The sequence below is a fragment of the Hippichthys cyanospilos genome, chromosome 3 (assembly GCF_059441005.1).
Source record: "Hippichthys cyanospilos isolate Australia breed blue-spotted pipefish chromosome 3, RoL_Hcya_1.0, whole genome shotgun sequence".
Classification (NCBI taxonomy): Eukaryota; Metazoa; Chordata; class Actinopteri; order Syngnathiformes; family Syngnathidae; genus Hippichthys; species Hippichthys cyanospilos.
In genome coordinates, this window is record NC_142371.1 from 23,224,805 (window position 1) to 23,503,130 (window position 278,326).

Genomic DNA, 278,326 nt, shown 5'->3' on the forward strand with positions numbered 1-278,326 from the left:
GATTGTTTTGCTCTTTTACTCATCAATCGGCAAGTATCGTTGCGATGGACAGTCATTCTTTCTGCTTTTACACAATTCAATGGATCACCACATTCCTCTCGTTATTATTCCGTGCGTCCACGAGATTGTAAGTACATTTTGAATATGTTGTCCGTTCGTGGTTTGGGATACATGTTTACGTTTGCACTGCTTCACTTTGTCCATTGATGTCTAAGTTGTTCATTTAAGTTTGGTATAGTTGCTAAAGGCAAATATACCGTAATTTGCATATTTCGCATTTACTATATTCACAAGTTAAAGTTTCATCCACAAAATGTGCCTATATGTCTCATATCTGCCGTGTGTGCCCACGAGATTCTTACTCCACGAGGGAGTGACGTCACAGCCCACTCAACTATTCGGTTCCATCAACCTTTCCTACCTAACGCACATTTTGAACAATTGGGTTGAATTCATTATACAACGCCTTCCTATCATTGTACGGTATGTTTGCCTTGGTTGTTTATGTTATTCTAATATAGAGTAATGTGAGCATATGATGTAACATACTGTATAATGTTAGTTATTTTAGTTATCATTGTTTAGTAAGTGTTCTTTGCTGTCCTTTGCAGAGACCACACACAAACAAATACAGACATAAGCGTTAGTAAACCCAGATAAACAAATAGGAAAGTGTATACCAACAAATAAGAATATATTCACACGCCACAATACCAAATAAAAAGTGGCATGAGGGTGTGCATCGTCTTTATGTTCTGGCCAGACAACCTGGTGAGATGGAGGATCCTGTGAATCAGTGCTAAAATACAGTCCTCTCAAGGAGGTCACAAGTTTGGGCGTTATTCCGACACCTCCATTACAATAACGAACATGAGAAGTGCCACCCTCCATGTAATATCATTTAATAACTAGACCTATGATTAACATACTGTTGATCATAAAGAACAATTCCTTTTTAATGAAAACTGGTCTAAAACTTAGACACTGTCCCTTTAAAACAGCCCACTCAACAAAGGTCAACGTTCATCTTATCAAGTGATTTAACGGAGTAGTCGACAGTTAGTCACGCCTAACAGGAAAAAGGAAGTCAGGCTTTGTTTATCTGTAAAAGTGGAACTGGTTCCAATTTGAAATTCGAGACGTTTTTCTACGTGTAGTACAAGCCAAACGTTTCACTTGCGTCCTTTTGGCGAAGCTGTAGTGCTTTTTGACGAAAATGATCGAAATTGCGTTTTAGACATGGTCTACCCTAAAGGAGATGAGTCTGTTGGTTTTGAGTGTTTACTCCCATGGGTTCATAAATTCAGGTCAAAACAAACATGTCTCCCAACATAATTCAGTGAATGGCGAACGTGCTGAGATAAGTGCAGCACCGCATATCTCCAGCACAGATCATACTGGCCTGGATTGTTGAAGTAAAAATGTGTTTAGTTTGTATTTTTTTTTTTTGGTCGACTGTTAAAACAACACTCGACTATTTCGCATTCCACCCCCGCGTTTCGCTTGCCACTAGCCACGCCCAAAAAAAAAAAAAAAACTCTAAATACCACCGCTCCTTTTCGACTCGAGTATAAGTATAAAGTACAACTTGCTGTCAACAATGTCCACCGTCTCTATGACCTTCCTCCTACTGTCACTCTGTAAGTATTTTAGAAAACACGGCATCAATCGATTGCGTATATTCGTCTAACTTTCTTTCTCTTTTTTTTTTTTTTTGCAAGATGGTGGCTGGGTAAGAAGTGAGGACGTGCATATTGTTCAAGCCGTTTTGGGTTCTAATTGTACGTTACCATGCCCAGCTCGACTCAAACCAGGAGTGCAGTACTTGTTTGTGAGCTGGCACAAGGTAAAGGCTCGAATATTGTCCGACTATTTCGCAATTGTCTCTTTTGCCTGTTTAAAGTTTCACTTTCGTTTTCCCTGTTCGTGAGTGCGCATTTTCGTCAAGGTTTTTGTATAGTGGACTTTGACATTTTAGAACTATTTTCATCGTATTCACCTACTGATACATTTCAATAACATCAAACATATGCATTATAATTGTTCCTAAATGATTATTCATGCAGTTTTTTTGTCCTATGTCGAACAGCGTTTCATACGTGCTTCATGAAGTTACGAAACAATACTTAAAGGGGAAGTCAACCCCTAAATATTCACAATGTGTTTTATGCACCCCCACTAGGCTAAACATAAAATTCGAATGAATATTGCCTTTGTGGAAAAAGGCAATATTCATTAGAACTAGAACTAGAATTATACCTAGTTGGTAGCAACACAAAAAAATGTCTTTTGGATTGAAGGAGTGAAAAACATGCAGAAATAATTAGGACATTCAAAAGTGAAAGTAACAAAAAAAATGATTTTATTGATATTATTAAAAGTACACAGTCCAAGACCATATTTCGCGAAAAAATGATTTTCCCTTAAAATTCCTGAAATGTGTAAGATTTCAACAACAAAAAAAGGATTTTACTGAAATTATTAAAAGTACATAGAGTCCAAGTCCATATTTCGCGAAAAAATTATGTTCCCTTAAAATCCCTTAACTGTGTAAGATTTCAACCGTTTTTCATTATGGACAGCAGGAGGTGCTGCATTACCATTTTCCGTGGTTATAACAAACATGGCAGCCTCCAGAGAAGTGCCACCCCCATTGTAATATCATTTAATGATAATAAGACCTACGATTATATTTAAAACATACTGTTGGTTGTTTAGAACACATTTATTTGCAATTCTTTTAAATGTATAATCATTTATTACTTTTTAATGAAAAACAGACTAAATCTTACACATTGTCCCTTTAAAATTGATGAATTTTATGACAACCTAAATCATAAAAAAGACTCAACATTTTACAAAGTAAAATAAGTAAACAATACATTTTAATTGACAGATTTTAGCGGGAAATGGTGAAATTCATCCAACAAACATTAAAGTACTATTTGATAATGTACATTTTCTATTGGCTTTTTTATTTTTTTTGTCTGACCATTTTATATATAACTCTTAACAAAAAAGCGAATCACACCTCTTTCCTCAGCTATTAACTAAATGGTGTTGATTTGACGGATGCAGTTGTACAGTGATTCGGCGGAGCCACGACGGCGAGGCCTGGTGACGCGCGACCTGCCCGACGGGCTGGCCACGCGCTACAAAGGCCAGAAGCGGGAGGTGGTACTCGAGTACGTCACAAATGACGTCATGCTGCCCAATTTGACATGCAGCGACGATGGCTTGTACTCTTGTCGCCTCTACGCACCCGTCGGCGAGCGGAACCTTGATGAAAAGGTTCTCCTCAAGATGTTGGGTATGAATCGCCGGAAACATTCTTCTATTGCGCTTCCATTTACGTTTACCGAACTTGGGGGGTGTCGAGTTGAGTTTAACTCATTGCCATGGACGAGAATGCTCGTCTTTTAAAATAGTAATAACAATAATTAACAATATAATTCTGGTCAAATGCGTTTTTTTATGGAGAAGAGCTGACACCCTTGACAAATGCTTACTCAATATAAGACAATTGAGCACTGTAGTGCTAATTGTGACCATTGGATGACAGTGTGTCGACACATATAACACAGATATTAACTTCATCAATTCTAACTGAATGGAAGTCGATCTTTCATATGGCAGCACCCATATTTTCATAGACACACTGTAGCACACAATATTCTGTTGGCCTTGAAAGGTCAGTGAAAATGCTTAATACACCAACGCGCTAGAGGTTTCCTTTTCCGATAACGCTTGGCACTGAAAGAGTTAAAAATTCCAGTTTTAAATGTACAGTCAAAATGCAACTGAAAGTGGTACCCAAAAGCAAAATAAGTCAAACTCCAAACTCCAAAAGCCACAACAGGAAAAACCCAGACAGAATGTGACACCAAAAGCAGGCAAGCTTTAACATATTACAAATCGCACTTTAATATAAGAGCGTCATTTTATTTCTTTACCACTAATTGAATGTGAAGAAACTAAAATTACAAAAACATTAAAAATGAAACGCTCGACTCACCAAAACGCGTCTCCCACTTTTTTCAATACAAAATCCATTCCATTTTCTCGGGTTTAATTTAATATCAAACTTGATTTTGTTTCTATAAACAGGCTGCCAAACTACCAAAGATATCAACATACCAAATGGACTCATAAAAATTGATTTGAAAATCATCATTATTGCTTCTTCTTTTATGATACTGGCAGTTTTCGCCTCCCTGGCGATTCATGTAAGTAACACACACGGTGAATGGAAATTAGACAGAATGTGCTGCTGCTCTAGTTGTGTTAAAATTGCTGTTGTCTTAAAAGTTAATTGTATCTGCTGATTTCTGTTAGCCCATCTATGGTATTTCACATTATAAAACATAAGTGAGCTTAAAGTTAGCAAACGTCTGCCTGGAAAAAAAGTGACAGGTTTATTAAGTGTTTTACTCATTAAATATACAATGTGTTAAAATGCATTTGATTTGGGGATTTATATATGTTCTATATATTTTATAAAAATATATAACTTGACATTTGCTATAATGTGTGTGTGTGTGTGTGTTTTGAGTGTGATACTGTGTTTTTAATCATGACATTTCAAAGCAAAGTAAACAACATGTGTTTCTATCCCCACAGTGTAAATCACGAAAGCTCTCACGAGACCAAAAGAAATCTTGGGCAAAACTCACTGAATCTCTGGACAAGATTTGAGAATCTGCTCTTGGATCTCCATTTTGTGTCCCTTCTAAACAAGGGATACTAGTACAGTGATCCCTTTTTACTTTGTGCTTCGATTCTTGAGCCCTCAGCCTTTCGCAGATTTTAAGCTATACTGTAATGCGGTGACACCCTGTGAGGGTTTCTTGCTTGCCAGACAGACAAGGTAACTATAAATGCACTTGTTACGGATGTGGAACTACTGCAGTACACATTTGTAAGTAAGTCTTAAATGATTAAACCTTATACACTGTACAGTAAGTGACCAGTTCCCCCTTTCCTTTGAAGTTTCGCGCAGCTGCGATCATAAAAGCAGCGGCCTAGATGTTGAATTAGTCAAATCTGTACATGATCAAACATAACACTGGAGTGTACACTTGGAATACCATTTTGTTTTGGAAGAGATTTCCAAAAGTATGGTGAACGTCATCTTTGCTCCTCTCTGCCTGTTTACAACATGTGCTGGGATGCGTTCAATGAGTTACACGGCACGGCAACTGTGGAGTTGCAATCTACTCCCGCCCCAACTCCCGCTTTTACACCCACAGGGACGTGGCGTGTTAGTCATCAAACGCACCCACAGCAAAGGCACGCGCATTGTCGAGGCACAATGGAGCAGACGTTCAGCAGACCATTGGAAATCTCTTTCCTCGATTTCTTTGAAAAGAAAATGTTTTTTCAAGTGTAAACTCTCCATTGTTATCATCTACTTTTTGTATTGTGTATTTTAGTGCTTAATTCAAACTTGAATTGGTTAACCATGGGTCCGAAGATTGCTAGTGATGTTAAAGAGAGAAGAAGGTGATTAGTATGGAAACAAAGCTGGAGATAATCAAGAAATACGAAAAAGCCTAAATGAGCCTTGCCTAGGCTACCCTCACTAGGGAATATGGGAATAACAAGCATGTCACGCCACTTTGAAGGTAAATAAATCCTTTGTATAGTTTTTTTATTATGTTATTTATTGTATACATGTATTTTATATATAAATACCACCTACTATTCTATTTTGATACCAAATTTTAATACGTATATACAGTTATTATGTGCTAATCAACAAAAGTTTGGATTGCTCGCCATTGGGCGAATTTGCGTTACAATCCCAACCGCGGAACGGATTAATCTCGTAAACCGGGGGCCCACTGTATAAGGTTTAATCATTTAAGATTTGAATAAACGTGTACTGCAGTAATATTTGTCTTAGATAATATGTATAGAAGAAAGACTTTAAGCATTATTTTTTTAAATGTATTTATTTTTTTTTAATTTGAAAAGCGGGGGCGCTACTTTGCAGGTTTCACTCTTCGTGGAGGGGGATTCCGGTCCCCATTCGTCGTGAAAAACGAGAACTCACTGTACAATGCAACACAAAAGAAATAAGAAAGTCAATCATAGAATAAAATGCACTGAGGATGCACATTCAGTGCAGAGGAAATAACCAAAATAGGAATGAACCTAATTTAAATACAGCTTGTTAGAGGAAAATAATAAAAATATAGCAAGAACAATAAAAGAAGACATGGATAAAGTAAAATTCCCCAAATATTTAGGAAGACAAAGTAATGCGTGTTTATCGGTATGTGTTTTTTAAACCGAAAAAAAGTGACAATGTTTGGGGGAAAAACAAGGTAGCGACTATTGACTATACCTTTCAAAGAAATATAGCCCCATGAAAAACAGGAATTGGCTAAATCTACACAAAATGTTAAAAAAAAGAAAAAATAAAATATAAAAAAATGGAAAAATCTACGTTGTTCCAATTATCGTATAATAGATGCCATTTGAAATGCAAAAGAATAATAATAAAGTTGCAACATGCCTTTCCTTCAAAATACAGAACTCGACTACACAAAAAAAGTTCATTAAAAAAGGGAAGGGAAAAAAAAATTGCAAAATGATCATAAGCTTGCAACATGCCTTCTTACCAAAATATGGAGCATGTTAAAAAGAAAAAAACTTGTAAAAATGTTAAGTATTGAAATGCAAAACTATCATAAACTTGCAAATAGGCGTGGGACGATATCAGATTATGACAGTACAATAACTTTGAGCAAAAATATCGCAATATCACGGTATTGAAATTACAGTTCACAAAACATAATTTCAACATCTTTTTGGGTGAGTTGCCATTTTTCTACATCATGAAAACTGTTGTACTTTTAACAAAATATTTACCACAGCATTGTTAAAATAACAAACATTGCTACATTGTGGATGAAATCATACGCCACAAATTCATGTTTGTTTTGAGTTTAGAATATATCGCTTTTGCGCCTAGTAATGTCAGCGATCGCTAGCGAAACACCGCTTTAGACGGCTAGCGGTGGCCGATGTTCATGTTGAAAAACACCAGACGGCGTTTGGAACGAAGGGCGCTTTTTATTTTTGACGCCGACTAGCGTTGCTGATGCTGAAGGATAACGTTAATGGTCCAAATGGCGCCGGGCGTTTTCTCAAAATAAACATTGGTCGCTGCCGGGCTTCTAGAACGGCGTTTCAACGCTGTCTCCGATCCCACTCGGGCGTAAAAAGCGGTGTAAAAAACGCATTCTAAAGGCGTACGATGTAGCTCGAAACAAAGGCGAATTAGCGTCGTATGATCTCATTCGCTTGCCATAGGATAAGAGAGCGCGAGTGACATAGTCACGAGGAAATAGTCAACGTAAAGTGACAGAATTCACATTTTCCACTTCTGATATTGCCAATCCGGCTATCGTCCCATGAAACATGCCTTATCTGCAAAATGCAGAGCTCGCCTCAATCCACAAAAAAGGATGAATCTGCGTTGTAAAAATTAACGTATAATTAACACATTGAAAGGAAAAATGATAATAAACTTGTAACATGCTTTTCTGCAAAATATGGAGTTCAGCTCCATCCTCACAATTCTTTTTAAATGAGAAAAAAAACAAAAAAACTGAAAAATATGCGTTGTAAAAATGTACTATAATTTACATTTATTGAAATACTAGATTATAATAAACTTCTAACATGTCCTTTCTGCAAAATGCAGAGCTCGCCTCCATTCACAAAAGAATTAAAAAAAGAAAAAAATCAGGTTTTTTAACATTAGTGTATAATCGGAATATATTGAAATACAAAATGCTTATAACTTCAAACGTGCCTTTCCCATGAAAAACTGGGCTTGGCTTAATCCGCACAAAATATATAAAAAAAAAAAATATATATATATATATATATATATATATATATATATGTATATATATATATATATATATGTATATATATATATATATATATGTATATATATATATATATATATATATGTATATATATATATATATATGTGTAAATTATGTTATATTTTACAATGCAGATTTATTTTAACATTTTTGTGCAGACAGAGATGAGCTTCATATTTTGCAGAAAAGAAGTGTTGCAATTTTCTTTTTTTTATGAATTTGCATTTTAATTGGTATTGATTATACTTTACACACACACACACACACACATATATATATATATATATATATATATATATATATATATATGTATATATATATATATATATATATATATATATATATATATATATATATATATATATATGTATGTGTGTGTGTGTGTGTGTGTGTGTGTGTGTGTGTGTGTGTGTAAAGTATAATCAATACCAATTAAAATGCAAAATCATAAAAAAACAATAAAATTGCAACACTTCTTTTCTGCAAATTATGAAGCTCATCTCTGTCTGCACAAAAATGTTAAAATAAATCTGCATTGTAAAATATAACGTATAATTTACACCTATTGAGATGCAAAATTGTAATAAAATTGCAATGTGCCTTTTCTGCAAAATCCATCCACACGCAAAAATGTTGAAAAAAAATGTTGAAAAATCAGCATCGTTAAAATTAGAACACAAAAGTGTTATAAAAAACATGTTCAAAATGGAAAAATCTGCACTTATGTCTTTTTCATGAAATATAAGGCTTGGCCCCATCTGCACAAATGTAAAAAAAAAATGTAAAAAAAAATAAAATAAAGAAAAAAGGCAAAAAAAAAAATCTGAATAATAAAAATTTATGTTTTTATTCGTATGCTCTTCGTGTTGATGAACTCGGGTATCTGGGAGGATAATCGAATGGCGGTGCACGTCAGCGAGTTTGTCAGGCGGGAGTGGCGCGATAAAGTTCAAAAGAATGTTGGGAAAAAATAGAATAATCCCACCTAACAGAAATCGTTTCAAGCAGGAAGAGTGAACAGGAAATATATGATCTTCATGTTAACATCTCGTTCGTTCAAATGAACTTGTATTGGTTGCAATTGATGGCGTTCATATTGACTACCAGCAAATCAAAAAAAAAAAAATCCATAGGCTACATACCACTTTCCAGCCTAAATTAACCATAAATATGAAACGTATTGTGATTTTATGTATTGATTTTATGTTTGTCTGATGTCCCCAACTTCTTTGACCAAAAGTCGAGACAGGTGTCAGATCATCGCTGCGTTAATGTACACGTAAATGCTTATCCATCTGTGCTCGTGCATCGCCGATGGCTAGCAAGAGAGTCCAGCGTGTACCAAACTTCAAATAGATTGGGGATTTTTCACGGTCGTTTTAATTTTGTTTTGACATTTGGTTTTCAAATTTTGGTTTTAATGATTGTGTTGCAATAACTGTTAATTTTGACATAAATAATTGTAAATGTAGTGATTATACGTTTGCTCCAATATAGAAATGCTTGCAAAGAAGAAATGTTTTGCGGTGAGGATGATTATCGTGACTATAAATTTGCTACAGAATATAATTGCTTGCAATTAAGAAATGCTGTGCTGTGAGAATGAGTGCACTGCTTGTAGAGAGAAAAAAATTTTTTTTCACTGTTTTGTCTCAAGTTAGGAGGAAGGCCGCTCAAGCTTTCCTGTTGGAGTGCTCCTGCAGCTGTGATTTTCAAAATATATTACAGACAAAATATTTTGCATAATATCTTGCTACGCATAATATTTTATCATACATGTATTAGTTTTCACCATGCTCACACATAGGACAAGTGCACTAGGTTCTGGCCCCTTTGAGGGCCGGAACCTTCATGTAGTTAGGGACCTCTATCAAATAAAAAGAGAGGGGTCGGAGAGGCTGGCAGAGCGCTCTAGAATTGACCTTGGCCAGTTCCTCTTCGCTCCCCTCATGCTTGAGCTGGAAAAAGTTTGCCTTTTCTCCTTTTATGTGTACAGTTTCTTACAAATGTCTTAACGAATGAACCTGACAGTGTGTTATTTTTAGATAAATACTTTTAAGGGTTTTTTGGGGGGGAGGGGAAGTGGGGGTTATTGATGGGCTAAAATCATTAAATATTGTGCGGTTACAAAACAAATTTTACCTACCTTCCTTCTGTTCAGGAATTCCAAAATATGCATTTAAATGCTTTTGAAATTAAACTAAACCTCTTTTGTTTTTGGTGAAATTGTACTTCATAGAAGTAAATATAATTTCGGCAGTGTTTTTCCTTATACATAATTTGTGTATTTAAAACCTCTTTACAATTAGAGTGGCTTTCCACAACTGACTTTTTTTATGATGATGCTACCTTCATAGATGACAAATAATATCATGACGTTAAAGCCTAAATTTCCCCAGTGCTGTACACAGTTTTAACTGAATACTTAAATGAATGTAGCGCAAGTCATTTTGCCTGATTTAAAATGAGAAATGACGAAATTTGAGACGATTTGAATGTAGTGGGTAATCATGATGCTACATAGATGACATGACGTTAAAGCCAAAATTTCCCCAGTACTGTACAAACTGTTTTAACTGAATACTTAAATGAATGTAGCGCAAGTCATTTTGCCTGATTTAAAATGAGAAATGACGAAATTTGAGACATTTGAATGTCGTGGGTAATCATGATGCTACATAGATGACAAATATTATCATGAGGTTAAAGCCTAAATTTCCCCAGTACTGTACACATTGTTTTAACTGAATACTTAAATGAATGGAACAGAAGTCATTTTGCCTGATTTAAAATGAGAAATTTCGAAATTAGAGACGATTTGGATGTAGTAGGTAATCTACCTATTCCGGTTTTTCCACATTTGACTATGACGTATTTGATGATTTAATCGAAAATTATCATTACATTTCTGCGTTATCTGACAACCGCAAATGTATTTGTGAATTTCCTCTCTAAATGAACTTTGGTCACTCAAAATGTTACACAAAAGTTTATCGAAGGCGTACGCAGATCCGGAATAAGAATTTACATTGCTCTCAGATTTTCACAGCAGTTGTCGTGGCCGAGTGGTTAAGGCGATGGACTAGAAATCCATTGGGGTCTCCCCGCGCAGGTTCGAATCCTGCCGACAACGAATATCCTTTTGAACGATTTGTCTCTTGTCTTATATATTTGCGTATACTCGTTTCCAAGTGATTCCATGTTTATTTGGTTTGTTTATTAATATATTTTTATATAAAACAATTGCCATCTACTGGATTGGCTGTACTTGTCACTTTCAAAACAAACTTGAGCGATGATTTAATGTAGTATTTAATGTAGCAAAAAGCCACTAAACTATCTATTGATTAATTAAGAACTACAGTTTATTTCAAATTGTATCCTAGCCTCCCTTTTTGTTGTTGACCCGCATTGAGGCGATTCAAGTGTCATTTGTAAACTGGTACGATCGCACTTCCTTTTGTAGTTTCAAAATAAATTAATTATTGAATGTAATATAATATGCATTGCACATAAAAACAACATGCAAGACTTCTGAAGTATTAACATTACTAAAAATTCATAATAATACAGTTGTTTTAAATTTATTTTTCCAAGGTAAGTAAGAGAATATAGGTGTTTTTTTAGTTCGAAGGACCATTTAAGCAGGTCCGCCTTTTACTCACGTTGCTTAGCAACATCAAATGTTGTCGTAATGGCGACCTAGTTAGCGTCTAAAACACCCAGCCATCATGGAAGACGACCTGGACGATCTGTTGGATGAGGTGGAACATAAATTTTGTCGCAACGTTTCCGTTAGCTCGGCGAATTCCAAAAGGGAAGGGAAATCCGGTAAAGAGGGCACCGAGCTCCGGAATGTCGGGTAAACATTGCTAACGTGGCTAAAGCTAATAGGAAAATGACATTTCATTGGCGTACTGACGCCTATAATCAACATTGTATATTTATTTGGATTCCATTTTTTTTTTAGTAGCAGTAGTTTGTAACGAATATGTATTCTGCCTACCAGATGTGGACAGAAGATAAGTAACATCGCCGAGGATATTGACGCTCTCCTGGAAGAATTACAGGAGGAAGACCACAGTGGTACGTCTCAGGATAAGGTGATTACTTTAAAACGTTTCAATAAGATATCCTAGCAGCTACCACATCCCAACTCAACACCTGAGTGCAAAAAGGCTTTTTCTATCAATGTCGAAAGTTATTTCTAAAAAGATCATTCATTTTCAACGACCCCTTGCAAATGCAGTTACAAACACACAATAACAATTATTGATGGATGTTAGTTCACCTGGTTTTACTTATTTTTGCATGTTTCATTTCAGACTGCACAGTTTACCAAAAGACATCGGGACGACCAGATTCATTCTCAACATGGAGGGAGAAAGTGCGCCAAATGAGCTAACCCAAATATTCAGGAACCGCTCTCAGTTTAATGTCTGCTCTCCCTCCATGCAGGTGCTGTCCGGTTTACCTCGGTGGGAGCGCCATTGTAAAAGGAGTGGGAACGGCTGCATCCAAAAGGTGCCAAAGTCAGATTTATCAGATTGAAAACATATTGGTATGACCAATTACCAATAGGCATGTGCTTGTAGGTCATGTAACCAGCTGAGGTGCACAAACTGTGACTTCCGGGTTGTGACGTTTGACGACTGCGAGTGGGACTCCTCATGCGATTACCTGTTCCTCAGGTGAAAATAGGCCACAGTTTTCAAAAGCAAATTCAATTCCCCCCCAAAATGTTTGGAATTAGAATAGTAATTGTATTTACTTTTTTTTATATTTTACTCGCGAGCCTGCAACCCTCGAGAGGATAAGCGGCTCTAGAAAATGGATGAATGTTTTTAAACTTTTATTTAGCTACAGTATTTATTAAACTTGTATGTAAAACTTTTCAAGTGAATCAATATTTGAGTTTTTTTATGAAAATTTTCAAACTACATACTGTGATTGTATTTATGTTTACGCAGGAATAACATGCCTGACCATGGGAAGTTGAAGGCCAAGCTGAGGAAGAGGCGAGGAATGCAGGCATACGCTTGCCAGTGCAGCTGGTTCACTGCATTGGAGGCCACTGACGTGTTAATGGAGCCGCAGCTCAGATGGGTGTGCGCAAGACACCTGGACTAAACCATCATCTTGGACTACACACACAAAAAAAAAATGGACACATCTTTCTGCCGCCATGTGTCGGCATATGAACAGCAAAAATCACAACATTTTTTGTATTTGTAATAATAATGTCTATATTTTTGCCTTTGACTTTTTGGGAGTTTTGTTTCAACTCTACAACAAACGCCAGCTTTACACGTTAACGAACCAAACTATTATGAGACGCTGCTTAACTAACATTGTAATATAAAGTATCACCAACTTCTAAACACTTGGACCAGTCTAACAAGTAGACATCCCTAATTGTGTTGTTTTTCCGACCCGATCAGCTGAATTTCAATAAAAATAATAAAATAATCACTTATCTCCACCTTTTTTTTGTCCTTGGATATTTTTATTGATCCCACAGGAATCTCAGGGAAGTTTTGTTGAAAAGGTTGGGATTCAGACGTGTATAGACTTTGTCAAAAAAAAAAAAAATAATAAATAAAATTGGAAATCGATAAATTAATAAAAACACCTTACGTGAAATAAGAAAATACCTTTGGGGAAAATGAAGTAACATTTTCAGCTATTCGCAAGATGAGCGTAAGTGTTTACGGACGTGACTACCCGTTCATACTCCAGGCCAGTTGATGGCGCTTTAACCTAGGAGGCAAACCGGAAATGACAGTGACTACAAAGATAAACGCTAGGCAAACGATGGACGATTCTGACAATATTATAGACGAGTGGTTTATTGAATCATTGAAAACGTAAGTCACCGACGTTTTGCTTTTAATTTTCAGGTAAGAGCTAACTCTTTGTTTGGCCACCAAAAACGAGTACAGCAAGGAAATACGAACAAATTGGCGTGATAATGTTAACACGAGGTCATTGTGGCTTCTGCACATTAAACTCCGCTCGCAATTGTTCTAAATTTGCCTTATACTGTATCGACTTATAAAAACCATTTCTTGTGTTATATATCTTACAAGCCCATCACTGCGTTTACCTAACCTCCCCAATTTCGGTGCTATTTGCTTTATTTAATGGCCTAAGTTTCCTCAATATCTTTTCAAAGTAACGTCATTTGAGATTTCTCATATTCTTACCGCAATGAATAAATTGATGACGTCGTGAGTAATATTTCTTATAGAAGCTGTAAAATCATTATCCTGTGTCGTTCAGGTACAGAGACCTTCATGTGTATCAGCTGGAGTTTCCCACCCGAGTCATTGAGTGGACATCAGGGAAAAGTGAGTAAATCCATTTGCTAAAACCTTTTCGCTTGTTGTAAGAAAAAAAATGGACTGGACATACGACCGGGGTGCACCTAGGAGTCACCTAAATCCTGGAATTTACCCAACTGGCGGAAGTATACCGAGCAGCTACGGCTATGAAATATCCTCCAATCCTCCTCCTCCTCCTCCTGGATTCCCTTTTGCTTTCCCACCACCACAACCTCCTCCTTTGGGTTACTTCCCCAACGTTCCACCTCCACTTCCAGCATATTCACCGGTGGTCCAGAATTATAACTGGGCTCCACCAAATAGTGACTTCCAGACATTGAGTGAACATTTCCCTGAGCCTCCTCCTGATGAAATCACTCTCCAGAGGAAGCAGGATGAACAATGGTTAAGCAAGTTTTTACAAAGGAGATCTGGCGAGACTAAAAAACATGCTCCGAAGCGACAGTCAGGATCTTCTCAAAACTTTGGGGCCATTTTATGCGATGCCGCTGGTCTCGTTTCCCGGTTGTCAGAGCTCTGCAAAACTCTCACAGACAATGTAAATGAGGATGACACCGCCTGGGCTGCTTCTTATGGAGATGCCCTACATTTAAAACAGGACCTCCAGGTTAAACTGTCAACTCTGGCGGACGGGTTTGAAGCGACAAAGCGGCATGTGGCAAAGGTGCGAGGACGACGGTTGAAAAGTAAACAAAAAGCGGAGATGTTTCAAGCTGAGCAGGAGGCGCGTCGGGCCGAGAAAGAGAGCGCTGTGGACAAGTGGCGTTTGCGCCAAATCCACCAGGCGGAGGAGGAGAAGAAAGAACGTGAGCTAAAGGTAGCCGCAGACTCGGTTCTGTGCGAGGTACGCAAGAAGCAAAGCGACATCAAGCGCATGCAGGACATCCTGCGCTCATTGGAGAAGCTGCGGCGCCTGCGCAAGGAAGCCGCCGCCCGCAGGGGGGTGAGCGCCGGTGAGGGCGAGGATGCGGTGTTCCAGCAGCAACTGGACGGGCTGCGGCGCATCATCAAGGCCAGGACGCTCATCTACACGACGGAGGAGAAGGCGCTAACGGTGATGCTGGACAGCGTGCAGGAGGAAGAGCGACGGGCGCTCAGGAAGGACAGGGAGAGGCGACAGAAACAGAAAATAGACGCCATGTTGTTCGGCGAGGGGACGCCCACCGTCGCCGCCCTGCAGCCGTTTGCCGAGTACTACGCCCAAGCGGAGTCCTCGTTGCACGCTTTGCTTCACGTGCGGAGACAGTGGGATGCCTTCCTGGTGCCGGACGATCATTGCGAGGGCACAACCATCCCGCCGGGATGGGTCCTGCCCCCGCAGCCGTCCGACTCAGCCTGGGCTCTCGCTCTGGTGAACTCCTAACAACCATTTCATGTGATTTGTATTTTCTCTGCCTTTTTGTAACTTTATTACAGAAGGTTACCGCAAGGGAAATATCCAACAATTATTTTAATAATGGATAGACTAGTACCAATACTAGATATCGGTATTAGGCTCATGTCAGCCTTATTTTAAGATATTGGTACTCTTCAAGAATGCAGATACCAGTTACCGAATACTTAAACCCCCAACATTTGACAAAGTCTTAAATGTGAGTAATTGGATGTTACACTTGTAGTTTGTAGACAATTATTGTCTCTTGAACCAGCGTGTGCATCTTTCTTCTTTGTTCAGAATTTGGTCATTGTGTTAATTGAAAATTTATCGTAATTACTATTAATACACTATATTTGAACCTTTGGGGAGATTATTCTGGAACATTTTCTGAAAACTTCATCAAATTTCTTCTTAAAGATAACGATTCTCTAAATTTGACTGTACAATGTTACAGAATCATTTCTGGAAGTGTTTATATATAATTTTTTTAACATTAAAATGCTCTGGAACATTTTGTACTCATTTTTTCCTGTTTTACGTTTTTATTTTTGCTAGATTCCATTTTTTTTTTTAAGTTCATGTACTGTGATTTGGTGGCGACAAATCAAGAGCACATTTAAAGGTGAGCCAAAAATTTGATTCGAGTATATCAATAATATAAAATAAATAGTATAATAAATGATAAAATGACAAGTAAAAAATAATTGTATAATAACTGATTAATTACTCAAAGTACTAACTGGTGACTAACTTAAATCTAGCAATTGCTGAACTATCATTTAATATCTAGATAAAACATCAAATGTTTATAAGATAACATTTAGTAAATTCAGATTATACCAGGCCCAGGAAATGGTTAACAGCACAACAGAATCACCATGAGTTCTGTTGATATAAAAAGTCATCAGACCGATGTTGAAAAGCAAGAATTTTTTTTTGCTAATTTCGTATCACAATGTAACATATTCTTCACCATTTAACAAACTATTTGAAAAAAAAAATCAAAATCTATTTTCCAATAACCCAAATAGATAGCCACGAGCAATGTAGTAGAATTAATTTACTGTTTCTTCTCAACATTAATACTCACGTAAAAATAAAAATTATGTTGCATCAAAACTCCACTGCGAGTACTGTTTTATTTTTCTTGTACCCCCCCCCCAAAAAAAATAAAATAAAATAAAATAAAATAAAAACACTTTCCCAGGAGACCCCCCCAAAATGCTATTACATCATTGACCAAAATTCTCAACTCCTTGGGTTGGTCAATATTTTTTAAAAATAGACAAATGGATTTAGATTTGTTGAAAAAAAAAATCGAACTGTCGTTGGAGGTTTAGGCCTGATAACAAAAATCTGTTTACTGCAGTGCCATTTTCGGCCACATGACAGTGCTATTAAGCTTTGAAGGTATGACAAGCGCCGCCGACATGATGCAAATTTAACAGCAGTACCTTTTTTGTTTGTTTTCAGCCATCTGTGTGGCCGGTTTCAACAAGTCCACAAAAAATGAAATTTTGGAGCTCTGTTTGCCTCAAAAACTGTTTGCAGAAGAAAAGAAGGTAAATAAAATTAGCAATAATGCAGCCCTTGTGGCGTGGTTGGAGTTTTACAATTAAAAAAAATTGGAGTGCGTGTTTGTTCATGTTTGTGGGTGCACGCATGTTCATTTACATGTGTGTGTTTTTTTTTCTACGCATTTCTGTGCGTCTTGTTTGTTGTTGTGTGGGTGTTCATATACATTTACGTATTTTCAGCGTGTATTTATTTGTGATTGCTTATGTGTGATGTTTATGATTATCCGTGTTTGTTAATTTTGTGTAGTACGTATGAAATTGTTCATTCCTGTTTGTGTGAGTGTATTCATGATGATGATGTATTCAGGGTCTCTGTGCCGAACGGGATTTTAAAGTGCTCCACGGTGGATTTTCTCCAGGTCCTGTCAGCGTCCTCAAACATGTCCCGGGAACAAGGTGAGCAGGAAGTGCCTAAATCAACATTTCGTCTCTTGACCTTCCAAATGTAACTATTGTTCTCTTGTTTTATTTTGAAAGGTTGATCGTAACCAACGATGGGCTGACCTCAGACCTGCAAGTCTGGAACCTTGGGGGCGATGACAGCGGTGTGTAAACTATGATGTCATCCAAACTATTCAAAAGTTATTGTGAATTTGCCTTTAGCTCACGCCGGTTTTGTGGGCGCTAGATGTCATCACAAAGGTGGCAAGCGTCCAGGGTTCGAAGGAAAGCACAAATGGCGCGAAGATGGCAGCCCGGCTCTCGTCACAGCCGGAGGTTGTTCACGGATGTCGGGTCTGTGACATCAGGCTGACGCAATTGACCACACAACAGACGCTCTACCAGCTTGGTAAATATTTACAAGGCTGTCCGATCGATCCCATAGATCGAGTTATTTGTTTTTTTTAGATCAGATCTGTTTGGAAAACAGCAGTAAAAAGTTCATATTTTATCCATAAACATCTTAAGCGCCATTGACATGAAAAGACAAACCCTACCAAGGACCGCCATTGTTTTTTTTGTTTTTTTTCAGATTTGGACGGTTTGAAACAACCGTGACTTTCAAAATCGTGATATATTGCCATTACGGTTATCGGCCCATACCTAGCTGGCAGTTTCTTTTTTTTTTTTTTTAATGTATATAGGATTGTAAAGCTGAGGTTGTAATATCAGATATTTATTCAGAAAGATGTCACGTGGACTTTTTCTCTTTTTTTTTAACATTTTTCAAATTGGGCACAGCAACATCATGCCTTCAACATGCCTTTATGATTTGAAATAAAAATGGCACTAACATATTTTCAAGATACTGTAACAGCAACAAGCTCGGATTGTTAGAATACTGCACCAACACAATTTTAACATGCCTGATTGGGGTTACTAGTGGTGAGTGCCCCCCCTGGTGGCGAGTATAATAACAGTTCAAACTCAATACTTCGATAGCGTCTTCTGTCTCCCTTTGTATACCAGGAGATTGCTCCCCAGTGGCAAAAAAAAAAAAAAAGCGGATTATATTAAAAAAATTACACTAATACTTTTTGCAATGAAGAAAAAAGACCTATGATTTTGGTTAAAAAGCAATCTTAATGAATGTGACTTCATTTTCCTCTTTCAAGTAGACTTTAGAATTGAAAGTGCGTTTTCGCTAATTCTTTGCTATTTGCTTTTGTCCGAACAGCATCGGCCTGTGAGAAACGTCTGAGCAGTTTCCATTTTATAAGCGATGCTGTCTTCCTGGCTGCCTGTACCAATGGCGACGTTCTCACCGTGGACACACGCTTGTCTTCCCCTTCTCAAGTGGCGCCCACGCCCTCATCGGCCGATTCCGACCTGTGGCGGGCGGACGCGTCCGGGTCTAGACTGATCCGCCTGTCGTCATCTGGCCGGGCGGCGGCGTCGGACCCCAGGAGCCCGGCAAGCATTGTGGGTCGGGCTCAGCTGCAGGTGGGCACGCCGCATCGCGACGAGGATGATGTCTGCGTGTCGTGGGCGCCCGCCCTGGACGACACTGTCGCTGTCTCAGGTCAGATTAAAAAAAAAAAGGTCACCCATTTGTTCATGAAGATTGTTTGTGTATTTCCATATTTAACTTTTCACTAAGTCATATTTAAATATAATTTCCTACAACACAAAACACTTTGTTGTTTTTACTTTAAGCGCCATTGATGTAATAGGACATCAATCTAAACCCTAGGGGAGAGTCATTGAGGTTAAATAATTGATGTAAACTTTTTTTTATGGCATTGAACAGCTCTGATTTGATCATTCAGCTGAGAAAAAATGACTGGTAAGTCAAATTGCTCGAAAATAATTTTTTTTGTTTTTTGTTTTTACTATTAAAATGGCTGGCATGAATTAAAATAAACATCTTAAATGAGATATATTTTGTAATTGAAATTATTGCACTTTTTTAAAATTTTCAAACTCGAATCAAAAGACATTGTCTTAATTTAAATTTTAAAACTTAAAACAAAAAAAACAACAATACAGTACGCAGTAATTGTGTTTATTTGAATCCAACAAATGCATTGAGTAAATTACAAAAGAAAAATTATCTAATTATCTAATTACCTGCTACTTACGAACATTTTTCTATGTATCACTTCAATATTACAATTTGTATTTAACACAATATCATTTTTTGTGTATTTTTACTTTTATGTATTAGTAGTTAATTACATCTTGAGTCCGACTATACAGTACTTTTTTTTTTTTTAATTTGTAATTTACATTCATCACGTTGCTCTGCAGAAGGAAGATTCTACTTTCAAAAGATTTACGTGAAAATTGTGGCTATTCAGTTAAAAACATTTTTCTATTTTGTATTCACCTCACTAATACTGTGTAAATGTTGATGTACTATTATAACTTTAAAAAGTAGTTGTAGTCCATTTTTAAAATTTGTGACTAGACAGTGCCTTTTTTTCAATGTGTGTTTTACATACATCATATGGCTTCAAGAATGAAGTTTCTACATCATTTTCTACCTCACTGTCTTCACCCATTGAATCCCAAAGACGCATTTATACGTTTACAGACCAGACGATTAGTTTCAGGTACTGTACGTATTTATAGTATTTTTTTGTTGTTGGAAATATTAGTGTAAAAAAACAAGTCTGAAAACATGCATTGAACGTGCTAACATTTACTCATTTGCATGCTAATTTCAGGTTTCAGCGGAGTGGTCCAAATCTACGACACATCCTCATGGGGTCCGGAACCGCATGACGTCATCCCGCTTTTTGAGCACCGCGGCCACGCCGTATGTTCCCCACAGTTGTCTGGTCAAGCTGAGGGTGGCGCTGTCGCCGTCACTCATCACATTTGGCATCCTAAAGAGTACAGGACACTTGTGTCTGCCGCCTCTGACGCATCACTGCACGTGTGGGACTGGATCAGCCAATCAGACGCCAGGTAACACACACATGCTGGTTTAAGGATAACGTGTGGAAAAATCAGTAAGAATTCACATTGCCTACTCTGCACTGAGTAAATAATGGACACTAGATAACTGGAAAAATCAACATCCTTCACTATGACGTGAGAAAATTGTTTATGGAACCACGCTTATTTTAGTATAGAAAAAAACGTTTACTGATGTGATTGTGTAAAATTCGCCAAAGCATAGAGTAGTGCAATCAAGATTGAAGTAAAGTCAAACAAGCAATAATTTTTACTTTTTTTTTCTTTCTATAAAACAAGAGCGTAGCACAGTCACTCACTTAGTATCATCATTCTTTAATCTCAATTTACATTCTCATTGAAGCCCTTTTTTTCTAGACATCTTTAACCAACATTAAAAAGACACACAAGAAACAGAATTCCAAGCAAAATCAGTCTCGTTTCGGAGCCGGAAGATGACATTTCATTGGTGCAGCATTCAGGAAGCACGCCAGCAGTTAGTGTATTAATTCTCCAAAACATATCAGTATTGAAAATGATCATCATAAAAGCACACATTTTTACAAGTGGATTGGAATCGGTGTCATGGCCCTTTAAGACATCTAATTGACGGACAACAAAACAAAAGTCAACACAGGTGTAAGAAGCATGGGAAATGATCTCGATTTCACCTTGTAGCTGAATTTGTTTGAAACAACTGTTGAAAACAAACGTTTAAAAAAATAATCCCTTTAATTTATAGCTGCTTTCAAACTTCACTCAATTTGTTTGAGTGTTACATTAGAACCCCATTAGAGGGAAAATAATGCCACAAAAACAGTCATTTTACAATTTTTTTTCAAGAACATTGATAATTACTTTTCTTTAGAGCATCGGTTATGTAGTCATATTTTGAGAAAAATGGTAGTCTCAGAAAAATGGTTCTCAGAGTAAAAATATATATTATCCTTAATAGTGTTTTTATTTTAAGAAATTAAGTCTTTCCAATGAGGAAAGTTGTCATTTTTAGAAAAAAATATTTGTATCCTACAGGAATCAAACTGAGATTTTATGAATGGGTTGAACGAGTCATTTTAGTACAATAAAGTCTTTTTTTGTGGAAAAAATGTCATATAAAAGTATAGTCTGCTTATTTTACAAGAAAAAATGCCTTTTTTTTAAACAAACAATTCAAACAACAATCTTACAAGAATCTGGATTTTAGTCATATAAAAATGTAATCTCATAACAATTTTTTAAAATCCAATTGTAATTTGTCTCAAACAATCAAATAAGAGGGGATTTTTCTTTTATTTTTGTGGTTTTTTTTGTCAAAATAAGTTGCATTACCACTTATTTTAAAACCTGTATTTTCAGACATGTCATTTTATAACATTTAATAATGTCATCTAAAAGTTTAAGCATTAACTTCAAGAATTAAAAAAAAAACAAAAAAACATGTAGATTAGTTGAAACACAACTTTCCTCTGAAAAAGAGGACTATTCTGTAAAATTAAATTTTCATTTTTCAGTTGGGCTCTAATACTCCCTAACAACACAAACCAAATAATTAGAAACTCACACAGCCACATGTAAATGATGTACATTGGTTGATTAGTCATTCATTAAGTAGCCACAAATATAGAAGCTTTTGCGCTCGTTGCCTTGACGAAATTATCTAAAATAAATGCGTCGCTGTGGCAACAGTTGCCAAGATGATGTTTGGCAAGCACCAATTTTTTTTTTTTTCTTTGGGGAGGCGTTTAGTGTGTTGTATGAGGCACGAAGGTGACAAAGTGGAGGCACGCGTGTTGGCCACTTAAGTTGTCTGAAGCAGCCACATGATGACATCATCATTTTGTAGAAAAATACTGAAACGCAAAAACAATTTTACTACAAGAAAAACGTTGCATTGTTTTGAGTTCTAGGTTTTTTTTTCCTCTCTAAAAATGACTTTCTAGGAAAAACAATTCTTATCTAAATTTTTCTTGAAAAAAAAAACTCAATTTTTCTAAAGCAGGACAGGGGGATCGGACTTTCATAAATGTTTACTTCTGAAAAGATGAAATCTTAAAAGGCTTTTCTGCAAAAATATTTATAAAAAATCTTTTTTTCTGGAAAACTGACTTAATATATATATTTCCCTTTCAAATATATGATTTTCTTGTTAGATATTTTAAGGAGAGAATGCTTGGATGTTTTTAAATGTATAAAAATGTAAAAATACTGTACCAAAAGGGAGAATTACTAATTTTCCCACAGTACAAATATCTTTGCCGGAATGCAAAAAAAATATGTGCGAAATATTTATTTCCTTTTCTCCAAAAATATTTGAATTATTTATTTCTTTACAAAGGACATATGCCTAACAAGATTGGCATAGAACACTTTGATCAAAACAAAAGTTTTTTGGGGGAAAAAATTTGATCTGTTTCTCTTGGAAGAAACTAAAAGTACATTTGAACTAAACGGGAAAACAATGGAAAATGCCCTTTTCTTGTAAAAGAATAATGACAACTTCTCAAGTGTATATAACTTCCTTGTAAATAATATTTGAACTTTTTTTCTAATAAAAAAAAAGTTGGGTTGGGTGCTTATTTATGATTTTTGAAAATTCAAACTTTCTTGAATGTAAACATTTAGGAAACTTAGCAGAGATCTTTTTTTAACAATTAAACTTTGATTTTCCTCAAATATACAGTGGTTGAAAACTTTTCTTTTTCAAAATAAAGATATCTGGAAGAAAAGAGAAGAATTCCCTTGTCGGGGAACAAAGTCAAAAAAGGGATAGAAGTGCTGTTGAAAATTACTAAAAAAAATTTTACCAGGAAAAACACATTGATTTGAAAATGACCCTTTTTATCTGATGGTTCTCAAACAAACAAACAACCCCCCCCCAAAAAATGCCGACCAGTTCTTGAAATGTTGGGCTTTTATCCTTGTAGTATTTTCCTTTTACCTTTCCCTCCCGGCTGCGGATATCAGTGTGGCGCAGCGCCAACAGTCTCAGTTCAAACGGCATAGGGGGGCGGGGGGGGGCGCCCCCTTTAGTCGCTGCTGTCGTCGTCGTCGTCGTCGTCATCCGAGATGTCGCGGAAGTCCCCGGGGCGCCCGCCGACAGAGTCGGAGCGTCCGCCGGCCATCAGCTGGCCGTAGCAGAACTGGCAGACGCGCACGGGCTTGGACGACTGACTGGGCAGCAGGTACTTCTTCTCGGAGCAGGGCCCGCACACCACGAAGCCGCACTTTCGGCAGTGGTGGCGGCGGCTGACGGGCGTGAACTTGACCTTTTGGCAGCGCATGCAGACGGCCGCCTCCGAGTCAGGCACCCAAACGGCGGCGTGCTCGCCGGCCGGCGCTTTGCCGCTCTTCTGGAGCAGCTCCTGGACGCACTTGCCGATGTGGTTCATCCACTCGGACTTTTCGGTGGCGGTGGCGGCGTAGACGGCGAAGGACTTGGTGGGCGTCTTGATGAGCCAGCCGTTGCGCAGGTCGCCCTCGTCGGGCACCGTGTCGATGGTGACGCTCTCCAGGGGGATGATGTGCTGCTTGTTGTACTTCTTCTTCTGCAACACGATGTTGCCGTAGACCAGGATGTCGTTGAAGAGGAAGAACTGGCGCGCCTTGGGCTTCTTGCGGCAAAGCTTGGTGAGGACGCCCTCGCCGATCAGCACGCGGCCAGGGATGGCCAGGGGCTGGCCCGCCGCTCCGAAGCAGCCCTCCACCACCGAGATGCGCTTGGAGTTGGCCTCGCTGTTGGCCAGGCGGTCCACCATCTTGGCCTGGCCTGCGCCCGCAAAACACAACAGATCTTATGTCGCGGCTCAAAACGGCCCAGCTATAAAACTCGATGGGTCCGGGCGCCGTCAAAAGGAGAAGCTACGCTGAACAGAGTTGAAGGGCAAATAGTGTGTTGCCCCCGTCTTGTAACACCAAGAAACTATGTGGAAGTGATTTGAGGGGCCCCAATTATACATGCTCTTTTTGTGGCATTTTGGTCCCGGGGAAAAATGGTAAAATAAGCTGAGATTTTGTATGGATAAAAGGAGTATTTTGACACTGTTTTGTAACACCTGGCAACTTTGTTGTTTGGACAAATTGTGTTTGCTTTGCTGTTACTTGCAGCACCTTGATGCCAATGGATGCTCTTGAAGTGAGTTGAAACGCTTCATTAGGACAAAAGCCGTGCTCTTCTGCCATCTTGTGAGCGAAGGAGCGCTTTGCTGAAATCTTGCAGCATTTTGGTCAAGTCAAAATTATGTGTCTGAGTGCCGATTAATAACAATGGTGAAGTGATCCGAGACACTTCATTTGGACAAAAGCACCAAGTAACTAAAATAAAGTGGGTTAAGGAGCCTCATTTAGATCAAACTTGGGCTTTGCTCTTTCTTGCAGCACTTTGGTTCCAGGGAATGCTCTTGAAGTGAGTTGAGGAGCTTTACTTATGCTTTTGTTGATAAGGAGCATCATTTAAACAAAATTGGGACTTTGCTGCCATCTTTTGACATTTTGGTTATAAATGATTTAACTTAGTGCCGGTTAATATTGATGGGTGCTGAGGTGCTTGATTTGGAGAAAAAGAAAAAAAAATACCATTTTGTGGCACCAAGCAACTGTGTTCAAGTGGGTTGAGGGGCTTCATTCAAACAAAAGTGGGGCATTCTCTTCGGGTTTGTTGTATCATTTAATCAAAAGCAGTGTTTTTACCCCATCTTGTGGCACCAATAGATGAAGTGAGTTACGGAGCATAATTTAAGCAAAAGTAGGCCTTTGCTGCTATTTGTGGCATTTTAGTGGCAGGCAATAATGGTAAATCTGAAGAACTTCATTTAGACAAAAAAGTAGTGCTTTTGTTGTCGGTTTGTGGCCTCTATGAGTATTCAAAACGTTTTTTATATGGGTGTCCATCCAGCACTTTTAGATGTTTATGTCATTGCCATCCCATGCAAGCCTTGTTTCACAACAGCGCTATGCTAATGAGCGTGGCCAAGTGGAGCCACCCTTGTGACGCGCACATTAATAAGCTGGAGCAGTCGCCTCCTAGGATACACACATTTTTGGTCCTTGGCAATAGTGATCAACTATAGCACCATGATATGTGTGTTTTCAAGAGGTGGTTGTTAGCGAAACGTCTTTGCGAATTTCCATTCGTCCAACTACAGCCATTTACAGTATGTTCGAATTAGCCAAGCTAATTAGACAAAATTACGTGGTTTGCTAAAATTGGCTACATCCTTAGTTCAACATCATTCAATTCTACCCCTGAAATATATTTTTGTCTTATTTCACAAAGGTGACGTTATGTTAGCCATGCTAGAGATCTGAGCTAGTAAACCACGGTAATCAGCTATGCTAGCTGTTTTGAAAAGCGAAACGCGTAAACGTGTCCATCCTACGCCACTGATCATTGAAACAAGGCTGTCGGTTGACACGAGGAGCGCCACGTGCATGCTAACGAGGCGCTAGCGTGGACATCTGAGGTGTCAACAGAGCCACAGACGCCACTGCTGTGGGATAAGAATAATTAGCAGCTCTGAAGAGAGCATGCGAGCGGCCTTTTAAAAGGCTTGTCGAGGAGTCTTTCCGCAACTTCCGCGAAAGACGTGTGGTCGGCAGATAACGCGGGAAGCAATTATTGATTTGCATCATGCCGCGACTGCTGGTGAAATTGTTTTAAGCGCAAATGGGAACAAAGGGACTGAAAGGATTATTTTTTTTTCATTTGAGTGACTCCAGTCGTAATTAATTTCTTTGAAGTTATTTTTTGCGGTTTTACGGATGACACGCAATTAATTATTTAGTCGGAGTCACTTTTGGCCTTCTAAGCAGCTTGCCGCCACGCCGTCGGAAGTTTGAATTTAGTTATTGGCTTGTTGCTGCATCCTTAACTGCCATAAATGGCAGCGGCACAGCTGGGCCAGCATTAAGTTCTGAAGCGTAATAACTGGAATCAAAAACAACCAAACCTCAAGATTGCCACTTTGCAATTCGTCACGATTATGAGCAGGCTGAGAACATTGAGACAAGTTTGAATTGAACTTTTCTCTCACTTTCACCTTTTGACTTAATATACTTCTCAATATTTAAAAATTTGGTATCAGCTTAGTTTAGTAAAGTCCTTCTGAAATGCTTTGCAGTGGTGCTTATTGTAAAAGGACAGGAATTCTAAACTTTTTCAAACCGCTGTCAATTTTTTTTCTAAATTAACTGTTGTGATAAAAAAAAAAAAATCTGCAATGTTTTATACTTTTTTCTTCAGGTGAAAATATTTAAGATAATTGTGTTAATACTCCAGATCAATTTACATGTATTATTTAGTCATCATTTGAAACATTTTCTGAAAAGTTATTTTTTTAAATTAAATTTTAAAAGGATACAATTTTAGGTATACTCAAACAATTTTCATAGATAAATATCTAATTTATAGTCATCACTGCGAGGGTAAGGGGGGGTACAAAATGTTTTTTCATTCCTTGAGGGGACTTTGCAAAAAATTGAGAAGCATTTGGTAGCAATCTGATGAACAAGTTAACTGGCCAAAATATCTGACCGACAACTTATTATTGTAGAACGGGTCATTCAACTTTGCAGCCCCAGATTAATTGTAAAAGCTCTAAAATTGTAATTGCTTTCCAAAATGGGACAGTTCCTGGTTCTTTAAAGATATGGCCTTTTCAGAGTTTTTGTGGGTTCACACATAAGTGAAACTGGCTTTGGGAGATATTTAGGTTTAAAAATACAGAATACCCAAGCCAATTCCCTAAAATTCAAACAATGGTCAATTCGTCTTTTCAGGCGTGGCTTCATGAGAATTTTTGTTTTTTTTTTTGGTCTTCTCATCATGGACACACCGGCCAAATTTCTTGAATTTCACTTCAGAGGGGTACATTTTCACAAACTTGCAGGAATTTGAGGTTTAAGGGAGATACTTTAGGGAATTTATTTTCCAGGCTCATTGAAAGTCAACCTTTTGAACTACATTAACAAGAGGTGAATGGCAGTTAGAAGTCATTGAAGTTTTTGTTTTGGCTCACTCCAATACAGCAAACTCAAATATCCGAACTTCTTAAGATGCTTAAAGGGAGTATTTCAAGTATTACATAATCTCGGTGTGTTCTATTGATCAATGTTGAGACAGAAGGCGTGTTTGAGCTGAACCGTTTTGTCTTTGCTCTCTCAGGCGTTTTGAGTTTTTTTTAATTTGCATCATGTTGAAACAGATCAACAATCAAGCTGTCTGATTGGCTGACACGGGTCCAAACACGTCTTTGGATCATCTTGGTTTGAATGCGGGATCTTGTTGAAATCCATTCTTGTTTGTATGTGTCGCAATATGACAACTCTCAGGTCACTTCTTTAGGTACACTACACAATGATGCATGGGAAAAAAATGCCTTCCACTTACTGCTACAACAATAGGCATTTTCTTGGCGCTGACTTTCACTCACAGTCATTGTTGCGTTCTACAAATAAACGTCTTGGTCAATTAGTAACTTTGTCACAGGGTGTAAATTATCACCTCCACCAGGAAGTGAAAATTATCACCCAAGGCAATTGCCTCTTTTTAAGTAATGCTTTTTTCTCACAAACACAAAACAAAAACAAATTTGACATTAACGGTTCACCTATCTTTAGAACGTTCTGGAAAATCTCACCGACTTGCAGTGTAGCGTCAAAGAGACAAGCGGTCTGTTGGAGCTACTGCCATAAAAATAAAAGCGCTTGTCCATTTAGATTATAACGCATTTTAGGTACAATAGCATAAGTGCTTCCTGTGCACTGAGTAAATGTGTTACCATGGCAACACTAAATTCTAGTTACTGTCCTGTGTACTTCGGGTGACGAGCGCCTTGTAATCTGCAGCCAATTATACACACAGACATATTGGATTATCATTACACAAGGAGCAGTGCTAGAAGGGAAAAAAATGGCGGGGGGCGGGGGTGGATGATCAGGTAGATCATTAAAGAGCGCCTCGCCCTCTTCACCTAAAGTACAAACACTTTCACCACACAATTTTACTGTTTTGCAGGAGACTCATAAGTAGACTTTAAATGATAATCTAAGTTGAAACTGGACTTTTCCTCCTCTATATGAAATCAGTAAAATGCCTAAAGTCTGGTTGAATGCATTCTCTTCCTCATTTGTTTCAATCCCAAAGATTAATCTTCACGTTTTGAAGCGTCCAGACATTCAGCCACAGGAAATTGTTTTAATTTTTTCTCAAGTGCTGGGTGGAGAAGGGCCTGAAAATGGCTGGCACTGAAGGAGATGATTTTATATTTACGCACATATGCACGGAGTTGAGTTAGGACAGCAGTTCCTAGTTCATGTTGTATGCTTGTTGTCATATTTCGTTCATCACAAAATGTGATGATAAAAACAGTTAAAAGAAAAAGCAAAACGTCTGCTTGAGTTGGAGACACACTGTTCCTAAGGATAACTAATAGAAGGGATTGGAGAGAATATTTTGAGCATAAAGCTCTTTGTAAGGCGCATATTTGTGGATGCTAAGTAGCTTAGCAGACCCTGCCTCCCTGCCAGGCTTCCTTGGGGAGTTTTTTTTTTTCCTCTCCAAATTTCAATGCAAGTCGCTGAGCTGCAACTTCCCTTTTGAAAGAGGAAGACAAGTCTAGATGACACTTTCGTTACACTTCAAAAAGCATATCTACATTATAAAAAAATAAAACTGAATATTCTGAGAAGGAAGAATTTGGACAATAATCCCGTATGAAGATTGTCTGCTCGGCAGAAAACCCATAGCCTCACATTCACACCAATTTGGAGTTGTTTAATAAAGCTAGGTCAATGACAGGTCACAGACAAACAATGGAATGGTCACCAGCCAATGTCAGTTGGGCTAAACAATGAATTCAATACAAATCCACAATATGTAATAGAATGCAATTTTCCAAAAGCTATAATTTAGAAAACAAATATTAGTTTAGTCAGCCGGCTATGTTTCTTATTAAGAGCTACTTATGTCTATTTCCTTTATTTATAGATATTGTGTCTAGATACGTCCATTACAAATATTTACATATTGTATCATGAATTATATCAAGATGAAATGATATAGACACAGAATTGTTTACACCACATTTGTCGGCTGGAAACGCTCGAAAGATTGCAAGTCCAACTTTTTAGTAAGTTAGATGTTGTCTTTCACTGTCGTTCATATTAATTCACGATTCATTTGCCTTTGTTTTCAGAATTTTAAACTTTTTGATTAGAACATTAAAGTATATTAAATCTGATTCATTTACTGCTTGTTAAAAACAGTTACACAACTACGAAATTGTTCAATAGTGATTGACAATAACATTCTCACCTTTGAATATTAGAGAATCCTTCGTGTAGCAAACATATTTTTTAACTTTCGAACCCCAGAATTGCAAGGCAATACTCGTTTCCCCTAAAGTACTTTTAAACCAGACAAAATCACTTAGGTCATTTGTTCCACGGAAATAAACGGAAAAACTTTAAAATGACGTCCAGCACAGACTAACAGTTGCTAACGTTAGCCTAGCTTCGCTGGCTAGGCATTGACATTAGCATTAACAGAAAGTTAGCGCTTCGCCTCCATTGCGGTTTGGGTCGACTTTAGGGTACTTTTGAGGTTTCAAACCGAAACTACAAGCTAGCGATCTGTTTATTCCCGGAAGAGTTATCGATCGTGCAAAGTTTACGAGGCGGATAAACTCACTCGAGTTTTGGCAAGAAAAGTCATGGCTAATCGGCTAAGCTAGTAAACATTACTATGACACCTGCAACGCTTTAACTTTTCACAGATAAAGTACGAACCAGACACTCTTCTCTTCTCTCGCGCTCTGTCGCTGTAGTTGTACGGTGATTATTGTGCGGCCGATTCGGAGAGTAGAGCGGTCGGTCCCATCAGAAAAGTGTCCGTTGAAGAAGAGCCGAGCAACAGCAAACGCAACACCACCGGCCGCCGCCTGCTTGGAATATTAGAAAAAAAAACAAAAACATGGCAGCCGAGCAACGCGATGCATTCAAGGGACACGCGGGGGGCGGAAATCCGTAAACCGATCAGATCATACGCGTTCAAGATATATTTGAAAGTCGGAAATTTGAGGTTTACGAAGCGGAGTGATTTTGTGCGGGCCAAAATATGAATTGAATGGATTTTGGGAGCTCAATCTTTAATAAAATTGCAAATGTGCAACTTCATATTCTTGTAAGAGAATTCGCATTTGTCATCACAAATAAAAGTTCTTTATTAATTTACAAATGTTTATTTTAAAGGGCGGGATCATGTGGAAGATGAGTTATTTGTGTTTTGTTGCGTGAGTAAAAACTTTATTGTAACTTGTCGAAAACATATATTGACGTTATCTTACAAGTGCTATATCGTTCTCATCTGTGGCAATACTGAGTTTAACTTTTCAAACTTTGTCATTTGGAGTCTGTACAATAACCCGAGCACCTTTATTTGCATCAGTCTCTCTTCACTATTCTGTAGTGTATTTTTTATTTTAAATTTACGACTATTTTTTCCCCTAACTTACTTACCCTAACTTACTTAAAACCGTTGTTTTGAAATATGACAAAAAAAACATGTGTTTTAAATGGAAAGCCATGATTTATTTAACTACAAAAGTCAGGATTTCACTCAAATTACAGTAAAGAAGGAGGGGTTGGTTTATACTCTGAGAAATACAGTAAGTCAATCTGCGAGTCATCCCCTCCGCCATTCCTCAAGCGTGCATTGTCTTGTTGACGGCAATCTTACTCCATAAACCAACATGAATGTCCAATTTATTCATAAATTATTTTGTGAAATTGGACTGACAGGCTCATGACTGTAGCTTGCAAGCTAAAGAACTGTGACTCCAAATCCATATCATTGTTTGAAAATCATTAATATAAATTATAAATTGGTTCGTCCCGATACTTTTTAAGAGGTCAACTGCCACTTAACCACAACAATAAATAACTAAACAATAATGGTAATATTAAGAAAGTCTTTGTAATTAATTCATCTTCATTTCGTAATAGGATTCCACTTAAGCATTCCTGTGTGCATCAAGACCAATTCAAAGGGAAATCAACTGCAGTACTTGTTTCTGCCAGCAGAGGTCACTAGCTGTCACAGAAGCTTCCCAAAATGACGCAATTTTCCAAAACGTTGGACACAAATGGCCCACAAAAGCTTCAGTTGAATGTCACTAAAAATGCACACGAATTTGAACATTTCTGTTTGGCGTTAAGTTTGCCTTCAACTCGGCCATTTTTTTTCTGCTATACGCATGACACGTAGATCGACTTACTGCGCCTTGTAGCTCGGCGTGACATCTCAATTTGCACAGTCAACTCAAATCCGAAGAATCAGATTCATGAATTCGAAGGAGAGATTCATGCAGGGACGTGAAGTCGTGAAAACGATCGTTGTATTCAAAATAGTTTTTGCACTTGTAAATGTCCAACTCATAAACTCAACACAATTTAGACTTCTACCGATACGAATTTTTAAACAACGAATTTTTTGACAGCGTTCTTATTCTATAGCCGGCTTGGACGGACATCTGCTCACTTACGCCTCTAGTGGCAACAAGAGGAATGAAAACGCAGGCTTTGGCCACGCTAGTCCTTTGTGGCTTATATAATATACTTTATATGGCAAAGTTTGAAACATATAGTATATACCTGTCTACGCGTACATGTGCAGCTGATGCAGCATCTCGCATAATCCAACTCTCCTCCTCCCCCCTCCGCTTGTCTGCTTTCTTGCTTGGACACGCAAGTCCAAACAAAGATGACATCACCGCACTCTCAAACGTGACTCAGAGGCCAGCCAGTGGACCGTGAGCTCGTGCGCGTGCAAACACACACCCATCTGTCCAACTCCCCCAGCTTGGCCGCTCCCCTCCCTCCCCCTCCCCCAAGCCCCCTAGGGACTCACCCAGCTGGGGTGATGATGATGAGGGAGGCCCGCAGACAACAAGCAAAGCATGTCACCGTCACAGTGAATTAACGCCACGCCACTTTGGTGGCGTGCGGGGATCGAACGCCGCGCTCGTGCCACGCAAGCCGCTGTGTCATCACCCCCCCCTCCTCCTCATCCTTCATCGTCGGGCCGGCTGCAATGTACACCATCAGCACGGAACAGTCAGGCAATGTCATCGTCGTCCCATTTCAACCTTTTTTTTGTGTAAAAAAATGTATTTTTGGATGTTTGGTTTAAACACATTATCGAAATGTTGTTTGTGCGTTATATTTTGAAATCAAATTGACTTTCATAAATACAAAAAGGTGTTTCCTCATTTATCGCGGGATTACTCATCTTTCAAGTCGGACAGAATATTGTGTGCTATGCCTATGTAAACATGGGTTTTGCCATATGAAAGATCGACTTTCATTCCTTACTTAGAATTACAAGTTTTTCATATCTGTGTTGTATGTATGGCAAAACTGCCATCCATTGGTCACAGATCAGTACAGTGTTCAATTGGCTTCATATTAAATCAGCACTACTCAAGGGTGTCAGGTACTCTCCATGAAAAACATATTTGACAAGAATTTTTTTACTTACTATTTTTATTCCGATTTTAAAAGATGAGAATTCTTGTTGACGGCTGAAAGAGTTAAATTCTTCACCCTTGTGCAGGTTTTTGACCATTTTTTGGGTCATCTTCCACATCATTCGTGCAGTATTTTAGCCAAGGGATGGCACACTGCTGGTGGGATTACTATGTTGAATTTGTGGTTGAAATTTCAGCTCCTTAGTGTCTTCTTTCAATGCTTTCTCGTTGATGTGAAATGCCCTTGATGTAAAGATTTAGGGATTGTACAAAATCCCACACAAGAATGAAAAAAATTTATTAATTTATAACGCAATGAATAATTTAATAAGACCATGTTTGAATGTTAAAAGAAGAAAAAAAAACATCTCAACACTGGCGTCATATTTGTTGATGTCTAAATGAACCCTTCTGCTGTAGTTTGTCCACTTGTTTGAGCTTTACTTCAAAGGCATTTCACATCATAGAAAAGCTATTGAAAAAATATACTAGGGAGCTGAAATTTCACCCAGATGGGGACATGTCAAATTTCAACATGGCGCAACCACTTAAATTATCACACTCCCAGGAGGCATCACATGGCTAAAATATTGCTTTTTTTTTTTTTCATCTGTTGAAGACTGAAATAAAGCAAACACAAAACGCATTAAAGACACATAGGAAGTGTATTGACACTTACAAAGTACACATGAAATGACTACGATTTGAGTGTCATTTTTGCTCTTTAAAAGCATGACGGTTTCTCCACTGTTACGGCGGTTCTCCGGCAACTGGTGGCAGTGAACGCCCCTCCAAACGCACGCACACACACACACACACACACACACGGAGGGGTGTAATCCCGTGTTTCCCTGTGTGCGCCGTCCGGGTAATCTTTAATCCGGGAGTCACGGTGGCGGCCCGACCAGTGATCTGACGAGTGAGTGGATGCAGATTAAAGTGTTGTGTCAGCAGCTGAGGCTAAAGATTCAACGTTCACTCTCAAGATCCTCACACGTTTGCATATATGACATCATCTGTGACAGCTTCGCAAATTTTTCATAGCAAGTAGCACCTGCGCATGGAAGGGGGGCTTCTATTGTGCAGCGAACAAGTACATTCAAACATATTTCCCAGTATGTTGCAACATAATCAGATACGTTTGAACGTATTTAAAAACACAACATTTGAATGTACTTGTAAATGTGTTTGAACATACTTGCAAATTGATCTCAACGTATTTTGAGGGTAAAAGCGCAAAACATAACTTTTTTTTTCCCCATAATGCCACGTTCCATGGTCTGTGCTTCCAAAACTGCACTTAGATGTAGAGAATTGTAAATATGTACTTAAATCTTTTTAAAAGTCAATAAAAGTAGGGAGCAAAAAGTTACGGGCATTGTCCCACAAGACACAAATATCCGGCCATCATCACGTCATGATTGTTACCGTGCAGTGGACGTCAATCGATTTGTTGTTTTATGCTCTCGTTTTCCATATTTCGATCTGATATTTTACACAATTTCTTCCTCTTAATAATATGCTACAACATACTTCTAAGCATCCATATTGTATGTTCCATTTCTAAGTGTCGTTCTTAAACATCATAACGTCTATGCTCATTTATGTTAGCCTGTCTATGGCATTCACATTATACGTCAGCATTAAGCTACACACTTTTATTAAGATTAAATTTTACGGTTTGTGTGAAATTTTTGGTCTTTAAACACTATATATATATATATATATATATATATATATATATATATATATATATATATATATATATATATATATATATATATATATATATATATATATATATATAAAATGTACTAAACAGTTCTTTTTATTTCATTAGATTTTTTTACTTTTACCTTTTTAATACAAAAAGTCTAAATGTATTTTTCCATTAATATTCATAATATTGTTTATCACATTTTTTCATAGTTATTCATCGCTACATTATTTTAATGAATGCCGAATGGTAGTGTGAATACATTGCAACAGAATAAACATCATAATGCATCTTAATGGCCTCGCCGGACTTGACAGTGTGATTCAACATAATGGAAAGTGTGTACTTCGGACCTCCTATAGACAGGGGTGGGATGGGGAGGGGGGTGGGATGGGGAGGGAGGGGGGGGGGCTCCTCTGTCATCATCCTCATGGTCAGCCAATAGAGGGAGCAGGAGGAGACCCTTATAAAGCTGAGCAAACCATCGTGCATCATCATCATCCTCGTCCTCTTACAAAGATGCAGCGATGGACGTTAGCTGATGAGTAGGCTTTCTGTCTTTTTTGGGTGGGGGGGTCGAGGGGGGCCACATGCATGTGTGGATGCATGCAGGCGTGGGGGAAAGAAGGAGAAGCGCCCGGTGGCTTTTTCAAATGACACTCTAAGTAAGTCGAGCATCATTTATGAGGTCTTCTCAGGTCTATTTTTTTTTTTTTTTTTGGGGGGGGGGTATTCACACCCTGCTGCACTTTTAAGGATAACTGATGGTTTGTATTATTGCATGTTAAGACCTCCTTTGTGTTATGGTCCTTATATATTTGTGAGTTTATTTGCTGACAAGTGAAAATACGTAAATCCTGTCAATATTAGAAAAAATATAAATAAGAAAACAATATAATCATTATCAATGCAATCTTTACAAACATTCTCAAATGAAAATATATTTACAAAATGCAACAAAAATTATTTAACGACAAATGTATTAAAACGACAAATGTATATATAATGATTTCATTCAAAATATTAAAAGGACAATGTGTAAGATTCCGATTGTTTTTCATCACGGACAGCAGGAGGTGCCGCATTTACCATTTTCCGTAGCTATAACAGACATGGCAGCCTACGAAGGAGTGCCACCCCCCATGTAATATCATTTCATGATAACTAGACCGACGATTATATTTAAAACGTACTGTTGGTCATTAAGAACACATTTATTTGCCATTTTTTTGAATTTATAATCATTTAATTTATTCCTTTTTAATGAAAGTCTTACACACTGTCCCTTCAATGAAAATATGACAATCTACCTTTTATAGTTTACCATTCGGTCTAAATCTTACACATTGTCCCTTTAAGACAGCTGTGCAATAAATCTAAACATTTAAATTCATCATTAAAACCACTTTGACCTTCAAAAGGCTTTAATGTAACAATAGGTTAAATATTGCTTTTGTAGTTGGACATATAAATACATATTTGCATTTAAATAGCTGCTTATGCTTTAGGACTTTTTTTTTCTCCTTCAGGTTAAACTTGGGTTTATGAACAGTCCTATTAAGTCCTATATAATTGATCGGTTTGAATAAAATATTTAAGCCTCTGCTTGAACATAAATAAAATATTGAAAAAATCCTCTTAGAACACCTAAACTTTGATTTGGAGCTAATCAGGGGCATTTTGTGCCGACTCCCATGGTGTGTTTCAATCCAAGCACAGCCTCTTCCCCAGTTTTAAAAGGGTGTGCAAACTTATGCAACCACATGAATTTGTTTGTTTTTGCAGCAATGGTGCAAATGTTTTAAATTGACTCAACTCTGTATCATTCATATTCCCCCTTAAAAATTGGTTATTTGACCAGGGGGTGTGTAGACTTTTTATATCAACTGTAAATATAACTAAGTGTGGATCCATGCATGTAAACATAGTGTTGTCATGCATCTATTTGCACTGGCACTCCGGGGAAGATGATTAGCTGAATACGAGCGAGCCTTCTGCATGAGCAGCTACATGGACGCAGGGACTGTGTGTGTTTGTGTGTGTTTATATGTGTGTGTGTGTGTGTGCGCACGCTTGGCCGCTGGAGGAAATGAATGTGAAACTGAGAGATAAGCAATGACAGTGTGGGAGAGAAGGAGATGTGGGGGAGCATTTACTGTATACAAGAAATAGGTTACTAAGGTCACGCTTCTATACAGTGAAAGATAAATCATGTTTTTTAATGCCATGACAGGTACATGTCTTTTCAAAATAAGAGCAAATGAAGTAGAATATCAATGTGTTTTGGTGACGCCTGGGCAAAATCTAGGCATTTATTTGGTTCAATGGATACTTCACATCTTTAGACGTTTTTAAATTTGATACATGAATACATTAATACATTAATTGAATTATTTTTCATGTACAATTAATACAATTCCAAAACACATTTTAATGCTTACTGTTTATACTAAAAATGATTCACAATGTGCTGAAGAATCATGTAAAAAACTCAGCTAATGAATGTCACATGACTAACAGGAGATTGAGTGGTTACTTGAGCCTTGCACGCAAGTGTTGTCATTTCCAGTCGTCACAGATTGCAAAAATATGTTTTTAGAAGTATTAATTGTCCGTGAAAAGTCATTGCATTATCAAATTTATATTAGACAAAATATTACATTTTCACAGCTGAAAAAGGCAAAAAAATAAAATAAAAATACACTGATCTCTTTAGATCTTTTTTTTTCCATCCCAAACTAACTTGCCTTGGTTAGGGTTTACTTGATTAAAATAAACAAATAAATAAATAATTTTCACAGTGAGTACAAACTCATCAAAAACATGGTTGAAACCACTGGTATAAATTATGAAAAAAATAAAAATAAAAATGAGAAAAGAAGTATAAAGTAGTTGTGGAGACTGCCGACACCAGGCACTGATACTTAAGGCATAGAAAATACGAATTCCTCCTCAGCATGATGTGTCACTATACTGTGGTACTTTGACACATCTGTAAATTATCATGGGCATCAAAAAGAGAGAATTTGTTTTTTTCCCCATTTTTGGCCCGTGGTGTCAGATGTGACGGCCGCGGTGCCGGACGCAGCTTCGTGTCGCAAACGCTTCTCTCCTTTTCGTCTGCGTGGATTAAAAGACGGCCGGGCCAGCTGGCGTGTGTTTACTACTACAGCTGTCCACTTAGATTATGATGTCATCGTCCAGCCATCCAGCCCGCTCGCTCCGGTCTCACGTGAGCCCACGCGGCCGGCTTATTTACTCACATCAAGTCACATGACATCACAACATGATTACAAATAGACCAACAAAATTCTCATGCTGGTTCTATGAAATTCTTTTCATGATTTCTCAACAATCTACTTCCTTTTGTGGTATTTAGTTTGGCTATTCTGCTTTTGCCCAATCACATTTCAGCATCTTTGTTGCCGTGTCAAATAAATCCGCCCAAGGTTTAATTACACCACTGTTTTCAAGCATTGGATACAATTTTCTGCAGAAAAGTATGTGTTTAAAAAAATCTTCTTCAAAAAGTGTCTCCCCAGAAATTCTGAAAACATAGAATTTAAAAAAATATATAAAATAGAACATAATATTTAAAATACACAAATATAAATATTTAATAAAAGAGAAATTATATATTTTTTAATGTAAATTAAAAATTGTTATTTAAATTAAAAAAAAATAATTAAATATTTATACATGCATTTTTTTCAGAAAAACAATTTTCCGCTGCAAAAATACTTTTTCATATGAAAATATAAATTACTGATCACAAAATTGCAAATGAATAACATGACTCTTTGTAAAATATCACTGTAACTGTAAATTATGAATTTTATATATATATATATATAAATCCTCTAACATCTCTTTTATTTCTGGTGAAAAAGTCCATCCCTTATAAAAATGCTCATCTATATAAAACTTAAAAAAATAAAGGCATGTAATGTTTTGCAAAGGAATCCCCATAACTCAATTGAGCAACAAGTTGTTGTTTCATGTTCCAATTAATTTGCTCTTAATTAAAAAAAACAAACAAACAATCTACTGTGCCTTTCATGACATTACAAAGCATGAAATGCCAATGACTGCCAATGACTGCAAAAACCCTATTAAAATCTCACATGCCCCCATTTGAGAACCGCTATCCTTGACAGATTGGCATCAAAAAAACTTGCAGGATTTCTTTTTTTTTTTTCCGAATACGAGCAGAGTCGGTGTCAAAGCTTGACCATCATTTAAAGCTTCTTGTGAACCCAAACCAACCTCATTTTGAGTGTTGGCAATGAAAACCGGATGGTGAAGGTCCAGTCATTGTAAGTTGTGTATTATTCTACCACAAACACTTTTTTCTGAGTATGGCGGCCATGGACCCATTGACGCAAAGACCACTGTCATTGCAGTAAAGTGTTTCTTTTTCTTCCATCGCTCATACTTGCTTTCCTTTCTGTTCATTACCAAACAATGACCTTGTAAGCGTTTTAGAGAAAGCATGAGAGCCATGTTTGCTGCGGAGCGATGAAGAAATAAATAAATAGCTGTTTAAAAAGCAGTTCTCCCCCGCTTTAGTCGGCATTGAAACCTTGGGTTCGCAATAAAATACTGTTATTTTTCTCGATAATTTTCAAGGCTGAGTACTATGAAGAGACAGCATAGAGTTGTTTGTTTTCAATGTGCGTTTGGGTCTAAGGTACGGTAGTTATGTTGCTAAGTGTTATTGCGTGGACATCTATTAAAGGGACGCTTTACTTCAATGTCCTTTCTGTTACCTCAGCACGTGTTTTACGGTTTTTAGCCCACAGCGCGTGGCAAAACACATTTTGAAAGGTAGTTGTTGTGGATGTCAAATCCTTTAGTGCTCACATTAATTGTTGACAAAATATACATTTTTAAATGCTGACAATTGATGAAAATGTCTTCACATTTTTCAGTTTATCGATCAAATTTGATTTGTATAGCCCTAAATCACCAAAGTCTCAACGGGCTTCACGGATAAAAAGAGGTCATGTGGAGACTTCATACAGACATACAGAGACATCTTTTCGGTGTTAGGTACACAACAGCATCCCCCTGTCAAAGACAGAAACTCAAAAACCCCAATTTGGGGAAAATTTGAAACCTTCAGAAGGGACCACAGCCGGGAGGAGCCCAAGTACGGGTAAACAATATAGATTACAGAAAACATATTGTGCTATATAGCGCAATGATGACTTGACAGCAGGCAAAGCCATTTATATTTTTAGTATACATTACTATTATTTTTCAATGTATATTATATTTTGGATGATTAAAATAACATGGTCGGCACCCACCCAAGAAAACTATTAAGCAAAACGAAGTACCCTAAGGTTCCTCGTGATCTAATCCGAACTTGAACTACTCTGAACTGAAGCTTAAAATATACATGAATCCAAAAAGACAATTTGTTTTCCCCGTTATTTTCCTGATCTTGTCTAAACCCTCCAAAATTCTACAACTCTGACTTGACTTGGACTTTTGCGACTCAAACCCGACTTGGACTCGAAACAGACTTGCTTACAGATGGATAACTCTGTACCTATCCCACAGTACGTTCTTCACGACCATAACAAGTGACCCAATCCTCAATCGTGTTTCCCACGCAGGTGCGAGTATCAAGCCTAGGTCGATGCAATGATTGATCCCGGGCCGCCGAGCATGCCGGACAGCGCGGCGGACGCCCCGTGCACTGTGTGTTGCTGCACGCTGACCAACAAAATCCTCATGGTGGTCTTCATGGCTTTGCTGATCCTGGCCATCCTCTTCGGCAACCTGCTGACCTTGGCGGTGGTTTTGGGCACCAAGCACTTCCGCACGCCGCAGGGCTACCTCAAAGCCTCGTTGGCCGTAGCCGACCTAGCCGTAGGCGCCTTCGTGGTGCCGCTGTCCGTCTACGCCGAACTCTACCTCATGACCGGCGATTCCACGCCCGAGTGGGTGGCGGACAACTCGCGCTCCGTCAGCTACCACCCTTGCACCGTCATTGGACCGATCTTTGCGGGCTGCACGCTGGTGTCCATCACCACCATCTTCTTGATGACGATCGAGCGCAGCATCGCCGTGCTGAGGCCTCTGCACAAGGACTCCGTGATCACGCGCAAACGGACCACCATCTTGATCGCGCTCTCCTGGCTGGGGAGCTTCTTCCTCGCCGTGTCGCCCCTGGTTTTCAGTCGCGAGATCGTCCTGGAGTACAACACCTGCAGCCGCATGTGCAATTACGCCCTGGGAACCATCGGCGAGTTCCCTTCGCAGGCCTGGAACATCCTGCTGCTTTTCCCGGCTTTCGATTTCACCCTGCTGGGAGGCACGGTGGCCATCAACATCATCTCGCTGTCCAGCATCAGGCAGCACTCCAAGCGCAGAAAGCACCTGGCGGAGGCCGAGTGCCAAAAAGCTAGCAAGCCCACCTTTTCCGACATCAAAGCGGCCAAGACCATCGGGACGCTGACGGTGGCCTTCACCGCCTCCTTCACGCCCATTGCCGTCTTCGTGGTTGGCAATGTTCTGGGCAACGAGTGGTGCAACTTCTCCTTCTTCGCCTTCTGGATTTTAGCCGCTAACAGCTGCTGCAATGTGATCATCTACAGCGTGCGTGACCACAAATTCAGGCTGTGTGTGCAGAAGTTCCTGCTGAGAGACACCACCACCAAGAGCTGTAGACAGACTTAAGTTTTTTTGGCAAATGCATATCTGTCATGTGGACTGCTAAACGTGACATTTTGGACTTCACAGTATGCCTAAACGGGGTTCCGATTAGGATTTGAGCTTTTCGGAAGGCTGGCTTTTCAGAGGGTGAGGACGGCGGGTTGTCGCTGATGTTTGGGTAAATTATTGATGGATGTGCTCACCTAATCCCCTTACCTGGCTTGTTCCTGGTCCTTTACTTCCCTTCAACAAGAGACCAAGTCTAACATTTAACTCACACTTATCCCTCATACGTTTTAACATGTACCTTAACATGTAACATGTACCATCCCGCTTCCTTCCTAACCTCAACCTTACCCGTACCCTACCCATCAAGTCCGTTATGTGGGATATCGATACAAAAATATGTTTACCATTCTTCTGTGCTCATACCCTCCTTGGGTACTAAACTTTTACCTAACCTACCACTGATCCCAAATTGGGGTGCTCCCTAGTTTAGCACTTCTCAAATGAGGGTATTTGAGATTTTAAAGGCACAATGTGTAAGATTTTGACCGTTTTTTATGAAAAAGGTATAAATTAAATGATTGTACATTTCAAAAACTTGCAAATAAATGTGTTCCTACCGACCAACGGTGTGTTTTAAATATAATCGTCGGCCTAGTTATCATGATATGACATTACATGGGGGGTGGCACCCCTCCAGAGGCTTCCATGTCTGTTATAGCTGCAGACAATGGTCAACACAGTACCTCCCACTGTCCGCAGTGAAAAACAGTCTAAATAAATCTTACACATTGTCCCTTCTACCCTTGCGCAGTATTTTGTCCGATCCTTACAAAGATCCCGATCTTTACAAAGCAATGAAATCATACAATGGGGAACTGAAATTTCGCCTTTGCAAAACATTATGTGTAGGGATCTCTGATCCGATGATGATTTTGCATATCGGTCCAATTCGCGAAAAAGAAAACTGTATCTCATCATATCTGGCTACAGTCAAATATGATGATATTAGCACTCATATACCAGATAAATGGGTCATATTCCGTCCTACCTACTGTTGCTGACGATTGTTCTTTGAACACTATCATTAAATCTCTTCAACATTTCATACTAAAAGATATATATTTTAAAAAAGATGTTATCATTTGTGCTGATATTGTTATGGATCGACATCTGTATCGGAAAGTACCTTAGTCTGTTTTATTGAATTTATATTGGAAGTGAAAAGGTTATATCAGGACACCCCTAGGTGTGTGCCTTTATTTTTTTAAGAGCTCAACAAAATGGAATTCTGGAATTTTAACTTGGAATATTACGATTTGGAAGGAGCCCATTTCGCATTCACCACCAGCTGGAAAACTCTAACCTCTAATTGTGGGAGATCATTTTAACCCTAATTATTTTTTAAGAGTATTAATACTGCCGCCACCCTTACCATGTTTGTATATTTCCGGGAAGATTTGATCTCTTGAACGTTGGATGCTTGTCATGTTTTCCGTGCTAAAAGTCTGTGGAATGGTTCTTCATTTGAGCTCAATAAAAAGTGTGATACTGAACTAACTTGTCACATCAATTCCTCGTGAAGATTTCACCTATGCAGAGAAAAAAACTATGGTATATTGTGTGAATTTTCATGATAATGCCTGGTGAACTAAATTTAAATTCGGGAATTCAGCAACTTGTAATTGCACTGTATGCAAATACAGTAAATAAAAATAGCGAACAGCTGGATATGCGCCTTCAAAAATTTCCAGATGGTCAAATAGATCTGAGAGCATTTCAAGTTCAAGCCAACATTATGTTCTTAAAGGAATAAAAACTGATGCCCATTTACAATTTAATAGCATTGCACCAGTGAATTTCATATAACCCAGACAGAATGAATCTAATCACATTTTCGCTCTAATTTTCAGCGAGATGGAACCTCAGGAAGGAAGGCTCCGATCATGAGGAAGAAATGTATCTTCGATCGAGAGATTTCTGCATATTTGGTGATGCTTTTAATTCCGGCTATGTGGCATCACAGCGTCATTATTAGCATGATGAGTAAAGGCTTCAAAGGTTCATGAATGATTCCCGGCCATTACATTATGCGTATTATTCACACCCGCAGGGAAAAATCCACTTACAGCCAGAAGTGCCATATTGTTGTGAATCCAGGAAATGAAAAACATGTTGATGTGCCAACCTCTTTAGTGTCCATTTGGAAAGTAGCATACAAAACATAAACAACTGAGAAACCTTAATAAAACCTTTTGGTCACAAACTTCATTTTCTTTTACATTATATATATTTTTACAACAACACATTGCATCAGAGCGTGATGAGCACATGGCTAAATGCAATGTTTGTTGTTTTAAAGGGCCATTAGGCTCAGTCGGTTGTCTCACATGCATCCGCTCATGGTCTCCCCCTCCCCCACATGTACATCTCCACACAGCTCTGTCACTCACAGCCACACGAGCACTACTTGAAAAGAGTCGTGAAGAGTTGTTGCCAAATTGCCTTCGTCGTTGTAGATGTTGTGATGTCAAATCAATTTTAAGTGTAATCGTGACACATTTATCTCGTTTTGAATTCAGAGACCAGTGGAAATTGTTCGAAAGGATGATTGGTCACAAAAAAATGCTTGTTGCTTCCTACAAAATCTATTTTTTAAACATTTTCTTTTTAGTTAGAATCTTGCAGTTAGAATTAGAATTTCTAAAAGACATTTTAACATAGACTGGTTTCATGGTTAAATGCATTGCTTTATTTTATTTTTATTTTTTTGAAATAAATGATTATATGTGAAACCAAGTGTGTGTAGAAGGCGACTTTACCCTCATGTGAACTTTTAAATTTCTTTCAAGGGGAAGTCAGCCTAAGAACCCTTTCGGCATTAAAAGGTATCTCGGAAAATTCTCAGCCTTTACACTAACATTCTCGACACCGCAACCCTGACCCCTAAACTCCTCTCATACTCAATCAGGTGAGAGTCGGTGAGGGCCCAATTAAAAGCCTTTGATGGCCACGGCTAAGCCTCAAAGTGCATTTCAGGTGGTATAATTTCAACTTTGCACAGGAAGAAATGACAAAATGTCTCCATGTGTTCTCAACATCTTCGAATCCGCGTTAATCAAAGTTGTTGGCTGTTGCCATTTAAGAGAATAGACTCACATAGACTCTTGTCCTTTCACATGGGCCTTGTAAAGCCCCCCCCCCTTTTTTTTAACTTGTGTCAAAAGTATCGACACACATTTCACATGCTTATCCAAAACAATACAATGATAAAAGTAGAAATACCGATTAGTGAGCATAAAAATAGATATATTTTGTAAATTGACGAATGTCCGATTTTTTTTGCCGTAAGTATCGTGACTTGTATCAGCGAGCTTCACCACTACTCGATTGCTTACAAAAAGAAGTGGTGGAAGTGCCGCCAATGGTGGACCTGTCATTAAGTCCGTCATTGCGTCATTTTAATTGGGTATATTTTATAATTTCAAATAAGAACAAAAAAAAACTTGTTTACAAATGTAACATCACACAATTTTATTAATGATTGAATCGTTTATACTACTTAACAAACTTTTTTTTCTAGACTATTACTGCTTCATGTTCTTGATTCTCGTTCGCAAACTGCACTTAGTTTCGTGCAACCCACTCGTTATAGTACTCCTGTTTAATTGAAACGCCTGCAGTAGAGTGTTTTGTCCAGCAGAGAGCAGAAGTAACTGACGTCTACCATGTTTAAGCAAGAAAACGGAAGTGACGTAACCACGCGGAGTTGTTAAGTTTTTTTTTTTTTTGGCAAGTTTTAAAATAAGGTTTATCGAAGTAAGATGATATTTTTTGTCTGGAATTCTGCAGGAAATAGTACATCAATTGCATTCTCTGGCGAGTTCATCGTTTGTGGTGTTGTCCTGTGATAATGTAATAATGCTAACGTAAGCTACGATAGTGGTATTTCCGCCATTTATTTATTTATTTGTCCAAATTCGTGGGTAACTGAACTACTGTATTTCTATGTCAACTGCTCTTCGGAATGGAATATGCAGAATTCATGATGAGGCAGTCATTAAAAAAAATCGATTAATGAAAATGTGCACTGCCCAAGTTCCATTTATTTGGGATTTTTTAAATAATTGGCTTTACACGGTGGCTTTACATGCCACTGTGTAATTATTTGAAGCTAAAGCGATGAATTTCAAATGCTAAATAATTTAATAGAAGATAAAAGTTCATCCTACTCATGCAAGTTGTTTTTTCCTTTGTTTTTTAGGGTACGGGCCAATAGGAGGGGACTATATATTTGGTGAGAACGCATTTTAGAGGGGAGCGAGAAAAAGATGAAAAACCAAGAAATGATGTGAAAGACAGTGAAGTGGTGTAGTTCAATTTTCACACTATTTTCCATTCAACTCATTATTTAGAAGCATGGGATACAGTCTTAAACTTATTATTGACGTTGTAGGCCAATAATTTGTAGAAAAAAAATAGTTACCATCCTCGGGTTTCCTATAAAAGCTTCTGTGCATCCACCACTATAAAGTGTCCTATATTAATGCTATGTAGATTGCCCGTTATATTTGCGTTTCTTTTCTAGTTGGGTCCCAAAGCGCCTGTCACTGACCTGTCCGCCAGTGAATACGGGGATCCGTTTTATAATAAGGCTGGTCTCGGTCGAGTACAGTTATCCCAAAGAACACTTTGCAAATGGAAGAAGCAGTGAGAAGGAGCTTTTTTTTTTATCATTATAGAGGACATCTGTCAATACACAAAGACAAGGCCGGTGAAGCGCAGCATGCAGCTGGTGCGTGTGCGCCTGTGTAAATAACAATGCTGTCAATTATCTAAAAAGCTGAAGGCAAAAAGGATTCATTTAGGACTAATGAGCTCTAGTCTGCAAGAAAAGAAGAAGGGAAAAAACACATGGGGCCCCTTTTTGTCTTCCTGGCTCCTGGCCTGCTTCAGGCTAACTGCTTAAAAAAAAAAAAAAAAAAACACCTTCATTCCTCCTCAGATGTTGCGCTTTTCTACGTGTTATTTAAATCATGAAAGATTAACATCATGAAAGATGCACGGCAACACGTGCTGCCTTCACATAACAGTGGGATGCGTTATGTAAGAGAGGCACCAGCTTGACAGCCAACGCAAACATGCTTTTTCTGTTTAAAAAAAAAACGTTTTTTTTAAAAAAATTTGCCAGCATCATAACACTTAGTGTCAAAACATCTCCTTACAAAATATATATAAACAAACTTTTTTTTCACTTTACATACCAAAACAGCAAACGAGCAAAACTGAGTGTGAATAATAAGAAAAATAGGATGGAAGTCAAAACATTTCTTCAAATGTGACTCCACCAATTATTTAACAAACTGATCAAGATTAATCGATTATTGAAATAATTGCTAGCTGCAGACTTATTACATATTTTCATATTTTTGCTCCTTTCGCTAATTGCTCATGATAAATGAACATGATTTGCTGATTTGGAGAAAAAAAAAGACTTCCCATGTCATGCATGTTTATATTGGTGTACTGTAATATGAATTTCAACTCCATAATTGACATATTTTCAGTTTTCCTTTTATTTTTAATTCATTTCAACCTTGAACTCAATATCTAGAGGACTACTTCATGAAAGTCCGAGCCAGAGTAACTACGCAGAAATACATTGTTGCATTACCAACAGTGGATATAAAAAGTTTACACACCCCTGCTCACATGGCTGAACTTTATTGGAATTTAATCAGGGGCACATATTCCTCTCTTCATAATACAAAAATCTGGCATTTGAACGGGCGTGTGTAGACTTTTTACATCTACTGTAAATGTCCATGATTTCTGTTTGTGATTCTCCTCAAAGTCCTCGTAAAGGCCGATTGGGCTTCAGTATGTCTTCTTCCAGGAGCGCAGATAGAGCTGGATGGCAAGCAGCGGGTTTCTTTTCCGCAGGCTCGGGTGGAAGATGTCAAAATCCGCCTTCCTCAATCTCTGCAGGAAGTCCTCCAGCACCACCTGCATCACACGCGCACCAAAAAAAGAAGAGCTTTTTTTTTCTTCAAATAAATGGTATGATTTTTTTTTTCATCATATGAAAATATAAACTGTTGTTGAAAGTTAATTTATATTTTTTCATTTTGTCAATGTTAAAAAGGATGCAGGTATAATTATATGATTTTTATAGATAATATACATGATAATATATTTGAGAAGCACTGCTTTAACCTAAAAAAAAATTATATATATATATATATATACACACACACACACACACACACACACACACACACACACACAAACACATTACGTTTGAACCATAATGTACATATATTTACTATATACGTACTCTAATGTTTTTTTGATGCTTTGGACGGCACTCGCTCAGGCCTGCAATTATTCCTAATGAATTTTTGAAGAGGTTGAGGGAGGACGCTTTACAGGTTCCTCACGTGGACGTGCAGAAAATAGCCACTGGCGGGGTCTACCGAGGCTTGAAAAATCACATGCTTTTTGCATGCCGTGCGGCTTTTAGCGGCGCGCTTTCTATGTTCCGCACGGGACGGCTGCTTCCTTGCTATTCCTATGTCAAGATTTTGAAGAGGAGACAGACGTTTGCTGCTAAATGCACTCGACAGTTCATCACATTCAATTACTTCGAAGATTTATATAAAGACTCCAGTGTCAAAAACTCTCACTCAAAAGCGTGACACCATTCGCACCGCCATTATACGGAATTACAGATAGTTTGGGGGGGTTAGGGTACAGGCAATTCATCTCATTTGCCTATTAGCTTCCGTGAGAAGGCTTACTGTGTGGAGGAAGGCCGGCGTCGCAGCTGCCGGGACGCTAGGGCTGAACGAACGTGCCTGCAAGGAGGGAGGGAAACAGAAGCAAAAATAAAACACAAGCTGCTGCTCTCAATCATATGTGTGTGTGATTGCAGAAGCGGAAACAGCATGCAGCCACTGGAATGACCTTCACACTGACACACTGTTGCTATTTACTGACGAATGTTCACACCTCAATTATTTCAGTTTTTGTTGCGTGTACTGTCACATTTGGAGATACCACAAGGTGGCGCCAAAGGCCCAGTAACTAGAAAGTGTCAATTGGTGTTAAAGTATGTTTGAGTGATGGCTCTCCACCAAGAAACAAGCTTTGTATAATATGGCGGAGCAAGGTTTAGCTTGGGTTCTAAGTCATGAAATCTTGTACAAAAGGGTGTTTTTTTGTTTTTTTAGTGAGGGTACTGACGTGTTCTAGATGAACGTGAGCCTGACTGGCGATGTCGTACACCACGTCACGTATGTTTTGCTCCCGGCTCCCGCGGATGAAGTCCTCCTGAGAAGATTCGTGCTACAAATATACAAACAAACATATAAACAAAACACACACACAATCCTTAGTCCTTCGATGGACAGCGGTTCCGAAAACGTCACCCAGTTTAGGGCTCAGTTAACGACCAATCACAGCTCATCTTGGGAATCTCACAAGACCAAACTCAGAACCCGCGAGCCGTGATTGTTTTGCCACCTCTGATGTACAGAATCTTCGTGCAAATCCAGGCAGGCAGTCATATACCAGCAAAGTATCTCACCAGCATGCAGATGTCCATGGGCAAGTAGACTCGGCGCCTGCTGCTGTGATGTGGGGTTGCCCTCAAACACGTCACGATGCCGTGCGCCTTGCCGATGTGACTGGCCGCGTGATCTGCGTGGACGTCTTTTACGCCTGCCTCAACAAACAAATGACACTGAAATTCAAATGCCATTTAAAAACTATTTTTTTTTGGTGTGTGTTCTTGAAAGCCCTTCCTACCTAAGGACTCTAGAAGCAGGTACAAGAGCGATGACTGAGTATTCTCAGCATATGACTCCAGCTCCTGTAGGTCCCGGTAGCCTCTGTCATCCAGATCCTTTTCCTAAATAGAACCGCCAGAATTGGAACCCCAAACGTCAACACTATCAGCTCATCCCAACCTTGTTTCAACCCAATCATTACCATCTAAGGAAGCTTACTCTTTCTGCTATGATCCTTGTCAGCCATCTCTTGGTTAGATTGTGCTTCCTCACCGCCTGCAAAACAGAATCCGCACTGCGTCAATCATCTTCTCAAAAGCCCTCAAATATTCACTTTGCTATATTTCGAAACAAGACATGGTGTACGTTGAAAAAGTCCAAATATTTTACCCTCCACAGCTCGATGCTGACTGGCTGGTTGGGCGGTTTGTCACGATAGATTTCATCGATGGCCGTCTTCCAGAACTGCATTCGCATCAGACCGAGAGATTTCTGCGAGACGGAGTCCTTCACCTTGTAGAAAGACGCAGGAAATACGCGTGTTGCCCATGTCTTGATAAATGTCCTCAACTCACTTCTACATAGTTCTTTTGGCAACAAAATGCCAGCATAACACGACTGCTGACTAAAAAAAAAGATCATTAACTAACTTTGACAAAGTTTACTTTGGTAACAGCAAAGCACTACTTTTCTCAAATGGAAAATCCTGAAGTCACTTCAACCTAGTTTTGTGGTGTGAGAGGATGCAGGAAAGCCCTTCTTGTGGCCTGAGCATGAAAAGAATATCACCAAATGGCTCCCAAAATCCCGTTTTGCTGATTGGCTACCTGCCTGTGCTAGCTCCACATTGAAGGCCCGCAAAGCCAAGGCGGAGCGTCGCGCCGCCTCTGGCAGCAGAAGGGAGCACACGAAACCGTCGTAGTCCCGGGACCTGGGAGAGGAAAGATATGTAAAGATGTCACTTTCACTAAAACAAAAAGAACAAATCTTTTCATAATTTATAACATACTATATATAACATAATCCTGTTCTTTTGGGGCTAGATATCATTTTAGCAACATGTCTGCTTTTCTTGCAAAAGCAGGAAGTAGAATTGGACCAAAATATCACCAATGAGCAGTAAATGTGACTTTATGCTGCATTCGTGGTAAATCAGAGTTTTCTGACTAGAAGAATTGCACAGTACCCCTTTGACCTAGGAGGTAAACACTGGGAAATCGGAAAAAAAATCCCGACTTCACCAACCAGCTCAAATGGTCAAAGGACACAATTTACTAGAGTTTAAAAGTATATATGTTTCTCTGTTTATTATAAAATTAAATATTTGACAAAATATTGCATACCTCAACGTGATTTGCACTGACAGTATTGCGCCACCTCCCTGCATGAAATTGAAACACTGATGGCCTAAAAAATATCGATTGTGTAAAGCCAACTATTTACCACTACAATAATTGAGAATTTTTTATTTAAAACACCCCGATAAATATAATTCAGCATTCGTGAATCGTGATTTCTAACTCTACATTTGTGTCAGATTGAATGTTCAGATTTTGGCCCGGAATGGTCGTTTTTTACAAACCTTTTTTTATTTTATTTTAAAATGTTTCCTTTTCATAAAAAAAAATACTTTGCCCGATGGATTGGTTGAAACTTATTAAATAAAAGAAGAGTGTTTTTGCGTAATAGCCGACTCTTACTCAAGCTTAATTAGGCGGACCCACCTGACCAGCTCCAAGCAGAACCTCTCATGCTGAACGTCTGTAGTGGCGCTGGCTGCGGCTCTCACACTCCGAATTTCCGCCACCCGACGGGCAACCCCGCTGGCCGGGGATGTCGTGCGCTGGACGGTGAAAAAAAGCGAGGGTTTCACGCACGAAGCTCCGTGTTTTATACAACTGATGCTCGCAGCCATGTTTTTACCCTTCAACTTCCTGTTTTTCTTCTTCGCTTCAAGTTTTTGGTGGCTTCTTACAACCTGAAACCTCAATACCGCTATCAAGGGCGAGCCTGGTAACGTCATGCGTATTCCATGTATTGTACAGTATGATGCGGTCCATCCTACAGTATTATTAAATCGTATTCCATTATAGCATGTTATAATGCAATCAGATGCTATTTTATGGTATCAAATCTATTTATTTAATTCATGGAAAAGAATAACAAGCTCGAAACTTATTTATTAAACATACATCTCTAATGTATATCACTGTACAATCATGATTTAAGTCTATTCTTGTGATAGTTTTTATTAACTCTCCATTTTTAGATTCTTCTGTTGGCGAGTGTGCTTTTATTTTGTAACACAGTTCGCGTAAACACTATCACTTTTATTTTGTTAGACATGACCGGAAACCATTGGGAGTTTACTTTTTGTTTGCGAGTGTATGCAACTCAAGAAGTGGCGATGTAGCGTGACGCGAGGATCAAAAGTCACCTGACTCATCAGTCAACAAGAAGAGCGCCTCTCATGGGAACTAGACGTCTGTCTTTAAGTCTTCTGCGGCTACTTTTGTGCTTTTGTGGCCGGCTGTGGACTAGCCGAAGTTCCGGTGACGGGTGAGTCGATTGAGCTAACGGTGCGGTTTGACGAGATGCTAGTTGCCGAGCCTGATCAACTTTTTTTTTCAATCTCTCAGGAAAAAAAAGTTCTGCCAACTAGACTATTTTACTTAGTTTCGAGTACTTTTTTAACTAATATAGCCGGGCACTAGGACCCTGTCTCTCACCCAGTAGGAATGGTGTAATGAACGTTTGATGCTTTGACCCAGTTTTCTTTGATGATTTGGACAGTGATGAACAATTTTGTGATGGCAAGCGTAGAGTAAAGACGTACACTTGCACAGCAACGTGTGGTTTCTTCGTCCTGCCACAATAGTATTTTTTCTTCATAGTTTTTTTTTTTTCTCGGCAGTCACCTAACATCTTGATACACTCACATCTCTACTATATTTAAGTAAAAGACAAAGTACAATATTAAGACAAATATTAATTCATCACGGTGTAAATACGTGTGGTGTATCACATCAATGTCTGGTAGTCGCTAAATGCAGTGTTGAAAAGTTACGTCGAAACGCATAACGTAATGCATTATTACTTATGACTGTCATTTCAAAGTAATTAGTTACATTACAATATTACTGTGTTTGAAATATAATGCATTAAACTAAAATCGCATTACTTTTATGTTACTCTCACCAACATACCTGGAAATATGGATTGGCCTTTGTAAATGTAGCTCATTACGCTCCTTACACCTCCAGTAGAAGGCTGCCTTAATCCTCGAAACAGTGCGAATACTGTATTTTGATTTGCATTGTATTGTAAACATTTAAAGATATGACAAAATACAGAATCTTATTTTGTATTTTAATGCCTTTCCTTTATTTCTTAGCTTTGCAGCATAGTGATGCATTGTTTATCAGGCTGTATGGAATCTGACCGAGGCCTTCAGAATCAAAAGTTGGGGGCGTCTGTGCACCGTGAGTGAACGGGCACATAGAGTTAATAGATTGTTGTGAGCCAATCAGATCACGAGCTGGCGACAGTAAGGCCAGCTAGAAAGCCTTATGTTGAGTGTGACATGTGTGCGCTCTGTGATTGGAGACTCAGCATGGGAGGCAGCGTAATGCAGGTTCGTTTGGCTATGATGTGTCCTGTGATTCTGTAAAGCAGTCATTCATGGCCGTTTTTTTTTTTTTTCAAGCGAATTAAAAATACAATAGAAAAGGATTTATTGTTGGAACTGAAACACACAAACTGTACAACCAAGTCATTGAAGTTTTCTTGAGGAAAGAAAGAAGATAGATTTGTGTTGAATTAAGTGTTTTGGGAGATTTTGTTGTGTGCAAGCATTTTATTTATGTATTTTATCTTCATTTTTAATTTGTGTTTTGTAATTTGGTTTCATTCATATTCAATTAATGGTAAATAAATAAAATGATGTTCCTATATTGAACTGCGATTTGTAATTTAACAATCTTGTTAAAGCTTGCCTCCTCCTTGTGGACTTAATAAAGCTTTGTGAACAAATCGTTTTAAATTCCCTTTTATTTTTAAGTTTTCACAGTCTCACGTGAAGTGATAAGTTTTAATTGCACAGAAATTGGGTTGCACAGAAGATGTTTTTATATAGAACATTTTTAGCTTGACTTCCCCTTTGAATACTGTAAATTTCTCTCCCTTTCAAGAGCGCTGGCGACGGATGACCTCTCACTGGCCCACATGGACATCTTGAAGCCGTACACAGAAGGCCACGGTCCTCGCCACTCGCATCGCCACGTCAGAGACTGTCTGCCAAGCGTACACGGCAATCGCACTCACGAGAGCTTTCGCTCCAGCAACCGAAGCGGTCTACCGGTGGCAGAGTCCAGACTGATTGTGCACGAGCTGCCTGGACGTGTTGTGACCGGTAATTAATCAGTGGAAAAAAAATGGTGTAAATTTGCGTTAACCCCTGGAAGAAATTTTGACCCACCTCGGTCTTTTTGAGCTATAATATCAAAGGAAAAGCATACAAAAAAAAACACTAGGAGGCTAAAATATTGCGTGGATTGTCAAAACATGACGACTTTCAATATGTTATGCTGCCATCCCTTCCAAATGCTTGCAAACGGGAGGTAGGGAGCTACACCCTATAGGTGTCAAATTTAGCCCATGTCAGGCTCATTTACTGCCAATTCAAAATTGCAAATTTTGTCAGTTATCAATCATTTCCCCTAATATTTGCATTAATCCTTTCAACGGCAATTTGCAAACGGGGGGCGCAAGTGGCCAACTTATGGCATTTGTAAGCCTTTCAATGACTTGAATATTTGGCTTAGCTTGGACTCCCATAATCTAAAAGTCTTCAAAAGTCCTAATACTTTAATTATGACATAATAAATATTAAATTTCTTAAATACACAGCGTAGTTACTTTTGTTATTATTGTATGTTTCCATTTTTTGTACATAAAGAGGGTGTAGCCCCCCTAAATAAAGACAAAAAAGTATATATATATATATATATATATATATATATATATATATATATATATATATATATATATATATATATATATATATATATATATATATAGGGTTGGTCCCATTGAACATTTTGAGTGGTCGAAAGTAAATACATGTTAAGACCCTTTCAAAGTCAGCCCAAGTTGTGTTATAATAAGGCCAGGCTAGTGAAAAATGCCTGGACACCCAGGGGTTAAAATACCATACCATACACTTATTGTTACTGCTTTTTTAAATGGTACTTGTGGGATTTTAGGCAAAAATTGCAGGTTTACTCTTGATGTGATAACTAAGGGATTGATGAATATTTTTTACATAATTCTGCCTAGCTTTACTTATTGATAATTCCTCCCTCTTTGGATAATGGAAGTCCAAAAAATGGACTATTACTACCAATAAATTATTCACATTAAAATTGATCAAAATGAACTTGTGATTGTTCTTACTCTATTTACTGTTAATAAATGGGATACTGTTGTATAACATCGCTGAGAGGAAACTAAAAGAGGAACCTCGTACTTGCACAGTTTTCAACTATAAATTCAGACTTATCTCTGTTCTTTACAAACCCATGGAATTTTTTTTAAAGCAATGATGATATAGTGGAGTCACAAACCAGGAACCACTTATATGCAGCCATCCTGTTATCTAGTTTTAAAGATTAAAAAGTCGAACATGATAAGTTCATATGAGATACTACAATGTCTTATACATCATTTTATAAGGAATTAAGTGTAGAATTTGAATATTTCAAAACCACAAATTTGGTTTTCCAAGACATAAGCCTGTGGGTTTATGAAAACGCATCACAAATTACTTTCTTCAATGATCTTCACCATCTTGTTGTGTATTTTTTCGACAAAAAAAAAACAATTGGACAGCATTGTTCTAAAAGAGAATATTATTTGTATTATATATTTAAAATTCTGATTTTTTGTGGTTCATTTTAATCCGTTTTTAAGGTTACCAAACAGGCATGACCTTGTTAAGCCATATTCCTCAGAAAAAAAGTCTATTTTTAAAAACAAAATGATCAAACACACTTCTTTTCCATTTGCTGTCGACTGAAAATGCCATCTGACTGTCTTCAGGTCATTTTTTGGTGGTCCACGACCCGCTGAGGACCCTGTCAGTGCTGGAGCCTGGCCAACCGGGAGGCTGCAGCAGTCGGCGCTTGTCCTCGGTGGAAGAGACGTCCCAGGCTGCCGGCTGCCTGTACGCGCAGAACGGCGGCTTCTTCAACACGCACACGGGCCAGTGTCTCGGCAACGTGGTGAGCGACGGCAGAATGGTGCAGGACAGCGGCGGCGTGCAGAACGTCCAGTTCGGCATCAGAAGGGATGGCACCCTGGTGTTCGGGTAAGAGCTGTTTGTTTTCAATGAAAACAAAAACACAACAGAGAACTAGAACTGAACTATTTTAAAAAATAGTCTGATTCCACTTTTTTTTTTAACTCAATGTTATAATGGACCAGGAGCGGGCAATTCTGGTCCTCGGCCCGCTATCCTGCATGTTTTCTCACTTGATTCAGATAATCAGGGTTATTTTTAATTTCCAGTCGAACTTGCTGATGAGCTAATCTTTTGCATCACGTGCGTTTGGGGAGAGAAACCTGAAAAACAGGACTGGAGTTTGACACATATGCGATGGATAAGGCTATCAACGTTCCTTAGTTCAAACTGACTGCAGTGTCAGCTTTCCACCACTAAAGGGTGCTAACAGACAATAAAAGTCGTGAGTGACTGCCATACGGTAAACTGCACGTTTGTTTAATCGACAAATGTTTATGTGGATGGATAAAATAAATGGCAAATTATTTTTGTGATCGATCTGGTTGACTTTTTTTAAGCAAACCATATTTTTTAATACCATTGTAAACTTACTCAGCACTTTAACTTTCAGTCTTGACAGCATTCACTAAAGGAATAATTTCCTTATTTAGCCATTTTCATCAGTCAAAAGTTGAATATTTAGTGTACAATTCATCGGATGACTGAATAATTTTTCAAATGCCATTTATAACCTTTAAATACGCAAATTGCCACTTGCTGTCAACTGAAAATAACACAACATCTACTTCGGCTGAGGTAACAACCAATCACGGATCAGTTTATGAATGTCACATGACCATACCTAGAAGGCAAGTGAGCCGTGATTGGTCGTTACCTACTGAGCACTTGTGATGTCATTTACGGCAACAGCAAGTGGGAAAATATAGTTCAAAGATATTTTACTTGAAAAATAATGTATTTATTTACCAAAATAATAGTTACTCACAAAATACCAACTTTTTACTCTTGACGTTGGCTAAATTAAGTAAAGTATACCTTTAAGAAAATTCCATCAAACTAGTGTAGCGTATACATAAAAATAAAAAATCGCAACAATAACGCAAACAAATCTGTGGCTTTATCAGTGAACGTTTCAGATTTTATGAAAGGTGTAAACATATGGACCGCATTACACACTCTTCACAAACTTTATTACATTAATTTAGTTTAAAAATGGTTGTCAACGAATGAGTACTGTACAGTCCCTTAATGTACCATGAATCATCATATTCAACATTTATAAACAATGTACCAAAATACAGTATATTGCATATAGTCACCTTTACCATACTAATATCAAATTTAATGTTTGATCCACCGCTAATTTACAGTAGATTACACAAAATGCCTCTGAACCTGTAATATACCATATTTACAGTATTTATACAACTACTGTTCCATATTTGTGTCGTATTTTGTAATTATGGCTCTTTTTTTGTGTGTGTTTGTTTGTGTATGTAGGTATCTTTCTGAGGATGAGGTTTTGGACCAGTCCAACCCCTTTGTTCAGTTAGTCAGCGGCGTGTTGTGGCTGCTCCGAAACGGTGAGGTGTACATCGATACAAGTCTGAAGGCCGAGTGCGATAAGATGCAAGAAACCGGTATGGAGGTCCTCAGGCTGGTTCCCGATTCCTCAAGACCTGCAGCGTCCTGAGATGCGCTCTGTGCTCTGGCAGGTTCCCTCCGCTATTTCGCCGACGTGATATCAGCCAGGACGGTGTTGGGTCACGACGCCGAGGGCAGAGTGATCTTGTTACAGGTGGACGGACAGACGGGAGAAATGGGGTGAGAGATGGATGAAAAGACTAAAACTCCGACTTGACTCTGTCACGTGACTCAAGGGCCTTCGCGTCCGCTCAACACGTCGCTCAAAATGTTGCAGAATGAGTCTTTGGGAGGTGGCCGATTTTCTGAAGAAAAACGGCGTCATCAACGCCATCAATATGGATGGAGGCGGGTCTTCCACTTTTGTGTCCAATGGCACCTTGACCAACTACCCCACTGACAAATGGTAACTTACGTTTTATGAATAACTAGAAAATGCTATTCTAAAGAAATTGCATGTGAATGCTAAAAGGCCGAATGAAAAAATTGATCATTTGGATTGATATATACTATAAAGCCTCGGAATGAGTTGAAAATGTTGAAGGCGTGGTTTAAATCTGGTAAGAAATTTAGAAATTACAGGGGAAAAGCCTTCAAAAAACAAATTTTTTGGGGGGTATTTGAATGGTAACATTTCTTTTTCAAATTTTTGTTTATTGAGAATATTTAGCTTCTGTAGGTATGACAGCTTGAAGTTGGAACAGTTTGAATCGGCCCAAAATGTAGAAATAACCAAAGAAAAAAAAACAAATATGGAATTTTTTTACTTTTTGTGGGTTTTTCAATGGTTAAAATAATGAAATTGCGGTAAGTAGGATTTTGGAGCTTGTTGAAAATAATCCCCAAAGTGAACTGAATGTGTGTATGATTTAATACTTAAAAAGGAACAGAATCTGTTGATTGTGATTAGAATAACAAGAAGACTAAAGAATAGGATTATCATATGTGTGAAAGCCTCCGGCCTTCACGCAGTGAACCAGTTTGGCTTTTGCCTGAAGCTTTTCTTCTGCGTAAAAATCTCTCCTCAGCAAAGCAGACACAAGGTGGCGCTGCGCTCGAGCGGTCTCCACCATCCTGTGCGTCCGTCCGCCGCGATGCCGCCCGTCCGACTGCGGCGCGCGCGGCCGGTGCGTGGACGGAGCGTGTCGCTGCCAGGAGGGTTGGCGGGGCGCCCTCTGTAACTCGCCGACGTGTCAGCCGTCGTCATGCGGCCCCCGCGGCATGTGCGCCGCCAGTAAGTGTCCACCCCGCCAAAGCACCGACTTCATCGATTTCATATCCAAGCTGTTTGATTTTTGTCATTTTGCAGGCGGTTGTGTGTGCGATGCCGGATGGAGAGGCCAAAACTGTAGCCAAGGTAACGCACGGCCACTTGCGCCAAAATCAACAAAACATACCGTATTTTCCGCACTATAAGGCGCATCGGATTATAAGGCGCACCCTCAATTAATGACATATTCTAAAACCTTTTCCTTATATAAGGCGCACCGGATTATAAGGCACACCCTCAATTAATGACATATTTTAAAACTTTTTCAATAGTAAATTCAAAGTAATAACAAAAATCTCAATAGCATATTAACTTAATGTCAATCTGAGCAAACTTGTTCAACTGTAAACACACAAAAGAAACAGGTAAAGCTTATTTTATCAGTTCATTCCCCATCTACGAATCCCAATCTCAATATTGATCCATATATAAGGCGCACCTGATTATAAGGCGCACCATCAGCTTTTTAAAAAAAAATAAGGCTTTTATGTGCGCCTTACAGTGTGGAAAATACGGTAACTTAACTCCTGAAAGCATGGCCGGAGGGTCCACTGTTTTTATGAACAAGTATGAGAACAGCTGCCTGAAAGACATTTTGTTTTGGCGTATGCTGACTTCTGGAAGACAAAAATACTGATTACCAATTAATCAGGTGATCAGTAAAGAAAATATAAAAAATAAAAATACATTTGTTTCATCCTAATTGATTTCAATAGGTGTCAATGATATGCGGGTTTTCACTATTAGTGAATATATTGTTAAAAGAAAAAAAAAAACTTTTGGTTTCCGAATGCATTGCAAGGCGGTTAAAATGGCTCTTTAACGTCAACAATCGCCAATGAAGCCCAGTGAAAAATGTCTTTTTTAAGTCAAAAGTCATCAATGGCACAGGATGAGTTCTTCAAGTTTCAAGGACATTAAACTTTGTCGTGTGTTTGTTGCCAGTAATTGAACATAATCAGCACATGTATGTTGCACTGTGTTTGTAGTTTTTTTTTAGGTGCAAAGTGAGACTTTTGGTTGTGTGTAAAATAGTGACATCCAGGTCAATTGTTTTGATTGTGCTAGCAAGGAACTACAAGACTGAGCTGACACAAAATATCCTGGTTGTTTTTTCTCAGAATGTCTGCCGGGTTTTTATGGCGACGGCTGCAATCAGACGTGTGTATGCATGAATGGTGGCTCGTGCCATCACGTCCACGGAAACTGCAGCTGCTCCCCTGGATTCTTCGGAGCAAACTGCGAAGAAGGTACATAGGATAACGCCGCAGACATTTGTGTATCTTCATTGTTGTGTTTTCTCATTTTTTATTGTCACAGATGATCGATTGCCGGACAAAGACAGAGGATATGAAACTCAATATCTGACAGAGTAAGTATAGAAATTGTATAAAAGTCTTCTTTTTTATAATGTAAAAGTGCCAGTTCATACTTAATAGTTCGGTTTTCCTTTTTTCTTCTTTTTTACATTTTTCCTCATTTTCCCCTTTTTCATGGTTTTCTCCATTAATTTATTTATTTTCTTTATTGCAATTCATTTTTCTGTTAAGCATTTTTCTTACCCCAATTTGACTTTTCCCCTGTGTAGTTAGTTTTCATTCAGTTTTTTTTAAATTCCTTTTCCTTTCTTAAAGTTGTTTTTCCATTTTGGTCCTTTTTCCTCCTTTTTTTTATCCTTTTCAAAAGATATCTCTAAGTAATTCTTTTCATCTTTGTCTTTTATTTATGTTTCATGCAGTGGAGTTGCCCCCCCCCCCCCGCCCGCCAGTATTTTCCCTAATTTTTGGGACACATTTCCTTTGTAGTTCATCCATCAAAAAAAAAATCCTTTTGTCATTTCATTTTTTTACTATTTATTTCTTCACCTTTCTTAATTTTTGTCCTGTTTTTTTTTAAACGAGTAACCCTTTTTAAAATCTTATTTTTAATTTTTGTCTTCATTCGTTTTCTTTCAATTTCCAAATTCTTCCTTTTTACCCCTTTATTTTTTCTTTTGAGGCTTAAAAATGTAAATCTTTTCATTGAAAACATTACCTCAAATAATTTTACAATAATTACAACACACTAAGCTATTACAACTGTTCATTTTATTTTTCCTAATACTGCTATATTTTTCTAGTGTTTTTCCGATACCATTTTTTTTGGCCCCTGATACCAATCTCCAGCTGCGCATTATCGGCTCATATCGTTCCGAGACTGCCCCATTTATTTATTCGTTCGTTCATTTATTTACTTATTTTATAATAATAAAGAATGGAACACTCACTTTCTCTGCTGTGGCATGATAGTTTTTTCTATTAAAAGTGTCTGCCCTGGCCCATTGACACATCTTGGCTCACATCACGCCAAGATGCAAGATGCTGTGTTTAAGGTCCATATTCGTGTGGGAAAATAGCATCTGGAAGTGATTTGTTAGTTCTCACCGATAGCAATATCGAAATAACACAAATTTTTCTCAGACAATTTTTAGAAGAAAAAAATGATACTTTATTAAAATTAAGAAAAAAAACGTAAACCTGTGTTTATCCTTTTTTTGCTGTTGTCTTCTTTTCAGGGCAACATGGCTGATGCTCACCATCATCCTGAGCATTTTGCTGATGCTCAGCTTGCTGGCTCTGGTCGCACAACTCTGCAGGAACTTGCCAGCGAGTCGCGCACATGCCAGCTATGCTTACCTTCCGCTGACCACCTTCGACGGAGGGCTCTCCAACAATGAGGAGCCTGGGAAATGGGATCGAGATTGCTCCAATTCTCTGGAGTTGATGTAATCCTTGAAGATAAGACACTGATAAGTTTTGGTACATTTCAAACACTGGAAGTTTTCATTCATGTAAAGTCTGTAGCTTTTTTTTTTTCTTCTATGACCTATAGAAGCTCCATTACACTATCACGTGCAGTATTTCATCACCAAGTGGAGAAGCGTCTGCTTACAGACACATTTCAGAAATTTTCAGGTAATTAACAAAAGAATGACTTGATTGTTTTATTTCATACTTGATGATTGGTCATATATTTCAGATGTAAGGCTATTTGTTTGGTTCGTACTTTACAGATTTCTTTTCACAGTGAGGTATTTTTTTTTATTTTCGTGAACTAAGTTAATTCTCAGGAATATATGCTGCTTCTTGTGAGCAACCATCTGCACAAATGTTGTGCAAAACTATTTTGAATAAGAATATAAAATATGAATGTAAAAGTTATGTAAATATTGATGATTATATTTATGGTACAATATCAAAATTTGTTGGGGATATCAAGCCAATAAATAAAAGAAAGACTTATTTTTCTAATCGGTCCGTTGTCAATTTGTGTCGATTTGTGTAAAAAGCTGTTGGGTTGCAATTCCCGTTTTGGACACTGGAGGACGCCAAAGCGCCAAACGCTCATACTTGGGGCAATAGCTTCTGGTAGATGGCCTTCTGCATTTGTTAGCGCATTTCGCAAATAAAACGAAACTAATAAATTTCAGAATTGAGTAAAACTGCAACCAATAAAATTTCGGAAACTGAAAACATAAGGCGAAGATAGAAAACACGTCAAATTATACCCAACAAACACAAATGACAACCTTAATTAAATATTATTGTAAATCTGGAGTCTCTACGATTCATAAAGTGCTTCTAATGACTTTAATATTCTCTTTTCACCTGACTTTGTGCATCTACTTTGCACAACTCATTGGATTGTTGTTTTAGGGAAGAGAAGCAAACAGACTTTGTCACTTGGAGGACTTTGCCACTGTTTTGAACTGGATCAATCTGATGCAACACCATGCAGGAAATGTGTGTGTGATATGCTCCCCTGGGTGTGTGCACATATTTGTGGCCCAACACTCCACCCATAGTATGAAACAGCGTAAATGTGTCATGACAATTACATGGAATTGTGTTAATAAATGGAGAAAGTCAAAAAGCAAAAGTGTCACAAGGTCAGATTGGAAGTCAGTGTATCTCGTAGGCTCCGCCCACGTCACTCGCAGCGTATTGACGTCCTGATATGCGGGAAAGTCGTGACCCGGTGGGCCCTCCCGTCATCTACAGGGTCACCACAGCAAAAAAAAAACACACACACACTGTAAGTCTTCAAATATTGAGGATAAGCGAATAAGGAAATGGATGGATGAATTATTTCAATATGACAACTTTACCTTATTTAAATAATGAATAACAATCAAATTACTTTTAAAATTACTTAGTAATAGGTAAACTGAATCAAATAAATGTTTGAATTCAAATTCAACCATTGCAAAATGATAACTTAAAAAATGGGAAAATAATAAAATCAGAGAAAGAATTCAAGTAAAAATATTTATTTAGGGGCGAATGATTTTTTTCACCACTCAAACTGTTAAGGGGAATCATATCTATTGATGTATATTAAATTTCCTTTTCCTTCCCTCTCTGGATATTAAAAGTCCACAAAAATTGAGAAATACCACTAAAGTCTGTTTAGACAAAATAAGATATACTGTACTTATAGATATTTTTTAAATTTACAAAATACAATGGATTTTACATTGCAAGGAAGCAAACAAAATGACTAGAATGATTAAAAGATATGAGCTAGCTAACAGGGAAAAAATAAGATTAAAAAGAGAGTGAAATCCCCCCAAAATCAGCAATAATAGTCTTCCTTAGAGGAAACAAGCATTTGAAATTAATAAAATGAAAATTTTGGAATAGTAATGCAATATAAGTAAAAATAATGAACTCAAATAAAACAAAAATATGTTTTAAATACTAATATAAAAACAAAAGACACAAATAATTTAAAAAAATAAACATATGCTCCCAGCCTATAATTTGCACTGTAAATGATGTAAACATTTTAATAATGTAAACATGTCTAGCTTTACATTGCAACGCATGCTAGTGCTTCTATTTTTACATTACTATACATTCCTGTGCTGTCACTCCTGCAGTGAATGATCTCACACACACACAAAAAAATTGACTGAAGCAACAAGTGTGCTCATCGGGAATACAACAACAACATGATATTGCGTAACGCTACGATATTACAGTTTCCTTTTCCATACTGTACATCATGTGCCAGTGGAGCACAGACAAAACAAAACGGTATTTATTGACCTCTGCGTGGACCTGCTCTACACAGTTGTGCAACATCCACGAAAACAAACTTATGTAAAGGCAAGCCCACCCAATCTCCACATATGGAGGAGGCTTGTCATTTCTGTTTTGCTGGAACACTGACACACTGCTCTTGACAGGGAGGGTAGGGGGACACTTTGTCCAACACCATATCTGAACAACGTGTGTGCTTCATGAGTGACTCACTTGAGAGGAAGAAAAGTATTGTTTTGTTGATTTCACAATTCTACTCACTCAAATTCTACTAGAATTCATTCTAAATAGCAGTTTTCTCAACTCAAAATATGGAGGCGTTTTGCTAGAAAACACCTGAAATTTATTTGGGGTCAATCTGTTGGTGGAAAGTTTTGGAAAATTCTAGTGGGACTGCCAGTGATGTGGAGGTGGTCAAGGACGTTTTTATCAGTGTTGTGATGTCATCAGCTGTCCAGGTGTGACCTGTGTGCGCACAAATGGAAAAAAAAACTGTAGGTCAGGAAGCAGGCCTTATCTCTCGCCTGTGTGTTTTTCCCATCTGGATTTATAGTTTTGTTTTGGGTGATTGGAATTAAGATTCACAGGAAGAAAGGACACAGAGTATTGCTACCTATCAGGTAGAAAAATTGAGTTACTACAAGGCTAGACAAACTCCATTTATCATTAAAGACTATTTGTCTTGTTTTTTTTTCCTGTTTTTTATTCTTTTGTAATCATCCAACCAATAACGTATTTTTACCCTTGTTAAAATTTAATTTCGTAATCTTTTTTCGTAAAAAAAAATGCGACGCAACATTGTTCCTTCCGTTAACCGCATAACTCAATGAGAGAAAAAAAAAAGCTAAATTCTCATCTAAATCAATTCAAACAGAAACGTGACTAATTCGAAAAAAATCTCATTTTATTTCTGTTATTTAACATGTAGTGTTGGCTCATGCACACAAAAACAAAGTTTACGGGTCTTAAACATCATAAAACTACAGAATCAACAATAATAATAAATCTAGTTTGAGTTTATGAACGTTACAAAACATAACCGGAACCGGATATGGGTCTGCTTATGTAACATTGCAGTGTTTTGGGCTAGTGCGAGTGTTGTCCAGTCATGTCCTACGCGAACAGTGGTCACGTGTGTTAGTGACAATCGCTCTCGCGTCCCGCAATTGGTTAAGGAGCTAGTGTTGGCCCCACCTTCCTCTGACGTCACTGCAATCAGCTGTTGGGGAGGCCTACCCTCACAGAACAATAACAAAAGGAGCAGACGCGGAAAAGAAGAAACAACAGCCGATGTAAAGTCCTTCACGTTACGCTATTTGTACTTTATTTCTTCTGCGAAGAAACCTTCGAGTTTTTCATTTTCGAAAAAGAGACACATCTACCTCGCGTTTGAAAAGGATTTTGAATTTCGTTTTTTTCCGCTTCCGTCGTCGGCTGATCTGCAGGTGGGTTCTTTGTTTTCTCCCCCCGCACACTCCTCTTAGTTTCATCATTCTTGTGCACTTTCTCCACATTAAAAAAATCGATTATAATTACTGTGCAGTTATCAGACGTTTCTTGAGGTTTTCTGGCAGTTTGATGCTGCCGTTGTACATTTTGTTCCAGTTTCCTTCGCGTGTCGCATGCTCGACGCTGTTAAGTTTTCGTGAATTTAGGGTTTTAACAAAGATTTTTCCCCAGTACGTTTGATTGTGTTTGTATACATTTGATGACATTGTTTTCATGCAGACGTCGGTTAGTCCTGCCCCAGCCGTGTCGAATATCACCCCACCCCCCTCTTTTCCACGCCCGGCTGCTAACGAGCTAAACCGTTTTACACAAACAGTCTTTTCAGCAACCACTTTTAAGGCCTCTCGCTTCACCAACCAAAATTCGGCAGATAAATTGGCCATTCAATCTGTGTGAATTTTAAGCAAAAATAATTTTCATATTCGGCTGGTTGCAAAAGTTACACGGTAGTTTTGCCAAATGTACCCATATTTTTAGAAGAGGTCCGTCAGTGCCCATTCTCAAGTCTTTTATTTGATTTTTAACTAATTCATCTTGTCTAAATGGTAAAATACGTACAGTTATACATATGCAACTGCGTGATACATTATTTTAATTTTCCATCCATCGTAACTTTGTTGCGTGTTCAGGGATGCTTGTTTACTTGTCTCGGGTTGTTAACTGGGGGAGGAGCGGGAGATTATCAGCACTTTTTTTTGCTGCTGCTCTGTGTCGGTTTCTTATTTAGTCGTTGGCTTATTTATTTCTTGTCCAAACATGTTTACAATGTTGAAAGTTCAACGACGTCTCCTGAGAAGACACATTTGTCTCGACACAGAAATGTACAATTCTAAAGAGGCGGTCCTAAACGCAGCACAACCGCAGTGAACCCTAGTGGCGAATCCTTTGTCACTTTGTGCGTTTAGGTGCTGGCGAACAAATGAAGCCATTTCAAAAGTTCAAGTAGCATGCATTGAAGTTTCCGCGAATCAAAGCAAGTTTTGTCTCCAATGTGGTAAAGATGAACTATGCGCCGAAAGCTCTTCTACCTTCAAGGACAAAGCCTCACGAAACTGTTGAGTTACTGACGAATAGCAAGCACATCCATGCGCACTTTTCAATTTGGGTCAACAAAGAATGTGTGTACCATGAACGTCACACGACTTCTATTAAGCTAAATTAATCTTAGCGGAAAAAAGACATAACAGTTCCCACGACAAACTCAAGTCAGGACACTGGTTTTGCACAAGTGGAAAACATTTTTCCATGGGATGGCTGCAGTTAACTAATTTTGCTAGTAATGCAAGTTGATACTGCTTTGTTTGTGCATCTTAGCCCACTGAGCGTAGACGGCATTGTGAGTATTTTATAATCACTAAAACGGTATTTCGTCGGCGCTATTTTTAAAAGTTACGATCTAAATTGGCGATGTCCGAGCAGAGATGCAGGTCTTAAATGCATCAAAGTTCAGCTGAACCCGACTTGGCAAACTGCGTGTAGTTCATATAACGCGAAATAAATCCGACATTTGAGTGTCGGGCCAATTTGGAAAGTCCAGATGGCAGAAATACTGTCTGGACAGAAATGTTCGCTTGCATTAAGTGTTGTCACGGCTTTAAATAAACTAAGAGTCCCTGTGGCGCTCAATGACTCTGCGCTTTGTCCTCCTTGTCTACTGTGAAGTTGTTTGGCAGCTGTGTGTGTGCGTGTGTGTCAGTCACAATCTTCTTTTTTTAACTGCTGCTGAAAGAAACAGCGTTCTTTTTGTCAGTTTAACAGCTGAAAGCAAGCAGCTGCAGAAAGGTTTATCCCCAATATTTACAATACAATAGAGGCAGAACTTGTGGCAGTACCCATTTATCAGGGCATATCATTGCAGTCCAATCGTGATTGGTCAAAAGCAGTGATAAAGAATGATTAAACCGCTTAGTGGATGTAATTTACGCTACATCAGTTAGTGAATCTCAATGCTGCCCGACATGTTGTGGCACAATGTGGTACTACACTGTGTGAGCAATTCAAAATGTGAACGTCTGTACATTGTAAAACCTCATAAAAAATAATTGCTACAACATCTGTGATTTGAGGAATTAATGTAAAAGTGACATGTCATGCTGCAACTTGTCTTTTCAGGTTTCATCTTTGTTCTTTTGTCGCATCCACACGGCACATATAACCATGGCTCTCCGATGAACTGCGACCACAAGCCCTTGATGCACTTTAGCGCCCCGGCCGAGCGCCTGCCCACCCGCAGCTGATGACCGAAGTGCCTCGCGGCCCCGCCCACTCCCCAGCAGGATGTTCCAGAGGTTTGCCAGCGCCCTGTTCGGCGATGACGTTGCCACACCTGAGCCGATTCGCCGGCATCACAAGCAGCCTGAGGAAGAGGAGGATGAAGAAGATTGGATACTGGTCAACTTCCTGGGTGAGTCTCACATTCGATCCGCTCAAACCTGTCTGATCAGCAACTGACTTTTGCCGCTGCGCACGGTAAACCGCATAAGACCCGTTTTGTTCTTTGATTTGGCCCTCTGCGCATTCTCCTGAAATCGCTGCAACAAAAGGATATTTGTTTTTCTGTCTGAGTAAAATAATTTTATATATCGTTGCCTGAATGCTTAAACTAATGACTTTTAGTACTTGATGACCTAAAGTAATTTATGAGCTCTTTATTGTTGTAGTACCAAGCATTTAAGACTGTTTAGCAAAACCCTTGAAAAGAAATTGTAAAAAAATATACATAATTAACTAGTATGGAATATTTAGAATAGACGCCCACACATCACTCTAAGGTAGTGTAGGTTTCATGGGTTTGTTGAGATTTTCAGTTTCTGCAGGCATCAGAACATCTCATGTAATGCTTTTTAATGCTGTTGCAAGAACAGTACAGTAGAACCCTCTGTTCAACTTAAGAGCAAATTAATTGGAACAAGAAGTCATTATTGCTAAATTTGGTTATCCTTTGCAAAAAGTTGCACGCCTTTATTTTATACGTTTTATACTGATGCACATCATCATTAGTGGCAAAATGGTTGTTACATGATCTATCTTCTGAAGTTGCTGAGTAAATTATGACTGGAGATACTGCTACTATACAGTTCCCAAAGTTGTGTAAATCAGACATGTGGTTACACGCTTTTGACTTATTTATACTGTATCTTAGGTATCTACTTCATCCACTAAAAATATAACACCCCAAAATGTGCACACCCTTGGTTTATAACTAGCCAAGTCTATAAACAAGTGAGTTTAGAGTGGAGGTCATACAGGCAACAGGTCGCGCCAACTTTTTGAAGCTGGTCTGAAAATAGGTCACAGTCAAAACATACACCATAGCCCTGCGTGGCACAAATTGAGCCGGCTCAGATTCCACAAGCGTGTGAATATTTTTTGTGGGAGCATTGGAGGCATTGGGAGCAAGTGCAGATCATCTCGGGTGACTTGTTGTAACAAAGAGAAGACCCCATCTCCATTTTTTTACAGTATCAAAGATGCAATGACAGGGCAGATATTTTGCATTCGATGTCATTTGTTAGCCTACGTAGAGGAGCGAGAATTGAGGATTTAGAGGTTCGTGTTTGGGGTCAAGAGTTGGTGTTTTGGGGGTGGGATTAGGGAATTAGAGTTAAAATTTAGGGGATGGATTGTGGTTTAGGTGGTTGTGGTTTGGGGTTATCTTTAGTTTTAGGAATACAGAGGCTGGCGTTTAGGATAAAGGATTTGGCGGGTATTGCGTTAGGGTTATGCATTCCAACTTTGAGATTCCATTTGTGTTCGGAACGGTAATGTCATTTGCTGTTTCTAATGGAGATTCTTGCGGCTAAAGACATAGGCGTAGCACGTGACTCCAAACAGGAAGTAAACAACAGCGCACAGGTTTGTTTGCAAAATTGTTGCGTCATCCCTTCGGTCACTTGACTGTCTGTATGTTATTAGGCGGGTAAAGAAAAAATCCAGAGAGTGAAGTTGGTAAATTGCAGCGTTCGAGTCGTGATTTCTGATGAAGAAAATTTCAGACGGGTTATCTTTAGAATCCAGCCAGCTGGGATCTTTTTGTCTGGGTGAGTCATTAGAAGCAGGCGCTCCACTGTTTGTGTGTGTGTGTGTGTGTGTGTGTGCGCGCACGCTCCAGACTCCGTGTTTGGCTTCCTTTTGGGCTTCAAAAATCATGCCTGTTGGCATGTTTTTGTAGAGCTGCTATTAGTGAGCCTGTGGTCAGGTTTGGTCACATGAACTTTGGTTGCTCACTAGCTAGAAAAAAAAAAGACATGAATACAGCGCCTCCTGTTGCTCAAAAATATACACTACACTTTTATTCTTTTGTCATTCGGTCTTCATTGAGTGAATGCGGAAAGCTTCCGTCCGTAATTTTGACACGCATCCACTTCCACATAATTCATCTGATTCACAAAATTTTAATTTGACCATGTTCCAAAAAATCAGTCCTTGCAAGCTATCATTTTTCGCGCTGTAAAAATGGACTTTTCCTACAATTCACAATTTTTAACCAATAATTCATCAGCAGAAATCCACATCGTTCCAATTGGAAAAGTCACCACACTAAGTTAATTCGGTTCACCTTGGTAACAATTTCCACAGCATCCCAAGTATTCTCATTTTAAAGTCATTTTGCATCATTAAAATTATTCCATTATTATTCTGTATAATTTAACGTTTTTCCCAGTCTGCATTCACATGCAATATATCCAGAAATGGAAAAAAGTCTTGTTCTTTAGTTGTACAGTCTGTAATTCCGAATCACATGTGGTTCTTACTCGCCATAATAAGGAATGATGATTTGAAGTATTTAGTTAAATGCATTAATGAATTCAAATGCAAGTCAAACAAGCCAAAAAGTATAAAAATAAGGTAAAAATTGTAAGAAGCTTTCATGGCCAATTACAATGCCCGCGTTTGGATTTGCGTCCCCAGCCGACAGCTGCTCCAGCCAGCGCGGCGACGGCTTCTCCGGCTCCGCCATGGGCCGGGCCGAAGTGGAGGACGAGGAAAGCGAGGATGACCTGGTGATGATCCCCTCCCCCATGGCCAGTCCTCCCATCCGCTACGCCTCCTGCACCTCCCTCAACTCCACGGCCGACACCGACCCGGATGGCGGCGTCGAGGATGACGACGGCGAGGAAGAGGAGGGCGACTTCCTTCGTCTGGACGCGTCATCCCTGGAGGAGAGTTGGTTCGTCACGCCGCCGCCGTGTTTCACCGGCCGCGGGGTCCAGTCCGTCCTGGTGGAGACCAGTCCTCTGGAGAACCTGCTGATAGAACACCCCAGCATGTCGGTCTACGCCCACCACAGCCCCCCCAGGCTCAACCAGAACCCCTTACAGCGCTCCCTGGATCTGGAACTGGCCGCCGGCCCCAAGGAGAAAGGCAGACGTGCTCTGGATGGTCCGCGTCACAGGTAATGACCTCTTGGTTTACACTCGGGGTTCTCACCCTTCTTTTTGATGACCTAAAATATTTTTATCAGGCGAAATGGCTGTTATTTGCAGATTTTTTTTAACCATTTACAACAGTTGTATCCAAATGACACTGGTGTCAAATATGAATTTTTTGAACTACTTTTGCAGCGCTATCTCTGGATGTATTTTATTTAGTAACTCCAGAAGATAGATTGTGTAACATTTTTTTCTGATTTATCTGCTCACTAATGACAAAGGAGTCAATAAACACAATTTAGCAATATGTGGCATCATGTTCCAATTAATTCACTCTTAATTTGAAAAGAAAAAATTGTTCTTTTCACAACATTAAAGAAAAATTGCTGTTAAAATATAATGCACCATCAGAGGTGCTTCTCATGTATGCTCAGGGATAGCAAATATACAAGTTGTTTTTTGTAATTGCGGCCATCTCCCCCATCACAGGCCAGAAGCGCCAGTGTCAGTCCAGCGTCGCGCAGGCCTCCACCAGTCAGCATGCTTTGCGGCGGCGCTGTCCTCTCGCGCCGGGCTCCTGCCGCAGCGCCCCGGCCTCTCCGGCCAGTCGCTGTTGTCTCGCAACGCGCTGCGGCGCCTCAACCTGCTGCACCCGCCCAAAGCCGGCCCCACCCACCTGCACCAGCCCAGCCAGCGTCACCTCAACTTCTGAGGGCGCCGCCTTCGCCTCGGCGTCACACAATAAGCACCAGCAGTGCGTCCCGGACGCCTTTTGATTGGGTAAATAAGCAGCGTGGTGTCTTCACCTTCTTGGACTCTTCTTCCTCACATACAGAATCAGCGCTGTAGGTCACTTTACTCAGAGGCAGGTTCACTTTGCATCATCATGACATCATCACTATCACAATACTTGAACATCCCTTGACATATTTGAGCGCTGGAAAGCGTGGTTCAAGTGGGGGGTCTTTTTAATCACGGCTGTCATTGTTTAATTGATAATATGGCATTTTCATTTTTTTCCACTTTGTTACGATGCAAAATGTATTAGAGGTTCCCCATATAGTTGGGATTCGTTCATTCGCAAATTTTCCGTTTTGGGAATTTGTTCTCCATGATTTGCTGAAAGGTTGTGGCATAAAACTATGTCAAAGTTGATTGAGACGCATCTTGTATCTTCATACTGTATTTTATCTATTTTCCTGATTGTGTTACAACAATGCTTTACAAATGCCAATGGATGATACGGGATGGTGTAAAATCCCTACATTCCTAATGGTCAGTGCAATGGCCAATAGAATTGAAACTCCTCCCCCAAATATCAACATAGTTCCTTCACACCAAGCTCCAGGGGAGTAACCAGATTTTTTTTTTTTTTTTAATGGGATGGACAGGGGGTCACCACACCTCAGTGAGGTTTTATGAAAAGATTTGTTATAAATCTAAATGGAAATATGCCGTTAATATAAATAACTGGCAGGTGTCTGGTGGTTTTAAGAATACTCCCATGTATGTAAAAATGGCAGAAAACATTTTCCCTCGGTGTGACCAAAAAGAAGCGATAACAAATAGATGAATTTCACAAGAGGAAATCTGTAATATGTGTACATTTCTGCGATTGAAACTCCAAAAGCTCGCTACCGTTCACTCCTAACTCATTTAAATAGATCTTTGATGTCTATTATCATCAATGGTAGTGAATTGATCATAATGAGTACGCATGAGACTGGGGGGGAAAAAAAACTGCGTGAAAAGAAATTTTCCACCTGTCACTTTCATACAGCCGCTGTGGCTTTACGTGTTCCTATTGTAAAAGGTGGCATGAATGTTATGACTTTTCGCTCTACTTTTTTCTAACAAAAATGACGATTTTAACTCTTAAAATCTTGTTCTCGTGTTCTCTTTTTTTTTCAAAATGTTCTGCTCAAATTCTTAACTCGAACCCCGCTTGAAAATGTCATCCCTTCAAGTCAGCTTGATGAGTGTAAATAGAGAACTGAACTGATTGTTATTATTGTAAGAGAATATTCACTCCATTGCGTAAAAAGGAGAACATTTTTAATTGTGGTCCTGCCTCTGACGTTGTCATTTTCATCATATTTTTCTTCAATGTAAACGAGGAAGAAAAAAAAGTTGAAAAAACAAACAAAAGTCAAAAAAACTAAAAAAAAATTGGGTTAGATATCACTAAACTTGCCTTGTTTTAACAGTAGCTTTACAAAATAGAAATGTAAAAAAAATGTATTTAAAAAAAAAAAGTCCAAAATATTTTTTTTGAAAAGTAAAAAACAGATTACATATCAGTATGAAGACGTGTGTATGCTTGTGTTTGACTCATAAATGGTGGTAGAGTTTTTGTAACGTGAAAACAATGAGAAAATAGAAAGAAAGGTTTTTTTCTGATGTTTTTTTTTTTTTCATAAATAAATCTGCAGTCCACTTCTCAGGGTCACAACCAATCACTTTTTACTCGGAAAATGCAGATTTACTTGATGGCTGATGATTTTTTTTTTTTTTTTCTTTCGCTTGTGAGACATTTAGTGTTGGTCCCTGGACTGTTGATTGAGACATGTTTTATTACCATTTTATGCTAGTATAGTAGTTACACCTTTGGTAAAACTAAACCAAAAAAAATGGGTAGTGAGATGATGTTTTATCTTTTGTTATGATATTAAGCTGATGTTTGTGACTTGTTGGGCTTGCCGCTCTTCACATGATGATGAGGATGAATAATAATAACTCACATTTGGGTTATGGTCAAATATGCCCACCTTATTCATGGAGTAAATGGTATACTGTATTTTGTTTTGTTTTACTTTTAATGTAATTTTAGTGGATGTCATAAAATTAGGCAGAAATGATATACTATGCCTGCCTACATGTACTTTTGTTGCATTTGGGATGATTATTTACCTTATAAAAATACAGTAAAGGGCACATTTGACAAATGATTACAATCAGGACTTGGACGCTATTTTAAAGCATCAACAAAGCGAACCGGATAAGGTTTCCCTGGTGCATTTCAATAACTTTCATCATATCCTGAATGTCAGAAATCATGTCATTTTTTTTTCATAATATCCGACAGAAGGGATCGTGAGTTATTGTTTTGATTGGTCTGTCGTCATAAACTAACAGGGATTTTTTTTTTTTTAATATGTAATGTTCAATGCCTTGAAAAATTGCGCATCACGTGCCTTCCAGGTTGAGATGGACAATGCATCGATGAAGAACTTGGACTCTTTCTGTGTTTTATGTTTTGGAAGGTTCCACAAGAAAACAAAAGACCTAAATGGATGTCAACTATGCACCACACTCTATTGCCCTTTTTTTTTCTCAAAAGACTTGCAAGCAAGCAGACAGAATCATGTAGCAAAATCTCCAGTTTTTTGTTTTATTCTAGTGTGAAGTACATTATGTGGCATTTGTATTTTTCTTTTTTTCGCTGCGTTACACGTTTTCGTTTTCTTGTGTAGCTTACTGGAATAATATCGCACTTTGCCAAAAGGAAAAAAAAAACACGGTGCAGGAATTTTAGGGTTAATTTTTGTTTTTTTATTTATCAACATATTTCCTCTGTATTATGTATATGTATGACTGTTCAATTCACTTTGCTTGGAGATCTGATGTGACGTGGGGGTCGTCTGTTTTCAAACTGTAATAGTTCATATGTGTGATCTTTTACTAGTGGCAAAATAAATGTTTTCATACACACGAGTAGTTGTGAAAGTCTTCAGTTAATTTAATTGATTGCATTTCCAGTCATTTTCATGGGGACAGACATATGTACAGTATAGCATGCATAAATATTACAGCATTACCTCTGTGTCAACTGTAAATATTCAGAAATTTGCTGTTTTTTGCGCTAATGTGCAATATAAAATATTCAATAATAGATTTAATAGTGCTGTGCTTGACAGATTCATTGCAGAAAGTGATTTAGTGTAGCGCTTGAGTAAAACCTGTATAATGTAGAATAATAACCACATTCAACATTGTAATTACCCCCCATATTAGTATCAATAGTACATATTCTTATACTATTACTAATCTCACATTCCCTCAGCATTTTAACTTTTTCCAAACCGAAATACTGCATTCATATTAAGGGCTAGGTTTGTCTAAAAAAAAACAAAAACAAAAAAAACAAAACAAAATAGTATTGCTCCAATTGTGGAAAACTACAAAAAAAAATCACAAAAAATACGTCAATAAAAAACAGTCAAAGGGATATAATGTCCTTGGAATTAGTGTTTGGGTCCAAAAGTTACATAACAAACGTGATATTTGATAAAAAAAAGTAGTCATAATGTTGAAATGTCTACATTGTCACTTTGTTGACGAGTTTGACAGCAGCTCCACGTGCGCGTTTGTTTACATTTTGGTTGGTGATTCACGTGACTAGCGCGGCTCAAGCTTCCATTGGCCGAGCATCACACCGACCCCGCCCCCGAACGCGGAAGTTCTTCTGACAGCTAGTGAAAAACTGCCCGAAAATGCCACTTTACGGCCACTTTATCGAGCTGTTTGTGTCCCGGTCGATACAAAGAGGTGTGCCGCGTCATTTAAATCCAACCGGAACATAGGGGAACCCGTTTTTTCTTCGAAAAACGCCGCAAAATATACCCGCCGATTGAAATGAAAACAGTCACTTTGGGGAATGCACGGAAAAGCTCGACGAATTGTCGAAAGTTTGCCCCGACTGAGTGTTTCGGTCGCGGTTATGTTGCACAGCGTCCGGAGCTCACGTAGCCGCGTCGGTCGGAGAATATTTCCGCTCCTTTTCAAACTTTAAGCGCGTTTCTGCGCGAACCGGGGAATGCGCATGCGCAGTGCCCGCGCAGCAGAAGAGGCGGATATAAAGATTGGCGCCGGCGCGACAGCTGATCTACTCATTCATTCTTCTTCCCTCTGGAGGTAAGACCGATGCTCCTGTGACCGCTTTTAAGAGACTTTTTCCAATTTTTAAACGTCGACTTTACACTTGTCGTTGTATGGGCGGCCGAGTTCGTCGTTGTTTATTCGTTTTAACACGTATAAGCGATGGTTTAAAACACAAACCCGCGCTCCAACTTGATAATGTGCCTCGTTTTCCTTTGTTTTATCGTGTAAAACGCAAAAAAAGACCCTCACTGATATCCACTCGGTATATTTCTTTTAATATATAAAACGGACTTGGTGCTATTTTGCGCTTTTTGACTCTTAAGGACGCGAACGACTGCAAAGTATGGTTGACTAAGTTTCATTCACAAAATCGTATTTCTCGTCTCCAAAGTTAATACTTAACCCCTCGCCGTTGTTGTTCGCGTGTACGACGGAATAAAACTGCGTTTTTGTCGTTGTTAATACTGCCGCTACAAGATACAAGATAGCAATGTTGACCCAGTTAGCAAGGCGGCTAACAGTAGCTAATTACAGTAGCTTCCCTCCCAAACTTGCCCTCGGGATTAAACTCGTTTAAACGCTTTAATATGACCAAAAGTGGGGTTAATATTCAGGAGAAGGGTTAAATGAAAGTATCGGCGGTGTAACAAAGTCAACGTGTTTGTATTTTAAGGGGTTTTTCTACTACTTTGTGGCAGTAGAACAAGGCGAGCTTTGGGGGTGCTCAGAGTCCTCCCGCTTAACGCTACGCAAATTGGCGCGTCTTTGCGTTCCTATTTTTGCTAAAAAGTTAACATTTAAGCTAATTTCCCTCGCAGAAAGTACGCCACATGGCTTCGGGAGTGTTTATTCTATCACTCGAGGGTTACAGTGTGCGTTTTGGTATTTTATTTTTAGAGTTTTTTTTGTTTGGAAGCGAGGGAACGATAACCCCTCCCTCGTTTTTCTCAGTGGAGTCAAGTCTGTCATATTCATTTTTTTTTTGTACATGAAATCCACCATTTTGTTGGACACATATATGTGTGTTTTACGCTTATATTTACAACTCTTGTCATTACTAGAGTATACAGTGTTCTTTAAGTCAGTTTGTCAGTAAGTCGACATAGCAAACTAACATAAAAAGCATATAACAGTGCAATAGACTTACTGCATTGTTATTCCATAATCGTGACATACACATAACTGGAATACTGTACTATTGGCGAAAAACGCCCCAAACACATGCAGTTGTTTAAAAACTAAGCAAAATTGTGGATTTAATGTGTAATGATAAATATAGGGAGCCAGACTGACTCTATCCACCATTTTGTAGCTCTTTGTCACCAAGTGTATATCAGAACATCTTGTGTATGTAATTTAAGGCTTTATAAGGCAGTACATCATCTTATTTCTTTTGTAATATTTTAATCCATACTATGTTAAATAAAATTTTTCATAATTTTTGTTGACACCATTTGTTACAACATCTTTTTGTGCAACCCTAATAGAATAGAATAGAAGAAGGGTTTCGTTGATGCACATATGAAACCGTCAGGGTTCTGTACCTCCAACAAAGCTAAGATCCACCATTTTGGACCTTTGTTGACTTATAATTGCCACTTGTTAGTCAAATACGACTAGATGGGTCTTTAGCACATAGGCGACGATGAGCCGCAGTGGCTCCAGAATGTGACCTCATCTGCGCACCGTCATTTTTATGGTGTATGCTGACATTTGATGTCCCTTTTTCTTTTCCCAGAAGCACAAGTCCAGTCGTCGCAACCATGTCCAGACGCAGGTGAGCACCTGGTGCTGCTGTTTGTGTGGGGCGGGGGAGATAAGAGAACTGGATGTTCTCCTTCCCGCTACTCTCTGAGGGGAATTAGGGTGGGTCGGGTGTGGCAAGACCTTTATCACATCGTTTAAATGTATTTGCATCAGTTGAGGCAAGTTATCTGTGAGGCTTGTTGGATTCATAGCATTCATGTATTACATTGTTGTTATTAATTTAATTAAGTTTTCATAATACAACAAAAGCCATTATAATGGAGGGAGCTATCTGAGATAACAAGCTGATGGTGTAAATTGGAATAAAGAGACTATAAAAGCATCAATCAGCAATCAGGGTGTAGGTCTACACTCAGTGCAGTACAACACTGAGGGCATCTCATTTCCAATTGCAGGATAGACAACTCACTTATTGGGGTGCTATAAGGGAATAATAACATATCAGAACAACAATAACATGACACTATAAGGGAAGATTAACACTTATGATATTTGTGTCTGGAAGAAGAAGAAATAAACCACTACCACCACACAAAAGCAAACTTTGTAATTGTATAACTTTGTAATTTGTCTATCTACATTGTAATTTAGGATAGGCTTCAGATCACCAACAAGAACAAACGTGACAGAAAATGGCTCTGATTAATTATTCTGATCATATTTCTTCTTAGTGGTCGTATCACTCTTCAAGCCAGAGACTCAAACGCACCCGAACCTGCTATCAGAGAGCCACTGAGGAAAAGGAAGTGCGAGGTTAGTTGACACACATCTAATCCTAGCACATGCATTATACATGTAACAAATAACGTTAAAAGGACCATTTTAAATGTTGTTATTTTGCTTAATTATTATTATTTTGAAACATACATGTCAGTTTGTCCATTTGTGTGACTTCTGTCTGTCCAACAGCCCTCCAAGAAGAAAAGTGAACCTGCCGCCAAGAAACAAAGCTGCTATGAAATTCAGGTTTGTGTTTTGTTATTGCTAGTTGTTTTTTTCCCCTACATTTCATGAGCACTACGATTGTGCGGTGAGTGCTGACTTTTTTATTTGTTTATTTATATATATGTATATATATATATATATATGTATATGTATATTTTTTCCCTCTCCCCATGTAGTCAAAAGCAATAAAATGCAAGTGCATGCCTGTCACCACAAGGTGTCACTATAATCCCACCATACACAATTTTGTTGCGTGTGTAATTCTGTTTGCTAGAGACTAGTTGAGACTAACATTCAAAAACCTCTTACGTAAAAATTCGTAATGAACAATACCAAGTAAGCTATAATTGCTTCATAAATAATAAATGATGAAAAAAAAATCCACCCTATCCCTCAAATTGAAAGTTGCCAGAAAGTTCCGGTTTCAACTCCATACCAGATTTTGACCCCCCCCCCCCCCTTTTTTTTTTTTTTTTCCTGAACCCGTAGAAGTGTTGGTCGGAAGATGGAGCGAGCCCGTGCGTCCTCATCGAGACGCCGCACAAAGAACTGGAACCCGCCGACCCATCCACTTTCAAGCAGTACCGCTTCAAGAACCTCTTCATCAAGGCTTCGCCCCTACCTCATCTCAGGTAACGCCGATCCCAAAATGGCTGCCTTGCAGCAAGTCGAGCGCGGCATTGACGGTACGGCGGCATTGCAGTTGGGCCAGCTCGGACGACGTGTGGATCAAGATGCTCAACAAGGAGCTCAAGTACCTTCACGACAAGAACTACATGCAGAGGCACGAAAAACTCCAGGCCAGCATGAGGGCCATCCTCCTCGACTGGCTATTCGAGGTCAGAACCGCACACGTGCATATACGTTAACGTGTACAGTACCCCTCAAAAGTTTGGGAACAACTCCCCACTTCAAAGGCGTACAGAGGTCAGCGGTCAAGCTATTAGCTCTTGATGATGCTCACCTGTGAACTCGGTCATCACACCAGGGCATCATCAACATCATATTATCTATATGTTTAATTTATTTTTTAATTTTGTTAAGGTGAGCGAAGTGTACTGCCTCCAACGGCAGACGGCATACTTGGCCCAGGACTTCTTCGACCGCTTCATGCTGACTCAGGAAGACATTAAAAAAACCCACCTGCAGCTCATCGGCATCACCGCGCTATTTATCGCCTCCAAGATCGAGGTCAGAGGTCACCCTCAACCTGTGCATGCTGTTAAAGTATACTTGTAACATTTCAACTTCAGCTCATTTATGAATCTGCACTTGTCCTGTAGTACAAAAGAAAACAAATATTTATTTTTTTATAGTTTAAATGTTGTTTCGTTTTCTAAAGTTTTCATCTTTGAAGTAATATTTATAATAATAGGAATACTAATAGTGTTATCTAAATAATAGTTTTTATTTATTGGTGCATGTAATTTTAATTTATAATTATAAATAGTAATTTGTAATTATAGTTTTTGTTATTAATTATAGTTATGAAATATATAAAATAATAATTTATATTCTATAATTACAGTTAATATAATTTAATAAATTTGATTACAATTATTTTATTTATAATGATCATTATATTGTATAAAAAAATAACATGTATGTATTCATGTAACTGCATATTTAATTTTGGTTTTTAATTGGAAATAAACTAAATGTACATTTTAAAAAGGCAATCAAAATTTCAAAATAGTTCATTTACAGTTAATTCCTTTAGATTGTTTTTAAAATTCATATATGTATTGGAAATCAAATGGGGGGGTAGAGTACGCTTTGACTGCCACTTTAATCCTGCCATACATTTGTTATATAATTTGTAGAAATAAAATTGAATAATAATTCTTATATAATATGATAATTATATTGTAATATAATAGTCAAATATTATTGAGCATTAAAAAAAGTGCGCTCAGTCGCATTTTGATAAATGTAATATATTTTTTAAAGAATTTATACTATTGGTCAATCCACGCGGAGATGATATCTTTATGAATCACTGACCAATCGAGTCTGCTCTCTTTCACGATATAATACTAATGCTTGGGGGTCTCCTAAAAAGGGATGATTCGAAAGATGAGGATTCTGCACCATGCCAATGATTTTTTTTTTTTATTGAGTATTTGAGGGTTTATCTTGAAAATGTCTCCCATGTATGTGCTTCACCACAGGAGATCTACCCTCCCAAAATCACAGAGTTTGCCTTTGTGACGGATGGCGCCTGCGACATCTGGGACATCCAGCGCGTGGAGCTTCACATCCTCAAGGTGGCGCCCCCTGTTCTCAATCTCATTCAACAGACCCGGTGGAGCTTTTTGAAAGTCATTTCAAAATGATATATATTTTTCAAATCTTGCAGGCATTAGACTGGAATCTGTGTCCGGAGACTCCCATCTCTTGGCTCAAGCTCTACGCTCAGGTGGAGGCCCAGAAGGACGACGAGAACTTCCTGGTGCCCCAGTTCTCGCAGAATACGTACATCCAGATCACGCAGGTAATGACACCTTTTTTGCTAACATGCTAACAGTGATCGACCTGCATGCAACATCAATGCATGCATGCATTAATGACTTCCTTTTTGTTTTCCTGCTCGCTAACACGCTAGTAGCTACAAACATGCTATCGGTAAAAGACCTTCCTTTTTGTGAACTGTTGTTAACATTGTCCAGTTGAGGGCTTCCTATTTGGTTACTCATTACTAGTTAAGGACTTCCTGTTTGCTAACGTTTGATGAGTTCATGTTTATAAAGCCGGGAGAAGTTGACGTCTTTCCAGTGGCTATTATACAAAGAATTTTATAATTGAATTTTTTATCGTTAAAAATGCTAACTGTTGCTACCATTGTTCCAGTCAAAGACTTTGTTTGTTGTCGGTGCTCACAGTTGATGTCTTGACAGTGGTTTATATGCTAACAACATGCTACTAGTTGCTTCTTGTTTGTTAAAAATGCTGGTCGTTTCTAAAATGTTCCCAACTGCGGCTTGGTCTTATGCTAACAGACTTCCTATTTGCTAACGTGCTACCATTTGACGACTTCCCGTTTATAAAGACACTGGCAGTTGACGTGTTGCTAACGTGCTAACGGGTACAATTCTTCTACCACTTAAGGCCTTCGCTAGCTGTTGCTTATGTCGTCTCGGTCGGGGATTTCGTTTTTGCCAACACATTACCAGTCAAGGACTCCCTGTTTGCTAACATGCTACCGTTTGACAACTTCCTCTTCATCCTTTCTTACCTTTTTCAAACCGTGTTTTGATCCTCTCAGCTGTTGGACTTGTGCATGATGGATATCCGCTCGTTGGACTTCAGCTACAGCGTCCTGGCCGCCGCCGCCTTCTGCCACTTCTCCACCTTTGATATAGTCAACAAAGTGTCCGGTAAGTTCTCTCCCGAGATGCAGCTAACGCTTGCTATGCTAGCTCAAGCGTCGTACCGGGATGATTCGGCTCGTTAAGAATTTGTTTTGTTAACGTGCGTCAGGCCTGACGTGGGAAAGCGTGTCCGAGTGCGTGCGGTGGATGAATCCCTTTGTGGATACGCTGCACTCCGAGGCCAAACCCGAACTCAAAACTTTCGCCGACGTGAAGAACGAAGACCGACACAACATTCAGACGCACGTCGCCTACTTGGACCTCCTGGTGAGCCGGATTATTTATTATGTATTGGAATTCAAAATCAAGTTCCTGAAATTAATTAACCATCGTCGCTCTGATTCTGACTGGCAGAGGAAAGCCCAAGAGCGCCACACCATGTACGCCTCAGACTGCCCGCTGTCGCCCGTGGTTGCCGAAGCGGCCCTCCTGACTCCGCCCAGCAGCACAGAGAAACCGACCAATCACTGAGCGGCAGCGACCGTCGGCTTTTTTTTTTAGCAGCGAAAACAACGACGACGAGTTTAATTTAAGTATTCAAAATGAGATTTTTGTGAAAGACTTTCTGGTGCTCCTTCACTTCATGGTTCCAGCCCATTGCCAGCATGGGAAAATGCAGCTCTGTGCCAACCACCCGTTTTTGTGGGTTTTTGATTTCCTGACTGTTTCATTCCTGGAAGCTTGACCTGAGTTGCCGCCGCCGCCGCTTGCACGCGCCGCCATGAACTCGTATTTATTGAATTCAAGGAGAAAAAAGAGAATATGAATAGGAATCTCGAGAGCTATTTATGACAATGTTCTCATTTGTGCCTTGAGATGCTTGAACATGTTTTTTTTCTTGTGTGTACATACTTCCACTTTTTGAGATGTTCTTTTACAGAATGTTGTAATCTTTTAATTAAAAAATAAAAAATCGCTGGTCTTTACTATTCAGTGAAATAAGGACAAAAGCCAGGAAATATTAATATTGGTAGAAATGTTGCTTTTACTTCCAAAATTAGTTATCTACTACTTATGAAACAGAGAAATATATGGAAACAATATGCCATGATTTATATTGTTTGTTTTTTTCGAATTTTTTTTTATAGATTTTCCTATGAAATAGAGAGAAAAATTGCCTTGGTCTTTTCAAAGGTAAACAGTTAAGGCAATATTCTTTTGTGACGTTAATGTGGAAAAAAAAAACGCCTTTTATCCCCCCCCTCCAAAAAAAAAAGACAAACAGCTATTTGACATGAACAGTATAGTACAAACAAAACAAAACACTAAATGCAAGATGTGGTTTTCTTTTTCCGATCCCTCGCCAGCCCAAAAAACGTCCCCCTCCCAGAAAAAAAATGCCTTACCATAATTAGTCCTTTGTCCTAAAGAAAAAGGGCTTACATAAAAATAAAAAGTATTCAGGGAAAACATTTTATTAAAATTCATGTACAAAATGAAATTGTCAGGTACCATTATAAAATATTATTTACATTATCATACAATTCAAAGAAGCAACAAACACAACTTTTTCAATTGGACAAAAAAGTAGCAGCACACATACTTTCAGGTGCATAGTTTACAGGGGGGAAAACAAAATCCAGCATTATATTCAACACAAAACTGAAAAGTATACTCCCAACTAAAATTACTGCCATGGAAAACATATGCAACTTTTTTTTTTTTTTTTGTGAATGTGTGCAGGCATTATGGTGGCATCACTGTAGGAAATATTGGTCCAAATGATTCAAATGTTTTTTTGTTTTTTTTAAATACATACATTCCAAAAGCAGCTGAGACCTAAATAATTTTAGTCTCGTTTTTTTTTTTCCGTGAGAAAAGAGGACAAAAATGAAGGGATTATGTTTTCGTTCTGCACCATTTGGACCTCAGGAACTCAAAAATGGGAGTTGCATGGGAATTGAGCAAAATTGCTCACAATCTTTTAGTAGGTCCAGGACTTTAGGTAGAAATTCAACAGTTCTGGAATTTTTCTGTATATGCAGCCAACGAGGAGGCTAAAAAGTTCCAGTTGGAAAAAACATGACATGATTGATGTGATTTTGTAATCCAGGCTTCTAAAATCCAGAAAATGAAAATGAACGTCAGGTGGCCCCCTAGTGGCTAGGAGGCCGTCGCGCAGCGTTCCCGTAAGAGAGCGCCATTTGCGGGCGGTCGTACATGTCGCTCAGCGTCTGGAATTTGGGTCCCCAGCGCGAGAGCCGCTCGCTCGCCGCCCCGTCCCCGTCTTCCTCGTCGCCGTACCCCAGCGAGCTGAGGCTTCCCGCCGGCGTTCCGGATCCTTCCTCCCGCCACACGTGGAAGACGTCCTCCGGGAGGGCGTCCTCGTCGTGGTCCGCTTCCCATACGATGCGAGACACGTAGCTCTTGAAGTCCACGTGGGAGCGCGACGTCGTGGGCTGCGGCGGAGCGTGGTGGTGCGGCTGCGGGATGCTGAGGTAGGCGGGGCCCGGGGGCCGCACTTCCTCCTCCGAACCCGGGGACGATTTGATGAGCGGGGCCGTGGTGCACGAGGACGACTGAGACAGGCTGGAACGCAGGGGACGCTTCAGCTCCGTCATGTCGTAGCCCTTCTGCAGCGCCATTCACGCACACAAACGCACAGAGCAAAACATTTAGGTTCAAACTTGGGTAGGGTTTCAAGCAATGCTTCCAATGTAGGAATAGAGTTTCAAAGTAGGTAGGGTTTCAAATGTTTCAAATTTGGATTAGGGTTTCAAACTTGGGTTCGGGTTTCAAGCAATGCTTCCAATGTAGGAATAGAGTTTCAAAGTAGGTAGGGTTTCAAATGTTTCGAATTTGGATTAGGGTTTTAAACTTGGGTTCCGGTTTTTAAAGCAATGCTTCCAAACTAAGAGTAGTAATAGGGATGGGAATTTAAAATAGGGTTTAGTAATAGAACTAGGGTATCAAACTTGGATTATGGTTTTGAATTAGGGTTTCAAATTAGGACTAGGATTTCAGATAAGGTTTTTTAAAATACGTTTAGGAGTTTTAATTGCGGTTTTAAACAAGGATTAGGGTTTGAAAGTTCGGGAGGCAATGGGGCTGGGCTACTTGATCCTGCTCGCCGCCGCCTTCCTCGTTGTAGTTGAGGATGTTTTCGCGGACGTCCTCCCAGCTTTCGTGCTCCGCCGGGATGTGGTAGACGCCTTGCTTGCGAAACTTGTTGCGACTCCCCTTCTGGTTCCAAACCGTCACCGCCACCAACACGGCTGCACGCACACATACACACACATCATTCTCATTTTTTGATTTGTCTCCATCATTATTTCACTGTGATAAATGAACTAATCATCTTTTTTGCCTCTCTGATTGAGTTTATGCATATATTGGAAAAGGCAACTGACCAAAGAAGACGAGCAGACACATGCTGATGGCCAGGATGGAGCTGGGGCTGAGAGCGGCCAGTCGGTGGCCTCGGTACTGGCCCAACTCGCAGCGCTGCCCGCGGAAACCCTCGTGGCAGCGGCAGCGGAAGCCCTCGGCCGATAGCGGCTGGCACACGCCGCCGTTGCGGCACGAGGCGGGGCCGCACGGCGACGGCACGCAGCGCTCGGCGCCCGACTCGTCCGTCAGCGTCACCTGACCGCCGGGGCACCTGGGACACGGGGCGGTCAAAACTGTCTTAAGAGGCTTTGGTTTACAATCAATTTGAAGAAAGAAAACTGTCATTCCGACTAGCATAAGGCTAACATAGCGCAGGGGGCACGTCTCAATTCCTGGCTGAAGATAAAGAATATATGCAGTGTAAACGTGTTACTCTACTGTATGCGTGTGTGTACCTGCACTGGTGTTTCCTCCAAAGGTCAACGCAGCGCAGCGGGTCGGGGCAGGGTTGCGCCCGGCAGGCATCACTGAAGCAGCCCAATGTGACGCCGCGCCTTTCGAGCACGCTCACCAGCTCGCCGCCGCTCTGTCCGTCCAGAGGGAGCGCTCGGCCATTAAAACGAACGTCCCGCAAGCAACCTGAACATAAGACGCATGGTTCTTTGATGCAATCGTCTCCGCACGCAGAATCACACGTAAACTGGCAATGGAGTAATCCTTAAACCTTAATAAATACATAAATAAATTAGTTACAATAACAATTGAGACACAAATTTAATTGCACTATTACAATTAAAAATTGCACGAATAAAGCTTTCAAGAAATCCATTAAATTTCATGCAAAAGCTTGCTAGGTTGAGTAGCCATCTAGTTTTCCTATTGATTAAGCTAGCTAAAATAATATATAAAACATAACTTTTAAGTATTCCTTTACACTACTATGATTAAAAATTGGATTATTAAGCCTCAAACTTTCCCAGAAAACCATTACATTTCATGCAACAGCTTTCTGGCTTAATCTATCTACCTAGCTTACCCGTTGATTAAGCTAGCTAGCTAATACCTACATATTTGATAAGTTAGCTAGCTAACTAACTACCTACATAGCTTTCTTATGAAACTAGTTTAATCTAGCTACCTATCTGTTGGTCAATCTGTATAGTTAACTTTGCCTATATTCAGTACATAACTAGCTATCTAGCGTACCCACTAATCAGGCTGGCTAGCTACCCATTCCGACATGTTTGCTTGCTAATTACCTTCCTACATTGTTAGCTACCTCTCTTATAAAGCTAGGTTGCTATCTGTCTGTCTGTGTGTCCATACAACAATTTTGTCTGAAAAAATGTGCGTTTAATGGCAATATATAATGTGAAACACCATAGGCGGGCTAACGGCTTTTAGCATGGATGTTACAGTAAATCTATCCATCTTGTCTATCCATCTTGTCTCACCCTGAAAGCTGCCGTCTTCTTCCCCCTGGAGTGCCTTCCCCACGATGAGGCTTGCCGGGTCCACCACCAGCTCCCGCCGGTTCCCCAGCTGGGCCCGGACCTCCCGAGAGCCGCCGCCTTGCTCCAACCGCAGGACAAACAGGTTGTCGTGCCGACTGAGGCCCACCAGCACCCACTGGCCCACGTCCACCCGCTGGCCAGGCAGCCGCAGGGCGTGGGCTCCGTCGCCCAGGTCGGCCCGGACCGAGAGGTGGCCCTCTGCGATCTGGGCGGGAGGATGACATCATCCTTAGAGTTTCACTTCCTGCGATTTTGAATTAAAAAAAAAACTCTTCCGAGAGTGCCGGTACCTCCAGCACGATGTACTCGTCGGCTTCCCGGGATGTCACGGAGAGCAAGGTGCCCGAGGTGGAGCGGGTGCGCAGGAGCATTTGGATGTTGGTGCGCCGGTTGGTGTTGCCCCCGCCTCGAAGATGGAACCTCAGCATGCTGTTGGAGTCCAAAGAGAACTCGGGAACCACTGAAAAACAAAATCAGCCACAAGGAACTTTAGATTTTGACACACACAGACACAAAAAGAAGAAGCATCCAGAGTTCACTAAAAAAGATTGTCATTGCACTTAGATGCCACTAGTGAGCAGTAAAACATGATTTTCGTTTACATCACCACAAGATGGCGCCAAAGCCATTCTTTTTATTTGAGTCAGGGATTGGACCTCAGCACGAAAACAATTAAAACAGAAATATATGGAGGAATGATCAAATATGAGGAGAAAATACACAACAAAACAAACAAGCATCACACATACACACACTAAACAAAACAACAAAAAGTATACATTAATAAAACAATTAACACAAGACAAAATCTTAAACAAAATACACATGACTCAAGCATGAACGCAACATTAAATCTCACACACAACTCAAACACACAAAAACACAGAATTCAAAAACATGCATACAGACAAAACTAAACATGATCTCGTGCACAAAAGACAAATACACAAGAACACCCCCCATACAAAATAAACACACAATATACACAGTCACACACAGACAAACTGCACAATTGAAACAACAAACACACAAAATCATCAGAAATCAGAAAACTCAATCACACACATCTCAAATCTAAATACACATGTACACACACACAAACACAACCACACACATGCACACACTAGACACACAACTCAAACATGAAGTCTCACACACTTCAAATCTTTCTCAGAGACAATGCATACACACACACACACACACACACACACACACACACGCACACACTCACTCCATCCATCCATTATATGTAGCTGCTTATTCTCACTAGGGTCCCTGGCTCGCTGGTGCCAATCCCTGCCGTGTTCAGGCAGTGGGCGGGACACTGAACTGGTTGCCAGCCAATCACAGCACACACATAGCCAAACAACCGTTCACACAATATAGCTTCCATGCATGTTTTTTGATAACGTGTGAGGAAGCCCAGGGATAACTCACACAGGCACGGGGAGAAAATACAAACTTCAAACAGAACGCTTGGAGCCGGGATCGAAACCGAACTACGAGGCTTGCGTGCTAACCACTCTTCTTCCGTGCCGCCCACACACAACTCAAACATGCAAAATGCAAATACGCGCAACTCAAACAAACAAAGCCTACAGCAAAAACACATAAACAAACACACAGAAAAAGCCGCACAAGAGAAAAAGACATCTAAAAAACAGACCCGCGTCACACTTGTGTCCGCCGTGTCCCGGGTGACAGTCGCAGCTGAAGGAGCCCCAGTCGGCGAGGCAGGAAGCGTGGGCCCCGCAGGAGGGCCCTGCCGCCGTCAAGCACACGCCGTCCGTGGCGCGGCACCCCGGGGCGCTGTCCGCGCTCTCGCCTGGCCGCTCCAGGTCGTACACCTGCGTCACGAGCGCATCCAAAAGGTCGGCACGGCGGATTCCCGGGAGCGATTGTCGACGGGCGTACCTGCGTGTCCAGCATCAGGTTGCGGATGCAGCCGCGGAAGCTTGCGTAGGGCAGCCCGGGAAAGGCGGGCTTGACGCCGCCCAGCTGGAGGGGCTGGTACACGTTCAGGTAACTGCGGGGGACAACGGAGCGGTCACTCGGGGGGGACGAGCGCCAGAGGGGCGGGGCGTCTCGCGGCCGTCACCTCTCTCTTCCCGGCGTTTGTCCCGCCGCCCTGCAGCCGGAATCGTCCGTCTCCCGGGGCTCCCGGCCGCCCTCGGGGTCACTCGGCGACGCCCCCGAGCACTCGTCCAGGATCAGCTGCACCGCCTGAATAGCGCGTTGATGACCGTGATCAGAGTGCGCGAGTAACCAAACGCAAATACTTTCTTACCCTGCTTCATTACATTTTGAGAACTATTATTTTTAATTACTTTACTGAAAAACGGTCTAAATCTTACACATTGTCCCTTTAAGTATTCATTTGCAGTAATAACAACAATAATACGTTGAAGTTCTACTTTCATCAACACTAATTTACGTTTTACAACTGAATTATAAGGCGCATAACTTTCATGCTGGAATACATTACAAAGTCCTATAAATTAGTACAAAAGTACATTGACGTTGAGGAAGTACGGAGCAAGTTACTAGGTCCAACCTTTCCATCACTGATGACGTCAAGTCGATGCCAGCGGCGGTCTGCCACGTTGGATTTGGGTGATAGTTGCAGGGTCAGGGTTCCGGAGCCGTGGTTCACGTTCAGAACCGGAACTCCATTCTTCAACTCTGCGTGGGAACACAATTTCATGATTCCACATTGTCGTTATGCTAATGCGCGCTAGGGGGCAGCAATCAGCTCTGTAATGCGGAAACTATCTCTGAAGGCTCCGAAGACAGAACATAATAAGCAAAATATGTGCCGCTGCATTAGTTTTGCTGGAGTTGATTAAAGATTACTTGATACATTTGAGTTCATTCGAATCAACATTCGTATCATTTAATTTCAAATTTACTTTATTTTCATGACATAAGTGAGTGACTTTTTAAATACAGTAGAATTCTAAAGACCTAAGATAAGATACCCTAAGATAAAATCGTTTTTTCCCTCAAAATAATACCCTCAAAACAATGTAATGATAATCTGAAAAAGAGTTTTTTTTAGATTTCTTTTCTTTTTTTTTTAAAGATCTTATTACCCTGTAAAAATAGTGTTGACTTTATGCTCTGTATTGAAAGAAAGAAATAAAAATCTCTGTGAAGACTTTCCGCCTGCACTGTAAAGTGATGGGCTTGTGTGTTTAACTGCTGCGTTAGCTGATGATTCCCATTAAAAAACAGCACGAGCGCGGCGGGTCAATTCTTCCGTGCCGTTTTCAACGCGTCCACCATCGCTATTGAACGCTTTTAATGACAAAAGCACTCGAGTGATCAATGAGGCAGCCATATTTGATTTCCCTCCCCTGGCCAGGAAACGACGACAAGCCGGCGGGCGAGATAATTATGTAAGTTTAATGGCGGCAGATTATGCAAGACGTGTCTGGGAAAAGGCCAGGGGCGGCAGCGGGGCGGGCTAATCCTATAACGCCACATCAGGACCACCGGGAGGTGACATTAACGTCCCATGATGCTCTTTGTCTGCTGACACGCCGCATTGATCCGATCCCATTGTTGCGGAGAACAAGAGGATCAGCATGTTTGATAAGTACACAACCAAGGGTTTAGTAACTACAGGCAGGTAGTCCTTATATAATAAAATACATGTAATAAAAATGGTAAACGGGGATCCGAAGAAATAATTGTTTGACTTGGCGTCATAGCTTTGCGTTACAACGGGGTGGGGCCTCGTGTGGGGTGTCAAGAACATTACTGGTTAGTCTGGATGTGAATCGTGGCCTACCGGAGCTTCTAACACAGTTAACATTGAACCGGAAACATTCATTTTTGGCCCAACTCCTTCATGAACATCTCGAGCCAGCATGTAGCTGCTTTTGGGTTTCTGCTCTTTGCAACTTCAAAACTTCAAACGCTATCATCTATAAATAGTTCATTTTCCTTCTCTCAAATTAATGTATGGACTCACCGATAGAAATGAAGTCTTGGGGCTCTCCCGGCTGGGCGGCGGGTCCGAGCGGTCCGTTGTAGAGCAGCAGCCCGTCGGCCGCCTCGGTCAGGAACTCTACGGAGATGTGGCTCCGGAAGCACGGCGCCAAGGGGGGGAACCATGCGTAGCCCCCGCCGCCGAAGCTGTGCTTGGTTTGCTGGCATTCGGGCCCGTCAAACATGGGAGGACACTTGCACCTGATGTGTGGAAAGGACTGATTCAATGTAGAAATCCTTTTTCTTATTATTATCCTTTAACTCAAAACTACTAAAACTAACTAACTAACTAACTAACTAACTAACTAACTAACTAACTAACTAACTAACTAACTAACTGATTGACTGACCAGGTAACTGACTAACTAGCCAACCAACTAACAAATTCACTGACTAACTGATGAATGATCCTAACCACCTGATAAGTTAGTTTGAACTAACTAATTAACTAATTAACTAACTAACAACTAACTAACTAACTAACTAACTAACTAACTGTAATTGAAAAAAATGAACTACTGACTGATTGATTAACAAATTGACTAACTGACTAATCAACAAGTTATCCTAACCCTCTGATGAGTTACTTTAAACTAACTAACTAACTAACTAACTAACTAACTAACTAACTAACTAACTAACTAACTAACTAACGGTTCCACCAGAAATATTAAAAAACTATTTTTTTACTGGTATTTTTACCTGTGTAACCGTTTAACTACCCCACTAACTAGTTGAACAACTAACTTATTGACGTGACTGAATGACTAACTGACCAGCTGAGCTACGTACTTTAAACTAACTAATCGATCAGCTTTACATCTAGTCAAATAAATATGAGCTAACTAACTAACTAACTAACTAATTGCAATGAACAAAACACCTAAATAACTGACTGATTGACTGTTAGATGACTAACCGACTAACTGAAACACTAACCAAAATGAAGATGAAAACGTTCGGCAGAAAAGATTGTGGTTAATCTTGGATGCTTTATGTGATGTTTGACAAGAGAAATAAATATTGTATGTAGCAGCAACGTATGCTTGTGAGGTTTGCTGCGCACCCACCTGTATCCCAGCGGGCCGTCCAGGCAGGCGCCCCCATTGAGGCAAGGGTTGCTCGGGTAGGACGAGCAAGGCAGGTGCGCGGCCTCACGTCCGCGGCAACCGCACTGCGCCGTGGTCTTAGCCGGTAAGGAAACCAAAGAGACGTTTCCCGAAATGAGGGCCGCCGGAGTCTGACCGAAAGACACTTGAGTGGAGCAGCCTCCGGAGTGAGCGCAATCCATGTGGGGACAGTCGTCCACGCCCACCTGGGAGATGGATGCGCCCAGCACGGCTTCCAGCTGAAAAACGCAGCGCCAAAGAATGAGTACTTGACGTAATCATAGAGCTATTAGCAAATATCACGTAAGCTGAATTTAAGGACGTTTTGGTCAATATTTTTGTGTTATTTGCGACACTCTGGCAAATTGCTAATTACCTAGCATAACACCTACCTTGAGAGTTGAAGGACTACACTTCAGGGTTATATTGAGGGGGTTTGGGGTTCAGGATTTACTTTAGTAGTTGGGTTAGGATCAAAGTATAAAAACAGACAAGGAGTGAGAGTTACAGTTAGCTCTAAGTGACCATTCTTTAGTTTTTGGGTTTAACGTTTATGATTGTATTTTATTATGGTTTCAACCCAATGCCAAAGTTCAGATACGTGGAAAGAGTGTATCACGATGTGTACAATTTGCTGTTCATCAAAATGGTTTGACCTTGGTGGAGGTCTATGATCTACTGCGGGACATTTAAAATGAGTGTGTGCGTACATGGATGACTGACTCTCAGCACATTCAGTTAGGGTCAAGCAAGCAGCTGCTCTCAGGCTTTTAAAGCATCTTAAGTATTCATGTACGCGTGTTCGTGTGTGTACATTGAGTGTGTGCGTGTTCAACCATTTAGTGAAATATACTTGAGTGTGAACCTGCTGTACAATATTGACCTAAAATGTGATAAATGCTTATAATTGTTGGAATTTGGCCTATTGTTAGAAATTTTCACAAGTTACAGATTACTACATTTACTAACTAACTAACTAACTAACTAACTAACTAACTAACTAACTAACTAACTAACTTGACAAAGTAGAATGGTACATGACTTAACTCGTCAAACTAATAAAACATCTTCCTGACTGTTAAGTAACTGTTCAACTGGCAAAATACTGTAATAGATTGTTTGACCGACAAACTGACCGATGAATTACTGCAATTAACTACTGCAATCAGCTGCTCAAATGACAGAAAGAACCAAGAACAATGGGCAACCAGCTAACTGACCAGGAGAACACATAACTACTGTAACCTAAATAGTAAGCAATTGAATGACTGACAAACAAAAGTAACTAGAATGGACAACAAGAAGACTAAAACTAACTAACTAAAAATGTTATTATTTCACATGCAGATGTAAACAAATCTGTTTATAGGGATCTAAACTGAGATGTATATTTATATATAATGAACTTGTCGGAAGTCACCTTTGCCTTATTGGTGGCCACGTAGCCATGCAGCTTCTCGGCCTTGTAGTACGGCGAGCCATGCGCGGCGAACCACACGCTCAGCTCACGCTCCTGCTCTGAGCCGGTCTCTTGCACGGAGAAGACGTGAACCTTCTCCGGTGCTGTCTGCAAGAGACTGGAGAGCGCTCGACCCAAACGGGAGAAGCGGCTCTCTTCACCGTCTCTGGATGAGAACAGTTCTTCTACTGTCATGTCTGTGAAGAGAACAAAGAGCCCACTCAGATAGTGTTGAGCAACCTTTGAATATTTGAGTCCACCTGTTCAGTAACTAACTTACTGACACAACCAACTAATGAACTTGCTAACTGATGATATAACTCTTCAACTTTTTTTTAATGATCTGCCCCCTTGTGAAAGATCTTTTTAAGTCAAACACCCTATAACCTGGCTAAAAAAACAAAACAAAACACGGTGCTATCCATGTCTGATTTGGTACCCTCTGAAGTGACTTCACACACTCCCTATCCTACCTACCTACCCTTATTTGAGGCACTCACTCACTCACTCACTCACTCACTCACTCACTCACTCACTCACTCACTCACTCACTCACTCACTCACTCACTCACTCACTCACTCAGTCAGTAACTGACTGACTAAATAATTGTTTTGATCATCTCATGCGCGACTTTGACTAACTAACTAACTAACTAACTAACTAACTAACTAACTAACTAACTAACTAACTAACTAACTAACTAACTAACTACTCCACCAAAATGAGCAAACAACTATTTTTTTCACCAGACTATCCAACCATTTAATTACCTCACTAACTAGACAAACAATTAACTTATTGACATGACTGAACGACTAACTGCCCAGCTGACCAATTTAATCTCTCAATGAGCTAATTAAACTAACTAAATGATCAGCTGAATATCTAGTCAAATAAATATGGATTGACTAACTAACTAACTATGCAGGGTTAGGGTTAGACTAAATAACTGACTGACTAACCATCTAAATAACAAATTGATTAATTGACTGACGAGCTAACCAGCTGACCAATTAACTGTTTTGATCATGTCATGAGTCACTATAACTAACAGCCAACCACCAAACTGGCCAACTGAGAAGCTAATTTAAATACAAACAAATAAAAAACAATATAAGCAACAAACTAACTAACTAACTAACTAACTAACTAACTAACTAACTAACTAACTAACTAACTAACTAACTAACTAACTAACTAACTAACTAACTAACACTGACCAACAGAATACCTGGCCAAATAAACATGGCCTGAATAACCAACTTGCATACTAAATTCCTGCAGGAGTTAGTGACAGACTAACAACTGTGACTAACTAACTATCCAGCAGACTGACCAAATAGACAAAATGAAAACTGTTTGATTAGCTAGCTAACAAACTAACTGAGGTGGAGACTAAGAACTGCACTGACCGAGTTTGCAGACTAACAACTGGCAAACTAACCCACGGACTAACCGAATACTGCACCGGCCAAACTAACAAAGAATACAAGAAAGGCCAAATCCTGTCGGCTGCGTACTTACTGCGTAGTCGAAGAGAGGCGGCGTTGAGCAACGCTTCCCGCGGCAGCTCCATCACGTCCACCTGCGCCGTGGACATGACGTCCGGCCAGGCGGGATCGGACACGCGCACCTGCAGCTGGTACGAGCCGGGCGGGACCCCCTCCCTGATGCTCAGTTGACCCGAACTATGATTCACGCTGAACAGCCTGGACACATAACATATTCATCACATTTTTACATAGGAAATGTTTTGAGTTTGTTTTCTTTCTTAGTCTCGCAAACTTTTTAAGCTCCGCTCTTTTTAACATCTCCTCAGAGTTGGTGCAAGCCCTACATCCCATGCAGAAAAAAACATAACCCAAACAGGGGCCTTTATTGCCAATAAAAGAACCATTTAGTTTAGTCACGCAAACTTGAAAATTAAACACTATATTTTCCCCACATTGTTTTCAACATTTGCATACTTGCATAATTACACTGTTCCTTATTGATTACATTTTTAATAGCAAAAACACACTTAGACTTATGTAATTAATTTATCAGAGCACCATTATACTTTTAATCTCCATAGTTTGTGAATCCCTGGACAGATGGCCCATGTCCAAAGCTAATAAAGGCCAGAAAATAAATGACATTTTTTGTGATGGTGGGGGATCTTTCTGAGCACCTTTGTTGCCCAGGCAACCGGCAAGGACGTGTTATGTCATGGCACTTTGCCCAGACTTTCAGCGGTGGTATAAAATATCCGATCTCTGCATTAAAGTGAGTTTTTTCCTCTAAACTGTGTCACTAATGTTTTACTTCTGGGATGTGTGATGTCGTGCAGATGCTGTATTGTACAGGGTGGGCCAAGAGTTCATTTAGACTTTTGAAATGAACTTATTGAACGGAGGAAGGAAGGGGGGGGGGGGGTTATGAAAGAAGTAGGAGATGCAAGGAGGAGGGATGGGATGTAAGGAAGGAAAAACTGTTGAAGGCAAATGAAAGAAAGGACTAAAGAAGGACAGGGTGGAAGAAAAGGGGAAGAATGGAAGAATGCACTGAAGGACGAAGCAACAGATGAATGAATGAATGAATGAATGAATGAATGAATGAATGAACACTCGAACTTTAGGAAAGAAAAACAGGAGGTTTCAAGTTACAATGAAACAGGGCGAGAAGGAAGGAAGGAGGGAAAGATGGAGTGAAGGAAGGAAGCAAAGAATAATTGAAGGAAGGAAGGAAGCAGGCAAAGAAGGAAAGAAGAGAGAAAAATAGAAGGAAGCAAGTAAGCAAGGAAAGAATGAAGGACTTTCGGAACGAAGGATGGGAATCTGGAAGGAAGGAAGGAAGGAAGGAAAGAAAAACAGGAGGTTTGAAGTTACAATGAAACAGGGAGGGAAGGAAGGAAGAAGGGAAAGATGGAGTGAAGGAAGGAAGCAAAGAATAATTGAAGGAAGGAAGGAAGCAGGCAAAGAAGGAAAGAAGAGAGAAAAATAGAAGGAAGCAAGTAATCAAGGAAAGAATGAAGGACTTTCCGAACAAAGGATGGGAATCTGGAAGGGAGGAAGGAAGGAAGGAAGGAAGGAAGGAAGGAAGGAAGGAAGGAAGGAAGGAAGGAAGAAAGGATTGAAGGAAGAAATGAATGCAGGAAGTAAAACAGAAAGAAGGAAGGAAAGAAGAGAGGAAAATAGAAGGAAGCAAGTAAGTAAGGAAAGAATGAAGGACATTAGGAAAGAAAGATGGGAATCTGGAAGGAAGCAAGGAAGAAAATAAGGAAGGATGGAAGGAAGGAATGGAGGAAGTAAAACAGAAAGAAAGAAGGAAGGAAAGAAGAGAGGAAAATAGAAGGAAGTAAGTAAAGAAAGAATGAAAGAGTTTAGGAAAGAAGGATGGGAATCTGGAAGGAAGCAAGGAAGAAAAGAAGGAAGGAAGGTAGGAAGGAAGGAACAGGCTTTAGGAAAGGATGGAAATATGAGAGGAGACAAGAAAGGAAAAAGGAAAGAATAAAGGAAGGAAGAAGGAACGGTAGGAGGAAGGCTCACCACTTTTTAAACACTTGTTTATCTGTGTCTTGAAACCATCATTTAAAACTCTAACTTGGGTTAGGGTTAGAAACCCTAAAACCGTTTTGAAATCCTACTTTTAAAAAAAAATATAGCTGTCAAAATTGGGTGTAAATGCATTTACATATTTATCTATTTTTTGAGGTGTACACTGTCCCCATTTCGGCTCTGCCTGTATTTACGTTCGTATGATTAAAGGTCTACTTTTAAGATGTGGATGAGCGCAGATGTGCTCTGTGGTCCAACAGGCGTGCTCAGAGCGTCCTGATGTGGAAAGGCTCACGCTCTGCCGCACTGGAGACGTCAACGCGGCCCGGCTACCGTGTTGGATGCGGGCCACGGCGCTCGTGTAGCGTTAAACGCGCGCACGCCGCCTCCGCCGCCGCGCCCTTCGGACGGCATGCCAGATGGGCTCATTAGTGGCTACTGAAAGAGAGCCAAAACATGTCGGACAGCACCGCCGCCACGCGTGGGTTTAAACCTTAATGACGTCATGTGGAGCGGCAAAGTACGTCACCCGTCGCGTTCCCATGGAGATCCATAGCGTGATGTCAACAGCATGTAAACAAACATGAATCCACCAAGTAGTCTGGTATGGAAAGCCTATTGGGCATTTTTAATGCCTGAATTTCCCCTCCTTTGCTCATTAAAGGATTAAATGATCTCAATCAAAAGTTTTGGTGCCAAGATGGTTCCCCACTATTCTCAGGTAAGCAACAAAGTCTCATAAAAAGATGTACAATTCTTTCTTGATGCCCCGAGCATCCACTTTTATCCAAATGAAGCCCCCCAACACACCTCAACATAGTTTATTGTCATTAAGTTACCACTAATTGCAGAAAAAGCACTACTTTTGTCGAAATGAATCTCCTCCATGCAGTCCAACATAGTTCCCCAGCACTGAAATCCCGCAAATTGGTGGTAAAGCACTATTCTGGTCTAAATGATGCTCCTCTACTCACTTCAAAATACCTGAAGTGCATTAGCACTAAGATGTCACTAGTTGGTGACAAAGCACTACTTTTGTCTAAATTCATGTCTTCAATGCAGTTCAACATAGTTCTCTGGCATTGAAATGCCACAAGTTGGCAGAAAAGCACTACTTTTGTCTAAATGATGCTTTTCAACTCACTTGAACATAGTTGCTTGGGACCGCAATGCCACAGGTTGGCTACTCACTATTTTTTTCTAAATTAATCTCCTCAACATACTTCAACATTTTCCCGGCATTGAAATGCCTTAGGTTGGCGGCAAATAACTACTTCTCATTGAATCTCCTCCAAAACAGCTCACCTGCATTGAGTTGCTACATGTTGGCAGCAAAGCACTCCTTTTGTCGAAATTAATCACATCAATACACGTCAACATAGTTCCCTGGCATTAAAGTGTCACAAGTTGGCAGCAAAGCACTACTTTGGTTTAAATGATACTCCTCAACTCACTTCAACATAATTCCTTGGCACAACAATGCCACAGGTGGGTGACAAAGTACTACTATTCCTCAATCTCAACACGTCAACATCATTCCTGTCACCAGATGCCCAACGTTAATGGAAAAGGACTCCTTTTGTCTAAATGAAACTCCTTGATGCAATTCAACATCACAAAGCACTATTTTTTTTTCTAAACGAAGCGCCTCAGCTCACTTCAATATACAGTTGTTGCCTGGCACCAAGTTGTTCCCTTGGCACACATTGACGCCAAAGCCCTATTTTTGTCTGAAAGAAGCTCTTCAATATACTTCAACATAGTTCCTTAGCATTGAAATGCCATAAGTTTGCAGGAGACCACTACTTTTGTCTACATGAAGCTCCTCAACTCACTTCAAAAAATATAATTGCATAATTCAAACAGACACCCGTTAAATGCTATAGTAAGTAATAAAATACCCTTGGATCAGTGTTTTTGAAAATATGGCAAATTCTCAGGATCAGGAAGAGTAGGACCGTTACTAATATCCTCTCTTGCTTGGAGGTGTCTCGTCAGAGGCTTCACAGGGAAATTTCAATAGATCTTAAGTATAAATAGCTCCCTTTTTGCCACCTCTTCTCCCGCAAGTTTCCATGTCACCGCCTCTTTGTCACCGTACACCTTTGTACTGTCAGCCATGATCTGGTTTAAATCTGTCACTTTTACTTTTAGTTCCCACTTTTCTTCTTCTCTTCATTCATCTCCATAAATGCAGAGGAAGAACTTTTTTTGATCTACAAAACTTGCGGCTTCACTCGAAAATCTGGAGCGGATTTATTCGTTCCTGACAGTAAGGTAGATTAAAATTTGGTAGCAAATAGACAAAATCTTAATGACAGGTTTGTCATGGCCACTGGAAATGGACAATTTGAGTCTAACACATTATGCAATGGCAGATTTTCTGATATATTTTGTTGAGCACTACCATTTCCAGTTTTTGTCTAAGCTCTCACAGTATGTCATATTTTTCGGCTAGAAACCCGTTTTACTTGAATCGTTAGCATCCTTCTGTACCTGGATGGTTTGCCTTCAAATCGGTACGTCTTCTCACTCCAGTCATCAAGGTCTGGGGACGGGATTTGGCCCAGCACTGTGGTTGGCAGGATTCCTGGTTACCAACACGAGAAAGAACAAAATAAATTAGCTTTGACAAGGACTCAGGGAAATGTATGTTCTTTATGTGTGGAAAACATTCCCGGAGTTTAAAAAAAAAAAAAAAAAGCTTGGTCCCTTGTAGTAATTTAGGGTGGCTGACAGCTGGTCTGAACCACTAAATAAATGATGTGTTCTGCAGCGAGACAGCGGAAGCACTCGACTGTGACAAAGATGTCTTATGAGCTCAGTGCTCCTTGTTTGGTTGGTGTCGAGGACACACGGGGGGAATGTAAAGGTTAGGGCGACCAGTCACAAAAAGTTCATCGTCAAATCCTGGTCGTAATCAGCGAACGACAAACGGAAAAGAAGCCTGCAAGTGACTGAATAAACATGCCGAAAGTTTGGCACCAGAACTTTTGTCTGGGCCTAGAACATCTGTTTTTTGGAATACCGCGCACGCCAGATCTTTGAACATTTTGCTTGTGATAAAACGGTATTTCTGCAAAAGAATCTCTACAGACAAACTTGGATGATCCGTACCTTCGTAACTGTACACGATGAAGTTGGCGTGCCCTGGCGAGTGCGGGTGGTCGTTACGGTCTCCTATAACCACCGTCAGCGTGCTGGTGGAGCTCATGGCGGGCGACCCGCTGTCGATCATGACGATAGGGAGTCGGTACTCCTTCTGGCGCTCGCGGTCAAAAGTCCGCAGGGCGGTGAGGGCGGCGCTGCCGTTCCGAAAGTCAGTCAGGTTGAAGTCGGCATTGAGTGCGAGTAGCTGTATGGAAAAAGGTCCACCATTGGACGAGAGATCGCGGTCGGTGGCGTGCAGCAGCAGTGAGCTGGCGTTCATCCAAACCGCCTGCGGAGCGGCCGTGTTCTCCCAAACCACCGGCCTGTAGGGAGCCTCGAACTCTGGCCCGTTGTCGTTGACATCCAGCACGGTTACCATGACGATGGCCGTGCCAGTCAGAGTCGGGCTGCCGGCGTCCGTGGCGAGGACCATGACCCGGTGCTGAGAGATCTTCTCCCGGTCCAAAGTGTTAGCCACAACCACCCAACCGGACTGGTCTACGAGGAACTGATTGTAGGGATCTGAATCTTTGGCGATAGTGTAAGAAAAGCGTCCGTTTTGTCCGGAGTCCAAATCGGTAGCCACCACCTGGGCAACGATGGTGCCCACAGGAACGTCCTCGGACATGGCCGGAGATTCGTAGAACTGCGGTAAAAAGACGGGAGCGTGGTCATTGGCGTCCTCCACCTGAACCAGACAGTACGCCAGGCTGAAAAAATCCGCATCCTCGGCCTTGAGAGTGAGGTTGAAAGTCCTCTCCTGGGGCTTCTCAAAGTCCACGTTCTTCTTGAGCTTGATCACGCCGCGGCGGTTCACCTTGTCGGTCTCCACCAAGAACTTTCTGTCATCGTCGCCCCCAACGATGCTGAAAGTCACCATGGCGTTCTCGTCCTGGTCTCCGTCGGTGGCAGACACCACGAGAATTTCACTGTTCACTTCCAGGTCCTCAGTTACCTGAAGAACATGGAAGGTATTATTTGGTCACGCATAATGTTATGTCATTTAGAGATTGATGGACTCACCTGGGCCATGTAGACCCTCTGGGTGAAAATCGGCGGATGGTCATTGACGTCTGAAACCAGAATTGTGGCGGTCCCCGTCCCAGCCAAGCCTCCTCCATCCCGAGCTTCCACCACCACCAGATAGCGTTCTTCTGCCTCCCTGTCCAGGGAGCGTAGCACGGTATAGATGGTCCCCGTGGTGGCATTGATGGAGAACAGGTTAAGGTTGATCTCGTTGCGGACGTTCTTGACGATGCTGTAGCTCAGCGCCGCATTCCTGCCTTCGTTGGCGTCATCCAAGTCCATGGCTCTCATCTCCATGACGGAGGTGTCGGCGGGGGAGTTCTCCGCCACTTGGCCCACAAAACAGCCGTCCACCTCTAGCGCCGGGCACGGGAAGAATGGCGCGTTGTCATTGATGTCCCGGACTTCTAACAGGACGTCGGCGAATCCCGTCAGCCCGGATCCCCCCTCATCCGTGGCCAGGACCAAGAACCTCCAGGCTGGACGTTCCTCCCGATCTAGACGGCGTTGGGCGTAGATCCTCCCGGTGCGCTCGTTGATGGTGAACTCACCGCCCGCGCCTTGTCCGTGGAGGGAGTAGCGCAGGGCGGTCTGATCAGCGTCTTGGTCAGGATCCGTGGCGGAAACCTGGAAAGACAGGAAACGAGTCACCCCTCCTCTCAACGGGCAATTTACTGTCACGGTTGAGTCCATGAAGCTTTAATTAATTTTTATCAGATTCCATTGATACTGTGACCAAGCAATCCAATAACCACCTTGGTCTTGCTCTCGTCCTATCACAATGTTTTTCATTAAGGAGCCACATAAAAACAAACAGTGCCCTTTGGGGGCTTTTATCTCCCTTGGCGACGCCACCCGGCTGTCAGCGTGCAATTAAGACTTAATGGCCAAGTCGGTGCAGAAGAAAAGCAAAATGACACTTTTTGAGTGTTCCGTCGCCTTCTCGTTTATAGAAAGCTTTGATGCGAACCCGGCGCCACCGCCTTCGCTCTTATGTTTGTGCGTTGCCACGGCGCTGTGCTCGTTAACAAGTTACCACTGTGATCATCAGGTGTATGGCGGAAAATTATCCATTTTATATCATCGGTCTCAAAGCAGATTTCTTTGCATGTTTGTTCAACTATTTGTGTACTTTTTGTTTTAAGATTTTTCTGCACTGCAAAAAATACATTTTTATTAAGTAAAACAAGCTACAGTGAAACTCCTCTACAAAGAAATATACCTTCCAGTGTGAAAAAATCTTCATGCATTGAAGCCTTTTCCTCTTTCTTATTTCTCCCTACAAGGAAAAATCCCACTGTTGCATGAAACAAAATGTTGTTCTCTACATTATTTTTTCTCTTTGACAACTTGCAAGTTTGGTATTTTAGCCCCTTTGGCCGATTTTCTTTGCTTAAAGAACAATGTGTTAGATTTAGACCGTTTTTCTTTCCAGACAGCAGGAAGTGCTGCATTTACCATTGTCAGTAGCTATAACAGACATGGCAGCCTCCAGAGGGGTGCCACCCCCCATGTAATATCATTTCATGATAACCAGACATACGATTATATTTAAAACATAATGTTAGTCATTAAGAACACGTTCATTTGCAAGTTTTTGAAATTTACAATCATTTAATGTATTCCTTTTTAAGGAAAAACGCTCTAAATCTTACACATTGTCCCTTTAAAACAAGACAATTTGTCAATTTCTCATTTTTTTTCTTGTCGATTTTGGTCCGGCACTTTTTGCAGCGTAATGTTGCGGACGTGCTTTGCTGGCTGGGAAACACCGGCGTAGACGAGGAGGAGGCCGGAGCACAGGTGATGTGAAAAGCATTCGATTCAAATTGGATTTTCCCATCTGTTGGATTGCGTGAACATGCGGGGATGAAAACGAGGGCAGGGGATGGCACGCCAAAGCGAGCGGGCGGGCGCGCATCAAATCAATTCCGGGGGAAGCGGGGACGGGCGGCGGACCGGGTGACACGCCGGATTACTTCCCTGCCCTCTGCGCCGCGCCTCCATCTTGCTAATCTGATTGAGAGCGTTACGGCGGGAAGGTGTGACCAATGGCAGATGAACGCTGCGGGACGATGAAGAAAAGAACCGGGAGGAGGCGGAGGAGGTGGAAGAAACTTTTCAGAGGACGTCTGACTCCTGACCAGAATGTCGTCACACACTTGCAATTTGTTACAAAAGTAGGGTGACGCCCCAAAGGGAAAAGTCAAAAACTTGAACAAAAGTGGGAAAACAGACAGGACGCATAATGTGGGCTAAAATCAAATCATGGAGATTTTAGACAAAAGTTTTCGGACACTTACAAATACTGAAAAAAGAAAATGTGGCCAACGGTGCTGAAAAGTGAACAAAATGTGAACAAAAGTAATGGGACACAAACAGAAGGTGAGAGAAGAAAATGCAGAGGGTTTGCAAAAGTATTGGGCTACAAAAACAATACAGGAAGTGAAAAGCGAAGCACTTGAACACATAAAAGTCAAGAATATTTTAGTGCACTAATTATTTGTCCACAACAGAAAAATTAAACAAATTAAATGTGATTGGACGAAAGTATTAAGCCACTTGTAAGTAAAAAGGAGGCCCTTGAGGACACAAGAAATGGGACGCTTACAGAAAGTCAAAATCGAAGAAAAAATGAGGGGCAAAAGTAATGGGAAACTTGAAGTGAAAAGAAAATGGTGACAAATGTTTTGAGACACCTAGGGTGAAAGGTGAAGACAATGAAGAAAAAATTGCTACAGAAGCGAACAGTGAAAAAAATGTGGCCAAATCTACTAGTGAGACACCCACATGTTTACTCATTCTATGCCAAGGACGTATTTTCATGTTTTTTGAGAGTTTGGACATTCAATCCCAAATATTTAAGTAACGATTTAAAACTTAAGTATCGGGAAATTAGTGTCCTTAATGTACTTAGGTATCTATTTAATACTTAAGTATCTAGGATTTAATGTCTGGACTCTTAAAAAATCGTGAAAATACATCCTTGGCATTGAATGAGTTAACAAACATGACACAAACAGACCGTGACACAGAAGAAAATGTAGATATCGGGCAAAGGTTGTGGGCCACAAGCATGGACAAATGGATTGGAAAAGGAAGAGAAAAGAAGAGAATATGTGTACTAAAAGCTAAGAAAAAATGTGGACAAAAATATTGGGACATCTACACAATGTTAAGAGAAAATGTGGGCAAAAGTATTGGGACAACCACAGAAAAAGTAAATGCTGATCTGAGACATAAGTATCGGGACCACAACAGGAAGTGAAAAGGGAAGAAAAAGTTTTTCGAAAGTATTGGGACACTTAAAGGAAATAAAACAAACATGTGGAGCTGAGAGAAAAACATTAGGAAACCTACAGGAAATATTTTTAAAAAATTATGGAACTTGGACACAATTATTGGGACACCTAAACAAAGTGAAGTTTGTGCATATGTTTTGGGACATTCAAAGTAAGTAACTGAGGTAAGTGTGGACTTTATACAAAAAGGAGATTGCATAATAAAATGTAACCCTCTAAAATGCGTAGACCTGCCCGACGTACCTCCATGATGAACACGGGGAGCTCGGTGAGTTCCTCCTGGACGACGGCGTGATACTCGCTCAAGCTGAAGACGGGCGCCTCGTCATTGCGGTTGACCACCTGCACCACCACCAGCGTCTCGTTCTCCCACTTGCCGTCCGAGGCCACCAGTCGCAACTCGAAACGCCGCTCCATCTCGTAGTCCAGAGGCTGCGCCACAAAGATGGTGCCCACCTCAGGTTCCACGTCGAAGGTGCCCATGCTATTGCCCGCCGTGATCTGATAGCGCAGTTTGGCGTTGGCGCCTGTGGGGAAAAGAGATTTTAAGATGGATCGGGACTATACTGAGTGACGTAAACGATGACATCAAGTGATGGTGAATGACTAACAATGAAGTTCTAAATTCCCGTGGCACGACCCTTATGTGCCACGTCGCACCGCGCGCATAATTAATAGCACATTTACATAACTCGCATGCATTTTTGCGTATCTTTTATTGTCACCTGCCATGGGACATCATATGCAAATGAGCAGCCTCTGGCATGTTTACATTTGTCTTGTCCCGTATATGTATCTTCATGAATATTCTTTAAATCAGGGTTATGCAAACAAATGTTTAATAGAGTTTTAGCGCTCCGGTATAGCGAGCTATTTATGTATTCACAACAGCATGAAATAAAATATGAGTAAATCTCAAATGAACATTATTGACGCTGTAATTTCAAGGTTAGCTCTGTTAGTCTGTTATTTTATTGATGTATGTGAATGTCATACGTTTGTCTTCACACACATTAAAGGTGCACAGAGTGCTTCGGAAAAAAAAAAGAATGATAAAAGACAAACATATTGCCTTCACACCCACTCGCAGTCTGTGGACCCTTGGGAAACGCGACACCTGTGGCTTCAAATAGGCGCAGTTTAAAAGATTGTTAACTACGTAACAAGGCTGCTAAAGCGCAGCTGAGCACAGAATAAGTGGATTGATTGATCATGAACTGCTTGTGTGATACTAGTGTGTTGTTGTGTTTTTTTGTGTATTGTTGTATGTAGCTATGCTGGTCAGGTACACACCCGTTATGGTAATTTGACAATAGAGGAAGCATAAAAAAATATGACACCATTTAGAAACACCTAGTCCCAGGCTAGATTGAGATCACTGAGCAAGAATTTTGCAAAAATTGCCGGAAAATCAATGTCAAAAATCCTAATAAAATACATCTAAAAATTTTGAATTATAATGATTTTATATGGTCCATAATTTGGACAATGATTGTTTATGTGCACAGAATCTCACACGTCCAGATCCAATCACATAGAAATGTCAGAATCATTGCATTTTGAAATTGTACATGTTTTAATCACCTGCTGGAAATTTCAGCTCCCTAGTGTTTTTGATTCCTTTATGATGTCATAAAAAAATCTGATGAATTTCCAGAATTTGTAACATAATTCCACAAGACTTAAAGAGGGTGCTCGTACAATATCTGCGGAACTTAACTATTAAAGTAACGTTTTAAAGCAAGGAAACAGAAAAGTAACTTTTTCTAGGTAACCGTGGCAAGATTACTTGGATATTAGTGTTGTGTACTTTATATCACATGGTAATTCTATGTTTGTACTGCATTGGTGTTATGTTGCGCATGAACTGAGTTCGGTTCAGTGAACATTTATCCATATATCCACCTATCGATCCACGTCACGTGTCAAAACAAAATATCATTAGAAGTCAAACAGGAATGTGTTTGGCAGACTTGGTAAACACACACATACACACACATGCACAGACAGATGCATGATGGGAGCCCAGAGGCAGGTCCGTCTGGGTCGAGGCTCGCTCAACATTTACTGGCACAGAGGAGAATTTAGCAGGCTATCACCATCTGTGGAGACATGCAGGAGCTTCATCAACCACACACTCCAGCCGTGCATGTGTGTGTGTGTTAAAACTGAAGCTCACTGGTCCTTCACAGCATCTGAACACGATCTGTGGTGACCAATGTGTGCGTCTGCGTGTGTGTGTTGAAATGTGTACATGGGGAGTAGCTCCAGTGGTTCCTTGCCTGCAGCAGCCTCACTAATGATCAGTCGGACCATATGGCATTGCCCTCTTCACACACACACACACACACACACGTGCACACGCACGAGCGCTTATTTAATTGGCGACCCAGCAGGAGGTTCTAAAATGAGATGAAGGTCAGTCGAGGGCTCCTTATGAGGTGGACCTAAGGGGGAAGTTGTCCCCCAGCTGTGACCGCCGGTCCAGGCTCTGAAGAACTCCTCATCACTCACAGCTCAAACTTTCATTACAGCACACTTAAAAAAAATCATTCTTTAGGCCACAGGTTGGTTTTGAGAGGGTTTTAGGTGGGCCTGTGTTGGTGTTCTGATGCTGTTATTTCGTGGTTGGTTGGTATTCAATGTTGATTCTGTTTTCTGTGTTTTCTTTTGTCTATGACGGTAGTTCTTAACCTTTTTCACAACACTCGGAGGAGTAAAAAAATCTAATCAAAATATGAATAAACACTTGTATGTATGTACCCACATCAAAATCGCTTCGTGTCATAAACCAGAAATTTGCCTAAAATCTGACTAATGATTCTAGAACGTAAAATTCCACAGCTATGCACGTTAAGTTGAACAAATCTTGATTGCAGTGTTCCCTCATTTAGCGCTGAGGTTATGTCCCCAAAAATACCTACAGTAACCAAAATTTGCAAAGTGGAGATTGAACTTTATTTATTTATTTATTTATTTATTTATTTTTGCTCTTGCTCCTTTTTTGTGTTTTTTTTAGATTAAAACAAAACATCAAATGCATATTTTTTGACATGTCTGACTTAAAAGGAAGAAAAACAGTGATGTAAACGTTATGGTCATTTATGCAAACGAGCAATAGAGTGATACTATAACTATAACTAAAAATATAAACTATAATTACAGTATAACTATAACTGAACCACCATGAAGCAAGGGAACACAGTCCAATGTTTTAAAATGGAGTCATTATCATACAATTCAGCAACCAGTTTCTTCATGTTCCGTTTAATTTGCACTTAATTTGAAAAGAAAGCTGCACTGATCTTGTCACGGCATCAAAAAGCATGAGATTAGATTCGCTAATAACTACCGAAACCCAAATAAAATCGTAACCCTAGAAATGTCTACATGTACCCCCATTTGAAGACTGCCAGTCTGGTTCTGGTAATGACATTTCTTTTTTATTACTTTGTTAGTTCTGTGATGGGACTTTGTTGGTTATACTTTAGTCTATACTTAAGTTTACTCTGACGTTTCTATATCGGTTAAATGATGTTGATGTGTGGGTTTTAGTGGCTTACTCGACACAAGCGTGTGCGTACGTGTGTACAAGAAAGAGCGAGTGTGCTCATCCATAGTGTATGTGTTTGCATAATGTGTGTGTATGCGTTGTTTGTAAATGTGTTTAAGTGCGTGTATGTGTGCGCACGAAGCTCCAGGCGACACCGGCGCTAAAGAGCCGACTCGGCAGAATCTTAAACAGCCTTTTGATCTCATTAGTAGACGCACTTAGTTCGGCACATTTTCCAGTCGGAGGGCCGAGTAGGATGCAGAAATCACACAGGGTGACAAAGAGCTGCACCGACTAATCAGCTTTACGGGGCAGCATGGGGAGGGAGTGGAGTTGAGGGGTGCTGGGGAGGGCGTTCATCCATCCCCTACTTTGCTTTTCTTTCGCTCTACACATCAAGATGAAGAAATAAATACACGTATTAAAGGATTTTCTTAGGCTTCTCATCTCGAAAATGCAAATATTGGAAACGGTATGTAGGTCTTGTGTTGGTGCGATGTTGGTCCGTTTTTTCGTGTTGTTGCTATGGCGGCACTGTTACGGGTCTATGTTGGGTTTGTGGTGGTTGTACCCATGGTGGTTTTAATTTGGGGTTGTATTGGTACTATATTGGCTTGCTACTTGTTGTGTGTTGGTTTTGCAATGGTACTTAATGGTACTTAAAATGTCTTCTTTTGGAACAATAGTAGAGATGTGTTCACAATAAATAAGTAAATAAATAACTTGACAGGTAACGAGAGGTGGCACCTAACAAGTTAGGTCAAAGCATTCTAGTGTGGGGGAGAATCTGGCGTTTTAAAAAAATGAAATTGAATCACATAAGAACATAACATTTGTTTTATGAACTTATATTTTCCTGAAACAATTAATTCAATAATTAAGAATTTTTGCATGTGTTTGTTTTATTTAAAATCTCGAGTACCGCCTGAAGTTCCTTCAAGTGCCCCCTTTTGAGAAACCACTGCATTAGATGATACATTTAGCTATGTTTAAAACAGTGACTTTATATTGCTGATTTCTATTAGCCCATCTAAGATAGTTTGGATCATAGTTTTGGATTAATCTAACAGGCTCTAACTAGATGCTATGGTTAGCATAAATATTTTGATGTTTAAATATATGTAAAATGTTTAATTTTCTGTGCTTATGGCACACATTATGACTTGTTGCGGGTGTGACACGCTATCCCCCTCGATAAACAAAGTTCGATTGCGCGGCTATACCTAATAAAGTAAATCAAGAATATGGACGCAAAGCCTCAACGGGGTGTGTGCATCTCCCATGGGGCGACAGAGCAGACAAAGCGAAAGGTGCAAAAGAAAGTGGAAACAAGCCAAGACCTTGGAGGCTGGCAGGCGTCGCCAGCATGCGCCGTCGTCGCAACAACACAAAAGAGAGAAGCCTGTTTTGTTGATTTGTGGCCTCCCGCTGCTCATCGGTGGAGAGCGGAGGAGGAAGACGAGCGAGGGACAAACACAAACAAAAACATCAAAACTATCCTGCTCAGGGGAGTGTGGTGGCGCTCACTAACGAGGGGAGGAGGTCGGCGGTGGGAGGGGGGCTCGCGGAGTTTGGATAGTAACGTTACAGCCGGAAACATCAGAATAGTTGAGTACGGTAAACCTTGGCTAAATCGCTGTTTAAATATGAATTTGGGTTGATATCAATCATATGTTGTTGGGTTTATGTTGATTATACAGTGTGTAGGATCGGTCTTGGTAAGACTACGATGATCCTGTGTAGGGTCTTTTTAGTTGGTACTGTGTTAGTACCATTGTATGAGTTGTGTAATGGGAATATGATGGTTTTACAGTTCTCTTATGCTGGTTATGTTGTGGATTTTTTTTAGGATTTAAATCAGTAAAATGGGCTGGAAAACAAATTGTCTTTTTGGGTTTCTTTATGTTCGAAATACACAGGTCTCAACAGAGCAGTCCGGTGGTCTGTAAGAGAGTGTGCAGGGGCAAATGAAAGTGGAGATTCTCAAGGTCTATGAAGGGAGGAACAACAAGAAGAGAGGCTAAAAGAACACCATGATACAGTGGACCCCCGGGTCGTCCCTGGCTTACGTTACGAAGTGGAATACATTACGAAGTGGAATACTAAGTTTTTTCGTCCCCTCTTTATGGCATTTTACCTGCTTTACGGCATCAACAGCTGTCATGACCTGCGGGGTTGGCTGTGTTTATGTTGTTTTGCCTCCCTCTTCAGGCGTTTTTCGGTAATTGCTCTTATTTTCTGGTTGCGTCAAACTGCCTGCAGGCAAGGCTTATTTTGTGGCATCATGAATCTGCACATTCTGGCGTCACCAGGATGCTGGTATGCTATTGGTCGGCATCACTTATATGCTGATATGTTAAATGATCTTGTGTGAGTGCTTACAATATCGTATTTCTTGTGCATTTTAGTGCTTAATTCAAACAATTAGCCATAGGTTCCAATATTTTTAGTGATGTTTGAGGCAAAAGTAAGGAGATGATTAGTGTAGAAACGAAGCTGGATATAATCAAGAAATATGAAGGCTAGGCTAGGCTACCGTCGCTAGGAAATATGGCCGTAAGTAGCTCAAGTCAACGTCACTCAAAGGTAAACACAATTTCATTTTTCTTTTATATATTTTTTATTTATGATGTTATTTAATTGTCTACATGTATACTATATATAAGTAGCACTTACTATACTATTTGGCTACCAATTTTTAATACGTATATGTTACCTAATTACCTAAATTGGGTCTGTTCTGGGTTTATCCTGGGTCTACTTTGGGAATATTTGGATTTTCGATAAAATGTCATAAAATGGGTTTAGAGTTGTGACTGACCTTCGTCGTGGTCGTTGGCTGTGACGGTGATGATGACGAAGCCCACCTCCTTGTCCTCTTCCACGCTCACCTCATAAACCGAACGCGGGAACGTTGGAGCATTGTCGTTTACGTCTGCCACAAAGATCCTGACATAGGCCGTGTCTGAAAGGATGATGTCGGTCAGAAAAAAAAATTAAACACTATACAAGATTTCCAAGGATTTTGTTCTGTGCTGTTTTTTTAGTGGTTCAGTTCTGATTACCAGTGTTGGGCTGTCCCTGCTGTCCCGCTCTCGCTGACTCAGAACCATCCTGAGACTGGACCTCGATCAGGTAAGAGGCTTTTTGTTCTCGGTCAAAGGAGGCCCGCGTAGTGATGATACCGCTCATTGGATCGATGCTAAACAACCCTGAATCTCCACTCTCATCTTTCAAGATGGCATAATGGACCTGCGTGGATCGAGAAAGAACATGGCTATTTTCAGATTCATTCACTCCTTGCATTTTCCCTCGAAGGACAATGTCAATGAGCATTAAACAAAACAAAAAAATTAACACAGACTGTTGGAAACCTTCCATTAGATTTAACCCATTCAATCCCCAAGACATATTTTTAAGTTCAAACTCAGGCAATTAATCATATTTTTTCCAATGTTTTCCAAGTGGCTATAGGAGGGTCTAAAAATGGTTGAATGACTTAAATTATAGCGTAATCGACTACTTTTGGTAATAACTGTAAGTACTGTACTAGAAAGATGGCACTGTATAACTGTAATGCATTATTGTTATAAAGTAATTGATTACTTTAGGTAAATAAACACTCAAATAATTGATTACCGTCCTTTTGATAATCAAGTATAAAGTCATTGGTTACTTTACGTACCCAATCATTTTTTAAGAGTCTACACTTTCAACTCTGGCTACTTTTAAAATATTTTTTTACATTTTTTTTCAAGTGTTTGGATAAAGAGGGTCCCACAACAAATGGCCCCATCGCATAAAAAAAGATTCCATATGTAGCCGTGGTGGATAGGGAGGTTCCTACCATGCCATGAAGGCCCGAATCCAAGTCGATGGCCGACACCTGAGCCACCGATGCGCCCACCTCGGCCCCCTCGGGAACCGTGGCCTCGTACGTGGACGACAGGAAGAACGGAACGTTGTCGTTCACATCTGAAGAAAGAATCGATCGGGACAGAGTATAATCAAGTGTCCTGTAATATTTGTTGTCGTAATTTAGCATTTCCAAGAAAAAAAAGCCTAGCCTTCTACAGTGGCAAATTTAATCCAGGTCCATACCTGTCACATTGACGTAAACGGTGGCGAAGGAGGCGAGCGGCACGGCGGCGACATTTTGGACTCGAACCCTGAGAGCGAAGAAGCTCGTGGTCTCGTAGTCCAGATTCTCGGCCACCAAGATGGATGCCGAGCCACCCGCCCGGTTGGGTTTAATGTAGAAACGGACGGGCATGTTGGTCTCGGGCACCTGACCTTCCTCCAGGTTGTATGTGACCCGCGGGTCACCCAGTGCAGATGTGGCCTTTACCGTCTGGGGGCCAGAAGAAGGGGATGGAATTAGTTTTATTATACATAAAATAGAGTTTGATTGCGTCTGACTGACGGTACGTTATTTGTTGGTTTGTGTTGGTTCCATGTTGACTCTGATTCTCCCACATTTTAAATCTGTATTGGTCCCGGATTGGTTCTGTGCCAAAATGTGTTTAGTCTATGTGGGACTGTGTCGAATTTGTAGTTTCCTCGTTGTCTGTATTGGTCCTATGAAGGACCGGTGTTGATTCTGTTTTGGATCTGAGTTATTGTCTCTATTGGTCCTACCGTACTGGTTCTATGTTGACATTATGTTTTTGAGTATAAGTTTACTTTGCAATATGTTGGAATTGTGTGCTCTACGTCGTTTCGCTGGAAATCATACAATTTTCTAAATTGGTTTTATATTGGTCTTGCGTTGGTTTGATCTTGCTTGGATATGTTAAGTCTCCATTCAGTCTGGTCCTGTTATAGTTACATGTTGGAAATGTTGGTTGGTTCTATATTAGTTCATTGCTGGTTATATTTTGGGGTCAATGTAAAAGCTATAGTATTTTGTAGTTTGTGTTGTTGGACCTAGGTTAGGTCTACAGTATTTGGTTGTTGGTTTATGCTTGTGATTGTGATCTATGATTGGTCGATGCTAGTTCTACATGGGTCCATTCTTGGGTATGTTTTGGGGTCTGTGTTAGTTCTACAATATGTTGCAGTTGTTGTTAAGTCTAGGTTACGTCTACAGTAGAACTGTTATGGGTTTATGCATGTGATCGTGATCGTTATTGTTTTATGTTTTATTGCCTACCTTATTATTTGATCGATTATGGAATGTAGTCTGCTGGGGGAAGTGAACAGAATAAAATTTTCATTGTATGGTTTTACAATGCGAAAGATAATAAAACTGTTGAATCTTGAATCTAAGGGTTTGTCAAGAAGTCAGCTGGGATAGGCACCAGCAAGCCCGTGACCCTAGTGAGGATAAGAAAATGGATGGATGGATGGTTTGTTCTTCACTTCAACTAGTATTGTTTGCATTTCTTGTAGTTGACGTGAAATTCGGATGAAAAATGAGAGCGAAGTAGAACTCCGCCTGCTCCTGGCACGACTCGTGGAGGTCGTACATTTTGTTCACGGCGACTTCTGACAAAGATCAGACTCGCTGAGCGAGCGCGTCGCCATGACGACGGGTGAAAAGAACGCCTGGCGTGCTTCACCTTTGAGCACTGCGAGGCCGCACATCATCCTTGTAAGGACAGCGAGGAGCAGCCTCAAAGGGCCAACATCACAGAACATTCCTGAACATTCTGGAACATTCTTCTGGGAGTACGCAGGCTTCTTTAAATTAATGTTAAAAAAAAACCCCACAAGACATCAGAACTTTGACCTGTTTTGGGAATGTAAAAACATGTGATAGGAGCTTGCTGGGTCTGTTATTGTGCTAATGTCGAAAAGCGCTAATACTTTTCTTTCCTTTTCCTGTTCTTTTCCTTCCTGCTTAATCTAACAAATGGGGCATCAAAATGAGGCAGAATTCGATTGGCTACTTGCAGAGTTGACTGTTGTCACTTCTGGGAGACGATTGGATGAAACCTCTCCAATCGAAATGAAGTCTTGACCCCCCCATGTGTTTTTCGGATCCCAATACTACTATGAAAAAACATTTGTAAGCGGTCATTTTTGATCAAAAATATATTTATGCTCATGCTAGTCAAATATAATAAAATTGCTTTCTGTGTACATTTTAGGGTTACAAATGATAACATTCATAGACATTGTATTTTGAAAAAAATGTTACTTTTATTTTTGAGGAGTCTAGTGTGCCTCATAATGGACTTTTGCGGAAATGCTTTGCAGTTTGGCAAAAATAGGATGAGTAATACAAAATCCATAGCAAGCCACCTTTTTTTTTACCTTCTTGTGATGGACCGAGGATTGGTAAAAACAATAAAAAAACAAGATGAATGTGACTATATTTCTTTCTTTCGTTGTATATTAAACATAGTAAACATTTCATAATGTACCAAATATCAAGCGAGTTGTTCAAAAATAAAATTGTGTTCAATGAGGAAAAAATTATAGCTGTAATTTTAGTACTGTGATACCATGACACCGTGATATTTTGGCTCACGATTATCACACGGTCAGAAGCTAATATTGGACCATGCCGAGTTGGGTGTTTGATGTGTATATGGTATAAATTTGTTACTGTAAATGTATACAGTAATATACAAATACAGTATATTACTATACAAAACCCTGACTATGACGGTCCTATTTTTTTGGGGCCTGCGTTATTTGAAGTGTGTTATTTATGTCTGTGTTATTTAAATGCACCACTGAATTTTCACACTGCTTCAATTGTTATATTTGACCTTGAGATAACCTCCCCCTTCTTTTCTCCACTAGGAAAAAAAAAAATCATAAACCTGACCTCAGCCAAGAAATAAAAAAGAAGCACCAGGAGGAATGTTTCCACAGAGTCACAGCGTTTTCTGGTAGTGACGCTGAGTGAGAAATGCTGTTGGAGTACTTAAAACACAAAAACACTCTCAGCCCTGCTGTCATCAGTAAACTTAAAACAACATGCTTAACGCAGTGTGGATTATTTCCAGCTGTTGACTTAAATTCCACCGTGCAAAGTGATCATTATTAATACAAATTGATTGTGGAGAGCGGAGCAATTAATTTATTGTACAACTTGTACACTGCATTTGTGCATATTTTATGACCCTGTGGAGCCAGTAGAATTTTTCTACTCATTCTGTGTACAGTATTCTTATAATGCAAATATTATAACAGGCAAATTCCAATTATTCTTTGACATGACATGACATATGCTGTGCAGTTCTTTTAACCTTATGGAGTATTTGTAATCATTTATTTCTATTGTGCAAGGTGAACTCCACAATCTCCACAATAGTGCCTTGAGATGTGAATTTCTTTTTTCCATGAACATGCTTGTGACTCAAAACACTTCCCCATTAATTCATTCCAGCCTCCACGACAAAGTAAGAAACATATTTATATATATATATATATATATATATATATATATATATATATATATATATATATATATATATATATATATATATATATATATGTTCCAGTCGTTTGAGTCACAAAAAAAATCAAATTCACCACTGTACATTGTATCTAACAAATTTATGTGACGTTGTACATACAAAGTTTGTCGAATTTAAGTGAACTTTGTGAAGTTTTAAAAATATTCTCGGCACATATGCTATGTTCAGAAAAAAAATCCTAACACAACATGACAGACTGCCTCTCTACCTCGTTAGCGGTGTAATTAACAGGAGGGCTATATTTAAAACTAGCGCTCCTCCGGCGTGTGATTAGCACTTGAGCGGAGAGCAAGGAGCCAGACAGGGAGACTTGGGGCCACTTCATTAGGTACATGACATCATTATATCCAAAAATGAGCTGGATGAAATATCCTGTTGTATTTGAAATATTTTGGTTAATACAACTCATTGGCTTGTGTACCTTGTGTGTTCCAGGACTGACAAATTACAAGTACTTTATTTTATTTTATGTTTTTGATTTTTTTTCACTTTTACGAGTGGAAGTAGATACATTGAATCAGGACTTCTACACTGTCGAAAGGCTTTTCTATCTTTTTTTTTTTTTTCAACACTGCCTTACTTAAGCATGGGGTGTGAGAAAGTGAGAAAGTTCTTACCAGGATCTTGGCGTCTCTGACGGTGTTCTCGGGCACGGTGACCCAGTACTCGGACCGCTCCCAGTGCGGCGGCTGGTTGTGAACGTTGGTGATGATGACGGTGAGTTCCACCGAGCTGCTTCGGTTGCCGCCGTCCGACGCCACAATTTGCTGGCTTATTTTGGATGTCTGCCAGGAGAAAATTGAAAATTTGGAGTGAGATTAACTTTGTGAAAAATAAGCTCAAAATGAGTTCATGCATTTACAGGGATACTTACTGAGCCATTTTATTTTGACCATTTTTCATTCAAAATGAATAAATTAAATGATTATGAATTTCAAAAACTTGCAAATAAATGTGTTGTTAACGACCACCAGTATTTTTTAAATATAATCGTGGGTGTAGTTTGTTATCATTAAATTATATTACGTGGGGGTTGGCAGTCCTCACAGGAGGAGTGTTTCCGTAATGCCCTTAAAGCTCCCACGGGCACATGCGAAAAATGTCACATACTCCTTTTGAGCAGTCGAAAATGTAAATATTTTGTCTATAATTATTTAATTCAATTTCAAAAACATATTTATATCTAGATGAATAAATTCTAGTATCTAAATTAGTTGATTTGTTTTTAGTACTGAAGTGATTTAAGTAATAAATTACTAAATCTAAAGAAATCAATTACTTTAATAATTCAATTACTATCCAAAGTCATCACTTCGGCACACGATGACCTAAAGTAATCAGTTTATACATCTGACAATTAAAAAATCTCTTGAACTCTTACTTTCATACTTTATTACCTATTCACTTTAGTACTTAACAGAGGTTGAAGTAATCATTTACTTAATTATTTAATCACACAAAGTAAGTACTTTATTACTTAATTTATTCAGCGCTAGCCATTTTAGATTGTCTTTTAGCCAAACAATTGATAAAAAAAAAATGCATAACTACGTGGGATTGAATGCTTGGGCACTTAAAAACATAAAAAATGTATCTTTGGGATTGAATGAATTAGTTGTAGTCAAATATTTTAACTTTTTACTTGTGAAAATGACTAAATAAGTAAAGTATTTCATTCATTCTGGACTTGGTGCTGAGCAGTTTTTGATGCCTCTAAATGGTGATTTTTTAATGCACAAAAAAAATAGATCAACATCAGGAAACACAACTATTGAAGCACTCTTTTTTTTACACAAGCATTGAGAAATATACATGATACGGTGATGTTTCTTAGTTCACTAAAAAAAAAAATGCAATATTTGTCCATATTTAATCTGGCATTTTTGTCATACATCTAGTGTGCGGTCTTAACTCCTATGTGGCCCCTTCCACAAAGTTTGCTGCAAAATTGTGGCCCCTCCATCATATAAATTGCCCATCTTTAGCTTAGCTGGAACTGAAAATCACAAATCCGCCACAAACGGGTCCCCTCACCTGCGAGATGGGCTGATTGACATAAATCCATCCCGTGCTGGGGTTGATGTGGAGGTACGCCGGCCTCTGCGGCGACAGAGAGTACGCGATGGCCGCATTGCTGCCCTGGTCGTCGTCGTGCGCCGCCGCCCGCAGGAAGCTGGTCCCCACCGCCGTGTCTTCTCGCAGGAAGTCTAAAAGAGGACAGGGGACACACAGGGGCGTCAGTCTACCTCCTGCGTGGCAAATCTACTGTGGCTGCGTGAAAGTTTTGATGCGAGCGACATGACAGCAGATGTGTAAAATAATGTGAAGCGCAGCATTGTGTCTCCTCTTTTCAGCCCGTGGTGCAAAGACAATGGCTGACATTTGGACTTTTATAGAAATCTTGTAGACTCCCTGCTGACTGGACACCAGATGTCAGCGCTCATCACGCAAAGACAAAAACAGAAATGTTGGCTTTGCTTGTTTACAGGGTGACAATTCCAAATGTATGCTAAAAACCGCAAATTCGAAACCCTAATCTTGAAACTCATCTTCAAACCTTTACCCTTCATTGACTCAATTATGGCTTGACACCTTAATTCGAAGCCAGGATCCTCAATTCAAACCCGAATACTGTCTTTAAACCCCAGCTTGAAACCGTAAACCTTGTTCATTTTAATTTAAAGAGCTTTGGAACCCTATCCCTTGTTTTAAACTCCAACCATGGCTTGAAACCTTAATTTCAAAACAAAATAATCCTTTTTTGAAACCCCAAACAGGGCTTAAAAACTCATTGAAAAACTACTTTTTAATTCTAATTATTTGTTTAAGACCCTAACCATTCTCAAAGTCCTTTTTAAGCCCCGTCTTGAAACCAGAACCCATGTCTGAAAATCTAAATGCGTCTTGAATTATTTACTTAAAACCCTATTCCTTGTTTGAAACCCAAACTTAGCCTTAAAATACAATTTTAAAACCTTAATCATGGCTTGAAGCATTAACTGGAAAATGCATTTGAAATTCTTTGAAATCTCTAATATGAAGTCCTAAACAAATCTGTTTTGAAACCCCTTCCCTTTGTTTGAAACCCCAAATCAGCCTAATAATCCGTTTTTGAAAAATGTCTTCAAACCCTAAATTGAAACATCAATCCTTGCTTGAAACCTTTCTTTTAAAATATATTCATTGGAAACCCCAAATTAAACCTAATTGTGTTGAAGCCTTACTTTCAAATCCTAAAATTGGCTTTTTGAACCCCTAAATTTATACTTCAAAATCGACTTGAAAACCTCACCTGAAGGTCCAACTCAAGTTCTCGACCTCATCTTTATAATCTTGTACATGACTGAAAATAAAGGTACAATATTGCTCACATCAATTTGGAAAGAAATCTGTCGCATTGCATTCTTTTTCCATTCATTTTAAAGGAGTAATCAAACATGGATTTTATTGTATGATGGTGGATGTTGCGCTAAATAGTTAATGAGGTCCTCGTGCGCTAATGTGACGAGGACGACTTGCGACGCTGCGCTGATCAAAACACGCAGCCGAACAACACACATAGCAAACAAACAAACAAAGCAACTCAAGAGGCCTGAAGAGCTTCTTCATCTCTCCTTCATCCCTACTTCATCGGCGCCCGCCTCCCGGCCTGACGCCGATGCAGACTGACGGCTAACAGCCGACTGACAAACTTCACCTGATCCCGACAGAGGCGAAACAAATCCAAGGGAGGACGCGCCGACAAGCAAGCGCCGAATGCGCCAGAGTGAGCTGACTCTGAATATGAATGAGTTCGGCAACAGATGTGCGCTAACAGCACCCCAGTACGAGTGAGAGATGTTAGCCCAAATAAAGACCTCAACTCAAGTACAGACTTCATTTACTTTAAATGAAAGGATTTCCAAGGATCTAGACTGAAAGCTCTCTCGCACCGTCTTGAAACACTAAGACAGGGTTAAATCCGAAGCCCAACTTAAAGAACAATGTGTAAGATTTAGAGGAATTTTCATTGGAAAGGAATAAATTACATTTTTATAAATTTCAAAAACCAGCAAATAAATGTGTTCTTAACGACCAATAGTAAGTTTTGAATATAATCGTAGGTCTAGTTATCATGAAATGATATTACATGATTTCCCTTTGATGTGAAATGTCTGTTTTAAAGAATAAATGATTGGACAAAATAAAATAAGAGCCTTGTGCAGTATTTTAACAATTTTTGGATCATTTTTCCACATCATTCTCGCAGTATTTTAGCCAAGGGATGGCACACTCCTGGTACTGTGACAACAAAGTGGTTGTGCCATGTGACATGTCACCATCTGGGTGAAGTTGCTGTTCCCTAGTGTCTTTTTTCAATACTTTCCCTTTGGTGTGAAATGCCTTTGATGTAAAGATCAAAAGGTTGGACATACTACCCCACAACGGTTAATGAAAGCAGTAGAAAAATCCTAACCTTGTTGCAAATGAATAGAATCAATATCAGATGCTAGTTTGGATCAAATCCAGAATTATAACAACTTTAAAGTCCAAGGAACTGAAAACGGTTTCAAATTAGCTGTGTTTTGGTAATACTTTACGCTAATGCTGAACATCAGCAAGCACTCACATTGGTAGCGGCTGTTCTCGAACTTGGGGTCGTTGTCGTTCTGGTCTGCGACGAGGACGGTGATCTGGCAGATCCCGATGAGGGGCTCCTCGGCTTGGTCGGTGGCCGTTACCGACAGCGTGAACTCGCGCTGACGCTCCCGATCGAAACTCATCGCCGTCGTGATCACGCCTGATAAAAAAAAGACGCCCGAAAAGATGTAGCATCACCACTGACTTTATTTGTTATGGGTTGGGGCATCGGTGAGTCGGGTACCACTTGGGTGGTGATGAATTGATTGCAGTGGAGACAAGGCGTCCATACCCACCTGTGTCTGGATGGATGTCAAAACCGGATGACACTCCGTCCCTGTGCATGATGCCGTACTTGACTTCTCCGTTCACCCCCATGTCGGCGTCCTGCGCCTGAACCCTCAACACAAAAGTCCCCGGGGGCTGATTCTCCAGAACGGCAGCTTTCAGGCTATAGTTTTGACACTACAAACAGACACGGCAACCGTCAGATAACTTTGAATTTAGAAAGTGTTGAGACAGTCTTTAAATAGTCGCCACCTCCTGGAAGACCGGCTTGTTGTTGTTGATGTCGTTAATTCCGACGATGACCTGAGCTGAGCTGCTGAGCGGGTATGGACCGCCAGACGTGTTGTCGTCGGTGGCGGTGATGGTGAGGACGTACTGAGGACCTTTTAGTCTTGGTGGGGGACTCCGTCGTAGCTTAATAATGCCTTGGAAGACAGTAAATATATATTTGGGATTGCGGGACAAAACAATATGATATGCAGATGCCACTAACTTCTGAAACACAACACGCCCACTAAACAAAGACCTAAAACCAGCAGGTCTCAAAGGTTACAAGAGATTTGACACCATATGACTGCCAGATTATCTTGTCACTCAGAATCCTTGTCTCTGCATTGTCCGTGCGAGTAGGCTCTGAGAGACAGACTACCGAGTGATATTGCCCCCTACTGTATACAGTATGTCCCCAGTGTCATAATTGACATGTTTGTTGTTATGCATTCTCGTTCTGGCGGTCATACATGGATCGTAGAACCGCTGGTACATGCGTAACTGTCGTTTCTTTGGATATCAGCAAAGTTAATGTTTTTTAATGTCAGGAATAAAATACGCAGAGAGATACAACATACAGATGTAGCTCCATAGCTTACTGTATGTTGTGGTGTATGTTTGTTGTGTACTGTATGTGTGTTGTGATATAGCCTAGCTCAATTCCCTTTTTTTACCTTTTCTATTGGCCATTCATGGTGTACGAACTGAACAGGATAATTTAGTGGTAATACCCTCTAATGTACAAATATATTTGACAGTAATCGGACCTGAACAATGCAAGGGTAACAAACAAGGCTACATGCTAACCTCAGTGCTATGGTTGATTTGGATTTTTTCCCCCTTTCAAATACAAATAAAACATGAACACAACATCATAACTTAACCCCAGAAGTTCTACTTTATACCAAAATGGGAAGAAAGCCTCATGTAGTTGAAAGAATGTCAATTAGCCAACTTTCAGTGTGGGTGGCAAAAACTCCACATAAGCCCTCGTTGTGGAAAAACCAATGTTGCGTTTTCATGTGCGAACAATCAGGGGGGCATTAGCATAACCAGGCAAACAAACTAACACATAAGCAGCTTTGCCAGGGAGCGTATCTACATGAAAATACTTACTAGACACTTTGAAGTGACAAAGCCCAACATCCCAGCAAGCCAAAGGCTATCTGCCGTGTGTGGGTAACAATAAAACACTGTTATAACCATTTATGTGTTTAGCACTTTGCTGTGTGTACTGTACGTGTGTGTTTGTGTGTGTGTGACAGGGGAGTGCATGCTGGGCGATAAGGTGCAAAACACACAAAAAGATAAACAGGAGCAACACAGCTGAATATCAATAAATAATTATGTGTGTATTCACATTTTATATATGCACGCCTGTTTGGGGACTCACTAGCTTTGTCCCCAATATACCGGTTACCACGGCAACAACTGCTGTACTTGTGTGCGTGTGTATGTGCGAGCGTTGATGCTCCTGTCACTGTTGCACGTTGTTATGCTAATGCATGCTAACAAACAACGTGCCGACTATCCAGGGAGAACCAGCGTCAACACGGTTTTGTGTTTCTCATAAAAACGTTTGCATGTTTATTACCTGTGACAAAATAATTGGAATTAATTACAAGGACATTTGCATTTTGCTATAATGCGCGATGGGTTCTTTTTTTGTTTCTCTCACCCTTGTGAGAGTGTATATACAGCGACATTAATAGTATTAAATACTATGTATGGAAATACATGGGTGTTAATAAGTTTCCGATGAAATGGTCAACGCAATGCAGTGAACAAGAAATACATTTCAGAGGTTAGGAGTTTAATTGGGGGCCTTCTAGCTTGAACATTTATAAGAGGACTTTCACACAACATTTCTTAACCAAGCCCAAAACAGTGTGTCTGTCTCACCTTTCTGGTTGTCCAACTGGAAGTTGCTGTCCTCATTGCCGCCGGTTATAGCATACGAGACGCCATCCCCATCAGGGTCGTTGGCGTGGACGATGGCAACCAAAGTGTCGGGGCCAGCATCTTCACTCAAAAACGTCTTGTAGCTAATAACAAGAAAATAAGAGATAATCTTGCTTCTTCTTCAGTTTCACCTGTTATCTGGTAAAAGATAGCCTAACCTAAATTCTTCTACTACTATGAAGCTGGCAACAGCTAGACTAGCTTCTTCTACTAATAAAATAAAGGATTGTCTTCTCCTAATATGTTAAGAGATAGCCTAGCTGTTTTTCTTCTGCTAATCTGGTAAAAGGTAGCAAACATCTTCTACTCAAACTGCAGGAGCTAATATGCATTCTTCTACTATTCTGGTGTCAGCAATCTTAACTTTTTATGATAATGCTGAAACAGATATCCTAGCTTTTTAGTTCACTGGCTAGCCCTGCTTCTCGGCTAGCCTAGCTTCTTCATTCACTAATCTGACAGTTGTTAGTGTAATTTCTTTTTTGCCTACTCTGGTAATAGATAGTGTGTCTTCTTCGACTAATCTGGTAGTGATAGCGATTATGTTCTTCATCTTCTATTAATATAGGAACACATAGCCTAGCATTTTCTTCCTTTAGTAATCCAACAATGTTTATCATAGTTTCTTCATCTTCTACTAACATCGTAAACAATAGCAATAAACCTCATCTTCAACTAATCTATGAATAAATAGACTATAATTTTCTCTTAATCTGGTGAAAATGATATGTCTTCATTGAATTTGTTACACATATCTTTGATTATTCTCCACTAAAATGGAAGATGATACACTTAAATGGAATTAAAACAGAGTGGATTATTCGGCTAATCTAAAAACAGCTTTCATGACTTTTTGTGATTTTACCAGTAGTAGAGAAAATTTGTCATACACTGTCTGCGAGAAAACGGGTGTCTCGTCGTTTGTGTTGGCCACACGGATGCGTACGGAGGCGGTGCCGGTACGGGGCGGGGTTCCAGCATCCACGGCGACCACGAGGAACTCGTACACGTGATTAGGCCGCTCGTAGTCCAGCCGGCGGGCTGCGCTGACCACGCCCGTAGAAGTGATGTCAAAGTCATCGCCGTGGACCGAGTAGGAGAGCTCGGAGTTGACGCCCGAGTCGCAGTCCCGGGCCAGAACTGAAAATGATACGAGACTTTAATGCACCCACAGCGAGGAAGTGAAGTAATGTTTTGGATTCAATTTTACCTTGCAGCAGTGACATCCCGGGTGGGACATTCTCAGGAACGTTGTCCCGGGTGTAGATGGAGTGCAGGAACTCCGGGGTGCAATCGTTTTCATCTGTTATGTAGACAATAACCTGTAGGCAACATCTTAGTGTTATGAAGTATACCGTATTGTTCTATTACAACCTTCCTGTGAAATTATTGCTGACCAAAACAGCAGCCCCCATCAAGGTATGGAAACTATTTCTCATGTGAATTAAAGTGTGAAGTCTTATCAAATGTTGAGAAGCATCAACAAGGATCTAACATTGTGAGTATACATTTCTTTATTTATTTATCGAAGCATTCCAGTCGTAGATTCCGATTTCTGGCCACTCCACAATGTTGTGTGCCGGGTGACATTTCTTTTAAAATGTCCTTTGGGGCTGTAGGCAACACAACCTATAGACGCTACCGTGGGGTGCACTATAAATACTGTCACTGGGGAATGGGCAAAGCGCAAATAGACACACACACACACATGCACATACACACCTTGGAGTGGATTAGCCAGTCAAGCTAATCGAGTAGCTCAAGCCTTTAGGGACCACTGGTAGCCATTTTAAAGCACTTACCAACATTTGGACAGCAGAGAGGTGATAATGGATTCCTCCAGGTGTGTGTGTGTGCACGTGTTTGTGTTTGTGTGTTGACGCGAAAAGCTATGACATCTTCAGAGCTTCCCATGAGGAGTCAGCTAAGTTTCTCCACATTTACACAAGTGTGTGTGTGGATAAGAGTGTGTATCTTGGAGTCTGTGTGTATAAGCATGTGTGCGTATAAGTGCTGATGCGACGGCGATGGCGTCTGATCACTGAGCTTGTGAACGCAGCTTTGATGTGCTGACTTTTCATCAAGCACCCCGACTGAAATGAGGGCAATGGCGGCGTGTGCGCGGGTTGGCGCCAGTGCGCAAGATGAGCGGCAAGAGCAGGAAAAGTGAAGAGTTGCATCACAAAGTCTGATTCAGCAGCTGTGAAAGTTTGAAGTCCTGCTAAATTACAATTAACTCATTCAATCCCAAGGACGTATTTTTACTTTTTTTTCTCTTATTTTTTATTTTTCAAATTGTCCTGACATTTAATTCCAGGTACTCCTTTAATATTTTTTTTTAACAACTAAAATAGTTGATTACCTAGGCTACTTAAATACTCAAGCAATTAATTATGTAATTGATTACTTTAGGTACTTCAACACTAAAGCGATCAATTATTTTAGGTAAGTAAGCACTAAAGTAATTTATTACTTTGGACAAAAAGTATTAAGTTATCTGATTACTTTAGGTACTCATGCACTACGGCACTCAATTACTTTAGTACTTAACGTGATCAATTACATGAGTACTTTTCGACTCAAGTACTTAAAGTAATTGATTAATGCATAACACGATTGATAGCTTTAGTTAACTATGTAAAGTAATTGATTACTTTAGTGCTTAATTCGTTTTGGCCAAGGCATTTTAGAATCACTATGAATGAAACAGGTGAATAAATTTGAAAGAAATATAAGTAACCTGGAATATAATGTCAAGACTCGAGTCTTCAAAAAAAAAAAAAAAACCGCATAAAAATACATCTTCGGAATTGAAGAAGTTAAAATAAACAAATAATAAAATAATAACAAACTAATAAAATTGCTATCCGCCTCACAGGTTTTGTCAAATGTTGTGTGTTCGATTTTTGACCTTTGAGTTTACATTTATGCCCAGTTCTTGAATGTGTTTCTCCAGGTGCTACTCCAACATTAAAAAATAGGCGTGCTATATTCATTGAAGACAATCATGCCAATCATAACAGTTTATTGACGTCCATAGTCGTCACTGGCAGTGAATGAGTTAAATATATTTTAAGCTATACACTTTGTTGCTGAGTATTCATTGTGCTATGAAATTTCAAGCCAAAACCTATTTCTTGAACCCTTATAGCATTGTATTTATTCATTTATTCAGGTTTGGATTAAGATTGTGTTCGACTTTTGTGTTTACATTTTTTCCCCGTTCATGAAACTTCTACAATTTTCCAAAAATAGGCATGGTCATTGAAGATTCAACTGTATTGTAATATATTAAGTCATTAATCATTGCCAGGCCAGTTAAAATTGCTCTTTGACGTCTATAGTCATCAATGGCAGTGAATGTGTTCATCTGTTTGATTTTTTTGTTTGTTTGTTTATTCGCCGTACCTCACTCACGCCGCTGAGGCCGGTGTCGGGCTCTGAGGCTCGGACTTGCAGCGTGTGCACGTTGTGCCCGCTCTCGTAGTCCACGGCGCGGGTGAGACTGAGGGCGCCGTTCTCCTGGTTGATGCTGAACAAATTGCCCGGATTCGACTGCAGTACGTAGGCCAGCGTCTTCTTCTGGAAGGACGCGGCCTGGACCGCACCGACACTGAACACATAAAGAGTCGATTTCAGAGAGGAGTGACTATACGCAGTTCGAACCATCTGGAAATCTAAACCCACCTCCATAAAATTTAAGGGATTATTCACTTTTTTTTTAAAGAATATCCTTTTAAATTCATATTGAAACATTTTTATATCAGCCATTTCTGAACAAACAAAAGCAAATATATTGATCTTAAATGTAAAGAAACATAACAAAGTAACCACCACTAATACTAAAAAAAATATTTTGTTGATTATTAACTTGATTACGTCATTATTTTTTCATGTACATGTCATTACTATGTCAAGTGACAACTGTGTCAACTGACAACACATGTACTCAGGGCTCACAACCAATCACGGCTCACCTTATGAATGTTACATGACCAAACCCAGAGAGGTGAGCCATGATTGGTGGAAGTGTGTTTTTTAAAGCTACAGTATTTATAAAATACTGACACTTTCAAATTAATTACAAATAAAATATTTACTCATTCAATGCCAAGGATGTATTTTCGCGTTTTTTTTTAAGAGTCCCAACATTAAATCCCAGATACTAAAGTATTAAAATGACACTTAAGTACATTAAGGACATTAATTTCCAGATAAGTATTAAATAGATGATAAGATAACAGATACTTCAGTATTAAATCGATACTTAAATATCTAGGATTGCATGTCTGGACTCTTAAAAACGTGAAAATTAAGTTAATTTAGTTAATTAAGTTAATTTTGTGAAAGTTGAAATTAGCTAACGTAGTATCCCTTTAAATTAAACTGCCCTTTTGCAGTGATTCTTTCACGTACCACAAGAGGGAGCTCATCCAACACCCGTGCTCAACACTTTTATAATAAAAAAAAAAAAAAATCTTCAAAAAAGTCTTCAAAATTAAAGTTACAGGATCCAATGAAGAATTGATGGTAAATATTGTCATCTTTTTTTTAAATACTTCTCTTTGACTTAACGATTAAGCGAGGCAAAAAAAAGGCCGGATTTTGTGCGACATGGTCGACGCATCAAATGGAGCCCACATGGATGAACTACACACACGCATGCACGCCCACACAGTCACATGCCCCCGAAACACACGACTCACAGGGTGGCATGGACACTCGGATATTATTAACACAATGTGCTTTGCGCCAGAAGCCCAAAGGGAGACACACACACACACACACTTGAAGATACACACATACGCTCACGCACACACATCCCTTCATGTGTATCCAGACCTCGCTTTTAATAAATATTTGAATTTGCCACACTTTCAAACTCTCAGCCTCAGGCCACACACACTCTTGCATCTGGGTCCTCTTCATCCGTCATCCAGCCTCCGACCTCCATCCTCCTCCTCGCCCCTCCATCCATCCATCCATCCATCTTGCGCTTCCATGACACGCGTAATGCAGCTTTGGTTAGGACTACAGGTCCCACAATGCATTGCTCTTTGAAGAGTTGATATTTTATTCCTTTTGTGCATCCATAGTACTTAGTAAAAAGGTACACTCACGGCTGTCCGACGGCCACGTTCTCGGCCACGCTGAGCTGGTAGGTGGCGTTGGTGAACTGCGGCGGGCGATAGCCGGCGAGGACCGACACGGTGGCCGGCGGCCCTTTGCGGCCGTCGGCGTCCACGGCCTGAACCCGCAGATGGTACTCGTGGCTGGGGGCCAGGGGGCGCCCCGTGGTCCTGACTTCGCCCGAGCGTCGGTCCACCTCGAAACAGTCCATGCCGCCTGACGACCGGGGAAGAAAACAGATTATTTAGAATTGCGTATCTACGGTTTTCTTCTACAAAACGCCTTCAAACAATTCAACAGTTTTCTTGTAAAAAAAGAGAGATTAAAAATTTAATTTGACAAAAAAATTAAGAGCTCTAACTTAAATTAAAATAAAATAAAAAGGCATATAGTTATAGTAAAAAAGCATCTAAAATATATTATCTCTAAATTCCTTTTCTAAATTCTTTTCTAGTTTCTCTTACTTATTTTTTCATTAATACATTTTGTAGAGAAACCATACTAATATATTCATAACTGTCTTTAAAACACACTAATAGAATGATTATAAAACCTAAATGATAATTAATTAAATTAAAATCAAATAAAAAAATAAAACCAAAAATAGTCATGCATTCATTCCTTGGAACAGAATCGAACAGTTGTGAATAAAACAGTTGCAAATAATGTTATAAAACATAATTTTCTTTTACCAAAAATCTGGTTGAAATAAATTAAAAACCAAGTACAATTAAAACTCTGCAAAATAAGTGTTAAATAAAACATAGAATTAAAGTAAATTAAGCCATGCTACTATAGTTAAACTTCATTAACAGAAATCAAATAAAAGAAATAATGAAATGATAAATAAATCTCATGTATTTGTTATATATATATATATATATATATATATATATATATATATATATATATATATATATATATATATATATATATATATGTATTTGTAATATATATTCTAATTAATATATATATAATATATATATATATATATATATATATATATATATATAATATATATATATATATATATATATATATATATATATATATATATATGTATTTGTAATATATATTCTAATTAATATATATATATATATATATATATATATATATATATATATATATATATATATATATATATATATATATATATATATATATATATATATATATATATATATATATATATATATATATATATATATATATATATAATATTGCTACTCCACTAGCTTTTATTAATGAATGAATGCTGTTTTCTAACAATAAAAAACAAAATATTTTTCTGGAGAAAGTAGCTTGGTCCCAAAACCTTTGGAAAGAGCCCAAGGTAAAAGCATACAGATGAAGATGATGCCAAAGAGATTGAAGAGGAGGGAAGCTGGATGCTCAGCTGTTGACCAGAGGGCCCCCAACGGTCGCAGCTGCATCCCACCTGTCAATCATTTTCATCCTCCCGCTACAGCGATGCTGTGGAGAACCACTGTTTTCTATTAACAATAGATCAGTGCTCACCAAGTTTCTGAAGCTTGTGGACTTGTACTGTCCACACTTCAGGGGTCCCCAACACAGCCCTAACAAAACTCACTCTGTGCTAAATTAAAAAAAAAAAAAAAAAAAAAAAAAAAGGACACATTTTACCACTAATGATGTGAGTGCATAAATAATTGTGTGAAGTGCCACTCAATCTCACTTAATACCACGTTGGCAAAAAAATGAGAATATTTCCAATTAGTGGATTATTTGAGAGGACACGTGTCATCACATTATGCCAAAGGGACGCTGAAAAAAAAAACAGCTCTTAAAATATCTTGTTTTGCTTGAAGAAAACATATATAAAAATACAAAAATCGACAGCCACGGGCACCCATCCGCCCACCTCGCCGCCTATCCGTAGATGCTGCTATTATTCCCTAACGTGGGAGCTCTCTCGGCTCCCCCGGGGGAGTGTTTAGCATGGGGGGGCCGTGCCGTTTAACAGCGTTTTTCTTTTTTTATTCTTTCTCTTCTGTTCTTGATGCTAATTGAAATTCAACAAGTCACTTTTTATTTAGATAAATCTGAGGCGCTTCGAGCTAAAGCAGGTTTGCCACATGCAAATTCCCTTGACAGGTAATAAATATACATTCTTATTCACATGTACGCGTGTCATGTGTGTATAAGGATAAATATACACCACAACATTTACATTTACATTGGGATTTAATGTTACACTATTGCTAAGGCTATGATTTTATACGTCCACTTATAGTTTTGATTTCATACCATTCTAATTGGTCTTGCGGTATTTTCCCCACATTAAGGTACAAATAGACCCCGGGGGAAAAAAAAAGTACAAGAAAGAAGCTCATTTGTAACGTTAGAGCACACGTGTTAGTAGCATAACGAATGTGTTGGACTTTTATGCTCTTTGTTCCTTAAAGGCCACCATAATTACTGTATGGTAGCATTCATGAGTTAACAAGAGCATAACGTGGAAAATGGCAAACAAAAGGGCATTGCTTACGATGTCAAATAAAGATGAGCCAGTTGATCTATTACAACTAAAAAATAAAATAAAATAATTTAAATGACTAGCCAGACCAATTCTAAATAAAATATAGATTATGGATGTCATTTTAATATGGATCTAAACTCATTCAATGCCAGGGACGTATTTTCACGTCTGGACATTAAATCCAAGATACTTAAGTCTTAAATTGATAATTAAGTACATTGATGTCCAGATACTCAAGTATTAAATCAATACTTAAGTATCGAGGATTGAATGTCTGGGCTCTTAAAAAAAAAAACATGAAAATACGTCCCTGGCATTGAATGAGTTAACAAACAAAGTGTGTATTAAGTCAGTAGTTTGTCAACAATAAACAAAAAAAGTACTTTCAAATTCTCTTGGTACTTTAATCAACTTAAAAAAGAGCAAATTACATCAAAATTTACATCATTAAAAATTACATCAAAATTTCCTGTGCTGTAATTGGGTATTTTCTGACAAGGGGCGTGGCTTAGCACACAAACGTTAGAGTTGATGAAAGTAAAAACTCACCGCCCACTAGGAGGAACTGAGGCTGTGCAAGGGTGCCGTCACGTTGCCGTGACGACAAGCGGTAGACCACAGACCCAGGGGCGGCGTCAGGACCCACGGCCGCCAGATAGGGGGTCGGAAACATGGTCCACTGCAAGTGGGCCTGACTTAGCGAACTCAGGATTAACCGGCACAGGTACCACTCGTCACCTGTAGGAAAGAGACAGAAACTCACTTGTATTTCAAAGCAATAGGTGACCACAAAATATGAAGTCGTTGGAGCTCAAAAGAAATCTGACATACATCATTAGTGAAAAAGATAAAAGTCTTATATTTTATGATAATACAATTCTGGAATACGTCTCTCGTCCACAAGGAATCTAACAATACAATAGCTGTTTGCTAAATACTTTTGAATGATCTTGTGGTTAGCCATTTGCAATCGCTACAATGCCGGAATATTCCCATATACCTCTATCTTTCTTATTGTGAAATAAAAATGGTGTAGAAATATAATGTATATTAAAAAAAAAGTAAATATAGCATCACAGTTTTTAGCATAGCTTTATTTAAAATTAGCATCACATTAGCTGTTAGCTATCTTAAATTGTTTCTACATGTGTTTGACTACTTCTATATGAATAATAATCCATTATTTGGTCTTTTTCAACTTTATCATTATATTTGAGTCATTTTCCACTATTTCCAAGTGACCTTTTTTTGGAGGGTGTTTGCTCAGCATATCGAAATGGTTTTAGCTGTATTTATGTTTTGTTAGCTTTTTAGTCACACCACAACGCTGCGCTTTAGTCATTTCAATCATATCCTGCCGCCAACTTGACAAACTCAACTCTTGTTTTGTGTGTTCTTGCTGTTGTTTTCCTTTTGGTCCTGTCGTTAGCTGTTGTTACGCCTCCCTTCTTTGTAGCTAAACTAGCTAGCGCTGCGCGGTGTTCAGTTGGCATCATGAAAGCCGGTTTCTCTGCAGGCCCCAAGGGGACACGCTGACATTAGTCAACGAGCTCATATCGAGCTTTTTATCTGCTTCCTGTTCCCCGGGAAGACAACAGCTTTATTTTTTTTTCTTTTCACGACGTTGCAGACAAAAAAAAGACAGGTTTTGTTTTGAAACTCTGGGTCGTGTGTTTTTTTTTCTCCCCGTGAAGGGATTTGTTGAGAAGACTGGAAAACAACAACTCCGTGTCAACTTCTGCCAAAAAACAGTGTCAGAGGAACACAAAAAAAAAAATCGTTGGACCAACTTGAAAAAAAAGAGTAATTTGTTACAGCTAAATTTATTAACATGTTTGACTTTTTCCCAGTCAAAGGCATTAGTCACAATTTTAAATGAACACAAAGTTAAACATTCTTAAGACCAAGGACAAATCGATTCTTCCTCTCAAAAAATATTTAGATGCTTAAAAACATGTACATGTGAATTCATGTGACTACATGTGAATTGCAGCATACATTTAGCTAGCTAGCTTCTGCCCACAGCTTGAAAGTGCAAAGAGGTGAAGATGAAGTTTTCCTCATGTCCTCCTCTGCCTGGATGCTCGTCACTCCTGGCTGGTTAAATGCAGAATAATGGTGTCTATTTAAAGTGTCTTGTTTTACATACGCTGCACCCCTCCAGCGGCGTAATGGAACGCGGCCCATTAGCACAATCAACATCAACGCGGCCTGACGGCTCAGAAGTGAGGAAGACCGAGGAGGAGGTGGGAGACGGAGCAGGTAGATGGAGGCGTGAGATGGATGGATTGAGAGAGGGAACAAGTATGGATAATGGCAGAGAAACATGACAAGAGGAAGGGGAGCGATTAGTGTGGAGACAAAGTGGAAAGAAAGCGATGACGGTCGAATGAGACCAAGGTCTGAAAAGAAGACTCGCAGGAGCTTAGAGCGAGTCACTTGAACAAAATGTCTCTTGTTCGACAACGTTCACAACATGACTGGAATCTGATGGAGATGAGTTAAAGAGGTGTTATTCCTCATCGTGTTTTTCTTTTAAACAGTGTCAACACTTTCAGTTATTTTGACTAATTCCTCTCTGCTCAGACCATTTGTAAAAACACATGACGACTACATTGGGTGGGCATATTTCAATTATTTTAAAATGAAATATTTTGATTCGGTTGAATTTGTGGAAGTATGATTACATTTCAGATGGTACAAGAGAAGGTACGATGCAACTTGTTTGAAAATTAAATATAATGAAAATCTTTTGAAAAAAAAAGAAGAATTTCATGATTCAAACAGCTTTTTTAGTAAGTAAGTATAAAATGGTCAGAAGCTAAGCTAACATAGCATCCACGCTGTTTTAGTGTGGCTAGCGCTAGCTAGCAAAACCATGAAGCTAGTAGCTTGGCGGGACTGCACAGTGGATATAAAAAACATGACAATATGGTATGTTTTGATGACACCAGGCGTACGTTAAGGATAGGGATGTTAGGGAACAACAACGGAGCCTGAGCTGAACTTATTTTTCCCTGAAAAGTGGCTCCAAGATGTGCTGTGGCTTAAAGCACACTTAGATGTGGTGCAAGATTTACTGTTTACTAGTTTCTCAACTAGCAAAAAAAAAAAACTGGTGCGTTTTTTAAGGATTCGAACATTTTCAGTCATCCTTCATTTGTCAAGTATGAACAGAGCACGTGAATGTTGCGCAACTTAAAGCTCCACTCATGTTGGTCGCGTCCAAAAAGTCCAAGCAATGGACGTGTAGGCAGCTTGCTGAAGCGTACCGTAAGATGACGGGACGTTAAAAAGGCGGACGCTGACTGCGGGAACCCACACGTTTGCGCTTTCACGCGTGCTAACTTGACGCCTGTCCCGACACGAAAGGAGCGCTGTCGTAAGGATTGTTAGGATGCAGGTCGCCTTCCGTCGCTCTTTTGTCACTCGGTGTCCGCTGCATTTTTCATGCGGCGAAGTGACGGCGCAAAGCGGAAGGCAGAGAGCGAGACCCCTGGGGCGGGGCCGGCCTTCGCACACCGAGGAGCTCATGAATACGAGTTTGGCGAGAGCCAAGGATGCCCGCCGGGGTTGCTACCCATTGAGTTTGAGGCTCAATGAACTGCGGTGCAAGATGAGTCTTGGGGCCAGATTTAAATGCGAGTGGACTTATCATATTGCACTCCTCATTAGCCACGCCTTCACCTGACTGAGCGTGACATGAACAGGACGACATTACTCACTGGCAAGGTCCTATGTTTGCCCTATTTTCTGGAATGTCCGATGAAATAGTCTTTGTCGGTTCTGTGAGGGGCTATTCATTCTGTGTTGGGTCTGTAGTTGTCGTATGTTGGTTATCTGATGGGTCTGTTTTTTTTTTTTTTTTATGCAGGTTATAAATCGGTCTGTGATGGTCCTAGACTGGTGCACTGTTGGTCCTATGGGTTTTGTACTGTCTCTGATCTGTTGTTTCTGTAAATCAATCAATTCTGGCCTATGTTGATATTTTTGAGGTTACTATAATGGTTTTAGTTCAATGTTGATTTTCATGCTAGCTGTTGTTGTTATGCTGTTGTGTTGGTCCTGAGTGGATGTCGTGTTGAATCTGGTACTATATTGGTAATATATTGTATTGTACTGTACATTGTACAGTACTGTGTTAGTCCCACATTGTTTTTTTGTGTTTTTTTTTGCAATCTAAATTGGTTCTGATTGTGGAAGTTTTTTGTCTTGTTTTTTTTGTATCGATTTAATGATGGGACTATGTTTGTTCCTTTAATGAGTTCTGCACTAGGTCTATATTAGTTCAGTGCTGTTCCTGGCTGTGTTCGTTCTGAGAGGGTTCATTATTCATTCTGTGTTGTGTTTGTAGTCATTGTACGTTGGTTCCCTGATGGGTCCGGCTGTTACTATGCAGGTTCTAAGTTGGTTTGTGATGGTCCTAGACTGGTTCTATGTTGGTTCTGCAGGTTATGTAATATTCTCTTGTAGTTCTATTTTAACTCTGCAATTGTTATGTGTTTGTGTTGATTCTGTAATGCTCTTATGTAGTTTGTATTTCAGCTGGGTTCTGCTGTCCAGTCTGATGTCTATGTTGAATCTATGTTGGACTGTGTTGGCGTATGTTGATTTTATGATGTTACTATTATGATTCCAGTTAAATATTGGATCTACTATTATTCTGTATTGGTTAGCAGAGAATCAGAGTTGATGCTGGCTGTTGTTTTTATGTTGTTTCTAGGTCCTATGTCGATGCTATATTTTTGGTGTTGGTACTATGTTAGTCCTATATTATCACCTTGTTACTGTTATTATTACCATGTTAGTCCTATATTATTACCTTGTCATCTATTTTTTTCGGTGTTTCATCCAAATTATTCGTGGAACTGCCTTGTATTTTGTATGTATTTAATGGTGGGTCTACAGTCCTATATTGAGTCTATGATGATTAGGGGTTCAAGTCAGAGTCAGGTTAGGTGTGTTGTGAGTGTTGTTCCCGTGCTGCCTGTGTTATCCTACGTTGTGATGGTTCTGTCAATTCTGTGTTGGTTATAAACTGATGTGGTTACTATAGAACCCCGTTGTCCTATATTGGTGCCATGATAGCTCTATGCCGTTCGTATTTAGCCCCTGTGTTTGTTCTAAGGTAGTTTTAGATCACAGTGTATTCAGTCATCAGGTTCTATTGTGCCGCTGCCAACTTTTGCTGATAAACAAGCGCAAAAAGTGTCCAGCCTGGAGTCTGAACATTGTTGAAGTTCATCATGACAAACCTTCACATCAGCTTAAACCAAATATGCGTAGGAAGTGAAAGATGCTAAAAAGTCTTTTAACATCAGCGTGTACATGTTTGTGAACTCATGTTTGTGTCACACCGGCAGCTTTTCACCAGGCGGGAGGAAACAGACGTGAAGCGACTGCGACTTGATGTTATTCAGCGCGAAGGCGCTGTAGAAATAGACGAAGAAGGAGAAGAATCTCCTGCATGCCGCTTCACCGGAGGAGCGTCAATTAGCGAAGGGAAGGAAAACAAGATGCCTCGAGGGGGAGGAAAGAGGAGGTGGGAGATGGAATGAAGGGTAAAGAAATAAATCAAAGACACACAAGAAAGGAAGTACGCTTATGCCAACTCATATTATTATTAGGGAGGCTAAGCATCAGAAATCATTGTGTTTTTGATGACAGCGAACCCCCATCATTTGGAGTTCATAATAGGTTTTCGCAGTACTTGAGCGAGTCCAAACTTAGTGCTACTCCACTGTCAATTTCAAACTTTTAAACAACTTTACTAATGTCATTTCAAACGGAGATGGCATTGAAGCCCCATTTTAAATATCAGATCATTTTGTGAGTCCATTGGGGGAAATTTACCTTTGTTTGACTGTTCATTACAAGATCAAAAAAAAATTTCCTGGTAAAAGGCGAGAGGCTATTCTTTCATTCGGTAGATAGAGTGTAAAAATAATCGTTGAGCATAACAAGGTGTTGCTCTTGGAAATGTCAAAATGCTCGAACAGAGCTGCCAGTGAATGAGTTCATTATGCATAGTTTTATATTAATCATCAAGTAAAGACTCGACAACTCACGACAAGAAATGTTCTTACATTTCTTTAGCCTCGTATGAAAGCTGAGTATTTCAGTATTGTCTCAAAATCTAGTTCTGACTTTGAAAAAAGCAAAAATCCAAAAAAGAAACGTAATTGACGTAAATTGATATCTATAGCTCTCCTTGGTCGCATACCTGTTGACGTCATTTCACGTCAAAGGGGCGTTAAAACATAAAAAAAAAAAAAAATCAGATTCATTGACCGATCGACAAAATAATTGAAAGAATAATTGACTAAAATAATCGCTAGTTGCAGCCCTAGATCGTTTATGTACTGCTATAATTTTAGGGTCCATCCATCCATCCATTTTCTACTGGTTATGCAGAGTCGGGTTGCGGAACCCGAAAACAATTTCAACTCTGTACGTCTGTATTTATGTGTATGTGTGTGAGATTGACAGGGTGGGATACATTGCCATGGCAACCCGCAGCGGCACAGGTGTCCCCATGGGGGCCGGGTGCCATGGCGACATGTCAAGTTGACATGTGAGAAGCACTCTCTTTGCCTTATCTGTGTATGTTAACGTGTGTGCACCAGCAAAAGTGTGCAACTTCAGATTTACGTAGTAAGTTAAGGTGAGGTCACAAAATGGCAAAAAAGGACACGACGCTAGTGAGCGTCGAAGCGAACTTGTCTCAACCGGCAAACAAACAAAAACACTTCTGTTGGTGAGCTGGGCCCTCCATCTGGTCCGTGGGATCCAGCGGACAGAGGCCTGCTGCATCCTAATTAGCAACCTTATAGACTGGCCTACTTTACACACCCTCTCATACACACACCCACACACAAAGGCAAAGTCCTGCAGGCACACACTTAATTAAACCTCATTCGCACTGCTGACGATGAGCGATGCCGGAAATGAAAATAATAATAATTAAAGCCGTGTAAATTTTTCACAGCGCGATCCTTGTAGTGATCGTCAAACTTTGACATCTCGATCCCTGACAAATGTTAGACCATGTACATAAAAAACAAACAAAAAAATCTTGCAAAATCCTGCAAATTCACTTGTCAAGAGAATTGACCTTCACTGCAGGACATTTACCACACCAGGGTTCTGCGAAGGACATGCAACATAATCAAGGACAAGACACACCCACAAAACAATCTGTTAGAACTGCTGCCATCAGGCAGATGCTACAGGAGCCTGAGGAGCCTCAACAAATCCCTCACTCACTAATAAGATTTTGCACAACATAATATCTTGCACTATATTATTCGCGTCATCGTTTGTGTTTGTTGTTTTATTGTTATTAATTGCTTTTTTTTTGCTGTTTATTTACTTGCTCGATTATGTAATGTAGTCTGCTGCTCGGGAAGTCAACAGAACAAGAATTTCACTGTGTGGGATGGATAAACTAAGCTTTTTTTTTTTTTTTTTTAATGTACATCCCTTGATGTCAAACATGTTCCACCAATGGTTAATGACGTGGTTGTCCAAGGATAATTTCTTTCGGGGATCTTTAGGGGTATTTAGCCATTTTCAGAAGAAAAAATAATATTTTGTCCACAATTAATCGGATGAAATGATATGAATGTACAATTAATTCATTCATTTATTTTTTTAAAGAGTTGACTTAAATGCACACTTGTGACATCATTTTTAGTTATGTGTTGTAGCTGTCTTTTTAAAGTGATTTATTATAGATAAAAAAAGATTTATCGATCAAATTAACTACCAATATTAGCTTTGTACAGCTGAAAATGGCTAAATAAGTTAAATATCAGTCGAACTTTCCGACAACCCTCAAAGTTATCATCAAAATTCTTATGCTAGGTATTCTAGGAAATAGAAAAAAAAACTTTCGAGCTCATCTGTTTAACATTTGGGCTTAGTTTGGTGACAGGCCTTGTCAGCCCAATTTTGAGTCATTTTGCTAAAATTGGTGTCAGGGTATATTTTTTTCGTATTTTCCAGGAGCTGCTACCGCGAGTGAATTTGAAAACGTAACCGTGAAGGTGCGTCAAATGCATGTTTGATTGCCGTCATTTCCCATTGTTTTACGGCTCTTGTTGTGACACTTGTGTGTGTTAAAGTGCAAGCATGTGTGTGTTTTTGTATGCATTTGAGTTCATGTGTCTCCCTCACCACCATCCCCTCCTCTATAAGAAGACTCTCGGGAACTCTCAGGAGAATCGTGCAGGCCAAGTGAGGAGCAACATGAAAAGTCACTTAGGGCTGCAAGTTGTGGTTTGCGTGGAGAAGATAAAAAGAGGACTTCAACAAGACAACCAGATGTATCAAAATGCAGAAAAAAAACACATGAAATGCGGAAAAGTGGATTTGAAATAACACACAAAGAACAGTTAAAACAAAACAATTATGGTTCCAATATTTGGGTCAATTTGACCCAATTTTTTTTTTTTTTTGAAGAGATTGCCTTCAATAAAATAGCCTTTTTGGGGCATTTTTTAAGCAAAACAAATATAGTGTCAGTTTCTTTTTTTGACCAAAAAATGTTATGTAAACATTTTTTAAATTATTATTATTGTTATTGAATATATAAACACAAAACAAAAGGAAATTAAAAAAATAAATGAAATGAAAAAAAACTAATATTAAAGAGGGAAAAACACAATTACATTGAATTGGGTTATTGTTTTTGACTCAAAACAAATGAGTAATTCACAAAACATTGTAAAAATTGGGCTGTCACAAATTTTTGTTGTTGGGTCAAACTAAAGAACCCAATATTAGATACTTCGTTTTGGGCTAAGCAAATTACCCAAAAATGAATAATCCAAAACGAATAACCCTAAATCGGGTAGCGATTTGGGTTCTTCATTTTGACACAACATTTCTGGTTTAGTAAGTAACACCAAAACGAAAAATCCAAAATAAAGAACCCCAAATTGTGTTGTTAATTGTTTCTTCATTTTAACCCAACATTTTAGGTTAGTTGAATGGCCCAATAAGCCGTCAGTCTTTTTTTTAAATTCAATTTGGGTTATTTTTCATCCAACTCAATTTTGGGTTCTTCATTTTGAACCAACTTTTTAGGCTAAATGAAGAATTGCACTAAATGCAAAATTGGGTTATTTTGTACAAAAACAAACACTTTTTTGTAACGTTCATATGACCCAACATGTTGGGTTGAATGTCTAACCCCCCGAAAAGTTGTCTCTTTTTGACCCTGTTTGGTGTATTTTAGACCCAACTGGTTTTTGAGTATATTATTGCATCCTTCAACATTGCATGTTGTCTGAATTTTATGCCAATCATTTACATTCGGCCCATGAAACACCAATAAAGAATCACAAGCGAATTCTCTCACATCCATATTAGAACCTCATACTCTTTACAGATCTGAGGTCAGTTTGCGCGCTGTCAGACTTGATAGTGAGCCTTTAAATGAAATATGGCCACTGAGGAAAAATGATGAAGCGGTTGCATCATCTGTGGCGTTATTGTTTCATTCCAGCCAAACCCATTCCCGTTTTCCCACGGAGCCGAACTACGCCGGGCCCTGCGGGGCCCCCGATGCAGCTGCTCAGGAGGCCCTCGGCTCCAGTCCGCCTCAGCTTCACACGCCTCGTCGCTATCGACGATCAATGGAGGCGCGGCCGGATGAGAGCGGAAGAAACATCAAGACGCAGACCAAAAGAAGAAATTTTGAAGCAACCAAAAACAAACAAACAAAAAATAACACAAAGAAGAAAGAAGAATAAAAACAACGCGGGAAAATGTGATGTCAAAGACATAAGCGGATGGGAAAAGCATCATGGGAAGTGGGGCAAGCGGACGGGTCGAACTGGATTTACTGATAATTCGCAGCATTTGTTTTAATCACCTTCGAGGAACAGACGGGTGGAGACTGTCTCTACAGAGTCCAGTTGATGTGTGTGTTTGTGCGTGTGTGTGTAGGTCTGCTAGGTTGTGCAATAGTTACGCCAGGAGATGAAACTAGGAAGTAAACATAAAAAAAGAAAACTTAGAGTGAGAATTTTCAATTACCGTAATTTCCGCACTATAAGGCGCACCGTATTATAAGGCGCACCCTCATTTAACAACATATTTTAAAACTTTTTCCATATATAAGGCGCACCCTCAATTAATGACATATTTTAAAGCCATTAAATTTTCTCAAAAGCTGACGGGGCACCTTCGAATCCGACAGCGCATAAACCGCGAGTTTGCACTTAATCGCATGTAAACTCTTCAATTTTTACCTCTGCATATCAGTTCTAAGTGTATTTTTCACAATTAGTTTTTTTTATAACACCCTGTTTGAAATTTTTCTATATGCTATAAAAAGTAGGTGTCAAACTCCAGCCCTCGAGGGCTGGTATCCTGGATGTTTACCAGCTTTCCCACCCAACACACCTGATTCACATGATCAATTCATTAGCGAGCTCTGCAGGAGCTTGAAAATTATCCGAATCATTTGAATCAGGTGTGTTCGCGAGAGAAGTTTCGAAAATATGCAGGATAGTTTGACACCTGCGCTATATACAGTATGCTCTAATTTTGAAGCAAATTTGCACATTTACCCTAAACTGCTGTTTCAAAACAAATTAGCAAGCTACCTGCTTGTTTTTCAACATGGTTTGTTGAGACTTCAATGTGGGTCTACTCTAGACATGTCTGACAAATTTTATGTTACTGTAGAAAAACTGGCTTTGGAGACAGATTTTTTTAATTTATTTTTTAAATCCTGGAGGTGCTACCTAGCTGAATTGTTTGGAGTGCCTCAAGGCTCATTACTAGGTCCCATTTATTTAGGCTGTACTTGATGTACTTAGGAGCTGACTGGCCTTACTCCAATGGATTTCTGTTCTTTTTAGGACTAATTCTAAAATTTTACTCGTTATTTTGTGCCTAAACAGCTATCTCTCCAACCTGTTGAAATCCTTCCTTCAAGGTCCTTAGGGTCCTCTGATTGGCTTCGATTGTTTTTTTTTTTTTTTTTTCTGTAATGTGCACTATTCAGTAAATAAAATGGTATGGTATGTTTGGCACCTAAAATGGCCACTTCAATTGAAAAGACTTATTGTGCCATTTTTGGCATGGCTTCTTGAAACTTTTTTGTGCATTAACCAATTTCACATTGCTGAGTAAAACTGGCTCCAGGGGCTAAATCAGAAAAACAATTCTGGGGTCGGTACTTAAATTGCCATACCCGACCAAATCAAGCTTGGGGGAGATAGAAGTACGGGTTTGTATTGCACTTCCAGAGGACTCCTGGGAGGATGAGGACAAGGATGAGGAGGATCCGGGATATGTGCTTTGTGTGCAGCGTGGTCACGACGCCCGAGGAGGAAGAAGAATCCGGTGCGATGCGCGAGAAGCGGGCCTTGTCTGAATTATGAATATCTGAGGACTTTTGTCGGCCATTAAAAAATAAAGCGCTAAATGTTTAATGCGGCGCCTCGTCCATTATTGATGGCACGGCGCGCTGACAAGTGTGCGAGCGCGTCCGCCACAAGTGCGTCACGCCGTTGTACACGCGTGTTCTCCTATGAGACCCGCTCATCACTATATATGACAATTTATAACATGCTAACAGTTGCTATGCCAACATGTTGCAAGATAGAAACGTGAATTTAGACAGTGCTAAGGCAGATTGGTGAAGATTTGAAATATGTTTTGTAAGTTAAATGCTAACATGCTAACAGTTGCTATAATGACAAGTAGTAAGATAGTAAACTGTTTAGGGAGATCGAAAGTATATTACATTATGACAGGCAGTCAAGTACTATTTAATTACTAAATAGAAACTGATCAAATGCTAACCTATTAACAGTTCATATGCAAACATAGCAAGATAGGAACCTAAGTTAAAAAACAATAAACAACAGTGCTAACAGTTAGCATGATGACATTTAGCAAGAAAGCAACATGTACAAAAAAAAAAAAGCTACGACAGCTCAGAACTCAGTACTTTTTGTCAACTGGTAACTGTTTGTGTGTGTGTGTGTGCATGTGTGTGTGTGTGTTGGCTTGTCAGTCCACAGCGCTTTCAACTTTAGTGAAGGGATTTCCTCCCCGTGACTCAAAGGGAATTATCTTTGGCCGTCATCTGCAGCGACAAAGACGCATCGACACCACAGCGTCGCTGCACACGTTCTTTCATCTGTGTGTGTCTGTGCTTTTCAGCACATTTGTGTGTTTCTCTGTGTGTCATTTTCACTTTGGGCCTGAAGTTGTCACTTTCCTTTGATGAGCCCAACAGTACAGTCATGATCATTTGGTTTCAAATTAAAGGTTGGTTATAATTTTAGTGTTTTGTCAGTGCTCATTTGAAATGTTTGAAATAATGAACTGCCATAACGCTTGTGCAAAATTTTGACCATTTTTGGGTGATTTTTGTCCATTTCAAGCATTTGTTCCATGTTGAACTTTGAAGCGTCACAATTTGGGTGAAATTTCAGTTCCCTGGTATCTTCTTTCAATGCATTCCCTATGATGTGAAATGCCTTTCATGTAAAGATTAAATGATTGAACAAGGGTTAATGCAGTTTGTGCTTATGCTGCCAGCTTGCTAACTGTTAGCATGTTAGCATTTGGTCAATGACCCTTTGAAATAGAACTGAATTACAGAAAATGATATTAAAACCTCAAGGATCTGTCTTGGTGTGTTCATAGGAAATGTTAATACGGTACAGTTTTATCATTTTTAAATACCGTAGTACAATACTACAGTATAAGGTATAAAAACCTTAAGGGCCTCCCTTGTATCTATTGTTTTCAGGTTACTAGCTTGCTAAATAGGTATGTTAGCATGTTAATCTTTTAACTATTGCTGTTTGAAATAGCCTTAATCCTTATTAATCTTTAAAACATTATTTTGTACAACAACTGTTTATATGTTAACACTTTGTTTTTCTTAAATACGGGGAGTGATGTAAAATCCTTATGCCATGCATTGTGCTAGCATACCAGCTGTTAGCATGTTAACAAGTCTTCAGTTTACATTTGAAATCTTCCCAAATTAACATGACACATATAAAACCATTGAAAAAGACAGAAAAAGAATTGCAATTGATAAGACAATGAAGTGCAACTATTTATAGGACGACCATGTGGAAATGATGACACGCATACACTGTGCACACACAAGCACAAAGATGTGCGAATCCAGAGAGCACATCAACACAGAAACACAAATAGAGCGCACAAACTGTGATGAATGGAATTAATCCACAATGAGTCTCTGATCAACTTTGATGCACTTGTGACTATCAAACACATACGCGCATACACAAAGGCTCAGATTTGTTCCATTATGAGAACAAACTGCAACACACATCCAACAAACGGCAAGCATTCAGCCAACTCACTCAGCCAATTTGGTCCAATCTTGTAAAGCTGCTCGTGTGTATTTGTTTGTGTGTGTGTGTGAGTGTGTTGAAGGGTGGGGGGGTCTCTTGAGTCCTGTCATGGCTTACGTCCATTGTCGGCGATTGTGAAGTGTTTTGCAACAAAGCAGATTGTTAAGCCTCACATAGTGTGTGTATGCGACTTTGGAAATACATGATTTCATAAACTAAAAGATGGTGCGAGAAAATAGAAGTACTAAAACCAGATTAGGTTAAAATGACAGAAAATGACACTTGTTATATCCAGCTTTTGCTATGTGTTAGCATTTTCATTGTTAGCCTGTAAGCATAAAAATTATAGTTTACATTTTAAATAGCCACTGCTGGGCTTGACAAAAAGTCCTTAATATTTAGACTAACGGTTTAAGTGTTAGCATATTAGCATTCTACCTATCTGGAGTACTCTTCAAAAGCAAGTGATGCTCCCAAATTAATAATCTAGGTTATAGGTTTTTACCTTCATAAAAGATGAAAGTCATATGTGTCACATACGACAACATAATGACAAGCGTCAACACCGAGTGTCATCTCAGAAGTAACGGCCAGGTGTAAAATATTAGAAGTGACCAAAGTTGAGGTTTTCCTTGTTGGTTTATTCTTTCTTTTTTCTTCCCGTTACACTTGAGCGTTCTCATTATGTCTCACTTCATCCACTTCTCAGCTCCTGTTGGACTCAACGGCAGAGTGAAGGTGACTCACATCTCAGAGACAGTCAAGGAAATGCTAACGCCTGCCTGACTCATCAACTGCAATAATGGGACGCAAAAGCTCACAAACTCCCCAAAATCTCAACTAATTTCAAGCTATATCACTGCTTATCAAATGAGTTGTTATTTTGATTGATTGTTGCAATGTTCGGTGAAATTTTAAGCCCAAATTGATCTGCATGAATACTTTCTTTTGTGGCATGTTCTCTCAGCTAGCATGTTAGCATTATAATACAGTACATTTTCATTTGAAAATTAATAATCAAACAGTAGGTTTGAGATAAAATCCTCATTAGCTTGTGCGTAAGAATTTTATCAACTACACTGTAGATTTAAAATAGCGGCTGACTTTAGAAAACAATGCCTGCAGGATTTTATGTATGGGGGTTGCTATTTTGCTAACTATTAGAATACTCACTGTTAGCATGTTAGTTTTGATCATGTTATTTCTGTCAAGTCAATTTGTGATTTACTGCAGTGTAAGGGTGTTGAGTAAAATTTGATTTTGGACTCAGGTTGCTCTTTTGTTTTATGGTCATGTATTATCTGATAGCTTGTTAGCATTATAATCCATTGTCATTTTAAATATAGAAACCACAAAGTGAATCAAGTCCTTATTAGCTTGCGTGTTAGCACTTTATCCATCACCAGCTTAAATAAAACCTGAAACAAAAACGCGAAAGTTGATATCGCGATATTGTTTTGAAACTGTTAGCTATATTGTATCGAAAATGTTAACATAGATTTTTGCTGTTGTTTTAATTGCTAATAAATCCTCATCATCCATTCTGAATATAACAACTGTTAGCACGCTAGCATCTTATCATTTAAATTAGCACCCAAGGAAAGTCCATCATTTAAAACCTTCTTCGACCTGGCTTGGCATTTTTTTTCATGTTTTACATTTGAATCTTTGTTAAAAGAATCAACTGTTAGCATCTTAGTATTTTAAGCGCCGCTTGAAATAGTAGCCGACAGGGCAGAGGCGCGCCAGCGTGACTCGCAAAAGCGACCAGAAGGCGAGCGGGATCATCTCCGCAGACGCAGCCCGAGTTCCCCGAGGAGGAGACGACACCAGGAGGAACTTGTCATGGAGCCCAGACGCCAGCCAGAGAATGCTCCTCCATTATGAAGGAGCGCAATCTCAGCCAGTCGGTCTGGGCGACGCAGAGCAGCGACAAAGAAGCAAGCAAGAATATAACCGCCCTCATTCCCTCATATTTAATGTGTTTGGACTCCTTGTTTGCCAAAGCATGGATGAGAGGAGGTACATGAGAGGAAAAACAAAAAGAAAGATAAAGGAGGGAAAAAAGCGGGTGAGCGGAAGAGAAGAAATACAGGATCGGATGAAGGAGGAAGAGAAGAAAATAAGGATGAAAGTGGAGAAGGGTGAAAGATAAAATGTTATAAAGCCTCTTGTGAACTGCAAAACACTCCTAGTGTGTTCGTGTGTGTGACGCAAGCCTGGCGGGCCCGCTGTAATCGAGGCCGGATGGACATCAGGGCTAAGAGTTGCAGCAACCCTGCAGGCTACACACACAATCACACACACACACACACACACACACACGCCCGCGCGTCATTATTGTGTGGGTGTTGATGTAACTTGTTCTTTCTTTCACCAGCCTGACTTCATCTAACCATCTTTTGTCCTCTGTTCTTTGCATTTTAACTTTGCTTCCTTTTCTCCACTTTCTTGTCTTTACGCGGCGGTCTCCATTGTTTTTATTCAACTCTCTTAAATTTGCTCACCTTCACATCCACCTCCTCATCTCCGGTTCCTCGTCTTGCATCCACATTTTTCTATAACATCCTTATTTTAAGTTCTCATTCTATTCCGGTGGTTCTCAAACTTTTTTCAGTGCTGTACCTCCTGTGAAATATCTTTTCAGCAACCAGTGCAAATCATTTTTGGGTTAAAAACAAAACAAAACACAAACACTTAAAACATGCCATCAGTGTCTGATTTATTTAGACCCTTTCAAACTTCATTTGTATTGGGCTCCGCAAAATATAAAGTGTCCTCTGTTGAATCATAGAAGAAATTGTCAAAAAAAAAGTAAAAAAAAAAAATTATAAATAAATCTTTGCCCACAGAGAAATATTCTGACTTGACAGGTGACGAGAGGTTGCCCATGACAAGTTGGGTCGAACCACTCTCGTGTGGGGTAGAATTTGTCTCTTTACAATCATTAAATTGATTAGCCTACTGAACATAAAATGTGTTTTATGAATCCTTATTTTCATGAAACAATTAATTCAACAATGATTTTTAAAGGATTTTTGCATATTTGTTTTATTTAAAATCACCACCTCCTTCAAGTACCCCCAGAGGTACTCGTACCCCCATTATAGAGCCACTGTTCTATTCTATTCTATTCTATTCTATTCTATTCTATTCTATTCTATTCTATTCTATTCTGGCCATTTTTTATATTGACTTTGTCTTGTCCTCAACTTCCTTACCATACTTTCTTCTGTATCTTGCTTTTTGCTTGCCTATTCTTTCTCAACCCATCTTCTGCTACAGCATCCCCCCCCCCCCCCCCCCCCCCCCACACACACACACCTCATCACCACTTCCCCCAGTGTTGTTGACACCTCAGGTGATAGTGATGCTTGATGGGAAATGTCTTCATTTGCAGCTCATCAACACTCGCCCATACTCAAATGAAAATAAAATAAACAAAACTCCCGCATCCTTCCTCATTAATTTGCACTCCTCTCTCGCTTTCGCTCTCTCTCACAGCTAATTACGGTGCCTTTGATCTGTCCGTTAACCCCCCTCCCCACTCCCATGCCTCCCTCCCCCCTGTTAACGCTTCAATTAGTCAGCAACCATTCAGGTGAGGATTGATCCCAGTCCACCAGACTCTTAATGGACTTAATTAAACAGACAGGCCAAGTGCGTGTGCGAGAGTTGAAACAATGGAGCTGACCGCCGGTTACCATGGAAACACCATTGCTGCAAAGCCCCCCCCCCCAAAAAAAACAAACAAACAAAAAAAAGAAACACACAAACTCCAAAATAGTTTTTACAGTAAATTATGAATGAGAGTGTCGGCTTGACGTTTCCTCGCCGCAGGAAGTGATGTCACATTTATTCTGCGTTGGTGTGATGGGAAACAAACAGAGATTTAACATGGAGCTGAATGGGACGGTCTATGTTAAGCCATTTGAATATTTATCCCAAATCCTTCATATCCATTTAAGATCCATGCGCTGGTGTGCTGGTTGCCTACTTCAGCGAACAAGTACAACAATTGTGTCCTACTAGTACAATTTTTTTCCCTCTACCTGAACCATGTTTGACCCACTAGTATGCAATTACATGAGTAAAAAAACACTAGACCCAAAATGTAGGCATTCATTACACACTTAGTTGTCTTCTGGACCTTTGCTAGAACTTCAGAATGTGCATTAGTTGTTTATAAATGTGCAGAAATGTCACAGTAATTCTAGTAATGTAACGTATCTATAAAGATAATCAATGTTCTTACTTTTGAGTCAGGCTGAGAAAAAAGTCAACCAAATCGGGTAAATTGACATTAAAACTATATCCACTAAAATATTTCCTTCGAAGCTCCACCGAAACCATGTTTACGCCTTTGTTTAGTAAAGTTCTTGCAGACATACACGTTATGTGTTGCAATGAGAGCAAGGAAAGAACATGCCACACCCCCCCCCCCCTCCTCCCCCCCAAAAATAGGCTATTATTGCAAACTGTAAAGGACATACATCAGCAGTACTTCGAGAAAAAAAAAAAAAAAAAAAAGCTTATGTAAAGACTGACTTGATAGACGGCTCCATTTCTTGTGTTGGTGCTCCATCTAATGGTCGAACGCCTGATGCTATTACTGTGCTTAAAAACGCTTACGGCTTTAGTAGTTAGCAAGCTTTCATTAAGACATAATCGCACAAGAACTTTCCAAAAAGCAAAAAGGGTTGTATTATTTGCGAATATAACCTAGCGCAACAAACATTCTATCGTGGCTTGAATTTAGGTCTTCAAATTCAAATCAGTGTGGGAAAGTCAAGCTCGATATGTGCCCAGTTTGCTAATCAAGAAGAAGATGAAGAAGAAGAACAGGAAGTTATTCACCTCTTAGTTGAAAAAAGGCAGCTTCTCTCTCAAGTACTCATGGAATATTTTTGAAGCATTGTCTGTAAATGTATGATGTACATTATGTAAGCATAAGCTAAACGGTAGTTAGGGTTTGCTGATGTTGAATCAGACTAATACGCATTTGCTAACTGGTTAGCATCAGCAAATCTTGTTGAGTAGTTATATCCAATCACTTCAACTCAAATTCAACCTTATTAGATTATTAAAAAAACATAGGGGGTGGTGTTAACTCAATGATTCCATCGAATAATATATTCTAAATAGATTCAACAGTCCCACTTGTGACAAAGAATATAGGATACATGAATTTTAAAGCAATACTAAGGTTATATTTTTCACATATTTACTGTAATCTGACAACTAAATTACACTTGCTAATATTCCATTTGCTAGTTATCAAATTCATTAAAAACAGAATATTTGATATTTAATACTGAAAATAGCTACTGGTAATTAAGTTTAGTATCACTTAAATTTCTTAATATAGTTCTCCAGATGATGTTAGGAGCTTGTATTAATATTATTTTCCATGGACACTTATCCAAATTACACTACTGTATTTGAACGTTAGTCATCAAAGTTAGATTCAGTATTTTCATGGGAAAGTGACATTATAAAAATCAATGAAAAAGGCACGCTTGAAAATATAGTCTACAGGAAATTGTCTTTTTTGTTCAAAGCCCCGATTTTAGGCTCATTTCTCCATTTCCAGTTGCCCTTCAAAGACATCCAAGAGATTTTGCCCAATGGCCACCAAATTCAAACCATGTAAAAAAAAAAAAAAAAAAAAAAAAAAGACACAAATTTTCATTACTGCTTACGGGCATAGCATGGCAGCGTGATAAGGTTTAAGCTTGACCAAATATCCTCTAACATAACCCATCTGCTTAATTTCACCACATTTAAATAACACCATGGCATATTGAGGGTTTCATGCACTTGAATGAGCGCCGAACACAACTACAAAGGGTTCAACACGTCATTCGTCCGACTCGTCATAATTAGTCAGAATATGTTACAAAATGTCTGAGGGGCATGAAAAAGATGAGAAACGCATCAATTCAACGACATGAAGCAGCCAGCCATGAAGCCGCTACCGTGTGTGTGCGTGTTCATGCTTAAGAGACAATGAGGCGTATTGAGGACAAGAAGGGCATGACAAACACAAAGTTTATGCCCTCTGTCATGTCAATAATGACTCACACATACACACACACACACATTACACTCCTAATAAGTGCCGCCTGCTGCGTGCCGTCACCCGCGGAACCCCGGGGCGCCCTCTTGCCCCTCGCCCGTTGTGCCCCCTATGTCGTTTCCCACCTCCAAGGTCCCGCCCCCTCTCACTTGGGATTGACAGCTGAGGTCAAAGGGCGGCGCTGTTGTGTGAAAACAGTGATGGCGGAAAACGCAAAAGACAACGAGCGAGAATCTTAATTAGCATGAGCGTCCTCATCGGAGGCCGCAAACCACACAGGTCACTTCATTAGGAACGCCATCGAAGCACATTCGATACAAAAATGTGGCCTTTTAGGGGATCATACGCCTTGCTTTTTTATAAAATGATGAGAAATTACGATTGTGTTTAATATATTGGTTATTAAAAATGACACATAAGACAATAAGAAATTATTTTTAACTCGGTAAATGCCAGGGACGTATTGTCACGTTCTTTAAGAGTTTGGACATTCAATCCCAGATAGTATCGATTTAATACTTAAGTATCTGGAGATGAATGTCCTTAATATACTTAGGTATCGATTTAATACTTAAGTAACTTGGATTTAATGTCCGGGCACTTAAAAAAAACGTGAAAATCCCTCCCTGGCATTATATGAGTTAAGGGCATCCCATTCCAATATTGATATTGGTCTGATGGCAGTCCAAAAAAAAAAAAAAAAAAAAGCTCTATCGAATCACTTCATATCCAATATTTTCAAGACTATCACTCAAATGAACTTCAAACTTGGTTTGTTTTAAAAAGAAAAAAAAACGAACGTTGTGTCAAATCAAGCCAAGTCGGTCCTTTTTTTTAACCCATAAATGTTTTTTTTTTTTTTTTTTTACCACATTTAACATACCTAATACCTCACCTAATTATTTGAGAAATAACATAACATTTTACTCTGAAATCTAATTTTAAAACAGCATTTTAATGACTCCAAACGCCTCTGAGAAATTTCAATCAGCCCAAGTCGTTTTACATTCAAATGAGGTGATTTAATTACAATCTTCAGTATTTGAACACACTTGTACGAGCGAACGCAGGAACACACACGCACACACGCAAAGCTGTTGCCCTCCGAAATGAACCTTCCCATAATTGCTGTCAATCAAAGGTGTAAAGAAACACAAAAGGCTGCTCCTCTGAGGACCTGTAAGCGGCCGCTCAGATCAGGCAGGGCGGCGCCCCTTCAGCCTGTCACGGCCGCTCAATGGAGTCTTTTGTGGGGCTCTTTAGCCTACCTCGGGGGGCATAATTGGCCGGTGCAGCAGGGACCCCAACAAACCAACAACACAGCATTCAAACAAGTTAGCTGCATTCACATGGCGGCTTTGATTGTTTGTGTGTATGCTTTTAAGCTAAAGATAGCATTCGTCTACTCTAAAGTGGCGTTTGCGCTAATAAGTAATCACACTGCTGGGAAGTAATAATAATACACTGGTAAAAATTGCACCCATCACACATAATACATTTAATGTCATTTTATTATCATCTCGTTTGTCTTTGGTGTTCGTTTAGCCCAACGCTAGCTAGCTAAAGCTCCTCACCTCTCTGCGGGCCGTTAAATCCGACCAGATGCCTGTTGTGCTAATCTGGCATGCAGCAGAGGGGTAGGGGGGCCCGGCCAGAGCCCTGCGGTACGCCAGGCCACAGAGCGGATTCCGGCGGTGTCGATTTTAGTTTTTTTGGAGACCTGACACCATCCCGCAGCAGATGGATACCACTGCTGTGTGTTTTTCTTTGTATTTGTATGTGTGCGTGCGTGCAGTACAAATAAACAAAATGCCGCCTGTGCTCCGGTGAGCAGGATTATTGTTGTTCAAGTGAGCAGCAGCTGTTGTGGCTTTCTGGCCTGTAATCCAAAAACGCAGCATTAATTATTAAACGAATCAAAAGGGGGAAATCATTTGAAGCTATTGTTGGCATCGGAAGCTAGCATTGATCTTGCTTAGCTCTAACATTGGAAGTCAGCGTCAGAGCTAACGTTGAAGCACCTTTGGAAGCTACCTCAATGAGCTAACATTCAAGGTAATGTTACTGCAAACACTGAAAGCTAACATTAGAAGTAAAGTTGACATGGAAGCTAATTATTAAGACAAAATTAGTGGTACCTTCAAAAGCTAACTTAAAGAGCTAACAATGCAAGCAAGCTAATGTTAGAGGTAACGTTGAAGGTGAGCTTGCTAGTGAATGACAAACACTAGAAGCTAATATTGCTCTTTGCACTGTATGTTAGCGGTAACATTAGTGGTAAGGTTGGATTTGTTTTGCTTAACTCAATTTCTGAGCTAATTTCCTGAAACCAATAGTAAAGGCTATCGTTGAAGCTTACGCCAAAGCTAACTTTATAACTAACTGCAGAATCTTTTTTTTTTTTTGAGCCGATGTTGTTAACGTTAACATTGGAAGCTAACATTGACTGTTCTTAGTGCTAACATTAGCTGTTACTTTAGAAATAGTGAAGGCTATAACTGACCAACTTCAAAATCTTAGTTTATGTTTTTCGTTGACGTTGGAAGCCAACTGACTGTTCTTGGTGCTATCATTAGCTGTTACTTAAGAAGCTAACTTGAGAAGCTGATTATGAAAATGATTTTGTGTCTTTGATGTGTTAGCATATGAGCTAATGCCATTACTGAATCATAGTCGGAAAAAAAAACAAAACAAATGGTGGCAAGACTTGTGGCCTGGACTTAAATGTGTCACGTTGCTGCTATCATTGCTAATTAAGTCCATCGCTTTGCTAAGAGGCGCTAATCCTGTTAGGGCGCAATCGAGTAGGAAGCAGGAGGAAAGGAGGCGAGAAGATGAGAAAATGGAAAGCTGGGAGCAGAGGCTCTTCACTACGCCACACTTTTATTTCCCAATTAGCTAAGCAGGAAGTCGTTAGCGGCATCGCGACGAGCTGACGCTTCCTGTCCTTCTGATTAGCCGCCAAATTTGCACCATGCTCCTTCCTTACAATCTGCTCCACTTCTTCTCATCTTTTGAGCTTTATGGAGACAAATTGGGTGTTAGCGGAGTCTGTCGCCAGCGCACACGCACATTCAAACATCATGATGACCCCAATAAAAACCTCATTCAATTAAAAACGGGAGTTCCCCTATGGACATTTTCCTTTTTTTTTTTTTTTTTTTTACTGGTAATTTCATCATATTTCAAAGAAATGTGACTTTTCATAATAGAGTGATGTTTCATAAAGTGCGCGTTGTTCTACTTCATCACCATTTAAAATGAACTCACATTCACACCAATGAACGATTTAAAGTGGTTAATTAAACTAATATGTGCAAGGGAACAGGAACAAACAAGAAAAAATAAAACGCCATTCCATTGTGAAGCACGTTAAATGCCAACCACTAGTGCACCGTGCTGACTATTTACTCACTTTATAACCTCGAACATGACTTGTTTGAGCAACTTCATCTTCTACTTGAACTACTTGAGCAAACACTTTTCCTGCTTGTGGATGTGTGTGTGTGTGTGTGTGTGTTCACTTGAAAGCATCGTTGGCAACATCTTCTGTGTGTGTGTTTGTGTGTGTGCGTCCGGTTGCCTTATCGGTCCCAGTCGCAGGCTCCGGAGCCCTGCGGTACACATTCCACCAGCTCTGAACACAACGCCAGCTGGCACACGCACATACACAATCGCACAGCACATATACACACACACACATATACTGTAGCCTCAACCAACCCTGCATTTGGCCCTAACACTTCAGAGCATAACGCCCAAGGAAGTAACGATAGAACGAGGAGGAAGAAGAACATGTTTTTGATCAAAGCCATCCTTCAATGGTGAACTTTGACCCTCAGCTTGTGCGCTTGAGTGAGTGTGTGTGTAGCAGCAGGAGCATAATGTGAAGCAGACTCGGCAGGGAAAAAGATGATGAAGTGATGAATGAAGGGAAGACAATGAGATGCAGATGGAGAGGTGTGGGTGGAGTAGGGTTAATTCCGGCTTGCAGTCAACGGTTCTGGGTTTGAATCTCTGAAGGTTGCATGGACTCACCCACAAAAAAAAAGAAAAACGGTGTGCTCTGTCTTTGTAGCCTGGGACATGAGGATGACACTTGAAGACATAGCCATTAACTGATCTCTGCCGCCGCGTACTGTCTTGAGGTGAAACACTAGTCAAGAAAGAATTTTTTGTTTGCTGACATAGTTTGAGGGCCGTTCAATGGAATCTTGCAAAAATCGCAGGGAAATCAATGTAATAAATCCAATTAAAATGCATCTCATAAATTGTAATTATAATGCTTTTATACGGTCCAAAATTTGGACAGTGAGGATTTTTGCACACAAAATCTAACGTGTCCAGCTGCAATCACATAGATATGTCAGAATCATCGCATTTTGAAATTTTACGTTTTAATCGTTTGCTGGAAATTCCAGCTCCATAGTGTTTTTACCCCATATGCTCTTTTATGTGATTTAAAAAAAAAAAAAAATCAAAGAATCGTCCATAATTTGTAACATAATGCCATAACGCTCCAAGGGCATAAAAAAGAAGAGGGCAATAAGGATAAACTGTGATGTGACATGTCTCCTAATTTACAAGTTTATGGTGACTTGGCAGCAACGCTGGCTGAGGATCCATTGTTTTCAATTGTAAGAGCCATCATGCCAGATCCAAAAGGTATGAAGAGCTGCAATGCTAGTACACATAAGTCTTAGCTAACAATGTTAGGCTAAGCTGTTTGAACTTTGGAATTGTGGAATGGAATGACATTCCACAAGTACAATATTAATCAGGAAACAGTGTTTCGACTTGTGAGAGCTGCATAGCACATATTGTACGGAAATGTTTTGATTTCCTTTCATTTCACACCTTCCACTCGATTAAGTACTGCCCCCCCCCTCAAGTGCAAAACATAAAATATTTATTATTGGCTACAGCAGTCTTCATATTCTCCAATAACACTTGATTATTGTCACTTTAGTTGAAAAAGAGTTGTTAGACCCGAGGTTGGCAACCTATGGCTCTTTAGCGCCGCCCTAGTGACTGCCTTGAATTTTTTCAAAAACGTATGAAAACTGACAAATGGCGAGACTCTATCTTCTGTTTTAATATGGTTTACAAACATGACACAGATATTCGTAATGTTTTCCAATGCTGTAAAAATGTGTACAACAAACATTCAATTTAAACATTTCTCTCAACGAGAGAAATGCGTCATAACCTGCAAAACAGCTTCTTTCAGCTCTGCTGTTGCAAAAAGCAATAAAACCACCATCAGTTCCACGCATTGCTCTATGAAGTGGACAGTGAATATTCCAATCTCCTGCTACACAACAAAGTCCAATTGGTTGCCCAGGGGGAAGATTTTGCGTTGCTTTATCACTTGTTTCGAACACATGAATGGAAATTCCAAATGACTGGATGAACTTCACTTTATGGTGGATATGACACGTCACGTAAACATGCTGAATAAAAGTCTCCAGGGGCGAGTAAACTGCATTGTAAATGCTGGTATCTGTTTTGTCAATCAAGCGCAAGCTGACTGTTGCCAGCGATGTCCAGCCCTAACCCTAACCCATTTTAGACTACATTAAAAAAGAATAATAAATCCAAAGTTGTAGTTTTAACGTTATATAAAAGCAAAACTATGATTTTAGTGGTCCAGCCCACTTGGGAATAGATTTTCTTCTATGCGGCCCACAAGCTCAAACCAGTTTGACACCCCTGGACAAGGGGATACTCAGGAATCGAGTACACCTGGAGTACAAACAAGGAACACCTGGGCATGACACAATAGTAGCATTTATGAAGACAGTTGGACAAAATCACACTGACGAGAAACTGACGCGAGGGGGTAAAAAACATGAATTTAAAAACATGAACAAATCCCCATAAAAGAACAGAAAACCTTGATACCAGTTTATCTTATCTTTACTGGCCTCTCAGATTATTTCCTGCTTAACGATAATGGAGAAGATCGGCAGGCCGGGCATTCTCCTTGTGTACTGTATTTCATAGCACTTCTGGCCTGTTGGTTACTTACTGCCTGGTAAATGTGTCTATCCTGCTTGGGTCATTACATTATCGACCGGGGAAAGACGTACTTGGTGGAAGGTTTATTATCGATGGCTGCGCCACAGTTTGTATCGCAGAAAATGCGCAAAATACAAAATATGACTCACAGGCAACTCTGTTCTTATATCCAAATGTTCTTAAGTCAAATGTTGGTTTGTAGAGGTGCGTCCATACAGTACTGTTATTTCGCCAACAATGTCAGAGACAATTTAACTCATTCAATGCCAGGGACGTATTTTCACGTTTTTGAAAAGTCCGGACGTTAATCCCAGATACTTAAGTATTAAATCAGCATGTATTGTATTGAAACTTAAGTATTTAGGATTGGATGTCTGGACTTTTAAAAAAAACATGAAAACTAAATCTCTGTCATTGAATGAGTTAATAAGACACCTTGGAACACTTTTAGATTGCTGGGGATTTTCTTTTGTCTTCTTTAGAAGCTAGATGAATAGAAGGAAGTGGACGAGGTACTCCGGAGGAGTCTGTAGACTGTATTTTCAGCTTTACTCAATCAAGCTTGTTTTGGGTCCGAAAAAAGCACCATGCTGAGTCAGGTGTGCGTGTTTGTAAATGTGTGCGTTTGTGTGTGAGCGTGTGTGTTTTTGACCCGAGGAATGCGGGCAGAAGGGAAGGATGAAAAGAAAGTTAAAGATGAAGGAAGAGGATGTTCACACTGGGCGAGTGAGCCATAAGATCAAAACCGGTTTGAAGTCCGACGTCGCTCGTGACTGCGAGCGGTCAAAGGCTCCGAGGGATGTCTAAGGACACACAAGTGCTGCCTCCAGCTGTTGGACTGCTGCTCATTACCAATATTTGCTAATTAGACGGAATTTTAAAAAGCACAACTCAGCAGATCTTGCATGTTCTCAGGGTGCATTTAAAAAAAAAAAAGGAAAGTGAAAGCCGCAAAGTTTGGGTTTGAGATGACATTTACAGGAACTAAACAACTAGCGAACTGTGGTTCGGTGTTAGCACCTCGGCTACATCACAGCATTTTTTTAAGTAACACATTTGAGGAAACATTATTATATCATTATAACATTATCCTGAAGTAAATGTTTGGAACAAGCAATGTTGCTGTGTGTACAGTTTGTTAAATATATACAATAGACTCGAATTGTGGCAGATAGGTAGCTAATTAGCAAACTAGTATTGCTAACATCAGTTCATTTCCAGGTATTAGCTACAAATTTAAGGTCATCTTAAAATATTATTGTAATTTTGTCCTGAAATAAATGTTTGGAACCAGCTACAAGAATTTCCATGTGTATAGTTTGTGAAATATGCATACGATAGACTTGCTTTTGTGGCAGATAGCTAATTAATATTGCTAGCAACAGTTTGTTTCCAGGGAGTAGCTACGAATTTAAGGCCATCTTAAAATATCATTGGAACATTGTCCTGATATAAATATTTGGAACCAACTACAAGCATTACCATGTGTAAAGTTTGTGAAATATATATGTGAGACTATTGTGGCAGATGAATGGCTAATTAGCTAACTAGTATCGCTAACATCAGTACATTTCCAGATACTATTACTACTAATTGTGATTGGTTTACAAAGTTCTATTGATTTTTATTTTCTCTAACAAAGGTATGCCTGCTTAATGTTAATAATTATCGTGAAATGACATTGACAGGCTAATTTAGGAAATAAGCATAGACGTCTTGGCACTTATAATTCTTCTAATAAGTGCTGATTTAAAAACTGCCGCATACTTGCTAGCTCGCTAAGCAAAAACATAGTTTTATTCTCCATGTGTCCTTGAGATGAATATATGACAAGTTTGATCATTTTAGCCTTCCAAGGCTAAAGACTCCCCTATTGAACGATGCCGCATGCATAAATTCAAGTGGCCAATCAAACCGTACACATGATTTTTAAGATGATGGCCCCTAGCAAAATTGTCAAAATCTACATATTTATGTTTTAAAACATTGTAAAAATAAACTTTTAAAAATCTGTGCCACAGCGGGAGCCCCTAACGAAAAGCTTCTTTGTTTCTCTGAGGTTCCAGCGCTCCTTCCTCCCTTGAGTCGTCATTCCTCTTCTCCCGTCTCCTCGCTAACCTGCCCCAGCGTGCCCACGCCGCCACTGTCATCTCACCGCGCTGCCGCCGTCCATCACCCGCCACCGTCTGTCATCAACCCTTAACCTCCCCACACCCCTTGGCGGCGTTTCCCGGCGCGGGGCCTCCGCGGACATCTGCACGCCATCCATCCATCTAACCCGTTTTCCATATCGCTTATCTTCGCTCAGAGTAAGTTTGAGCTTATCTCAGTTGATTTTTGGAGAGACAAGTGGGGTACCATTCCCTTTTGTAGTCACTATGACAATTGAATCTTTAATTAATCTTGTTCATACATCCTGTATAGTTTCTTTAAGTCGAAGAGCAGAAGCTTGCGTGTTAATTAACATCAGAACAACTTCCTCGTGCGCCTTTTAATTCCAATCAGAACTTCATTGTGATTTATTGGGAATAGCATCGCCACAGCAACATTCGTCAGTACAATGCAGCGCAGTTTGCAGGTGTGCTGAATCTTGTGGTTGACGAGTGACTGCATGCAAAGAGGTGATTGGGTGTCAGATGAGGGGCCGCCAACATGGCGTCTGTCATCAGCGCAGCTGGAAGTCGACAACCCCCAAAGACGCGACCATAAAAACAGAGGGGCCTTTTCACGTCTCATTGACCAAAGGGAAATATGCTGGGAGTAACCAAACTTTAGTTGTTTCAGGAAATGTGGCCTGTGTATGACAAAAAAAAAAAAAAAAAAAAAAATATATATATATATATATATATATATATATATATATATATATATATATATATATATATATATATATATATATATATATATATATACAAAAAAAATCTAGTAAATAATTATTTCCTAGAGAAGTAGTGACTTTTATAGACAAAAATACATTTTTAGAATAATATAATGACAAAATACTCCAAGGAAAAAAAATCTAGACTTTTCTATAAAGTCCAGCTTTTCCTTATTAAAAAAAAAAAAAAAGCCATGATATCTATCCTAAAACGTTCAACAAAAGCATTTTTAAGGAAAAGGAAAAAAGAAAAAAAAAGCTTAAGGAAAGCCATATCTGTCAAAAACGTTTCTAGAAAAGAGTATTTTCCAGAAAAGTATATTTTCTAGAAAAATAGTTTTAAAATTTGCACAAAGTCATTCTGTTGTGAAAAGGTCTGTTTTTAGAAGTGTGTTTTTAAGACATATATTAGCTAAAAACAGGTTATTTTGTAGAAAATTGATCAATAACAGAAAAAAATGTTACAAGAAAGTAGTGCAGTAAAAGTCATGTAAAAGCAAAAATGTGTCGTCTTGAAAGACTAAAATCAAAAGAGTATTTTGACAATTAACCTTAAACATCTCTGACATTTTTTCTGGAAAACACATCACAACTTTTGATCTTGAAAAAGACAAATTTTGTTGTTTGAAACGCTTTTTTTTCTATGACATTTACAATTGCCAGGGCAACCGAAACAACACCTCCAAAAAGTTCATGCGTAAAGGTTCCCGCTTGACATGAAGACAACGTTGTGCTTTTGTGTTCATCACGAGCATCACCGGCGACACATACGCACAAGCGCAGACACACACGAGGCTCAAGTAGGTGTTAACAACTGCTGAGGCCGGATCTTTTGGCACGGAACCTCTTCCACACACATACACACAACTATACACAAGTCCACACATACGCCCGTGTGTTAGCGCACACCTCTTCATCGTGGAGCTGGTAATCCAATATGAAGCAGGTTTGTGTTTGCGACACTGCGCCTTCAAATCAGCTCTGACAAGACGACCACCGCTCGCGCCCTCGGGCTCGTGTGTGTGCGTGTGTCTGTGTTTTGCCCTCCCTGAAGAGCTATCTGTGACTCCTGAAACAAGTTTAGACCTTTATTTTCACTGAAATATGTGTGAATGTGAATATACTGTGTGTGTGTGCGCATGCTGATGTTCATTGTCATAATGAATCTACTTCCCCATGCATGCTTCTGTTTACTGTATGTGAGTGACTGGGTGTGTCTATGTGTGTGTGGAGGGCATATTTTTGTGTACACTAGTTGCATCATAACTAATTTGATTGTGCTGTTTATTGGGCAGACACATGTAAAATTCATATTATTGAACTGTAACAGGAAGTTATTAACACTAATAATTCTTGCATAACGTGCTTCAATGCATTCCAGTCGTCAATCAGAATCGTGTGCGTTTGTTTGTGTGTCCGTCGCATTTCAGGCTTTATTTTAGTAGGGGTGTTGATTTGTGCTGTGCAAGGCAGAAATTGCTGTCATTAAATTGGGGGATTCTGTTGTGAAGTTGGCAATGTGTGCGGCACGGAAACATACATGTGATTGATGGTCAAGCAAACAAGCAGACATGAAAGCATTAAAACATGCGTTTGTGTATTTTTAATGTGTGTATGCGTGTGTGTTTGTGTGCATGTGCATAGAATGTGTCCATGTGGTGAAGGAAGCATGTGGGTCAGGTTTCCAGGGACTGCTGACAGCTGGCTGTGTGTTTTGTGTGAGTGTGTATGTGTGTGTGTGTGTGTGTGTGCGTGCATATGGGTGTGAAGGGAGTCAGCCATGATTGAAGTAATTATTACAACAGTCCCGCTTGTACTTTGTGTTTTGTGCTTTAATTGACTACAAACAGACCTGAAGTCACCCCGTAACCTGGCAATGACACGGACATCCCAGAATGCAACACTGCAGGGGACGCCATTACAGTGCATACATATTATATAGAGGGCTGTTATCCTGTATCTCATACAAAAAAAAAATCAGCGATCACATTTTACTCTAAAATACATTAGATTTGCTCCAAATATAAAAATGTTTACACCTTTAAGAGGGTCAAGCATTCATAATATATCCAAGTGTACATTTTACACTGTTGAGGGCAAAATATAGTTATTTTAGAGCAAAATATACTCTAGGGATTTACTGTGTACTTAGGAATTTTGATAACATTTATCCAAATTTACAGTTAAAAATCTGTGTGTATTGAATAGATGCGGCTCCTCAAGTGAAGTTTTAATCAGTAAAATAATGAAAATGTAGATGGAAAAAAATGTAAATATTAAATAGAAATTCAAAGGGGAGGTCAAGCGCAAAATGTTTCTGATTATTATTGTGTTTGTGGAATCTGAATTAAACATCAAAATCTACCTTTTTTTTATCCGTCTTGAGGCATTTTCCCTTTTGCTGTCGCGGCCCACTTGTTTTCTGAATGTGATCATGTGACATTTGCAAGCTAAGCTGATTGGTTGTTACCTGAGCTATGAGTTAGTGAAACTTAATCATAATGCTGTTTTTTAAACTAATGAGGCTGCGTCAAACACATTTTTGGGGTTGGGTACAAACAAAAAGTAAACATTGCGAAATATTAGTAAAATGACAAAATAGCCAAAAAGGTTAAACATATAAGAGTGAGTAATTGACAACAGATATATGGAAGATATGTTATTACTTCAAGAAGTAATCAAAATTCAGATGAAAAAGAATACAATATTATTTTTAAATTGTCTTCATTCAAAATGAAGCATATATTCACAGTTCGTAGCCGAGTTTCCTCAGAGAAGTTTTTTGAAGCGCATATATTAAAAAAAAGTTCTGGACTTCTGACGACTGGGTTGCCTTGGGGGCCGAACCCCCCGGGGGAGACGCACTGGGAGCAGATAAGCTGCAGGGCAAAGGAAGTAAAGCTTGTCCCCTGGTCCTTTTCTGAGCTTTCCGAGGAACTCCCCGAGGGGGAGGGGGTCCCAGGGAGGGGGCCAGATAGAGCAGGGGCTGTCATGGTGGAGATTGACGGACAGGCTGAGAAGATGCAAGCTTTCTAACAGGATTTGCCACGCTGCCTTTCAATTTACTTTGTTCCGAGTTTGGCCTTCAAACTTTTAATAATGATGATGAGCAAGTGGTGAGATATCCATAAGATGGTGGCAAAATACTACTTTTATCCAAATGAGGTCCCTCAGCTCACTTCAACACAGTTCCTTAGCACCAAGATGTCACGAGATGGTGGGAAAACACTAATTTTGTCTTAATAAGGTCACTCAGCTCACTTCAAGAAATACTTGTGTTTAACTGAAGCTCTTCAACTCACTTCAATATGGTTCCTCGGTATCAAGATGTCAAAGCATGATAGCAGAGCGCTACGTTTGTGCAAGTAAGGTTCCTCAGTTCTCTTCAAGATCGTTACTCTGCACCAAGGTCACGAGATGGTGGCAAATCGATACTTTTGTCCAAATAAGCATCTTAAGCTCGCTTCAACGTAGTTTGTTGGCACAAAGATGGTGGTAAAGCACTACCTTTATCCAAATAGGGTTCTTCGACAGTTCCTTGGACCAAAATGGTGGCAAAGCACTACTTTTGTGCAAAAAAAAATTTCTCATCTCACCTCAACATAATGCCTCAGCACCATGATGTCACAAGATGTGGCAAAGAACTACTTTTGTCCAAATAAGGTTCTTCAGCTCACTTCAACATAGTTCCTCAGCATCAAGTTGACACGAGATGTTAGCAAAGCACTAGTTTTGTCCAAATAAGGTTCTTAAGCTCTTTCAGCATAGTTCCTTGATACAAAGATGGTGGTAAAGCACTACCTTTGTCCAAATACATTTCCTCAGCTCAATTCAATAGTTCTTTGGACCAAAATGATTGCAAAGCAATACTTTTGTTCAAAAATGAATTCTCATCTCACTTCAATGTAGTTCCTCAGCACCAAGATGTCACGAGATGATGGTAAAGCACCACTTTTGTCCAAATGATGTTCTTAAGCTCACTTCAGCATAGTTCCTTGACACAAATATGATGGTAAAGCACGACCTTTATCCAAATGAAGTTCCTCAGCTCAATTCAACAATTCACTGGCACCAATATGGTAAAGTGCTACTTTTGTCTAACTGAAGCTTTAATACTAACTTAAATATGGTCCCGACTCACCAAGAGGTCAACACATGGCAGCATAGCTCTACTTTAGTGCAAATAAGGTTTTTAATTCTACTTCAACACAGTTCCTCCGCACCAAAATGTCTCAGGTTGGCAAAGCATTACCTTTGCACAAATAAGGTTTCTCAGAGCACTTCACAATAGTTATCCGGCTCCAAGATGTTACAAGATGGTGGCAAAGAAGATTCTTTAGCTCACTTCGCCATCGTTACTTAGCACCAAACATACTTTAAAACACTACTTTTGTCTAAATAAGATTCCTCAGCTCACTTCAAAATAGTTTCTTGGCACCAAGACAGGGGCAAAGTATTACCTTTGTGCAAAGGAAGCTGCTCAACTCATTTTAACATAGTTATCCTTCCATCTAACCATTCCACATGAAGCTGAAATAGGATGGAAATGGTAGAAGTCAAGTACGCATCATTAAGCTGGAGGAGAGGGGCAACATGGAGACAATTAGCCAGCACACATCAACACACACGCACAAGCATCATGTGTGTGTTTGCCCAACAGGGGGGCATGTGTGTGTGTGTATGTGGGGGGTTGGCAAACACACGCACACACAAAACATGCGCAGCATCTAACACGCTAACACACATCACAGCTGAGCTCAGATTTGTGTGTTAATTGTTTAGGGGATTCTGCAGCAGGGAGGTGCAAGTACGTGTGTGTGTGTGTGGGGGGGGGGGGGGGGGGCGTGCGTGCGTGTGCATGAGTAAGACAGTAGAACAGCAAGAAAAAGGCATCTAACTTTAGTTATGTTATATAACCAAGTCCAAGCCAGGTCCAAGAAGTTCAATCAGTCAGTACGCACCCACACACGTCTGTCAACATTTGACACACACATGCACACACACACGCACGCATACCCCAAGGGCATGTAAATTGATGAGCATAACTGTAAAAGCCCACAATTAGGTTTTGAGTAGTAAAGCCGGAGGAGGAGAAAGCTTGCTGTTGGCCAGTGAGCCAAGCATAATGTTAAGTATTATGTCTGAAATATAAAATCATAGACCCACTTAACTCTGTTAGCATGTATTTATTTTCTATTCACGTATCAGTTATGTGTGTAGTTCTATTATAAATTTTATTTATTTTTCTTGGATGCAAAGTTTAAAATTGATTTCACACATTTTTTTGCTCATATTTACCACATTACTTGAAGTCTCGAAAATGTACAGTACCTTTATGTTAGGTGATTTTTTTTTCATAAATTTCATGCTTAAGTGATCTGTTTTTAATCATCTTATATGCCTATTCTGCACTTTGGCTATTTCATATTTTTGAAATAACTTATATTAGAAATATTTGAAAACCACTTTCTTCAGACGGATACAGGTATAAGTACTCAGCCCTTGATCACTCGCTGATACCGATACCAAGTACTGATACCACAAGTACTTTGACACACAAAATTTCTCCCAAGAAAACATTGACAAAATTTTAAAGAAAGAGTTACATATTCCAATAAAGCACTATTCCTTGAAATTTCAAGAAATTTATTGCAATTTCCTATTTTTCTAACTAAAATAGGTAACTAAAACTGCTTCAAGAAAGAGGTAGAAATGAGTATGGGATGCCATTGCAAGTACTCATACCTTGAAATAAGGCTCAGGTATTGGCCAAATACAATACTTGGTATCTGTAATTGCTCGTCGCTAATTTTTACACTTACATAACTGATATGTCTAATTCTTTGTCATATACATTTTGTCTTAAACATATTTAACTTATTTGAATGCATTTTTAATGTAATATCTATCCACCAGTTAATTGACCAAACTTTTCCCACATAAAGATTTTATTAAAATGGCAGATTTCCGTAATGCTTTTGTAGGTCTTATAACAGCTAGAGGGTTTTGGGTATTGCATTTGGTGTTTCTATGGTTACTGTTTGGATTTTTGGTTGCATGAGATGCGAGATGATGCTGATTGGACGACCTTGTCCTAGTTGGCCTCGCCCCAGGCTGCAGCTGATTGGCCATCAATAAGCCATTAGGACATTCCACTAAGGCAAAAGTGAAACTCAACAGAGCACAGAGAACGCATGGAAAACTGTGAGCGTTGATAGCGCCCTCCGAGTGGCCATCAAATGTATTGCAGGCAACATGATCCTTTTTGTAATAATCTTTTTTTTATATGAATTTAAAAAATGCATTGTAAAACGCCACCTTTAGCAAAAGTTACTTCTAAACAATAGAATGTTTGTATTTTCCTTTTTACAAAAGGGAAATAGATACATTACCCACAATCCTTTGTGAGAGCAATATTTGAAGTAACAGGCCGTAAACAAAGTTAGCAAAAGGGTAGCTCAATGTAGCGGAGTAAAATTTAAAGGAAAAACTCAAGTGCATATAAAATATGTTACAGTAAAAATATTTTGGCAAGTTTAATTGATCCTAACACACACCTCTGACACTGAGCTATCCCATACTAAACATGAAACCAGCATAGAATTACTGTAGCTTGGATTACCTAAAGGTAAAAAGTATGCTACTATAAAAATATTTACAAGTACAATAAAGTACAGTTTTTCCTAAAAGTTAAAAAGGTAAATATAACAGAATGCTCATCCCTGATAATAAGATATCTCAGACCATACATAAAGCTAGCATAGCATTTGTTAGCACTAAATAGAAGTAAATAGAATGTTACAATAAAACAATTCAGACAAGTAGAATTTATCCAAAAGTGAGGGAACTAAATGTAATGGAATACTCACCTCTGATTTTAAGCAAATGCAAAGCAAACATAAAGCTAGCATTACTTTAGCATTACTTAAGTAAAAGTAAAAGGTGTGTTACAATAAAACTATTCTGACAGATAGAATTCATCACAAGGGTTATTGAAGTAAATCTAACAGAAGGCTCACTTCTGATGCTAAGCTATCAGAGCTATCCAAACATGAAGCTAGCATAGCATTGGCTAGCATCAAGTAAAAAGTATGCTACAATGAATCTAATCCAACAAGTAGAATTTATTTGAAAAGTTACTAAAATAAATGCAACAAAATATGAATCTCTGATGCTGCACTATCCCAGATCAAACGTGACGTTAGCATAGCATTAGCTAGCAATCAAGCTAAAAACAACGCACATTTTTTGTGTCGTTTGCTGCTTTGTTCTCCTTTAAAAGGTCATTTCAGGAAGCGTCAGCATGTGGCCACCATAATTTACCCCGCGGCATTTTTGCACATGCACAAACATTACCACACACAGCGGCGAGAAAACATGCATATCGAGAGTGGTGTGATCAATGTTTGTGACAATGACAGACACACAAATGCACTCTGTGTGAAGCTCAGCTGCCTCCGGGACACACAATCGGATGGCGTTTGCTGTTGCGCTCACGCGCACACACACGGACTCACAGCAGTGGCAGGTTGCTTCCCGCCTTTGGCAAAATCCACAAATAAAGACAATGGAATAAACCGGAGCGACAAACCTTGTGTGTCACCTCGGGGCTCACACGCACACACAAAACGGCGACACAACCGGACGCCTTGTGTGTGTGTGTGTGTCTACAGTGTGCGACTGCGACTATAAATATTAGTTAACGGCTTAATGAGGGAAAAGTCGGCCGTGATAGCTGTGGCTTATAGGGGCATTTTTCTCATTTCGACATTCACGTAAACACTTTTTCTACACACAGAGAAAGACTTGTGTGCTTATTTTCTTGATAAAAAAAAGTCTTGCTTTAAATAATCGCTTTTTACTAGCGCGCACATTTACAACAGTATGAATTGTGCCTCGCTGGGTTCTGCGTGAAAGGCACCCGTGGATAAATTCTGTGTCAAGTTAAACAGAAAAGCTAGTGGTAAAATATTGCATGAGATTTGCATTAGAAATGTTTCTCGGTGCTTCTGTTTTTGTGTGGAAATGAAAATCAAAGTCATTCGCTTTCTGTCCTCCGTTTGAATTTTTCTGGCCGCGTTTTCAGCTCGTTACAGTCCTTTTGTCTCGGTGTACCACTGATCTTTATTTGGCTGAAATAATTATTTCTCCTGCGACGCAAAGACAACTTTAAGGGATTATAAATGTGTTTTTGTCTCTGTGATCAACGTTTTTTTCAATATAACCGACAGTCGAGGAAAAACAAATTGTGATTCTCTTTCAGTTTTAATGTGTGTCGCCCGGAGGCTTGTTGGTGTTTGAGGAGCAGCGTGAAATGGGTCCTGCTATGCAGAGAAGCCAGAATATTGCTGCAAATGAGTTAAGATTTTAGACCACAAACATGGCAGGCCACGGTCGGATAATTACATTATAACTTAGTAACTAAGTGTCTTTTGAAATTGCGGCTTGAATAGGTTATGAAAGAGACTCGTTTAATAGTTTATTTAGCTTAGTTTACCATCCGAGTTCAAGCTAGGGTTGTAAACTAGTTCAAGTGTTTTTTTTGTTAGCCTAATTTAACTTAGCGTAGCCTTTCTTACTTTACTTTTCTAATACAGTACCTTACTTGGTTCTAACACAGCTCTCATGTAAAGATGTTTTTGTCAAATTGAGATTTTAATGAATACTTTTCCAATAACTTACAAAGATTGAACAGGTTAGATGTGTACAGTTAACTCAATTTAGCCTAACCTAGCTAACCTTAGTTTACAGGTACAGTATCTTACATTCAAACATTGAACATTAAACATTAATCTTTGTTGTCATTTTAGCATAGTCTGTCATGCTTTAGTTTTCCAATACATTATGCTGATTGAAAAGTTGTTGCAATGCCGTCTGCTAGCTTGCATTAGCTTAGCCTATCTTGTTTAACTCTTTCAATGCCTTACTCGGATTAAAGTTTTTGGCCATTCACTCTGTCTGCTGTTAGCTAAATTTGTCTTAGCCAAGTAGGTCCTTGCTTACGTTTTTGATATGTTACAGTTAAACTGGGACCGAACACCTGTATCTTATTACCACATTCAATGTTTGCTTCACATAGCCTGCTAAAGTTGACTTTTCCAAAATCTTACTCCAATGAATACTGGTTGAAGATGTTTATAATGTACATCATTTATCTTAGCCTAGCCTGTGATAGTCTATGTTTTCAATATTTTCATCAAACAGACGGGGAGATGATGTTGATTTCTATTTGAAGTAATTTATCTTAGCCTAGCCAGTTTTTGCTTTTCAAATACGTACCTCACTTTGATTGAACATCAGTCTGTTAAAAAAAATACTGTTACCTCAATTTAGCTTAACCAAACTTAGCTGAAGTTGATAATGCTGCATTCAAATTTAACACCGGTCTCTAGTAACGATACGCTTTTAGCTTACGTTACTTTAGTTCGACCTAGACAGTCACTTTTCCATTTAGCTTATATGAGACTTGACATTTTTCAAATTCGCTTCACTTCTGTTTTCTCTTAAATTAGCTCATCTTGCATTCAGCCACGGCTCAAACCCATGTCTCTTGTCGATTTCACAGACCATGGCGACCAATCAGACCCTGACGTGGCGACATATCCGCCCTGGCTGACAAAAAGCAGAGCGTCTCAATCAGCCCTGGAGTTTACATGGCGTTCAGCCGCGTGTCCCACAAATCACGCTGAAGACAAGGCCGGCAGGAATCGTCCGCTGCAAGAAAAACAAAGCTTCCTGTCGGAGGGGCCCAGGGGTCTGGGTGGCGCCCCCCCATTGCCAGAAGTGGGGCCTGGGGGTACATCCAGGTGAGCAAACATGGCTAATTAGCACAAATAAACAAAAGCCACACGGCCAAGTTGTGCTGATTGAACAAACGTGACCTGGATGCTAAGCCGCCGCCCAGATGGGGCCAGTTTAGTGTCCTGCTTAAACATTTACTTTACTGGTGGCAGTGAAGGAAGGCTGCGGGGTTTTGGGGGGACGGCGCTGAGACCGGCATCTGGATGTCGTTTCATCTTGTCAAACAGGACCCTGTCATCCTCAACACCCCGCTACTTTGTTTTGAAAAGAGTTCACTCTGAACTTCATCGTTCGGATGAAGAGCAAATCGACCTTTGCATGAAAATGACGTCAATCAGGTTAAAAAAATAGACATCTTTGTGATACGAGTATGAAATGTGAAGGCCCTCTTGAAATTTTTATGGTCTTTTCCATATGCACAAAAGCACCAGATTTTGCAGGCTTGAAAGTTTACCTTTGGTATTGGTTGAAATCATCATTGCCCCAACCAAAAAAAGGTCAATAATACCTTCTTCATTTTTGATCATTGATCTAACGTTGCACTTAACCTAGTGACATGGAAATCAGTCATTTTGTCCATCGTGAGCAGACTCAACAAAAAAAAAAAAAGGAAGTCTGACTATTTTATGGTCATTTTGGACATTTTTACAGGCAGGGGTGCACATAATTTTTGTGTGGGTTATTCACATGAGTACCAGGACCAGAAAAATGTCACATTGGTGGAACACTATTTAGCACCGCAGGAAAGTTTGTGTATATTTCCAACCTAGCAAACAAACTGTCCATCTTGTTCGGGAAAACATAAGCTATTCCTTTTTTCTGCCTCTGTGATTGCTGTGGTATGCTGCAATGTATTATAAAATGTTTCATCTAATTTCTTAGCATAAACACATCTTCACATCACAAAGCTGTCACATCTTCTTTGTTAGTGTGAGAGTGAAATCTCACAGCTCATTGGCCAATGCAAACAACTTAGCAAAACAAACAATTACAAATACAATGTGCCTTAAACAAAGAAAAACACACTTGATGAGAGTGACTGTCTTTGAAGTCCATTGTGTGTGCGTTTGTGATTATACTAAAACTCTGTTGAATGTGTTGAAGTGCTCATACATACTGTACAAAAAACAGACATGTCAAATGTTCATATGATGACTACAACAAATTTGGAAACGTAATTATTTTCATGTACAATTAATAACTTTTAAAACACATTTTTTCTATTGCTGTCGCCTAAAAATGACACCACATTTCCTCAAGTCTCAGGTAATGACCAATCATGGCTCAGCTTGTGAATGTCACATGACTAATCTCAGAAAAATCTCAAAAAACAGTTGGGTCTATATAACAAATTATGAGTAAAAAAAAAGAAGGACCAACCCAATATTTGTGTCGATCTGATCCAACTTTCTGGGTCAGAAGTTTGATCAAACTGACCTAATATATATATATATATATATATATATATATATATATATATATATATATATATATATATATATATATATATATATATATATATATATATATATTTTTTTTTTTTTTTTTTTTTTTTTATATATATTTGAGTGTATTAACATTTCACTGCTGAAAATGGCTAAGTTTAGAATCCTTTTGAACAAAGTGCCAGTGGTCGTCGAAAGTGAACATTATCTCTTGTGCACACACATAAGTGGACAAACTATTGGTGTCAAAAGCGCGGTCGCCATGTGTTTGGTGTTTATCGCTTGTTTACGTTCCCCAAAATACCCACAGTAACTGAAATCTGTGAAGTAGAGATACCATCCATACATCGATTGTCTTGTGAACATAGTTTTTTTTGTGCTTTTGTTACCTTTTTTAATTTAAAAAATATTCAAGAAAATAGCAAAGTAAAACTGCAAGAGACATGATCATAAATTTAAATATATGTAGCAGAGGTTTTTTTTAAATAAAAAAAAAGTGTGTGATCTGGCTTGAAGGTGACCCAAACTGCAAGAAAACTAGAGGTAAACGTGCAATATGTTGCATTTGAGTGAAGCAACAAAAAAGAACCGCGATGTAGCGAGGGAACACTGTAGTCAAACCACAGATACAATAGTATTTAAACGAAGAAAAAAACAGAACCTTAAACGCGCAGGTACAAAGTCTTTGTACTTCTTGACTGTCCACCAGTGTCAACAACGAACTTTTTTTTTTTTTATTCAAAGCTTGGACAGTCAGTCGAACATTTGACCATTATCTTTGGCCACGCACATAAACTATGAATAAAATAAACTCTGAAAGGAACACTTCAAAAGGACTACCATGTAAATTTTTTAACCCAAAAGTCAGCTAGCTCAGCGAAGCCTTCGATTCTCAATCAATCAAAGTTGCACTTGCCCCAAAAAAAGTCGCCACGGTGCTAAAATCACGTGATGTTCATACCTCTGTGTTTGTGGATCTTGACAATCACCTCGGCGGGTTCTGCCAGGCTGCGCGCCAAGAACACTCTCCCGGAGTCCCTCTCGATCTGCACCGGCGAGTCGGCGTCGGAGATCACCTCGAACCACCGCCGCTCGAACCTCCTGTCGGGCACCGTGAACACCAGATCCCCGACGCCGGCTTGATCCGGGACGCTCACGGCGTAGGTCACCTCCTCGGCCAGTGCGCGCGACCTCCGCTTGGCCGGGCGACGCACGAGGACCTCCAAGACCACCGGCCCTCCCACCAGCGGCTCTTCCCCGCTATCCTTGACGTAAAGCCGGGTTGTGATTCTGTTCAGTCCGCGGAGGGAGCCCACCAGCGTCACCTGTCCGCTTTCCGGGTCCACGCGGAGCAAACTAGACTCGGGTTGTGCGTAAAAAGTCACCCGTGCGTTCACATCCGCGTCTCCGTCTTTGCCGTCGAACCGGGTCAACTCGGTTCCGAGCGGCGTGAACTCGTCCACCTCAAGGGTTCTGTTACCGGTCGTGAAGCGGGGCGCGTTGTCGTTTACGTCCGTCACTTCCACCTGGATCATAACGGGACTCCCCGAACATCGCTCCACACTCAATTCGTACATGGCGATGAACTCCCGGTCCAAACGTTTGGATGACACCAGAACCAGGTGGCGCCGGCGTCCGTGGAGAGAAACTAGCCGGAAGTCGCGCGCGTAGCTCCCCTTCAGGGTGGCCCCATTACCGGGGCAGACACCGGCTAACACCGGCACGGCCACCCCGTCCACGAGCGTCCCGGACGGGGAGTTCTCCCTGATTTTTCCGGAGAAGTGAGACCGACGAGCGGAGGCGCAGAGCAGGTGGACCAAGAGGAAGGGGAGGAGGACAAAGTGTCGGGATACTTCTTTTTGGGCCATGTTTCCATTAAAAAAACAACAACGAGAGTAGTCCTTCTTTAGTCCGATTTTATCTCCTCAAAAATGACTATTTAATCAAACTTTACACCTTTAATTCCTAAATCTGCATTCAAGTGATCAAAATCCATCCTCTTCTCCATGAAACAATATCTTTTTATCATAATGGTTCTCGTTTGAGTTGAAAAAAAAAAGCCTCTGTAATTAAGATACATTTAAAAATGTGAGATGTCTAAATGAAGGCGTGATTGTCCATAGCTGGATGGGAACTGGATGCGAGTGAAAAGGGGGGAGCGCTGGAGAGGCAACCCAACGGGCTCCATGTGGTCCTGTGGGCCACGCCCACCCCACGCAGAGATGGACCAATCGGGGAACAGGAGTGATGCTTGACTGACAGGCAGGACGGGAGAAAGACAAAATTGGTACCTGCAGCGTTGACTCGTGGCGGGGACGTGGGTGGACAAATTACTTTATTAGTATCACCTAGTTATGATGTTTTTTTCTTAAAGGGACAATAAAATCCAAAATGGTCTTTATTATATTACATGAATTATTTACATATGAATTCAGCAGCAAAATCCACTGTTTTAATACATCTCAGGGGGTGGCCCTTTTACCGTTCGCTGTTGACCAATCACGGCTTAGTTTGTGAATATCACTTGTTGAAACTAGTCTAAACTAATCCAAACATGGCATTCTGAGTAATGTTGCGTTTTGTGGAGTATGAATTGAGAAGCAAATTCCCCTCTGTTTTGTACATCTCAGGGGCGGCCATTTTGTCCCACACATCGCCTTAAAATGACATCATTGTTGCTCGCAGTTCAGGTAATAACCAATCAGCTCAACTTACAAATGTCACATGACCAAACTCGGAAAACAGGTGAGTCATGATTTCCCTTCAACCGATGCACCTGATTCAAATAATTAGCTCGGGCTTTGCAGATGAAAATACTGATTATTAGAATCAGGTGTGTTGGTTGAATGGAAACATTGAAGACAGCCTGGATTTTGGCTCTCAAGGACCGGACTTGACTACGCCTGCTCTACTACATGGATTTTTATTTATGACCACAATCTATTGCAGCTTGAACTCACTATTTTTCTTCATATTTTTCCTCCTTCTAAATTGGACCAGAAAAAAAAAAGTTTAATGTATTAATTTTTTTTTCTAACAAAAGAAGCAAACTAAAAAAAAAAAAGGGGAGAAAATAAAATGAAATTTAAATTGTACTTTGCAGACTTCGGTTACTGTGAGTATTTTGGGGAATGTAAATGAGGGAACGCTTTAATTTGACATCTAAAAAGTTAAAAAAAATATTCGATTGCAAATATGATTTAAATTTGAGTACTGATTGTGATGGCTCTGGGAAGATTTGATTGACATGGCAACACCTTAATGATGTAATCTGATTGGACAAAAAAAAATAAAAAATCTAACATCCACTAGAAGTAGTTTAGCCAAGAGAAAGGCGAAGAAATGAAAGAAAGTGCGAGCAAATACGCTGTTAGGAATCAATTAAAACAATTTCATGGAAGGAAAATTAAAATTTAGGATGTGTATGTAGGTCAGTGCTTCTGGCTTTTGATTGACATTGTACCTAATGAAGTGGCATGCCAGTATCTGTTAGAATCATCCTGAATGTTTTGTTTTTTTTCCCCCCACTGGTGCATAAGTCGTTCGGCAACAACAACGAAGCCTCATCAATACCCCACTGACACCTGTGATCAATCTCCATCCTGATTGGCTGGCTCCATTGCGCTCGCCATAGATTCACTTATCGATCCCGAAGGAGGTGAAGACGGTCGCTCTTGTGTTTTGACTAATTGCTTTGTGATGACATCACTCGTTAGCCACCCCGTGGCGCTCATCCGTCAGCTCAGATGTTTGGAATGGGAAAAAAAGCGCACTTTTGAAGAGGTGAACGTGTTTTCTTTGCTTTGAAAGGAGTGACAGCTCAAAGCCGCCTAGAGAAGAGGAAGCCCCCCCTCGGAGACGTCAGAATTATCTCCACATGTTGGCGGCGGCCTGATGAAAGCAAAAGCGACGCTTTGAGATGGCAAAATGATGTGACGGATGAATGGAATCACTTTGTTTGCTCTTTTTATTAGCTTGTTCCCCATTTAAGCGCAAGCGTCAGTTAAAAAGGACCGCGAGGGACATCAAAACCACACCCAAATCGATGGGGTTCCTCTGATGGGAGGGAAACACAATAATCCCTCAACGTTTGAAGGAATTTGTTGGAACGTTAAAGAAAATAGCAATTTAACAGAAAGCATGTGCTGTACCCTCTGATGTGTTGAGTCAAATATCGGTGAAGCCTCACGTCCAAATTTGGTGCTTTTCGTATTTTTTTTTCCCACCAAAACTAGGCCAAAAGTTGCTTCTAGCCAAACAACATCAAATTCCTGAACAATTGACATTGTAAATTGCAATAAAATAAGAATTTTACTTTCAGGCACTGATGCAATTGATTCTTTTTTCAGGTTTAGACTAAGATGTAACCCGGATTAAATGCTGTAAAAACATAATTAACAGTTGTTGAAAGTTAATTTATATTGCTTTTTTCCTTTGGTAATGTTAACTCATTCAATGCCAGGGACGTATTTTCACATTTTTTTAAGAGTCCGGGCATTCAGTAACAAATATCTAAGTATCAAATTGATATTTAGGAACATTGAGGGCATACACAATACTTAGCGCCATTTTAAATAAAGTAAACCCGCCAGGAATTCAGAGAATTCTGACTGAGTATTTTTAATTTTCTTTTTCCGGCTTACTTATCAAAACACTGCCCTAACATTTTAGTAATGTTAACTCATACAAAGCCAGGGACGTATTTTCACATTTTTTTAGGAGTCCGGGCATCCAATAACAAATACCTAAGTATCAAATCGATATTTAAGAACATTGAGGCCATAAACTATACTTTGTGCCATTTTAAATAAAGTAAACCCGCCAGGAATTCAGAGAATTCTGACTGCCTTAACATTTTCTCTGCTCATTCCCATAAAAAATACGAAAAAAATAAAACGAGGATTGACGTCGTTGGCGCTCCTTGGTACGATTCCCGTTGACGTCCTTTCATGTCAATGGCGGTCAAAGTGTTAATTTTGCATTAGTCATATACAACATAACAAATCTAAAACTAATGAAAACAAAACTAGATAAAAAAAAGGCAAAAAAAGCGACTAACTTCCAAGATGATGTCATGTGACCACACAAGTAAAGTGAAATGACCACGCCGTGAAGCCGCTTGACCACATCTTGTCGTCCATATTTCAGTCATAGCCAGATGGTTTAAATCAGCATCCATCTGCTCGCGAAATGTCACACGGCAATCTGACAACCATCAACCTGAGTGACACACAACTGTAGCATGTGTGCGCGTGTTTTTGCAGCAGATGGAGACCAGCCGCCAAAATGACACTCGAAATTGTGCGGCAATTCCCAATCACAGGTGACTGACAGGCAATGTGTGTGATTATCTAACGCGCGTGCACACACACACACACACACACACACATACATACGCGCACACTTAACGGCCGCTAACTGTAATTATAATTAGGCCTGACAAACGAATCAAAAAATGTAGCCGAGTAAAATATGTGATGGCTTTTGGGCTCTTCAGATTTGAAGGCATGCCAGACACACACACGCACACACACGCACGCAATACACACACGCACACACACACGCATTATGAGACGCAAACACGCACATTGAGTGGGTGTTTGAAGCTATTTCTTTCCACTCTGCCTCTAATAACGGTGTTTTCAAAGAGCTGTCAATCCAGTGGCGCCCGCGTCTCCCGTGCGCAGATGCATGATGGGATGAAATGTGATTTTTCCACAGCAAACGAACGGAGGGGATGCTTGGACGGACTCAACGCAAAAATGAGAGTCAATGGTTCTACATTCTTTTCTGGCATGGCTATTTGACATTTTCTTGTGGCTTGATTTATGATAGACATGTCTTCCAAATGTCATACTCTAAGTTCAACTGGTTTCAGGGGCTGCACTTTTAAACTTTTGTTGTTCTGTTTTTTTTTTGATAAATTGTTGAACTTACTGTTGTTTTTCTGCATCCTTCCATCTTGCATACTTTGCTTGAACCTTGTGTGGTATTTTGACCATTTTTGGGTCATTTTCTTCCACATTCTCGCAGTATTTTAGCGGTGAAATTTCAGCTCCCTGTTTTCTTATTTCAATGTTTACCCTTTGATATGAAACGCCTTTGATGTAAAGATCAAAAATGCACATAGAACTTGAACTCATCATTAATGGCAATTTGAATATGTTTTACTACAACAAGGTCCATCTAGAAGTCCGGAATCTTTCAAAACATATATTTTTTCCAAATAAAATATCGTTCAGACCCAAATAATGGATATAAATAGAAATCATTATTTCAGGTGCCGCCCTGTGCCAGTAGTTTCATGGACCAGTACCAGGTCGTGGACCGATGGTTGGGGACCTCTGTTTTTTTTTTTTTTTTTTTGTGGGTCTACTCATGATAGACAAGCCTCCCAAATTTTGTGTTGCTGTGTGAAACAGGCTTCATAGGCAAAAATTTCAAAGCATTCTGGGGTACTATCGCGAGCCTTTTTATTTATTTTTTTTTTTGGGGGGGGGGGCGTGTATCTGCTACAGATGTAATATTCCACCATTCAAATATGGTGATGTTTTTTGTTTCGTAAAAGCCCTAAAAATTGTCAAAATTTTTGCACAATATTTGCTTTACGGTTGAACAAACACAAACGGATGTTTTCACACCTTTAAAAAGAATCGTTCACATTAAAAAACAAAAACAAAACACCACACTAATGTCCTCTCTGCTGGTAGGACTTTGAAATATGTACTAGTTAGTGGAGGCTTGTTTGGGTTGTAAAAGCACCTTGTGTAGCTGTGTGGACACAAAAAACATAATTATGATTTTTAATGCTAGCTAAAAATATATTTTGATGTCCTCAATCTGCAGCTGCCGGAGCAACAACGACATTAATTACACGTCGTAAAGGGATTACACGCGCACGCTAAAAAGGATAATATGCAATATTGCACGTGATGCGTTTACATCACGCGTGGTAAAGCCGCTAATGTGTGTCGATAAATTAGCTGCAACAAATAACAAGATTGCTTAGCAGGCAAGTGAGGGAAAAAGGTGTGTGTGTGTGTGTGTGTGTGTGTGTGTGTCTGTGTGTGTGTGTGTGCGTGTGCGTGTGTGTGTCTACAATCCAAAATGATAAACAACATTTGCCCATTCACTGTTGCCAGCATTGCAAAAAGAAAATAAATTAAAAGTATAATTTTTAGTTCGGAAATTAGCAATGTTTGTGAAGTCACAGCAAAATGTTCTGGCTCCATCCCTGGTTGTCATGGTAACAAAAAACAAATAATGTTGATGTGAGGTGTATTTTTATTTGATTTTTTTTTTACTTTAAAACTGTATAAGTTGGATGCTAAACACATCCTTTGTGATTTTGACAGGAATGTCAAGCGATTTTACAATCAATCAATCAATCAACCAATCAATCAATCAATCAATCAATCAATCTGAAACACATTTTTATGTTTTTATTTAGAGTTAAGACTTTTAATCCTTGGTACTTATTTATCCTTTTATTTTTTTTTTTCATTTTGGCCAAAAGACGTTCTAAAAATAGATGGAACTAGATTAATTAAATACTAATCAATAACTATATGTCATTAGTACCAATAGTGTAAAGTAATTGAATACTTTAGTTTATCAAGTACTTCAGTAATTGATTACTTAAGGTAATTGAGAACTAAATTGAGTACTTTAGGTACTGAAGTTCTGAACTAACTGATTACCTTAGTGTTAGTAATTGATGACTTTAACGCTGAAGTACTTAAGTATTCAGTTTGATTCCTTGATTGCCTAAAATAATCAATTACTTTAATAGTTGAATATCAAAGGGACCTAAAATAATCAATTAGTTTGGTTACTTAAGTACTAAAAAACTAATCACCTCAGTTTTTAATTAATTTAGTACCATTTTTAGACCCTCTTTTGGTCAAACGTTTTACAAATAAATAAATTCACAAATAAATACATAAACAATATAATTCTTATTTTATTAATATTTTATCATTATTAATTGAATGTCTGGACTCGTAATAAAATAAACTTAAAATGTCTTGCAATTGAATGAGTTGAATAAGGCCTCAAGGAAATCTTTTTAACTCATTCAAAGCCAGGGAGTTATTTTCACGTTCGGATTTTCACAAGTTCGGACATTTGATCCTAGATACTTAAGTATCGATTTACTACTTTAGTATCTGGAAATAAATATACAAGAGTATCAATTTAATACTCAAGTATCTGAGATTTATTGTCCAGAGTCTGAAAAAACAAAACGTGAAAATACATCCCTGGCATTAAATGAGTTAATTGCGAAAGAACAGTAAGATGGTTTTGGTTTTTTTTTTTTTTGGTAAGTTTCGATACCTTCCCACCTCTTGCATTTGTTTCGGATCTTTTCCGATCGAGGTTTTGAAACGACTTCCAAGGAGCTCCGGCTGACTGAAAACCCAGACGACAGACTCCATATTGTCTGCTCACAAGTGCATACACACATACGCACACACGCCTACTCTCTCACACACACACATGCGCACAAACTTGTTCTCTGCACTCACACGTCCTCAAATGTTTAAACACACGCAGACGAACAGGAAATGGTCGTCAACCAGTCGCTCAGTTATTGTGTGTGTGTGTGAGTGTGGGTGTGTGCGTGTTTTTGTGTGTGTTTGCCAGCATCACCTCTGACCCCAATGATGACCGTCATCATCAAAGAAATCATACTGTCATCGCTTCACTGTCCGACAAAAGTATTGGGACACCATTCACAGAAAAGCAGAGAGAAGAAACTGCAGGTCAGGCAAAGTAAAAAGGGAGTCTGAACAAAAGTTTTAGGACACTCACAGCATGTGTTTAGCAATAAAATGCGATATTTGAGGAAAGGTATTGGGACACCAATGAGAAGTGAAAATTAACGGTGCCTCAGAAATATTCATACAATATATAATCTGCGGAACCGATCAATTACATCATTTATCGCTCAGGAAATTACGACATTACAGTTTATCGCCAATTTTGCATAAAATGCCAAATATCGTCCGATTATAAGCAAACCCATCACATTAGTGTAAAATCATGAAAAAAAAGTGTCAGGACAGTGACAAGAATTAAAAATGTAAAAAAAAAAGTGGCAAAAGGTATCAAAGAAAGTGAAAAGAAGGATTATTGAATTTAGGCAAAAGTATTAGGACAGCTACAGCAAGTGAATAACCATAAAATTTTGAATTTGGACAAGAAGTTTAAGTCTGGACAAAAGTAACGGGAGAGCAACACTGAAAAGTTGAAGGAAATTTTTGAGTTTGGGCCAAAATCATTGGAACAAGTGAAACGTTTGGACAAAAGTATTAGGACAGTAGAACACGGGCAGAAAGGCCCAACGAAATAGACTTAGGACAAAAGTTTTTTGGACCATTTTTTGGAACCGTTAGGTCACACACATAATGTAAACAGTCATGACAGGAAGGGGCTTCTCCACTTAGCATTCATCAGAATGAGAGTCAAGTCAGCGTGATATTTAAAAGATGGCGAGCGACGGCTTGGTGAGGCCCGGGGGAGGCGTGTTGGAAAAAGATGATCAGGATGAAGCAGACGCTGCGGGTAAAAAGCACTTTGTCAGAGCAGGAAGGCGCAAGTAAACCTGGAGGCCAAAAAGGAAGTGGCAGGAAGTCCCAGTAGACGCAGTAGAGGATTGCGTCCCCGTCAAGATTGGGGCTGTGCTGGGAATCACTTCAAATCTACTATATCGTGCCCCAGACATTGAGTTCGCCATTATGTATTGCGATTCGAAAATGCATTGAGTCGAGGTGACAGAGATATAAGGACTGAACGATTGGAAGAAAAAAGCCAATTACGATTTTTCTGACAGATTTTGCGTGTCGATTACGAGTTTCTGCATGTTAAGCTTCAGAGGTGCAATATTCACAATTTACAGTAATATTTACAAAAATGACACTGTCATCATGCCATCAAAACATTACAAGTTGGTACGCTAATGGAGGTAGTTTTTTTTTTTTTTTAATAAATATATTAATAAGGTAAAACCTAATTCACAATTTGCAATCAAGACAAGCAGAAGGAATTATTAACAGTTCCCAATAGCAGTCTATATTTGCACAAAACTGCAAGGTATTTGCGGGGAAGTTGTGCAAAGAATTGACCTGCATGTCACTACTTTACTAATGTCAGTTTGTTTAAAAAACACAAAACGAAACATAAATCATTCTACAATATAAATGAAGCATATATGAGACCCATTCAAATACTAGCAACACAAACGCATAGAATAAGAATTAATCTCGTTTTAACTTAATTAATTGTGCCATGCATTCTGTGAACCGAAAAATATTATCAGGTAGCAATTTAGGCAGCAGGGAAATTAGTATCAAAGATATGCAAATAATTGGCTCCTATTAAAATGTATTAGGAGGAAATGGATGCTATTTTATTCACTATCATTTTTTAAATTTAACAGCCAATTACTTAGTAACCAAATGGTATTTCATTCTGTCAAAAATTGGCAACGGCATTGACCAAAAAAAATCATATTACACAAAAATTTCCAGCTTTTGTCCAAAAAGAAAATCAACAATAAAGCGTTAGACCTGAAAAATATTCAACTCAAAGTGTCCTCATTTGGGACCATGGTAAAAAGAAAATTAACTTAACAGGTAACGAGTGGTTAGATCGAACCATTCTTGCATGGGGGAGTACCTGGGTTTTGAAAATAAAGAAGTTGAATAACATACTTGTTTTATGAACTTATGTTTTCCTGAAACTAATCAATAATTCAATATTTTTTTTAAATTTTTGCATGCTTGTTTGTTTTATTTAAAATCTCGAGTACCCCCTGGAGATCCCGCAAGTACCCCCATTGGGTACCCGTGCCCCATTTGAGAACCACTGGACTAGAACATCTAAACTTTAAGGGATTTTCATAGCTCAGAATGGTGCCAGCTGTGTTGATTCTTATGAAATATGACTTAGCATGTAATTCATTCTGAACACAGCCAAGGTGTGCACACTTGTGCTCGGTTGTATATTTTTACTTGGTGGAAAAAGTTGCAAAATGATTGATCTTGGTCCCATTTTTTAAAAATATTTTTTAAACCTGGTATTTGAAGAGAGGGGTGTGTAAACTTTTGATACCTCCTTTATATAAAATCCCTATATAGCGAGCAAGTAAGGAATTAGCGAATGATTCCAAAAACAACTCGGCAAGCTTGACTTCCACTCCGGAAGAATAAAAGGAGTCATCGGTGAGCGTGGAATCCTGCCGCCTGAGCCACCGTCATGGTTGAGTCCTCCACGCGCGTTAATGCGCTGTAATACGTCCACCACTTTGACGATGATGATGATGCAACCCGACGGGCAGCTGAGACGCTTCCCGAGAGGAACGCTTCACCGAGACCAAAGTATGTTTACGGCGACGGTCGAAAAGGACAAGCCCAAAGTCAAAATAACGACCTGATGCCTCGTCTGCCGCCGTTAAGGTTTCAAGCAAAGGCTAAGGTTTCAAGGCGGACTTTCCAAGACGGATTTGGGCCGGCAGGAGTTGAATCGCCGTCACAGTCAACGGAATCGTGTCGAGGGCAACGTGGAGTCAATGAAAGCAATCAATAATTGATCGTCACATCAAGTACAAATCGCCCACCGTGTTGTCGTTCGGTCATTTATTGTCTTCGCTCCCGTTGTTGTCTTAACACCAGCGTATTCAAAATCTTCCTTTTGTTCCGCACCAGCCGAGCGGAATAGCGGAGGCGTTTCCACCCATGGGAGCGACGGACCGCCGGCGCAAATGACGTGATGAGACAGACAGGTGGGAGAGACAGGCAGGAAAGACAGGTAGAAGACAGAGAGACGTGAGGAAAAGGTGAGGATGAGAGACAGGTAGCAGGATAGACAGTAGATAGTGCGAGAGAAAATTGTCGCGGCGCAAGATCGTGGCGAGACAAAATACCAAGACGTTATCGTGAAAAATCGTAGCAAAACATCATAGCAAGACCTTGTAACAAGATATTCTACACTAGTGGTTCTCAACCTTTTTTAAGTGATGTACACCTTGTAAAACAGGTTTTCAGTCAAGCACCCCTTAACCAGTGCAAAGCCTTTTTAAGGGAAAAAAAAAGACATAAAACATGTTTAATTGGGTAGGTAAAAAGACAATGTAGCGACATCGCGGCGAAGAAACATTGTGAAACATTGCAGCGAAATATTGTGGTCATCACTGAACGAGCTATGTGAATATGTGAATATTAGCCTGTTTGGGAGATTCTAACGTGCAAGTCGTTTATTATTGAGGTTACATTGATAATTACAATATGGATGTTGCAAAAATGGCAGCCGAGGGACAAGCCGCGGGAATGTGCGTCGGGTCATTGAAGCGTGAACCCTGGCGAATTTTAAACGCGTCCACAGGGCGACGTAGCTCGGTAACTTACGCATGAATATCCATGAGGACTTAATGTCACATGACCAGAGGCAATAAATCTCACCGCAGGTTAAAAAGCAAAACATATCATTGTACTTTTAAACGAGTTTTGCCAAAACATGTTAGCTCATCTTTAAACATGATGAGTGTAACTACTTTTTATTCTGAAAACTGATTTTATTTACAAAAAAAGCTGTGGCATTTAATTTAATTTACTTTTTCATACAGGAATACTAAAACCTGATTCTATTTATGAAGGCTTATAAAATTATAAAAATGTTATATAAAAAATATATATATATATATATATATATATATATATATATATATATATATATATATATATATATATATATATATATATATATATATATATATATATATATATATATATATATATGGGCTGGTGTTCCCACCTTCTCTTGGCAAACAACGTGAAAGGGGCTTAAATTTGACACAGAATTCTTAATAAAGATTCCTAGTTTTTCTTCATTGACCCCAAAGGAAATTCCAGTTGTGTTTGAGGGAAATATGCGCATGTTGCGTGACGCTGATCCCGTTCGTTTCATCGGCCCACATTCTTTCATCTCCGCAGCCCGCCTGAAAGCGGCAGACAGACGAGAGAGAGACGACGACATCCAGAGGTCCCTGAACGCACCACAATACGTCCTCCACAATTCAGCGCGAAAGCCATGAAATCTCCCAACGGCATCACGCCTGTCACAATTATACACACTCAAGCACGCACACAAATGAGCACACACACTTCCAAAGAAGACATCCTGTCTCATCAGATAATTTCCTTCCTGTAGGGGGTATCATTAGGAGTCCCACTGATTCACTTTGTGACTTCCTAGAACTTATTAAGCAATGCTCATGTAGCATAACAGCGTAACTTTAGCAGCAGTAGCTTGAAACATTTCTTCTTAGTTTAAATTCTTAAAATTAACTACATTATTTTATAGTTAATTTCATAGTTAACTTCGTAGCATAAATTCATGGTGTAACTTCGTAGTGTAACTTCGCGGCACATTTCCGTAATTTTGTAGTGTATCTCTTAGCATAAAGTCTGTAGCATAGGTTTGTAGTTTAACTTTGTAGCATAATTTCATAGTGTAACCCCAGCATAAATTGGCGGTGTAACTTCATAGTATAACTTGATACTGTAAAATGGCAGTGTCATTTAATAGCATAACTTCATAGCCTAACTGTGTAGCATGGGTTTCATAATTAACGTCGTAGCATAAATTCATAGCGTAACTTCGTAGTCTAACTTCATACCACAATTCCGCAGTGTAACTTTGTAGGATATCTTCATAGCATAAATTCTGTGATAAAATTATGTGGTAGAACTTTGGAACCGTAACTCATTAGCATAAATCCATAACATAACTATCTAACATAGTTTTTTAGTTTAACTTTGTAGCATAATTCCATAGAGTAACCGCAGAATAAATTCATAGCGTAACGTCGTAGTGTAATGTCGTAGCATAACTTCATAGCATAACTTCATAGCATAACTTGGTAGTGTAACTTTGCGACATAACTTCATAGCTCAACTCCATATCTTAAATTGGTATTGTAATTTGGTAGAGTAACTCCATAGTGTAATTCCTTGAGTGCCTCAAAAACATTTTACTACAACGTTACACTGTAGTGTAACTTTGTAGACTTAACTCGTTATGTAACTCAGTAGCATCACATTGTAAAGTAACTTAATAGTCTAACTTGGAGCGGTCATACTCTGTAATGTTAGTTTCTATCGAAACTCGGGAGCATAACTTGGTAGCATCAAATTGTTATTGTACTTTTGTAGCATAGATTTGTTTACTTTGTAGAATTTATGCATACCAAATCAGCTGTCTACCTTGCTAGCGTTACTTTGTAATTCTGCTTTGTAGTTTACCTTTGTAGCGCAACTTGGTACCATTCATTTCTACTTTTTAGGCCTCCATTTTTGACTTAACTCTCTAGCATAATTTCGCTAACTCCGTAGCGTAGCATGACATAGTGGCTAAAACACTGTATGCTAACTCCGTAGCCATTGTAGCCAGAAATCTTAGCTTGACATCATCGCACAAGAGTCTAAATACACTATTTAGCACAACACAGTACCTATACGTTACTCATCACAAATATAAATTGTAGCGATACTCTATCGTAAAAAATGATGTAATTCCTTCTAGTGATTAAGTGACATGAAAGTGGAACACAAAAGTGAGATGTTTGTTTGTCACCTGACTGCTGACCCCGCTCACATTAGGTGTGTGTGTGTGTGTGTGTGTGTCTGTGATAAATTGGGTCGCAGAGGGTGTGTGTGCCTGAGGGCCGTTTGTCTGACACCCCCTCTTCTAAATGCTCACGCTGGTGCACGACTGCAGCAAAAGAAAAAAAAAAAGAAAAAGAAAAAAAGGATGGACGTGCTTCCTGGTTTGGGATGAGATGAGCACGCTGGAGAGAAGCCAGTTGGCGCCACTTCAAAGAGGCGTGAACGCCAGCGACCGCTCACACCGCACTACGCTTTTCCTTTTTTCACTTTTAATTAAAATGCGGGGAAATCAATGCTGATGCTGTGTTTGAACGTCATGTGACGATAGGAGGTATGCTAACTTTAACCACATGAACTTTACGTGGGAAATTTAGAGGACTAGTATGCATATGAATATTGTTCTGGCTGGTTTACACTTTTCCGTACTCAAAGTATATTGGTGGAGTTTTTCAAGATAAAAGCTTTTATGTGGCCTAATTTTTGTTTTGAAATACAAGCACAAATTTCAGGCACACGTACACTTTAGTCTCCCTCCACTAGATGGCGGCAGGACATTTCACACGCTCTAAAAAAACACGCAATTATGGGTCTAAGAAAGACCTCATGAAAAGTGGTTGATTTGAATAAAACAATGTAAAAAGTTGCGTCAAATTGACCCTAATATTGGGTCTGTTTCCTAGTGAGCCTTAATTGGGTTGTTTTTACAGCGCATTCATTTCAATATTATTGTTGTATTATTTAATAAATATGCCACCTAAAGGGTAAAAAAAAAAAATATTCACAAAGCAAATTAACATTCTGAATTTAGAAATGACTGGATTATGAAAAAGCACTAAACCACTTCACACATCTGAAAATGTTATCTACTGCTTGCGGAATAATGAGCCCACAACATTGTTGAAAAGTCATTTTTAACATGTTATTGATGACCTCTTAAAACTTTATGAGTTTATTTTGAACCTGGCATTCATAAACACTTCACGGGGGTAACCTTGGCGTAAAGTATGACCAGAAAAACGCCCTTTTTACAAGAAGCAATAAATCACTGCGAGATCATGAAAAACTATGAAACGTGACAACAAAAATATTTCAGTAATAAAAAAATGTGTGATTTAATCATCAACTTATTTAACATAGTCAATGAGATGAAAAAAAAAATCCTATTTGCCTGTGCACGCTGTGCGCTGCTGCAGGTGGAGGCTGAAAGCACAATTTGACCAATTTCACGCATGTTTTGTTTTAGCCCCTGACTCCGCATAGGTGTGTGTGTTTCCCTGTGAATGTGTCTGTGTGTGTTTGCTTTGCGTTGAAAATGAGGTCAGCCGCGATGCCTCCAACACACTCCTACCAGTCTCTCTAACCTTTAGAGAATCCTGCCGACACTCAGATTAACTCTCTGTGAGGGTAAATCCTGGACGACAGCTCGAGTGCACACACACATACATACTCACACACACACAAACGCACACACAGGCTCTCAATTTCTCAATCTTGGGAAAATGCACAAACATGCGCTTGGAAGTCTGCAAAAAGTAAAAGCTCAGACGACACAAGCTCTCAATCTGTCTTTAACTCCCTGGTGTACACACACGCACACACACGTACGCATACACACTTGGTGAACTTTGGGGACGTGTAGGTAAAAAGCTGACTTGATGTGACGGGAGGTGTGCCGACTCGGCACAACTGAGCTTGCGTCTGTGCGACTTGACGCAAACTGCAGCAGCTGTCAGCTCAGAAAGCATCGACCAGCTTTTTTTATTTGATCATTATTACTACCTCAGCAAGATCATTTGCGAACCCCCATTATATCGCAGATTTTTACACAATCTTGTTTTTCCCCATCTTTTTTTAAACAGAATACAAGTGAGTCTGAATTTTGATTTGCTTGCGTTTAGTGTAGTCAAATGTACACCAACACAATATTTATTTATGGTAACGTTCCCTAGCCTGTCTATGGCATTTCACATTGCTTGTTAGCATTAAGCTAACCAGCTTACTTAAGATGGATTCATATGCTTTAGAGAAACATTATGGGTCGTTTATTTCCTATTTTAAAGAAAATGTAGCAGTGTAGCATAATATCAAAGCGTAACATCATAGCATAACATCGTAGCATAACATCATAGCGTAAAACTGTAGTGAAACGTCATTACAAAACATCACAGAACAAGATCATTACAAAACATTGTAAAGTCGTAAGCTAGCATGTAATGTTGTCTTAGCATGTTATTGGTGTGACACTGACAGTAAAAAAGCTGTTTCACATAATTTGTTAGCTTTAAGCTAGCAAACATTATGGGGAATTAAATGGGTTGGGGAAACGTTTTGTTTCCAATTCAAAGAAATGTTTTACTACGTTTGCTATAAACACCAACGGGGACTGTCACATGAAGCGCTTGAAGCAAGCAAGCTAGCTAGTTTTCATTTCCTAATGTAAAAATGAGTTCGAACAAAATTTGAAACAATCTTAAAAAGTATGTCATAATAAATGTAAAAATATTTACAGCTAAGGAGGAAATACCGCTTTATTTAAAAAAGTGACATAAACGTGAGGTTCACGGCTGGCAAAGCACTAAAGTTAGCATGACATTTACACATTTTTCAGTCAAGCAAAGTGACGTTTCAGTTTGACAGAATAAACTCTTTTACTAAAAAATTAATGAGCATTATTTTCACACAGAATATTTAGCCATAAAAAGCATTGCATTTTGAGTGGTTTAGAGAGCACATATTAGCCATTGCAATGTCTTACTCATTGAAAAAAAAACTACTCATTCAATTATTTAGCGCTGTGCAAAAATAATGAATTTTAATAAGCCAGTCCTCATGGGTGTATCTTGGTAAAATACGAATCCTCCATGATAAATGAGGGTGTAAAGTCAGTCTTTGCCAGTTGGTGTCTTCAAGGCGGAATCATCATTCTATACAAGACTTTTAAGATGTGACCTTGTGGCACTGACTTATCACACTTTCTTGTTTTATGGTGAATTATTAGACTTTGCTGCAATGTTCCATCCACACCAATCGTGGGGACTTAGCAAGTTAGCGATGACAGTCTGTCTAATATACATGATGTTTGTCTGTAAAGAAATCCTGGAAATGGTGGAAATGAACCAAAAATGGACGCTTTGGCCAAAGTGGAAGTCTTCCTGTGTTTTTTCAGGCATGGCCTCTTGGGATTTTTTTGAGGGGCTTTTTATGATAAACATTTCTACCACATGTTAAGTTGCCAAGTAAAACTGGCTTTGTGGGCTTCATTTCCAAAAATGCTAGTTCATTTTTTAAGGCCTCCCAAAAAATGGCTAAACCAAAGAGGCAGGTTGTGTCTTTTCAGGAATGGATTTTTTTTTTTTGGCACATCTACTCTCGTCTACCAAATGTTCAGAGAAATTTTTAAAAAATATATTTGGTTGGGTATTGCGTCTTTGAAAGCCTTGTAGAAATTAGCCAAATGTCCAGATTTCCTGTGTTCTGTTCGAATTTTTTTCGAGTCTACCAATTATCATCTTACAAAGTGACTTTGAGGTGTATTTTTGTGTCATGTGTGTGAGTTGTCCAATCAAGCTAATTTTAAGGCTTCCTTTAAGGCAAAAAAATTGTCAATTTAATTCAATTTTCTGTGCCTATTCAGATATGGCTTCTTGCGACTTTTTTGTGGGTCTGCTCATGATAAATCTGTCTACCAAATGTTGTTGCTAAATGAAACTGGCTTTATGGCCTGAAAATGTCCAGTAATTTCGCCATTGAAGGCCTCCTAGAAATTAGTCAAGTTTCTTTTCTAAATCTTTTTGTGTCTCTACTCATGTTTAGCAGTTATATTGCTAAGATGTTCTGTTGCCCAACCAAGCCATTTTTAAGGCTCCTTGGAAAAGAGCCTAAAATTTGGTATTGATAACAAAATCACAGACTTATTGTGTATTTTCAGGAAATATTTCCTGAGACTTTTTGTAGGGTTACACATGATGAATATGAAGTACAGTATTTTATGATACCATGTTGCTCAATGAGTTCTGATTTTGTTCTTTGTTTTTTTATTACTGTATTTCCCAACCAAATAATTTATGCATGCTATAAATAATTTTATAATGGCTAATTCAAAGCAAAATGGCAAACTTTGGGGCATGGCTCCTTGAGATTTTTTTGTGCGCCGACTCACGAGGGACACGGCTTCTCAATTTGATTTTGCTACATGAAACTGGCTTCAAAGGAAAGATGTTTTGTAAAAAGTTCAGAGCTGCCTGAAATCCATTTTGAAGGCTTCCTGGAAATGAGTCTCAAATGTCCATTTCAAACCAAGATGGCGGACCTCCTGGGTCTTTTGGGGCATAGCTTCCTGAGACTTTTTCATGGGTCTGCTCTCGATATGCATGTGTACCAAATTTCATGCTGCCATGTAAAACTTTTTTTTATAATTTATAAAATTGCTATGCGGCGTCCCTTTTGTCGTGGATGCAGCAAATATGCACATAACATACATACTTCATACACACATGCACACACCCTATGGAAGCGGATTATCATTATCAAACACACACACACACACACACACACACACTGGTGGGCCATTTTTTTTTAAATCACACTCAAGCACGCGCACGCACACACATGCACAGTGATGTGTAATCTCAGGAAGAGGGGAGCAGGCACAAGATGAGGATTTACAGCATCATGTTGCTCTTTCACACTCCCAGTGGCTCCTTTGCTACACACACACACACACACACACACACACACACACACACATGCGCATACACACACATGCACGCACACAGACATAAGCCTGCATGAAATAAGGCCCCTATGTGACATAAATCTCCTCAATGTCAATTTTGGTGAAACTGATCACTCAGCTGAGTTCTGATTGGCTGATTCCCAGGAAGTATGTACAGTGCTTTGATAGTCGATCAAAAAGCGACCGTGGCATTTGCTGTTTTTTTTGTTTTTTTTTACAGTGAGTCCCTGTTTTTTCACAGAGGCTACATCATGATCCCTGATATGAATCCCACACGATTTAAAAACACATTTAAACTTATTAGACAACACATAAAATATTCATTAGAATTTTGTTGGGGGTTTTTCCATTTCAGCTGGCGGTTGTCGCGTTTGCCTTAAACCAAGATGGCCACAGAATGGCTGAATGGGATGAAAAAGACTTCAAATACTAATAAATAATTTAAAGTTCAAATTTAACGGCAGTGCAAACAAACAGCGGCGTCAGAACTTTGGTGCGGCGTAAGCGAAGCGGAAGAAATGGCGGCCAAATTGAAGATGACGAGACGCGACGCGCCAGCTTTTAAAAGAAGAAAATGTTATGTTACGTTTTATGGTTTGGGAGCTTTAACAAGAAGAAAAGCACAAAAGTGATGCACAAAATGAACCCTGACATAAAGCCCTATCTTGAAACCCCAACCCTGTTTTAAAACCCTAATCCACTCTTGACTCCTTATTTGGATCAAAAAGCTATCTTGAAGTCTTAAAACTTAACAACCCATAAACGTTAACTCTGTCTTGATACCCTAATGTGGTTTTGAAATCATAATTCAAATCACTAACATGGTCTTGAAACCCTAATCTGGATCGTGAAATATTATTGTCATTCATACTCAATGCTTGATGGAACCTTCTTGAAAGCCATAAATCTGGCTTGAAATTTTATTTATTCTGCATCCATTCTCACGGCAAAGCATTTCTTCGTTGCAAGCATTGTATATTATACATATATTATAAATATTATATTATATTGATTGTGGGAAATGTATAATCACGATTTTTATAATTATTCCAACAACCTGTTTTAAACCCCTAATCCTGGTTTGAAGCCGTAATTTGAAAACCTAATTTTGGCTGGGAACACCAATTTGAAACCGTATCCGTAAAAAACGACCGTTATATGAATCTCATATTCAGTCTTGGAACCTTAAATTGGACTCAAATTTTACTTGAAACTTGAATACAGGCTTGAAACCAGTTTAAATTCTAACCCTAATTTTAAAACCTACCTTGGAACAATTACTCAGTCATAAAACCCTAACCTATGTTTGAAACCCTAATGTGAAACATTAACCCTGTATTGAAAACACGATACTTTAAAACCCCAAACTTGACTTGAAACCCTCTGTCAACTTTTAAAACCGGACCCTGTCATGAAACCCAAACTTTGACTTGAAAGCCAAACCCTAATTTAACACCTTACTTTAAAAACCCCAACCTTCGCATCAAAACTTCAAACCCAAACTTGAAACGCACGGGACAAAAGAGGCTTCCCGAACGGACCGTCTGTCGGTTCCGGAGATGCGGCGACCAATCACTCGGGCGCTTTCACGAGGATAATTTACGACGGCGTCAACGAGATGGATGAGGCCGCGGGATGTGGCAACACACGCGTAAAACCTCCGTGCACGTACGAGTGGCACACGCGCGCGCACGCATAAGTCATCTTCGTCAGCGCGGTCGGAAGAAGACGGCGTCAACCTTGAGGCCGCGTACACAACATGAATCAAAAAAGAAGAAGGAGGCGAGCCAAGAGGGAAATAAATCCACACCTGGATGTTCAGCACACAAATACACTACACAGGGAGACTGTACGGCACACTCGAAAACACTCATTTGAAACCCTAACCCCATCTTGAAATCCTTCCTTCAAATTGTAAATTATGATTCAAAATCATCTTAATTTAAACCACCGGAAAAAAAAAAACCTGCCTGTAATTGGAACCACATTGAAAACCCTAATCCTGTTTTGAAAACCCTACTTTGTGACCCTAATTTGTAACTATTTTTAACTTCTTGTGTGGAACCTTAATTTGAAACCCTAACTTGATCTTGAAACACTAATCATAGATTGAAGCCTCGTTTCAAACCTTCATTTGAAACATTAATTAAAAACCCCACCCAGTTTTGAAACTCTCAAAACTCAGAAATTTGCTTGGATCCTTAATTTGACACCCAAACGCAGTCTTCAAACCCCAACTCAAAACCCTAATCATGATTTGAAACCCTTCTTTGAACTGCTTCAAAACCACATCTTGAAATTCTGAACCTGGTCTGAAAACCTAAACCGGTCTAGAAACCCTAACCATACATCAAGATACATATCCTCCTTTGAAACTGCAACCCTGTCTTGAAGCCTCATCTTCCAATCATAATGATAGTTTCCAACCCTTAACCCCCCCCCATAAAAGCAACTCTTACAATTGCTTGGAAACCAATCTTGAAACCCTAACTCAAAACTCTAATCACAGCTAACGCTACATTAAAACCCAAAACAAGACTTAAAATCCAATTTTGAAACGTTTACTTGAAACTCAAACACTGGCTTGAAACCCTACCTTCTAAGACAAGCACCCAGTTTGAACCCCTAATGTACTGTACGTAAAATCTACCTAACTAGAAGCCCCAAAACCCTGATTTGAAAACCTAAGGGATAAGCTTCTACTAAAACCCTAAACGGATGTGGCAACTTGAAACCTTACCTCTGCCATAAAACAATACTTAAATACCAAAACTCCGATTTGAAACCCCAACCCTCTGTAAAGAAGCTCAAAATTCAAATTCAAAACCCTAACTTGAAACGCTAACCTTATCTGTAACACTACTTTAAAAACCTAGATAGAAACATTAATCCCATCTTTGAACCCTAAAACTTGTTTTTACCTTATTTTGAGACTTCAACGCTTTTTTTTTGCATCTTGACCCTTGTTTTAAAACCCTATCGCTCATCAAAACTCCATCCCCAGCCTGTCAAGTTGTGATAAAGTTGTCTAGCGGTGACGCGATCGCTGCGGTTGCACATAAGTGACGATTCAGCAGCAATGAATGACTGCAACGTGTTGTTGTTGTTGTTGATCATTTAAATGTCCGGCAGGCGTTTACAAGCACGCCGCCTGTTACTTCATCTTGGTCACGGATTTACGACACTCGCGCCGACGCAAACGGTGTGAATTATGCTAGCTGGCTGCTACGTCCATCACGTGACTTTGCTGCTGCGACACATTTAAACAGAAAAGAGCAAAGGCTGCCTCACGGGAGATTTGTGGCCCACACACTTATTGTAATACTGTAATACGATTAAACACGCATGCATCACAACATTAAGCTTGTACTAAAATCCGCCGGAGCATTTATTCCATGCTCTTCATATCCATCTTGAGGCCCTAGTACTAGTTTGCAACATCTTTGTCCTCACAAGTACTACAATACACCACAAATACAATGCAAGCTTTACTAATAACTTGGACTTTACCAGTTAACAATTTTCCTGCACAAGTAAGATTACTCGGGCCATGTAGTGTGGACCCTCTGCACTATAAAAGAAACAGCCAAACTCTAGTAGTTTTGCCACGCCGTTAGCGTGTATGAAATTGCCCTCCAAAGCAAATCATTAACTCTTTCAGTGCCATGGATGAGAATTCTTATCCTTTAAAATAGCAATAACAATAATAAATTGAGTGAAAATTCTAAATATACTGGCCCTCTGGATGTTTCCTTTTCTGACAATGTGACGCACTAAAAGAGTTCATAGAGTTCATATCTATCTATCTATCTATCTATCTATCTATCTATCTATCTATCTATCTATCTATCTATCTATCTATCTATCTATCTATCTGTAGGTACTAGGTCTGCAACAAACACTTATGTAATCAATTAATCCACAGATTGTTTTGTTGTTTGGCAAATCAGAAAAACACGTTGTAATAGCCACTTTGTTCATGAACAGGATTTAGATTTTCTTTCAAATAAAGAGTACAGAAAATGAACAAACACAACTTTTTAAAATGAGGAATGAGACATATTTTGTTTTAGAAAAGAGGCAAAACTGTTGATCATTGATTTCCAAAATGAAAATCGATGCTTGTAAATGTTTCATAGATGAGTCAAGGTAAAGAAATGTGATACTGTTGAGAAGTTCCCTTTTCTGAGGATTTGGACAATTTTCTATAAACAATTAGCTGGTTAACAAAACAATAGTGCTTTAATTTTATTAGTGATTAGTTATTTTATTCATCATTTAATCATTACACTCCTTCATTTGATTATCTTGTGGCATTGTATCTTTCAATGGCCCAGCAACAGTAAACGTTTTTATTGTCTGAATTTAATCGAGGGTTAACGGTTCCTCATCCCACAGCTACATTATGGTGGTGTGCATAATCATGAATTGGTCACTTAGTGAGACCAGCAAAAAGAATAATCTGATGTACTGTACACTACTAAAATGCAGTACAGTAAAAATACGCAAATTACATTTTTGCGTAAAATACAAACACTTTTAGACCACAAGAAGATGTGTCATGGATATATGCTGCTCTCTAGCGGATATAAAAAACATAGCATACGGGTTGACGTTTTACATTCCACGTTCGAAGTATGAGTTGGATAAAATGTAATTTGATATTTGCTTTTTTTTCTTTTTTCTTTTAAGAAACGATCATTACTCTCACGTAATGTGCTCTAGTCAATATGTTTTCCCTAACAAGACATAACCATGACAGAAAGTAAAGGTGAGGAAGACGATTCAGTTGGTGGATAGGCAATTAGGTTACCATAGCGATATGGGAGTGGGTGTTTTTGCGATATTTTGTTGTAATAGCGCAGGTAAAGAGAATCCCTTCGTTGCCCATAGTAATGCACGATTCAATGCGTACCATAGAGAATAAAGAGAGGACGGTGCATCGGTTGCCATAGTGCTATAGATGCTTTGGTTACCAGCGTGCTGACTCAAATGATGACTCCACAGAAAGTTTACACCAACTATGGCATATTAAACAAGCAGAGTGAAAAATAAATATTGACTTACTGATTCTGATGGAGTAAGAAGTCATTGACCGGACGCAGACGGCGGGTAAACAAAAACGACAGACTTTGCTGCATCACAACGTGAGCCAATCTCTGTGCTCACTTTCTATTTTCAGCATCCAAGACAGGTCGGTGTGAAGTTTCACAGATGCTGGTGGCTTCCTAGAAGGACACCAGGGCTACGAATAGCATCGGGTCGCAGGTGTGTATGTTCTGTGATGGGCGTTAACTTGCAGAAACAACTTCATTAACACTTACAGCATATTAAATAAGCTGTCAATTGTACCCAAACAAATAACGTACATTATGTATACCTTGAATGTTAGTGATTCGCGGAAAAAAAACTACATTTTCTGTAATTACACAAATTAGATTCTATTTTTTTTTCTTTCACCAGCAAAAAAACAGCCCACAGTACTCATGATATGTATTGTGCACTTTAATTAGGATTGTGAAGGGTGACTGTGTTGATTGCAAATATGCAACAAAAAAAAATCTAACTACGGGTTTCGAGAATTTGCAAATGTGTTTATTGCCGCGCCCAGTTCAAGTCTATTGTCAATCTAAACCTAAAACAAACAATGTTTGAGTCGCTCACATCATTTTGAATGTTTGCTAGCACTAACACACAACACAAAATGCTCATCTGTGTGAAAAATTATAACGCTTTTAAGTACAGTATACGAAAAAAAAACCTGAATGAAAAATGCAAAGATTGGCTGTAGTTTCGTACTGTAATACCAAGAAACACCACAAGGTAGCGGACATGTCTTGTTTGTGACGACAATGGGTCTTGAACTGAATTAGAATCATTTTCACTGGCAAAGTAGTTGTGAGCCAGTCTAGCAATACAGAATAAATCAAATCAATCATCATTAAATATACAGTAACTAAACACACCCCTTTTGTGGTGAAACATTTACGATAAAGTACGAGGGCTTTTTTTTTATCACTTTAGTGGTAGGGACTTGAAAATGGCTCACATGGCACCACATGATCACATGTATCATCTTCTTCCATACTGACTATATGTTCTGAGCTTTTATATACTGCACATGCAGTGTCATAAAAACGTGGCAAACACCAACTGTGCACCATTTATAGTAACACATAATTGTGATCAAGTATAAAGGCAGACAGTGAAGAATTCCCATATGGTCCAGCGGTCAGGATTCCTGGTTTTCACCCAGGTGGCCCGGGATCAACTCCCGGTATGGGAAACACATGAGTTTCTAGTGTTATATAATCTAACTGTAAAGACGGGAATGTCTTTGCACATGCATAACTGTCTGTATGTGTGCACTTGTAGATAAGGTCGGCCAAGATTGTAAAACAACGCGTGTGTTTATCAGCAAATGCACACTACAAAACGTTGGTTTAAAAAAAAAAAAAAACATCGTCATTAGATTCCACTCAATTCATTATTGGCAAACTTATTCGGTCAGACACTTGTATTTTTAAGACCAAAATTTGTCCGAAGTAATTCAGATTTGGAACAAAGGTCATTTTTTTTTCTGATGCTGCAAATGAAAATAATGATAAAAAGTTGCTTTGGTGAGTTTGTTTCGGCAGAACGCAGAGAAAATTCGTTGCCAACCAAATTTGAACACCTGTGCAAAAGTCCTCAACTTAATTTTCTCCAATTTTTGCTGGCATAGTTGATCCAATACTTTTGATCAAAAGCATGATAAGTGAAAGACAACACGAACTGGTGTGTGTGTTTGTGTGTGTGTGCATGTGTATGCGTGTGTTTTCGTACATGATGGGGCATCATCCAGCTGCCAGTTGTACCTGCTGACCCACCTGACGGAAGCAATTTGTTTTTCGGCCCATTTCTTCTTTTGAGATAAGAGCAGAAATCGAAAGAATTAGAACGCCTTATCAGCTCAGGTGACTTTACAGCCCTGTTGGTGTGTATGTTATAGCCTATCTAACCAGAATAAAGCTCCAAAGTTTGCAATCATAACTATATTTTGGGTGTGCATGTGTGTGCAACTGTGACAGTTCATTGAATATGAACGTATGTATGAATAGTGACAAATATTAGATGTAAGAAAATGTTAGCATCAAAGTCACTGTTATGTTTGACATGATGTTCGGTAATTGTGACACTTTAATTGTTCAAGAAAACAACATTTTGGGGGTCTGAAAAGAGCAGATCATTTGCTCAAATTGGGGAACCATTGTTAAAACTATCTGGCAGTCAATTAGTTTTTGGTGGAAAATGTTATCAAACTTTTTTTAACCAACAATAATTATAAAACTACGTTTACAAAAATGGTGTGTAGAGTGTCTACCTCCAGCATAAATCTCTTTACATAATCGACTGACTGAAAGATAGGAAGGAAGGAAGGAAGGAAGGAAGGAAGGAAGGAAGGAAGGAAGGAAGATAGGAAGGAAGGAGGGTAGAGAAGGAGGGGGTGAGAAAAGGAAGGAAGAAGGAAAGGGTGGAAGGAAAGAATGAAGATAGGAGGGGAGGTAGGGGGGCAGGAATGGCAAGGAAGGAGAGTGGCAGGGAGAAAAGAAGGAAGGAAGGAAGATAAGAGGGGAGGGAGGGAGGCAGGAATGGCAAGGAAGGAGAGAGGGAGGGAGAAAAGAAGGAAGAAAGGAAGGAAGGAGCGAGGGAGTAAGGAAGGAAGGAAGGAGGGAAGGGAAAAGTGAGGGAGGGTGGAAGGAAGGAAGGAAGGAGCGAGGGAGTAAGGACGGAAGGAAGGAAGGAAGGAAGGAAGGAAGGAAGGAAGGAAGGCAGGGAGGAAGGAAGGAAGGAAGGAAGGAAGGAAGGAAGGAAGGAAGGAAGGAAGGAAGGAAGGAAGCAAGGAAGGAAGGAAGCAAGGAAAGAAGCACCATTCACTGCATCTCTTCCAATTAGTGCTCAGTGCTGCTGGGCATGTGGCACAACAACGTCCACCACTAAATGCGCATCTCTAACTTTGGACTTGTTCGTATACCATCAAAGTCTTTTTAAAAAATGATCCCTTAAAATCCTATGCTATAGCTGGGCACAAGCCACAGTATGGAGTGAGGTTCACGATGTTTATTATTATCAATGCGGTTACAGGGGTGTAACCGTACAGACTGTTCTCGATAAACCTAAAAGCAGAGAGGGTCAAACTATCATATACAATGTTATATAACATGAATATTATTAGTTGCAAACCATATCATGGGCTCAATGGGTTCACGAGTTGAAAACATGAGTCGACGTCTGCCTCCAAAAACGAAGCCAGTCAGCACTCCCTTACACACACATGCACACACACATATGCAAACACAAACACGTGGTGTAAAGGAACATTACATAATTTGGTGTTTTGCGATTGGTGTGTGTACAGTCAGTAACTTGAGGATGAGTGTGTGTGTGGGGGGGTTACTTTGCCCCCCTCGCTCCCCTCCTCCAGTAGGCCAGTCAATCAAATCAAACTGTCTCTGCACAGCTTGTCTTCTTCACTTGTGTGGAACATCCCACAAAGGCATGTTGTGGTCCCACTTTATGGCATTATGTAACACACTTGATGTGTATGGCGCTGTCGATTGCATCATACTGACTCCTCCTCGTAAAAAAAGCAACAGTATGGCTTGTGAAGTGCATGTGTTCAAATGAGGTGTTGATGGGCAGTGTGAAAGGGGCTAGTGATGGAAAAGATACTCAGTTGGAAACCTTAAACTTACATGAGGAAGAGACTTCTTTCACACAGAGAACCTGCGAAATTGCTGCGTCCCAGCTGAGTTATCTGTAACTTTCAAACAGAACACAGACACGGGCAAAGAGCCAGCAGCCAGTGTGAAAGGGGCCAAATTAAAGCACCTTCACAGTAAAAGCAAAACTCATTCAGCTTTTTCATCCAGAGATTCTCCGAAAAAAACTTCATCAGAGCTGAGTTACCTGTCTCTTTTCAAACAGAACACAGACATGGGCAAAGAGCAGCCAGACAATGTGAAAGGGGCAAATTAAAGCATCTTGTCACTAAAACACAACCATTTATGCTGTCATACGGAGATACTGCAAAGTAGTTGGATCAGAGCTGAGTATTGGTGCCTTTCACAAAGAACGCAGACTTAGAAAAGGGGCAGCCAGTCAGTGTGATAGGGGTAAACAAAAGAAACTTGCCAGTCTTTGTCATTAAGAAATCAGTAGTAACATCAGATTCGCAATGAATGACACAACATTCGTTTGTGCCTTTCACACAGAAGTACTGACAGGAAACCGGTAAGAAAAAAGTCAGCAAGTGAGGAAGGAGCGAATGAAAGCGACTTGACAGAAAAAAACACAAGTGAAACTCAATTTTTTTTTTTTTCACATAGAGATCCTGCAAAATAGTTGCATCAGAGCTGAGTGTGTGCCTTTCATGCAGAACACAGGCGTGGGACAAGGTAATGCAACTTGAGAGTAAAAGCAGAACTAAAACTTGTTCATTTTTTTCATGCAGAGATCTTGGAAAAAAAATCTTATATTAGTCAAAATATATCAGATGACATTCCTTTAGGCCTTTCACACAGAAAATTTGACAGGAAAAAATGTGACTGTGTAAAAGAAGCATTTTTTTACACAAAGATATTGCAAACGAGCTGTTTCAGAGTTGTAATTAAAAAGAAACAAAAAAAACAATGTCCTTCCATTTGTGCCTTTCAAACATTACGGCAAATATACTAGCTAGCTACGTCAAATATACTATACTAAGCTAGCCCATGCAAGAAAAATGATTATATGACGTGAAATTCTTTGCTGAAACACCTTGAGTGAGTGGCTGGGCTCCTGGGTGTACTTTTAAAAGTCTCACGTGGATGATTAATGGTCTCACCTCAAGCTGAACTCCTGGGTTTGAAGAGTGGCTGCCATTTTGTCAGCAAATTAACAAATCATTCATTGTATCAGTGAGATTTTGGTGGCATTGGGGACAGGGTCAATAAGTTCTTCCAGTGTGTACGTTGCATGATAAAATGAGGGATAAGTTATAGAGTGGCACCTATAGTAGTCCATGGTGTATGGAAAGAAACATAAAGCACGTAGCCTAAAGCATGTTGGGCAACTTAAATGCTAGAGGGAGCCTCCATTTTTTTATTGCTTTGCCCCGATTTCACATAGGTTGAGCCCAAATGTTTTTTTTTTTTTTTTTTTTTCAGTCCAACAAGCCAAATGCTTTGGCCATGTGTATTTCAATCACACAGCAGGAATTAACTTCCATATCACATAATTCTGGAGCTGGTACTACTTCCTTCTACCATGTTGAACAATCATGGGAAATTAAATCAAACTATAGTATATATATATATATATATATATATATATATATATATATATATATATATATACATATATATATATATATATATATATATATATATATATATATATATATATATATATATATATATATATATATATATATATATATATATATATATATATATACTGTATATATATATATATATATACTGTATATATATATATATATATATATATATATATATATATATATATATATATATATATATATATATATATATATATATATATATATATATATATATATATATATATATATATATATATATATATATATATATATATATATATGCTTTAAACAACCAATATCTATGTAATGAAGCAAAAGAAAGCCGGTACTGAGCTTGTGCAGTTGACTGGAGGTGTGTTCAATGACCACTCAGACAGTAGGGCACCTCAATTATCAATGGAAATACATTTTACCGCATTGACACAACACTGGGACTAAGCGAAAAAGTTTGGATCATGGTGCGTAGGTTGACTTGTTTAGTGCTGCTGAACATTTAACATTAGCTAAAGTATGAACCACATTGACTATCATTTTTTCAAATAAATATTTGCTGGTAGTAATATACAGCATATTTAGTTTTCAGCGAAATTCGCATGTCCCAATTTTTAAATTTGAATATCATAAAATAGCACAAATTGTAAATGCGCTTAAAAATACCTTAGCCATGTTTGTGTGGTCCTTATGCGAGTCACATGACCTGCATCAAAATGACCATATATAGCATTTAGCTCGGCCATGTTTGTATGTTCATTAGGTGGACTGGTTGGCCCAAAATATGGTTTAACACCACAGAATAAAGTACACTGCATATGGCAATAACACGCAATGCAGTATGTTGTCTAGCATGTAGCATGTACAGCTAATCCTCTAGCTAGCATACAGTGTAAATGCGCATGTAGCATTTAGCTTAGCCGAGTTTGTGAAGTCATCATTAGCGAGACGGCTGTCCTTCCTATAGCATTGCATGCAGCATGTATTCATTACACTGCATACCTAGAATTTAGCATGTAGCATTTAGCTTAGCCGTGTTTGCATGGTAAACCATGAGCTGTGTGGCCTTTGGGTTCAAGGCCTTCATTTCACAAGATCTGCCGTATGTATTAATAAACATTTGCTTTTCTTCTCCGGCGTCTTCTTTTTCTAAATACTGTATGCCACTATTAGCCAGAGATCACGTTCCCGAGCATGTTTACAAATGTGCAACACATAAATCCTTTCATAGTACTGGCAGCCATGTGCCTCGCATTCCTCGGCAGAGAGAGTATAAAAATGTTCTCTCCCTCTATCTCTCGCTCTCTGAATGGAGGAAACAAACTCTGTGAACTTGAGCGCCTGGCCGCCCGCCAACCGCTATCAAAGTTGATCCTGTTGTTTTGTTTTCCAGGCGGGAGCAACGTCACAAAAGCAAATGTTTGACAACATCAACAAGGAGTGCTTTGGAATTGTTTGGCTAATCGCAAGCTTAAATATTTAGCTTTAGTTGGAAGAAAAGGCCAGTGTGTTTGAAATATTTTTTATTACTGTCTAAGAGGGCGGGCACATTTTTGTGCTGCTTTTTAAAGGGACACATGGAAGAGGTCACTTGATGTGGAGGTGAGAAAAATTAAGTTCAAACGCGTGTATGTAAAATACACAAAAACAGTTCATTGTACACACAATGTAATTTATCCAATTTTTTTTCTTATTTCGCATAATTTGTATAGTTGTAATTAAACGGACACTTTTAAGCACATTTTTATTGTTTTACTTTTGTATTTTTATATGTTATTTTTATAATATATTTCCTTTTTTAATAATAATATTTATATTTTATTTTTTGTGTTTTTATTTTCACTCTATGTGTAAAATTGTATTGTTTAGTGGAGAGGATAACTCCCCCAAAAATTATTTTTAGTGTGTTTTACGCAGTCCTACCAGTCTAAACACATCATTGTGATTCATATCGTGTTTGTGGACTATGAATTAAAATGAAAAATCATCCCATTTTCTTTTCCATTGTCATTTCAGTTCCTCAGATAACAATCACGGCTCATATTGTGAATGTTGCATGACTAAACCAGGAAAAAACATTCTAGTCTGACAACAAACAAAACACACATCATTTTAAAATCATAATTAAACAATGATGTGCGATGTGTTTGTCACAACAATGTGACTGAGTAAATAAATATCCAAGAGGTAATTAACTTTTATGACTTTGTCAGTGGGAGATGTGAGCCTTTCCTACCATTTGCCCACAACTCATGATGTCATCGATGACAAATCCCCACAAAGTCATCAACATGTTTTGGTGTGCCTCCATTTGCTGCACCCCCCCAGGTTGTAAATACCGGCACATCTCAAGCGGTATCCAGCAGCGGCTCATATTTCAACATCGACACAACCTCTTGTAGTATTTTAATGCTCCCGATGTATAAATAAGCGAGTCCCAGTTTGAGCAGTTGGGTCGTTGTCTTGTTTCAGAAGTTTTACCTTTGATGGCCTCCCGCAGGCTCTGCCCATTTAGCATGCATGAATGTTCACAGTCTTCTTTTTTTTTTAATTGTATTTTTTATTTATTTTTATTGTCATCTATTAAGCCAATCTTATCTATTTATACTGTGCGACAGATAGTATAGTAGCATATCACTGAGGTAAATGATTTAGTCATAAATATGAGAAAAATCTGACAACAAAAACATCTTAAAAAGATTGTTTTGTTTTTTTTACAACCTGAATCATCTCACATTTAACCAGATTTTTATAACACACAATAGAAATTAAATTTTAAAAAATGCAGCAAATTTAATTGGATTAAAAAAAAATCATTCAAATTAATACCATAAATTCTCTTAATAAAGTAGCAATGAATTTGAAGAAATGGAGTGTAGAAATTAAACAACAGTTAATGAAAATGTTATTATCCTATGGTATGTTAATTATTTACCAATTAAAACAATGATATGAACATATCTGGAAAAAGAGATGGACATTGGACATACTAAATTGTCTTTAGTTGTGATTGGGTGCGTGAACGGTTGTTCGTCTCTATGTGACCTGCGATTGGCTGGCAACCAGTTCAGGATGTCCCCCGCCTACTGCCCAAAGTCAGCTGGATAGGAAGCAGCAAGCCTGCGACCCTTGTCAGGATGAGTGGCTATAGGAAATGGATGGATGGATAGATAGATACAATTAAATGATCAGATAATCAAATAGTGAATACATCATTAAAATTTGAAGTGAAATATATCTAAATTTAATTGCCTCAGAAGTACATTATTGACTAATTTTGTTCAATTCATTCACGTGTTTAATTCATTCAAAAATAAAAACTTGTCTGTGTTACTATTTGAACCGTTTAGTTCTGGTTTGACATGAATTGATGAACCAATTATGTACACGACCACTTCAAGGTGTATTAACATTCTTTAATTCAATTTTTAAATATCTTGAGCCCTTTATGCGCTTGACAGCATTTGAATTTTCATGCCTCCAAACTTTTGAGTGACATAAATACCTTTATTTAAGCATGTGTTTGCCTGTATCAATAACTATACCGGTCGTGATGAACTTTATCATTTTATAAGGGCGATGAATCATTTTTACAACCCACCTCTATGGTGGCAAAGTTGAGGATTGTTGATTGTCATTTGTCCTCCAAACAGAACGAGGAAGCACGTGTCCCCATTCCTTTCAAACGCAGCGGCCTAACTTCCTCTTTCAAACCAAACGTAAACTCGAAATTATGACTCATGCCTTTTCTCTCGCAACAAACAGGCTTTTCTTGTCCACTTCCTGTACATTCCTTTTCTCGGGCACGTCTCCGTAGTGGATCGTAATCATTCGCTTGACGCATTTTGCGCTCGTTTCTCACACATCCTCTCCTATTGTGCGATGGGAATGAAAGCAAACAAAAAGCATTACAGCTGGGAGAATATTTGACAATAAAAGAGCAACCGGCTCCAGCTGCTTTTGCATCATTTCCTACGCTTGTTCTGCTCGTTGAACTGCGTGACCTTGCGCAGGTTATTTTTTTTCTCCTCCCGAGTCATCTCACAAGTCTCAACTAGCTCTCGGTCTGTTGCCGCACACTTGATAGTCGACTTGTAATTTATTAAGACACGTCACTATAAATGAACACGAGTGTAGTCCAAACACGTGCGGCGGAACCATCCGGCTATGTTTGGGTTGTAATCCCGTCGACAGATGGATAGCAACACGGCAAAAACAAACAGGACAAAAACAGGCTCAATTATGGGATTTGGTTTAACCATTAATCTCACTGGTGAATGTTTTGATGTTGTTGTCACTCTCTGCTGGTAACACTTTTTTTTTTACTTGTTTTTTTAGGTTCCACAAAAAAACTTGATAATAGGCCCAAACACTGCCATTCAAAATAAGTTCCAAGCTCGACCTGAAGTTGGGGATACTATGTTGTAAAGTAGTAGTCCCCCCAATTACTGCAATAGGCTGTGCTGATGAGATTTTTCTTTTTTTTTTTGCCATACGATGAAAATATTTATATAGTCATATAATATACTAATTACTTGCAAAATTCTCATTGAGTTAATTGTGATTAATCATATTTTTCAAAAGCAATTTTCCGGAAACCTTGCAACCTTGTATATCAGATTGTCAGATCGTAAAAAATAATTGAGTAATCGACGATGCGTTTTCTGATCGCAGCCATAGCTACCCAGCTAACTGCACGTCACAATTGCACTGCATAATAATCGCTGATGTGAATGAACATGCTCAAGTTTTTATGTTGGAGGGGGAGGGGTGACTCATACCGGACTCCAAAGTAGGTCACTAGGCACCACACCATTTTAAAATATAGTTAAAATATCTGAATAAACGAAATGTTGAAAAAGATTTTAACGATATCTCGATATGTCTAGGAGTAGCATCTGGTAAGAAAGAAAATAAAATGAAAAACATGGCGCTATGTGCCATGTAGTTTCATTACATTAATTCAGCCACCTTGATTTATTCTTATTGGATGACGTTCAATGATTCAAGGCTTCAGACAATTCGATCAATCATATTATTTCAAAATCTGTCTGCCAATCAAAATGTATTATACTCTATAAACAACATTCGAGAGTTTTCTTTGAAGAAGCTGTAGTTTGGCAGTTGACTTTCATTGACGGAAGAAATTTTGCTCCAGACACATCAAAGGTATCCAAAAAAGTCTTGCGGGTAGCCTTTGATGGCATGTTTCAAATGATGGAAATAGTACAGAAAGTCGTGTTGTCTGCAATTATTGTTTTAATGATGAATCACTTCTGTTTATTAAACACCGTGCCCCAAAGAGTAAATGGGTGTGTCATCTATTTAAAACTTAAGGTTAGTAGCTTACGCCACTGAGACTACAGTTCACACGTTGACATTTGTTTTCCAGTTGACCGGTTTTCATTCGTCTTCCAGTAACATTCAACATATTGTTGTGCGACAATGTTGTATGGCCCATGTTTAAGTTGAGTTGCTGGTTGTGTATTCAAAATTATATTTACGTTTTTCAAGGATGCTGCCTATACTGAAAATAAAACATTATTTTTACAGCATCTCATTTTTCAAAAGGTCCGTCAACCCCACTGTAGACTTTTACATGTGGTCTCATGTGTCCCATATTTAGGTTAAAAACGAGTTCAGTGGTGTATTAAAAGCAATGTTATGTTTTGTGGCGTTTGCTGTCTTAGGTGACAATCCAAACATGTCATTTGACGTTTCATGTTTAAAAACATTGGTGACACCTGCTGTAGACTTTGACATGGTCGTACCGCAATGTTGTGTATGTTCCGTATTTTGGTCGAAAACAAGTTTAGCTGAGTGTTTAAGATGATTTTATGTTTTGTGAAGATGTTTTTTTTTTCAGAAAATCTGAAATATTTCACTTTAACACCTCACTTTTGAAAAAGTTAGTGAGCCCCGCAGTAGACTTCGACGTGGTTTCACCACAATGTTGTGTCGGTCCCACATTTAACAAGTTTGAGGTGTATTAACCCTTTACTGGGTACAGTATTTTTGCCGATAAAGTCTAAACAGGCAACTTGGCCAAAATTGTCCGTAACAGCCGCTTAAATTCTAACGTACCCTTAATTTCTTTAAAATCCTGAAAATTCTTGCCTGCTAAGCTCTTAAAAATAGAAAAACGTGTGCCAAATAGTCCGTTTTTGCCTGTTTAAACTATGTGAAAGTGGCCACTGGGCCCAGTAAAGGGTTAAAGACGAGTTAAGGTTTTGTGGAGTGTGAAACATTACACTTCAGCATTTCACTTTTTAAAAAGTCAGTCACTTCATCTATTGTAGACCTTGACATGTGATCACGCCATGTTTGTGTCCTATTTTCATGAAGTAACCAAGTTCTCCGGGCAGTATGAAAGACCAGCTTGTATTTTGAAGAGATGCCATCTTTACCGACAATTATTTCCACATGCTGTTCATCGGAACAGTTTTTATTTAAAAATGCTTTTTTTGGGGTCAAATACCCCACCCCCACATAAATGCCCGCCCCATTTACAGTTGAAGTAATTGAATAACTGACAACTGTTTACACTAAACTTTGACTTTGAGAGCAACTATCAAATGTTTACTTTCCGGCTTCCAAAGCTTTTGGGGTCATGGAAACAAACTCTTTGTTGAAAATTTTTCTTGTCAGCCTTTCCAGTAAAAGTCCCGAAGTAAATGAGGCTTTCGCTTCCTGCTCGTCAAAGTTTTTTGCGGTCAAAGTGTTTACTAAAAAGGTGATCGGGCCACTTTTTGTATAATGCCTAGTGTTATGCCGTTGCTGGCACTGACTTTTCATTTCCAGCATTTTTTAGTACCACTCCCAAATGCACGGTCCTCCCACTGCAACTCGCCAACCCCCGCCACGGTCTTACTTGCCACTTGCCTTTGAGCCACACAGGAAGTTTAAGTCGCGGCCTTCTCCTATTGGCTCGCCCTGCCACGTGCTGGCAGCCATAGTAGCTCCTTATATGGTGACGAGGGCTCTCATTGACTGGAGCCATGGTGTTTCTCAGAAAGCACAACTGAACACTATGTACTCCCCACTGCAACACACACACACACCCCTATTGTGAGCATATACAGATTGGGTGCCATGCTGACCACACATTGTAACCATGCGCTCAATACACAACTCGCTGCAGAATATTTTCAAAGTTTCAAGAGAAGACGCCTGAAACATGTGTAATGCTTCATCTTGAAGTCTGACACAATTCTGCCAGTGTGAAATTTTTGTATTTAATCAAGTTTTTTAGCATTCTTCACTGACACACTTTATGATGCATTCACGTGCACACAGAAAATGGTCAATAACAATATGTTCAAACGATAATGCCTAAAAATTCATTTTTGAATTTCCATATCTCTTGCTTGTGGTGCGTAAATAGAAAAACACAGGCATTAAAGATGTGCTTTTCTTTACTTAAAAACAAAAATGTGACAATTTGGTTGACATGATTCTTTGTTGTTTTTTTTTTCTTCAATAAATTGCATTAAAAATTGTGCAATAATACTGGATCCACATATATTCACTTGGAGATGTTTTTAGTTCACTTTTGTTTTTTCTTTAATCAAGTCACAGTTTGAGTCTCCTGATTTTGAGGATTTGCCGATACTTAGTTCCGATTCGATACCTCAGTAATATATTAAGGACAGAAAAAATACTGTATATCAATTTTTCTCTCCTTTGAATGTTTTTTTTAACTTTCTTTTTTTCTTTAACAAATATGTAAAACACATTTCTAAATGGCTAATGCAGCAGTGATTTAACTAAGTAGTTTAAAAGATTTTAACTTCCCCCATTTGCTGTGTTTACTTCCTCTGTTATCTGGCTAGGTTGCATATAGTATACATGCATGTTTTTTTTCTGTTGGCAATAACTGTATTCTTTTCCGGCTCTGAACATGAAAAAGAATAAATGAAATAAAACAAAATGTTCTTAAAACCCCAGTGTTCTATCCTGATTCTGATCATCTTAAAATTGGGCAGACGATTTAAAATATTGCGTTTTTGTTACTCGCCAACGCACCAATTAACGGCTGCTAGAAACCGGCAGTTACTTTCAACGTCCTGTAGTCTTTCCAATGATCACTACTTTTTGGTCGCGTTTGAACAACAATCAGAAAGCAGTAATCGAACGTATGCATTTGTTACTTTGCTCTATATTACATCTGGACATTCTTTATTAACAGCGGCGGTTGTTTTGTTAAATGTTGCATGAATAAAGCAGTTGATTAAAAAAATTGTAAAATATCGTGAAAATTATGTTCCTTTTAACATTTTATTAGGCGCACTGTTTTTTTTTTTCCACATGAAAACATAATTGGGAAAAAGATGTCAGGGTTGAGAGTTGTTCCTCGTGGTGCGAATATGTAAACCCAGACGTTTAACGGCTTGCTTTCTTCTCATCTTTGAGAAAACGTGCTTTGTTTGGTATCCCTTGACAAGCGGTTAGCAGTTATGTAACGTTCATTTGGCCAGAAGAGTCCAAAAGCAGGAGAGTGGTTGGGGGGACAAAAAGTTTTGACATGTTAATAAGTCATCTAGTCAGTACTATAGATGATATTATATTTAGTATTTTTAATTGAATGTGCTATCTGAATGCGTGTAAAAAATGTGGCAGAGATATTTTTACGCGAATCTGGTGTTTTGCTTTAGAGCACCCCGCGTTGGCCCCTTGGCGGGAGACTTGGTACGTTCTTGACTACACGTCATCCATTGTTTACAAATCAACTGAGCTTGTTGGGAGGTTGGCGGCGTGGCGAGAGCGAGGACGGCGGAGTGGCACGAGGAGCGGCTCCTCTCTCATTCATCCCCAACAACAACAACAAAACCACCGGCGCTCACGATGCCCTGTCGAAAGGAAAACTACATTTTCCTGGAGCAGTCCGTTACCGTCGACTCCAAAGAGGTGGACGCGCTGGTGACGCGGATCGGCGAGGCGCTGCAGCTCCACAACAATAGCGGCGGCCACCCGAAGAAGACAGCCTGCTTGCACGGACTCACCACCGGGGTGGGGAGCGTGGTCAACCCGGCGGGGGTCGTCATCGGCGGCGGAGGAGTTGTAGGAGGCACCGTCTCCACGGGGGCGCCGGCTGCGAAGCGGCAAGGTTGTTGCATGCGGCTGCGGACCCGCGGCAATAGCCGGGCGAGCCCTTACCACATCCCCGGCTCGAGCGACCAGGAGTGGGACCAAATCAAACCGTGGAACAAAAAGCGACTGCACGCCGACGAGGACGACCCGCACCGCCTGCTTCAGGAGCTCATCCTGTCGGGGAACCTGATCAAAGAGGCCGTGAGGCGGCTGCAGTTCTCAGCGGCGGACTGTGGCGACTACCCCAAGGCGGCGGACAACGTGTCCTGCTGACGAGGCTTCAAACACGGCTCCCACCTCCCTCCGCGGTCCTCACGTTGACTTTCAAGTTAAACTCTACAAAATTGGTAGCCGTTATTTACCCCCCCCCCCCCCCCCCCCCTCCATTCATATCCATGTTTTCTGTTCTATTTCCCGGAATCTTGATTCCGTTGCGGTTAGCTCGCCGCTTAGCCGCCCGGCTAATGAGCCGTGTTTATGTTTGAAAAATCTAGATTCAAATGAGCGGGTGGGGAGGGGTAATTGTCTTCAAAACGTTATATTCATCAATACCTTCCCCTTTTTCAACCCCAGTCAATTGGAATTTAACATCGGACATCTTTATTTGATTTTGATGGTAAAATGGACGCCATTTTCAAGACGACACGAAAAGCCCCCCCACACGTGTAAACACGTTTTTTGTTTTCTCCCATCTGATCCCTTAATCTGTTGTCGTATTTCAAGGCTGGAGTACAAACTGCAAGCTTTATTCACTCCCTACATACATGAACTTTATTGCGGAGGAGAGTTATGATGATTCAATGTTGTGTACGCGCGTGGCCATTTTGTTTACACTCTGGGAGAGGAGACAGGAAGCAAGTGTGTAGCCTTTTATTTCTCCCATTTGACTTCCGTCGGAGCAGCTAACGTTCACCACCAATAACCTCATCTAAGACACGAGATGTCATTTTTCTAAAGCAGTTTTTTTATATATATACACAACACTGCAGTAATGTGGCTAGCACGACTGCCTCGCAGTTTTGCGGTACTTGGTTCCAATCCCGGCTTCCGGTTTCCTCCCACATTCCAGATAACTTGTTAAATGGATTGAAAATTCTGAAATTGTCTGTAGGCTGTTCCTGTGCAAGTAGTACAGGATGTTCCCCCGTTCCGTGGTTCTTACGAGGAGTAGCTGAAGTTGATGTTTTTTTTCTACACCAAGCAATGTGACAACAAAAAGTCTCTTGTGGTTGGAAGCCTCTAGGTGTCCTCTGAAAGGGGATCCCGGTGGGCAAATATGCAGGATGTTGGGGGTGGGGGCATGTGAAAGCAAGGCTAATTCCCACAGGGCTTACTATTACTTGGGTCTGTTTGTTTGCTTGTAAAAAAGGGGGAAGTGTGTGGTCAACGGTCACATGATAAACACTTTTGTGGTGCTCTTCACCTTTTTGGAATTCTGATGAGGAGTTCTGCTGTTGTGTGTGTTTTTTTTTTTTTTTTTTTTTTGTGCTCCGTGTAAAGAAAAATGCACGCCTGCTTCGTAACGAAGTATCTTGATAATGTTCCTGAGTATTCAGGGCCTTTTTTTGCGTTGTCTTAATAAACACACTTTTTGTTTTTCCAAATGCCTTGTTGTCTTCTTGACATCCGGGAACGCCTTGTTGTGACTCAAATCTTGTTAAATGTGTGTCAGACAGACACTTTCTCCACGTGTGTGAGTGTGAACGTGTACAACGTGGTGTTGGTAGACACATGTTCATTATGAGCCTATAAATACTCTACTCCCGTCCTGTCCCTTCCCGTTTGGAGGAGCACAGTAGGCTGTGAAAAGTGAGGGGAGGAAAAACATGTTTTGCAGGTCCCTCCGTGTTGTTTACGGCAGCTCCCTCTGCCGCCTGGTCACCAAGGGTGTGAATGTGTCGTCATCTTTCCCAGCAGAAGAGGAAACTACCATAATAACCTTGGCAGCACGTAAACACCACCAAGAAATAGGCTTGGGTGAGCTGTTGACCTAAATTCAGAAGTCAAAAAAATATTTACAATAATATGTTCCATTCTCCTCCTACTACTCTAAAAATGACCGTTTGGATCACCCTTTGTGCAGTATTTGGGTCATTTTTGGTCATTTTCTTTTTATTTTAGAAGTATTTTAGCTAATGGATGACACTCTCCTGCTATTGACTAACCATGAGTCACCCATTTTTCTGAGTGTGTTCCTGTGATGTCCGCAAGCTGAGCTATGATTGGTTGAAATAGTTCAAACTGTTGTCCTCAAAAAAGCCGGCAATCAGACTCAGTCAGATTTTCCCCAGAGCTATCAAAGCTCTGGAAAACAGTAAACCGATTGAACACGTTAAAAATAACAATTGCGCTCTGAAACGGCACTTTATATTTTTGCATTATTTATTCTATTTAGTGTTTTATTTACTATGCACCAATGGGAGCAGCGCCGCCAATTTCATTGTATACAAGCTATACAATAAATGCATTCTATCCTATTCAATTCTATTCTTCTATAATCACAGTATGAAAAATGATGTCGGCTACTTTAACCAGAGTACTTCTTACACAAGTACATGTGCTTCCACTTATGCACGTAGCGTGAGTACTTTGTCATCCTTCTCAAGTAGAAATGTGCTTTTGCTAATCAGAAGGTACAAAAGGATGGCGGTATATGCTTGCAGACTTTTGATTAGGGCCTCAGGGAATTCAGTGCCCTTCCTGGGGAAATGGTGTTTCCTGGTCGCGTGGCGTCACCATGGTAATGAGACAAACTTTCTGTAGTTGCGCTCAACGTGCACTTGGAGACAGCATTTCACCGAAATTGGGTTGCAGAGCGTTCGAGGCGTGGCTCAGCGCGTTTGACTCCACCCACACTGGGTCGAAACAACTTGTATTTATTTTCTTTGTTGGTTAAACATTTCCCTTAGGGTCTATTTTTGTGACTTTTTTTTAATTTGAAAAACACTTAATTTAATATTAAACTTTACAAACTATCGAATGCCCCAAAACAAAATTTCAACTCATTCATCAAGCAGTACATTTTCTGCTGGGGAAATGTGGTACTGCACAGCCATCCCCGTCAAATCTACATGACATCTTTGACCTAAACTTTGAACCCAATTTTCCACATACTCAGTGCCAATATGAACCCCTCCCTTTTTAGGGCCCCTGAACATGCTAGACATGCTTCAGGGGAATCAATTCTTAGCAACAATTCATAGAACATTAATCATTATTTGAAACAAACATTGTTTCCAAAGTCTGAAGGAAGAGCAGCATGGCATTTCGCAATTTTAATTTCATCGCAGAAGTGCATGCAGGCGTGACCAGCCACTCAAGTATCGATTCCAAGACATTGATTGAAAACAAATTTGATATCAACATCGATATCGCACTGTCGATATTTGGACCGATCCACCGCACTATCGACATTTGGACCGATCCACCACTGTTGTAATAAGTGAAAGCGTCTCCAGCAGCGGAGCTCAAGAGCAGGCACGCTCTGTGGCCGCTCAGCTCTCGCTCACCTCCGGCGTTCTCTCTCGCTTGCCTCGCTTCTCTTCCCGCAAGCTACCCATGGCGGCCAAAAACCGCAAGCAGGCAAAGAGCGACAAAAGCGACAAGAGTCCCCCACTCGCTTCTCCTAGCGGCAAAAGCGGCGCCAAGCGAGCCGCCGCTTCTGGCAGGGATGCCAAAGCCGCGAACGGGCTACCGGGCATCCGGCACAAGCTGGGGCTAACCACCTCCGTAGCAGCCGGGCTGGGATTCACGCTTCTTCTCGGTAAGCTCCCCAGACACGCTAACGTCGCTAGCTTCGACTTGGACATCCAAAAGTGTGTCAAGTGTGCGGCTAACAAACTTGTTATCTCCATCGTACATCAACATCCGGGCTAGCGTTAGCTCACCTGTCTGTGTTAGCTTCGGAGCGTTAGCCACCACTCAGTGCTAATTTATTGACAATTAAGAAGGGCTTTTATTTGTTGGAGTCATTATTGTTTTTCATGTGATCTTCGGCGTTTAAATGACATTTTTTTTCTGTCCACAGCTGCTCTGAGTGGATATCTTCACTGGTGAGTTGAATAAGAAAATGTGAAAATTTGCGTGTGATTATTTTAAATGCTTTTTCATTGCAATTTTTTTTTTGTTAATTGAATACTCTAATCTAAGGCTATATTTATTAATTGAATAGTCCTTTAAAGGTTTACTCATTATTTACAGAATAAATATATTTTTGACGTAATATTATTGAGCCATTTTAATCAGTAAAATGTTAATATTGTCTACGGTTAATGTAATAACTTCATTTTTTGTTTATATTCAATAATATCTATATAACAAATTTTGCCACTTGCTGTTGACTTAAAATAACATTTTCTCACATCTCCGAAAACAACTCATTGTTCACAAGTTTGGCTTGTGACTTTCGAAAACTGAGCTGTGATTGACTGTTACCTGATTAAGTACTGTACATGATATTATTTTCTGCAGACAGCAAGTGGCAGAATGCGATTCTAAAGGTGTTGATTGTTCATTATAAATAAAAACGGATAAAATTATATTGAATCAATCGTAGTTTTTTGTTTTTTGTCTGTGTGGGCTAAATAAATACTCTATCCCTTTTAAAAGATGTGCTGGTAAAATGTGAAAAGACTTTAAATCCTATTTAGAGATGTGTCAGACAACCTCCAAGGCTGGTTCCTCAAAAAATATCTTCAAGATGCAGACTATACATTTTCAACTCGATAATTCACTTTTTGGAGTTCAACGTATATACATTGCCTAGCTATTTTTTTTTTTTGCCTTCATGCACTCTTAGAGAATTCTTCTGGGATCATCTTCATCTCCTTGATTCCTGAATTAGATTGTTGAATTGGTGCTGCATTTTTTCCGCCAATCATTTTTAAAATTTTAGAGAAGCTTCTACTTTCATAACAGCAATTTAAAACAGTAATCCATGCCTTTTTTGAATCTCAACGAAAATATTTGAATGCACTGTATTTTTTAATGAGACTTTGTTTTTGCTATTCTCCACTTGCAGGTATCATCTCACTCGGCTCTTTGAGAATGACCGACACTTCTCGCATTTGTCCAACCTTGAGAAGGAAATGGCTTTCCGGACAGAAATGGTGAAAACTAGCTTTCTAGATTTTCAGATATAGCTATTATTGCAATTGAGCTCTACATCATACTGAAGACAATATGACATTTTATAAGTCTTTTAGGTGTGTGGGTAAAAAGCAAGCAAGACAATAAAAATATTTTTACTTGTGGAGGTAGCAATTTATAGTACAGTTCTTAAATTGGTTGACACTTCAAGAAAAACTGTCACTAAACCAGATTACACAAGACATTAGTCACTTTTGCTTAAAATAGTCATTTCTTCATTTCCAAAAAGTGCGCTGTTGCAAAGCTGCAGTGCTTCTTCTTTCCTCATACTGGTTTTGTGAGCACACCTTAGTTGGATATGAGCTCTTTTAATTGATGGACTTGTCTATCTTGTTTGTGCTTCGCAGGGCTTGTACTACTCATACTACAAGATCATCATTGAGGCGCCTTCCTTCCTAGAGGGCCTGCACATGGTCATGAATGACCGACTGACCGAGTACCCATTAGTGATAAATACTCTCAAGAGGTTTAATCTTTACCCTGAGGTACATTCTTTTGGGGGGGGGCTTAGAAGTCAAAATCTGAAGCTGTCATTATTTTATAACTGTCAATTTTTGGACTTGTGTATGAGCATAAATGCTATTCAGCTTTTTGAGCAAAAGCAAACACAAATAAGGCATTTTATTTGTTTTTCCATTGGCGGATTGATCGGTCATCATTTTTTTTCTCCCCCCGGTCTAATATCAGAATTGGTCTTAAAAAATCCATACCGAACCTTTTAAGGTAATCTTTTATTGTCTTCTGTATTCTTGACTGTTTCTCCTGTTCTGCATAGTCTGATGGCTTTGTTATCCTTCAAAACTCAGTTTAATATCAACATTTCTTTCTCTTTCATATTTTCATATTTATTTTAATTTATAGTTGTCGTTCAGAATGCTCAATGAAAAGATGACATTTTTGATCAACTGCTTTATTCTATTTTTTAGTTACTATCAGAAATTGTAGTCATCTATTAGTTTGAAAAGTAAATACAAAATGACGACAAAATACAGTTAAATCTTTTTTTTTTTTTTTGCCAAGGAAACTGATGTAATATTCAAGGCACAAGCCTTCTTTCCCCTTTATATAGCCAACACTCAAAAAAATTTGAATTGAATTATAATTATTATAATTATATTGAATTATAATAATATTTGTTGACAAAGACAAATGTAACCTTTTTTTTTCTGACTGTGTGTGCTTCCTAGGTGGTTGTGGCCAGCTGGTACCGGGTATACATGGCTGTCATGGGCTACTTTGGTGTTCCCACCAAAATGTGCTGGTCCATCAACAGAGGAGAAGGCCTGGCGCCCGTGGACAGCTGTGAAGGTACTGGCGGTTGCCATGGAGACCCTGTGCCCTCTGCAAATGCATGACCATTGACCGCACACAGCAAGTTTGTCCTCTGTTGTTAGCGGGTAGGAGAAGAAAAGGAGAATTGAAATCCTCCAAAATCAAAACGACACACAGTTTGTTGAGCGTATTTGCTTAAAGTTTAGGTAAATGTGATGCAAGAGAGTTATATTTGTCCTAGATGAGACTGGCTAAGTTTCAAGGACAAATAATGTCAGTTCTTGTTTTGATAATTTAAAAAAAAAACAAAAAACAAACCTAAATTAGGTCAAGTTAATCATTTGTAGAGAACACACTGAAAATGTTTGAACTCATAGAACTGCTTGGAAATTCAAAATCTGTTTTTTATTTGAGAAAAAAACAATCTCTCAATTTCTAAATCTACTAAGACTCAAATGCTACGACTACAAACATTACAATATTTGTAAAATAATAATTAATATTTCAATGATGCTTTTATTGTACAATTATGACAAAATGTATTTAAATATTATTGAAGAATGAAACCAGATTTTGTGAATTAGATGTCAGTTGACTTAAAAACCTAACTTTACTTTGGCTTCGTTGAAACTGCTGAGGCTCTCCATTTTATTACAATCTCTTTGAATTAATATTTTTAAGCTTGTTTTTCTTGTGAGCAATTGTTTTATTCTCGTGCCTGATGAAGCCTTACTTAGATGACCAAATCTGCTTTATTTCTTGACTTATTATCAACTACTTCCAAACCAATTAATAAAGATGACTAGAAAAAAGTACTTCATCCAGTATAGTCACCTGACAAAATGGGTGCTATCTAAAAGTCTTTGACACTTTTGTATCAGTCCTATACAATTACATGATATGTCATACTTTGCACATTTAGCAATAACATAACCCGAATGGTTGAAAATAATATCTACCTTTTTCTTGCTGGCTATGACTGCACTGAAAAACATTTTTTTAACTGCATTTGTTTTCACAAATTCTCTCTTGTTGCACCTAAATAATAGTTGTCCTTGTAAATACTTGTTGTAAATGCGTGTGCATGTGTGTGTGCATTAGGCTTGGGCGACCCGGCTTACTTCTACGTAGCATGCGTGTTCCTGCTAAACGGGGTGATGATGAGCCTGTTTTTCCTGTACGGCGCCTACCTCAGGTAATTATTCCCGCTTGGCGGGTTGGTGAAAAATTGATCCGGACCGACTTATTTGGTCTACAAAGATTGCTGTTCTAGTGTTGTCACGAATAAGAATTCCTATTTTGTTTCCATAACTGCAAAAAGTATGTCTGTACCAATACTATAACGATACCACAAAAAACCCAAACCAAGATTTTAATGAAAAATGTGTTCCTTCTTGCCGAAGTAAAACATTGACACAGCAGTTTTACTATTAATCATTTAAATGCTATTAAAGTTTTTTTGTAACAAAATCGAAATGGTTCTTCTGCAGCTGAGATTTGAAACCAATTAAGAAGAGCAGTCGACCAGTTTCTTCGCTTATTACTGTTTGGGAATTTTCTGTTTTCTAGCCTTAGTCGCTTTATAATGCACGAAACTTAGCACACAGGCTTTTTCGAGCGTGCAAGCATAATGCTTCCAAATTCCACACTGTACTTCTTTCGTTGCCATCTCTCTGCTGTGTGGTTTTCTCTCAGTCCTGCACAAATGACAAAAAGTAATAGATGAGCTATTTATGCATGTTTCAGTAAACGAGGCCCTTTGTGTTTTATTTTCAGTGGCAGTCGACTGGGTGGCGTTGTGACAACTGTGTGTTTCTTCTTCAACCATGGAGAAGTGTGTGCCGGCCGTTGAAATGTAAATAGGGTTAATAACCAGTTAATCTTTCATTTTTTTTTCCATGGGTGTTTCAGAGCACACGTGTGATGTGGACTCCTCCTCTGAGGGAAAGCTTTGCCTACCCCTTCCTGGTTTTGCAGATGCTGCTACTCACATTCATCTTGAGGTACACATGTTCGTAAACACCCTCAAATAGTTAAATCTTTGCTCAGCTTTGTTCAGGGTTTGCCTTTGTGAATTTGCGATGTTCTCTGTAATTCTTTCACTGGTGAAACCCTTAGAGACTCTGTTGTGACTAAGGGCTATATAAATAAATTTGACATGGCTTTGCTTGGTCATTCACTACCAATGATGGCTATAGATGTCAAAGATCCATTTTTACTGAGCCTGCATTGGAAAAGTAACTCATTCATGCCAAAGACAACCATATAAGTCAAAAATCCATTTTAACTGGATTGAAAGTAAATCAGTAAATGTAGTTCCTTTATATCACATTCAATAGTGTAGTTAATGCAGTGTCCAGTGGGTGTTTGTTTAACTTTGTTTTCCCCTCGCTGTCTTTTGTTACCCCCTACCACCAGGAGCCGGAACCCAAGCAGGATGGCACTAGTCGCTCTGGGAATCTCCACGCTGTGCTTCATGCTGCCGTGGCAGTTTGCCCAGTTTGTGCTGCTCACTCAGGTAACTAACTTGGCAGACACAAAGTCTAAAGCAATAGTGTCAAACGTACGGCCTGTGGTCTTATCACTTTTTTTATTGGAAGAAAAAAGAATTCGGACCAGGCTAGTGTGCAGAGCAATAATCTACATATAATCAACATTAATTGTTTTTAAGATTTATAGCATAATTTTACCTGTCCGGCCCGATTGAGGACAGATTTTTCTGTTGTGCTAAAAATGAGTTTGACACCCCTGGTTTAAAGGAACAAATGGATGTTTCTACTAAGGGTTTTTTATGCTTTTATTTTCCAGGTGGCTTCGCTGTTTGCATCCTACATCCTGGGTTACCTCAGTGCGGCCAAAATGCAGCTGTTATTGGTCACTCACATGGTATTGTCGATTTTCATTCTCCATCACAGTATTCCGCTCATATATTGCGGTGAATTCAGCATTTATGGGTTTGAGCAGTGTATGTTCTAGTCCAAAGACAAAGTTTTGCCGCAACATGGGGGTTTGAGATTTTACAACAGTTGCAGCATAATCACCGTCCCTTCCTCAACCCGATCGTCGAGCCCCTTCATGACACTTTTTTTTTTTTTTTTTTTTTTTTTGCATGCTGCATGAAATGGAATCCACACCTTGTGGCATATTCTGCTCTTCCTTTTTTAAATTCACCATTGGCAGACAAACCTTCTTTTTCCTTTTCTGTATTTATTTGCGGTTGGCATACAAACCAGAAACTCTCTCATCTGCACAAAGACGTAAACGGACATTCAAAACGCGATTTAAATTACGTTTGCAACGTTTTCCTCCTTGGCCTTTCCGTAGTGAAAAGACACATGCTGATTTCCATGTGAACGACGCTTCCCATGTAATTACTAGACCAACGAATACACGGAAAAAAAATTGAGATAGAACACATTTACTTGCATGTAAGTGACATTTATAGTGGCTTTCCAAAACGAATAACTCACTAAATTCCACACACTGAACCTTTTAATAGGTTTAAATGTATTCAAAGCTTCTGGGAGGTGCACATCTATTTTATTTATTTATAAATGACATTTTTGCTTTAATTCCTTAATTTAATAGGATTCGCCCTGCTACTTTATTGAAGTGATGTTTTTAGATGACTTTTAATCCTCAGACTCACACTGTGTGCCAAGTAGTTGATAATGTGCAGGCTTTTTGGGCAAAATCGCTGAAGGGATTGTGCTCACTGGCGCCTCCTCTCTTTTGTTTATTCAAACTGCAAGGTCGCGTTGGCCTTCTGCTTCGTGCTTATGTTCGGCAATGCCATGCTGCTCACGTCCTTTTACGCCTCCTCCCTGGTCTCTATTTGGGTGAGTTGAGTCAGGATGATTTTCAGTGTGTTTAAGTTGGTTAGCCTTTTCTTGTAAGTCCTAATTCTTTTCATTCCCAGGCTATCATTGCATTGAGGAATCTCTTCACTCGGATCTTCAGAACTGGACTTGTCTTCTGGGTAGGTGATTGATTTACTTCTGCTTTTTACAGTATACTCTACTGTCTTTTTCCTTTGTTTGAACTTCCATCTGTTTTCCTCAGGCCATGCAGGCTTTTATGTGGGTGGGTTCTACTGTTTTGCTCAAACTCCTGCTGTCCAACATCCTCGGGGCTTCAGATGATGTGAGTTACGATCCCTTTAAAAGTTACTGTCTTTTTAAGAGTGCCACTTTTAATAGTTACTATATTGTATTTATTTGTGCATTTTCAAAACAACACTATACACTTTTCTTCCCCAGGCTCACATCAGCGGTCTGATCAAGTCCAAGTTTACCAACTACAAGGACTTCCACACACTTATGTACACATGTGCTGCAGAGTTTGACTTCATGGAATGGGAGGTGGGACTGAATTTGTGTGCTTAGCGCGTGTGACTTTTGAAACATATTTTTCTTTCTCACTAGACGCCTTTACGCTACCTCAAAACGCTGCTGCTGCCCATCAACTTGTTGCTGGTGGCTTTAATTGCAAAAACGGTGAATAGATTGTTTTTGATGTGATTTGTAATTGCCCGTCTGTACATAAAATGGACAAACTGAGCTCCCCCCTCTTTTAGATCATGCAGGATGTCATTCGCTACCTGAGGCATGGAAGCAAAGCGGTTGATCAACAGAAGAATCATCATAATAACAAGGAAGTTATGAGGTCAGATGATGTCACATTGCACTAAGCTTCTTCAGTTTGATTTTTTTGTTTGATTTCTGATTAGCTTCTTTGTCGTTAATTTTCTTTCATTTTTGTTGGGTTTTTTTTTTTGCCTTTGTCTTTTGTTATGAGTTTCTTTTCACTTACCGTTGTTTTTAAGATTTGAACTACATTTCCACCGTAGCACTCATTATCCACTAAAATCACACAATACTGTACACACAAAGCAAAATTCTGTACACATACAAAAATACCCGAAATGTATTCCAATTTAACACATTGTAGACATACTGTAATACAGATGGCACACTCTTATATTTGCATAATTTAGATGTTCTTCTCTCTTAAAGGTGTGACACCGTCACTAAAGGAGAGGTAAGCAACATTCATCCATGTTCCTTTACATATTGCTGACATCAGGCCTAAAGCTCTTAAATCATATTTTGGTGAATTTCCTATTTAACAAAACGATTCTATTGGTTATTCCACACATCAGTGCTATTTTTGCTAATTTATGACTAATAAGAGAACAATGTCTTGCAACCTTTGACAATGCATTGTTAAATTTGGAACGAACTTTCTTCTGAAATGTCATAATTTTGGAGAAAGGAGGGTACTGCTTTTATTCTGTACAGTGCAGTATTGACTTGCAAGTGCACCAATTTTCGAGACTTTTCGACTGCTAGCAAGACTTGCAAAGCATACAAAAAGATGTCAAGTGTGCTTGCTTCAAGCGGTTTATTTTTCCTCCCAGTCGAAGCTAGTTGGTTTCATATATTTTTTTTCTCTCCACTGATTTATAGATGGCGTATCACAGTCTGCAGCTGCTGGCCTTCAGCTTGCTTGCTGCCCTCATCATGCGCCTGAAGCTCTTCCTCACGCCGCACATGTGCATCGTGGCCTCGCTGATCTGCTCCAGACAGGTGGTTCTCCAATGGAACCACTGCTATGGATGCACTCTAACGTCACTGAGTCTCATTCTCTCTTCCGGGTTCTCAGTTGCTGGGCTGGATCAGGGATAAGGCTAAACATCGGGCCGCCGTGTTCCTGGTGCTTGCACTCATGGCGGTGAAGGGGGTGGCCAACCTGCAGACCCAGTGGGGCATCATTGGGGAGTTCAGCAACTTGCCTCAGGAAGAGCTACTGGAATGGATACAGGAAAACACCCCCACTGGTGAGGGATATATCCGCTATACTGACACCAGTACTATTGTGGAAATTTCTGTTTCTGTCTGCCTGGGATGACGAAATGAAACATTGGATATAGAGAAGTTGTAGAAATGCATCTTGCAATTTTCATGTTTTTTTAGAGCATCAAAGCATTGTTTTTCTTTTGTGTATGTCTTGTGATGCAGATGCAGTATTTGCAGGCGCAATGCCTACAATGGCCAGCGTGAAACTGTCCACTGGTCGGCCCATCGTTAACCATCCCCACTATGAAGACGCTGGTCTGAGGTCAGTGGGTGTCACGTGACCAGTAGTCTTCGTGTGACTGGACTGTGATGCTTTCATGACGACAAAAAAAATGTGTGTGTGTTCTGCAGAGAGAGAACCAAACTGGTGTACTCCATGTATAGCCGCATGTCTGCGGAGACTGTCTTGAGCAACTTGAACAAGCTTGGAGTCGATTTTTTTGTTCTGGAAGATTCATGGTGCACCAGGAGAACCAAGTATGATACACCACTTCAAATTAGGCCCTGGTTTCCACTTACGATTCCCAATAAAAATCTATTCTTTACGTTCCACAAGGCCCGGCTGCAGCATGCCTGAGATCTGGGATGTGGAGGACCCCGAGAATGTGGGTAAAATTCCTTTGTGTATTCACATGTCCAGGAACTCAAGGCCACACTTCACCACCGTCTTTGCCAATCACATCTACAAAGTCCTCAAAGTGCCCAAACATGCCAGATAACAGAAATCAACATCTTCTGCCTTTCGAACTTCCCCCAGAATCATCAAATCTCTTTTGGTTATTAATGCAGTGACGGAAGGAAATTTTGTTACAGCACTTCTGTTACATTTTCTTGAAGGAAGCTGTGGACTCTTCTTTGGTTTAGTAGCCTTTTTTTTTGTACAAAGTTCAAAGAAAAGATGTGGTAATTATTGACCTGACACTTTTATACAGAACTCTGCAAAAGTTGGGTATTGTTGATACTTTTGTGAATGAAAGCTGTAACCGAATTTAATCATCTTTATGTTTCACACAGAACCCAACAAAGTGGGATGTTTGCTGCATTTGTGTACACTTTTACATGGTGGCTCAGCTTTTTGCAATCAGAAAATGGATGGGTGGATTATAATCAAGAGTTGGTAGGCTCTTTCACAAACATATCTGGCATAATTAGCACTTATTTGTTCCAAAACAATATTTTTATTTTTCCTTTGGTAGAACCAAGGAAAGTGGGCTATTGCCTGCAATTAAGTGCATTGGAAGTCTATAGTATTAAGTCAACATTTTTTTAATGCAGGACCTAGCAAAGCAGAAGGACATTGTTGTGTCACACAATCTGATATATAGTATTTTGGTTAAGATGTTTCACACAAAGACTCAGCAAAACAAGAGCATAATTTTCCCCAATCTTTTATACAAAACCCAGCTAAGTGGGAACTAGAACAGTGTTGTAGCAGTGTTTATTGGCTTGTTTTTCCATACAGAACCCAGTGATATGGGGCATTATTGGTGTTCACATACCAGGACAGTATTTCGCCAGGGTGTAAATTGTGAACAATTTCCATTTAAATCCAAAGAACATTGACTCAGGAGGTGTTTTCTCAAAGATATCTGGCAACCTTCCTTTTTCATACAAAACCAGGCAAAGCAAATCAACAAAACTCAGTTGTCCTTATATCAAATTTTCTGTGTCTTTCACACATTACCCAGTGAACAGAGACATTTTCACCCATGAATTCAGTTTCCTCAGATACTACCTCCAAATCTGTGCGAAAGGGGTGACTAGGCCAATGCAATATTCCCACAAAGACGTTTTGTACAGTGTTGTAGTCGTAATCGATTACTTTTTTTAATACATAATTTATTTGCATGTTCTTTTTACTGTTACAAAGAAATTGTTTTACAGAGGTATATTATATATAATACAGTACATGCTGTTTCCTTTTTAGCAAGTTATTGTTTAGAAAAGTGTATCTTGTTCAATTTAGTTGTCATGTGTTTGTAAAAAGTGGCACAGTTCCGCTATTGAATTTTAGCCTTTTACACTGCCAAACTAACTGTAGCCGTTAATCCTATTACTTGCAGCGCAGTTGAGTGAAAAGAGTGAATGGATGAAAAATATGGTTAAAAGGAGGTTAGCTTTTTCGCATTGCAGCAACGAACAAAATGGGAAGCCTCAATGTGCCAAAGGGAGTGCTTGAACAACAAAAACTACAGAGACTTTTTCTATACATGTTTTCAATCATTTAGAATGTGTTTAGGGTTATTCTCGCTGTGTTGCACTTTTTTTTTATAGTTGCTTTGTACTGAAATAAATGGTACAATTGATGTCTTTGGCTTGAATTAATCATTTTAATTTGCGTTAGCTCTCCTTGGGCGTTGATTTTTTTTTTTTTTTTTTTTCCGAAATGACACACACTGTCCAAGGCCATATGAAGTTTGTCCAACTGGATTTCCTGTACAATTTTCTTCACTGTACCAGAGTCCAGATCAGTAACACTTTCGATATCTGGGGAGACGTCAAACTCGTGTTTCATCTTAGATCATGGAAATCCATCTGGTAAGTATGGAAATTGTACAGTATGAGTCTGTCATAATGGGCGATACATGACTTGTTGGAACGATTGACATTTATGATAATTGTTTTCGTGGTCCTGAGATTACATACAGTAGCTAGTTGCGACTGTTATTTGTCCAAAGTACGTTGCCGTACAACTTTCGCGTTACACTTTGAGCTCATAAACCAGTGTTTCCATGTTTTTTTCTCTTTTATTTTTTTTTTTTTTTGGGGGGGGGGGTGGTAACCAATAAAACAGAAGCGTCCTTCAAAATGTTGTGATTAAGAACCTTAAAAAAAAAAAAAAAAACATCCAAAAAAATAGCGAAAGTGCCGCTAGGTAAGCTTGCGGTTTGTGTATGTGAACTCGTGGTACAACTTCCGCATTGTGTTCTTTCCGACTCGTTTGTGATCCTACACGGTGACTGTAAATGAAGCCGGAGCACCAGGACGTGATCCTACGGGCGTGTGGCGCCGCCTCGCTGCGTGTCGGCGCCAAGATTCAGACGCTTTGGAGCGGTTACGGCGAGATCGTCCGCCTGCACCTGGAGGGCTGCGAGCGGCCATCGGTGGTCGTGAAGCACATAAAGTTCCCCAACAATGGAGCCGAGCAAGCCGCCAAGGACCCCGCCGCGCATCGCTCCCACATGAGGAAAGTGAGGTCCTACGAGGTGGAGACCCACTGGTACCAGAACTATGCCACCAATTCCAAGTGTAGAATACCTGCGTGTCTTGCCGCTTGTTCCCACGGAGACGAGATGCTCATCGTGCTGGAGGACTTGGATGTGGCTGGTTATAACCAAAGAAGGTAGTATTTCACTTAAAGAAGCCATTTTATGCATTTTTTTCTGTTTAACAGGGGTACGGGTCTGCAAAACACCATAAAATGTCCAACTTTTTGCCTAGCCACTTAAACAGATGTTGGAGAGGTTGTGAAAGTCAGGACACCATTAAGTGTCTGGTGCATCATTGAAACACCCTAGCTCTGCCCCCAAAAGTCATGTTACAAAAAGCCTGCTTAGTGTTGACCTAGTAAAGTATTATTTTTGCACAAATATGCTCTAAACCTGTTTGGTTGTTTTCACAGGAGCAGCGTAACAGATTGTGAAATGAAGGCGTGCCTCAGCTGGCTTGCCCACTTCCACGCTCACTTCCTCGGTGTAGCCCCGCACGGCTTATGGCCAGTGGGTACCTACTGGCACCTGGAGACACGCCCGGATGAGCTGGAGACCATGGCTGATGCCAGGCTGAAGGCGGCAGCCGGTGCCATTGATGCAGCACTTACAGGCTGCCAATTCCTTACCATTGTGCATGGTGATGCCAAGCTGGCCAACTTCTGTTTCTCCTCCGATGGACGTGACGTGGCAGCCGTGGATTTTCAGTATGTGGGGGGTGGCTGTGGGATGAAAGATTTAGCGTACTTTCTAGGCAGCTGCCTTGAAGAAAGGGAGTGTGACAAGAAGGTGCCGGGGATGCTGGATCACTACTTCTCTGAGTTAAAGAATGCGGTGAGCACCCAGGTGGACTTTGCGGCGCTGGAGAAAGAGTGGCGCGAGATGTTCCCCTTTGCGTGGACCGATTTCCGCCGCTTCCTTCTGGGGTGGATGCCAGGTCATTGGAAGATCGATCGCTACAACAAGAAGCTGTCTGACGCGGTTCTGAGCAAGCTCAATTTTTGAATGTAAAAAAAAAAAAAACATCATCTTGATTTTACTTTTTTTTTTTAATTTTAGATATGCTACTCATAAAAAAATCTGATTTGAGTCCAGTTTCACAAAAGCCCATTTCAAGACTTCTGTCCATTTAAATATTGGAAAAAAAAAAACATGAGATTAATTGTCTTTGTATATATTTTGCATCTTTACAAAAGATTATGCAAATGTTTGGCTTGCACTTTCATTTAAAAAAAAATACAATACAATTTACACACAGTTCATTTTTTCAAAAATGTCCTTAAATCAACCTTTCATAGTTTTTAAGTGACAGTTGTCTAGATTGTTTATTTTCATGCGCTAACTCCATACAATTCCGTTTAGGCCTTAAAAACAAAACAAAAAGCTACGTAATCAGCTTTAGTTTTCCTAAATGTCGCGCAGATTTTACGTCAGTTGAGCGCAGACTTTTGACGTCGCATTAACTTCCGCAACAACGTCACAATAACAACAAGGTCTGAGTAAACCGAAAACAAGACGGCGACACTTCTCCATCGAGGCATTTAAACAGGTACACACGGCGAGGCCGTCACTACGTTGAAGTCGTTTTTTTCTTTTCAATCACTTGATCATAAGTCGCAAGTCTCACTGTTTGTAAATCGTGGCGGGAGTTGAGCTATTTTGCTAGCCATCGAGCTAACGCTGGTCAAAATGTTTAAATACTACTGTACGGTTTGTGTTTTATAATGTTTACACTGGGTCGCTGCTATCCAGTTAGACACTTAAAATAATTGGACAACAACTGAATCTGTTCGCGGTTTGTTTTATGGACACCATTGCAACAACTCTATGTGATGTCACAATATCTATATATATGTCCAGCTAGCAAACATTAGCTTATTTGCAAAAACCGTTGAGATCAGGATCTCTTTGATAAGGTGAGTGTATGAAGTAAATTAGCGTTTGAAAACTTCAAAGTATTTTTTAGCACATGTAAGTTTTTGGTGGTCTCAAGAAGCAAGTTTCAGCATGAATTTACATTTGATTTCACATGCGAGAACACATCATTTAAAGACACCTAAGAAAACATCAAATCATCAAATCATTCTAATGTTTGTTGAATACATTTGAACGGTTCTTTCTCTTGTCCCCAGAATAAAGCAGCACCCAGGAGTTAGTCAAAAGCCTTTAATCACGACAGTCTCTTCACAAGAATCATAGAAAACATCAAATTAATGACATCACCTGATCAAAGCCCAAGAAAAGCAAAAACAAACAAAACCCCATTTGGGAGAAAAGGAAACCTCGAGAAGGGACACCAGCTGGGAGGAGACCCCCTTCCAGGCTCAGCAGGATGATGTAGAGGAGCAAGCATTCTCAAGTGAGGCGTTGAAGGGAGCTCCCTCAAGTGGTCGCCGAATTCCCCTCCTGACGTTTGCTGACACTACGACGATGAGTCATGGAGTCAGGGGCGGAAGACACCTCGGTCACCCTGGTCATCAAGGTCTCAGACCAGAATCATGAGGACCGCACCATCAACTGCTTCCTGAGCTGGACGGTGGAGAAGCTCAAAAGTCACATCGCCACATTATGCCCCAGTAAGCCTGTGAGTCAAGCGAGGACAACTCTGTCATGACTCTTATGGAACAAATGTTTAGTATAAGGATATTTCATTATGATAGTGGAATTCTGAAAGGTAAAAAATAGAACTTTACCCAAACAGCACTGGTCCACAAATGCTTGTTTTCAGGATTAAAAGGTATACTACTGTGCAGTATGTGAAGTACTACCCAAAACATTAATCAATGCAAAGTGGCAGAACTCTACCGATTTCCAAGGTCCTCTAACTGGAATGTTATATGAACATTCTTAAATGTTATGTTAGAAATGTCCTCAATGTGTACCGCAGTGCTCCAGAGATCAGCTGCTGGTGTACTCAGGGAAGCTCCTGCATGACCATCTCCAGCTTCGAGACGTGCTGCAACAGGTATGCAATCTCCATAGTAGAAGAATCAGGGTTTTCGATTAAATCTCGTTTTTCTCAAATTTTAAATCTACCTCTTCTTATATAAACTGTCATAATTCATATATGTAAAATTTACACCTGGCAAACCTTTATATAAGATCATTAAATGTATGCATATTCTAATTATTTCTAATGCTATATATTATACTCTTAAAAACATTTTGAACTCAGCCAATCACATCTTTTTAATAGTTTTTCCATAAATTGACACTTTGAACAGATAAGCACATTGCCCCCTGGTGGCTACCCTGTTACCTAGAAAACAAACTGCGTAGAAACTATGCTGCACTAGACTATAAGCCGCAAGACTCAAATTATGGGGAAAAAGTTGTGGTTTATAGTCCAAATTTTATGGTATATCTCCATCAATGACACCCTCTTCCATTTGAAACATGTATTTCGAGAGTTTTATTGTTATATGCATAGTAATACCACACTGACATTCTTAGTCTGTTCACTTCCCTGAGCAATTCACAATCAAGCAAACAATAAGGTAGGCAATAAAACAACAAAAATACTGGATAGTGATGTAAATTTCAGAGTTTTTAACTAATCATTTTATTTCATTCTTACTGACATTTCTTTATTTGTTGCTGCGCGGTATACTATTGTGTTCTGCAAGTGACTTTGGAGGAAATGTTCTACGCTGTGTGTGTATCTATATATGGCACATTTGACAAAGCTTTTGAATCTTGAATCATTCACTGCTGTTGAAAGCCATAGAGAATGAGTAAAGAAAAAGGAATGTAAGAATAAATCAGCCCTAACATGACCCCAAACATTTGCCCATGTCTTCTGTGCGGACCAGCAGCATGACAAGTATCCCATCTTGCATCTGGTGTGCAACTGTCACACCCCGTCGGACTCACCTGCACCCCGGAGCACCTCTGAAACCGCACAGTCTGCACTTAGTTACATCACTAGAGCTCCTGGTGAGCTCAGACGTCGAGGTGGCACCATCAACAAGAACCCTCAGAGCCCCGCCGTTGTCCGGCAAACGTAAAGAACACCTTGTTTATTCTCCTTTGAAATGGCAAGTCTGATTCTTGATCATATCCATCAACAGGCCTCATGGTGGAGGGTGGTTACCTTTGCAAAGTGGACAGATGTTGACGCCCATGCAGATGTTTTGGTGGCAGCAGATGTATGTGCGCCACTACTACATGCAGTAGTGAGTATGATTTTCCTCTCTGGGATGATGTTATCCAACTCCTTACACGTTTCCTGCAGATCCTTAAAAAAAGTCGATTCGGAACGCTAGACATACTAAATTGTCCTTCGGTGTGATTGGGTGAGTGAATGGTTTTTCGTCCCTGTGTGCCCTGCAATTGGGTGGCAACCAGTTCAGGGTGTGTCTCGCCTACTGCCCGAAGCCAGCTGGGATAGGCACCAGGAAGCTTGTGACCCTTGTGAGGATATAGAAAATGAATGGATGGAATATAAAGACACACCTACATGTTTCATGTTTACCATGTAACGCTAGATTTATGATTACTCCCATTGAAGAACTGCTGGAACCCCAGTCTAACATTTAAACAGACGTTCACTATTTTTTTGTAAATTTCAAAAAATCAGTCTCCTTGTCTTTGACTTTTGCAGCCAAGCGGCAGTGGTAGCTTACCAACCTCCCAGCTTTCCGTCGGTCACCTCACAGCCGCCGCCGCCTCAGCCCAATGAAGCCGCGCGGCCCCCTCTGGCACCCGTTCCGGCCGCGGACCCCTTGCCGGAGAACCTGGCGCTGCGTCCCGCACCCAATGCCAACATCCAGATGAATGTACAGGGTGGCGACGGTGCCGACGATGGCCTTAACGAGTTTGAGCTCAACCGCGATTGGCTGGACTGGTTGTACGTGTTTTTCCGCATCTGCGTCATGGTCAGCTTCCTCTACTACAACTGCTCCCTCGGCCGCTTAATCGTGGTTGTGGTAGTCTTGATGCTGGTCTGTCTGTAAGTTGCTAAACTTGCCCTTGAGGCAGACATTTTAACCTCTAGGCCAGCGGTGTTCAAACTGTGGCCTGAGGGGGCATATGTGGCCCCATGTTTGGTCCTTTTTCTTTTTAGGTATCAGAAGGACTGGTTTCCGTTCAGGATGCCGGAGCGGCAGCACCAAGAGCCTCTGAACTTTCAGGTTCCTGAACAAGCCCAAGCTCGGGAGCAAGCAGAACTGCAATGGGGCATACGGGAATTGGTGTGTGTTTCGTTTAAAAAAATAAACGATTTTTTTTTTTTTTAACTAGGTGAGAAAGACCTTTTTGTCTTTAAAGTGATATACTGATAGGAAATTTGAAGCCTCATTAAACTTATATTGTTTTGCACCTCTAGATGGAACTTTTTTTTTTTTTTAAAGATGCAGTAGAAATGTAATAACATTCCCACTGCACTAGCATTTATGTTAGAACAAAATGGAGTTCCTTCATCGTATCAGTAGCGATGGAAAAATGAAGCATCGTTAACTTTTCTTGATATTTTTTGCTCATTTAAATGGCACTCTTGGTTTAAAAGTCAAGGCCAGTTCAGTGCAATGTTGAAAATTCTTTTGACCACAAACAAGCTGCCTAAACGTTAAATGGCGTGTTTGCAGGAGCGAGTGATGGATGACGGCGCGGAGGAAGCCGAGCCGGCGGCCCCCCGCTTGCTCACCGCGGCATGGTCCTTTGTCAGAACCTTCTTCACCTCTCTAATTCCTGAGGGGAGGCCCCAAAGACCACGCCCTGTGCCTCGTCCTCGCTAGTTCTTAACAGGCCTTGACCAGCCTGTAGACTTGTCAACCGGTCTACGTTTCATGAGACCTGACTGAGAACTATTTGGAAATATATGTATCAATCAAGCTGTGAATAGATAATATTAAAGCCCAGTAATTTAAATGTATTTATTCTTTGATTTTGTCCCTGGCTGTACATATTTTGGGGGAATAAAAACCTTCAAATTGTTTTGGAATGCGGATGTATTTTCTTGTAAGTCCTCTGCTGTCCTGCAGATGTCAGCGTGCACTCCTAGTCAAAAGAGAAATCAATGTACGAGAACAAAGCAGGAATTGAGCAGTGACCATTTTATATTTCACCAATATACTAGTAAAAGATTTTACGTTATCGGTAAGTGTATACAAAGCAGACAAAAAAACATTTTCATTCAATCATTCAAGGCCAAATATTCTGATGTATCCCTGGTAGCATACACAGTTAGACTCCAGTCCTGAAGATGGCAGTAATACGCAATAAAACCCGTCATCCTCCCTTTAATGAGATGATTAAATAAATACATCACTTACTTTCTCCGTGTTGCTTATCATGTGACCACTATGGCTGGCACATTGACGCAACATAACATTACAAATATTTATTGTGAAAAAATATATTTTAAAAAATGTACTTCCTTTGTCGGATGTATTTTCAAATAAAGGAAATACATATGTTCGTGGTGTTTATGTGAAAACGTATCGCCTAATGTTCGTGCCATTATGAACCTGTAGAATGAACATCTACGCATAGTCATTATTCCAAGTGCATTGTGGTGAATGATGATGGCTCCGCAGGGAAATTTAGAGTACACATTCCGACGCAGTGAGTATTTCACTTTAACACATAATTTTCTCATTAAAGCATTAAATGTAGCATAAATGTTTGGCATGCTTAAATAGTCTATAAATGAAGTACCAGTGATAAGTTCGGAAACATTTTCAAAATGAAAAACGGTCTCAAACACAACTAGGAATGCAATTTCTTAAGTCTGCTATCAAATATTTTGGATTGAATGTCTGGACTTTTAAAAGTAAAAATACGCCCATGAGATTTAAATGACGTGTACTATAACTACACATTTGAATGAGCACAAAAAAAGCAAGGCTAGTCAAGCCTTAATATTTTGCAAAACACAAAGTCTTAATATAAGCATTTAACACCAATAATGAACGATTAACCGAGCCTTCTTCTTTAATGTCAGACGTGAATGCGCATAACAAGCAGCAAGAACATGCAGCAGCATTAAACGACATGACGCTATGCACTTCAGACGAGTCCTGAAACGTCCTAATGCAATCAGTATGGATTTTTGTGTAGCGAGCCCAATTAATTATGCATGACATGGGTTTGACGGACATTTGATTTGGTTACGTCCAGTCCCCGCCGCGACCCGTCGATCCAATCGGGTTAGGATCGTAAGCACCCTGCCCGTGCCCCCTTGCTTCCCATCGCTCCTTATCTAAGCCGAGCTTTCTTTTAAGAGTGTTTGGATGCTTGTAGGACATTTCATCATCGTAATAAGTTGTTGTTATGCAGCCCGTTTCCCTGCTATCAAACCTTGTCTTTAGAGGACACACTCACTTCATAGTGCTGCTTTTGTGTGTCTGCGTTTGTGTACAGTTCAAGACAAAAGTTTGGAAACAACCTTTTAATTTTTTTTTCAAAATTAAAAAAAATCCTTAATTGTAGATCAATACTTCAGTCATCGACATTATGAAGCAATATTGATGAGATGATTTGATCCACAAAATTTGCACATCTAAAAACATTGTTTGTCAGCTTTATAACGCATGATGCTTTACAGTCTGAAATCATTTCTGAAATCCACATTCATTGTCTGAAATTCACAGCTGTGCTGTTAATTGCCCCCCAAAGGAAAGAGAAAACTTTTTGCGCCCCCTACTCACAGCGAAAGTTGTATAATTATACCTCAAATGATCGTTTTTAATATTAACAAAAGAAAACGTTATTTTTTGCGGGATTTAATTCAAGTTACACCTGAATAAAAAAAAAAAAACGTAAAGTGAAACCTTTATTCAAAATAGAAACATTTTTGACCAACTGAGCTGTTTGATGCTGAAAAATAAAATAATCAATAATACATGTAGATTGATTTGTTACATTAACATCAATATACTACATATTTTAACCTGAAAAAAGTTTTACAACATTGCGCTGTGTTTTTCTAAATCACTTGAATCATTAATGTAATTTTAAAAACAATTTTAAAAAGTTTCTAACCCCTGCACACTTTGACATCAAGAGCACTACAGCATCACCTGGTGCCCCAGATGTGTAATTACAGTTACGTCACGCCCCCTATTTGAGAAGCACTGTCGTTAAGTGTTTAAGATCATTTGGATTTTAAGCCGTTTCCAAACTTGACTGCTGCTCTAACATAATTAAACAAACAATAGAAAATAATATATTTAAATAGCGCTAAAAATAAAATTACTAATATAAGACAATAATCAGCAAATTATTCAAAACGCATCGGTTTCTCTGATTTCACACATTCGAAAGATCTTTGTAAAAACAACGTATAAAAAAGTGTCCAAAAAAAGTCATGAATTCTGACTCGTACACGCGCACATGTCCACGAAAATTCGTTTAAATAAATAAATGTAAATATTTTGAAGCTTTTTATGCTAAACGTGTTATGGTGACGTTCCGTTCAAATTCCACGTCCACTTCCTGTCTACTTCACGTTTCATCACAAACATTTCGCTCGTCCTTGAAGCACTTTGGTGGCGTCTTGGCTTTTGAAAGCACTTTACCGCTAAATGCCTGCAGACACGCCATCCATCACACGGACTGCTCTTAATCTATTAGCATATTGTTAGCAAGATGGCCGCCGCCCGCCCGCCAGCGATCCCGGATTGACCCGTTAGCTCGTCCCGTAGCGACTGCTAAAAGCCTGACTAGAAGAAAATGGGCCAAAATGATAAATTGGTAGAGGCAGCGGTAGAAACAGAACTCATACTTTGTACTTATAGCTACAACAACAATAAAAGGGAAAAGTAGGACACATTTTCAATTTACGTACATAATGGTAAAATAGACAAGCTTTGAAATGTATTTAGGTTCACGTGTAAAAAAAGTCCAAATGTGGAATAAACATAACTATAACTGTCATAAAAATAAACAATGCTTAGTTAGAATGCAAATTTAGAAATGTACTTTTTTTTGGTTACATTTTTTTTCCATACTTTGGGTAGTCCTACGGAGACTTGTATTTTCTGTAAATGCTAACTTTTTCTTGTAATGGGCAAAGACGTTTTGTGCATTACCACCAGTGGCCAGAGAGTGGCAATATTGTACAATTAAAAAGAAGAAAAAACGAAGTTTGAAGAAGAGGAAGTATTATTAGTAGCTTTTTTTGTTGTCGTGCAGTATTACAGAGTTTCTCTTAAAACACAAAAGTGAAAATAACAAACACAGAAATATACCTAGATATGTAAGTAATAAAAAAAAGTAATTCTGAGATGTTTTCAAATTAAAAAAAACGTAAAAAAAAACAAAAAGCATATCCTTTACCCAAGTAAATAAGTGCAGACTGAAATGTACCTATTTATAGACTTCATTTTAAAAGTTTTTTTTCTTTTCAAATAGCAATTTTCTTTCTTTATTATAGTTTTCTCCTGTTTATTTATTTTATGCGTTCATTCATGTATTTTTATTTTCATCTTTTAGCTTCTTTCAGTAATATGAATAGATCATTGTTTCTGTTTTATACGTTTTTGTTTTTGTTTTTTTTTTTTTACATTTCTGCTAGGTTCATTTCTACTTTCCATAGAACGTTTCCCTTCTCTTTGATATACTTGTTTTCTGTGGGCGATTTTTTTTCTTTCATTTATTTTCCCTATTTTCATCAATTTCAGTTCACTTTATTACCTTTATTCATAGCTGCACTAAAATGACTTTTTTTATACTGTAACACGCCTTTACGAAAATACTTTGCCACCAGAGTGCGCTGTAGAATCAGTATTATATTTCCATTGTCAACATCTGTAATACTGTAACTACTGCAATACATACTACTTACAAGTACTATCAAAGTTGCTGCAGCTACAAGAATAGCAACAGTACCATCTATATAATCATTACAACCCATAACCTCAATAATCATATTTTTATTTAGGTATAAATAATAATAAGTATAATATATATATATATATATATATATATATATATATATATATATATATATATATATATATATATATATATATATATATATATATATATATATATATATATATATATATATATATATATATATATATATATTATAATATAAATAATAATAATTAGATGTGTTTATCACATGTGAAGTGCAATTGGAAATAAAAAAAAATAGGCAACGTTTGGGTGGTGATATATATTTCAAGTTTGACAAATTTTTAACGTGATACATTACACATTTTCAAATAAATATATTGCACTTAAAAAAAGTCCACAAAAGTCAAGATTGTTTGGTGCCCAGATGACAACAAATAAACAAACAAATGTGTCATTTGTACATTTTACATTCATGAAAGCCAAATAAATATGCAGCTGGCGTGGAAAAGGAGGTTGTTTTTATGTACACATTCATACTCTGCATTATGACTGTTTACAATATTCAAATTATACATGCAAAATTCAAGAGGATGTTCTTTAAACAGGAGTTGACAATATGTCATAATTTTTTGTAAAAAAGTAAAAGTCTTAATTGTGAGGAGAAAGTCAACTAAAAATGAGGTAATTGTGATACCATTAATCTGAAGTGATGATCTTTCCAGAATAATCCAATATTTGGATGCCAATTTTAATATCTGCAGTGGGTAGCAAAAATCTACACACCCCAGTTCAAATTTTCTATATGTATATATGAACGATATGAGAAGATCAATGGATCAACCCCCCAAAAAAGGAAAAGTCTACTTGAACATCTGAACTTCATTTGGCATAAGTTCAAAATATAATTGAGTCTGAGTCACTGTTCGTTGAGGGTGTGCACACTTTTGCAAGCACATTATCTCATAGTTTAGTTTTGGTTCTTCTCAGGAAAAGATAAAATAAACATTTCAAAAAGGTGGAAAAAGTTTTAAAATAATTTATCGTGGTATGATTTCTTTATCACAATCGCAAGAGTTTGAACAGAGGTGTGCAGACTTTCTATATCCAATGTCGTCAAAATTAGATTATAATGAATAAATAATGATAGAAAAAGCATGAGAATTTCCAGGAAGAACTAAAGCACTTTGTTCTCATCCCTTTCAACAAACAAACAAATCTGCAACCAGTTAGCTTATGCTAACTAGCCAAGACGTTTGTCGTTTTCGGCGTGAAAGTCAACAACTGGTAATGAGAAAACTTTTTTTTTCCTTCTTTAAATGATATAGCCCAGCATGCGTTTTATTCTCTATGGCGAGGCAAGTTTCCGATACACTATAAATTGACTTTTGAATTTACGCGTGTTGGGAATAACATTATCATCTTGTATCTGTCAAACATGGACAGCAACCCCCCCAGGATCAGAACCAATCAGCTTTTCTTTTTCTTTGTGTTTTTTTTCATCTTTTGCAAGATTCTTGAATCTTGGTTCTCGATGGTCCTCGGAGTTGTCTTAGTTTTCCTAGAGTTGCAGTTTCTTGTCTACAAAGGAACGCACTGAAAAGAAAAAAATACTATAGTACCAGAATAAAGTCTTAAAGCAATTAGTTTGAGAATATAAGAACACATACAATCCGAAATTCTGGACTCATATGTGAACTTTTTTCAATATTTTTTTATATTCGTATATTATATTGATATTATATATAATATCATATTAATTCTTTTCAGGAAGCTGTTAATAGCGTTTTTTTTTTTTTTCAAGGAAGTCTTGATTACATTGTTAAAAAGGAATTAAGTAGCCTTTTTTTATTCAAAGAAAAAATATTCTTATTAATAATTACTGATATGTATTTTATATATTTTAATTTTATAATGATTATTTTGAAATGGTAAATAGAGTGTTTTTTGAAGGAAAGTTTTTGTTATTGCTAAAAACTAATTAATTAAATAGTCTTTATATGTATTTTATATATTTAATTTTATTTCATAAAAATTATTTTCAATAACCTGGTAAAAAGATTTTTTTAAAGGAAAAATTCATTTCATTGGTATATAAATTAATTCAGAGAAAAAATGTTGCGTTATCCCAATTATTTTATTATTTTAAATGTTATTTTAATCAATAACATCTCTTGAGTTTTATTCTGGGAGTAATTAGTCATTCTTATCTTTTCACTGCGATCCTTTGTACAAAGTTGCATCGTCTGTGAACATCCCAGCTTGATTGAGGCTAAATCGTTGCCACGGCGACACACTTTTTTTTTGACAACATGGGTAATTTCGCTTTTGGGCCCTTGAGGTCAAGGATGTCTTTTTCATGGACTTCCTTACTGTCTCTTTGTCCTTTTGTTACAGTAAGCTATTTACACAAGATGAGCGTGAGGCGGTCCAAGGTTTGGGAAGGGGCGGAGTCATACGAAGGGCGTCATGACAGCGGAGGAGTGCCGCAGGCCCTGGATGGCGGCGTAGGGCCCCTGCTGGAAGTAGTGATGGTAGCGCGGCATGTGAAAAGACGGGAAGGACGGGCCCCCGGCCTGCAGGGTGCCGGGCGCCAGGGGCACGCCCAGACGGCCGTAGGGCGGCAGCGAGCCCTGGATGGCGTGCGGCAGGGAGGCAGCTCCGCCGGCCCCCATGGCCGACAGCGACGGAGGGGGCTGGAAGCCCGAGAAGCCCGCCGACGTGCCCCCGCTCACCCAGGAGCTCAGCGACAGGCTGTCCGAGGCCGTGAACGCCGAGCCTGCGACCGTCATTGGATCAAGAGGTACAGTTCAGTTATATTTAACTTTGAAGTTGACTACATTAGCATCTTTTGGAATTGCTGGAAGAATTGCAAAAAGAAAAGTTAGCGCAAGCTTTGGTGATGGGCCACATGCTCACAGCCTGCTGTGCTAAATGTAATTGGAATTCTAATCGTGAATGGAGTTACCTCTAGCGTGTGCCGGGTGCCCGTCCTCAGGCATGTGGTCTTCGTCTCCGGCGTATGTCCTGATGGGCGAGCGGGCGTATGAGTGCTTGTGGATCAGATTCTCCACACTTTCCCTGCAGCAGAAGTCCAAGAGCAATAGCCCGAAATAAATCTCCTTGTTTTATAGATTCTGTATGTAAGTGTGTGTGTATATTATATATATATATATATACACCCTACCATCTGCACTCAAGTGCATTAGCTCATTTGAGTCTTGTCAAGCTGCACTTGTCAAGCCAAATGACACAAATTGCGTGTGTGTATCCGTGTGTGTGTTCATCGTATGCGGTGGTCGGCATGATGCCATCTATGCGTCCACATTATCCCCTCCCCCAATTCCTCCAATCAGGTTAGCAAAGTGCAATATGTGTCAGCGGACCAGTACAAATGTGTGTGTTTTTATCAGGCGGACCCTATGGCAAAATCCCACAATGCACCGCGAGACGGAAGGAAGGAGGGCGGGGCCTGCTGGCTTCAATCACTCAGAGTCGTCCAATTGGATTAAAGTGTGTTTGAGTGCAGCCGCATGGCCGCTGTGGGATAATCGCATTTTCCCTCTGCAGCTCCCCAAAGATCAATTGATCAGCTCCAATTCACAGCCCTCAAATACACTCTGACACCATCTCCAAGTGTGCGTAGATGTAAAAAGTCTACACACCCCTGTTGAAATGTCAGCTTACGACAACATAAACTGACCAGGATGCATCATTTTCAAACTAGTTCCACAATTATTTTGATACTTTAACCTCCAAAACACATCAAAACAACAGAGAAAATATAGTTGTGTAAGTGTACACACCCTCTCTTAAAACTCGAATGCGCCTGTATTCTAGTTGAATGACACAGTCAAACTCATGCTAGATGGGGTCATCACCTCTAACAATTAAAGTGCCACTGATAAACCCCAAGTAAAGTTCAGATGTTCTAGGGGGCTTTCCTTGCCCTTCTGAGTGACATATTTGCACAATAAGATTCATTTGATGCTGTGGTGGCTCCCTGCAGACAATCCCTTGTTCTATAAGGCGTGAGCCACAAATAACAGGAAAATATCCACATAATGGCATTCCCAGAATTCCCTGTACCTCTCCATGTCCGTCAGTCGCGATGAATCCCGAAATCCTTTGGCAAACGGGTTACTGTCAATCTTCAGCTTGGTGATCTGACACAAACACACAAATATGTGTTATTTTTCATAACCCCAATTTGTATATATTGCAGTTAGTTCATAAACAAACTCTGTAGCCTCTTTCACACAGGGATTTTGCAAAAAAAAAAGGAACACAGCAAAGTAGGAGTTCTAAACGCCCCCCAAAAACACACGCACAAACAAATGTTAAAAATTTCCTCTAAAAATCGAATTTGTCCCCAAATTTACAAAGAAAACTATTGAAAAGCTCTCTTTCTGACTGACTGTTAAAGGGGTTAGTGAAAATGTCTCTAATGGACAAAAAAACTATTTTGAAAATGTCCAGTGATGGTAAAAATCCATTTTTTTTTCTCCATGTCCATTAAGGGCCTCCGCTGGTGCCCACTTCACACCTGCTTCTACGAATTGTTTCTCCACATATTCCATAATATTTTAAAATTTGATTTGAGCCGTCAAAATTGATCAATTAATCAACAACTAATCGATTCTCAAATTAATCAAAAACTATTTTTTTAATCATCAATTAATTGTTTTACTAAAATTCCAGCCTCTTGAGTAATTATCGTAAATTTTGGAGTCCTGTGAAGTTTGTTTCTCTTTTTTATTTAATTAAAATAGAACATTTGATTTTACTTTGGGAAAATTATGACTGAACCAATGATTGAATCAGTTTTAAAAAAAAAAGAGTACATAAATCCCGCTTGCTATTTTTTAAATCACATGTGATTAAAGAAAAAAAAATGGTCAATAAACTCTAAATGAGGAAAAATAGTGCGGAGACCACACACAAGATAAAGCAAGCAGGACGGCAGCTTTCTAACCCTAACCCGAGAAAGTGACTAGCGGCGGTGGCGACTCACCAGCTGGTTCTGGTACGCAGTCACTGCGGTGAAGACGGTTTCCACAAAGACGAACGTGCGGAACTCCTCCGACTTGAAATTGAGCAGCGCGGCCGTGTGCTCCTTCTTCTTGATGATGTGAACCCGAGGCTGGTACTTGTGCATGGAGTTCAGGATGATCTGAATGCGCACATACATCGCAGCTCACTTGATATATACTACGAGTTTTCATTGTTATTAAATGCAAATATTGAAATAAAACTCTGAACTGACGTGGCCGTGCTGGTCGAGCTCGTTGTTGGTGAGTTTGACCTTCTCGAAAGAAACCATTTGCTTCGTCAGCTGCTCGCCACTGAACGGAGAGTCGGGATGTACATACAACCTGTGAACGCAACAGCACCACACAGGTGTCACATGCATGCCTCTGATTGGCCGAGAGCCCAGGCGCCCATCGGATCTGGCGAAGGAGTAATTGTACATCATATTATTAAAATTATCCTCAGCTTCTTATTGTAGCTATAGAAATATTTTAATGACCAAAAAATTGGAATTTAGCCAAAAGTGGGAATAAATTTCACGCTATATGAGGGGATTTGACAGCAAAGATGTTGTAAAACTATTAAGCAAAGACTTTTTTTCGAAATTATCCATTTTATTATTTTTTTAATTTCACTTGACAAATATTTAACCAATATTACACTTAAGGAAGTGACGCGTAAATTTTCACGAGATGTGGTTGTAGTATAATCATCAATTGGGAGCCGATTCAAAATAAAATAATTTACTCAAAAATTCTACAAGTGGTATTAGTAAATAGAGTAATAAGCAACAATAACTTATGATTTTATGATTTATTTTATTTTATTTTTTTACGTAGGCCACGTCATGTTTTGATGCAGCTGCGCCTGCGCTAGTTTGCATTCGGCGCACAAACGTGACGTCACGTAAGATATGTAATTGACGGTTAGCGAGTCAACTTTGACCACAAAAATGAATCGAAAAAAAGCATTTAATTTTTAGAAGAGCTTTGGGCTTCACACCATTCCATATTACGTTTTTACGCAACTTCATGGTGAGTGCGCCAAGATTTGAAATAAGTCACTCAAAAGTAATATGAAATTAAGCTAATTAATCCTATGACTACAGTGCAGTGGTTAGCTACTCGTTTCCGTTCTGGTTTTACACTTAGAATCCAATAATTCACCCTCTCTGCCGATCATTATTATTCCGAACCAAATATAATTTCAAGTAACATGTCCATCTTTGTGAGACTACGTTTTTAAAATTAACAGTGCCGTTAAGCTAATTAGTGACTAATGATATGAGGCTTAGGTAACCTGTGAGGCGGAGTGATATTTTCAGTAAAAAGTCCCAATGCAGATGTTGTCCAATCAAATTTCTTGCTCGAAGCATTTCTGTATGTTTATTTGGTCTATTTATTAATTTATATTTATAGAGTTTGTATTCATATGACCTGGCAGGTAGAGGAGGGTCAGCCTTGCCGGCCACCAGCCACGAGGATCTGTGGTAAGCATATCTGTAGCGCTTGTTGTCCACCGGAACGATGTCCATCAACACGATGTATTTGCACTCCTGCTCCACACCCGAAAAAGACACCCGGATGGTTGGGAACATCCGCCTTGAACACACGCACGAACAGACAACAACACTCGGCGTTATTTCGTTGTTTTTGTATTTTTTTTAGATAATTTGTGGGGGTTTTCACGGCTCTCCAAGTCACTGACTCGCTGAAGAAAAAAAAAATATAAAACAAACATACAGGATGGATGCAATTGAAAAATACATATTCTGTTTGAATTATAAACAAAATTAAACAGCTGGTAAGTATTATGTAATTTATGCTAAAATCGGAAAGATAATAAAAGTCGCCAGCTTTTGATGAATTAATTATGATTAGACCAGCGTTTTTTAAAAATTAGTAAACATGTCGTTATTTTTATTGTTGGTGTTCTTAAGCAATTCCAATTGCATCAGGTCATTGAATACGCAAAATGGTTAGTGTTATTCAAAATAATAACCCTTACGCGTGGAATTTAGAGCCCTAAATTGTTAGACATTTGAGCCCTATTAAAATATTAGTATTGTGTTTTTCATTATTATAATAAACCATTCAAATCAAACCATACAAAAAGTGACTCCTTTGCAATTTGGTAAAATCATAAATTCGTTTATTATTAAAATCTCCTGCACGTTGTAGTTTTTGTAATGTAAATAAAAAATCTGTTGCAAATAACAGTTTAATTGTATTACCATTTAAAAAATACAGACTCTGACAGTATTATTCATTGTTAATAGAAAACCATTTTCAGCGAAAAAAAAGTGATTAATTTTTATATGAATTGGAGAGCGGGACTGAATGTGCTCAATTTATAAAAGTTTTAACGGGTTTTTGAGAGGTTCGTTTTTGAGACCGTGGCAGGCGACAGGAGCCAACCTCATTTGAGTGTTTGTTTGAGTGTTATTTGTATACGACGTGTTTAAAAAAAAAAAAAAAAAAGTTTGTTCACCTTCCGGACTTGGTGATGATCATCTCCGTACCGAGCTCGTGGAACTTGTCCCAGAGTTCTTTGGTTTCGAGACTGCAGGAGATGCCAGCCATCTCCTCGCTGCACGGGAGTGCCGGGCTGGTGGGGATGAGGGGCTCCGTGCACGCGCTCGCGCTGGACAGCGGCGCGCTCACGACTAGCTCTCCAGCCAGAGGCTGTAGGACGTCCAAGGACGACGAAGAGGACGATGACGACGATGATGAGGAGGATGAAGAGGAGAGGTCCGATAGGGGCGGCTGGCTGCACGACGACTTCTCCACGAACTGCTCTGCGAAGGCATATAATATAACAATAATAATAAATGATGCATATTGGATTTTATTTATACTTTCTTTAGCGGAATATAAGTTTTGAGGGAATATGAGGAAAACGTCTTCTTATTGATTTTTAAAATTGCATTTAGGATTTTTTTTTAAGAGTGCTTTTTATAGTTTTTATAAACACGTATAACGTAATTTAATATTTTTATACAACACAAATCAATAGATGTAGCAGCTATCAATTTATAATTTATGCATATTCAACGCAAACACCATATATTTAAATTGATACTGCGAAACAAAATAAATTACTCTACTATCACAAGTCAACAATTGCATTCTTAATAATGAAATTGCATCAATTTAACCGGACTCTAACAACAAAGCGTAAAACTAGAGTTAAAACGAATCAACTAATAAAACTGCATGAATGCATGCATTTCAACAATAATAAATCTTTTACACCCGAATAAAAGTTACGATTCAGAATGTTCTTAATCACTCAATATAAATCCCGAAATAAACAATGTGAATTATCTGTTTTTCTTATGTGTTAATATAATGACGTAAATGAGAACCAGTACATTGCAACCCGCGAATAAAATGTATCCATTGTCGTCTTATTGACTAACTCACTATAGCAAGAATAAACTAAAAGTAACAACAAATAAAAAAAAGGGATACTTGCATGAATACAAATTGTCAATTTTTGTATTTTCTCCGTATGTATTATGTCATACAATGTAATAAGAATTACACGACAATTTCTGTTTGTAGACGATAAATGATACCTGCGCAACAATTATTTTCGATCTGAAATAGAATGTCCAAAAACCACTGGAGTAACGAATGAAAAATGATGAAATACAACTTTGACAAGCCCACTACTGAAAGATCACTGGCTCTTCATGTTTTCTCATACGTGAATAAAATGTAGCCCTGAGTATTGTTTTGTTTATTTTCTAACCTACGGACAACTACTTATTCCAAATAAAATACTGTCAATGAGAGAAATTATTTACAGAACATTAAAAATTGTCCAAATACAAAAAGGTTTTTGGTTAAATTAAAAAAATAGGCCACATTAGGCTTATCGTTTACATAACTTTATGTCCTTCAATGTACTTGTCTTTAAAGTCTTTTTTTATTTCACGCATTTTATTCTTTTTAAATTGTAAGGAATTTTGTTACTTCTGCGACGATTTCAATTATCATTACAACGTCTTACTTTTACATTTAAATATCCCACGTCCGAATTGTAAAAAAAGTAAAAATCACAAAAAAACGATTTTTCTGCACCCTTTTTTGCCGTCTTTTACTCGATTTCCACGAACTGAAAAAGTTAAGTTGACTGTCCTTGCTTCGGAGTATTTGTGCCTCACGTACCGAGGGGCTTGATGGTGCTGTCCCCGCCGTCCTTGTCCTTGCTGGACTTGCCGCTGGACATGAGCGCTGCGATGGAGAAGGCGTTGGCCCGCGAGGACAGCTGCGGCTTCGGGGAGCTGCTGTACTCCATGTCGCTCCGCGAACGAAAAAGAAAACTCCACACAAACTCGACAATAAGACAGTAATAAATCCTTTAGCTTGATGTGCTTTATACAGGCCGATGTGGTCTCATGATTGTGGACGGGAAGAAAAAGGACGGAGACCAGGACATCCAGGACTTCCAGGTGACTCCCAGGCTGGTCCTGTGTTGCTTTTGAGATATTTGTGGAGCGCTTGGAGCCAACTTGAGCCGTTTTTCCCCCTTCTTCTTCACTCCAATCATTTTGCAGAGGCTCACGTCAGGCTGTCGCATCTCAGTAGCCAATCAGAGGAGGCCTCTGTGGGAAGGGGGCGAGGGAGAAGGGGCAAACACGTCATGGTCAGCAGGAGCTGCAAGAGGTAAGAGGAAGTCAGCTGCTATCTTCTTTGACTTCATCTTCTTTGGTGTCAAAACACGAAATTATGTTGTTGGATATCCTAATGCTTCCTGTAGGAATTGAAGGATAAAAACATCCCTTTAAAAACATGAAAAAAAAAACCTAATCAAAAGACATGAAATTGTATTGCTAGAAAAACTACACATTTATTGTAGTTAAAATAAAAAGGAACAGTAAGGCAGCACACAAAATCCCCCCCCCCCCAAAAAAAAAGACAAGCACGTTTTTGACCCCCCCCCCCCACATGAATCACCAGTGGCAGTTATCTTAGCATTAGAGGTTTGTGATTTTAGCTTCTTGTCTGGGAAATTCTCTAAATTGTCAAGATTCTTCCACATCACTTCACTTACCAGTTTTTTTCTAATAGTTAGCTCTGTATTATTAGCATTTTTTTTTTTAAAGATTATTAACAAAGGTTCACCTGCTAAGTTCTCTGCATGATTTCTGCACATTGCTGACTTTCATTGCTGTCGTATTTTGCCTGCCGACTGTTTGTAACTATTAACTATTGTGTTAGCAACATTTTTGTACGTTGACGAGTTTTGTCTGTCACATTTGTATTGACGATTGATAAGTATTAGCCTGGTTTTAGCATCATTTCTGTTTGTTTTTGCGTTTCATCTGTTTCAGTACACTTACCGATTAAATGTAAATTTGTGGTGTTATTTTTTACTATTTCAAGATTTGACTTTGTCCCAAATGGTTCCAGAGCTATGAACTTAGCATTAGCGTAGGTTTCATTGCCAATTGTAACATTTAATTCAAGAAATTACGCTTGTTGCATTGACGTTAATAAATTAAGATAGAAACAGTGTGACATGAAAAATATGTTTACTTTGTATTGCTGATATGATATGAAATTCTATAAGTGATTATTTATGAGAAAGCTAGTTGTCCTGTCCCTCGTTTGTATAGTTTTACACTGATGCTTCGAGGAAGTTCACTTTCATGTCATGTTATTTAGTGCTTTATTGTTTTTCTATATAGTGAACTCGTAACAAAGAAAAATGTCTCCGCATGTCTTCCTCTTATCGCCCATTTATTTCCATATCACACAAATAAGCTTTTGAGAAGCTTTAAAACGATCACTTTTTTGCGTGCTTCTTCGCTTTTAACCTGATAGAGATGGATAGATCCGGTCTAGACATCACATCAGGCGATGCCTTTATGGAGACGCCATGTTGTTTCCTGCTGGATAGCGAGACAGATAAGAAAAAGCAGCAGTCAAGTACTAGAGATGTCATTTGATGTCTTAAAGTTGGAGGTTACAAAATCCGCTAGAACACTGACTGCTCGTTAGAGGACCATGAAAACACTTTTTTTTTTTTTTTAAATTTGACTTTTGAAGCATTTTCTTCTCTGTATTCACCAAATGATGAAGACTAGTGCTATTTATAGCTTTTCCAGTGTGTGTTGTGTCCTCTAAAGTGACACAAACGTGTGTGTGTCCTCCATGTGACTGTGTGTGTTTGTGCGAGAACGATGTGCGAAGGTCTTAAAGCCGTTAGCTGAGTCCAGAATGCAAATGCGCCTGTGCAGATATTTAATAAGAGACCCGCGCTGACAAAGTGGATTAGCGTGCGTTGGCGTCTGCAGTGGATAATGTGCTAAAAGCTTTCCCTTGCGCTGCTCGCTGGATATTATTCACACTTTGAGGGGCCGACGGGGCCTTCAAGGGGCAGTGCGGCTCCAAGCCAGGCAGTCAAGTTACTCACACAAACTGCAAAATGACAGTTTTTAAAAAATTTAACCTGAGGATCTTTACAAAGGATGTTTTTGTAAATTAGCGTTGGAGTGAACAATAAAGCCTGAAGTTATAACATTCAAAAAGAAAACATGCCCTTGAAATCATAAAGGTTTAGCATTTCAGTACTTTTTGCTAGATTTAACCCTTTCACTCATGATTCTGTTTTTTTTTAATAAAACATATGGCATATATTACTTGTTCATAATTCAATGATACTTGGGACATTAGGTAGATTAGGTCCATAGTAGCATATTTTCAATACATATGAAATTACCATTGGAACTGTCCCATAGAATTTGATACTTGTACAAAAAAAAAAATATATATATATATATATATATATATATATATATATATATATATATATATATATATATATATATATATATATATATATATATATATATATATATATATATATATATATATATATATATATATATATATATGGATTCATTCTCTTACCAAGAAATACTACTGGGACTGTATATCCCATAGACCATGATACGTGCCAGAGAAATGAAAATGATCACCAAAAGCGTACAATACATAGTAATGAGTGTAATCTGTAGTAACACACTGCTTGCCAGCCAATTGCAGGGCACACCCAATAACACCGAAGGACAATTTAGTACATGTAATACACCTGCCGTCCATGTTTTAAGAGTATGGGAGGAAGCCGAACTGCCTGGAGATAACCCACACAGGCTTGGGGAGAACATGCAAACTCCACACAGGAAGGCCGGAGCGAGGTGGATTTGAACTCGGGTCTCTTTAAACTGTGAGGCGGACGTGCTGTTCACTGCGCCACCGAGCAGAATGAAACTAGCTTAGCAAAAATATGACTATTCTAAAAATATCTTTATTACTCATTTTATTCGCACTGAAAAATGTGCCGTTTAATACCTCGAGCTATTTTAAACCGTATTAATGCATCCTTGTAGCCTTTTTTAGCCATCCAGACAAAGACTGTAAGCAGAGTTTGGGGGCTGTACTAAGACTTCACCGTGTCCCGGTCAGGCATACGGGTGACAGCCTTTGTGTAATAAACAGAATCTCGTGTGCGGTAATGGGGATTTACATTGACAAAACAGGGGCATGTACATACATTACACGTCTTCCTGTAGGCAAATAGTCGGCGTAATCTGCTGAAAAAGTGGCCACGCGGGGCCAAAAAGGTCAGCTCGCGACAACAGCCATTTCATTAAAGGCCCAGCTCAAACGTCCCGCCGGGCAATTCAATCACGGGGCGATTATTTTTCCACCAAATTCCACTCTGAGGGGAATTGGCCGTCGCGGGCGGCCGACCTCGCGGCACGGAGGCCATTTATCCGGCGGTATAATGGCGGGGATGCTTTCATTGTCATATCCCTGAGTGCAACCCAGATCTTGTTATGTGCCACTCACCCATCGCGCGCTTTTCATTCCCGAGCCTTTCGAAAGGATTTACGGCTAAAGTAGAAACTATATGAAAAATACTGTCACCTAGCAAATTGTTACTTTGTTTTTGTGGGTGACACTTTCACTGAATGTGAAATAAGATCATTTATTTCTTGTCCATTCTGACATTCAAAACAGTTTCTTTGCCAAAACCTCATTCACTTTGCTTTACAAAAGCCTGCTAGCCTAATGCTAACGCATAATACAAAATGCCATTGACGGGCTAACACATCCGAGAAGATGGATGGATGGATGGATGTATACAATGCTTATTCGTTTACATTTTCTTTTTTTTAGGAATATTTTAGGAAGGCTAAATGTTTTAACATTCAATTCCAGACATATTTTTAAGTTTAGTTATCAATCCAAGGTACCTTTTTCCCCAAATGTTCAGCAAAAGAGTGTCGAGAAATGGTCATAAATTAAAAACAAAGTAATGATGAATGATGTGCCAAAATAATTGCTTACTGAAGTAATCAATAACTCCAAGATTTAATAGGGCTAAAGTCATTGCTGTCTTTAATTGCTCCCTTAAATACTCTAGGTATTTAAGTACCAAATTAATCAATTACTTTACACATTAAAGTAATCAATTACTTTTGCTCATTTAGTAGGCAATTAAGTACTAAAGTAATTGATTACTTCAGGTACTAAACTACCTAAGTGATTATGCTCACACTTTGAGGACTTAATTGATTACTTTAGTACTAAATGACAAAAAGTAGTCAATTACTTTCATAATACTTTACTGTACATTGAACGTTGGACTGCAAAGACGTAGAAATACGTCTTTGGGATTAAATGAGCTGTTACAAGCCTGTGGGATGGGTTAATTTGTGCAAAAAAAATGTTTTCATTTCCAAGAGTATCATTCATTTACACTGTAAATAAAATACATAAAAAATAGCTAGCCGTGCTAAAATGCTAACCTATTGCTGAGTCTTTGCTGCGTGGAAAAGAAAAGGACCAACAATTCTTCCTTGGAATGGATTATTTCCATTTCTATTAATTCCGGTGAAAATAAATTCCAATTAGATGACTGAACAACACTTCACAGCTCATTCTCATCCACCCGCTGTTAGTACACATGCACATACGCACACGCGCACGCACAGACTATCTGGTTCATATGACTAATTAGCGGAGCGTCACACTGCGCTGCTGCTTTTGATGTTAATTGCTTCGTCAGTCAGTCGGGTTAAGTTCAAATGCAAGACCGGCTCCCCCTCTCTTGAGCCCCCCTGAGTCGCCCCCTCCCCAAATGTAACCTCCATCATAATCCACTGGTACACCCAAACACCACACTTTAGTTCATTCTAGTTCAACTGCGAAAGTTATTTTTGGTAACTTGTGTCAGTTAGTCGGTAAGGTTGACAAAACCGAGAAGACAAAATTCTTCTTAAAAAAATTGAAGCAGCCTCTCTTTCAGTTCCTTCCTGTAGGGGGCGACATAACCAACCTAGCAAAGAAGTGTCGGATTCTAACGAAATGTTCCACTCTTGTCAATAATGGATGACACACGGTAGTTGTTTTCTTCTCTTGAGTATTTGAGCGCGACAGACTCGCGAGAAGCTAATAAGAAGCCGACAGCCTTTTCGCAGCACAGCGATGACATTTTAGCGGCAGCGGCTTGGTGCTAAAAGCTAAGAGGATCCGCTACATGTCTTCAACAAGTTACGCTGTAATTGTGTTGTGATTCCACCCCGCTGAGCAGATAGCACGCTCAATATGGACACGCTTGCCGCAATTTTTTTCTGCCGTTTCTCACTTCCTTGTACTTACACCTTCACATTTTTCAGGCTTGTTATATTTTCGGAGAAGTTGTCGTTTTTCCTAAACATTCAAACGCATAAAGTAAAAGAATAATAGAAAAAGAAAAACTTTTTGAGAATAATATCTTATGTAAAAGTCAAAACTTCCATGTTGTTTTAAGTCGGGAAAAGTCTTGAGAGTCACAACTTTCAAGAATAAAATATTTTTTAAGGGTTATGTAATAAGGAAGTATTACATGAGAATCAAACAGAGATAAAAAAAAAACACTTTAAAATAGTTTTTAAATCTCGACATCATTCTGAGACCCAGTTTATTTATTTGTGTCCGCTCTTGTGTCCATTGATAGCTCCAATGAGTCAAAAGATTTAGACAAAAATATTGTTATGGTTATTGTTTTTAGAAAAATACTATAACCTTTCATGAACAAAGACATGCTTCATGAGAGAATTTATTCATCACTCTTTTCAAGAATATTATTTTGAAAATTTTGTAATATAAGAAGACATTTTTTACTTAAGGAAAAACATCATTTTGTGCGAATAAAGGTGTAATTTTACTCATTATAAAAATTTCAAGTTTAAATCTCAAAACATCCGAGAATAAACTGGTTTAAAAATGATCATACATTTTTGAGAATTAAATTTAAAAAATGTAATGTTACAATAATATGAAATTCATGTATTACCACATGAACCATCCTAATTTTAAGAAATAATTTGTATTCTTTTTTACAAAACAGTAAATTTAAAATAATAAAGTCCTTCTTTTTAATCAGAATTTGATTGGGAGGAATGCAATATTGTACAGAAAAGACCTAAAAAAAAATCATTTTTTGCTGCTGTTATAATCTTCTAAACTCAAACCTCCACACTCAATTGTCCAACAAGTGGACAAATGGAAACAACAATGGCGCTAATGCTGTAATCTGGCGCTCTTGCGTCTTGCGTTTGTCTTGGCTGTGGCCTACTCTCCAAATTGAGGGATTAGCATGACGGCTAAACTAACAGCGAGCTAACTGGAGCGGAGCCAAGCGGCTCCAAGGGAAAAAAAAAAAAGCACCATTGTTGCAAGTGTTGTTATTGCTCACAATAATCTGCACTTAGGGTTTAGCGTCCGTCTGGGGTGAAAGTGGAAAGGGAGGATTAGGGCCTTTGGAAAAGAGCACGTCTCAAACCTCACAGGGAGGTACTTACGAACTTGACCCAGTATTGCTCAAAGTTCCGGTCAAGTGAAAGTAAATGTCTTCTAAATAACGCCACCGTGTTATTAAACCGAAAAAAATGACAATGAGGCGCTCTAAAGTGGCCACGCCAGCATAATGTGAAATCTCTCTCCACAAACTAGCTGTAATGTCAGAGTCTTTTGTGGGGGCTTGTTCCCAATCATTTTGGGCCTACTCGTTGTTTTGTCCTTGCACTCATGGCCAACAACGAGGCACTCTAAGAAGGCAATGCCGGCATGCTATCTGAAATGTCGTGATTGCGCTAATATAAATAAAATTACGTTCTTATATACTGACTCCAAACCGCCACTGGGCTGCGTTTTGGCCACGCCCCCTAAAAATATGGTAAATTAACCTTGTGCAAAATTTGGACCATTTTTGGGCCATTTTCTTCATTCTCCCAGTATTTTAGCCATGGGATAGCACACTCTTGGTAGTGGCTGTGCTATGTTGAACTTTGACATGTTGTTACCATCTGAGTGAAATTTCAGCTCCCTGAAGTCTCCTTTGAATTATTTCCCTTTGATGTGAAATGTCTTTGATGTAAAGATAAAAGAATTTGACAAAATATGGCGCAAGACTTGTGAAATGCAAAATATCTATAATTAGGTATTAAACAGTTCTTAGTCTTTGGATGTTTTCAGCATTGTTTCAAACACGATTTCTAAATCATTTTACAAGGTTTAAAGGTTTATTATGTTCATACCTAATTTTGGCATGGAGTTGAATTTGTTTTGTTTACTTGTACACACTAAAGGAAATGGCAGTAACGAATAAGTAACGTGAGTTAGCTTAGATGCTACTTGTCAGTGGCGTTGTTAGCCCGATGTCAAGTGAAAGTGCTGAGGGGGGAAGTTGGGGCTTAAGGAAGGTCCGAGGGGGCCTCTTCCTCGTGCCTTCAGTCGAGCGGAAAATCTCAGCAAATTAGTTACCGTGATGACGGCGGGTTGGGGAGCTTTCATCCAGCGCAGCGGCACAAGAGCCCCCCCCCTCCAACCCCAAACCCCCTCCCCACTTCATAACCCCTCTCACCCCCTTAACAACATCTTCACCCCCCTTTGACTCTCCCTAGTTCCCATACGAGCGTCCATTACCCTACTGTTAAACGCCAATTCAGCATTAGCACCCTGAAGAGGTGTCACATAAACACCCGGCACCCGCTAAGAACTTTCCAATGCCCCCGGCGACGCCCCCGGAGACGCCCCCTTAGCCTGTCGCTTGCCACTTTTCAGGCTGGGTAAACCTAAAACATTTTAAAATCATAGTTACAGAAAGCAAAGATTGTAGCCGACCTTATTGTCAGGTTTCTGGTAGGGGGCTAACAGTTAGCATAAAACCAAAGCATACGATAGGCGAGGTACTCCTGTCGCATGACTTGACCAAGTTAAGTTTTAATTTACATTTTAGGAGTTTCCTGGTTAAAACTTGTGAAAGACTCCATTCAGCAGGTTTTTCGAATGTGTGGATATTTTTACAATTTGTCGTAAAACAGGACAAAATAATCGACTAACAGGAAGAGTTCAGTGATCTTGATTCATCTTTTGCGGATCACCCTGGATGACTGAGAATTACCACCATTTTGTGAAATCTTGACATTGCTGTTAGGTTCGAGTTTTTGACAGACAGTTTTTGTATGCATTTGAGATGTCCTATTTTGTTGGTGGTCTTTGAATGCACCTTATGTCAAGTCAGAAGTAAAACCGAAAACTCTTTTGCTGGAGCTACTAAAAACTCGTGCCGTCTACTTATAATTGATTTGTGCTCCCAGAATTTGTTATTGTGTGTTAGTATCAAATGGTTTGGTAAAAGTCGCTCATACAGAACACCTTTTTTCCAAGAATGTGGGATATCTTGGTTTATGTCTATGTAATTTGGTCTAAAATCAAAACCATGCTATTGATGAGCCACATTTGAAAGTGTTTTATTTGTGTGTGTTAAATAATTCAACATGTATCATGTACACATGCCTGTTTACTTGGAAAATGTGTGGTTTTGATACTTTATGATCGTTTAAGTTTTATGGGTTGTTTGAGAAATTTTGTAGTATCCATAGGCAGTTACACTTCTCTTTAATGAGCTTGATTTATTCATCATTAGACCTTATTTTCTAGTCTTATGCGAATTAATGGAATGTTTTTCTCTGCAAAATGTTGGACATTTGCCATTTTCTGCAATCCCACCCCTGTTAAGGAGCTTACCTCGAGGCATAAATACTAAAGGATTGTGTGTTTTACATAGGCTATCATTTGGATGGTCAATGTATTTCAGGTTTGCAAAATCAATGGTGCATTTTCAAACATGATTTTTTTATGTGCATCATTGATGAATGTCGGTCATACGACAAAGTGGACACCATTTTTATTTGTGTCGGGAGTTGGGATGTGTGACATTGTGGATGTGTTATATCACAACGTGTGCGTGTGAGTGTGTAAGTGTGAGAAGTCCATTCAGAGGTGTGAGCGTGTATGTTCCATATCTTTGGATTTTAGCAGCAGTTTTTCGCAGCTAACGCGTTTCCCTCGAGGTTCGCACGCAAACTGCGTGCACAACACATTTACTGTACCGTATGCACTTCTCCGGGAGGGATTTATCTTTTAGCATGGACGCAAACTTTCTTACTTTACACTTGTGATATTATCCTAAGCTACACTTGCTCCGTATCAACAAGTAGATGGACACCAAAGTAGTCACGCAAGATTAAAAATCACAGTCATTTACTCTCGAAAAGCTGCTTAGTGAAGTCTTCGTCATCACACAGAAAAAGAACGAAACAAATTCCTTCGCAACCTTTGTGAAAAGCTAACTCACTGGACTCAAACGCACCACGCCAGAGAGCTTTATTTAACGTCCGGCGTAGTTCTTGAACTCAATCGGTCAACAAAGACAGCAAAGACATCTTGAAAGCTCCGCAGCTTTTTCTGATAAAAGAGCAGACGCTTGTTGTGGTGGCGTGTCGTTAATTTGAGACGCTGACTAATAGCGGCTCGCTAATGGGCTGCGCAGACACCATTAGCGTCTGGGAGATAAGTCTATCTAAGAACTGATGCGAAGCACACACATAAACAAGCATATAGTACAACACATAGACGGATAATCCATTGTATATGAAGATTAGTTAGGGTAAATAAAGACAGATTGACTGTATATAAGGACAAGAAAAGTGTATATAAAGATGGACAGCTAGAACCAAACTAATGTATGGAAAGATGGGTAGACCATATTCATACAAAGAAATAAGTTGGATTGATAAACAGACTCCCGCTGACATAAATGGACAAAATATACAAGATGTCTGAGTGAGGATACAGAATGTTACTTTTGCTTATTTTGCTTAATATTAGCAGTTTGCTTATGTCTTCATTGAGCAGCTTGATTTGAACAAACAACTTTCATTTGGATTGGATTAGCTGTTTCAGTCTTCATTGAGAAGAAGACACTACAGTACATTTTGGATCTTTTTTTTATTTCTGTGACCGGAAGTGCCGGGTCAAGTCACAGGCCTCTAAGTTAGCTTTTCTTGCTAACCACTTACCACTTAAAAAGGCAGTGTTTCATGTGAACAATGTATATTATGTGTAATGTGATTGTAGTGCCACTGTTGAAATTCACCATCACTTTGTTTGTTTTTCTATTGCTTTTCCCACATTGTGCCTGCCATCAAAACCAAACAAAAAAAAAATACTGTCTTGAGAGGTTCTACGTGGCCGCCACGTCCGTTGGAATCCCATTATGGCTCCGCTTGTCTTATCAGGTGCTGTGAGTGGCACGTAACGCTAACAGTGACGGCCTGCTGTTCCCAGGGAGGCGGGGATGTGTGTGTTGTGTGTTGTCTGGGGTGGAATGATGGGTTGCCTTGCTTGCTTGCTCCATATTTGTTCATGTTTAGTGTAGCAAGATGCCAAGGAGCTGAGATGATCACAAAGACAGACACGTCCTTAAATGGGGGATATGCGTCCTGACAATCAGGAACATTTTCCATATTTCTGATCAAATTACGCAAAAGCTGAATGTCTCTCTTATTAAATGCATTCCAATACATAGGTGGATAGATGTACATTTGTGTATTTGCTTTGTCATGTGGTGAAAAAGGTGAATAATAGTTTTTTTCTAAAAATGGATAACGGAAACGCACAATCCAGTCCACTCAAGTTTCGATAATAAAACATAAAACAAGAACCCGCTCAAGAAGCTTGAAAACAGTCGTAAATATTTTGTTTAACGCCAAAGGAAGCAGACCGGGCCAGTTAATAACAACCAGGAAATGCGGCAACTGATCGGAAATCGCCGACATGGCGTGTTGTTAACGTATTTACCAATCAGGCTCTGCTTCCTGCTGCATTAACTTCTTTGTTTCTTTTTTTATTTATTTTTTTTTTGCTTTTAAAAGCTTTTCAGAGCGATAAGCCACAAGCGCTCCCGCCTGCGGGATAGATGCGCTGTCATGTCACGGCAACCGGGAGCTCAAACACACAGGCCATTATTACATTTGCGTAAAATAGCACAGTATGTCGTTTTTATCATATGGGCTGTAGATTTACAGTTTGTTTACGCCATATTAGCTCATGCGCTTCACTATACGCGGACCCCCGTCTTCATACGAAGTCTTGAATTTCAAAATAGTACAATTGGCACAAAATCAATAGTTGCATCAACAATTTGCATGTTGTCTTCGTCATAGCCTGGTAACAACTACAAAGACTAACTACTGTTTATTAACTACAATTACTGACATTGACGACTAAAGACGCCAAAGAAAAGTTCATTAGGTGAAAAATCCAATTTAACTGGGCTGGCAGTATGAACTGTAAGTTAAGTATTCCTGTGATTGGCTGCAGAACAGGAAGTGATAAAAGGTGAAAACAGGCTTATGTTTTTCTCCCACGTTATCAGAGGACGTCTTTCTTTCTCCTTTTTCCTCCGTCTTCTCTTTCTCCTTGTCCTGGTGCTCAGGAGGAGCCAGCCAATAAAGATAAGCTTGACAGAGGAGTCATCCAATAAAAGATAAGCGTCCGAGTGGTCCGGCCAATAACAGATAAGATGGTGGTAGGTGGTTAAGGGTGTGTTTTCGTCTGTGACTTCCTGGCTGGTTTTGGTCGGAATGATAGGCAACGCTGCTGATACGCTCGGCGTCTTGTTGGCATTTGCGCAGACGAGTGACCATCTCATGATATATATATATATATATATATATATATATATATATATATATATATATATATATATATATATATATATATATATATATATATATATATATATATATATATATATATATATATATATATATTAGAGATCTACAACTCCGGGTCATTCAGATGACTTAAAGGGGACGCGCTAGCTAGCTTGTCGGATTAAAATCACCTTAGCAACGGTGTGCTTCATTCAAGATTCAAGTTTCATTGTCATATTTTCTTATAAATTCTTATTCTTTTCACTTCCCCGAGCAGACTACATTCCATAATCGAGCAAATATAAAGTAGGCAATAAAACAAAATCGACTAATTACGTGTCCACCAAAAATTCATACTTTTGTCAATTACTCAAAATTTATATTTCTAACATACGCCTGGTTTCATTAAGCCTAATCATGTTTTGAAATCCGTTGAACTCTATCTTGAAACCGTCCTTATCTTGAAACAACTAACCATGGCTTAAAATGATGTATAAATATACATGAAAGTATTTATTGAAAATGAAATATAAATTACAAATAAACACATGTTGACCGTCTTTATATAAAATAAAAAAAAAATCATAGCATATTTTTACATCACTTATCTAATTTTGTGTGTGTGTGTGTTTCTCTTCCCCATGTAACTTTGCTTCCCAAGCGCCATGTTAGGCCTCGTCGTCTTTTCACTACTTGTGGTGTTGAGGCCTGCTGAAAAGCCAACAGAGAGCAGGCAATGAGCTAAGTGACGCTTCGCTCTTTGGTACCTCACACACACACACACGCACACACACACACACACATCGGAGATGGAGGCAAAGAGCACACAACAAAGCCACGGCGGCTCCAACCAATCAGCAGTCAGTCGACAGGCCGCTCTTTTGTCCATCATTCAAGCGCAGACGAGAGCACAAACAAGAGGCGGTGTGTGTGTGTGTTGGGGGATAAAAGCCCTCCCCCATGCCAGCCGTAATCCAATTAGAGGCCTGCAAATTTGATTGGCGCCCCAAGAGTGTGCCTTCAGCTGTCCATCATTAGCGACTGCAGTGTGGCTTGGGGGGGGGGGGCTGTCAGTGCATCCATGTGTGCACGTGTGTGTGTGTGTGTGTATATGTGTCCGTGTGACATGGAGCAGGACGCTTTCTTTATCTTGGCTGCCTCAAAGACGACAACTCTGTCTTTATGTGTCTGACGTATACGTCAGTGTGTGTGTTTTGTGCTTGCGTGTGTGTGTATGCGTGTGTGAGTGTGCATGTATGTGAGAGAGAAAAAGACACAGAGTGTGTGAGGGTTTGAGTGTTACTGTGTGTGTGTGTGAGAAAATAAATGTCGAATGTAAAGCTTTGTGTAGTTGTGTGAGCAAGTTTTCATGAGTGTATGTGAGCATCTGTGTGTGTTTTGTGTTCTGAATGTGTTCATGTTTGTGTGGTTGTGTGCATGTTTTCATGGGCGTGTGTGTTTCTGTGTGAGTTAGCGTCCGTGTGTGTTTTGTGTGTGTGTGAGAGAAAAGAGAGACAGTGTGTGCCTGTTTGTGTCCATGTGTGAGAATAAATGTCTAATGTAATGCTTTGTGTAATATGTGCAAGTTTTCATAAGTGCGTGTGAGCATCTGTGTGTGTTTTCTGTGTGCGTGTGAGAGAAAGAGAGATGTGTGTGTGTTAATCTGTAGTGTGTGTGTATGAATGAGAATGTTCAGTATTTTTTTTTAGTGTATATGTTTGTGTGCTTGTGTGTACATGTTTCTTATGAGTGTGTCTGTTTGTGTGAGCATCTGTGTGTTTTATGTGTGTGTGATAGAGATGGAGAGAGACAGTGTGTGTGAGTGTTAGTGTGTATGTGTGAAAATGTGTAGTATGTAAGTTTAAAGTGTGTGTGAGCATCTGTGTGTGTTTTTTGTGACACTGTGTGACAGAGACCGTGTGAGTGAGTGTTAGTGTGTGTGTACGTGTGAAAATGTATAGAATGTGTGCTTACATGTTTGCATGGTTATGCCTGCGTGTGTGTGTCTGATGTTTAGGTGTGAGTGTGTTTGTTTATGTTTTTACATTTGTGGAGGTTGTTATTCTTAGGTTTGTATTACTTTTATGACCAAGTGTGTGTTATAGTTTTACTTTAATGTTTTTTTGTTGCTGTTGTGTTACTGTTTGTGTGTTTCTGTGACAATATTTGAATCTTGTTATGTTTGTATTATTTTATTTTGATGTGTGTATGTTGTTTTTGTGTTGGTTTTGTTTTGTGTGTATTTAGTGTTATTTTTACATTTATGATATTACATTTATGTTTTTGTGTTAATTTAATTTGTGTGTGTGTTGTGTATTTGTTGTATGTATATTTCAATGTGTTTTAATGTTGCCTTTACGTGTGATTGTATTCATTTTTGTGAGTGCTGTCGTCAAACTGTTTGACTGTTTGCGTCGATCTTACGAACGTGCGTGTGTTCATGTGCGTGTTAGTTTGCGTGCGTGCGCGTTGCGCCGGCGCAGACGCGGCGTCTGGCCCAGTCTGACACGTTCCAGATGTTGGCGAGCTGAGATCGCGTCGCTCAGCCTCGCCGCCGCTGAAACAAAACTCGGGACAAGTTAATCCGTCAGAGCTCGCCTTTATCAGCGTAAAACCCAGCCAGCATCCAACCGCTTTCTACAACCCCGCCCCCTACAAGCCCCCCCCCCCCCCCCCCCCCCCCCCCCCATACAGTGATGGATGGGCTACTTTGCAAGCACTTGTTCAAGCGTCCATTTGTTTCCGTGCGGATTATAAACGTCTCCATTGCTCAAAGTGTCCTCATCCACTTGTTGCAGGCCTTTCACTCACTTGGTGCTTTGTCGCCGACGTCCTCCCGGCAGCCTCTTTAAGTTCTTTTTTTCCGGGCGAGCTAAAAGAGTTAAGCCGTTTTGAACATCACTAAAGCCACTTAACAAGACAACAATGCAAAAAAACAACAACAACATCTTGCCAATCCTAACACACACCCCACCATTGAGTGAAATACACCCTATAATTCAGTTATTATAATATTATTAAAGCAAGTGGTTGGCAGGATTGTAATTTATTTCAGAATTTTGATGATATTCTCAGAATATGGAGAATAGTGGCTATTTTCAGAATCCTGATTTTATTCTAATTGATTGAACTCTTCTCTTGCCAGCAACAAGAATTCTCGTTGTGTAAAGCACTTGTCTGCCGGTGATTTTTTTTTCCTTTATGAATGGAGTGACAACAAGTCAACATCCTGACTTTATAGTCCAATTACTCACATTCTTAGTTGAAAGTCACAATTCTCACTGTAGAGACAATTCTGACTTTATTCTTACTTATTCTGACGCTGAACTGTTTTGTTTTACTTTAAACTGTCACTTCTGACTATTCTCACAGACTTTGACAGTGAAAACCCACAGTCAAAATTTTCACTCAATATTCCTCTCAAAAAAGAAAAAAAAAGACACACATGCACACATATATATATATATATATATATATATATATATATATATATATATATATAATGTTTTTTTGTGCTTGGTTGTGCTAGTTTTCAGGTTTCCACATGTGAATAAGACTTTTCTTGAGCCAAGTTGAAACGAGGATTTAAAGGCCAACTTCCTCTCTGCCTCTTGTCGGCATCTTTGAGCATCCCGGATGCAAAAGTGCACGGCGTTAAAAGACGAGCCACTTTTGTGGGGAACTTCAAAGCGACTCTTGTGCGTGTTGCGCTAATTGTCCCGGCGCGGAGAAGGCTTGTCGGGAAATGCAGTGGATCTTAAGAAGAGCTAAGAAAGGGGAGCTTTGGGAGGATTTGAGGAGAATGGCGAACCACTTTGGTTCTTCAGTGTCCTGCCTGAGGCTCAACACACAAGATCACACTTAGAAGGCAAGCACTTATTTGTGCATGCTTATTTTAGTAGACTAAACAAAAGGTGTTGAGTTTGGAATCAACTGGAAAATTCTGCAACGGTTTGCAATTGGACCAAAAACTAGAAATCAAGTTTGGCCAAAAACCATAGAAAATGTTTATATTTATAATTAGTAGGGGTGGGAATCTTTGATTGTCTCGCTATTTGATTCGGTTCCGATTTTGAGGTCTCTAATTCGATTCGGAATCGATATTTGATGTGAAACGATTTTTGATTAAAAAATGAACTATAGTTGCATTGAATTGAATCGTATTGTATTCATTTCAATTTAAAAAAAATCATGCTGCTTCAGTCTGTGAGGAGGCAAAGTGTCTTTTTTTTTTAACCTTTTTTAAGTTTTGATCTGTAAGTAACATGCCTTTTCCCACAAAACTGCTATACTCTTTGAAGCTAGCTATACATTGTATAACTTTCACAATATAACATAAGATGAGCAAAAAAAAGGTAGTAGATACATTGTCATTTCATAGGAAATTGCAGCACAAAAATATTATGTTTATGTAAATATTTCTGAGTACATTTATGACAAGCAAGATATGAAAATGAACTTTTTCAGGTGAGCGGCTAAATTGAGAGCATGGGCAAAGCGTCAACCGTATGCAAATTTGTTCATGTCTGAGCATATTGGGAGCATTATCAGTCATAACAAATTATTTCATACAGTATAGACCGTATTTTCATTCATTTACTGTATATGAATAATGTTTTTGTGAATTAATTTAGAGTTTGCATTTTCTCTTGTTTTATTTTGTGGACATGCTGAAGTTTTGTGTTAATTACAGAACGTTTGCTTTCTGTTCTGTATGAATATGTGATCCTGGTTAACTCATTTCCTTCAAATACGCTCGAGAGCGTCATCTATTAAATCCATCAATAACTCGATTTAATTTTACACATATCAATTTAGGGACATATTATATCGTTTTAAATCGTAGAGAATGAGATGGAATGTTGCGGTTTTAGCTACTCTTCCCTCACACTCATTGTGAAAGAAGCTTTAACGGGATCTCGTTTTTACCAGGAGAATCCGAAGAAGTATTGCGACACTCCGCTTTTCCACTGGTACTGTTTACACGCCCTTAAGCCCGGCTATATTTATGACTTCACGCACGCGCCTACGGCGCTCCCGTATGGGCATTTTCACACACTATTTCTCCACGCAAGTTCTTAGCACACCGGAGAAACGAAACAGATGCGATTGTCAGCACGCACTTTAATCCTCAGGCACGCCAGCACGACTGGAACGGCGAGGGGCGACGCCCCCCGATCCCACCTCGCAGCCGTCACTAATCCTGCTATCCTTCTTTAGTATTCTCTGACGTGCTTTCGTCAAAATACTCCCAAGGATAAAAAAATGGCGCCTTATTTTTTTCCTGGGAAATTAGTGCGTTTAGATGAGGTGGACCTGTCTCATGTGAATGAATCACTGCTCAGCCCGCCCTCCTTTCAACGGCGCTGTTTGGAATTTAACTGACAAAATTCAGCAACAATTTTGTTAGGAATTCAACTAACCTTCTGAAGTTTAGATAAAAGTTGGGGTACGTGGCATTTACCTTTTAAATTTAAAAACGCGAGAAAAATGTGACTAAAATTTTACATTTTATGAAAAATAATGTGGGTGGATAGAAATGCTGCTTAATTTAGAAATATAACTATAGAGTTATGAAAATAATTTAGAAATTTGTAGTCTACAATTTTTTGGGGATGGGGAATGCAAATAAAGTTCTACATTTTGAAAAAAATGCAAGTTCAGAACTCAAAATTTGGTGAAAAATGAAATATTGAAACAGAATGTATTTTAAAACATGTTGGGCAAAATACCATTAACCTTGGCAATTTTATTAACTTTTAAAACTTAGATGAATCATTTAACCAAATTAAGAAAACTGCTGAAGTTTAACATTTTCCCAAAATGGTTAAAGGCACTATACTGTACTTTTGGTACTATACTGCACTGATTAGCACGTCCGCCTCGAGTTCCAATCCAGCTGGCTCCGGCCTTCTTGTGTGGAGTTTGCGTGTCCTCCCCGAGCCTGCGTGGGTTCCCTCCAAGCACTCGGTTTTCCTCCCACACTCCAAAAACATGCACGGCAGGTGTATTGGATCCGTAAAATCGTGATTGGGCGTGTGGATGGTAGTTCGACTGTGTGCCCTGCGATTGGCTGGAAACCAGTTGAGGGTGTCTCCCGCCAATTGTGCACAGTCAGCTGGGATAGTCACCAGCAAGCCTGTGACCCTTGTGAGAATAGGCTCTAGAAAATGGATGGTTAAATGAAATCAACTGATTTTTTAAATTTGGTTCAAAAACATGGTGGAAAAATGTAATTATGATTCAGAATGGATGAAAATAAATGTTTAGACGAAGCATTAAAGTTTGGAAAAAAGTGAAGCAACAGTGTCTGACAAAAGCTCAGTTCAGCGAGCATGACGTCTACCGGCGCTGCAGCCGCCTCAAGTGCGGACCCCCCGAGAGCTTTGGGTGGTCTCGGGAAGCGGGCGCACCCCTCGTTGGCTCGTAAAAAGCGACACGGGCAAACAAGGGCCCATGACGAATGGCATGCTGTTTCTCCACGCGTGAATGAACAAAAGTGGCAAAAAGCGAAAGGAGGAAGCGGTGAACGGCAACCGCTTATTGTGAATGGCCAGCAGGAAGTCAAGGTTGCAGCAAAAAAAAAAAAAATGCTGCTTCATGATGGAAGGGCCATTATTGCTAAAATCAACACGGCAACACTTTTTCTTGGCATTTTTATTTGAAAAAAAATATTTGACTTTGTGACCAACCCTATAAAAGCCTTTTTCTTATAGTGTAAAAAAATGTACATAGAAATCAAGACACGCCTTTAAAGGAAATAGAATGAAAAAAAATGTTTATAGTTCTGAAAAATACACAGAAATATAACAATAAGACAAGATAATGAATGTAATATATTTAATGAAAAAAAACTTGTCAACTATTCATGCACCCAATCATACATTTATAATGCATGTTTTTGGAATGTGGGAGGAAGCCGGAGTGCCTGGAGAGATCCCACATGGGCACGGGGTGAACATGCAAACTCCACACAGGGAGGACTGAGTGAGCGGGAATTTAAACTATGAGGCAACGGGCTAATCACTCGTACCGCCTCGTCGTCCGCTATCCCTTATTTTCATAAACTTTGACTAAAATCTTAACACTTTGGCCGCCAGGAAGCCGAGACCTCAAAGGGGTTGCTTTTGTAGAAGTCCCAAAATGGACATCTCAGTTGAAAATTCATTTTTTCGTCCACAACTCAAAACTAATCTCTGCAACATAAGTCTGATTTTGTGAAAACGTGTCACTATCTAGAATTATCTTTTAAAACATTTCCGTAATAGATGAATCCACCTTCTCTGATAAGTATTTGGGGATCCGCTGTAATATCAGAAACATCTTTATAATTTCCCCCAAAAAGGAAATAAAAAGCTTTTATTTGTTTTTTAAGTGCATAAATGCAAGGACTACATATGGCTCGAAAGCTCCTGTTAGCAATCCCTGCTTAAGATAGAAATACTGTTACAAAAAAAAAATGCTGGTTACATTTCTGTCACAGTTGTTTGCTCCCGTGTGTGTGTGTGTGTTTGAGATTGCGTTATCTGTGTTTAACATAGCTTGTGTGTTTATTTTTGTTAGCGTTGTTTGAGATTGTGTGATATTCAAAGGTGACAATTGTTAGCTCATTTTGGTCCAAGGAATCATATTACCTAACAGACTGATGTTTTTGTAATGAAAAAATACGTACTTTAGGTCGGGCTGCACGATTATGGCCAAAACAACAATCACGATTATTTTAGTCAATATTGAAATCACGATTATTCATCATGTTATTCATCAACATGTCTTTTTATTGCCTATTATTTACTTATTTATTTATTAGGCTTGATACTTACAAACAATAATAACAGTAAAATAAAATAAATAAATGAAGTAAGTAATCATTTAAAGAAATTTACCCAAAACATGGCAAAAACTTGGCACACAGGGCAACACAGCTAGCTGAGTGCAAACCAATGAGAAAAATGAAGTCTACTTAGAACCAAACACATGATTTACTTTTATGCAAATTTTAATGCATTAGCAGTCAAAATGTCATTTTTGGTCATTTCAAACTGAATTTATTCCGACTGACAGCAAGCACTGTATATATTAGGAATCAGGTGAGAAATTCAATGCCATTTCACACTGGTAAATAATATATTAGGTTGAGAAAAGCAGAGGCTTTTGTCGCGCATGTGGGAAACATTGCCCCCTGGTGGTAGAATGACAAAGTGCTTGATTTGACATGTTTAGCCGGCTATTTAAATGTTAATATCGCCGAGGATCAGGTAATTAATCGTGGTAGCCAATATCGCGATTAAAATTCGATTAATAGTGCAGCCCTAAATTCAGGGCTCCCAAATAAACCTTAACCCTTGTTCAAGATTTTGTTTATTCCTTTGATCTTTACATCAAAGGCATTTCAGATCCAAGGCAACACTCAGGAGCTGAAATTTCACCCTGATGGTGACGTGTCAAAGTTCATCATAAACAGTGCCATCTCTTGGCTAAAATACGGCCAAAATATTGTTGAATAAAATGACCCAAAATGGTCCTACTGCACAAAACTCACTCAGTGGTAACCCCCTTGGAAGGTTAAAAAAATTATCACGCACCCATGCTAGAAACCGAACAGGAAGTCATCCATTTTGATAAAGCTGGCGAATTCCATCTTTAATGTTAAGTCTTGCTTCACGTGGTCTCCTTTAAAGGTCCTCTAAGTCAGACCTGAACATCTCCAAGTTGTGAGCTTGTGTGTCAACAGGATATGCGGAAACGCCAGGAATGCTAACAGACGGTGGGCCTGCGCTGTGCCGGCTCCGACTCTTATCAGGCGGGTCCCCGCTCGCAATCAGCTAGCCGGCCGGCCGCTGGCCTTCATACGGGGAGACAATAATAATAACCTCTTCTTCTAAGAATGTACGATGAAAAAAAATGACAAACACACGCGTGCCTCACATAGTTGCCGCTCGAACACGGCGGCCGGGTGCCTTTTGATGACATCATCAGCTAATCGCCGCAACCCCCTCCAGTTTGTGTTTATGGAGCCGAGTTGGAGATTAGGAGTGACTGGAGCGTTTCTATTGCCCCCCCCCGCTCCATTTTTTCAAGGGGGTCCCCCCCTTATCGAAGGCATGGAGACTGGGCCTATCTCCATACATGCGCGTGTGTGTGTGTGTGTGTGTGTGTGTGTGTGTGTGTGGACTTGAAACGGGTCAAAAGCGTCAGATACGTCTGTCGCCGCAGTGTCGATACGCTACGGAAAGTCGGAGTAAAACGTTTCGATTGGCTAACCCGTTGGGCCGTATTTGCGAATATGTCGCAATGCGTCGTAAGTACGAGATTTTTCCAACACGCACGCACGCAAACGTGACACGTTGACACGGAACACACACTCATTAAAAAGATGTGGACAGCGTGGGAACAAGTGCGGTGTTGTTGAGAGGAAGATCAACATGGCGCCGTCACACTCCTCCTTATCACACACACACACGCGTGTGTGCGTGTCTATGTATACACAAGCGGGACCAACAATCTCAGTGGGATGCTATAAAATTGAGCATTTTTGCAAATTGGATTTTAAAGAATAAAAAAATGCTCAAGTGAACTAATCAAAGGTTAGCTAGTTTGTCTCGCAGTCACCAGGCTCTGGATTTGAATCCCCTTTTAATGTTTTAAGTCCTGTTCTTAACTGTTCTGAACTATATGTTAAATTAGATTTTAGAGTTGATTCATTTGTCATTTTAAAAATCTGTAAATTGTGATATTGAGATTTTGTAAATGGTGCTAACTACCTAATTGTGGCATTTAAAGGGGTACTCCACTTATTTATTTGTGTTTAGCAGTACAAAGTTAATATTTTAGTCATAATGAACTGTTTTACTATTAGCCACTTTCAGACACTTGGTTAGCCTTCTGTCAGACCTGTTCTCAAAAAGGAAATAATTAAAAATAAATATCTGTCCACAGAAAAATGTTCAACTTAAAGTGTCCTATTTTGGGACCAAATTTTTTCACAAAAAAAAATAAAATAAAATAAAATAATATATATATATATATATATATATATATATATATATATATATATATATATATATATATATATATATATATATATATATATATATATATATATATATATATATATATATATATATATATATATATATATATATATATATATATATATATATATATATTTTATTGATGGTACTTGAAAAATAATTTAGTTATCAAATTAATAATAGGCAAAATATTAACTGTTTACACTTAAAAATTGCAAAATAAAGCAAGTCATGCACAACCTATGAATGCAAAATCTACATGCAATTTTTAAATCTGCATTCTTCATTTTCGTCTGAATATATTCCACCTTTTTTTTAACTGATCATACCTTTTAATCAAGGTTTTCTTGTAAAACAGATCATAAATGATCGTTTATTTGGCCCAGCCCTAGCATGAAGCTAATGGACTTTGTAAGCTTACTGTATGTGGTTTGGTTAAAAACGTTATTTTCTTTTTTAATGAGGAAAATATCCGACGAGCGACTTTTTGTGTTTTGAGAAGCTCTTAAATTGGGTTACTGGTATGTTTACAAACATCCCCCTCACTCCCCAAAAATTAAATAAAAAAGAGAAAATGCACCAGATTTTTTTTTTTTTTTGTGTGTGTCTTCAGGGAGGAGCATTGTGATACTTTTAATGAAATCGAATCTGCGGGTTGTATTGGGTTATATGGGACGGGCGCATGTGCGTGTGGGTATGTGTGTATTGTGTGAGGACATTGTGCTGAGCTCAGATCTTCAGCGGGCTCTTTCTCCATTAATGCTCCATTAGCCAAATTAGAGGCCTAATTGGGAAGGCGAGGAGATCGCTAATGTGTGTGTGTTTTTGCGCGCGTGTGCGTGATCAAGTAAGACATCCGAAAGGACGTCCGAAAGGACAGAGAAACCAAGGCGCAATTGGACGCCGATGACAGAAGCGGCCGCCTTAAAGGGCCGGCGGCGGTGGCTCAGCTCCCGCTGACGCCATTAGCGGCTCGTTAGCTGATTAGCTGGCCTGGTGGTGGATGAGCCCCGGGCTAGGTGTGTGTGTGTGTGTGTGTGTTTGTGATTGTGTGTGTGTTTGTGCGCCAGGTATCGCTAATTGGGTTTGCGGTCACGTTGTGTGTGTGCTGGAGATGCTCCTCCGTTTGGGTGATATAAATCAGTCACATTTTTCCCGCTTTGATCGACTTCCCGTTGCGGGTCGAATCGACCCGTTGAAATATTAAAGAACTACCATAGTGAAATCGTTGAAAGTCGTTTTTGGATGTGGATTTTAAAATAATTGTCAATCATTGCTGTTTTTAACTCAGTTTTTGACACATTGGGCTATGGATTAGTTTAGATGAAAGTGTCTTTTTTACTTTTTTTTCTTTTTTAACTTGAAACCATGTATAACAACAGTAAGATTTTTTAAGGCATCATTTTCTGGACATACCGAAAAGTTTTTTCTTTTCGAGGAAAGGTGTAATGAATTTAAGTCATTTCATCTTCAAAAACAATTCTTCTATTTTTTTGTTAATCCTAAATTAGTGGGTGAGTTTGACTCAGAACAGAGGTTCTAATGTTAATTTTTTTTAGACCAGCCCCACAAAATACAATAACAACAACAAAAAAAATCTAAATATAATTTAAATATAAATATAAATATAAATATATATTTGTTCATGTTTTCGGACAATTGGGTAGGGAAACATCCTATTCAGACAGTTTGAAAATTATGTTTTTTTTTATTTAAAAGTATCATTTTAATGTCAAGTTAATAAGTTTGAAACTAAAATACTTGGTTAGTTTCCTTCTCAAAAACACATGTATGCAAATTCATATGTAAATATAAAATCTCATTTCTCGCTGTCCTAATACAGCGGGTCAGTTTGACCCAGAATGAAAGAAGTTCATTGGATTAATACTTTGTTATTAATACTAGTATTACATGTAATATTTGATTGGCCTCCTTTAGTGACGCGAGAGGGTGGAAATTTTCAGAATAAAAATTCCGTGCTTTTCCTCTGTCATGATTGACAGCTTTGTTTAGCTAGAAAACATAGCAGCATCCATGTATTGTGTCAACACATCCGGCCAAAAGGTGATTGGTGGCCAGATAATGGCGTGTGTGTGTGTGTGTGTGTGTGTGTGTGTGTGTGTGTGTGTGTGGTCCAACAGTCTCGTGAGCTAAGTGACTAAAATAAAAGAATTTTTAATTTCGGGACTATGGCTTTGAAGTCGGAATGCACTTTATTGTCAGAGGTTAGTCAGAAGTCGAAATTCAGAACTTTATTCCCTGAATGTTAACCTTTTTCTCAGAGGTCAGTCAGAAGTCAAAATTCAGAACTTTATTCTCAGGATTTTTGCCTTATTTTCAAAAATTTTAGAAGTCAGAAATCTGGCTTTAAAGTCAGAAATATGATCTTAGAAGTCAATCAGAAGTCAAAATTCAGACTTTAAAGTCAGAATTCTAACTTTAAGAGAATTCCTATTTTATTCTTATAAGTCGGTCATATGTCTCAGAAGTCAGAATTCAGAGCATTCTCAGAAGTCTTTCGAGTAAGAACTCTTTAAAGTCAACATGAGATCACAATTCTGGCTTCAAAGTCAGAAATCTGATTTTATTCTCAGTCAATCAAAAGTCAAAATTCAGACTTTAAAATCTGAATATTTACTTTATTCTCAGAATTCTAACTTTTTTCACAGAAGCACCAGAATTGAGAACTTTGGCTTTAAAGTCAGGGTTCTTATTTCATTCTCAGAAGTCATTCAGATGTCTCAGAGGTCAGGACTCTGGCTTTAAAGTCAGAATTCTGACTATTTTCAGAGGTCAGTCAGAAGTCTTAGAAGTCAGAAATCTGTCTTTAAAGTCACATTTCTGGCTTTATTCTCACAGGTCAGTCAGAACTCTCAGAAGTCAGAACTTTGACTTTAAAGTCAGAATTCTGAGATCCAACACTTTATTCTCACAGGTCAGTCAGAAGTCAGAACTTTGACTTTAAAGTTCGAATTCTGAGATCCAAATTTTGAGATCATAATTCTGAATTGAAGTCAGATTTCTTAAAGTCGGTATTCTGAGATTACAGCCACAGTCAGAATTCTGACTTTAGATTTCTGACTTTAAAGTGAGAATCCTTCGAATAAAGTCAGAATTCTGAGATCAAAAAGAATCCTGCCAGACAATTTGTGAGGAACTGCAATCGTCCACCGTGATCGTCTCCTCAGAGTGGACAAGTTTGCTTATTTTTTTTTCTTTTGGTACTTACTGTCGCCGGATGATTGACAGCGACCCCCCCCGCCCATTTGAATGTCCCGATGAAGTCTTCCCGGTCGGTCGGTCGGACGCAAACGCGCCCGCCGTCCCATCTGCGCTTTCGCTCGGGCGACATTTCTCTGCGGGGGGCTTGTAATCGAATGAAGGCCCCCTCCCCCCCCTCCGCGCCCTTGTGAAACCAATTGTAGCGCTATTATCTTCTTAGGGCCCCATTTGTGTGTGGGGGGGGGGGCACTTAGAGCGAGATAGTCACCGGGGGCTAATCTCATATTTGGATTTCTTAGTCATCAGATTGGCCAATGTCAAAGCGCCGGCGGGTCGGCGAGACCTCCTGACCGACGGCTGTTTGTGCGTTTTAGCATCGAGAGGTCGCCGGCGTGGCCGTTTAGCGCGTTGGCGGCCCTGCGGGGGGGGCGTGTCGGATGGCGGGAGTGAATATGGGTGATTGATGGACTGCCGGGTAATCAATGTCAAGCAGCTAATCTCGCCCGCGCGGCGTACACGCAACGTGATGATTTAGCGTGCTCCTGTCGAGCTCCGCAATTAATCCATATTTCATGGATGGACTGAAAGGTTATCGAACATTCACACTCGTTTACTCATGCTGTAGCGTGCTGGTATCGTTTGGTATCGGCTGATCCGTCAATTTGATGTCACCGTCTGTCGTTTTACACTAGTTCCTTTTTTTGCATAGATTCAGATTTTTTATCTAGCATCCCTTTTTTGTCGTTTGGTATTGTGTCATATCATAGGGTATCACTTTGCATGGTATCGTTTGAAAGATCTCATTTGATTCTTCATATTAGGGATGGGCGGATACCAGTACCAAGTATTGGTATCATGGCGATCTCTGGCTTTTTTTCAAGGTAACAGTACTTATAATGGGAATCGATACTAGTATCGGCCACTCGTAGAAATTTTATGATCGTCAACTAGAAATTACAAATTAGAAGAACAGAAAATAGCCATTAAATGTAAAGGAAAATTGCTGTATTGGATGATATCAGTCTTAATTTAAAATTGCCATTGTTTTTGTGGGGACATTTTGTGTGCCAAAAGGATTAGTGGTATTGGTACTTGTATCAGTCAGAAAAAAGTGTTACCAAACATCCTTACTTTTTATTGTTTATTTAGTAAATTGTAATGCCTTGAGATATGAGTTACAATTGTTCTGTAACATTGGTTGCAACTCAAACGCCTCACATCTCAAAGCATCTTTTTCAATTTAAATGAATTGAAACAGCCAGAATTCACACAAGTGACTCCCTTATGAACATATAATTACAAGTGAACTATACCTCCATATTAGTGTGCTTTTTGAAAAAGTATAGTAATTAGGAAATTATATAGTTTCTCAACATTTTATACTTCACTTAAATTGTCTTTATATTGAGTTGATTTTCATAGTAGATAAAAGATGCATGACTGCTATTATTGTTATATTGTCTGTCTACATGTGTTGCACCACCATCTGTATTCAAACATGAGTTCTTTTAGTTTATGACTGGGGTTTTGCATCTATAATTTGCATTTTTTTCTGTCATTTTCTTCGCAAATATAACATTTCTTAATCCACATTAATGTGGTGAAATTTTCAAATGTCCAGTAATTTTTTGTATGCTCAAAATGAGTACATCCAGTACACATCTCCAAATGAGATATTTTGGAGGGTCTGGAGGAACACCACAAATCTTTTCATTGTATTTTCTGTCACTTGACTTTGAATAGACGGCATCTGGTGTGATGCCGCTGCCAGAGGGCATGATGAGTAGCACTTATTACCTCACCCCCTCACCACCTCCACCAGCACACGCGCAAACACGCAAGTCCCGTCGTAGGGAATACTCCCATAGTGGCGGGACGGGAAAAGCCAGGTTTCAGCCGGTATCGATCGGGGAACATCGGATTATACAGTCTAGCTCTATAGGCTGAGCGGCCTTTCATTCCCGCGCTGAATAGATAGACTGACTGCGACCGCTCTTTACTATGTGGATCGATGCAAATCGTCTTTCCGCCGCGCCGCTCAATTGTAACTCGATTGCGTTTGCCATAAGTAAAACTTTTCCGTCCTGATGTGATTACTCGGGGAGCTCCTCTGCCGCCCGTTCAACAAACCTGCTTGCACTCCTTTACTCGTATTATCCTTTCATAATTTTTGGGATCATATCATGTGTTTTGGGTTATTTTGCTTAGCGTCATATGGTATCATTTTGTATCGTATGGTATAGCTTAATGAGATTTGGTATCATTGTGATCAAATGCTTGAGATTTCGACGATTTTGTACGGCATCATCTTGTTTTGTGTCACAAACTTTGTATGCTATTCTTTCAACATCGTGAAATGGGCATAATTTCAAAAGTACAAAAAAAAAGTCCACAAAAAGAGTCCATTTGTGTCAAACGACTGAGAATCCAATTCAGGAAAATGATTTTTTTTCATTGGTATCATAACTGTGTTGAAAACAACTTTAGCAATTATGGTATTAGCCTGACGTCATATTTTATCCTATGCTAGTGCCTCACATCATTTGGCAGCAATATTGGATCATCAAGAGAACACCCGAATCAATTTAAAATATATTTTTTGAGAATTGGGTGGGAATAAAAAAAAAAATCAGATTAAATATTTTGTATACAGATTAATTTGATGTGACTACTTTGTGAAAAAAGACACATTCTGAGAATTCAGGGGCTGTTTATCAAGTACCATATTGCATTTTGTTTAGGTTTTATTTATTTATTTATTATAATATTTATGTTCTATTTTACCTATTCGACATAGTATATGTAGTTTTTTTTTAATTCTGTGTGCCGTGGGTTTTCAAAAAGTAAACACAATCTTACCAATTTAGTGGATTTATTTCCCAATAATTAGAATATAGCAGATTTTTTTTATACTATTTTGAAATTACATCCAAAACATTCTTCAATAGCATTATTTGATCATGTCATTTTCACAGAACCAACTGAATTTGAATTGAGTGGTTTTGTGGCTTTTCTGCTATTGTAAGGTTCAAATTTAGAATATGTCTTAATTAGAAAAACATTGAAAGATATTAATGAGCAAAAAATTGTTAGTTATAATTATTTTGACTCATATTTCTAAAGCTAGCTAAATAAAAAAAACAATGCTTCATTGAATACCAGCTATAATATATTCTATTCTATTCTTTGCTACAATATCCTTTTGCATGGTGCCTTATTTATCTTCGATGCTTACTTTCCATGTTTATCATGTATAAACATTTTCAGAATCATAATGAGCAAAACTTGATTGACTCTTTTGACAGTAATATTTCTAAAATGAGCTAAATGCAAAATCAATGACGCTTCAATGTTATTTTATTCTATGCTATAGTATCATTTTGCATGGGTGATTATCTATCCTAGACGAAATTAAACACCTGTGTTTTGAGAAAAAGTCGTAAACTGCAGTAAACGTACAGTTTTGTTTCCTAGCGGTTGATGATTGCGTTTTTCCCTGCAAAGCGTTACTGAAAACATTCCGGTACGAGCAGACAGCAACGAGGCGGCGTGATTGGATGGCCGCATTGTGAATCCCGGCTTTGTCCCGACGAGGGCAAAATTCAATCTTGCGACTCGGCACAAAGCTGGCAGCTGTAGCCGCAAACAAAAGCGCGGCTAATATCAGCACGAGAGGCCGCCGCCGTTAACTTGATTTACGGCGTTTTTACAGTAATGCGTCGGAGGATCGCAGCTGCCTCGCGTCTTTGTCGAGAGAGTAGAGGTCAACGCCTGTCAATCAAATGATGATTTTATACGTCGGCTAATTGGCGTTCCAAGTGATGCCATTGAAACCCTGGTCTTAATTTCATTTAGGAACCCTAATTTGAAAAATTTCAGAATGTTAGGAGGATTTCAAAAACAAGGAAAATTGAGAAAAAAAAAGTCTTTCCCGTAATGCTTTGCCGCACCCCTGCGTCTGACGATGCTTTGTGGCGGTGCTGAAAAGCGTTTCTAAGAAGCTGCTGACAGGCGGCTGAATCAGGGCAGAAGCAAAGAAAAACGCCGCAGATGGATCTAAGCATGCCCGCCGTCATTAGCTTCAACGTAATCGCATCATTTTAGTCATTGGGAAGTTGTCGGGGGGCGGGGAGGACGGGACGGGGGGGGGGGGCGCAGTGTATAACGCTGTCGGGAAGTCTTCGTGGCTGCCACTCGTGATGCTGATATTAAAACCGATGATGCCAAACGACAAACTCACTTAGCGGCTTTTAAGGCTTCCTGTACGTCACTCAAAAAGAGAGTGCGGAAAATGTCTTGCGAGTGTTCAACGTATAAAGTAGCTTTTGCCATATAAGTATTAAAAGTACTGGTGAAGACAAAAATTATGCCCAACAGGGTATTAATTAAAGGAAAAGAGCATTGGCAATTTCATTGGCAAGCTGGCTTATTTAGAAAAGGGCACTTTGCGCCGTTGTGGGACTGAACACAGCTGATGTCATTAGCTGCCAATTAAAGTTGTTCCCTCGTTAGTGTATTTATTTTAGGGCTGCAACAGTAAATTATTTCAAGAATTGAGGAATCTGTTAATGAATGAATTGGATTTAAAAAAAAAAGATCGTCCATCCCTTTAATTGAAAACAGGACTTTATTTCAAATTGACTCTGCCCTAACGTAGATACAAATTTGATTCATAAATTCAACTAATGTCAGCTGATGTCAACATGTTAAGAATTTCTTTACAAAATAAAAACAGTTTTGTAAAAGTTTTATTTAGATTCAACACGAGGATAAATGCAATAGTCTGCTTCCATGGAGGTCTATTTACTCGTGAAATACCAAAGATTTGCAAGGATTTAAGGTTAATTCCATCCCAACACAATTAATTGATTAATCTGTTAGCTATTAATAATCGATGGCTGCAGCTCTACTTTATTTAAACTTAAAAATACTTGTTTTCTAATGTCGCTCAATCATCGCTTCAAATGTAGCTTGGATTGGGCCTTGCTGGCCTTGACCGTCTGACGCACTCACGGGTACACACGCGCACACACACTACACACCCACACAAAGTGTATTTGCATTGGGTATTTGCTCAGGCTGGGCTGTTCACTGACAGATGCTCCGGCCACTGACAGATTTAAAAGGTTAGCGTCTTGATTCTTCAGCGCCAGAGGCCACCCGCTGCATGCGTGTATGTGCGCCCGTGCGTGCGTGCGTGCGTGCGTGCGCACGTGTGTGTTTATTGTCTCGCAGCGTCGGGCCGTCGTCTTGTCATCACATTACGTGTGCTGACGACCACAATTTGAACACAAGAGTGAAATTCACTCAGTGTTTGGAAAGTGCACATGTTGCTGTAGGGCGCCAGGTCAAGGCAAGGTTGAGCAGTGGACCAGAAAAATGTTGATCAGAAGCTTCTCTAACCTTTTCGTCACCGAAGGAGACAAGAGGAACATCCCCAGTCAGCTAAACGCTTGGTGGCGAGCCAAGTTGATTTTTTGCTTACTCAAACAAAGACAAATTTTGTTCAGCTTCTCATTAATCATCACAAGTAAATGAAGAAACCTTTCTGTCAATACTAATTTGAATAATTTGGACAATTATTCACAAATATATATATATATATATATATATATATATATATATATATATATATATATATATATATATATATATATATATATATATATATATATATATATATAAATACACTGATACTGTAAATATAATTTTAAATTTTATTGTAATTTAATAATATAATAAAAATCTATTCAGTTTTAATATATATATATATGTATATATATATATATATATATATATATATATATATATATATGTATTATATATATATATGTATTATATACAGTATATTTGTATATTTAAATTGAACAGATTATATATATTTATAAATATTTTAATATATAAATATTACTACTACTAATAATAATTTTTTGAATAAAATGATATATGTTGCCACTTTAAATACAGTACATGTTTATAGAGAATTTTTTTTAAAATAAATGTCTATGACTATTAAATAAGTATTATGTAACAATTACCGGGATATTTATCAATGCAGTGGTTGTCAACTTTTTTGATGATGTGAACTTATTTTTCAGCCAAGTACCCCTTAATGAATACAAAGTGTTTTTGTATTTAAAAATCAAGTTAAAACAAATTGCTGCTATGTTTTGTTCAACAACTCCAGAAGATATATCGTGGAAACTTTCTTGTTAGTCTGCTGGAAAATTGTGGGCATTCAAACAATATTTTACGAAATAAAAGCATACAGCATTTTGCAAAGGGGTCACTATAACACTTTCGCTATAAGTCGCTTCATTTTCCAATTAATTTCCTCCTAATTTGAAAAGAAACTACCGTTCCAGTTCGGCCTGATCCATTGAGAAGCGTTCATTTAGACTTGCTGATACGTGCAAAAATTATATTAAAAAATCTCGTACAACCCCCTTAAGTGCCTTCAGGTGCCCCTTTTGAAAATCACTGTATGAATATATTTATTTATATATTTTTCACATACTAGGGCCACTTGTAATACCAATAATACATCAAATTTAATTCTTTACTCTCTTCACCATTTCTGCATGTCAAAACTTGCATTTGAATATAAAACTCTGAATGTAAACGATCAATTTGTAGCGTCATGATCAAATCAATTCAATGATATTGATCGGTTTAAATTTGTCACCAACAAAGATGACATCATCACTCCAGTTTTCCCGACATCCTTGCGTGTTTATTTGTTCCTCTAAGATGCCGTTGCTTCCAGGAAGCTTTAGTTGGCCGGCTGTCCTCAACCCCCGACCCCCCCCCCACCCCCCCCCCCCCCGCTCGGGTCCGAGAGCGGATCAAGACATCCAGTGACAGGCTCGCGCTGAGTTTACCTTGATGGATGCCCCTTCCAGGTGTTTTCAATGGGGCACAATAAGCGCGGCCCCCCTAATGCATTATTGGGCCATTAGGACCCGGCCCGCAGAGACCACTTATGCGCCGGCCTATCAATAACGCGCTGCGTTCGGGGGGCCCGGGGAATTAGTCATTCTGATGTTCTATTTAATCAGAATCTCATTAGATTTTAACAGGGTTACAGTAACCCCGCTTTCATTTCCATAAGAGCACACATTGCTCACTGATGTCACGCGGCAACCAACGCGGGAAATGGAATTTCTGTGTGTGTGTGTGAGGATGAGTGTGTGTGTGTTTTCTGTCTGCAAGTAAATAACATCTGTCACTCAACACATACATAACAATTTTCATCAAACAATGTAAACAAATAATTTTGTAAAACGTCACTATTCAAGAGTACCAAATTAATGATAAAAATAGTTTTTTTAAACGTTTGATTTGTGTGTTTATGTGTGTGTAAATAATGAGCAGCTGTAAGTGAGACTATTAAAAATATTTACAAATATAGATGTACGCCTTTAACACACTTCAAATATACGATATTTGTTTTGAACTTAAAATAACATGAAAGTTAGTCAATCACTTTTTAAAGTGTTCCTTAGTTTGTATCAAGAAATGGGAGAATATCATATAACATCACGGAAGAAACAAAAAGATGTAACCACCAGAATGTTGAATTTAATTACATTTCGTTAGCTTAACAACATACGACATCAGTCAAAAGTTTGGAAACACTTCAGATTTATGTGTTCCCACACACCTTGGGATGTTAACAAATGGACGCTGTTAATTTTTGAAAATGCCCAGTCTTGAACTGAAAATGATTCCAGGTCATAAAGCATCATCCACATCATAAACCTGACTGAAAAACAACATAAGAAGAATAACAAGATGTGCAAATCTAGCCTTAATGTGCCAATTTTATGTATTAACCATATTCTGTTTTGATGAACAATGTTTTGTTTACCACATTATTGCATCAAATGTAATTCATAATGTAAATGACAAGTAATATGTTTAAATCATGAAAACAAGAAGGATCATTGCGTTTCTAAATTTTGGACACTTTGCTTTGTGGGTATAACTATAACTGCTGATTATTTGGAAGCCTTCTTTGCCTTTTCTTCTTGCTCTTAATTATGCTGCATCTCTTGCAGTAGAGCTCAGTGCTGCCTGGCATGTTGTGGCAAAATGTGGTACTGCACTCACAAAGCTAAATTCCCATTTGCCTGTACGCTATAAAGCAATTAAAAAAATAAATCTGAACCCATTCAATACCTGCCATTTTTATCTCATTACCTGACGTATAAATATGTCTTTGGGACTGATTGAGTTTTAAAAATCAATGCTATAGCAGGGGTGCAAACAATGAACCGCAACATAGCAAGGGGTGTGTGTGTGTGTGTGTTTTCAACACACACACGCACAGGCCACACAGAAGCGAGCTGTCCGGTGGTCTCGCTGTCGTCTTGGCGGGTTTGCTGATCTTGCTGATCTTTCGTCGTCTTTGGCCGCCTCCCCGCTCGGCGCACTTTTTCAATTAGCACTTTATTATTGCAGGGGCCTCTCGGCCGAGGACCCCCAGGTGCCGAGAGCCGCATGCCAATAGCGCACTCGGCGTGTGTGTGTGTGTTTGTGTGAAAGAAGGTGGTGGTGTCCAAGTGTAGAAAGACATCTTTCAGCAGTTTATTTTTCAATGCATATCTATCTCAAGATCATCAAATGAGGCTTTTATGCTAGTTTTAGTATTTCAAACAAGTTGTATATTTTCCAGTTAGGGTTTTAAATCGCAATTAGGATTTCAACTCACGGCGTGAAGTCAGGGTTCGGATTTTGAGCTAAAGTTATGGATCAAAATGGTGCTTCTAAACCTGGGCCGGGCTTTTAAAGTCAAAGATGAGGATTTCAAACGATGGCTTCAAGCCAGGATTAGGGTTTCAATTTAGTGTTTCAATTGAGTGTCTCAAGTCAGCGTTATGTTTGGAAAAAGTTTCAAGCAATTGGTAGGATTTTAATTGTTTTAATTAGAAGTCAGAGTTAGGGTTATACTCTAAGTCTGATTCAAGATCCTCCTTTGAAGCCCTAATTCTGGCTTTAACCCTTGTGCAAATAAGTGGTTGTGGAATGTTGAAATTTCACATGTTGTCATCATTTGGGTGAAATTTCAGGTCCCTAGAGTCTTCTTTCAATGCTTTTTCTTTGATTTAAAATGCTAAATCAAAGGATTGGACAAAATACTGCACAAGGGTTTATGCTCCAATTTGAAACCTTGACCTAACTCCTTAAAACTATTGTAAATGTAAAAAAATATTTTTCGTATTATATGTACTTATTTGCCTTGATTCCAAGCCAGCGGGTCGAGACACGTCTTGTGCCGTGAAATGAATAAGAAATGTCATGTATTTTCAGGTACATTTTTTTGTGGTTTCCTTTTGCCTAAATAAACTACGCTTGGGTCAATTTGACCCTACAGCCTTTTTGTTGGTTCTCAGAGCAAAGCAAAATTGACCTTTGCTTAAAGTCATCATTATTACTTAATTTTTTACCAGTACTGTATTTCAGTATACAGTAAGTGATTTAATTTCTCATTCACAAAGGATCACACCTGGTGTATGTGGGTCAATTTGACCCGCACCAGATTTGCTTTGTGTCGTGAAAATATGATTTAGAATATCATGTATTCTAGTCTGTTATTTTTTTTTCTCTTTCTTTCTGAAAAGTTTGGGCTAAAAAACATGCCTGTGAAGAAATACTTAATGTTGTTTATGAGAGCAAGGCAAAATATGCTCAAAGTCATTTCCGTACACATTTTCTAAGTGATATTTCTTATTGTATGTGGGTCAATTTGATCCGTGTCCATTATCATTTTTTTTTATTTTATTTTGTAAGCACATCATTAAAAACATTCTAATTCTGTTTATTTTTAATGGTTTCTGTTTATTTATAATTACACTTGTGTTTCGGGTCAAAATGACCCACTAGTCTTACTGCTATTCCAGAGTGAAACAGAATGTTTGAGTCCACCTCCTCTCTCCATAGTAGGGCCTCAATAACCCCCCCAACTATGAACCCAGGGCCCCTACCAGAAGCAGCCCCTTATGCGGTGTGCGGGAAGCCATGCGCAACGCAGCCATAATCTTTTAATACCTGCGCAGGCGTGACCGATTAAAGCATCAGGGTGTTGACAAGTGACACAGGAGCCTCACGCCGTCCTCCCTCACCCCTCGGTGACTCCCCCCCCTCCCCGTGCATTGCAAAGTACTCCTCACCTTCCCTAACGTGATTTGCTTTCCAGATTGTTCCCAAATATTTGTCTGTTTATGTGCAGCGCTAAGAACTTCATACAAAATGAGCGCTAATAAGAGGAGCAAGACAAATGTGATAATGGAAGAGAAAGTTGACTTCATCTCAATTCAAGCTATCAATTCACTTTTTGACATCAAAGCTTGATTAATAACCCTAACTCGGGCTTCAGCCCCTGATTTAAGACCCTAATTTCAAACTTTAATTCTTTTTAAAAGCCTTACCTTATTACCCTTACCACAAGGTGATGCCAGGGAAAAGCCTTGGTTTTTGCCGAGTGAAGCAATAAAAAAAAAAGATTGGCATTTTTTTTCAGGCATCTTGATGCACTTTGTTATTTTTTTTTCTATTTTAGACTAACATGTAACCTGTATAAATGCTGTAAAAAGTAGTCAGCAGTTAAAAGTTGACTCATATTGCTTTTTTGTTAAGGTTATAAATGATAGTTTTAAGTATAATCATAGAATTTTATCGATAATAATTTTATTTATAT

General features: G+C 39.2%; 16 protein-coding genes and 2 non-coding genes across 22 annotated transcripts; 14 read left to right on the forward strand and 4 right to left on the reverse strand.

Moving 5' to 3' along the window:
* The first annotated feature begins 1,121 nt into the window (after positions 1-1,121).
* cd83 (CD83 molecule) lies at positions 1,122-7,866 on the forward strand. The gene is made up of 5 exons (XM_088410482.1): positions 1,122-1,640; positions 1,722-1,846; positions 3,079-3,310; positions 4,108-4,226; positions 4,621-7,866. The coding sequence occupies exons 1-5, from the start codon at positions 1,601-1,603 to the stop codon at positions 4,693-4,695; spliced, it is 591 nt and encodes a 196-aa protein (XP_088266608.1). The 5' UTR covers positions 1,122-1,600; the 3' UTR covers positions 4,696-7,866.
* Positions 7,867-10,955: 3,089 nt separating this feature from the next.
* trnas-aga (transfer RNA serine (anticodon AGA)) lies at positions 10,956-11,037 on the forward strand. Its single transcript has one exon. It is a non-coding gene; the product is annotated as a tRNA-Ser (tRNA).
* Positions 11,028-13,386, forward strand: cfap418 (cilia and flagella associated protein 418). 2 transcript variants are annotated; one of them, XM_088410480.1, is made up of 6 exons: positions 11,028-11,766; positions 11,914-12,007; positions 12,230-12,291; positions 12,336-12,428; positions 12,500-12,595; positions 12,875-13,386. In XM_088410480.1, exons 1-6 carry the CDS (start codon positions 11,636-11,638, stop codon positions 13,032-13,034), a joined length of 636 nt encoding a protein of 211 aa, XP_088266606.1. In that variant the 5' UTR covers positions 11,028-11,635; the 3' UTR covers positions 13,035-13,386. The 2 variants fall into 2 exon arrangements, with proteins under 2 accessions (XP_088266606.1, XP_088266607.1); XM_088410481.1 differs by having other exon boundaries at positions 11,341-11,766; positions 12,363-12,428.
* A 313-nt stretch (positions 13,387-13,699) lies between these two features.
* Positions 13,700-43,601, forward strand: wdr73 (WD repeat domain 73). 3 transcript variants are annotated; one of them, XM_088410239.1, is made up of 9 exons: positions 13,700-13,771; positions 14,187-14,254; positions 17,100-17,188; positions 17,511-17,599; positions 17,681-17,748; positions 17,832-17,993; positions 18,822-19,166; positions 20,314-20,557; positions 43,369-43,601. In XM_088410239.1, exons 1-9 carry the CDS (start codon positions 13,719-13,721, stop codon positions 43,403-43,405), a joined length of 1,155 nt encoding a protein of 384 aa, XP_088266365.1. In that variant the 5' UTR covers positions 13,700-13,718; the 3' UTR covers positions 43,406-43,601. The 3 variants fall into 3 exon arrangements, with proteins under 3 accessions (XP_088266365.1, XP_088266366.1, XP_088266364.1); XM_088410240.1 differs by lacking the exon at positions 43,369-43,601 and adding an exon at positions 40,408-40,544; XM_088410238.1 differs by lacking the exon at positions 43,369-43,601 and adding an exon at positions 32,290-34,708.
* pdcd7 (programmed cell death 7) lies at positions 14,248-16,140 on the forward strand. The gene has a single exon (XM_088410236.1). The coding sequence runs from the start codon at positions 14,304-14,306 to the stop codon at positions 15,609-15,611; it is 1,308 nt and encodes a 435-aa protein (XP_088266362.1). The 5' UTR covers positions 14,248-14,303; the 3' UTR covers positions 15,612-16,140.
* plekhf2 (pleckstrin homology and FYVE domain containing 2) lies at positions 20,866-31,967 on the reverse strand. Its single transcript, XM_088410243.1, has 3 exons — positions 31,816-31,967; positions 30,329-30,483; positions 20,866-24,311 (listed from the first exon to the last, which is right to left on the reverse strand). The coding sequence occupies exon 3, from the start codon at positions 24,298-24,300 to the stop codon at positions 23,572-23,574; it is 729 nt and encodes a 242-aa protein (XP_088266369.1). The 5' UTR covers positions 24,301-24,311; positions 30,329-30,483; positions 31,816-31,967; the 3' UTR covers positions 20,866-23,571.
* LOC148426388 (beta-2 adrenergic receptor) lies at positions 40,436-43,011 on the forward strand. The gene has a single exon (XM_088410241.1). The coding sequence runs from the start codon at positions 40,436-40,438 to the stop codon at positions 41,471-41,473; it is 1,038 nt and encodes a 345-aa protein (XP_088266367.1). The 3' UTR covers positions 41,474-43,011.
* A 3,406-nt stretch (positions 43,602-47,007) lies between the features above and the next one.
* On the reverse strand, positions 47,008-51,182 carry ndufaf6 (NADH:ubiquinone oxidoreductase complex assembly factor 6). The gene is made up of 9 exons (XM_088412145.1): positions 50,970-51,182; positions 50,077-50,176; positions 49,636-49,758; positions 49,465-49,521; positions 49,265-49,367; positions 49,044-49,177; positions 48,701-48,802; positions 48,256-48,312; positions 47,008-47,461 (listed from the first exon to the last, which is right to left on the reverse strand). Exons 1-9 carry the CDS (start codon positions 51,158-51,160, stop codon positions 47,333-47,335), a joined length of 996 nt encoding a protein of 331 aa, XP_088268271.1. The 5' UTR covers positions 51,161-51,182; the 3' UTR covers positions 47,008-47,332.
* Positions 51,183-51,619: 437 nt separating this feature from the next.
* Positions 51,620-61,754, forward strand: nagpa (N-acetylglucosamine-1-phosphodiester alpha-N-acetylglucosaminidase). The gene is made up of 11 exons (XM_088410789.1): positions 51,620-51,804; positions 53,436-53,656; positions 55,345-55,612; positions 57,047-57,186; positions 57,262-57,370; positions 57,468-57,596; positions 58,219-58,424; positions 58,500-58,547; positions 59,582-59,710; positions 59,781-59,832; positions 61,015-61,754. Exons 1-11 carry the CDS (start codon positions 51,716-51,718, stop codon positions 61,226-61,228), a joined length of 1,605 nt encoding a protein of 534 aa, XP_088266915.1. The 5' UTR covers positions 51,620-51,715; the 3' UTR covers positions 61,229-61,754.
* A 3,027-nt stretch (positions 61,755-64,781) lies between these two features.
* On the forward strand, positions 64,782-74,139 carry tp53inp1 (tumor protein p53 inducible nuclear protein 1). Its single transcript, XM_088411657.1, has 4 exons — positions 64,782-64,989; positions 67,166-67,457; positions 69,965-70,448; positions 70,915-74,139. Exons 2-4 carry the CDS (start codon positions 67,331-67,333, stop codon positions 71,135-71,137), a joined length of 834 nt encoding a protein of 277 aa, XP_088267783.1. The 5' UTR covers positions 64,782-64,989; positions 67,166-67,330; the 3' UTR covers positions 71,138-74,139.
* A 1,108-nt stretch (positions 74,140-75,247) lies between these two features.
* ccne2 (cyclin E2) lies at positions 75,248-82,295 on the forward strand. The gene is made up of 12 exons (XM_088410815.1): positions 75,248-75,339; positions 77,045-77,083; positions 77,745-77,826; positions 77,983-78,039; positions 78,508-78,650; positions 78,722-78,857; positions 79,063-79,209; positions 80,190-80,285; positions 80,378-80,512; positions 81,284-81,395; positions 81,499-81,656; positions 81,744-82,295. Exons 1-12 carry the CDS (start codon positions 75,248-75,250, stop codon positions 81,858-81,860), a joined length of 1,314 nt encoding a protein of 437 aa, XP_088266941.1. The 3' UTR covers positions 81,861-82,295.
* Positions 82,296-82,788: 493 nt separating this feature from the next.
* Positions 82,789-171,252, reverse strand: LOC148426393 (neural-cadherin). The gene is made up of 34 exons (XM_088410952.1): positions 170,112-171,252; positions 130,115-130,303; positions 127,056-127,281; positions 125,344-125,548; positions 123,146-123,257; positions 122,826-123,075; positions 121,876-122,018; positions 119,956-120,128; positions 119,712-119,880; positions 119,405-119,575; positions 116,830-117,002; positions 115,413-115,580; positions 111,464-111,713; positions 111,210-111,337; positions 110,428-110,614; positions 110,184-110,327; positions 104,053-104,336; positions 100,505-101,134; positions 99,449-100,436; positions 98,828-98,921; positions 94,320-94,504; positions 92,756-92,991; positions 91,297-91,574; positions 90,210-90,427; positions 88,788-88,915; positions 88,332-88,456; positions 88,148-88,259; positions 87,900-88,080; positions 86,524-86,693; positions 86,174-86,438; positions 85,175-85,358; positions 84,740-84,990; positions 84,447-84,604; positions 82,789-83,962 (listed from the first exon to the last, which is right to left on the reverse strand). Exons 1-34 carry the CDS (start codon positions 171,016-171,018, stop codon positions 83,486-83,488), a joined length of 8,559 nt encoding a protein of 2,852 aa, XP_088267078.1. The 5' UTR covers positions 171,019-171,252; the 3' UTR covers positions 82,789-83,485.
* A 23,513-nt stretch (positions 171,253-194,765) lies between these two features.
* On the forward strand, positions 194,766-194,837 carry trnae-uuc (transfer RNA glutamic acid (anticodon UUC)). The gene has a single exon. It is a non-coding gene; the product is annotated as a tRNA-Glu (tRNA).
* Positions 194,838-207,626: 12,789 nt separating this feature from the next.
* gbp (glycogen synthase kinase binding protein) lies at positions 207,627-209,596 on the forward strand. Its single transcript, XM_088411893.1, has one exon. The coding sequence runs from the start codon at positions 207,747-207,749 to the stop codon at positions 208,263-208,265; it is 519 nt and encodes a 172-aa protein (XP_088268019.1). The 5' UTR covers positions 207,627-207,746; the 3' UTR covers positions 208,266-209,596.
* A 1,826-nt stretch (positions 209,597-211,422) lies between these two features.
* On the forward strand, positions 211,423-222,576 carry dpy19l1l (dpy-19-like 1, like (H. sapiens)). Its single transcript, XM_088411926.1, has 22 exons — positions 211,423-211,755; positions 212,020-212,044; positions 213,013-213,100; positions 213,488-213,625; positions 214,328-214,448; positions 215,514-215,607; positions 216,189-216,246; positions 216,324-216,415; positions 216,831-216,930; positions 217,221-217,298; positions 218,165-218,251; positions 218,332-218,391; positions 218,475-218,555; positions 218,672-218,773; positions 218,837-218,908; positions 218,989-219,077; positions 219,428-219,452; positions 219,881-220,000; positions 220,077-220,251; positions 220,433-220,532; positions 220,622-220,747; positions 220,827-222,576. Exons 1-22 carry the CDS (start codon positions 211,551-211,553, stop codon positions 220,987-220,989), a joined length of 2,199 nt encoding a protein of 732 aa, XP_088268052.1. The 5' UTR covers positions 211,423-211,550; the 3' UTR covers positions 220,990-222,576.
* A 147-nt stretch (positions 222,577-222,723) lies between these two features.
* Positions 222,724-224,736, forward strand: pkdc (protein kinase-like domain containing). The gene is made up of 3 exons (XM_088411812.1): positions 222,724-222,808; positions 223,243-223,613; positions 223,893-224,736. Exons 1-3 carry the CDS (start codon positions 222,794-222,796, stop codon positions 224,482-224,484), a joined length of 978 nt encoding a protein of 325 aa, XP_088267938.1. The 5' UTR covers positions 222,724-222,793; the 3' UTR covers positions 224,485-224,736.
* A 170-nt stretch (positions 224,737-224,906) lies between these two features.
* Positions 224,907-229,412, forward strand: LOC148426398 (homocysteine-responsive endoplasmic reticulum-resident ubiquitin-like domain member 2 protein). Of its 2 annotated transcripts, none has more exons than XM_088411810.1 (8): positions 224,907-225,028; positions 225,612-226,063; positions 226,367-226,444; positions 227,292-227,482; positions 227,550-227,654; positions 228,083-228,430; positions 228,545-228,671; positions 229,065-229,412. In XM_088411810.1, the coding sequence occupies exons 2-8, from the start codon at positions 225,917-225,919 to the stop codon at positions 229,212-229,214; spliced, it is 1,146 nt and encodes a 381-aa protein (XP_088267936.1). In that variant the 5' UTR covers positions 224,907-225,028; positions 225,612-225,916; the 3' UTR covers positions 229,215-229,412. The 2 variants fall into 2 exon arrangements, with proteins under 2 accessions (XP_088267936.1, XP_088267937.1); XM_088411811.1 differs by having other exon boundaries at positions 227,295-227,482.
* Positions 229,413-235,188: 5,776 nt separating this feature from the next.
* On the reverse strand, positions 235,189-242,780 carry tbx20 (T-box transcription factor 20). The gene is made up of 8 exons (XM_088410685.1): positions 242,487-242,780; positions 240,802-241,108; positions 239,748-239,912; positions 238,547-238,655; positions 238,295-238,453; positions 237,370-237,446; positions 236,249-236,361; positions 235,189-236,059 (listed from the first exon to the last, which is right to left on the reverse strand). The coding sequence occupies exons 1-8, from the start codon at positions 242,614-242,616 to the stop codon at positions 235,734-235,736; spliced, it is 1,386 nt and encodes a 461-aa protein (XP_088266811.1). The 5' UTR covers positions 242,617-242,780; the 3' UTR covers positions 235,189-235,733.
* Positions 242,781-278,326: the final 35,546 nt, after the last annotated feature.

What these genes read in the sequence shown, in the direction of transcription:
- ccne2 (XM_088410815.1), top strand. Translation starts at nt 75,248, where the DNA reads ATGCGCAGTGCCCGCGCAGCAGAAGAGGCGGATATAAAGATTGGCGCC. An exon ending in TCGCCCCTACCTCATCTCAG is followed by an intron (nt 78,651 to 78,721) that starts GTAACGCCGATC and finishes GCGGCATTGCAG; the next exon opens with TTGGGCCAGCTCGGACGACG. An exon ending in TCGCCTACTTGGACCTCCTG is followed by an intron (nt 81,657 to 81,743) that starts GTGAGCCGGATT and finishes TCTGACTGGCAG; the next exon opens with AGGAAAGCCCAAGAGCGCCA.
- cfap418 (XM_088410480.1), top strand. Translation starts at nt 11,636, where the DNA reads ATGGAAGACGACCTGGACGATCTGTTGGATGAGGTGGAACATAAATTT. An exon ending in ACCGAGCTCCGGAATGTCGG is followed by an intron (nt 11,767 to 11,913) that starts GTAAACATTGCT and finishes TCTGCCTACCAG; the next exon opens with ATGTGGACAGAAGATAAGTA. An exon ending in GTGGTACGTCTCAGGATAAG is followed by an intron (nt 12,008 to 12,229) that starts GTGATTACTTTA and finishes GTTTCATTTCAG; the next exon opens with ACTGCACAGTTTACCAAAAG.
- wdr73 (XM_088410238.1), top strand. Translation starts at nt 13,719, where the DNA reads ATGGACGATTCTGACAATATTATAGACGAGTGGTTTATTGAATCATTG. An exon ending in CCTTGGGGGCGATGACAGCG is followed by an intron (nt 17,749 to 17,831) that starts GTGTGTAAACTA and finishes TGTGGGCGCTAG; the next exon opens with ATGTCATCACAAAGGTGGCA. An exon ending in CGACACTGTCGCTGTCTCAG is followed by an intron (nt 19,167 to 20,313) that starts GTCAGATTAAAA and finishes TGCTAATTTCAG; the next exon opens with GTTTCAGCGGAGTGGTCCAA.
- pdcd7 (XM_088410236.1), top strand. Translation starts at nt 14,304, where the DNA reads ATGGACTGGACATACGACCGGGGTGCACCTAGGAGTCACCTAAATCCT.
- dpy19l1l (XM_088411926.1), top strand. Translation starts at nt 211,551, where the DNA reads ATGGCGGCCAAAAACCGCAAGCAGGCAAAGAGCGACAAAAGCGACAAG. An exon ending in CTGTACGGCGCCTACCTCAG is followed by an intron (nt 215,608 to 216,188) that starts GTAATTATTCCC and finishes TTTTATTTTCAG; the next exon opens with TGGCAGTCGACTGGGTGGCG. An exon ending in TGGTGCACCAGGAGAACCAA is followed by an intron (nt 220,748 to 220,826) that starts GTATGATACACC and finishes ACGTTCCACAAG; the next exon opens with GCCCGGCTGCAGCATGCCTG.
- LOC148426388 (XM_088410241.1), top strand. Translation starts at nt 40,436, where the DNA reads ATGATTGATCCCGGGCCGCCGAGCATGCCGGACAGCGCGGCGGACGCC.
- LOC148426393 (XM_088410952.1), bottom strand. Translation starts at nt 171,018, where the DNA reads ATGGCCCAAAAAGAAGTATCCCGACACTTTGTCCTCCTCCCCTTCCTC. An exon ending in TCAGTTCCTCCTAGTGGGCG is followed by an intron (nt 127,282 to 130,114) that starts GTGAGTTTTTAC and finishes CCCGGTCGTCAG; the next exon opens with GCGGCATGGACTGTTTCGAG. An exon ending in GCGGCGGCGAGCAGGATCAA is followed by an intron (nt 83,963 to 84,446) that starts GTAGCCCAGCCC and finishes ATGGCGCTGCAG; the next exon opens with AAGGGCTACGACATGACGGA.
- gbp (XM_088411893.1), top strand. Translation starts at nt 207,747, where the DNA reads ATGCCCTGTCGAAAGGAAAACTACATTTTCCTGGAGCAGTCCGTTACC.
- plekhf2 (XM_088410243.1), bottom strand. Translation starts at nt 24,300, where the DNA reads ATGGTGGACCGCCTGGCCAACAGCGAGGCCAACTCCAAGCGCATCTCG.
- LOC148426398 (XM_088411810.1), top strand. Translation starts at nt 225,917, where the DNA reads ATGGAGTCAGGGGCGGAAGACACCTCGGTCACCCTGGTCATCAAGGTC. An exon ending in CATTATGCCCCAGTAAGCCT is followed by an intron (nt 226,064 to 226,366) that starts GTGAGTCAAGCG and finishes TGTGTACCGCAG; the next exon opens with TGCTCCAGAGATCAGCTGCT. An exon ending in GTCTTGATGCTGGTCTGTCT is followed by an intron (nt 228,431 to 228,544) that starts GTAAGTTGCTAA and finishes TTTTCTTTTTAG; the next exon opens with GTATCAGAAGGACTGGTTTC.
- nagpa (XM_088410789.1), top strand. Translation starts at nt 51,716, where the DNA reads ATGGGAACTAGACGTCTGTCTTTAAGTCTTCTGCGGCTACTTTTGTGC. An exon ending in AGCCGAAGTTCCGGTGACGG is followed by an intron (nt 51,805 to 53,435) that starts GTGAGTCGATTG and finishes CTCCCTTTCAAG; the next exon opens with AGCGCTGGCGACGGATGACC. An exon ending in CGATAAGATGCAAGAAACCG is followed by an intron (nt 57,187 to 57,261) that starts GTATGGAGGTCC and finishes GTGCTCTGGCAG; the next exon opens with GTTCCCTCCGCTATTTCGCC.
- ndufaf6 (XM_088412145.1), bottom strand. Translation starts at nt 51,160, where the DNA reads ATGGCTGCGAGCATCAGTTGTATAAAACACGGAGCTTCGTGCGTGAAA. An exon ending in TCAGCATCGAGCTGTGGAGG is followed by an intron (nt 49,522 to 49,635) that starts GTAAAATATTTG and finishes TCTGTTTTGCAG; the next exon opens with GCGGTGAGGAAGCACAATCT. An exon ending in CTCACGTTCATCTAGAACAC is followed by an intron (nt 48,313 to 48,700) that starts GTCAGTACCCTC and finishes CCCTCCTTGCAG; the next exon opens with GCACGTTCGTTCAGCCCTAG.
- tbx20 (XM_088410685.1), bottom strand. Translation starts at nt 242,616, where the DNA reads ATGGAGTACAGCAGCTCCCCGAAGCCGCAGCTGTCCTCGCGGGCCAAC. An exon ending in GACCCTCCTCTACCTGCCAG is followed by an intron (nt 238,656 to 239,747) that starts GTCATATGAATA and finishes TTGCGTTCACAG; the next exon opens with GTTGTATGTACATCCCGACT. An exon ending in CTGCGTACCAGAACCAGCTG is followed by an intron (nt 237,447 to 238,294) that starts GTGAGTCGCCAC and finishes TGTTTGTGTCAG; the next exon opens with ATCACCAAGCTGAAGATTGA.
- cd83 (XM_088410482.1), top strand. Translation starts at nt 1,601, where the DNA reads ATGTCCACCGTCTCTATGACCTTCCTCCTACTGTCACTCT. An exon ending in CTTCCTCCTACTGTCACTCT is followed by an intron (nt 1,641 to 1,721) that starts GTAAGTATTTTA and finishes TTTTTTTGCAAG; the next exon opens with ATGGTGGCTGGGTAAGAAGT. An exon ending in TCGCCTCCCTGGCGATTCAT is followed by an intron (nt 4,227 to 4,620) that starts GTAAGTAACACA and finishes CTATCCCCACAG; the next exon opens with TGTAAATCACGAAAGCTCTC.
- tp53inp1 (XM_088411657.1), top strand. Translation starts at nt 67,331, where the DNA reads ATGTTCCAGAGGTTTGCCAGCGCCCTGTTCGGCGATGACGTTGCCACA. An exon ending in GATACTGGTCAACTTCCTGG is followed by an intron (nt 67,458 to 69,964) that starts GTGAGTCTCACA and finishes TTGCGTCCCCAG; the next exon opens with CCGACAGCTGCTCCAGCCAG. An exon ending in CTGGATGGTCCGCGTCACAG is followed by an intron (nt 70,449 to 70,914) that starts GTAATGACCTCT and finishes CCCCCATCACAG; the next exon opens with GCCAGAAGCGCCAGTGTCAG.
- pkdc (XM_088411812.1), top strand. An exon ending in GCTGGTTATAACCAAAGAAG is followed by an intron (nt 223,614 to 223,892) that starts GTAGTATTTCAC and finishes TTGTTTTCACAG; the next exon opens with GAGCAGCGTAACAGATTGTG.